General features: G+C 43.8%; 4 protein-coding genes and 1 long non-coding RNA gene across 13 annotated transcripts; 3 read left to right on the top strand and 2 right to left on the bottom strand.

The window, feature by feature from the left end:
- Nucleotides 1-81,821: 81,821 nt before the first annotated feature.
- On the bottom strand, nt 81,822-167,022 carry LOC308578800 (uncharacterized protein). Of its 5 annotated transcripts, none has more exons than XR_014004105.1 (6): nt 166,304-166,532; nt 154,734-154,829; nt 126,475-126,530; nt 112,886-113,052; nt 104,890-104,974; nt 81,822-81,983 (listed from the first exon to the last, which is right to left on the bottom strand). XR_014004105.1 is itself a non-coding variant. In XM_081179371.1 (5 exons), exons 1-5 carry the CDS (start codon nt 166,372-166,374, stop codon nt 104,969-104,971), a joined length of 396 nt encoding a protein of 131 aa, XP_081035497.1. In that variant the 5' UTR covers nt 166,375-166,532; the 3' UTR covers nt 104,817-104,968. The 5 variants fall into 5 exon arrangements, 1 of the variants encoding a protein (XP_081035497.1); XR_014004106.1 differs by lacking the exon at nt 81,822-81,983 and adding an exon at nt 100,602-102,206; XR_014004103.1 differs by lacking the exons at nt 81,822-81,983; nt 104,890-104,974; nt 112,886-113,052 and adding exons at nt 116,377-118,016; nt 147,768-147,871; nt 166,922-167,022 and having other exon boundaries at nt 166,295-166,822.
- Nucleotides 128,468-129,561, top strand: LOC308578830. The gene is made up of 2 exons (XR_014004151.1): nt 128,468-129,419; nt 129,485-129,561. It is a non-coding gene; the product is annotated as an uncharacterized lncRNA (long non-coding RNA).
- Nucleotides 166,641-217,122, top strand: LAS1L (LAS1 like ribosome biogenesis factor). Of its 2 annotated transcripts, none has more exons than XM_081179323.1 (14): nt 166,641-166,760; nt 168,244-168,474; nt 171,499-171,624; nt 172,811-172,880; nt 173,058-173,139; nt 179,681-179,869; nt 184,700-184,746; nt 186,331-186,440; nt 199,711-199,796; nt 200,286-200,492; nt 201,848-201,986; nt 202,522-202,877; nt 206,359-206,503; nt 216,950-217,122. In XM_081179323.1, exons 2-14 carry the CDS (start codon nt 168,293-168,295, stop codon nt 217,038-217,040), a joined length of 1,830 nt encoding a protein of 609 aa, XP_081035449.1. In that variant the 5' UTR covers nt 166,641-166,760; nt 168,244-168,292; the 3' UTR covers nt 217,041-217,122. The 2 variants fall into 2 exon arrangements, with proteins under 2 accessions (XP_081035449.1, XP_081035448.1); XM_081179322.1 differs by having other exon boundaries at nt 166,655-166,789.
- Nucleotides 217,123-220,867: 3,745 nt separating this feature from the next.
- ZC3H12B (zinc finger CCCH-type containing 12B) lies at nt 220,868-258,343 on the bottom strand. 4 transcript variants are annotated; one of them, XM_081179309.1, is made up of 8 exons: nt 258,062-258,343; nt 255,441-255,512; nt 250,760-250,849; nt 232,106-232,827; nt 230,867-231,006; nt 229,775-230,009; nt 229,215-229,321; nt 220,868-227,203 (listed from the first exon to the last, which is right to left on the bottom strand). In XM_081179309.1, exons 4-8 carry the CDS (start codon nt 232,699-232,701, stop codon nt 225,783-225,785), a joined length of 2,499 nt encoding a protein of 832 aa, XP_081035435.1. In that variant the 5' UTR covers nt 232,702-232,827; nt 250,760-250,849; nt 255,441-255,512; nt 258,062-258,343; the 3' UTR covers nt 220,868-225,782. The 4 variants fall into 4 exon arrangements, with proteins under 4 accessions (XP_081035435.1, XP_081035434.1, XP_081035437.1 ...); XM_081179308.1 differs by lacking the exon at nt 255,441-255,512; XM_081179311.1 differs by lacking the exons at nt 250,760-250,849; nt 255,441-255,512; nt 258,062-258,343 and adding an exon at nt 241,773-241,791.
- Nucleotides 258,344-264,598: 6,255 nt separating this feature from the next.
- Nucleotides 264,599-278,597, top strand: ZC4H2 (zinc finger C4H2-type containing). The gene is made up of 5 exons (XM_081179373.1): nt 264,599-264,859; nt 270,937-271,108; nt 272,099-272,271; nt 274,770-274,932; nt 276,123-278,597. Exons 1-5 carry the CDS (start codon nt 264,807-264,809, stop codon nt 276,234-276,236), a joined length of 675 nt encoding a protein of 224 aa, XP_081035499.1. The 5' UTR covers nt 264,599-264,806; the 3' UTR covers nt 276,237-278,597.
- Nucleotides 278,598-288,358: the final 9,761 nt, after the last annotated feature.

Here is a 288,358-nt window from a genome sequence, read left to right as displayed (position 1 = left end):
GTAATTTACCACTTTCTGGGGTCCAAAGTTGAAGAACATTGGTCCACTCCAACACTGCTTGATGGATCATTTCTGATTCAGTCAGCCTCCAGTGAAGTTTAAAGTATGTCTGAACCAACCAGAATTAAAATGACCATGGCTCCGATCATTGTTCCATCCCAAGTGGGATATTTTAGCCATGCTATACACAAGCTTTCATGTGCCTCTATATTTAACACAGGCTAAGGCTAATGTTAATATACAAAATTCCAAAGCTTGCTGTTCTTTCTCTTACCTTTTAGGGATTAGCAAGTCTAATCCTTTTATTTTGAGGTACAAAGCTCATTCTAAATATATGTGAGCAGGTGATTTTAGGAGTCAGTTTAAGAACAGCAGGCAGAAGCTTATCTCTTTCCAAATCAGTTGTTTCATCATTAAACATCAGTGGAGCATTTGCCCACCCCCCAAAAAAACTTTTGTTAAAAGAATTTTCTTTATAAATAACAAGCCTCTACCTCTGTCATGTTAATAAATTAACTTGGGTGAGAAACATTCCATTGTGCAGGAGGATGTCCTGTGAATTAAACCCAAGAGGGATGATCTGCCTGCCTCTCACTCTGCTTCCCTTAATGCAGGGGTCCCCAAACTAAGGCCTGTGGGTCGGATAAGGCCCGAGGGACTCGTTTATCCAGCCCGCGACGACCCCCGCTGCCCACTGCCGCTGCCTGCTCTTACCGGCACTGCACTGCACGGCTGCCCACTTCCGGGTCAGAAGAGCACCGGAAATAGCTTGTGCACATGCGCAAGCATTATTTCTGGTGCACATCCGGGTCGGAGGAGTCCCGTGCACATGCACACAAGATATTTCTGGTGCTCCGCTGACCCGGAAGTGCACCAGAAATAGTGTGTGCGCAGGCGTATGGGCACGTGCTCCCCCGCCCGCCGTGCGATTGGCACTGGAGACACCGGTCCGAGGTGTGGTAAGTTTGCTGACCCCTGCCTTAATGCCATACAAAATCTGTTGCTTGAGATGGATGACTCACCTTTTCTCATGTTCAGGCTACCTTTGATTTTGACTAAAGTAAGATTCTAAGGAAGAAAGACAGTTCCCAAGATAAGAGATTGAAACATACCTAAAGTGATAACAAAAGTGGATCACAGAAATAAAGAAGTGAAAAGAACCTCAAAAACCATATAGCCCAAGACCCTGCCAAAACAGAAAAACTGCCGCTACAGCCCCCCAGATTGGTAGCTATCCAATCTCTGGTTAAAAACATTTCATAAAGGACAATTCTCCTTATTCTTAAGAACTCTGTTCTGCAATCAAACTGCTCATGCTATCAGGAGGTTCTCCCGAATGTTTAGCTGAAATCTTCTGTTTTCTAATTTGAACCCCATTGGTTTGATTCCTACCCTCTTCAAGCAGGTGTAAGCAACATGGTGCTGTTATAGGAAGTGTCCTCCAGATGTTTGCAGGCTCTTGACTGCAAAAATAAAATATTTTGTCAATAGTGAAGGGATAGCACATGGAAAAGAGGAAAGCCTTCCTTGTTGAGCTAAAGTAACTTGAGAGTTCAGCCTTTTCAGAATTTTCCTCCTGTGATAGAATTGGAAGCATATAGGTCATTTAAATATACTGAACACTCAGCATTAGCACCCATTTTTGGAGCTTCATATTTAAACTCTAAACTACTTAGAAAATTATGAGTGCTGAACAGAACCTATTGGAGGCACGCATTGACTCTGTGCTTACCCTAAATAACAAATCAGAGTGACTCTGGCATTCCCAAGTTGGTTTGTGCCACCAACAAATCTCAAGACTGAACAGGGAGCCCCAGCCTTTTTACTTGCTCTGTTGCCTTATTCTTACCAAAAAGTTAATCTCACGAGCTTTTATTTCTCTTTCTTTTCCTAAGAAACCAAACCATACTGAGGGCCCATCCACTTCAAGGGATTTCAACTCACTGGGTCACAGAAGTTTAATGTTTGCCCTGCCACTTTACAGGGGAAATCTTCTGTTTACTGCTGAATCAGAACAAACATCTATCTGTAGAAAACCTGATTGATGTTTGTTCTGATTCAACAGTAAACAGTTGTGTTTTCTTGGGGAAAGCGGCAGAAAAAGGGGAAAACCTCTTGGGCTTGTGACTTGAAATCGCAGGACAGAGTGCAATACCCTCCAACATTTCTCTGATGAAAATAGGGACGTTTCATTCCATAATGATAATTTTACTATTTATACCCCACACATCTTGTTGGGGTGCCCCAGCACTCTGGACAGCTTCCAACATATATAAAACATAATAAAACATTAAACATTTTTTTTTAAAAAAACTTCCCTATACAGGATTGCCTTCAGACAGCTCAGGGGTTGGATAACTTCATACTGTCCAACATTTCTCCAATGAAAACAGGGACATCCTAAGGAAAAGTGGGACATTCTGGGATCAAATCAGAAACCAGGGAGGCTTCTCTAAATCAGGGACGTCCTTGGAAAATAGGGGGGCACTTGGAGGGTCTGAGAGTGTGGGTGAGCCCTGACTGAAGACATTTGCAAAGCATAAGAAAGAGCAAACAGGTTGACCATCTCAATGAGAACTAGGCTAAGATAGGAAGCCCCAGAAAGGTAAGGAATAGTTGTTTGTTTGTTTGTTTGTTTGTTTGTTTGTTTGTTTGTTGATGTTTGGTTTCCAGCTTTTATCTTGATATATTGATATAAAACAAAGGTTGGGTTTTTCTTGTTTTGTTTTTAGAGTTCTACCAGATTTATGGAACTCTCCCTGTCCTGAAGTTTAAATAATTTCTTCCAAACTAAAATATTTTTGACAGCCAAGCAGTTTCCCTTCCCCAGTGATTCTTGTGATCTAATTAAAATACACAATATCTCCTCTTCCGTATAATGAAGGACTGGACTCTCTTTTTTTCAAGGGAGATAAAAAGACATTTTCCAAAGCTTCTGTTGCAGACATAATTGACTCCTCTGTCTGTTTTTAGGGCTTGACCTCTTTTGTGATGTTTTGTCATTATAGATGAGAAGACAGAATGAGAAATCTGGGACTCTGTGTTTGGGCCTCTTCCACATTTAAAATAAGGAGGAGAGGGCTCTTGATGGCTACTGGCCATGATGGCGGAAACGCTTCTGAATACCAGTTGTTGAAAATAACTGGAGGGGAGAGGGCTCTTGTACTGAGGTCCTGCTTATAGGTTTTCAACAGATATCTGGTTGGCCACGGGGAACAGGGTCTAGGAACAGGATCTTGGAGCAGATGGACCATTGACTTGATCCAGCAGGTTCTTCTTAGGTTCAGGAGAGCGATCCCTTTTTCTTAATAATAATTTAAAAAGTCTGTACAGCACTGGTGTATGTAACATTACATTGTGTGTGCTGCTTGTGTACTGACTATGTATAATATACCTGTGTTCAATGTACTCACTTGATTTATTGACCTTCACACAAGATGAAGCAGTAATGAAGGGAGACAAATAAAGCAGAATACAGCTATTTAAAAACACAAACCCAACCTGAAAAACTAAGGGCAAAATTGGTGGAAGGAAGGATTAAGGAGAGTAACACTGATTAAATAACTAATAATAAGATACCATCAACATCTACTTTTTATCAGTACAAGGGTGGGACTGGGATTAGTTAGGTAGCATACTGTGAAGGAAACAAAACACAAGCTGAACAAATGCCACCTAACTCTTTTTAAGAGATAGCTAGAGTGGAGGCAGTGTGAGCTTGCAGCATTTTAAAACTTCAACGCACAAGAACTGTGAATGGAGACTGTTGGGTGAGATTCTAGCACTGGACTGGAAGAGAGAGCTCTCAGTGAGACAATTCCACCGCCCCACCACCGCCTCAGTTTCACATTTTCCTTATATGGTGTTGTAATTAATAATTGCAACACCTAGGAGACAGTTTGTCTGGCTTTTTTCAGATATAATTTGAGCTCTGGAATGGACTACAAATCAACTTGAGTCCTCTTGACCCATTCTGTAGTAATCTGTAGCTGTCTTGACCTGATCCAAATTCAGTACAAATCGGCCTGATTCAGTTTGGGATTCAAACTGATCAGTTGCACAATCCTAAATTTGATTAAAAACCAGAAACAACCAGCTTCTGGAAGTCCCTCTGGGCTACAGTAAATTACAGACAAAAGGTCTCTCCCCTTTGCACCTATCTCGTTACAGTAGCATAGCATAACCATTTTCCTTTGAAAAGTAAAGCATTTTACTGAGTCCACACTACAGGAAAAGCTAAAGGAGGGATCATGAAGGAAATAGCTATCCTCAGCAACTTGTATTCACTTGTAATGCCGCAACTGAAAACCAGGGTCCTCTTTAGCTGTCACAAGAGGGACCCGCAAGAAACTGTTGTTGCATATTCCCTCTGGCTAGCAGAAGTGAGCCTATTTAGAGAACCATTTTTTCAGTTTTCTGTTCTCTTTTTCCGTCGACGCTCAACATTTTTATATGCTTAGTGTGCTCAGTCCTCTTTGGACTGCTTTTTTTTTTGGGGGGGGGAGGTTCCCCAGGGAGGGATACTCCCTTAGTTTTAAAAATAAGTCCAATTCTGTAGAGGTCCCATGCCATGCTCTTTTTCTGTTGGCATTCACCAGCTGAGTTTGCTTTTAGAGGAAGTGATGACAGCTAATAGGCACTTTAGCAAATACAACAGTATTCTCACTACTGATCCCCCCCCCCACTTCCTTTCACTTTGAATATCTGGCTTCTAGAAACTGCAAAACCACAAAACAAGAGCTCGTCTTTCAGACAAATGTTTCAAACCAAGATTTCTGGCTTATGCAGGCGTGCTTTCCCTCCCCTCCTCTCCTTTTTAATGACATCCCAGTCTTGTCAGCACCCTCTTTCATTCCATCACTCCATCTTTATTTACAGCCGAGGCTTTAATTTAATGGCACCAACATAGCTACATTAACTGTAATAGCTTAATTACTGCAAGTTCATAATTAATGTAGCTATGGATGGTGGATATGGTGGAATCATCTGGTGATAATCATTATTAAAACAACTACTGCCAAACTTGTTGTATAGCCGGACCAACCCCAAGCGATCAGCACCCTCTCTGCCGAAGAGCTTTTGCCATAGGGCCATGATTCATTCGGAAGGGCCGTCAAAGATGAATATGTGCGGTGAACCCAGCTGTAACACTCACTTGGAGAGGAAAACATCAGACCAAAAAGGTCAAACACACAAAGAATGCGAGCCCAACCTAGATAATTCAAAGATAGGACTCTCTATTACGCCTTTGGCAGATCCAGAATTTCACCACCCTCTATCCCAACTGGAATCTGATCAGGCAATGCCAAGTGACGACCCTCCCAAGGGAAATGGGACACATAGAAAGCCAGAGAAAGATTTAATTATCTTTGACGAAGACCCCCCGATGGCACCAGCAATTCAAATAACACCGTCGATGCCGGGAAATCAGGAAAATGCTGCAAATCAACCCCAAGAACAACAACACCGTGCATATCCTAAGAACGGTTGCATCATTCCCGAACCAGTGGGAGAGCTGATAACAATTTCCCCACCACAATGAAGCCAAGCCAGTTATGGAACGAGCAGCTTTAACATTATCTCATGGAACATAGCGGGTTGGGCTAACAAACATGGGGATGAGCCATTTCGTGAATATATAACGGGTTTTGACATAATAATGCTGCAGGAAACTTGGGCAACTGATAACATAGCTCTCGACGGTTATGACGTCTACGAAATCAAGGCCTCTAAACCGCTTGGAAGGGGACGACCGAGGGGGGGCCTAGTAACTCTGGTTTCCACTCAATTGGCGTCACAAGTTATTGAGTGCTCAGTTTTCGAGCAGCTGGCACTGGGGATCACCTTGCATATGGAATCCAAGAGTATTATTCTTGTTTCAGCGTATATTCCACCATATACAGTGCAAACACAGATAGAGAGCACGTGGCGTAAACTCCATAGTTTCCTTTATTCCCTACAAATTAGGTACCCTGGCTCGCCATTTTACCTAATGGGAGATATGAATGCCAGAATAGGTTCAAATGATGATAGCCTGGAGATAAAATTCCCAATATTAAGAGATCTAAAGGAAAATAGCGCCCTCTTGCTAAACCCACCCCCACGTAGACATTCGAAAGATTGCCAAATCAACTATGCTGGATTCTGCCTGGCTTTTTTACAAATAAGTCTGGACCTGATCATTGCTAATGGGGCATTCCCCGGGGACAGAGAAGGCGAGTACACATTCATAAATACAAATGGAGCCAGCACAGTAGACTACTGTCTCACTAACAGACAGGCCTTCGAATCAATTAAAAAATTCACCATAGATAATAGGACTGAAAGTGACCACTTACCTCTTATCATCTCCACTACTGGCCAAAATTCAACTCAGCACTCTCACATAGAACATGAGGATATAGACAAAGCAAATGATCCAGCATTGCGTAGGAAAAAATGGACACCTGAGATAGCAATTGCAGTTGAGAATAGATTGAATTCACAAACTGCAATAAAGTTAAGATCAATCATAATAAACAATTCATCAATAGACTCCTCCCTGACAGCTTACGAAAATCTCATTGAGTCCTTGCAGGATGTGGTCTCGGTTAACATAAACTTAGCCGGCAAGCCACGCACTGCTAAAGGGCGCGGTTGGTTTGACCAAGAGTGCCGCACAAAGAAGGAAGCCTTAAGGAACGCCTATTTGGCCTATAGAAACGCTGGATTAAGCTACTTACCTCAATCTTATTTCAAAATCAAAAAAGAGTATAAAGCCCTTTTGGCCTCAAAAAAAAGGCAGTCCGAACAAAATTCCTGGTCCCTACTATTGAATGCCTCACTAAACAATGAAACTAAACTCTTTTGGCAACTGGTCTCCGACTCAATGAAAAATAGTTCCTCAGCCTCCAGCTGTGTCATTCCAGCTCAGGTTTGGGAGAACCACTTCAGAAATATATTTATGGAAAATCCAAACCTCCCTTCCAGCTTACAGGAGGATGACAGGGCAGAATTGTCACTGCTCCCTAATTGGAGGCCGGTTACTGTGGAGGAAGTCAATACATTAATTGGGAATCTGAAGAGTGGAAAGGCTCCGGGGAAAGACTTTATCCCAGCAGAGTTGATTACATCAAACCAGCACTGGTGGGCTCCGCTTCTGGCAGCACTCTTTACGGTAGTAAATAACTCGGGTAAGGTACCATATAGCTGGAAACATGCTATAGTAGTTCCAATCTTTAAGAGAGGCCACCCAAATGTACCTTCCAATTATAGGCCTATTAGCCTGCTCTCAATAATTGGGAAACTGTATGCCCATTTCCTCAGTAGCAAACTGACAACTTTTCTAAATGAACATAATATACTATCTGAAGCCCAGGCAGCTTTTCGTGAGAACCATTCAACAACAGACCACTGTCTAATGCTGTCCTTCCTAGCTGAGAAGTATACCAGACATCTACAGGGTAAACTCTTCGTGGCCTTTATGGACCTGAAATCAGCATTTGACTCCATCCCCAGATTCCAGCTATGGTCCAAATTGAGTCTGATTTTGCAGGACAAACGACTTCTCTTTCTTATAAAAGCCCTGTACAATGGAACCAAACTGCAGGTCCGATGCGGTCAACAGGGACAGCTATCAAACAGCATCGAGATGACTAGGGGGGTGAGACAGGGTTGTATTTTGGCCCCCACATTGTTTTGTCTATTCTTAAATGACCTAGAAGAGAACTTAATGGACCCAGATGGACACATTCCAAAAATAGGAATGAGAAGGACCCCTTTGTTGTTGTATGCTGATGACGCAGCCATCATCTCGCGTTCCAGGCCGGGCTTGAATTATCTGTTGAGGAAATTTTCTGATTACTGTTCTGGAAATGGTTTATCCATTAATTATGAAAAATCTAAAATCTTAGTCTTCGAAAGAAGATTCTCCCAGTCTAAATGGGTGCTGGATGGCCATAACCTTGAACAGGTAAAATACTTCAGTTACCTAGGGCTCACATTCCATCATACAGGATCTTGGAAGCACCATTGGCAAACCTCCCTTCAAAAGGCGGAGATTACAAAGCTAGCCATACAGAGATTCTTCTTCACAAAGGGCGGCAAATATGTTCCAGCAGCCTTAAGGGTTTTCAATGCAAAGCCCATTTCCCAACTCCTGTATGCAGCAAATGTCTGGCATAATGGGGACCTGCCAAAGCTAGATGGCTTTCAGGCAAAATTTATACGATCTCTGCTGCAGGTACCTAACTGCGTCCCCAACTCCGTACTTCTGTTGGAAGCTGGTGAATGCCCAATTTCAGCTAGAGCGTGGTGGGCTGCCCTAAGACATTGGCTCAGGATTTCAGTGTTTAATCTAGGGAAGGGTCTGTACCAACATTTGACCAATGAGGAATTTGTCAGCAAATGGCAGAAAACCATGGCTAAAAAAGCCACCTCTATTGGTCTGTCTCCCCCCCAACTGTATTACCTGGGCTATAAAGGCGCCCAAAAGGTTTTAAAGCAAAGATTATGGGACAATGCACACAGTGACCTGAGATCTCGGTCACACGCAGTCTGTAGTCCACTGGCAGCAGGAGTTCAATATGGGTATGTCTTTGAGTTAACATCTTACATCAAAAACCTGACAGTACCTAACTATCGAAGGCTTTTCACCAAAGCCAGACTGAATGTCTTCCCCTCTGCAGTGCTGGATGGTAGGTTGAGAGGAGTTCCCTACCAGGACAGACTTTGCTCGTGTGCCCAAGACATCGATTCCATAGGTCATATTTTGTTACATTGTGCGAAGTATGAGCAGGCCAGGGCTGAACTGATACTACCCTTGCTGGTGCCTTTCCCGGAAAAGTCAGAGTCTCACTATGTCAGGTTTCTACTGGAAGACCGGACAAAAGCTAGAACGTTGGCAGTGGCAAAGTTTTTATCGGTGGTTGCAAGAACAAATGAGCCCTATATTCCAAACAAAGTGCTTGAGTAATCTGGAGGTAGGCTGTATGAACTCTGTATTGATTTGTAATGTTTTGTTGGTCTCTGGACCGTAATAAAGATTGTGTGTGATAATCATTAGAGTGCTGTAGAAATTGAGGTCAGCCGCATTAAGTAACATGTTAGATAAGGTAATGCTACTAGCCTCTTTCAGCACAGTGGTTTGTTATATTTGCATGCCACCTCAATCTCCTGGGTCTTGCTTCTCGTATATCCACACCCTTGGATTCACAGACATTGGCCATGTCTTTCTCACTACCAACCAGTGAGGGAGGGGGCCCACCCATTTGCCCTCTGGCACAGAGCAGCTTCCTTTCTTATACTAAGGGCTCATTCTTGGAAACTATTATGACACTTGCCTGGCTAATTCAACAATGGGATCCTTCATTCTTGTGGAGAAGCTAGTAAAAGATGGACTGGGAGAGTTAACTGTTAGGTGGATTTGTAGCTGGTTGACTGACTGAACCTAATCTAACGGTTCCTCATCATCCTGGATCTAACAGTTCCTCATCATCCTGGGAAAAAAGGACAAGTTTGGTGCCACAGGGTTTTGTCCTAGGCCCACTATTGTTCAATATCTTTATAACCAACTTGGGTGAAAGGGCTGAGGGCATGCTCATCCGATTTGCAGATGGACGGGTAGTTGGGAGGGATAGCTAATGCCACTGAAGACAGAATTGGGATTCAAGAAGACCTTAACAGACTGCAGAACCTGGCCCAAACTAACAAAATGAATTTTAATAGGGACAAATGCCAGATTCTACACTTAGACAGGAAGAACCAGCTGCACAAATATAAGATGGGGGTCACCTGGCTTACCAGTAGTACATGTGAAAAGGATATTGGGGTCTTAGTAGACCATGAAAGAAAAACAAAAAACTGCTCAATGACCTGGAAAACAAGGACCTTTCTTTTAGGGCTAATGGAAAAGGATTGTGGAAGATTACTCCAAAATATGATTACTGCAGCAAGACTGCTATGTACACAAAGATGGAAAGACACAGCCTTACCCACTGTAGAAGAATGACTGATACAATTACTGGACTTGGCTAAGATGGCTAAGCTAACATGTTTAATTAGAGAAAAATCATTATAGTCAAACCTCGGCTACCAAACACCTCTGTTTTGGAACGTTTTGGCTCCCGAACACCAAAAACCCAGAAGTAAATGCTCCTGTTTTCTAACGTTTTTTGGAAGCCGAACATCTGAAGCGGCTTCCACTTGAGTGTAAGAAGCTCTTGCAACCAATCAGAAGCCGCACCTCGGTTGTCGAGCATTTCGGAAGCTGAATGGGCTTCCGGAACAGATTACGTTCAACAACCGAGGTTTGACTGTACAGTGGTACCTCTCCTTACGGACACGATCCATTCCGGGGTGCCATTCGCTCCCCGAAAAGTCCGCAAGTAGAGCGCTGCTTCTGCGTGTGATGCAATAGAGTGCTCCTGCGCATGTGTGAAGTGCACAGAAAACTTCTGTGCGTGTGCGCACAGTGAAACCCAGAAGTATACACTTCCGGGTTTGCCGCGTTCGCAACCTGAAAATCCTCAACGTGAGCCTAACGCAACTAGAGGTATGACTGTACTAACATTTGTTAAGGATTAGAGATTTCTTATGAACTTTTTGTATGAAAGAGAAAATGAACTTGTAATATCTGGATTTGAAGACTGAAAAAATATTGGTTTATAGAAGATAGAATGGTTGGGGCTTAAAGAATGAATATCATATGTAGCTATAGAGAACTGGAAGTCCTTTTATTTCACTCTATCTTTCTTTAGTTTTTTCTTTCTTTTCCTTTTCTCTGGCTTTCTGCTTCTTTAGATTTCTCCTTTTTTTGTATATTTCTTTCTTCTGACTTTGCTCTTTTTTAGATTGAGCAGTTGTTTTATCTCAGTATATTATAGAAAAATACTTTGTAATGGGTATGTTTTTCTGTATATTTTTGAATATCAATAAATATAATTCAAAACAAATAAAAGGAAAGAAGGGAAGAAGAGTGGATTTGTGCCATGTCTCCTTAGTGTGACATCTAGTTAGGCCTAGATACTGAACAATACTGAATTATACACTTGGGCTTCTCCCAATCCCAAAGCACTGACCAAATGTATAACTATAAAGCTGCCTTAAATAAGAGTTTATTTCAAGGACAGTTACATAAGGACACCTCTCTCTCTGCAATAGAAGCTGTCTAAACCATCAATTGCTATTCTTTTTTAGCACACCATAGACAAGAGATGAGAGAAGACCCAGATATGTGTACATGGTTTGTATTTGTCCTGATTAAACAGCTGAGACAGCATGTTCAATGAGAAGAGAGAGCAAACACAAATCTTTCCTCCTCCTCCTCCTCCTCACATCAGTAGAGAGGCACCTTCTTAATGCAATAGCACCAAATGTTAAGATAGGGAAGGTGACTTACAATGGCAAAATTTAGGAAGGATCTCATCTGCATTCAGATACAGCCATTCAGGACTAAATTACTCCAGAATCACTTAATGGCAAATAAGAAACAGAGCTGAGCATTGAATAAATATTGTCCACTTGCTTAAACTACGTTGATGATGATAATAATAAAATGATTGCAATCACTTTTATTTCAGCTAAAAGCTGCATGGCATCTAAATGTAAGAAATCACTTAGACAGGAACCCTTAAGGACTTCCATTTTAGTCACTGCTTATTATGTTCATGTTATATCCAGAATAGCCAAGCTTCCCACTTCCCTACACCTTCCCATCTGCCACAGCAGAGGTCCTGTGTCTTTAGCAGTTGTACTCAGGCAGAAATTTAACCATTGTAGTTTCCACAATCAGTGGATCTCTATGCATGGGGGGGGGGGACTGCCTTCTTTAAATTCCTGCCTTTCATTACTTCATTAAAAGTATGAAGGCATCTGACGTGTGTGTGTGTGTGTGTGTGTGTGTGTGTGTGTGTGTGTTGGTGTATTCTGCATTATCTAAACCGTATTCCATAAATTGCAAAGGGATAGTTCTCTCACAGAGTAGGTGCAAACTGAATAGCCTCTTAGCCATGGGAACAAATTTCCCATTAGGAGAGGAAGTGGTGAATGAGTAACCCATCATCTCCTATGCTCTACTCTCTCCCGTGCACACACATGGCCAAAAAAACTGGCATTCAGTTAACTGCATTGCAAAGATATTGATATGTCCGTACGTAGAGGGTATTAAATTGGCCCAAGACCTGAACAAATAAATGGGCACCTATCTGAGTGGTGGGGTGGGTATATGCAGTCCTTTTAATCTTTGCAAAGTTAATTTTCCAAATGTTAACACTGTTAGGCTAGACATGCTAGCAAAACACCTGTTGTGTAGGGGAAGGAAAGAGCTGTGGTAGAGTTCATGTGCTGCATATGTTACTACAGAATATGATTGGGAAAACAGTGATATGCATTAAGATTAGATAAACAATAAGTAAAACAACTATCTGCCTGGATAGCTAGAGGCCATGAGTTCTCAAGAAAAGTTTTTATAAAAGATAGGAACAAAACCAACACTGTGTGAAATTGATTGGATGTAGTTTGACCACTCACATTCCACTTATCATGTGTTAATCTTTCCATAAGAGTAAGATGCCAAATGTGCTTATACCAATTTGCAGCAACAACAACAACAACAACAACAACAACAAGATAGAAGACATTTTCCAGCCTTCGAAGGAAACTTAGAAGTAAGCAGAAGTGGCTTGCCCAATGAAACAGAGTCACAGTGCTAATTTCCCAGAAGCACCATCACTGCTGTCTTACCAAAAGGGAAACAGGGAGAAGCAAGGTGATGGGTAGGGCAGAGTTGTGTAGGTGCACCAAAAGAGGCACGTTAACAGACCTTGTAGCTTGGGTGCATTAGGTTGGAATAATGACTTACAGTTTCTGGAGTTCAGTGGCTTTATTCACACAGGAACTACCGGTATTTACAGGATTAATGGAGATGAGGAAGAAACGGCAGACATATTGTCTGAAGAAGAACAAACAAAATGTCTCAGCTTGTAGGGATGGAGTTAATTTAGAGGCTTACCAGCAAGAGCCGGCTGGATTGTAAAACAAGCAGTGCCCTCTGATGTTGCCAGTTTAAGATGTCAACAAATAAGGCTGTTTTTGAGTTCCTTGGTCTGTTTTAATTTGTTTTTATTTTGAATAGTTTTAAAGTTAGTTGGCTCAGCTGTTAGTTATAGAGTCATAGAATTGTAGAGTTGGAAGGGACCCTAAGGGTCAACTAGTCCATCCCCCTGCAATGCAGGAACCTCAGCTAAAGCATCAGTGACAGATGGGCATCCAACCCATGCTTAAAAACCACCAAGGAAGGAGAGTCCACCACCTTCAGAGGGAGAACGTTCCACTTTCGAACAGCTCTTGCCATCAGAAAGTTCTCCCTGATGTTTTGTTAGAATTTCCTTTCTTGTAACTTGAAGCCATTGGTCCTGCTACATCAGCAGGTTTCCCCTTGAGAAGCAGCTCATCAATATGTCTTTTCAAGATCAAGTGTCCAATGCCTCACAGTTCATGCCCTCCTCTGTATGTGATTGCAGTGCAAATTAATAAAAAACAGTGCACGGAGGGTAAACAAGTGGAAGTACAAACATAAGCAGACCCTGCTGGATCAGGCTAGTGTCCCATCTAGTCCAGCATCTTGTTATCACAGTGGTCAACCAGATGTCCATTACCCACAAGCAGGATTCAGGCACAAGAGTAACTCTCCTCTCCTGTGGTTTCCAGCAACTATGGAAGCAGAGCGTAGCCATTATGGCTAGTAGCCATCTAGTCTTCTTTTAAATCCATCATTGCTGATGGCCATTATTGCCTCCTGTGGGAGGGAGTTCCATAGTTTAACTGTGCACTTTCTGATGATGTAAAAAAAAAGAAGTAAAAGTAAAATAGACAGCTGCAAACAAAAAAGTTCTGAAGTAGATTTCCCCACCTCATATCCCCCCCCCCGGGGGGGGGGGAACACCTCCACTGAAAGGTCAAGCCTTTAACCCATTTCAAGTTATTTTTTTCCATATGGAAGCCATTGACAAATTACATTTCCACATCTCTCTCTCTCTCTCTCTCTCTCTCTCCACATACACACACGCACACACGGTACACTGGTTGGGTTAGTGGTGACAGGAATTCTGACTGTTGTCTGGCAGACAGGACCTACCAGCTAAGAAACTGAAGTTGGTGGTGGTTTGGAGGTAAATCAAGAGGTAGGTCTGAGCTTTCCAAGTCCCTATCAGATTCTGTAGCTAAACAATTAAGTGGAACTTGAATTCAGAGGCCTGCTTTTACACCAATATAAGGCTCAGAAGATGGACTTGGAGGAGTTATTTTCTATTCTTGACCTAACCCCTTCAGATCCAAGGCTGCTGATAGTGCAAAACTATGCTGATAACCACTTGCTAGCTTCCAAGTAAATGATCTTGGTCCATCACTATCTGTTTTGTTGTGTTTCAGATATATTCTAAGGTGCCTCAAGAATGTTGGTTAGAAGGTGGGATATACGGTAAATACTCCTAAAATAACTAACTAGGGTATCAGTGGGCTTCTGAGAGATTGTTTTTAGATGGCTATGTGTATTACTTTACCTATTTATAAAACATTAAGCCAATCTTTTTTTTTCTCTTAGAAGCACTGGACATCTATCTCCCTCACCAAAGTCCTGCCAAGGCATCAGCACCAAGGCTGAGGGAAGGTGCCTATTCATTGCAATGGTGATATCCACCATGACAGTTTTCATTGAAGGGATGTTCTTTCAACCAATCCAGGGTGTCAGCAAACTTTTTCAGCAGGGGGCCAGTCCACTGTCCCTCAGACCTTGTGGGGGGCCAGATTTTATTTTTTGGGGGGATGAACAAATTCCTATGCCCCACAAATAACCCAGAGATGCATTTTAAACAAAAGGACACATTCTACTCATGTAAAAACACGCTGATTCCCGGACCGTCCACTCATGAACCAATCCTACCTTTATGTCTCTTTTCTTTGTCTTCTCCCTAATGCAAAGAAACAACATTTATTCAGCTCACTCCTGTGAAAGGAAAGAGCCTTCCTGGGTCACAGGAGATAATTTCTCTTCTCCCCCTGCCCTCCCCCTTTTCATTCGGCACATTTGGTTGTCAACATTGAGGCTTTGTGAGTGGAGCCACCTTGGGGGTCAGCCTTCCAAGGGCCACTGCTGCGAAATGACTTGATTAGTCATCCTCTTGGTGAATGCAAGCGCCAACCACTCTGTAGCACAGGACAAAAGGCAAAGGTGACAGACAATGCCAAGAGTGCATTTCATTTTGAAAAGAACAGCTGAGCTGCAAAAGCCCCCTTTTGAAATGCTCATTTTAAATAATGGGGAGAAATTATACTTTGATATTAAACCATCAGACAGAAATTGAGTGTTAACACCAGCAATAAAGCACATACCATCTCATTACTGGCATTTATCAACATAATACTAAAATTATAAAGGGAGCTTTTAGTAAGGAACAAAACTCAATTGAATGTTCCGTCCACACGCTGAGAGAGCAGGAAAGGGGGGGGGGAGTGACAATAATTACCCTTCTCCACTCTAAAATGCTGTAAGAGTTCAGTAATTGCCAGAAGCTCCCCTCTCCTTTTCATCCCCCCCCCCACTGAACATTTCCTGAGCATTTGAAGATTAATAACTTTTGCTTAAGAGAGAAGCTAGTGGACAACACACACACACACACACACACACACACAAACAAACACAAACACACAGACACTGAAGGTCCAGGTTGTTTGTCGCAGAGATGAGTTTTCCAAATGTTCTCCTCTTAATGCTTCTCAGCAGGTCATTACTTTCAAGCCACCCCTCTGGAACAAAGTACAATGATTGCTCCAAACAAATCTCAAACCTGAGCTGTGTCAAAATATACAGCACTCTGGATTCCAATGGACAACATTGTGGGGCTTGATGTGAACCTAGGCAAGAGATGGATGGATCTGGATTCCAATGGACAACATTGTGGGGCTTGATGTGAACCTAGGCAAGAGATGGATGGATCTGTCCATTTTCACAGGAGTACAGGCTGCTACCTTATACTGAATCAGGCCACTGGTCTATCTAGCTCAGTATTGTCTACACTGACTGGAAGCAGCTCTCCAAGGTTTCAGATTAGGGGCATTCCTAGCCCTACCTGGACATGCCAGGGATTGAACCTGGGATCTTCTGCATGCAATCAAATGTTCTACCACTAAGCTACAGCCTATTCATTTATGTTTACATTTTTTGTATGCAAACATACAGATTTAGGAAAACAATTTTTGCCAGTGTAATGCATTTCTGAATGTTATTTTCACTCATATAAGCATTGTTATACACACTTTCCCCTAACACACACATTTTTGTACTTTTCCAGCTAAAGAATTGCACCACAAAATTCAGAGGAGTTCAGGAGTGCAGATTTTAAAGAATAGCTGTGCTTCACTGGGCAAATATTCAAGAACACTACAGAGGCAGCTAAGTAGATCCTCCTCACTGCTTTCGCTGCCATAAGGTCATCACAATTATGTGCTCTAATGACTAAGCTGTATTTTGTTGACTTCACAGTGGAGCTTTCACCATCTGTGCTCTAAGTGTCATCTGGTCTGTTTCATGGCACGTATTTCTCCTGTATACAGGTGTGACCCTGTTAATTCTCCATTTTTCATAATGCATGGTATCCTTGTGGAACAGCTCAGTGGCTTCAGACCATGGTGGTACTATGGTTCCACTCCTATGTGCTTGACTATTTTCAAAGAGTAGCCCTGGATTACGTTCCTTGTTCCTCCTTTCTTCATTGCCTTAAAAAGGAAGCATCAACCTTCCTTCCTTCCTTCTTCCTTCCCTATGAGGAAAAGTTGTAGCATTTAAAGAAGAAGAAGAGGAGTTTGGGTTTGATATGCTGCTTTATCACTACCCTAAGGAGTCTCAAAGCAGCTAACATTCTCCTTTCCCTTCCTCCCTCACAACACACACTCTGTGAGGTGAGTGGGGCTGAGAGACTTCAAAGAAGTGTGACCAGCCCAAGGTCACCCAGCAGCTGCATGTGGAGGAGCAGAGACGCGAACCCGGTTCACCAGATTACGAGTCAACTGCTCTTAACCACAATACCACACTGGCTCTCCCTTTTCATTTAGAGAAAATCTGAGTAAGAAGTGACATGATAGAAATTTATGAAATTATGCACGGCCTGTAGAAAGTGGACAGAGGAGAGTTTTTTCTCCCTCTCTCATAGCACTAGAATGTGTGGATATCCAATGAAACTGAATGTTGGATGATACAGGACAGGTTAAAGAAAGTACTTCATACAGGACATAGTCAAAGTATGGAGGCAACGATGGCCACCAACCTAGGTTGCTTTAAAAGAGGATTAGACAAATTCATGGAGGAGAAGGCTATCAAAACTATACTCTGCCTCCATGGTTAGAAACATTATGGTCAGGAAACTGCTGGAAACTGCAAAAGGGGAGAGTGTCCTTGTGCTCCTGTCTTGCTTGTGGGTGTCCTACAGGCATGTGGTTCGCCATTTTGAGAAGAGGATGCTGAACTGGATGGGCTACTGGCCTGATCCAGCAGATTCTTCTTATGTTCTTATGTCTTTCCTCCCCTCTTTTGAGCCTATTAATCATTTGCATTTTATGATTTACCACTACCAATCTAAGCCTGTGTGTACCAGTTCCTATATGCATTTGTGGTGGATGTGCTGCACTCAACATTCATGCATACATTCCTTTTTGGAGCACATTCTCCATGCTCTATACTCTTTATCTCATCCCACACAGAACTTCCTTTCAAGGATGCGGCTAGCTCTCTCTTAGTAGTCCTACTGAGTCTTTCACAGTGGGGTCTTTTTCTGTAGCCCCTTCTGATACATGCAAAACAGGATATACGGTTGGCCTCACTAAAGAGATGAAAGTTGTTCCATTTCATGTTGAGCAACAGCTATTAGCATAGATGTGTGAGATCCAAATATCATGAACATATCCCTATATTTAAAAATATTTTCCCCGTTTTTACTTGTGAGGAAGAGGAAGAACCTTGTGGATTGAAGCCAATGGTAGGGCACTTCCTCTGTCCCCAAATTCCTTCAGTACCAAGAGAGATGGAACAAGGTTGGGTGGAAGTAGTCTATGCACTGCCTTCAATGGATCAGGCTTGCTTTTTCGGTTCAGACTGTGAGGTCACAAGGCGGCTCCTATTTCCAGGCAGTGTTTGCACTTCCCACACAGTGACTGAATCATTGCAGATCTTCTTGACATGTTAAAAGCAGGAATGAGGAACTTACAATCCTCCATATGTTGTTGGACTGCAACTCTCATCAGCTCCAGGCAGAATGGCTGATGGTCAGGGCTGATGGGAGTTGTAGCCAATCAAGATCTGGAGGGCCACAGGTTCCCCATTCCTGTGTCAAAGTTAATACAGTAAGCCCACAATATCCATTTAACTTGTGCACATTCAACTTTATGCAGGTGGCATATATAAGGGTGGGAAATGAGCAGAGTTCTGGGAAAAATGACTTTGGCAGCCCCAACCACCATTGAACTAGTGAGTTTTGACCATATGTGATTTTAGCTTTAGGCATGATCTCCAGAATGTAACCTCCATGTGAGTTGCTGGCTTACTATAAATATGTAGCCCCACCTTACTCAATGACAAACATCTTACCTCTCTATAATGGAGCTGAGTGCAACTGAAAACTACCACATTCAATTCTTTGTTTATACAATTTTAAAACTGCTTAGAATAAAAATATCTAGGGGCTCATCTACACTTACCTGCAAAATTCAGATTTTCCTTATTGGTTTCTCATCTGGAAGACCATACTTGAGCATTTTGTATTCTGGAAATCTGTTTAGAAAACTGGGTTCATTGTGTCCTCTTTCCACATTTCCATGTTTCCAGTAGTGCCCTCCTCAAGGAAAAAAGGGCACTTGAGGAAATACAGCTTGGTGGTCCCCCTCTCTAGTAACTATACCTTCACTAGGGCTGCCATTACTGTGATTTCAAAGGCAGACTTGGTGAATCGTAAATCTTAGACAAGTCAATCCAATAAGATTTTTTTCCTAGGGGTCTTTCAGGGTGCAACCTGACCTTCACTGCCACAAAGCTAAGCATATCAGAGTTCTTTTCAGATTTTCCAAATACTATAATAATAATAATAATTTATTATTTGTACCCCGCCCATCTGGCTGGGCTTCCCCAGCCACTCTGGGCGGCTTCCACAGAAACCAAAAAACACTAAAATATCATACATTAAAAGCTTCCCTGAATAGGGCCGCCTTAAGATGTCTTCTGAATGTCTTTTTTTTTATAGAATTTTTTTATTGGTTTTACAAAATTTTTAAAGACAAACGAACACATAAAAAGACATACAAACACGTATAATTTCATAACATTTTTTCATAAACCTCTTTTCCAGGACTTCCCCATACCCCCCCTTTCTGCATCCCATTGTCCATACTTTTTTAGCAACTTCTAAATCTTTCTTTCCAACCTCTATCGTCTTAGTCTTTTCTTTAATCTAATCTTTTATCACTGTAACCCTTTTTTTCCCTGAGAACCTCGACATTCTAGCATTCCTCAAGTTTGTAGTAGTCCTTAAGATAAGTTTTAAATTTCTTCCATTCTTCTTCCGCCGTCTCAGATGTCTTCTGAATGTCAGGTAGTTGTCCATCACCTTGACATCCGATGGGAGGGCATTCCACAGGGCGGGCGCCACCACCGAAAAGGCTCTCTGCCTGGTTCCCTGTAGCTTCGCTTCTCGCAATGAGGGAACCGCCAGAAGGCCCTCGGCGCTGGACCTCAGTGTCCGGGCAGAACGATGGGGGTGGAGACGCTCCTTCAGGTATACTGGGCCGAAGCCGTTTAGGGCTTTAAAGGTCAACACCAGCACTTTGAATTGTGCTCGGAAACGTACTGGGAGCCAATGTAGGTCTTTCAAGACCGGTGTTATGTGGTCTCGGCGGCCGCCCCCAGTCACCAGTCTAGCTGCCGCATTCTGGATTAGCTGTAGTTTCCGAGTCACCTTCAAAGGTAGCCCCACGTAGAGCGCATTGCAGTAGTCCAAGCGGGAGATAACTAGAGCATGCACCACTCTGGCCAGACAGTCCGCGGGCAGGTAGGGTCTCAGCCTGCGTACCAGGTGGAGTTGGTAGACAGCTGCCCTGGATACAGAATTGACCTGCGCCTCCATGGACAGCTGTGAGTCCAAAATGACTCCCAGGCTACGCACCTGGTCCTTCAGGGGCACAGTTACCCTATTCAGGACCAGGGAGTCCTCCACACCAGCCCGCCCCCTGTCCCCCAAAAACAGTACTTCTGTCTTGTCAGGATTCAACTTCAATCCATTAGCCGCCATCCATCCTCCAACCGCCTCCAGGCACTCACACAGGACCTTCACCGCCTTCACTGGTTCTGATTTGAAAGAAAGGTAGAGCTGGGTATCATCTGCATATTGATGGACACCCAGTCCAAACCCCCTGATGATCTCTCCCAGCGGCTTCATATAGATGTTAAAAAGCATGGGGGAGAGGACGGAACCCTGAGGCACCCCACAAGTGAGGGCCCAAGGGTCTGAACACTCATCCCCCACCACCACTTTCTGAACACGGCCCAGGAGGAAGGAGCGAAACCACTGTATAACAGTGCCCCCAGCTCCCAACCCCTCTAGACGGTCCAGAAGGATGTTATGGTCGATTGTATCAAAGGCCGCTGAGAGATCCAGCAGAACCAGGAAACAACTCTCACCTTTGTCCCTAGCTCACCGGAGATCATCAACCAGTGTGACCAAGGCAGTTTCAGTCCCATGATGAGGCCTGAACCCTGATTGGAAGGGATCCAAATGGTCTGCATCCTCCAGGCGTGCCTGGAGTTGTTCAGCAACCACACGCTCAATCACCTTGCCCAAGAATGGAAGATTTGAGACTGGGCGATAGTTGGCCATACTGGCCGGGTCTAAAGATGGTTTTTTAAGAAGCGGTTTAATGACCGCCTCTTTCAGCGGATCTGGGAATGTTCCCTCACAGAGGGAAGCATTCACCACCCCGCAGAGCCCATCGCCCAGCCCTTCCCGGCTTGCTTTTATTAGCCAGGATGGGCAAGGATCAAGGAGACAGGTGGTTGGTTTCACGCGTCCAAGCAGCCTGTCCACATCCTCGGGGGTAACGGATTGAAATTGATTCCATGCAACTTGACCAGACAGAGCTCCAGCACTCTCCCACCCCAGCCCTGCTCCCACGGTGGTGTCTACCTCCTTCCGAATATGAGTGATTTTATCTGCAAAAAACTTTGCAAAATCGTTGCAGGAGATCTTGGGGTCTTTACAAGGCCCCGGTGGTAAAGGTGGTTCCGTTAAATTGCGGACCACCTGAAAGAGTCTCCTGCTACTATTTTCTGCAGATGCAATAGAGGCGGTGAAGAAAGTCTTCTTCGCCGTCGCTATCGCCACTTGGTAGGCTCGACGTTGAGCTCTAACCTGTGTCCGGTCAGATTCGGAGTGAGTTTTCTGCCACCAACGCTCTAGCCGTCTCAGCGATTGTTTCATCGCCCTCAGCTCCGAAGAAAACCACGGGGCTGTCCGGGCTCCATGCAATCGGAGAGGGCGCTTCGGAGCCAGACAGTCGATAGCCCTGGTTAACTCCGCATTCCAGCGGGCCACCAGGGAATCAGCTGAAAGGCCATCAACATGGGATAAAGCATCCCCTACCACTCTCTGGAAACCATTTGGATCCATTAAGTGGCGGGGGCGGACCATCCGAATTGGTCCCACCTCCCTGCAGAGGGGAAGGGTCGCGGAGAAGTCCAGTTGCACCAGGAAGTGATCTGACCATGGCACTTCTTTGGTTTCACTTTTACTTAGTGTCAGATCACCCACGTCACTAGAGGTAAATACCAGGTCTAAGGCATGTCCATGACTATGAGTTGGGCCCAACTTATTCAGGGACAGCCCCATGGAGGCCATGCTTTCCACGAAGTCCCGAGTGGCCCCTTGTAAGGTCGTGTCGGCGTGGATGTTAAAATCCCCTAGGACAACCAAACTAGGTGTCTCCAGGAGAACATCCGCCACGACCTGAAGCAGCTCGGACAGGGAATCCTTGGTGCAGCGGGGAGGTCGGTACACCAGTAGGAATCCTGTACTGCCCCTATTGCCCAACTTCCAGAACATGCACTCAGAAAACTGGGTCTTCCCAGTAGGACGCCTGATGCAAACTAATGACTTCCTAAAAATCACTGCAACCCCCCCTCCCCGCCCACATGACCTGGGTTGCTGTGCGTAAGAGAAACCTGGTGGGCAAGCGGCAGCAAGGACAGGCCCATCTGCCTCATTCAACCAGGTCTCTGTCACACAAGCCAGGTCAAATCCTCCATCCACAATCAGGTCGTGGATGGCAGTGGTTTTATTCATCATTGACCTGGCATTACACAGCAACACCTTCAGGTTATGTGGGTTTCCCCTGTTGATTCCAGTATCCATCTGGTCAAGGCCAGACCCGGAGGCAGGGATAGTCTTCAAACAACGACTAAACCTGCCTCCTCGGTAATGACATGGTCTGGTCTTAGCGTAACTCCGCCTCCTGCCCATGATCACCGAGATCGGATGTCCCAGTGCTTCCCCCCCTGTGGAACTTGTCCCAGCCATCGTGTTGGCTGGGGCCTCACTCCCAGGCAGCCCTGATCCCGCCCCTTAAAAACAAAACACAAACTATACAGAACCAATAAAACAACAGAAAACAAAAACAGAACAATTATACTAAAATTAATCCCCAACCAAATATCCATTACACCCACCCACCCCCAACAAGAGAAAAAAGGGGGAAAAAAGAAATACAAATTTAAATTGCCACCGACTGCTTGAGGACATTTTAAAACACATTGGAACAGGGAAGCAATTGCAAAACACTTCCCAGCTTCCCCAAAAGTTTGTTCCAAATAAGGGCCTGGGCCACGCCCCCTGGGCCAGTTGGAGAAGGCCCTGGAAGGGAGCAGGCCCTGCAGTCCTCACCTCACTGGATTTCCTGAGAAGAAGTATGGCACAAAAGCTGTATACAGTGAAGGATGTCTGGGCATGGAGGAATTAATGGACACACCAGGCGTAGACAATCCACATTTAACCAAGGTATGAGCAGATAGACCAATGGGCCCATTTATTATAAGATAGCTTCCTATGTTCTCTTCCACCTTCTTCAGGAGTGGATGTAATGAAAGAAAAAAGTAAGAGTAAAATACACAAACCACAGAATTTTTCATGGTTATGCACTTCTTTTCCTGAAATTGTCAATCTCTTTCCTCTACCCTGAGCAGAGTACAATGTGTCCTTACCTTGAGTAGAGATAAAGGACAAAACCTATCAGGCAGCACCCAGGAAGATATTTTCCCCACCACTTCAGAAACCATAAAATAAGCTACATTTTCTTTCTGAGAGATCGAAACTGTAATTCAGATTCCCTTAACAGCATCTTCTTGCAAGCTCTACCCTTGTGTTTTGCTTCAAGGACTTAAAGCAGAAATAGTGTTTAGTGTGATCTGGAGAAAGAGTGGTGTAAATGAAATATTCACAGGAATCAAATGGTTAAGGGCTAGATTCTAGTGTAGCTTAAATTGGTGTAAATTCAGAATAAATTCCACTAGAGGTAAAATGTGGAACAAGACTGGCCTCCACCACCATAGTGCACAGTTCCCACTAGCTCTAGCCAGCATGTGAAAAGGAATTTGGAATTTACACAGTAAACTGTAGGCACAAGTTAAATCCATTGTGTTGTCCATTTCTCTTAGCACATGTATTTACACAAACCATTTTCTTTATTTGCAGTGTAGGTGTGAAACCAGCCTTATCAGACAGACTTGCAATGTTACTTTCTGTTGCAGCTTTAGAAATAGGTATTCAGGAGATCCAAAATACATGAGCAATTTCTAACTGAAAACTACAATCTCCTATAAGGGACTCTATAAATTAAAAAACACACACCAATATTTCTGAAATCTACAGACATGAGCCTTTGACATTTACCATATTGAAAGTGGTCATCACTCATGATCATGAAATAAAATTATCCCATGGTCTTGGAAGAAGTGAGTTATGTATATTGGAAACATTTGTGCATGGACTTTTCACATTCTTTTCAGGATTTTTTTTTTTACTAAATACACTAGCTGATCATACATCATTCATAATACATAAGAGCATTTAAATACTTAATTTCATTCAGTATTGCAGGTATTATATTTAATTCAAATTAAATTATCAAATTCATGTTCATTAGCTGTAACTAAAGATGAACAAGGCATTCAGTTAGAAAATAAGACCCCAAGGTGGTTGTCACCAATGGAAGCCAAGGCGCAGAAAAGACTCAATATGGAGGCCAATTGGCCAAAATATTGGGAGATAGTTGAAAAAGACGGAGACAGAGATTGCAGAGTTTTGAGAAATTAAAGGACAAAGTGTGAGATTGGTTGCATTATGGTCAGATTAGGAAGGCCTACAAGGCGGATAAAAAAATAGGCTTCCAGGTGGAAAAATCGAAATTAGAAACAGAACTGTTAGAACCAAAAACTAAGGTACTTTCAAGAATGTATAACTTGCTGTTAGAATGGAACACTCAGGATGAAACGGTTAAATCAGCTATGATAAAATGGGCGCAAGACATTGGCTACAACATTATGTTTGCTGACTGGGAACGGTTATGGACCACCAGTGTGAAATTTACGGCATGTAATGCCCTGAAAGAAAATATTATGAAAATGATATACAGGTGGTACATGACCCCAGTCAAGCTTGCAAAAATATACCATTTGCCTGACAATAAGTGTTGGAAGTGTAAAGAAACTGAGGGAACATTCTTTCACCTTTGGTGGACATGCCCAAGGATTAAGGCTTTCTGGGAAATGATCTATAATGAACTCAAAAAGGTATTTAAATATACCTTTCCTAAGAAACCAGAGGCCTTTCTTTTGGGCATTGTTGGCCAAATGGTGTTAAAGAAGGACAGAACTTTTTTTATGTACGCAGTAACAGCAGCAAGGATACTTATCGCAAAATATTGGAAGACACAAGATTTGCCCACCCTGGAAGAATGGCAGATGCAAATGATATACTACATGGAACTGGCAGAAATGACTGGCAGAATCCGAGACCTGGGAGAAGAGATAGTGGAAGAGGACTGGAAGAAATTTAAGGACTATTTGCAAAAATATTGTAAATTGTATGAATGTTAGAATGATGCAGGATTTAAAGATAATATGGCATTAGTGACATAGCTGAAAGGAGTGTGAAAATAATTGGTTTATAAGAACAAAGGTGAAATTTGAATAATATTATGTCAAGCTTAAATATTTGATAACAAAGGGAAAAATTGGAGACATAATAGTTGAAACGTATAATTTAAAATAAGTTTTGAGAGAAGGTGAAGTATTGCTGAATAAGATTCTGAAATGGGAACACAGAGAAGGGAGATGTGAGGAGGTCGATGAAACAAGTAAATGAAAGATAAAGATATGGGGGGGGGGGAGAGATGAACAAGGCATTCAGGTAATTACTGGCCTCTAAACTTAGACAATGCATTTCAACTGGCTGTCAGTTTATCCAAAGATATTGTATCTCAGATTTTAAATAAAGACCCCATTTTTGATGCTTTCTGTTTATCTTCCCACACTTTTGTATATGACTCTTGCTGTAGTTAAAAGATACAAAACTGGTTCATGTAACCTGCTCATTGATACATATTTGACATTGTTCTAGGAAACATAACACTGCACTAGTTTGTAAAGCAGCAAAATTTAAAATACTTTAATGATTTCAATTGCCAAACAAACAAACAAACAAACAAACCACCACTTCATAAATCCAGTTCAGAAATGCTGGATGTCTTAACATTAGCAAAATATTGGAAAACATCTCATTTTAATTTACTGGGCGTTTGGTACCAAGAAATCTGGATGACTGCTCTGATAGAAAAAATTAACACATAAAATGAAATCATTGAGAAAACAAAAGAATTAGACAAAAAAAATTGGGGGGTGCTATCATTTTATTGAATTTGCTTCTAACAAAAGAACTTTATACCACTTGAAACGCATACTGATTTACAGATAACAATTGTTGGCTGGTGGTAATATGTCCATTTCTTCTTTGAATCCTGTATCTTCTTCCTTTAGTTTTCCCTTCTTTGTCGTGGTTGTCCTGTTGCTAACTTCACACTGTGCTCTTGAACTTGCAATAACAGTATTGTAGCTTACCTGTACTCTGTTATCACTCCTTTATGCTTGTCTGTTTATGAAACTTAACAAATGAAAGCAGAAAGAAATAATAGTACCCGAAAAACCAAAAAAAGAAAAGAAATGAAAAGTGGGATCTGCAAGTGGAATCTGCAACAAAATCTTGGAGTTAGTGTGGTGTGCTGCTGGTCAGGATTCCAGCCATTCCATTCTACTCACAAAGTTTCTATCCGCCATTCAACTGTCCATCAGAATTTGAGAGCCACTGAATGTACTTGGTCCTCAATAGTCAGTTTTGCATTTCCCCCTGAATAATGTTGTCTGAGCATTGCAACTAGAGTGGAGGGTCATTATTATAAAGAGCCCTGTTGGATTGTTTACTCTGATCATAGGTAAAGGTAAAGGGACCCCTGACCATAAGGTCCAGTTGTGGCCAACTCTGGGGTTGCAGCGCTCATCTCGCTTTACTGGCTGAGGGAGCCGGCGTACAGCTTCCAGGTCATGTGGCCAGCATGACTAAGCCACTTGTGGCGAACCAGAGCAGCGCATGGAAACACCGTTTACCTTCCCGCTGGAGCAGTACCTATTTATCTGCTTGCACTTTGACGTGCTTTTGAACTGCTAGGTTGGCAGGAGCAGGGACTGAGCAACGGGAGCTCACCCCGTTGCGGGGATTCGAACCGTCAACCTTCTGATCGGCAAGTCCTAGGCTCTGTGGTTTAACCCACAGCGCCACCCGCGTCCCTACTCTGATCATAAAGGTAAAGGTAAAGGTACCCCTGCCCGAACGGGCCAGTCTTGACAGACTCTGGGGTTTGTGCGCCCATCTCACATCTATTGGCCGGGGGCCAGCGCTGTCCGGAGACACTTCCGGGTCACGTGGCCAGCGTGACAAAGCTGCATCTGGCGAGCCAGCGCAGCACACGGAACGCCGTTTACCTTCCCGCTGGTAAGCGGTACCTATTTATCTACTTGCACCCGGGGGTGCTTTCGAACTGCTAGGTTGGCAGGCGCTGGGACCGAGCAGCGGGAGCGCACCCCGCCGCGGGGATTCGAACCGCCGACCTTTCGATCGGCAAGCCCTAGGCGCTGAGGCTTTAGCCCACAGCGCCACCCGCGTCCCCTCTGATCATATTTGAAGACAAATGCTAGATCTAGGTGGTCCCAGCTCAAACCTATATAAGTTAATAATATAATTAACAACAAACCTGTGTGTGTGAAGATACTTACAGAACCCCTTCCAGAATCAGCCCATTGGGAATCTGCTGGCAAAATCTGATTTCTGGAAGCATCACTAATATAAAGCCATCCTATGAATGTAATGTACAGTATGGTGTTGGGCTGGAAAGAGTTACACTGACAGATTCATGCACACACAAACTGACCTCTCTTCCAAAGGCATTGGTGATAAGTACCTACTGTCAGTGAGAGATAAGAAGAAGAAACAAGACTGCAGAAAAGATATATCAGATGGACGGGGAATAAAAATGAATTAAACAGTCTGGAGGCTTAATAAAAGTTCAGTGTACTAATCTCATCAGTAAATGTAAGGCAGGGTTTCAAAGGCTGGGTTTTTGAACTAGATGAAATATTAAAGATGTTTTCTATGAAATCATAAGCTGATAGAATAGCAAACAAAATGATTAAATGATTAAATTAGTTCTTCAATGATCCCTCCCCCCCCCCAACTTCTATCTTTCCCTCCCTGAAAGGACTGCATTCCACCTTGAAGTAACAATTCTTATAATGCAATCCTAACTATGTCTTCTCAGAAGTACGTCCTGCTGAATTTAGTGGGGCTTGTTCCTGGAAGTAAGTCCCACTTCATTCCGTAAGACTTCATTCTGAGGAGGTAAGTATAGAATTGCACTGTTTGTCATTTCATATGTAATGTTGAATTGCTTAAGAGTCTTTATTGCATTTCGGAACGAAAACCTTGTGAGGTAGGAAAGCATGGGCTGTATCCAATCGTAGACTCACTGAAATTAATGGACCCAGATTAGCCATGGCCATTATTTTCAACCAGCCTTCTCTGAATAGGATACAATAAGGGTAGGTGGGTGGGTGTTTATGTGACAGTGCTCACTGGAATAGATTGCCAGCACCTCTTTTTTGCTGCCCATGGCAGCCATGTTGTGCTGGCCCAACAAGAAGTTTTATCAGTATATGAGGACTGGTGCCTCATTTTTCTTTTTCTGTTAAAAAAACTCTGGGTACAACCTTATTCTTCTAATCGGTAACATTTAAGAGAACAATTGTGTGAGACATTATGGCTGCTTTCCTTATCAAGATGGGCATATGCTCCCACTCAGTCACCCATGTGAAAGAGGCTTCTGTTTTTCTGCTTCATTCTTGGGGCACATCAAATTTCAACAGGTGCACTGTTTTTGAGTTTTGCATAAAGGAAGGGTCATCACTAACTGGATGATTATCTGCCTTGGAAGGTCCCAGGTTCATCCTGGGCTCTCCAGGTAGGGATGGGAAAACCTGCCGCCTGTAACCCTGAAGATGTGCTGCCAGTGAAATGTAAACAATACTGAGCTAGATGGCTTAATGCAGCATACAAAAGCTTCCTCCTTATCCCTCTGGGCTTCATGATGCAATCTTAGATTTGCCCCCAAAACATCTTAAGTTAAATCAGTCAAGAGCATTGCAGGTTAAAGAAAACTTGCCTACAGCAGAGGGGCAAATTCAAGATAGCAGTTGGACTCCAGTGGGATGCATGAGTACCGAGGGACAAGAATTAAAAGGTGACTAGTTGGATCCAGAATTAGTGTCAGATGGGTGTCAGATGGGTGGCATATATAACAGTGTCAGATGGGTGGCATATATAACAGAAGTCGGTATGTGTCCCTTTTTCACAACTTAGTGCCCATTTACATGCTTTTTGCTTCCAGAAAAAATCCATTTGCAAATCATATGGAAGCCTGAGCTATATTCCACTGTAGTTCAAAAAGTGGTCTTTATATTATGTGAAAGCGCAAATATCATGTGGGAAATAACAGTTGAGGAAACATTGTGCAAATGGAATAAACTGCCATGTGAATGCAGCCAAAGTGTGTTTAATTTGGCTTCCCTCTGAGTAAAGAGCACAAGCCCAGTGCAGAGGGAGTTCAAGTGGTTCCCAGCATAGCTTCTCCCTGGAGAGGTTGTGGTAAGGGGGAAATTTCTCCACAGTGAATAATATGCATACTAACACTGTAAGCCCATGCCTAATTAATCCCCCCAAACTGGTGCTAGTAATGCCTCTAATTCGGCCATTAATTATCCCTTATGAGGAATGGAATCCCCCCAGCAACCATATTCCACCCTAATTAGAGTAAGCACCCTCGTTTGCATTTCCTGAGAAGTTCAAGCTCAATTGCCATAGTGTACATAGTCATACTTTTAAAAACATACTCTGGATCGTGAAGATGCCTCCCTGACTGCTGCGATTCCATGGCAGGAAAGTTAATTGCTAGGACAACTGACTACCTCTGAGCTTTCTTATCAAATGACTCCTATGGTATGCACATCCTAAACATTAACAAAATCTGCTTTCAGATTTCACTTAAAACCTGCTAACAGGCCCCTTCCCTTTATGACTGAACCTTACCTGCAACCCAGATGTTCAGCTTTTTGGGGGACACATCAAGAAGGATGACACACAGTTTGTCTTTTTCAAGATGCTTTGACCCCATGAATCATTGTTGGAGCTGGCTTCTTTCTGTCTGAGCTTTAGTTACACAGTTCTCCTGCCTCTGATCTATGTTTGTAATTTTCTTCAGGACTAGTCAGAAGATCTTGCAGAAGTCAAGCCAGGGTATTTTTAAAATAAAATTTTCATCTATTTATAATAACCAAGCATATAGACCTGGGATGGAGAACCCTTCACCCTCCATATATTGTTCAACTCCAACTCTCATCAGGCCCATGCAGTAAGGCCAATTGTCAAGAATGATGGAAATTGTAGTCCTGCAACATTTAAAGGGCCACAGGTTCCCCACCCTGATGTATAAGAGCATGTGTTGCTGAAACAGAGCCAGCATGGCTTGTTCTTCATGGATTTTGCTTCTTCTTTTTATCCTCCTCCTCCTCCTCCTCCTTCTCCTTCTTTGCTTTCCACATAGCAGTTGCACACTGAGCATCTCCTGTTGCGTGCACATGGGAAGAGTTGGGTCATGCCCAGGGTTGGCCCAATAGATTTTGGCACCTGAGTGCACCCACCCCTGAGGGAAGATGAGGGGAGTGAAGATCTACATCAGTAACAAAGGGAGGGGGAGAGATTAAAGCTCAACATTGGGAACAAGGTGGGAGGAGACCACCAGTACCTCCTATTCACCAAGAGGTCACTGTGGAGGCAGCACTGGGGGAGGGAGTGCTGCTGAAAAGGCAGAAGATCCAGCATCCAAGGGGTGTGCTGCAGCTACCAATGACACCATGGCAGGTAAAGAAGAGTTTGGGTTTGATATCCCGCTTTATCACTACCTGAAGGAGTCTCCAAGCATCTAACAATTTCCTTTCCCTTCCTCCCCCACAACAAACACTCTGGTAGGTGAGTGGGGCTGAGAGACTTCAGAGAAGTGTGACTAGCCCAAGGTCACCCAGCAGCTGCATGTAGAGGAGCGGGGACACAAACCCGGTTCACCAGATTACAAGTCTACAGTTCTTAACCACTACACCACACTGGCTGCGTTCCTTGGCAGCCTAATAATAATAATAATAATAATAATAATAATAATAATAATAATAATAATAATAATAATAATAAATGTATTATTTGTACTCTGCCCATCTGACTGGGTTGCTGCAGCCACTCTGGGTGATTTTTGCAATGAGGGAACTGCCAGAAGGAGCTGGACTTTGGTGTCCGGGCTGAACAATGGGGTTGGAGATGCCACCCCTGTAGATCCTGCTACCTGAGGTGGTTTTTCACCTTGTCTCATGGGTGGGTCAGTTCTGGTCATGCCAATAATTACACTGAGGAGTTCTCTAGATCATAGCAGTAATTTCGGGAATGGGGGCTGGCAGATCCCTTTCCAGGCTGGAAAAAAATGTTACCTGCAAAACATGAGGAGCAGACATACACACACAAACTGAGAGACCATGTTAATGGCCATCAGAAGCAGCTCAGAGATTAGAATTGCAGATGAGATCTGGCAGAGATAGATTAGGGAGCAGCCGGCAGGGCATGTGGTCAAAGGGGCAAATAAATGCAATTTACTATATCATTGCTACTGCAATTTATTAGGTCAAGTTGTCATCAGCTTGGCTAACTCTACTGATGTCTGTGAAGCTAAGCTAGCTGTGAATTTGGACTGTGCCATAAATATACTATTACCTGGCCACATTTTTCCCTGTCCCCCTGCCTCCCCATCACCACCATACCATGATTCTCATCACATCACTGCTCCCTTTACTTCTGCTTGTGTTATTAGATTGCAGGTGTTCACTCAGCTGGAACCACGTTTGATTTATCTTTGGTACATGATTGACGCTTCACAAATGCATCTTGAAAGTATCATCTATTCTGGAGGCAGCTGCTTCTATTTCTGGTGGGGCTCTTGAGGTTTTAGCTGCACAACAAGCAGAAGTTCAGCAGGTGAAGCTTGCCCCCATCATTGGAGAAGGTTTCACCTCCAGAATCCCTGTCTGTTACACAACTTCTGAAGGCACAGGAACCCTGTAAAATGCAGTGGGGGGAGGGGGTGCTAGTCATAATCTGACATAATTTATTAAACGATTTAGGATCAGGATACCTGGACAACTGCCTTCATCTGTACAGATCTAATTGATCTTTATCATCATTGGAAGAGGCTCTGCTGTTTGTGTTCTGGCTAGTGGATTGCTATCTAGTGATAATACGGAAATAGGGTTTTCATTTTTTGCAGTGGCAACAAGCCTATGGAACAACCCTCCCCACTGCACTGTGATGGGCTTCAGACACCTACAGTGGTACCTCAGATTAAAAACACCTCAGGTTAGAAACACTTTGGGTTACAGACTCTGCTAACCCAGAAGTAGTACCTCAGGTTGCGAACTTTGCCCCAGGATGAGAACGGAAAGTGGTACCTCAGGTTAAGAATGGTTTCAGATTAAGGACGGGCCTCTGGAACAAATTAAGTTCATAACCAGAGGTACCACTGTATTAAAAATGTACTTGTTTGTGTGGGCACTTCCTGCTGCTTTTTAGATCATACTGCCCAGTGTTTTACTTATTGTTTATTTTGATAGTTTGATTCTGAATTTTTATTTTATTCATTTGCAAACAAATAAAATCTATACACATAAAATTACATTCACAGAACAACATCAGAGCAGTACATCAGCACTACTAGATCACCTCTCAGGGAAAGACTAAAAGAACAGATGGGGGGGTATTCATTTAAATCTATATCCCTTCCTTCCTCCTGAAGGAGTCCAGGATAGCATACACAGCCACTATTTTTTTTTAAGCATTCTAAAACAAAACATTCTAGAAACAGTTCGTATCAAAACATTGCTTCATCTTATGATCAAAATAAAATAAATTGCTTCATCTTATGATCAAAATAAAATTAAAAAAATCCTTCCTGTAGCACCTTAAAGACCAACTAAGTTAGTTCTTGGTATAAGCTTTCGTGTGCATGCACACTTCTTCAGATAGGTGCTACAGGAAGGATTTTTTTTATTTTTATTTTTGACTATGGCAGACCAACACGGCTACCTATCTGTCATCTTATGATGTCATTGTTGACAGTAGGTGCTTAAGTGCAAATACTGTAGGTAGAAACTGCGCCCAGAAAAGAGATGTGTGTCTAAGATTGTTGGCAGAAGGGGGTAAAGGCACAGGGAGGTGAAGTAGGAATTGCACCCCTATCATGACCCTGACCAGTGTTGTGACATGGTTGAATTGGATAGAATTGAGGGGGGGGGTGGCAATTTGATTTCAGCCTGGGAAACTTTGCCCATCACTAAAGATAACAATGCGTTTAGTAGCCTGCCAGTCTAAAGCAGCTTTACCTGTTCATATGCACTGTTTTCCCCTCACCATTTGGGCTGAGCACCCATAGGACACATTCTTCAAGAGTAGCAGGAACATCTCCCTCCCTCTCTTTTCTCTGCTGCCCTCCCACCACCTCTCGTATAATTAGAGCACTGGGTTGCTCTGTTAATTGGATTTTAGTATGGCTGGATTTTCTTGCTGAGTATGTGAACCATCTTATTTTATTTGCATGAATATTTATAAACTGGCATCTCCTAAAAAGGGGGAGGGATGCCACAGATGTGTACAATAATTCTTAAAAAAACAAAAAAACTTCACACTTATAAAATGGTAAAATACAGAACAAATCATCTACGCGGAATCAAATTACCGGTAATTGTCTAAAAATGTTTGGTGGAATAAATGTTTTCAGCAGGTGATGAAATATCAGGAATGTAGGTGCCTGCCTGATTTTAATAGGAGCAGCATTCCAGATGACTGGTGCCACTACACTAAAAGCCTTAGTTCACATTGAAACTAAACAAATATGAGATAACTGTGGGGCAACCAGGAAGGCTTCTCCTGATCACTGCAGTGATAAGAATGGCGTATAAGGGACAAGGCTGTAAGTGTAGATCGTGAGAGGATGGGATACCAATATTAGACAAGATTTTAAATTAGGTTAAATGAGAAGCCAGGATACTACAAAGACACACAGGTATATATGCATCTGTGTGCTCATACTATTTATTTAAGCTTAATACAGTGGTACCTCAGGTTAAGTACTTAATTCGTTCCGGAGGTCTGTTCTTAACCTGAAACTGTTCTTAACCTGAAGCACCACTTTAGCTAATGGGGCCTCCCGCTGCTGCCACGCCACCGGAGCACGATTTCTGTTCTCATCCTGAAGCAAAGTTCTTAACCTGAAGCACTATTTCTGGGCTAGCAGAGTCTGTAACCTGAAGTGTATGTAACCTGAAGCGTATGTAACCTGAGGTACCACTGTATATGTTTTTTAAAAATCTCCAAGTGACACACACAGGCCACATTCACACAATACATTAAAAGTACTATGGTACCACTTTATAAACAGCCCCCCAAAGAATTCTGGGAGCTGTAGTTCACAAAACTACAGTTCTCAGTTACAGAGGGACTTGTGCAGAGAGAATTGTAGCTCTGCAGGTGAAACAGAAGGGACCTCTACCAACTCTCAACAAATGACAGTTCCCAGGATTCTTTGGGGGAAGCCATGGGTGTTTAAAGTGGTATCACAGAGCTTTAAATGCATGGTGTGGATGCAGTCACAGACTGCCATTTCTTACCAGTAAAATCCTGTGACAGGGCAGTAGGTGTCAAAGTGGGGAAGGGATGCACTTACTCACTGGCTGTTAGACATAATAGTCAACTACCAAGCTTAGATCAAAACAAGATCAATACCCAATCGAAGTTAAGAACCATTGTGTTGCTTTTCCTAGGTGCAAGTCTGTGATGTGTAGGCATGTGTGTCCAAGCAGCTGAGTTTCTCCCCCACCCATCACCACCGCTTTTTCCTGGGAAATACCCACTGTTTACTGCTGAATCAGAACAAACGTCAATTGGGTTTTCTGTGGATTGATATCTGTTCCGACTGAGTGGTAAACAGAGGGTTTTCCCAAGGAAAAGGCAGAACCCTAGAACTGTAGAGTTGGAAGGGGCCCTGAGGGTCATCTAGTCCAACCCCCCTGCAATGCAGGAGTATACAACTGTCCCACATGGGGATCCAATCTGTGATCTTGGTGTTATCAGCCCTACAAAACACAACTGCTTGGACCTGTGGCCAGAAATCACAGACCTCTGCCCAGAAAAGGTGGCACAAATGCAAGTGTGCCCTGACTTAGACCACTGCTCCAAGTGATGTGCAGAAATAACTGGAAAGCAACAAAATGTGATGGGGAGGCTAACAGACCTCAGGGGACTGAATTGGGATCTTTGGCATGCAAAACATGCTCTTCTACTGAGTGTTGCCCCCTTGTCAGTGATTCCTATTCCTGCTCTCCTGCTCAGTCCAGTTCTGCCCTGTGTGAAGCCCCACAAGCACTATGCAAGAGGTATTTGCAGACAATCAACCAGGAAAGGGATTCTGGTGAGGATGGGAAATTTGAAATCCCTAAACCCCGCTTCTGAGCAAGCCAAGCTGTTTTTTGTTTTTCCTCTCTGCATGAGATAACATTAGGGTCTTGGGACTAGAATTTGGAAAAATTATGGCTTCTGCCCATAAATAGCACTTGTGGTCTGGCAGAGGTGCAGCAGTGTTTTTAATCAGAAAAGTGGGCATTTAATTTTAAATGCTTTTCATAAGAGTGCTAGGAAAGTGAAATAATTACAGCCAAAGACGCTGCATGCAAAATGGGTAAAATCTCACTAAGCGCTAGTCTTAATTGTGCCTGCTGGCTGTTTTCTAAGAAATCCTTGTTGCTTTCATTTCTGTAAGATGCCAGTTGACAATACTGCAGCCTGAAGCTCCAGTATATTACCCATTGCTGTTGCTTCTTGAGCCTTAGGGCTCATCCTGCTTGTCTTTACCTGAATTGAAGCAAAGGGCAATTGGGTTTTTGTTTTTTTTGTGGATTGACATTTGCTCCTAAGTCAGGCATGTCCAAAGTCCACTTCGGGCCCCGTGGCAGTATAAGTGGTACAGAAACGGGTTTTCTGTCTTACTAACTATCTCCTGTTTGTGGCTGGCACAGCCTTGGCCAATCTTGATGGGTAATGACTCTGTCTTTGTTATGCCAGTGACTCAGCCATTCCAGTGATTTTTCTTCTTGAGATCATTCTTCTGAGGCTCCAATACTTTGGCCACCTCATGAGAAGAGAAGACCCCCTGGAAAAGACCCTGATGTTGGGGAAAATGGAGGGCACAAGGAGAAGGGGACAACAGAGGATGAGATGGTTGGACAGTGTTCTCGAAGCTACCAACATGAGTCTGACCAAACTGCAGGAGGCAGTGGAAGACAGGAGTGCCTGGCGTGCTCTGGTCCATTGGGTCACGAAGAGTCGGACATGACTAAATGACTAAACAACAACATTCTTCTTGATGGCTTCTATGCCAGGGAGTTTTCTGAACAGGGGGGGAAATGGTTTCAACTCCAGCCCCACTAGACACAGGAATTTATGGGGTTACTTGAATTCTAACCACTTACTGAATCCAGATATTTAGGGGAGTCTTGCCCCACCCAAATCTTATACAGTGGAACCTCAGTTGTCGAACACTTCAGAAGCCGAACAATTTGGAACCCGAACGCCAACACCTGGAAGTGAATGCTTCAATTTTTGAACGATTTTCAGAAGTCGAACGGCTTCCGTGGCTCATTTTTTTTTTCATTTTCACCATTCACTTTGCCCTTTGATTTTCAGTTTTCGAACATTTCGGAAATCGAATGGAACAGATTACATTTGAAAACCAAGCCTCCACTGTAACAAGGACCTAATGAATGTGGGAATTACACACACATACATACAATAATAAGATTGGAAACTCAAGCAAATTCCAAATACAAGCAAAGTCATGGTCTGTGATGTACTCAGGTAGAAAGGTCTCCTGTCTTCCTTTCCTCTTGCTTATGTTGCAGGCCCTCCAAGTGTCTCTATTTTCCAAGGATGTCTCTGATTTTGAGAAGTCGTCCTGGTTTCTGATTTGATCCCGAAATGTCCCACTTTTCCTTAGGGCGGCCCTATTTTCATTGGAAAAATGCTGGAGGGTATGGAATTATCCAACCCCTGAGCTGTCTGAAGACAATCCTGTATAGGGAAGGTTTTTTTTAGTGTTTAATGTTTTCTTGTGTTATTATGTATGTTGGAAGCTGCCCAGAGTGGCTGGGGCACCCCAGTAAGATGTGTGGGGTATAAATTAAGGTTACCAGATGTCCCTGTTTCCTGGGGACAGTCCCCGGATTTACAAATCAGTCCCCATACAATACCCATTGAAGTTGAAAAGTGTCCCCGGGTTCATTGAAAAAATCTGGTAACCTTAATATAAATAGTAAAATTATCATTATGGAATGAGACATCCCTACAGTGGTACTGCGAGTTACAGACACCTCAGGTTGCATACGCTTCAGATTACAAACTCCACTAACCTGGAAGAGTTACCTCGAGTTGAGAACTTTGCCCCAGGATGAGAACGGAAATCGTGTGCTGGTGGCCTAGTGGCAGCAAGAGACCCCATTAGCGAAAGCATGCCTCTAGTTAAGAACAGTTTCAGGTTAAGAACGGACCTCCGGAACGAATTAAGTTTGTAACTACAGGTACCACTGTATTTTCATCAGAAAAGGGTGGGAGGGTATGGTGTTGGAGCAACAGCTAGGAAAGGAGGCGAAAGGAAAGAAGGAAAGAAGAAGGGGCCTGGAGGATTGTGCGTGAATGTGAAAGGGGCTGCAAGCTAGGAGGGAGGGTGGATGTGAGTAGGAAAGCAGCTGATCTGTGCCCCAGTTCAGACTAAAATTTGAATGGGACAAGAACAATGTGGTCTTAAAGGTTGTCTCATATTTGAAGTCAGTTTTACAAGCCCCCAAGGTTCATATTTCCAAGCCGGGCACTGCCAGTTTGGGCAACATTGCTAGATGTGCCTTCCTTAGCATTGTAATCATCATCAACAACATCATTTGTTAAATGTGTATACTGCCCTATACCCATAGGTCTCAGGGTGGTTCCATGCACTCCTTAAGAATACAAATGTTTGCATTTAAATAACCTGAACAATATATTTCATCAGGGTTTGGAGGCAGTTGCTCTATCCAACTTCTGCCACTGGCCCTGCTCACCACTTGTGTGCGGCCCCTGGAAAGTTGCCTAAGAGGGTTTGTGGTTCCTGGACTTAAGCACTTTGGCTTTTACAGCTGCAAAACAAGCCACAGGGATGCTAAAGAATGCATATCAGACATTGACTTCAAAACGGTGCCATACTACGCTAATCTATTAAGTTCGCAATGTTGTCAGTTCAGCTCTGTGATTTTCATTGAGGGAACCATGTAGGGCAGAGATGATTGGCTGCCTGAGAATACTTAGCGGTGAATTCTATTAGAGGAGCTACCTCTGCAGGAAGCCAGTGAAGACACCTGTAATTTAGCCACCTGCCCGGCAGCTAGGAAAGAAGATTAATGAGGGCTGCTTTAATTAACATGAGCAGCTGAAATGGGCTAGAGCAGTTCCCAAAAAAAATTGTGCCACTGCTCTCTTGGTTCAATAAATTCACCCCAGTGCCCCCACCCTATAAAAATCATTATTCAGAATAGTGGTTTTGGACGACCCACTAAGGAAGATAATAGCACAATAAAATTCAAACAGTAACAATTAATTGCACATCTTTTCAAAATCTAATTAAAACTATTTAGTTTAATTAATTCAACAGAATTGATTAACTTGATCCAGTGAGACAAGCTTTTCAAATCTGATAGTCAGGTACATCTCCAGGACCTCCTTGCTACCCCCTTGGCTCATAATGCACCCCTACGCAATCCCACCAACCCCAAGGGGTGGTGCCATCCACTTTGGAAACCACTGGGCTAGAGCAATTGAGTCAAGTTGTGTTTGTTTCTCACACGAGGGACAGTGGAAGGTAAGCGAGAGGTTGATTTCAATAGAAACAAATCTGTATTGATATTTGGACTTGGGGAAATGTAGTAGCTATTTCTTTCTAATGTCCACTATGGGCCCATTGTGGTCCTTTGAGCATCTTCCTCCTTTCCCCAGGTCCCTCACTAGTCCTGCTCAACCTCTTCAAATGTTTCTGCTCCATGTACAGAAGTTGGCTAGACCAGCCATTGACTCATATCTCACCACTGGCAATGGGACAACATTCCGCTCCTCGCCCCTCAGTACCCAGGGGCAGCAGAGTAATGGAGAGGAGCATGGCAGGCTGTGTAGGACATGGAGCTCTGATCTCCAACAGAAGGGAATGATGATGGGCTCACAATCAATGGCTGTTGATGGATCCCGCTGGCTGTCTTGGCTTCTTTGCTCTTTGGGGCTGGGGGGGGAATAATTTTTTTTCCTTTATTTCCCCCCCTAAAAACTAGGTGCACCCTATGGTCCGGTGCGCCCTATGGAGCGAAAAATACGGTAAGTGGATCCACATTAAAATATGAATTTAGAGGTCTTTCTCCCTCATCCCTAATCTTCAGCCATCAGCAGGTCCTGAGCAACAACTGATGTTCTTTTGTCCATGCTCCATATCATCATGTTCTTTGGGAGAGCAACAATCTATTGCATGAACCTGTTTGGCTGCTACACTTAAGCTAAGCGTATAAAATCAGATACAGTGGTACCTCGGGTTAAGAACTTCATTCATTCCGGAGATCCGTTCTTAACCTGAAACTGTTCTTAACCTGAGGTACCACTTCAGCTAATGGGGCCTCCCACTGCCGCTGCCACGTGATTTCTGTTCTCATCCTGAAGCAAAGTTCTTAACCCGAGGTACTATTCTGGGTTAGCGGAGTCTGTAACCTGAAGCGTTTGTAACCTGAGGTACCAATGTATAAGCTTAAAATACCCTGGTGTCTAAATTGTATTCCCTGGATTGATTTCCATTCTAGACATGGGATGTATAAGCAGTGTTTTTTTCTGGTGGTACTCAATGGTGTGCAGTACTGGCACCCTTTTTTCTATTAATGAAGAGCTGTCAATAACCATGACACACAAGGGAAAGTGGACAGGGAGGGAAGGAAAAAAATATCAATAAAAACTCAGGGACTAATTTCTAAACTGTTGTTACAACAACAACAGCAGCAGCAACAACAACAACAACAAATTTATTGTATCCTGCCCATATTACTGCACTGCTCCATATACTATGAACAACAACAAAATATAAGGAACACAACTAAACATCAAATATTAAAAGCTTCCCAAAACTGAACTGCCTTCAGATGCCTACAAAAAGTCATATGATTGTTCCTCTCCTTGACATCTGATAGGATAGCGTTCCACAGGGTGGGCATAACTAATGAGATGGCCCTCTGCCTGGTTCCCTGTAACTTCACCTCTCGCAATGAGGAAACTGCAAGAAGACCCTTGGAGTGGGACCTCAGTGTCCAGGCTGAACAATGGGGGTGGAAGATCTCTTTCAGGTATGTAGGACCAAAGCTGTCTAGGGCTCTAAAGGTCAGCACCAACACTGTGAATTGTGCTTGGAAATGTACTGTGAACCAGTGAAGATCCTTTAGGACCAATGTTATATGGTCCCAGCAGCCGCTCCCAGTCACCAGTCTGGCAGCTGGTAGTTTCCGAGTCACCTTCAAAGGTAGCCCCACATAGAGGGCATTGCAGTAGTCTAAGCAGGAAATAACCAGAAAACCAGAGGTGCTGGCCTAGTTCAGGGGCAGGAGCTGGGCCTCTATTAACACAGAGAAGGAAGAATAAATTCCTTAGAAAGACTAGGAATTAATTTCTAATATATGGAAGAATAGCGACTGAAACATAAAATATGTTATGTGAAAAATGTGTGTGCATGCATGTGTGCATTATACCTATCTATATATCTAACAGCACTTCACACAAACTTGCTGTAGATCCTTGTAGAGTGCAGTTAGTCACTAAAACCAGTTATTACAGTAACTAGCAAAACAGCACTGTGTTCCCCCAGCTCTGCTATCAGAGCTCCTAGTCCATAAATATGTTCAGAAAACAGATGGTAAAGGGACAAGAAAAATTGAACCTGCTAATCATAGAATTGTCGAATTGGAAGGTACCTCAGGGGTCATCTAGTCCACCCCTGAAATGCAGGAATCCTTTGCCCAGTGTGTGGCTCAAACCCATGACCCCGAGATTAAGAGTCTCATGCTCTACCAACTGAGTGAGGTGCTTTGCATAATAGGAGCATCTTCCCCATCAAACCATAAATCACAAATAAAATGTTACAAACTCTTTTTCAGATGGTACACAATCCCAGGTAGATTTAATTTAATATCCTAAAAATCACATAATTTATACTGGAAACGCAAAACTGCAAAAGCTGATATACTACATGGTCATGTCCCAAAACAAAACCTTTCTGTATAGCGATATTAAAAGAAATGGAGTATATAATAGGATATGTGCTACCGGTAAATGCATTAGTTTTTATTATTATTATTATTATTATTATTATTATTATTATTATTATTATTAGCAGAAGAGGATACGGCACTTCCTGAAGGCAGGCAGTTTGGCAATTAGTTTCACATGGGGAGGAGGGGGGAGTAATGCTTTAGTTATGGGCGGTTGAATTATGAGGGTCTGGGACAGTGTCCAAATGAGGAAATTAACTAAGATACTGAGAGTAAGAGAAGGGAGACAAATTAACGATCATGGCCATTTTTTATGTACTGGTGTAATAAAACTGTAATAAAAGCAAATGCTGAACTGAACATTGTATTGGGAACATTGTAAAAACATAAGGGTAATGCCTTCACCAAAGATGAACATTCTCTGCAAAAAATATCTCTGAATTGCTTTTGCAAAAAAACAATGTTTGTGTTTTCTTGTATTTGATATGCTATTTGTTACTTGTTTTGCTATATTACTATTTATCTCTCAATAAAAATAATTGAAAAGTGGGAAAGAAAAAAATGTGGCAATACTGCAACCAGCTGTTCAGAAAGCCAGATTCAGCCCTCTCCCAGCTCTTTCTGTTCCACCCCAACAGCTGGTTGGTGCTATAACTATCCAATCAGAGCTACACATACAGAGTTCCCTAACCACTGATAATGTCTGGGGCTGGTGGGAGCTGGAATCCACTAAGTGTTAACTGGGGTCAGTTGGTCTACTCTCTTGTGACCCTGCTTGAAAAGACAATAGTTGGAAGGGGCTAAACAGTGGGGGGGGGGGATGGTCATTCTCATAATGGGCATCAGAGACCACATATTGGAATACTGTGTGCAGTTCTGGTGCCCTTACCTCAAAAAATATATTGTAGAGTTGGAAAGGTTGAAGAAAAGAACAAGCAAAGTGATCAAGTGGGTGAAGCAACTCCCCTTTGAGAAACGTTTGCAGACCCCTAGGCAGTCAACATATCAGGGAGGGGGGCTAGCAAATTATCTCCTAACATGTTTTTGATTTTACCAACCAACAATTTTCATGTTCTGCTTTTGGCCTTCTCAAAGGCATCTGCTTGGCTACTCTGAGAAAAGAATGCTGGACTAGACGGACCATTGGCCTGATCCAGCAGGCTCTTCTTGTGTTATTGGTTATGTCTGCATTTAAAGATAAGCCTACCTAATTATAATAATAATAATAATAAATTTTATTTATATCCCGCCCTCCCCAGCCGAAGCCGGGCTCAGGGCGGCTAACAACACTAAAATAGTGCCACATTATAAAAACATCATAAGAATTAATTAAAATCAAAATTGATGGCAACCATAAACTAAAGTATTGTAAAGATTGCCAAAGGAGGGAGTCAGGCTGTGCCCTAACCAAAGGCCTGGTGGAACAGCTCTGTCTTGCAGGCCCTGCGGAAGGATGTCAAGTCCTGCAGGGCCCTAGTCTCTTGTGACAGAGCGTTCCACCAGGTTGGAGCCACAGCCGAAAAAGCCCTGGCTCTAGTTGAGGCCAGCCTAACCTCTCTGTGGCCTGGGACCTTCAAGATGTTTTTATTTGAGGACCGTAAGTTCCTCTGTGGGGCATACCAGGAGAGGCGGTCCCGTAGATACGAGGGTCCTAAGCCGTGTAGGGCTTTGAAGGTTAAAACCAGCACCTTAAACCTGATCCTGTACTCCACCGGGAGCCAGTGCAGCTGGTATAGCACCGGATGAATGTGATCCCGCAGCGAAGACCCCGTAAGGAGTCTCGCTGCGGCATTCTGCACCCGCTGGAGTTTCTGGGTCAGTCTCAAGGGCAGCCCCACGTAGAGCGAGTTACAATAATCCAGTCTGGAGGTGACCGTCGCGTGGATCACAGTGGCTAGGTCAGGGCGAGAGAGGTAAGGAGCCAACTGCTTAGCTTGGCGGAGATGAAAAAATGCCGCCTTTGTTATAGCTGCAATCTGCGCCTCCATGGAGAGGGAGGTATCGAAGATTACACCCAAACTCTTAACGGACGGTGCTGGCACTAATTGCACCCCCGCAAGAGATGGGAGTTGCCCCCTCAATCCCATATCGTCCCGTCCCAGCCAGAGGACCTCTGTCTTCGAAGGATTTAACTTCAACCGGCTCCCACGTAACCATCCAGCCACATTTTCCCAAACAATACATGAATTGAACATCAGACAACGGTTGAAATCTGTAGTGCTCCATTCAAAAAATGTGCACAAAAATGCATAGACTACAGTAAAGTGTTAATTGAAATGCATATTACAGTGAAAAACAACATACAAGATTGCTATGTGTTAAGGGACATTGCTTTGCGTGTTCACACCCAGAGACCGCCCCCCTAAAAAAATAAAGACACACTTGACTCAAATTTTAGTTTTGGTTTTTGGCAGAATTTAGGCCACAACTTTATTGATCACGTCCTGCCAACCTAGCAGTTCGAAAGCACGTCAAAGTGCAAGTAGACAAATAGGTACTGCTCCGGGGGGAAGGTAAACGGCATTTCCATTCACTGCTCTGGTTCACCAGAAGTGGCTTAGTCATGCTGGCCACATGACCCAGAAGCTGTACGCCGGCTCCCTTGGCCAATAAAGCGAGATGAGTGCTGCAACCCCAGAGTCGGCCACGACTGGACCGAATGGTCAGGGGTCCCTTTACCTTTACTTATTGATCACAGAAGGTGAGTGGTTGCATAGGCTCTGGTTCGACTAGCTCCCTGCACCCTTGCAGGCAGCGCTGACCCAGGGCACCAGCATAGGTCAGCCAAGGGTGAACATCTGCGTAGGCAAAAAGCCGGGAACAGACTATGTTCCCCACCCAGATGCCCCCCTGGACTCAGGCACAGGCACAACCACCTCTCGGGGGTTGACCAAACCAGTTGAATTCCTGGATTCTTTTAACAGAATACTCTTCACATAGGGATGGCAAGAGCGTTCTCCCATCCCTATAACCTGAACCAGTGCCTATCCGCAACCTTACAAGTTGTGACAATTTGCTACACGGCAGGCGAAACCAAATGGCAACAGCCAATCAGCCAAATGGGAAAATTCCTGCCGTGCCCCTGTCCCAATGACACACAACAGCATAGCAAGGTCAATCGCAAAAGACCCTAAAAGTAGGGAGAGGTGGGCAGGTGTTCCGAATGCATGAGCTGAAAGAGGAAGCTTTGGGTCACACGCATGGGTATATATAGGTCCCTCGATCCATTTGGACTGCGCCCCATTGGCCAGATTGAACCCAACAACGAGGGACCTACCAGTCGGGTGTTGTGGCTGTCCAATCTCACCCACCCACAACACAGGAGGTTGGTCTTCTGGTCTCACCACAACACATGCCCTCTTTTAGAAAGGACACGATTTGCAAAAATGTGTGTATGAGCGAAAATTGCCTGCAAAAGTTTATATTAGAAGAAATCTTCACTAAAATTCTGGTGAATTTTCATGGACACTTCAAAAAAATAAGAGCACACTGCAAACTAGTGTGGAAATGTGGAGAACTTGAGATTTGAAAAATGAGAAACCAAAATGGACAGATTCAACTGTTCTTAACAGGATTCCATAAATTAGTGGCTGAAGAGTCCCAAATTAAAATGTGGATTCAATATGCCTAGAATTGATATCTTAACATGTGCTGATCTATTTCCTGTTTCCTGCCAGTGTTATATTTTCCTGAGGACCCCTGCAACTCCATCTAGCTGAACTGCGTTATGATGATTTGGAAAACCCTTGCGTGGAGAAGTGTGTCAGAACACCTCGGTGAAAAGGCTCATGGCACAGCATGCAATTTCATTCACAAACAAAGTCTAATTAACAGCACTTTAAATTGCCAGCTGTCCCTTCAAGAAGGTTGCCAGGATGGCTTGACGATGGCTCAAAACTGAGTTGCCAGGGTCAATGCTAACACATCCAAACATTGTAGACAGCTGAACAGGCAGCCAGCATTTTCAATGGGTTTTGAACGATGATTCCCACTCTCCAAAGAATGCCAGGACCATCCTGGAATTTTGCTAAGGGTGTCCAAAATCAGAACATGGTAATATTAAGTCTTAGTTTGGGGAGGGACAGGGGGGAGGGTGTACATGCTCTCTGGTGCCATCCAGTGGCGTAGCGTGGGGGTGCAGGGGGTGCCGGCTGCACCGGGCGCAACATCTGGGGGGGGGCGCTCACACTCGCAGCTCTCTGCCCCTACCTGGCTCACTCACTCTCTCTCACTGCAGTGCTTGCTGTGCGAATCCGATCCGAGCCGCTGGATCGCCGCCCACTGTGGAGGGGGTGGGTGCCAGGCGTGCGGTGCGGAGAGAGAGCGAGGGACTATCTGGGGGAGGGACAGTGCAGCAGCCGCCCAGCGCAGCGCTGAGCGCAGGAGAGAACCACACCAGACCAGACCAGGCAGCAGCAAGAAGAAGCTGGCAGCGGCAGCAGGTTAGGGGTTAGGGGGCGCAAATTACTTGCCTTGCCCCAGGTTAGGGGGCACAAATTACTTGCCTTGCCCCGGGTGCTGACAACCCCACGCTACGCCGCTGGTGCCATCTCATGATTTGCCACCAATTCTAGCAAGTGTTTTTGATACATACTTCATGCAACAATAAATTGTGACCTTTCTCTGCTTACATCTGCTCCAGTGGTCCTTCCCTCAAGCCCTAGTCCTCTTCTCAGGTTTGGGCTTCAAGAAACCTGGGGTAAAGACTTCAGTGAGAACTTCTGGTTCTTAGAGAAAGGACTGTAGCTTGGTATATCACCTGCCTTGTATACAGCGGGTCCCAGCAGCAAACCCTGAAACCCTGGAGAGCTGCTGCCAGCCAGATGGGAAAATATGGGAGAAGGAAATGAATGCAACCTTCCCAAGCTCCCAGTGTAACTTCCCCTTTGTAAAGGCAGCAGCACAGCATCCCGATTTGGACTGGGCTATGTCAATGGAGGAAAGCTAGGAGCCTCTCCCCCTTTGCTGTAGGGCCCTCTGATTGAAATCGCTGTTATGGAACTGAGTGGAATTGCAGGCTTACTAGCAGGCTGTGCTCCACAATCTTCTTTTGTCTGCGGCAAAACTGGGAGAGAAGAGGAACTTTTAAGTCATGGCTCCATGCAACTGTCACTATTTGGACAAGGATAATGTTGCGACAGTAATCAGTGCTCTGGTTACGTCAAGGTTGGACCATTGCAACATGCTTGAGGAGGGGCTGCCTTTGAAAATGGTTTGGAAGCTTCAGCTAGTGCAGAATGTGGCTGCCTGGCTGTTGATAGTTTGAGGCAAACAGATCATTTTGCACCAATTCTGTTACAGCTACACTGACTCCCTGTTCTGAGCCAATTTTAAAGATTTTTGTTTTTACCTATGACGCTCTTTACAAATTAGGACCCCAATATCTTTTGAAATGCCTCACCTGATATGAACTTACTCAAACCCTTAGATCTTTTCCAGAAGCCCTTCTCCAGGTCTCTCCTCTGAGGAGGCTTGGAGGATGATGACAAGGTAGAATAGGGCCTTTTCACTGGTGGCTCCCCATTCATGGAAAGCTCTCTCCATCAAGATCTACTTGGTGTCTTTGCTGAACATTTCCCCAATCTTTTTGATAAAATGAGATGTTCCTAGTGTGCTACGAAAGCTTCTTGCAAGTCTCTTGTAGCTGTGATAGGGGATGTTTTGTATTTACAGTATAATGTATTTATAGCCATGTTTTTAAATGTGTTGTATGTTGCTTGTAAATTTGGGTTTAACAAGAAATTAACAAGTCTAATTAATACTAGTACTAATTCCCTCCCTAGGGAGAAATGTATTGCTCCTATTCTACTGGCTTTTAAGCGGATCCTGAAAACATTTTTTACTATGTGGTGTTCTGCATTATCTTTGGCTTCTGGTTTAATATCATAATTTTAAAGTTTGTTTTATTGATATATAGCATGCCAGTTTTGATGTATACTGGATGGGGGTGAGGCAGTTGCCCTGGGAGGGTGCTCAAATCCTGCTTGCAGGTTTCCCATTTGGGCATCTGGTTAGCCACTTTGAGAACAAGATGCTAGCTTACATGAGCCATAGGCCTGACTTAGCTGGCCTGATTTATGTTCTTAAGGTGGCATATAAATCTTTGAAATAAGCCTTTTAAAATGTTGCTACCAAGCCATCATCACCAGACCTGAATTTGTTGACGAGCTTTAACATGACTGGAATAACCACCCTTTTCTGCTTTGGGGTGTGTGTGTGTGTCATTGACTATAATGTTATTTTAGAGGTAGGTTTTATTTACTGGTTTTGATGCCATTTTAATCTTATGGAAAGCTTTAAGCAATTTGCAAGATCTAAGAGAGCTGTTTTTGGTGGCTAAGTGACAGGATGTAAATCAGGGTTAGGGAACCTTTTTTTAAAAAAACAAAACCTCAAAGTCCACATCAACTTCTGAGCAACTTTCCAAGGGCCACATACCAGTTGTGTGTGTGTGTGTGTGTGTGTGTGTGTGTGTGTGTGGCCAGAGACAAGTGAGTGGAACAATGAATGTAAATTTTATTTCCATAAGTAGGCTAGCTGCTACACATATCACTCTCTAGCTTCCACCCAGGGAAGAGGTTCAAGGGCACATTGCAGTCAGGCAAAAACATTTGGGGTACAAAGCATGGCCAATGAGAAGTGTGGCCTGGGGAGAGATCTAAGGACCAAACAGGCATAGAGGAACACATCCCTCCAAGGCCTAAGATTCACCACCTGTTGATTAAGGAAATGCATAGTATCCCTGCCCTATACCATTGCCTCAGTTGAAATGCTTTGCCCCTCCTAAACTGCTATCTGCCCATTTGAAAAGGTTTGCATGTGCCTGTATTCTTTCCCTAATGGAGCAAATAGCAGCTTAGAGAGGTGTGCGTGATTTGAATTGATGTATTGAAAAGCAGACACCAGATGTGAGATTTAGCAGGTGAGGATAAATGGAAGATAAGTTCTTTGGGGATTCTAATGTAACAACTTAGAAAGCCAGTTTTATTTCCTACTCTTGGAGTGCCTTTGTTGTTTATTTATGAGAGCTGTGATGGCAGCTTTGATAAAAAGGTAAATCACACTTATGTTCCATATGAAAAAATTTCAGGAAAACATGAGTGGGAAGTGATAATTCTGTTACAGACTTTGCCACCAATCTTTGTTTCCTTTATTCTATAAGTAGCAAACCACAGTGCTCAAGAAGCTTTGCTTTATATCATCACATTATCATCTAGTACATCTGTGTCTTACAACTTTCATTCCCACCCCTTAAAAATAGATGTGGATGCTGAAATAGCCCGCCCCCAACTTCATGTGGAAAATTACGTAATGAAGATGCATACAGTTGTGCACAGCCACTGCGTCCAAATGGCAAGAGACTCCATCCCATGGCAAGGCATCCCTGTACTTACTCAGACTCCAGTTTCCTTGGAATGAAAGTCATTGGAGACTGTGGTGTCTTTAGAATACAGTCTTACCTCATGTTGCGAACACTGCGGGTTACATCTTTTCAGGTTGCGTCCCACAGCGACCTGGAAGTACCGGAAAGGGCTACTTCTGGGTTTCACCGCTCACGCATGCGCAGATGTGCAAAATGATGTCACATGCACGCGCAGAAACGGTGAATCGCGACCCAAGCATGCGCAGATGCGCAGACGCAGGTTGTGTTCCATTCAGGTTGTGAATGGGGCTCCAGAACAGATCCCATTCGCAACCAGAGGTACCACTGTATAGGGTTTTATTTACACACCCACACACTCACACCCTGAGCATAGGATGGAGGGCCTCACAGTGTTAAAACCCCAACAGAACTTGCTTCCCTATTAGATTTCCAAGGATGTGCCAAACTCAGCTTTGGGTCCAGGACAAAGCAAGACTTGCCCCTGTTTATCTCTGGCTTCCAGCATCAGCCCAACTCACACTACCGTAATCAATCACAAGATTCAGTGCGTGCATACCATTTAAATTTCAATGCCCATTAACTGAGGAGGGTAAAATATTTTAGTAGGGGGCTGAAGGGACCTCAGCCCCTAGGAGTTGGCTACTATGCAAAGGGTACACATTAAGCTGAAGTGTGGATGTACCGTTACTCCAAAATTTGTCTCACTAGCTATATACCTAACCAATCACTGTCCTTTGAAAGAGAGGGACTCCTGCCAAAAGGTCTTTAGTGTTTTGACACCTACCCTTTGTAACTCCCTCCTGTTACGTATAAAACAGGGGGCATATTGGATGTGTTAAATGTGCTAACAGGACCAGTGGTCAGGGATTATGGGAATTGTAGTCCCAAACATCTGGAGGGCCAGAGTTTGCCTATGCCTGGCCTATCTCAACAAGCCCTTTAAGTGGAGATTTTTACCCCAGTCTGTCTCTGTACTGGATTTTGAAATAGTGTTTTATGTGTATTTTTATTCTTGATGTTTTTATCATTTTCATTCATGGTGTTTCGTGGGAATGGAGCAGAATGAATAAAATAAATATCCCCTGCCTGCTATCATTTAGATTTCCAGTTCAAGAGTTGCATCCCGTAATCCCTTTACACATTGGGGGAAAGCTAATGATGCTCTGGTGAGGCGCATACCAAATCAACATACCAATGGCTGCTAGCGTGATAAGAGCTGTTGAATGGTGCAATCCAACACAGGCAGTAGCGCATCATGCACAGCCCCCACCCTGTTGTGTCAGCTATCAAAATGTCTTAATGCCAAGGGAGTGACTAGGGACAGATGAACAGCTAGGCTTCTTTACAAGGAGCACATTGCTAAGCCAGAGCAGGATGGCAGACTGACAGAGGGAGAGTCATTAGTATTCTTGTTTGCCAAACAAGACAATTTAAGTATGACTAATGCGGCACTTGATTATATAACTGGCACAAGCAGTTAGGGGTTGCTGCCAGTCCCAAATGTTCAAAACTCATGCCATGCTTTAAATATCTTAAAACAAGTTTTTAAAAAGAGGAATACCAAAAGAAAGGCCAAGACAACCTCACCTTGATAGCCCTGGTTGATGACATTTGTCAGGAGAGAGATGGGGAGAGTGTGACGCTGCTTGTTCTTCTTGGCCTCCTGATAGCTGGTGGCTGATGTTCCTCAGGGTACCATGCTATTTAACAACTATATGAAACTGCTTGGAGTTATCAGGAGTTTGGAAGTGAAGTGGCAGCAATGTGCAGATGACACCCAGCTCTTTGTCTCTGTTCCATCTAAACAAGGTGAGGCAGCGGAAGTACTAGGCAGTTGCTTGGAGGCAGTAAGCCTGGATGTAAGCCAACACATTGAAACTGAATCCTGAAAAGACAGAGGTGCACCTGTGTTCCAAGTTGTCAAATCCAGGAGGTAGAAAAAGAGCTTGTTCTGGAAGGGATTGCACATCCCAGGAAGGAGCAAGTTCAGAGCTTGTGGGGTGGGGGTGGGGGAGGTACTCCAGTATCCAACACTGTCACTTGAGACCCAGGTGGCCTTACTGGCTAGGAGTGCCTGTTTACAGCACTGGCTGGCTCACCAGCTGCAGCCCCTATTTGACAGAGATTGCTTGGCTACAATATTCCATGCTCTGGTAACTTCCAGATTGGATTATTGCAATGGTCTCTACATGAGGCTGTAGCAGCCAGGTCATAGGCACTATCTCGGGGGAGGGGTGCTGTGGATGCCTGGTTGGGTGACCCAACATGTCATGCACTGTGGTGGGGCGCTCCATCAGGCCCTCCCACCATGGTGGTGATATGTGAAGTCATACATGGGTGTGAAGTCACATGCCGGGCACCCAGAATATTGGGTGGGAAATGATATGCCTGAGCTAGGGACTAGTTGGGGCTGCTTTTAGAACTCTTACAACCCTTTTTTAAAACAGCTGCATCTGCTGCCAGTTTCTGACCCAAATTTAAGGTTTTCATATTAGTGTTTAATGCCCTAAATGACTCAAGCCCCAAATATCAGAGAGACTGCCTCTTTTCCTACAGACTCCTTTGGGTGCTATGATTGCCAGAGGGGGCCCTCTTGGTTGTTCCACTGCCCTCAGAAATCAGATAGCAGTATAGGAGGGGTGAAGCATTTCCGCTGAGGCAATGGTAACCTGTGGTCTTCCAGATGCTGTTGGACTCCTATCAGCCCCAGTTAGAATGGCCAATGATAAGGGATGATGAGACCTGAAGTCAAACAACTTATAGGGGCCACAGTTTGCCCATTCCCAGAAAGACACACACACATACATTCTAGCACTTTGGTCCCAATACAATTTATCCCCCCCCTCCCCACAAACCCCAAAGCTGCTTTTCAAACAAATTGAAAGAGACAGATAATTAGATCACCAATCTGCAATGATTTGATTAGTCTTACTTAAGGCCAGGGCTGGTCCTACTATTAGGCTGAGTGAAGTTATCTCCTCAGGCAGCAAATGCTGGGAGGCAGTGGTAGGTAACCCCTGACCATTAGGTCCAGTCGTGACCGACTCTGGGGTTGCGGTGCTCATCTCGCTTTATTGGCCAAGGGAGCGGGTGTACAGCTTCCGGGTCATGTGGCCAGCATGACTAAGCCACTTCTGGCGAACCAGAGCAGCACATGGAAACACCGTTTACCTTCCTGCCGGAGCACTCCCTATTTATCTACTTGCACTTGATGTGCTTTTGAACTGCTAGGTTGGCAGGAGGAGGGCCTGAGAAATGGGAGCTCACCCCGTCACAGGGATTCAAACCGCCAAGACAGTGGTAGCACCCCCATAATTCTTCCACTTGAACTCCCTTCTGTTGGAGGAGAGAAAGCAGTATGTGCCCTGCTGCCTGCCCAGTACTTTCATTCTGCCTTCAGGAGCATTGAATGGAACTTTTCCCATCACTATCTCAAGCCAAACTCAAGAGGTATTTTTTATATTAAAAAAGAAAAAGATTCATTTATTTTTAGAAAACTGTTCTGACACTTTTTGTTGTACTTGAGGGCAGAATGTGCAAACCAGTTTCATAGCCTACCCTGCTAAGCAGTATTTACTATACGTTTCCTTACTCAACAGGTGTTGAATCTTAGGCCTTGGAGGGATGCGTTCCTCTATGCCTATCTGTTTGGTCCTTAGATCTCTCCACACTTCTCACTGGCCATGCTTTGTACCCCAAATGTTTTTGCCTGACTGCAATGTGCCCTTGAACTTCTTCCCTGGGTGGAAGCTAGAGAGTGATGTGTGTAGCAGCTAGCCTACTTATGGAAATAAAATTTACATTCATTGTTCCACTCACTTGTCTCTGGCCACACACACACACACACACACACACACACACACACACAACTGGTATGTGGCCCTTGGAAAGTTGCTCAGAAGTTAATGTGGCCTTTGAGGTTTTTGTTTTTTTTTAAAAAAAAGGTACTGTCAGGGGTTCAGAAGCAGAGACGCAGAGAAGGGAGGAGACAGAGAGCGAGGGGGAGGAATACGAAGGAAAGATGAGTGGGGATGACGAACCGAGATCGCCGAGCTTATCCAGTGAGTCCGAGGATTCCCAGAAGGGAGCGCCAGCAGTCAGAGCAAGGGGGGAAAGCAGGGGGACACCCCAGGAAGAAGGGTCCAGAGAGGAATCAGAGAGCAGCAGTTGGAGATCGGGACCCACGTACCCAGACGGGAACAGCGGGGAGAAAGGGGACCAGATATCGGGTTCCGGAGGCTTTCAGAAGGAGGGAGGGCATGAGTCAGGAGTAGTCACGCCCACCTCGGGGAGCGACGAAACGATCAAGAGGAAGGTTGAGAGTTGGGCGCGCGCGCCAAGTTCAAATGTAGCGGAAGCTGGCGCAGTAAGCAGCCCAGAGAGTGAACCAGGTCCCAAAGCCCGCCGCAAGGAGGCGGAAGGGTCAGGGGGGTCCGCGTCAGAAGAGAGTAGGAAAAAGGAGACCCCGGGGGGCAGAAGGACCCAGAGACGGAGGGAAAGGCGCAGGAGGTGGAGCAAGGCTAGGGTATTAAGCTGGTGTGCTAGAGGCGGAGACTCAGACGGGTCTTCGCCGGTCTGACCTAGAAGAAGTAGGGCTGCATATTGCAGTTTGGAAATGGAAGCTGTAATCCAATAAAGACTCTTTTAACCTGAACGCTGGCTAACGTGGTCCTATGTGAGCTGGGACTGAGTGGCAGCCCTGACAGTAAGACCCGTCTCATTTAAGCTTCGGACACCTGATACCTCGCAGCGGAGGCAGAAGCAGCAAGAGGAGGAAATTGGTGTTTGGGAGCGAGCTCACAACGGTTGGCAGAGATGACGGAAGCAGAGAAAATTTCAGCGCTGCAACAGGCAGTGACCCAATTGAACGCGGAGGTACAGGCATCCAAGAAAAGGGAGGAGGATGCGGCAGCCGCCTACAGAGATCTCCACGCCAGGTTTGAAGCATTGGTTAAGCATGGGCAGCCAGGACCCAGACCGGAGGGGGTTGGGTTGGCACGGAGAGCAGGAGGGCTTGTGGCTCACTTCGATGGGAATTTACAACAGTACCCCAATTTTCGAGCAGACGTAATGTGCGCACTGCAACTGCTGGCGAAAGACTTTAGGGATGAGGAAGAGAAAGTGGGGTTTATACTATCCCATTTGCATGGGGATGCTAAAGCGTGGCTACGCAATTTGTGGAGGGATAAAGATCCGGCGCTTCAGAATGCAGATGCCTTTATCAAAGCGATGGATGCGTGCTTTTTATCTACCATTGACGTGGATCTTGCCCGACGGGAGATTCATGGACTGAAACAAGGGAGGGCGAGCGTACGCCAGTATCACGCCCGCTTTTTTGCGCTGGTCAGTGCCTTGGAATGGGACCGGGATTCGCCCCCAGTCAGAGACCTATTCTGGGAGGGTTTAAGCAGTGCTGTTAAAGACGAAATTGCGAGGGGGGAGAGGCCCTGGAGCACGCAGGAGGTGGTCCAAAGGGCGCTGACTGTGGGGGTGAGGCTGGAAGAACGTCCGTGGTGCAGAGACGAAGGACGTGGAGGGCGCGAAGCAGCGAGAAGTTTCTCTTTCGTTCCCAGGGACGCTACGCGTGCGCAATCTACACCTCCGCCAGGAGGGGGAGTGGAACCTATGGAGGTGGGAGGAGCCAGGGCTCAGTCAGCTACCAGAGCCCCTGCACCGGCGGCAGTCAAGACTAAACCTCCTAGAGGGACCAGGAAGTGTTATATATGCGACAGCTCTCAACACTTGGCGAAAGAGTGTCCCCAGAGGAGCTCCAAGCACACTGCAGCCTCCGCAACGGTGAAAGCGGCCACGCAACAGCGAACACCAGCAGGGAAACGACGATGTCTGGCTGGAGACAGAGGCACTGGGGCCCAGCCAGACGCATCACTGAAGCAGTCCCCAGCGATCTTGCAACCCACAGACCCCCTCCCACCCAAACCAGTAGTGCAACTCACAGCATCTCTCCAGCTGCCCGATGGCGTCACTATCGAAGTCCCGCTTTCTGTGGATTCTGGAAGCAACGCAGACTTTATAGCACAGGATTTTGTGGAGCAGCACGCTATACAGCTATTACCGGCCACTCTGCCCCTGCAAGTCGTCACAGTGGATGGCAGAGAGTTGCTGGGGGGGCAGGTGGTGAAGCAAACGCCGCCAATGGTGATGCGCCTTGGCAACCACAGGGAAGTCATCAGTTTTAACGTCACACGACTGTCGGACACACCCATTGTGTTGGGCATGAGTTGGCTGGACAGGCACAGTCCGACACTGGCTTGGTACCAGCGACAGCTGATCTTCGGCTCCTCTTACTGCGCAGAACACTGCATCCTGCCCGGACAGGAGGGAGAGGAGGAGGAATCACAACTGCAGTTGGGAACGTTGCAAGCAGTCCCCCACAAATACGCAGACTTTCTGGAGGTCTTCTGCGAGAAGGAGGCAGACAAGTTACCACCGCACAGGCAATATGACTGCAAGATTGACCTCCTACCAGGGGCGACGCTACCGAAGGGGAAGCTGTATTCCATGTCTGAGGATGAACTACAGGAACTCAAACAGTTCATAGATCACAATTTGGAGCGCGGTTTCATCCGGGAGTCCAGGGCAGTAGGGGGCAGTCCTGTTTTCTTTGTGAAGAAGAAGGACACGCCCCAAAAGAGGCTGGTGGTGGATTTTCGCCTCTTGAACAAGATGACCAAGCCCTCTGATTTCCCCATGCCCAGGATTGACGACCTACTGGCGACGGTGCGCAAGGGACGCGTGTTTACCAAGTTGGACCTGCGAGGGGCGTACAATCTCATCCGCATGAGGGAGGGCGATGAGTGGAAGACAGCCATGTTCACGCCTCTGGGCACCTACGAGTACAGAGTGATGCCGTTTGGATTGCAAAACGGTTCTCACTGTTTTCAAGCTTTCATGCATCATGTGTTGGCGGGACTCCTCTACAAGAAGTGCGTCTGCTTTCTGGATGACATCCTGATATTCTCCGAGTCGCAGCAAGCGCATGACCAAGACGTTCGGGAGGTGCTGGAGAGGTTGCAGCAGCATAGACTGTACGCCAAACTGGAGAAGTGCCAGTTCGACACGACGGAGGTGGATTTCTTGGGTTACAAGTTGTCGGACAAGGGGCTAGCCATGGACAGCGCCAAGGTGCGAGCGGTGTTGGATTGGAAGAGCCCGCGCAACCGGAAGGAGGTCCAGCGGTTTGTCGGCTTCGCCAACTTCTATCGCAAGTTTATCAAAGGGTTCGCGATGCAGACGGCAGCTATTACGGACACGCTAAGCTCCAAGAAAAAGAAATTCATCTGGACGGAGCAGGCAGAGCAGTCCTTTCAGGCACTCAAGCGTCTCTTCGCGTCGGAAGAGCAACTGCTGCATATCGACCCCAGCAGACCGATGCGGGTAGAGACAGACGCGTCCGATAGAGCAGTGGGAGCTGTCCTGCTGCAGAGGGACCCACAGGGGGTCTGGAGACCGGGAGCGTTCTACTCCAGAAAGCTCAGCAAGTCGGAGCAGAACTACACCATCTGGGACAGGGAGTTGCTTGCCATTCATGCAGCATTCAAAGCATGGAGGCACTTCCTGATCGGCGCCAAGCACACGGTGCAGGTCTGCACGGACCACAAGAATCTGGAGCACTGGCGCACGGCGAAGTTCCTGAACCAGAGGCAGATACGTTGGGCGGAGTTCTTTGCTGACTTCGATTTCCGAATAGAGTACGTCCCAGGCGACACCAACATCATGGCGGATGCACTGTCCCGAAAACCGCAATACCTCGAAGAGGCGACGCCAGCGGCAGCCATGCACATCTTCGCGCCAACAGCGTGGGCGTGCGCTTCAGCCACAGTAGACCTGGATGCGGTGCGGCGGGCGTTGCAGGACGACTCATTCGCGCAGGCGAAGATGGCCGAGGTGCACAAGGGCACGGCGAAGAGCGACGAGTTCCAGATACGGGACGGCTTGCTCTTACGTAAAGGGGCCATCTACGTGCCTGGAGATGAACTTCGCGCCAAGGTACTGCAGCAGTTGCACGACGCACCCACGGCCGGGCACTTTGGCACGGAAAAAACGGTGGAATTAGTCGCAAGGGACTTTTGGTGGCCCAGACTGAGAGGGGAAGTCGCGGACTACGTCGCGAGGTGCGACACCTGCCAGAGGGCCAAGCCGGTGCACAAACCACCGGCGGGACTGCTCGAACCGCTGCAAACGCCGTTTGAACCGTGGGAGAGGGTGGCCCTGGACTTTGTCACGGATCTACCCAGCTCGAGAGGCAAGACGGCTGTACTAGTGGTGGTGGACTTGTTCACCAAGATGGCACACTTCATACCGTGTGCGAAGGTGGCCACGGCAGAACAAACAGCCAAACTGTTCATAGATCACGTGTTCAAAGTGCACGGGCTGCCGCGGTCTATACTGTCCGACCGCGGTCGCCAGTTCATCTCGAATTTCTGGCAGAAGCTGATGGGCTTCCTGAACGTCAAAATCAACCTGACATCAGCGAGACACCCGCAGACCAACGGGCAAGCGGAGAGGGTCAATGCCATCATGCAGCAGTACCTGAGATGCTATGCCAATCAACAGCCTGCGACGTGGGTGGATTACCTGCCGCTCGCCGAGTTCGCCTACAACAACACGAAGCACGTGTCCACAGGGGTGACACCGTTCTTCGCCAACAATGGGAGGAATCCCAGAACCTTCCCGGGACTGGACAGAGTGGGGGAAGGGGAACCGCAGACGGCGGACGCTTTCGCGTCTGAGTTGCAGGAGGTCCACGATCAACTCCGACGGCAGCTGGAGCTAGCGAAGCACGCATACAAGGTGCAAGCGGACAAGCACAGGCGGGTTGGCGAAGAGATCCGAGTGGGAGACTGGGTCTGGTTGGCAGCCCACGCAGTGCCGACCAGATCGTTAGCCAAAAAGAAGTTGGGGCACAAGCAACTCGGTCCATACCAAGTCGAAGCGCAGATCAACCCAGTAGCTTTCAGGCTGGTGCTCCCGGAGGGTTCCAGGATGCATCCGGTGTTCCACAGGTCGGTGCTCACTCCCTACAGGACACCTCACAGGTTCCAGGAACCAGGAACAGCACCGAGTCCGTCTCAGGAGCGGTCGGAGGCGGGAAGATTGCCACAGCAGGACCCCATCAACGAAGTCACGGAGATTTTGGACTCCAGATGGGGGGAAGACGGAGTGGAATACCTCCTAGCCAGAGAGGGCACCCGGGCTAGTGCTAATAGCTGGGTGCCAGACTACGCTTTGGAGGAACCCCTGCTCAAGGACGAGTTTCATGCCCTTTTCCCACACAGACCCATGCCAGCAGGCTTCTTCGACGACTGGTTGTTCACGCCCACACTTTCCTCCAGCACGTTCCATGGCTTCGACTTGGACGGGGAGCCCGCACAGCGCACACATTCCCCAGAGGGGTCACCGGAGGGTTCGGTGTCCGACACCTCGTATTGGTGGGACGATCGGCCAGAGGAGCAGTGGCGCCGGAGGTGGCTGGAGATGCCAGGTCAAGCGACCGACGCAGAGACTGACATGGACGTGTGCGGGGAGGATCTCGGTTTCGAGCACGGCGGCACTGAAATGGAGGCGGAGCAGCTCACCGTTGACGAACGCGAGGAGGAAGACTCGGAGGTCTTCAGTTGGCGGCCAGCAACGAGGAGCGAACTGTATCCGGCATTCACTCCTGTGATGATGGAGCACCCTGCAACCACCCTTGAAAGTGGGGAGGGGGGAAGGGGGGGCTTCGAGGGGGGGATGGATGTCAGGGGTTCAGAAGCAGAGACGCAGAGAAGGGAGGAGACAGAGAGCGAGGGGGAGGAATACGAAGGAAAGATGAGTGGGGATGACGAACCGAGATCGCCGAGCTTATCCAGTGAGTCCGAGGATTCCCAGAAGGGAGCGCCAGCAGTCAGAGCAAGGGGGGAAAGCAGGGGGACACCCCAGGAAGAAGGGTCCAGAGAGGAATCAGAGAGCAGCAGTTGGAGATCGGGACCCACGTACCCAGACGGGAACAGCGGGGAGAAAGGGGACCAGATATCGGGTTCCGGAGGCTTTCAGAAGGAGGGAGGGCATGAGTCAGGAGTAGTCACGCCCACCTCGGGGAGCGACGAAACGATCAAGAGGAAGGTTGAGAGTTGGGCGCGCGCGCCAAGTTCAAATGTAGCGGAAGCTGGCGCAGTAAGCAGCCCAGAGAGTGAACCAGGTCCCAAAGCCCGCCGCAAGGAGGCGGAAGGGTCAGGGGGGTCCGCGTCAGAAGAGAGTAGGAAAAAGGAGACCCCGGGGGGCAGAAGGACCCAGAGACGGAGGGAAAGGCGCAGGAGGTGGAGCAAGGCTAGGGTATTAAGCTGGTGTGCTAGAGGCGGAGACTCAGACGGGTCTTCGCCGGTCTGACCTAGAAGAAGTAGGGCTGCATATTGCAGTTTGGAAATGGAAGCTGTAATCCAATAAAGACTCTTTTAACCTGAACGCTGGCTAACGTGGTCCTATGTGAGCTGGGACTGAGTGGCAGCCCTGACAGGTACCCTAACCCTGATTTACATCCTGCCACTTAGCCACCAAAAACATCTCTCTTTGCAGATCTTGCAAATCATTTAAAGCTTTCCATAAGATTAAAATGGCATTAAAACCAGTAAATAAAACTTACCCATTGAAAATGCTGGCTGCCTGTTCAGCTGTCTACAATGTCTGGATGTGTTAGCATTGACCCTGGCAACTCAGTTTTGAGCCATCGTCAAGCCATCCTGGCAACCTTCTTGAAGGGACAGCTGGCAATTTAAAGTGCTGTTAATTAGACTTGGTTTGTGAATGAAATTGCATGCTGTGCCATGAGCCTTTTCACCGAGGTGTTCTGACACACTTCTCCACACAAGGGCTTTCCAAATCATCATAACGCAGTTCAGCTAGATGAAGTTGCAGGGGTCCTCAGGAAAATATAACACTGGCAGGAAACAGGAAATAGGTCAGCACATGTTAAGATATCAATTCTCGGCATATTGAATCCACATTTTAATTTGGGACTCTTCAGCCACTAATTTATGGAATCCTGTTAAGAACAGTTGAATCTGTCCATTTTGGTTTCTCATTTTTCAAATCTCAAGTTCTCCACATTTCCACACCATTTTGCAGTGTGCTCTTATCTTTTTGAAGTGTACATGAAAATTCACCAGCTCATTTCCTTAAGCAAATAAGAGATATTTATTGATTACCTATGTTACTTAACATGAGGAATTAGTAGTAATAGTTGTTGCATTGTTTGGTTTTGAATGTGGATTTAAAGATTTCTGTTCAGATATGAAGTGGCATATAAATCAAACCAATAGATAGAAGCAATTTTTGTACAACTTTTTAAAATAAAAAATTTGGTTAAGCAAAATACAACTGGTTAGATCAGTGTTTCCCAACCTTTTTGGGGCAAAGGCACACTTGTTTCATGAAAAAAATCTCGAGGCACACCACCATTACAGCCCCGTGACGTCAGCGCGCAGCGTCACGCCGGGAGGGACATTAATTGCTAGCAAATTACATAATCACCTCCTTGAGGGCTGGCTCATCTTCTCTGAAGGCAGAACCCCATTAATTAACAGCACAGACTCACACCATTGCCAAGACGAGGGGGGAAAACCTCAGTCATGCACAGTCATGCACATGTGGGGGCTAAATGAGGATGAAGACCGGGCAGAGAGCAGGGTTCAAATCACCCCACCTGGCCAGGACAATCCCTGGGTGCTCCCTTGGGCCACTCGCCTGACCCACCTCGCAGGGCTGTTGTTGCGAGGATAACACGGGGAGAACCACGCGCGCCCCCGGGAGCTCCTTGGAGGAGAAAGCGGGTGATGAATGCAATGCACGAAATATATGAGAGGCAACCAGGTTTTGCAGGTGAGGGGCCCCTGCCAGCCTCCGCTTCCAACACCCGGCGCAACGACGCCGAAGTTTTCCCCCGGGCTCGGCTCGGGGAGCAGCGCTGCTCCCCCCGGCTCCCCTTCGCCCTCCCGGCTCTCTGCCGCCCACTGGGGACCCCCCTCACCTGCCAAGTCCGGAGCACCGGTGGAAGTTGCATGCATGCATGCAGGGCGCCGCGTTGCCATTGCATTGCACTGCACTCCATGCAACGCCTGCACGCATGCATTGCCTTGCACGCCCGCCAAGGGGTCTCCCTGCGGTCCGATGCGTCCCCTCCGGCGCGGATGCAGCATTGCAAAAATAAACCCCCCCCCGACGCAGCCCTACCTGGGGGGCAGCCTCCGCCTCCGCCGCTCCGCCTCCGCGGGGATCCTCGGGCTCCATCCTGCCGCCCGATCTCCGCGGGGGCGCAGGCAGGCTGCGCGGGGTCTGCGCGGAAGAGCCCCTGCCCGCCCGGCCGCCGCCGCTGTGCTCATTCCATGGCCAGGAGAAGAGCGCTTCAAACAAAACGCCCGGCCCGCCAGGCCACGCTGGGAAACGTAGTTCGCGCACCCCGCGCGGGCGCGGAGCCCAAGGGCGAGGGGACTACGGATCCCGGCAGCCCCCATGCCGGGGACGGAGGGGGAGAGGCCGGGTGCAGGGATGGAGGGACGGGTGGGCGAGCGAGTGAGTGAGTGGCAGCCGCCAAGCCTTGGCCGAGAGCCAGGAAGGGCCTCCCCGGAGGAGGAGGAGGAGGAGGGAGGCGCAGAGCAGGAGGGAGGGAGGGAACCCCAGGGGTCATCTAGTGACGGCGCCCCAATCGAAAATTTGACTTTAAAAAAAAAATCTTTCAAATTTTTTAATTTTTCCCGCGGCACACCAGGCAACATCTCGCAGCACACTAGTGTGCCGCGGAACAGTGGTTGGGAAACACTGGGTTAGATGTCAACCTTATGTATGCCAATCTACAGAAGACAGCAGAAGGTTTCAGAACATGGCTTTCAGTTTCCTGTGTTAGCTAGTGTCTCCCCTTGTTACCGCCTGCTTCTCATCTCATGCAAGCTGGTGAGACTCAACAAGGGCTGCTTGTGCGTTTGATATGGATAACATGTCATGTTTATGTCAGAGAGCTGGCAGTTAATGATGCTCCAGATAATGATGCTTTATTTAAAAGACTACAAACAAAAGCATGTGGGATTGGAGGACATTCCACAAAGCTTAATTGAAGGGGAAACAGGTGCCCTTTAGCCATCAGAAAATGTATTCCAGCTCTTATTTATTTTTCCTTGCTGGCTTTAGGGCTTTCCCATTGCCCCATGTTGAAAACCAGATTGCATCTTCGTCGACTCATCTACATTTCTCCTTCATAATATACAGAGCCACAAGCACTGTGTGTCACTGATGCGAGCAAATGCTATCTGCAAGCAAAAGGCAATTAATCATTTTTGTGCCGTCAAAAAGCCATCTTTCTGGCAAGGATGTGCCACAAAAGGATTCCTGAATTCCATTAAGTGTTCTTTTTAAACCTACTGATAAAAAAATACCTATTTGTCGGACAGAACTCAGATTGCTTAGGAAATAGTAGAGGAAATTGTATTTATGTGGATGGTGTCCAGATACCACAGAGGGTGGCCACCAGAAAAAGAGAAAATTTATCACCAAAAGAAGAGGATAAAAGAGGACCCAGAATTGCATAATGTTTGCCTATGTGAATATGCACAGCTGCAATTGCATAATTACTGCTTTATGATGAACACAGCAATAAATATAACTAATACAGTAATAAATATATAATTACTATATTAGGATAAATAGACATTTCCATAGTGGGAAAGACCCTGGCCAGGTGGCCTGTCTGCCAGTCTGCTCAGTCTGCTAACCAGGTGCTCTGCTTGGGAAACGTCCAGGCCCCTCCCTGCTCTCCCTTCCAATGGTTCTTCATCTTTAAACAATGCAGTGGTACCTCGGGTTAAGAACTTAATTTGTCCTGGAGGTCTGTACTTAACCTGATACTGTTCTTAACCTGAAGCACCACTTTAGCTAATGGGGCCTCCTGCTGCTGCTGCTGCGCAGCTGGAGCACGATTTCTGTTCTCATCCTGAAGCAAAGTTCTTAACCCGAGGTAATATTTCTGGGTTAGCAGAGTCTGTAACCTGAAGCGTCTGTAACCTGAAGCATCTGTAACCCGAGGTACCACTGTACAGCCTTTCAAGCATAAATAGAAGATTGTCATTTGTAATGTAGGGCACAGGTCACCCTAAGACAACATCAAAAGTAATGGCTGAAAATGATGCATCGTTGTATTTTCTCCTCCCTCTGGCCTATGTTCAAAATCTATCCCAGACCAGCTTTTCAGGCTTGAATTTGTTAGAGGACACCAGCTCAGCCCAGACCAGAAGCTTGTGGGTATATGGATCCTCCCAGCTTGTTTCACAACTCAGCCCCAAAATATCTGCAAAACCACCCCTTCCCAAGAGATCAGCAAATGGTGCTCTCTTGGTAGTTCCTCAACCCTTGGTCAGTGTTGGTGGGTATTCTCTGAGAAGGTACTCTCTTTGGCAGCCCCTAAGCTGCGGAACTCTCTCCCCACAGAGATGTGCCTGGCACCTTCATTGTACAGCTTTCAGAGACACACCTCTTCTCCCTGGCTGCTAGCTCAGTTGGTAGAGCACAAGACTCCACATTGGGCAAAAGATTCCTAAACTGCACTGCAGGGGGTTGGACTTAATGAGCCCTTCCAACGCCACAATTCTATGATTTGATGAGGTATATATTTTTGGGACCTACCTTATTTTTGTGGTGATAAGTTGTTTTAAATGTTTTAAATATTACTATTTTAATGTTGCAACCCACCCTGGGACATTTTTATTGCTGTAAAACTTTATTTTTTATAAATAAACAAATAAATAATTTGTAGATTGAAAGCAGCCGCAACAGTGAATGACAATCATATTCACTGGATTAATTTCTGTTTTGGACTTGAGACAAATAAGTGACCATTGGCAATTTCATTGGCTCCCATTTCTGTTTTTGTTGGAATTCTGTGACATCATAAGTAGATGGATAGGGTTGCAAGCACTAGTCTGTCCCCTACCCTCCATTCCTGGTCTTTGTGTGTGTAGCACAAATATCTGTGTCCGGCAGGTCAAAGGAACATAGTTATCCTAGTGGTCAGTATTGATTCTGGCAGCCACTGCTACAAATGAGAGAGGAGACTAGATTTCTCCAGTTTCTTGAGATCACCAGTGATGACTGGTGATCCTGCTGGTTCACAGTTGCACTTAACCTTTTTAAAAATTGTTTAAGAGAATGTCCACTGAACAGCCAGGGTTGCCATCTGTCCTCTATTTCCAGGACACGCCCTCTTTTTCATGGGTATGTAAAATGAGAGTCATCACAGTGATCCGTAGTTAAAAGCAGAAGTCGGCAAGTGCATCCTCTTTTTTGCTCTTCAAAATATGGCAGCCCCCTTTAAATGATAAGTAAGGACTTCTGGCTCTGGCTGCACTCCCAGTGACATAAGCAGGAATGTGACAATGGCTGCATACAGATTTAAATCACACAGTTCTCTTAGAATCCTGCGGAATGTAGTTAACCATTCACAGAGTCACAATTCCCAGCACCCTTAACAAACTACAGTTCTCAGCATTCTTTGGTGCTTTAAATGTATGTTGTGTATGCAGCCCAAGCAGGGACAGTCCAAGGCAAGCCTGAGCCAAAATGCTCCCCCCCAGCCCCCCCAGAAATGCAATTTGTTAAGGGTGCTGGGTTATAGCATGGGTAGAGAATATCAGGCTAAGGGATCAAATGCAGCCCCCCCCCCAGCCTCTTTCTGTCAGGGTTCAGACCACCCCTCTGCAGTTGTGCTTTGTACCCTCCTTGAGGTTTTTTTAGTAACTAAAATGAATATTTGGATGGAGATAAAGTACTGTTGTGGTGGGAGAGGGCTCATCTCACCCCTCACCCCTCCCCAAACCCCACACCTCCCCTTTCCATTCTGCCATCTGACCTCAATATTGCCTTTGTACCGCATGGCAGTGTCAAACTGTTATTTATTTATTTTTAAAGGGAGTCTAAAGAGTCATTTAGGGTCCCCCTGGCAGCTACCAAGAAATACCAGGTGCTGTATTAGAACTATCTCTGGCTGTTGGGTGTTGCTATACAAAGGAATATTGTTGAACAACTGCCATGATCTGTTTAGGCTGCAAATCCAGTAATGCCACAGGATGATTCGCAGCATTATTGAAGGTAATTGGTTTGAACAGACACCAGGACTTTGGTAATTTAATCAGGGCTATAACAATCATGACCTCCATAGATACCGCCTGATATCAAAACGGGATTCTGCATCTTGATATATTATTGTCCCCGCTGCTCTTTCCCTTGATCTTGTTCCCTTGGAAAGTCATCTGAAATCTAATCTGATTTCTTTCTTCTTTGACAGCAGCCGCAGAATATTATTTTCACTTCTCAGGAATCCACAGTGCTTTAGTTCCTCTGTCTTTTCGCCAGTCTACACTGTATTTCATTGCTGCGGAGGAGATTAAGTTCTCATTGGTATTCAGAAGTGTGAATGCATGGATTCCTTTTGTTGTGCTGGTGGTGTCAGGATTAAATCCTTTAAAATGTGAGCCTATTGAGATAAGAGCTTGGAATTGACCCTCCCCCGCTTTAAGCTTGACTCCCCAAGAAAAGGCCTGAGCAAAGTGATGGCAATGAAGCCCAGATTTTGCTTCATACTTGATGGTCAAGGACACACTCCACGTATTATTGTAAAGCAGAAACAGATCCATTCCATTATGCACTAGAGCTTTCTGTGCAGGGGGAAACTATTATTGTTGTGATGCAGATGCTGATGATAAGGATTATTAGGTTGTATTCACTGCAGCCTTTCAGCTTGTGCAACATCCACCTATTTGTGCAGCAGAACTCCCACCTCCTCTGCCCTATAGCCCTCTCCACACAAACCCTCCTCAAAATCTGCCCCAGAGGATTGGGAGCAAATTTTGAGGGTGCAGGAGAAGAGGAGAGGAAGGGGAAGTCCCTTTAAGTGGCAAGTGGAACTCTGCACATGCTAGGGTTGCCATTTCTTGAAGAGCAAAAAAGAGGCTAGCTGAAACCACTACCAGCCTGAGCCAGAGAAAGAAACACACAGGCTGGCAGCAGCCGCAGTGTGCAAAGCAGCCCAAGCCCCCCTCCCCCCCAAAAAACCAGACATTTCCTTTAAAATGTAAAAATCCACCCAGATGGGCATGTGTGTCCCCCCCAGGACATGTCCAGGTTATGGCAAGAACTAGCACATGCCATGTTGGTGACAACCTGCTATTATTTATCATTTGCTACATTTGGACCTCACATTTTCTCCCTCCAAAACACCTGTTAAACATCTGTTTAAACAGATGTTAAACATCACTGTATAACAACTATCCAGTTCAGCAGGGGTAGCCTGTGTGATGACCTTCAGATGTTCTTGGGCTACAATTCCTGTAAGCCCCAGCCAGCATGGCCAATGAGTCATGGGGACTGTAGCCTATAAGATATCTGGGATGCACCATGTTGGCTACAACTGCAATACAGTAAAATGCTAAAACAACTTCTATTGAATGTTGAGCAATTCTAAATGCTCCTGTATATCAGGTATCAAATGCTGTCAGAGAATGAATATACTGTTGCTTGTCAGTTATAAAATGGTCTCAGATAACCTAAATGTTATTTCATGCTAACCATTAAATGCTGGGAAATATGCAACAAGCAAATACTCTCAGCAGCTAAATACATTTATGAGTTTGGGGTGTTAAGCTGTATGCCAGACTCCACTAATCCCTGGATACAGCAAGTGTTAAAATCCAATCAAGTCTTCTATTCCTGGAATAGTGAGGTGTAAGGAGAACAAAGGAAGGGTTGAGAGTTGAAAGTTGCAATGATGTGCACCAGAAGTAAAAGCAGAAATCTGGGAGAAGACAGAGAGACAGAGCAATTTTTGATGTCAGTTTGAATCCAAGGTTGCAACCACAGTTGTGCCTCATTCCCAAAGGAAACAGGAACCTGGAGTAATCGCCTGGAATCCCTGGAATCTTGCACTGCTCAGAGATTGGGGTGGCTGAGAACAATACTATCACAGCATCTCTGTTACTAATAACAGTGATTTAATATTGTGAAATATACTGAACATTAAAGGTAAAAGTAAAGGGACCCCTGGCCATTAGGTCCAGTCGTGGCCAACTCTGGGGTTGCGGTGCTCATCTCACTTTATTGGCCGAGGGAGCCAGTGTACAGCTTCCGGGTCATGTGGCCAGCATGACTAAGCCGCTTCTGGAGAACCAGAGCAGCTCACGGAAACGCTGTTTACCTTCCCGCTGGAGCGGTACCTATTTATCTATAGGGCACGTCAAATGGGAGCTCACCCCATCGTGGGGATTCGAACTGCTGACCTCCTGATTGGCAAGTCCTAGGCTCTGTGGTTTAACCCACAGCGCCACCCGCATCCCTATACTGAGTATTACATGCCAACAATCAAATATTGTCAAATAGCATATTCCGAACAAATACAATAGGATTGTAAATACAAATGTCAAATAATTGGAGGTTATTCAGCAGATGTTTGAGCATCCATAAGTATATGATCTTAAAATCTGTAGGATGAACATTTTGAGGGGAAATGTTAGCAGCAAATCCATTTTAGCTCTGTTTTAATATGGCTACCAGCTCATGGCCTTCAGTAACAGAAAGCTAAGAGGCTTTTTTTAAAAGAATGGCAGCAAGTAGGTAACAAAACAGCATTTTGCTTATTGCAGTATTCACTGCCTACGTGCTGCATGCGTACATAAAGAGCCTCTGAGCACTTTAGCAAGTGGTAACTCTGAATGCAGTTTCTGCACTGATATTTTTGATCAGGTCCCGTATTTAGAAGCCTGCAACAGCCAATGCAAAATGAAGCATATCAGCACAATCGTCTGCTTATCTTCAAGAAAAAAAAATCTTATTGAAAGCTGAAGTGCTCAGCTGAAAGCCAGATGCAACAGCTATTGAGGAAATCATTTTATCCTAACATCAGTGGCCGAATTCTTACTTCCATGCAGGAAACTTTGTACATAACAAGAACTGGTCCAGGACCTGCTTTTTTGTATCCTTTATATTTTCTGAAGCAACCAAGAGAAATTGGTTTATTTCTCACTTCTTTACTGCTCGGCCAAACTGTGTGTTGTGTTATTTGTACTTTCTAAAAAGCATGCTTAGGAACAAAGGAAGTCACCTAACCTGGCCTGCTGCTTCAGGTGCGGTGGAGGACTCTATTGGATCACCACTGTTGACATATAATTTGACCACAAACTCAGTTGTCTTCTGTACATAAAATGAGGAAAGGGCACCCTATTGTCCTTCACCCAGGCCTCAATATGTCTTGGGAAATACTTGGTGTGAGCAATTGGAGCAGGACCTCTGAACTGGAGTAGAAGAAGCTGCTGTCTACTGAGTTAGACCAGTGGTCCATTGAGCTCAGTATCATCTACATTGACTTGCAGTTACACTCCAGGGTTTCAGGTTTCAGAGGACATTCTCAGCACTACTTGCAGATGCCTGGAAATTAAACCCATGCTCTTATGCATGCAAAGCAGATGTTCTACCACTGAGCTATCACATTTCCCCAACTGATATATCACTACTAGGAGCTTGGGATACTGTCTTATAATAAGTCAGAACATTGGCTCACTTGAGAACATAAGAAGAGCCTGCTGGATCAGGCCAATGGCTCACTATTCCAGCATCCCATTCCCACAGTAGTCTGTTCCCTCAGACCACATGGCTCTCACCAGCTTCAGTTGCTATACCAAAAATTTAGGAACTTTCACCACTTTGTAACTAAACCAAGTTTTATTGTCTGTGGAATTTTATAAAGCACATGTATCTGACCTTTGGAGAGTTTGTAAGTAAATCATTTTTAAACTTACCAAACACATGATCTTTTCCTATGCTATGGGAAGAGAGAAACTTTGGAAAGAAACTTTTTAAGGAGATATTTTGGATCTCACTTAGAAGGGCATATTTTAAAGGTCTACCAGCCTATTTCCACACTTCGCTGCATATTTTCTAACTTTAAATCTCTCCTGGAGTCCTCTCACCCAAAAGCAGAGGTATAGCATGTGGGGGTGCCATGGAGGCCGTGGCCCCAAGTGCAAAATCGAGAGGGGACACAAAGAGACACCCCCACAGCAGGCTTCTTCATTGGCGCTTGACTCCATGCCAGAAGGAGCTACACCTTGGCTGTGGTGCTTGTGCCAGGTGCAGCTCTGCCCTCCAGGTCAGGCCTGACCTGGGTCAGGAGAGCAGATGAATGGGTGGCAGCACTGCTGCCCACCCTCATTGGCTGCCGCACACCTCATGCCCAGTGGCAGCAGCTCTGCTGCTGTGTCTTGTCTGATCCAGTGGCAGAGAGCAGCCCTCTTATGTTGCGGTGAGGCATGCCTGGCTGCAGCGGCTCTGGGTCAGGTCTGACCCAGCGGTGGAGAGCAAGAGAGTCGGCGGCAATGCTGCTGCCTACACTCCTTGGCTGCAAGGTGCCTCGCACCTGGCTGCAGTTGCTTCCAGGTCATGTTTGATCTGGTGGCCAGGAGCATTCCACCTCAGTGGGGCACACCCAGCAACAGCAGCTCCACCTCTGCTGCCGGATCATGCCTGACCTGGTGGTAGAGAGCAGGGAGAGAGTAGGCAGAAGCTTCCCCACCCCTCTCCTACCTTGAACTGTGGCATGTGGGAGGGCATCCTCCACACCCCTCCCCTCTCAGGGACGCGCCCCTCACGTCTGCCCAGGGCATCGCAGGCATATACTCTGCCGCTGCCAAAGAGTACTTGCCCTAAATTTGGATCTTAGCATATAAATGCCAGAGAGAGAGAGAGAGAGAGAGAGAGAGAGAGAGAGAGAGAGAACACTTTATGCTAGTAGATGCATTTTTCTACACATTGCTCAGCTAGAGAAGTGCATTGCAAAATTCAGATTAAATGAATATTTCAAAGGATGGCTGTGTTTCAGTTCATGTATTGTTTCAGAAAGTGTGAAACAGGTAAACAAACTGAGCTGAAATTCTGCACCATCCCTTGCAGGCCTCTGGATTTAGATACCCCTGAAAAATGTCAAGAGTAAAAGATTTATTTTGGCACATAAAAATGAGAAGGAAAATGACAGAAAGACAGACAGGAAGGGAAGGGGGAAACAAAGCAAGGTGTAATTTACTTAGAGATTTTTCTTTTCTTTTGCAGCTTCAGATTACAGCACTATCCCCATTGTGGCTATGGTTATACCGAAGAGCCAGTCGCTCAGCAAGTGACTTATTGATCCTTGTCTGCAGGCTGAACCCTGACAGCAGCTGTTGCTGTTCATCATGCTCGACTGTCTTCATGTGTTGTTTCCATGACTTCTGAATTTATCGCACCTGTCTCAGGCTCCAGGGGGGACATCAGATTCCTGTGAGCTGGATCACTTAATGGCTTTCCAAAAATGTCATTTGTTTAAAGTTTCACTCTTTAACCTTTCTCTCACATGAGCACAAAAAGAAGGGAAAAGAAGGGGAAGGCCAAAAAACCTGTCTGCACAGTGTATTTCTAGCCTACAAATAATCTTTCCCCCTCCCATTGCCATTAATCTTTTTTTCTCCTCCCCTCCCAGGCATCAAAGGCTCATGGGCTGCAATCTTAGTGAATAAGCAGTACAGCACTGTGCACATTCCCATGCAAGATGCAATAAAGTGATTTCAGTTTAATGTGCTGAAACAAACAGAAACATCATCGCAACACAGAGCAAAAGTCTGAGCAGATGAAAAAGAAACTAAATTTAGCCTGTTGTACAATAACTAGCATTAGCAGCAGGGACACTGTAAATTAATTTTCACATGTCACAGCCCGAAGAGTGCTACAGATGCTACAAGCAAAATGTGTATACATAATTGTGAGCAAAGTTGCTTAAATAACACAGACATAGAAAAGTCCTGACTTTATTGACAAAACTCAACAGTGTATAAACTGAGAAGAGACAGCAGAGATCTTGCCTTTCTCATGGCAGGCCTTGTACATAGAAGGGAAACATAATACCAAACATACAGAGGAAAACTTAATCAGAACTACAAAGCCAATAAGAAAATGTGACACTTCAGTGAAAATCTTGCTGTTCAGCCTGGTGTCCACCTATCCCGCTCCTGACTAGTTGACTTTAACAGAATTAGCACTTAAGCTACAAACTGGATGATCCCTGCTGTTGCACATCCATCAGTACTCACCTAGCTAAAGTTACAAAACTCCAAAGATATCCAACCCCTCTGGCTTCATTTCCCCCCAGAAACACAGTTATGGCATTTCCCAGAGCTACTAGAAAACAGAGATTAAAAAAAACAAAAACCCAGTGCCAGCATGTGGTCAGTGGATCACTGACTTAGTTAGCGGTGGCCCACCAGGGGGCCCTTTGGTGACCACTTCTTTATCATTGAAAAAGAGGGCAAAATAAGGTGCTGATTTCCATAAACTGTGCAAAAGTTGTTTTATGTGTATAGATGCAGATTTTGCAATAATTACTATAATTTAAATGTATCTTACCATAGTTGACAAAGCTCTTCTGTATTTCCTTTCTAACATATTTTTTTTCTTTAAGCCAGCTTTGGACCAGAAAACCCTCTAAAGGACTGTCCTCTGTTAAGGATGACACTCTAGTTGAACCAGGTAAATGTGCATAGAATTCAGCATTAGCTAAGCTAACAGTCCATGCTGAAGCAGGTGCAGAAAGATTCAATGGGGCAACCTCAAGGCAACTCCATCTCTCCCTTCTTAGTTTTCTTTATCTTTAAACTGGACTTGACCTGGACAGCCCTTGAACCAAACATATACCACCCCCTCCTTTTTTGGGGGGGGGGAACCTCTTACCAACACAGTAAACAGATTGGATAAATCACACTGTAGACACTTCAATGAAAAGAAAAAAGAAGAAGCAAAAAAGGACGAAGTCCCTTTATGGTGGAAAGGAAAAGAAACTTCATGCTGTCCAAACCCTGTTGCCCATCGCTGAAATGTATTTTTACACATCTAATGTAATTAGCATATGGAATAAAGTTCCACCATACGGCACTGAATGTTTGTGGTTTCACTTTCAATTGAAAAAACTTGGACCATTTGTCTCTTCAAAGCCTAGTTCAGCAATATTTGGACTATTGCAGTATTGGAGAAAATTGCCCATAATATACATCCAATACAGCACTCCATGTTCCTATGAGCTGTGTGCAGCTCGGAATATGACTCAGAATTAATAATAATAATAATAATAAATTTTATTTATATCCCGCCCTCCCCAGCCGAAGCCGGGCTCAGGGCGGCTAACAACAATAAAACAGTACAAAAGTACAACATAAACAACATTCTAAAATCATTCATTATAAAAATTAATTAATTCAAGCCACTGGCAACCATTGGGCCAGAGCTCTGCGAAGATTGCCGAGGGAGGGAGTCAGGCTGTGCCCTGGCCAAAGGCCTGGTGGAACAGCTCTGTCTTGCAGGCCCTGCGGAAAGATGTCAAGTCCCGCAAGGCCCTGGTCTCTTGTGACAGAGCGTTCCACCAGATCGGAGCCACAGCCGAAAAAGCCCTGGCTCTAGTTGAGGCCAGCCTAACCTCTCTGAGGCCTGGGACCTTCAAGATGTTTTTATTTGAAGACCGTAGGTTTCTCTGTGGGGCATACCAGGAGAGGCGGTCCCGTAGGTACGAGGGTCCTAGGCCATATAGGGCTTTAAAGGTTAAAACCAGCACCTTAAACCTGATCCTGTACTCCACTGGGAGCCAGTGCAGCTGGTATAGCACCGGGTGAATGTGATCTTGCAGCAAAGACCTCGTAAGGAGTCTCGCTGCAGCATTCTGCACCCGCTGGAGTTTCTGGGTCAGTCTCAAGGGCAGCCCCACGTAGAGCGAGTTACAATAATCCAGTCTGGAGGTGACCGTCGCGTGGATCACAGTGGCTAGGTCAGGGCGAGAGAGGTAAGGAGCCAACTGCTTAGCTTGGCGGAGATGGAAAAATGCCGCCTTTGTTATAGCTGCAATCTGCGCCTCCATGGAAAGGGAGGTGTCGAAGATTACACCCAAACTCTTAACGGACGGTGCTGGCACTGATTGCGCCCCCGCAAGAGATGGGAGTTGCCCCCCAATCCCATATCGCCCCGTCCCAGCCACAGGACCTCTGTCTTCGAAGGATTTAGCTTCAATCGGCTCCCACGTAACCATCCAGCCACAGCTTCCAAACATCTGGTCAGTGTGTCTGGGGCCGAGTCAGGATGGCCATCCATCAACAGATAGAGTTGGGTGTCATCGGCATACTGATGACAACCCAGCCCAAAACTCCGAACAAGCTGGGCGAGGGGGCGCATAAAGATGTTGAAAAGCATCGGGGAGAGTATCGCACCCTGAGGTACTCCACACACCAAGGAGTGGCGCGATGACAATTCCCCCCCAAGCGCCACCCTCTGTCCCCGACCAAAGAGAAACGAGCGCAGCCATTGAAGGACTGTGCCCTGGATCCCCACGTCGGCAAGGCGGTGGTCCAAAAGTTCGTGATCGACCATGTCGAAAGCTGCTGATAGATCTAGAAGAATCAGCAGCCCCGACCCGCCTCGATCCAGCTGTCTACGAAGGTCATCTGTTAGGGCGACCAGAGCCGTCTCGGTCCCATGACCAGCGCGGAAGCCGGACTGGAATGGATCCAGAGCCGATGTTTCATCCAGAAACCCACCAAGCTGTTCAGTAACCGCTCTCTCAATCACCTTACCCAGGAACGGAAGATTCGAAACCGGGCGGTAATTGGATAGATCTAAAGGATCTAATGATGTTTTCTTTAAGAGCAGGCGCACCACTGCCTCCTTCAGTTCCCCTGGGAATGTCCCCGTGCCAAGGGACAAATTGATGATATCCCCCAGGAGGGCCCACACCTCGTCTGGACACGCTCTAATCAGCCAAGACGGGCACGGGTCGAGAGGACAGGTGGTGGGCTTTCCAGCTCGGAGGAGTCTGTCCACATCGGCTGGGGATATCTGGTCGAAGTGGTCCAATACTGGACCCGAGGACAGTCGAGGGGCCTCCAGTTCCTTTATTGTATCCAAATTGGCAGGGAGGTCATGGCGGAGCGACAAGACCTTCTCCGCAAAAAAGCTCGCAAATGCCTCACAGCCGTGTGTCAATTTGTTATTTAAATTTGGCTGTCCCTCAAGGGACGTTAAAGACCTGATTATACTAAATAATTGCGCTGGGCGAGAGCTAGCGGATGCAATGGAGGCCGAGAAGTATGACTTCTTAGCAGCCTTCACCGCCATCTCGTAGGTTTTCATAAAAGCCCTATAAGATGTTCTTGAGGCTCCGTCACGGGCACCCCGCCATACTCGCTCTAGCCGTCTGAGGTCCCGCTTCATTTTCCGGAGCTCCTCGGTAAACCAGGGAGCCCGGTTTCTGCGGGGTCGCAGAGGGCGCTTAGGTGCGATCTCATCGATGGCTGCCAGGAGCTGGGCATTCCAGCCCTCAACAAGCTCAGTCAATGAGTCGCCAGGGGGAGCAAGGTCCCGCAAGGCTTGGCGGAATCTCTCAGTGTCCATCAGCCTCTGCGGGCGAGCCCAAATTGGCTCGCCACCTAAGCAGGGTGGGGGTGGAAAGTCAATCCTGGCTTTCAGAGCGTAGTGATCAGACCATGGCACCTTAATCGAAGGAGACATGATCACATCTATACCGACGCCAAAGATCAAATCCAGCGTGTGGCCTGCTTGATGTGTGGGGCCCGAAACAAACTGGGAGAGCCCTAGTGTCGCCATGGAAGACACCAGGTCCAGAGCCTGTGAGGAGGGAGTGGCATCAGCATGGATGTTGAAGTCCCCCAATACCAATAGGTTAGGGAACTCCAAGGCCCAGCCGGCCACCGCCTCCAGTAGGCCTGACAGGGTGGCTGCTGGTGCGCTAGGTGGCCGGTACACCAGCCAGACAGCCAAGCTCTCCTCGGAGCCCCACACTAGGCCAACACATTCGATGCCGGGGATCGATGGTGATGGTAGAGCCCTGAAAGGACAATCTTCCCGGATTAATAATGCCACCCCTCCCCCCCGGCCCACAGTCCGCGACTGGTGGAGGACAGAGAAACCCGGGGGCGCCATCTCTCGTAAGGTAACTGTTGCCCCTTCGCGCACCCAGGTCTCCGTCACACAAGCCAGGTCGACCCCCTGCGAGATAAAGAAATCTCGCAGGGTGGCGGTTTTATTGCCTATAGACCTGGCATTGCACAGCACCAGTGACGGAGGTGAGTAATCCTTGCTCACCCTACCCTCGTCCCTCGGGATGGGGCGCAGATTGGAAAGGGTACGAGCGTATCCATATCTCGATCCCCTTCGCCTGTAACATCTGCCCCCACCGCCATACCTCCCTCGCCCCTCCACGGTAGCAATCCCAGGCCTCATAGTGGCCTCCATTGATGGCAATTAATATTATTCTTTCGCAGCCTAGAACAATAAAACCTTAAAACAATAAAAACAAAAAACAAAAACAACCCAGAAAACAATAAAACAATACAAACAAAAACTGCAAAAATTACAAATTCATCAAAATCTAACAAATTCCCCAGCCCACCCAAACATCCATCCCACCCCCATATATAGAATTGAAAGGGAAAGGGAAATATTAAAAAACAAAAACAAAACAAAACATGTTAAAAAGAGCTCTGCACTCCTCCGGGTCCTCCTGGGCAGTAGCAGCATCAATGGCAACAACCATCCTTGTGAGGCCCCACCCTGGGCCAGATAGTAAGTGGCAGGAGCAGTCCTTGTGAGGCCTGTCAGGCCCTCCCTAGGCCAGGTGGTAAGTGGCAAGAAGGAGCAGGGCCCTCAGGCACTCACGCAGGAGAGTCTTCCTGGGCATTTTTCCTTGAAAAATTCTAGACTTCATTGGGAAAATAAAGCCTGGCCCTCTGCTTTCCATCAGCCAGCTGTGTGTTGCATGCTGCAATGCATCCATTGATTTATTGAGTATGGAAGTCTTCCAAACCTCACTAGGCAAGGTGAGGCAACTGCTTCAGGCAGCAGGATCCACAAGGGCAGCAGATCTAGCCTCCAAGGAATGCATCTCCCACTACTGCTGCAGCAACAGCTGCAGCATATTCCTTTGAAGTCCAATCTACTGCCTCCTCAGCAGCTCCCTGCCATTCCACCTCTACAATGACCTCTTGGTGAATAAGAGGTATTGCTGGTCTCCTTTCACTGTTGTTCCCAGTGTAGATATTTATTCCCCCTTGTTCTGGATGCAGAAACTCACTCACCCCTTCTTCCCTGCTGGGGATGAGCACCATCTTGTAGTTTGCTTCAGATGCCAAAATGTATTGGGCTGGCCCTGCAAACTTCCAATATGAGCACCCAGTCGTTTCATTCCCTCCAGCAATCCGGCATGCAGGCTATGGTGCATATATGCAATTTACTCCCCAGGGTCAGACATGGCCATCAAGCTCATTTTATGTGGCCGCCTGGTACCTTTTGAAATTGTTTCATTCTTCCACCCCATCATAGTCCTTTCTAACCTGTTTATTTCCTTCTTTAAATTTCCTGGCTTCTAAAATGTGTTTCTACCGATTTCAGAACACGGAGTCTAGGTGGGCAAAAAAGAAAACCAATTAGACGATTCAATCGGCAACGCTAATGATGTACAATAACACGAAGAAGCTTCTTTAAAGCAAATTATTTCTAAGTAAGGTTGTCTTCCTGCAACTCAGATTAATACTGCTGCATGCTCAGTGGCATCGCAGGGGGGGCAGGGGGTGGTATGCCCTGGGTGCCATGTCTGGGGGGTGACAAGAAGGCACCCCGCGGGGTGCTTGCCCTGCCACCCTGGGCGAGGCGGCACAAGCAGCCATCGCACCGCCCAGCCACATGTGGAGGATCCTCCATTCGCGGCTGCAGCCTCAAGCGGAGGATCCCGCCACCGTCTATGCGGTGTTCGAGCGGCAGCAAACCACTACGTACAATGCATGTGTGGTGTCACATGCATGCGCTGTACATAGCGCCGCCGCACATGCGCCCTACATAGCGGCGCAACGCGTGCGCAACTGGTGGTTTGCCTTCATTCACCCCTGTGCATGCTACCTCAATCTCTGAGCGGTGCAAGATTCCTGGGGTTCCAGGAGCTTACCCTGGGTTTAGGGTTCCTTTTGGAGATGACACACAGCAGAGGCTGTAGTGTCTTTATGATATATGGTTTCTTTATATACAACCTGTGTCTATAATGGAGGGGTTCACATTATTAACACTCTAAAAGAATCTAGTTTCTTGCATAACAACAGCTTTGGATTCAAACAGAGCTCAGACACATTGCTCTGATTCTCTCTCCAGTAGCACATCACTTCTAGGGCAACTCAACTCTGAACTCAGGCTTTGTACTTCTAACTATCTAAGAGTTGAGGGAGGGGCCCCACCCATTTGCTGTTTCACAAGGAGCCCCTTTCCTTTGTTTCCCTTAATGCCCCATCACTCAGGCTAGCCTGGCATATGTTTCAACACTTGCTGGATCTAGGCGTTAGAAGGATCTCTAGTTCCTCCCCACACCCCAAACTCATAACATTGTATTAGCTGATCATTAACTGTGATCAGTCCCAGTTCAGGAGTAGCAATATATATATATCAATACATATCCAACCAATCTGTCAATCAAGTCAGACTGTCTGTCTGTATTTCTTAATTGTGCACACACAATCTTGCCCTGCAACACAGTTGACTTGCAACTTGTGCCCATTTAACTTGCGTGATTGCAGTTTTACGTGCTTGCCAGCCAGCCAGCTAACATTGCACAAATTAAACACGCAAGGCAGAGAGCTTAAAAGCTCTCATGGGGCCATTTGAGATCTCATGAAGGCTGTGGGGGGCAGGGAGAGTCTGTGGCAAACTGAAGTAAAGGATCAGAAGCTGAAGCTGAAGCAGGGAAGGAAGAAGGTCAAGTGGCAGAGATGAGTCTGGCTGGTGAAGAAGCTTGGGTGCCTCCCCCTCCTGCTGCAACAAGCTCCTCTTCCCCTGGTTTCCCAGGATTAAGAGAGGCATGAAGAGGGCAAGCGGAAGAGAAGGGAGCTTCACGCAGGAGCAGACTCAGGTTGACTGGGAAAAACGCTGGAGAGGAGGGGACTTAGGCAGTTGTGGCGCAGGCGTGAAGGAAGGCTAACCGGCACCCGGTGCAGGGCAAACTGCCCCGTGGCGCATGTACATGTGGCGTACGTAGCATGCGGCGTACGTAGCAACGCCACACATGTGCCGTGGCGTGATTTGCCGATGGCGCCACTCGAGCACCGTACAGACGGTGGCAGGATCCCTCCACCGCCACTGCAACCGCGAGTTGAGGATCCTCCGTACGTGGCTGCAGTGGCGTGATGGCAGTGGCTTGCGCCACTGCGCCCAGGGGCAGCGGGGCAAGCTCCTCATGGGGTGCCTTCTTGTCACTCCCCTTAAAGATGGCACCTGGGGCAGTCTACTTCCTCACCCTCTTCCTCTGCCACTGCTGTGGGGAGGCAGGGGCCTTCCGTCTCAGCAACTGCTTCATGGGGGCAAGACCTATTAAAAATGAGTTGCTGTGCTCATTAGATCTGACACTGCTGTGCAGATCCTGTTTTAGCTAATCAGCTTGCTTGGTGTGATTTACTGCTGACTCGCTCCTGACAGTTGCATTTCTTAAAAGGAGAGGAGGAGGGGAATCATGCATGCTACCTTGAGCTCCGTGGTGGAACAGTGGGACAATAAATGTAACGATAATTAAAAGTACCAAAAATATCCCAGTCCACAATATAATCCGCTAATGCTGAACATACAACAGTTAGGGCTCTATCCAACATTCTCTGTTTGCTCTTGTGCTAGCTGACGGGCAAGTTTTAATGTTTGGCAAGAGAGGAATCCAATACAGCAGTTGAGCTAGTGAAAACCCATTGTGCAACAAGTTGCGTAATCTACTGTACAACAGATTCTGTTGTGTTTTTTTTTCATTTCTAGTTGTGAACTTTGTGAGCCCTACATGAATGTTTGTAAAAATTGCAGGGACTTGCACGAGTGTGAACATGTATGGGGGGTGGGGTGATATTGCAATCCAACTCCCTCCCCCATTCACATTCACTGAACATCTCAGAGAGTCCAGGAGAGAGATTCTTGTGGGCTTCTAACATCACTGCCTTCAATCATTTGCTATGTCTTGGGCTCTCTCCAATTGGTGGTCATGAGAACTGGTGCCTGGGCTTGCATCCCCACCCAACCCCTCTCCCCAAACCCTTTTTGTTGTATATATTTAGATTGCAAGCTTGTTCAACCTTTCTCCAACCTTTCTCTAATGAAAATAGGGATGCCCATGATATTTTTACTATTTATACCCCGCCCCCATCTGATTGGGTTGCCCCAGCCACTCTGGGTAGCTTCCAACATAGACAATAACATAGTAACACAGTAAACATTTAAAAAAAACCCTTCTGTATACAGGATTGCCTTCAGATGGCTGGGGGTCAGATAACTCCATACCGTCCAACATATCTCCGATGAAAATAGGGACATACTAAGGAAAAGCGGGACATTCCAGGATCAAATGAGAAACCAGGATGGCTTCTCTATATCAGGGACATCCCTGGAAAATAGGGACACATGGAGGGTCTGGCTTGTTGGTCTTTGTATGCCACTCTGGGAGACGTTTCAGCTACAGTGGGGTAAAAATGTTTCAGATAAATAAATAAAAACTAACTTAGATGCAAATACAGATAGGTAGCCGTGTTGGTCTGCCATAGTCAAAATAAAAAAATTCTTTCCAGTAGCACCTTAAAGACCAACTAAGTTAGTTCTTGGTATGAGCTTTCGTGTGCATGCACACTTCTTCAGATACCAAAGACAACCAAAGACAACTTCTTCAGATGCAAAGACAACCATGGTGAGTATGGGCAGGGCCGAATTTAGGTTTGATGAGGCCCTAAGCCACTGAAGGTAATGGGGCCCTTTAAATGTCCAGCTGTCCTTTGACAACAACAAATTGTCACTGTTTTTTGTGTTGAATATATGCTATATGGTAATTTATGGACCTAATAGATATCTAAAGCCATTTGCACATAACAAAATATGTATTTTCTCAAAGTAATTGTTGAACTTATCTTATATTTTGGAAATGTACATCCAGTGTTTTTTTTCCTTTAAATTTTTTGGAGGCCCCCAAGAGAGTGGGACCCTAAGCTATAGCTTGTTTATAGCTTATACATAAATCCGGCACTGAATATGGGCAGGAAGAAGGAAGTAATCGGGTTGGTTGGATATTACTGGACTTACGACTGTGTTTTCTGAATCTTTTCAAGATGCTCCTTCTGTTTCATGTACTACTTGCTCAACTTCATGGGGAAAGGGTGTGTGGGAGAGGAGAGAGCAACAACATTCTATCACAATTAGGTGCGGGGGGTGGAGGATAAAATGGGATCATGCTCAGTAAACTCCATTATGATTACTGCTTTCTAAATGCAGTAAATAAAGTCATTCTCAAAATAATTTAGGAGGTAATTATGTGCAAAGTCATCATTAAAGACTTCTCATTTTATTTACAGAACTTAGATATTTACTCATAAATGAAGCTTGACTTCTAGTGGTACGTGTTTGGTTTCACATGTCACATTGCTGGATCACTGGTGCTGGTAACAAGCAGATCACTGGGGATGTCTCTGCCGCAGTCTCTGGGAAAATCTGTGTAAAGGGTTTCTTGAATGGCAGGCCTCCCAGTTGTTTGAAGTTCAACAGCAGGGATCATTCAGTTTGTGACCTAAGAGGTTAGTTCTGTTCCCAGTGTTTGCCAACCACCCAAAAGGGTCAATATGTTGTTTAGCAACTAGTCAAAGTGACATGACGTTCACTGAGGTAGGCAGTGCCCCATTTGGTTGTGTACTTCTGATGCTGTTTTCCCTGTGTAACTTTGGTTGAATGTCTTCTTGCTAGAGATGTAATCTTATTCTTAGTACTGGTTAAGATTACTTTTCAGTGATCTCATCACACATACCATTTCACTTCAGTTTTCACTTAGTTATTTTAAACTATCCCTTATCTGCTCCTTTAGCTTTCTCAGAATAACATTATTGTTTATGTTTTTTATGCTGATTCCCGAACTGTCTGAAAACTCAGTAAGCCAATGAGCAATTACTGGCTTACTGAGTTTTCAGACAGTTCTGGAATCAGCATAAAAAATGAAAACATAATGTAATCCTAGCTGAAGATATGAAGTATGTTGAGGTATGTAGGCCTCAGGATTACTGTCTGTTCAAATGAGGTAGAGGAGGTGACAGATCTCTTTTGCCCAAGTTACTAGTCTTTGCCATTTTTTTTTCTTATCAGCTAGCTAACATATTAACAGCTTATATTGTCAAGCAAGCAAGTGACGCACCACAGTCCCAAAAAATCAGTTCGCATTGTTCAAGGTGTAGGTTTCAGGGTGTGCTTATAATTCTGTCCCCCAACCCAATGACACACTTTGCCCAGAAAACCAAACAAAAATAAATGCAATTGTATTTTTGCATGAATTAATAATGAGAAGTAATAAGCATAAACAGGATGAAACAAAAATTAACCAGTTGTTATAGTATTATAATAATAATGTAATATCACTTTTACAATATACCGTATTTTTTGCTCTATAAGACTCACTTTTTCCCTCCTAAAAAGTAAGGGGGAATGTGTGTGCGTCTTATGGAGCGAATGCAGGCTGCGCAGCTATCACAGAAGCCAGAACAGCAAGAGGGATTGCTGCTTTCACTGCGCAGCGATCCCTCTTGCTGTTCTGGCTTCTGAGATTCAGAATATTTTTTTTCTTGTTTTCCTCCTCCAAAAACTAGGTGCGTCTTGTGGTCTGTTGCGTCTTATAGAGCGAAAAATACGGTATATGCACCAATCTCATTTTAATATCCACAAAATACAAATAAAGCCTATTTTTTGCTACATTAATAAATATTATAGATTCGCATTAAGATGTGAGCCTTTGACTGTACTTTCTCTGTGTGTCTGGCTAAGGGCAGAAAAGGGAGAGGAAAGTCAACAATAACGCAGTGAATGTTAATGGTGATTAATGGCTAACATAATCGCCTCAGCAGTGAATCAATAGGGCAGAAGTTAAAGTTAATAGACATTTCAGCAGTACTCAGCAGACAGTTAAGATCAAACGATTATGACTGTAGCTGACTAAATCGTATGGAAACAAATGTCATATCTGAAAAATTCTAAAAGACAAGAGCAACTGGTATCAGACTCTGAAGAAAGTTGCTGCAAGCAAGACTCCTTTTGCAAAGAGAGCAAACAAACAGTCTATGCGCCAGTTTGATGCTCAGTCCACTTACAGCAATTCCACCACCCTCCCTAATTGTTTCTATATACAAGGCCTGAACTAAGAAAGACAAAAAGTCTCTGTTCCTTTCCCTTCAATTTTTATTCTGTTTTGGTCAGTAAGGTGTTACCTTGATTTCTCTCCCCATCTGTTAAGTGACTGCTAACATCTTCTATGAACTTTGCAGCAAGTCCTTCTGATCTAGAGACCCATCATTATCTGGATTGGAGACAATGTCCTTGGAATGACCTCAGCAACATCTAGCAAAACACAGTACAATTAAAACAGTGATTAAGAAACAATAACCCCACCCACAACCCCAAAACAATAATTCCACATGCAATGCATCACACACACAGGGCTCATCCACAACAACAACTGCTCAGACATTGAAGGAAGTGCGGTTGAGCTCATAGGCTCAGCTTTTGGAGTGACCAGAATGTAACTTATCTATCCATGGCACATCCCTGCCAAAAGATCTCCCCTTCAGGCTGTTGTAGTTCAGGAGACTGAATCTCTGCAGGGCCTCCAGGTGTCATGATACACAATTATAGTAGCACATATCAGAGTGAAATCACTTCATGTTAGAGCAGGGGTACCCAAACTTTTTTCAAAGAGGGCCAGATTTGATGAACCTTCCTGAGACCCTACAGAGCAGCTGCCAGTCAGTGTAGGCAATAGCAAGTTAAATGGACAATAATTAGTCAACAGCCTTACTCAATGCAATGCAGCTACCTATTTTCCTTTCAGAGATGGGGCAGGGGGAGATACTTCAGCTCAGCCACCCCCATACTCCATACAAAGAAAAGCAGCAAGAATGGTAAAGGCGGATGGACAGAGGATTTGGGGGATATGGCAGGGTGGGTGGCTGGGTGGGGAGATGGTTTAAGTCTACAAACAGCAAAAAAATTGTGCCTACTGGGAAAGGGCATTGGAAAGGCTACCACAATTAAAGACCAGGACATCTGTCACAGCCACTGATATCTCTTTCCAGTCCTTTTATTTGCAGGTGGAAAAAGTCACTGTGGCACTAAAGATGTATTAGAGCAGCTCTGAAAGGCTGAAAAACACCTCTTAGTTCATCAGTGCCAGACCCCCTCAGTGGAAATCTGCAATAATAAAAAGAATATTTAACTATGAAGAAGAATTGGATTCAATCACCCAGGCCCCCACTGGCAGTTATTTTAAAAAGAAATTAGAGCATCAATATTTGTAATTTAGAGTCACTTACATGCATACGATGAAACAATAAAAAAGAGGATTGTTTTGAGAACGTGTGATGCCTTGAGGGGTGAAAAACCATTTAAATTATTCAGATACAATTTGTCTTGTAAGCAAAATACAAATGGCATTTGCATTAATTTTCAACTGTTAAGCACTGCAGCTTTGGGGCTTGGCTGGAATGAATAACGTAAGCTGTATATCACCCTGCTCAGAGGAGATAGAAGCCAAAGTTTACCAGTGCGGTGCACTTGTATTCGGTGCATTGTAGTTCCAGAACAAAACACCAGAAAAAGTCAGTCCACTGTTAATCCTTGGGTGATAAATTGGTTTGGATAGCAACCATCCCACAAGATCCAATGAAAGAACCGCTGCCCAGAATCTAGAGCTTTGGGGGTGTTTTCTAGGCTACAGCAGGGAAAGCATAAAACTAGGCACAACCAAGTATATATCTAACATGCATCATATCATACATCAAACACACACACACACACACACACACACTGTGGTCCATAATATGGAGAAATGTATTATGGACTTAAAATACAATACAATATGCTGGAGAACATAAAACACTTACTTCACTTGAATTGTTATTTTTATTTCTTGCCTAATTATGAATTGAATTGGAAATTGACAAAAAGCTATGACTGATTATGAACAATGGGTTGTTGGTTCCTCATTTTCAATGTTTATTTAGAAGCAGTCAGCCCACTCAGTTCAATGGGTCCTGCTCCCAAGTAAGTGCATATGACTGCAACCTAAGACTGTGAGCCTATACACCAGGGGTCAGCAAGGTTTATCGTGCCTGGGCCAGATAGGTCCCACAGAGATCCCTCCATGGGCCGGATCATGCACATGCCTGCATTTTCCGGCATCTGTGCATGTGGAGACATGATTTTCAGCACTGCGGAAGCGAATCCCCGTGCCGTGCTGCACCAGTTTAGCACAGCGCGTGAACAGGGGGCTCGGTTCAGGGGCGGCTCATGGGTCGGTTAAACAACCTTCGCGGGCCGCTTCTGGCCCATGGGCCTTAGGTTGCCGACCCCTGCTATACACACTTACCTGGTAGTACATCCCACTGAAATCAGTGGTGCTTATGTCTGAGTAGACATGTACAGGATTGCCCTGTATTATCCTAAGGTCTGAAGACTGCTGTGAACTAATGCAACTACATTAGTAAAAAGGCACTCTGAAGCTAAACACTGTTGCAACATTTTGTGTAACTATGGAAGTTACTCCAAGTCTTAAAAAGTGTGACAGAAACTATTGGATTCCAATGGCCAATATATTTTGAGGCCTGTATCCTTTTGGTACCTGAAGCAAGTGATTGTGTATTACACAACAGTGATACATTAGGCTCTAGATTTAATGGCATTACAGGGAAGACTACTTAGATTAGGAGTAGGAAACCTCAGGCCAATTCCAATGCTGGGGAATCTCATAAGGCCATATTCTCTCTTCCCAGACCACCTACTCCTACTTGAGAGCTTTTGCTTGGCTGGACTGAGTCCATAAGAATGCGAGAACATAAGAAGAGCCAGCCGGCCTGTCTAATCCAGCAGCCCCAGAAAGCATGATAATGGTCTAGGGTGATGGGAGTTATAGTTCAGCAACTTCTGGAACACCAAAGGTTCCCAAATCCTACTCTACAGCAAGGACAAGAAAGGATGTACTGGAAGTGGTGTTGGTCTGTACCTCTAACAGGATATAGAGTCCTATAACCTAGAAATCCCAAAGGGGGCAGAGTCCTCCACAGAATTGCTGTGGGTGGTGATACTGGGCTCCATGAATAATTAACTACTGGGGATGTACTATCATCAGCCTGACCAAAATGCCCAAGATGATCTTGAGATAAGGAAGGAGCAATCCAAAAGAGGAAGTGCTGGAGTAATGGGTGATTTCAGCTGCTCTCACATGGACAGCATAAATGTACATCCCAGTAACAACACAGAAGTAAACTTTCTAGGCATCCTAAATGACCGCACCCCAGAAGAGTTGGTCATGGAAACTATCAGAGGGACTGTGGGTCTAGACTTAATCTTCAGATGTGCCCAGGTGTCAGGGACTGGGCAGAAGAGGAATGGTGGAGACCAGCTGTGATGGCCTGGGAATCCGATTCAGAGGCTGAACAGGAGGAATCCCAGCCTGCACAGGAGTCCCCGCCTCCAGGGCCAGCTGAACTGGGGCAGGGCCTTGATTCTGAAGCGCCTGCACCTGTGCCGGATCCTCAGGAGCAGGCACCAGGTGAATCCACTCTGGCTCCGGAGGTGGTTGAGGACTCAGTGCCTACAGGTGAGTCTCCCCCTGGGTCCAGTAACCCTTCAGCCTCTCCTGAACAGCAGAGGCTCAGGGCAGAGAGGCGGAGGGAACTGGTTTCTCCCAGGAGGAGTGCTCGCCTTAAGGCCAGGAGAGGCGGGTCTCCTGGGGGCCAGGACCGCCCCTGGCCTCAGAGAAGATAAAGGCCAGTCAGCCCGGTCCCAGGTTGCGGGAGCAATCTCGTTGAAGAGTTGTTTCGGCCAGCACCCAGTCTGGTTCCCCCAGAGTTCCTGTCCTTGCCCTGCTCCTCACTGTGGACCCCGCTTCGCCCGTATAGGACTGTCTGCCAACCCTCGACTCAGGTCCTGGACCTCGCCCACGTTAACCTCCCCCCTGGACCAGCACACCAGCTCCACATCTTGACCCTTCCAGGGAGGAAGACGACGGAGACAGTATAGATTTACAACAAGGGTTTGAGGGAGATAGCAGCTCAGAGGCAGATGAGGGGAAACGTTGGGAAATCGTTTGAGAACCAGAGCAACACCCAGCTGACACGTTGTCATTAGAAAGCCTATCAGACCCTCTATCCCCCAGAACCCGGCGAGCCTTGAAAGTAGGAGAGCAAAGAGCTCAAAGACAGAGGGCATGTAGCAGCATCCATAGAGGTGATGAATGAGGAAGTGGGAGAGATGGGGGGGAATTCACTCAGGACAATGCCATTATCCAAGAGGCTACGTTCTATAGCCTCTCTCTGTAAAGTTTGAAATAAAAAAGGACTGTAAGAAACTTTTCCTTGTCTTTGTACTTTCCTAGGCAACCAGTTGGGAACCACTGACAGCATCCTGACACCAGGATATGGTGGGAGATGTGAGAGATCTAAGGATAGCAATGAGCAGTGAGGTCGCCATGTTTGCTGATGTTCAGTGTGGTTAATGCAACTCAATGTAAGCAAACATGAAGTGATTGGAGGGGGGGGGGCTTCACCACCAGCAACAAGGTCTTGGTAACCACTGTTATCTTCTTCAGCGAGGTTGTTCCATCACCACAAACTTTGGGACTGTTGAAAAATATACCAAAAAAATTAATGAATGTGACTCAAATCAATGTGACTCTACTAGACCCAAAATTCTTAACCAATGTGGACTAAAGTCGCTTCTGGGGCCTCTCTGGGATTAGGAGCCCTGAAGCTGAAGCTTCATTAGTTTCATAGTAGATCTGCCTCTGTGCATTGTGTGAATAAAGTGGACAGAGATATGTTTTCCTCCCTCCCTCATACTAGAAATCAAGGCCTTCCAATCAAGTGGAATGTTGGAAGATTCAGAATAGACAAAACAAATAATAATAATAATAATAATAATAATTTATTATTTGTACCCCGCCCATCTGGCTGGGCTTCCCCAGCCACTCTGGGCGGCTTCTACGAAAACCAAAAAACACTAAAATATCATACATTAAAAACTTCCCTGAACAGGGCTGCCTTAAGATGTCTTCTGAATGTCAGGTAGTTGTTTATCGTTTTGACATCTGATGGGAGGGCGTTCCACAGGGCGGGCGCCACTACCGAAAAGGCCCTCTGCCTGGTTCCCTGTAGCTTTGCTTCTCGCAATGAGGGAACCGCCAGAAGGCCCTCGGCGCTGGACCTCAGCGCCTGGGCAGAACGATGGGGGTGGAGACGCTCCTTCAGGTATACAAAGTACAGTGGTACCTTGGGTTACATACGCTTCAGGTTACATATGCTTCAGGTTACAGACTCCACTAACCCAGAAATAGTGCTTCAGGTTAAGAACTTTGCTTCAGGATGAGAACAGAAATCATGCTCTGGCGGCATGGCAGCAGCAGGAGGCCCCATTAGCTAAAGTGGTGCTTCATGTTAAGAACAGTTTCAAGTTAAGTACGGACCTCCGGAATGAATTAAGTACCACTGTACTTCTTCCTGCAGTGCATAGCAGAAGTGGGGAACATTTTTCAAACCATGGGCATTATTCTCTTGAGGGCAACCTTCCAGGGGACACATCCCAGTGGTGGATGGGGCTACAGTCAAAGGTGGATGAAATAATAGGTTCTCTGTTCTTCCTCCCAGTGGTCAAGCAAATGCCTGTTGGAAACCCACAAAAGAGGTCCTGAGCGCAACAGCCATCTCTAGTAAATGTGACCTCTGTGATGGTGTTACCATCATTGGTTAAGTGTATGAACTTTTTGGCTAGGCAAGTATCTTCTAATTAACAGTCCCATAGCTCTCAGCTCATGTCTGTGATTTGAGGACCTATTAAAATCTTTATTTTGCCAGAAGAACAAGTGTGTTGTTTCAAAGTGCTCATCATTACACAAAATAGCTTTGAGCTTAGAACTGTATCGATCAAGTCTAGCCTGCAAACACTAAACTGCTGTGAATATAGTATCCGTAGGGACATTAAAAAGAGCATCTGTAATCAATTGAAGTAAACCCTTTTATTGGTGATCGTACATTCTGCATACGAGAGCAGTCAGGAGCATGCAATCAGGGAATGGCTGTCAAACAGACAAACCTTGCCAGGGATTCCAGGCCATAAAACAGGAATGGCAGAGCCTAACACTGGGGTACAACCTGGTGTTCTGCAATGGACCATGTATGCTCAGTCCACAAAGGACTCTTCAAAGCTAATGCAGTATGCATTTTAGTACAGGTGGCCAGATGGACTGGAACTGTGCATTTTGATGCATATCCAACTTTCTTCCTTTTCCTGAATCCAGTGACTATTTAGATATTGCAAAAAGAAAGAAAGAAAGAAAGAAAGAAAGAAAGAAAGAAAGAAAGAAAGAAAGAAAAGAAAAGAGAAGAGAAGAGAAAAGAAAGAAAAAGAGGGCAAAATAGGACACTGGTTTGCATTTGCTAATTTACATGCATTAGATGCAGATTTAGAAATAATTGCCATAATTTAAATAGAAAAACAATACTTCACAGTGGGGAAGACTGTGAAGAGATGGCCTATATGCTTGCCCCATCTGCTATCCATGCATGTACTGCTTCAAAAACCTGCAGTGTGGTCTTACTGTTCTTTATATCAAAATGGACTTGGACAAGATTATCCTTCAAACAGAGGATTCCTTCAAATAGAGGGCTGACAGCACTTTGAATAAAGGGCTGTTCTCTGTAATACAGGAGCTGTGATCACCCTAGAAGTGTTTCTGAGATTGTATTCTCTGCAACTTAATTTCTCCCTGCATTTTGAAATCCCAAATCACCTGGTTTTGTTTTCCCCAAAGAACCGTTTTTTAAGGGATTGTTACATGGTGTTCCCCCCACAAAGAAAAAAACCACACCCAATTCCAACATTAACCTCATTCCAATAATCCTGCATGTGCAGCTTTCCATTTCTTCAGTTGTTCTGTTACTTTTCTCCTTCTCTCCATTTCCAGTCTTCAGATGTGCATTGATGTACATGGCAGGGGGAAGCAATCCTTATGTCTACGTGCATTCATACACATTTGTAAAAGATTGGACCAAACGAAACACATCCACAAGCACGCATGCACATCAATATTGAGTTTCTCCAGTGTTGTATCAATGCACACTTGCACTGGAAATTTAAAATGGTCGCTCACAAACCTAGTGCACACATTTTTTGCAAATTATTTCTCCTAACAAATTAAACTATTGTATGTCCTTTCATGAATATTTGCGTTTTCACGCATCCTTTCTGCTAACAAATACACATTTTTGTCTGGGTGTGTGTGTTGTTTTTGTTTGTTTTTTGCAGAGAATTACACCAAAAAATTTGGAGAAGTGTGAATATCAAAGGGTACTTGTGTTCTGGTCCATGTATTGTTTCAAGTTAGGTTCATATTAAAATGCAAACTGGACCAAATATCTCTTTCCATCCCTACTTGTGCATAGCTAATATTTTTAGTAAATCACATTGAACTTACTGGGACTTTAATCTCTGTAAACATGCTAAGGATTTGGCTCCAAGGGTTTGATACCAATCCAGAGCTTGCTAAGCTAACAAACCAGTTGGCTCAAGGAATAAAAATGTATCTGCTGAACCTTTAACAAACCCTTTACGATCCCATCATCTTTCTGCACGACTGTTTGCCTCACTGAGTTTTGCAGAGCCTCATTACCATAAACCCCCATATTCTTAAAGCCCATTTTTATTAAACCGTTTAGAATTTAACCAGGCAAATTCTGCTGAGTTATGTTTTCTAGGGATTGGTGACATTTTAAAAATTAAGGCAGTATATTTGAAGCTTGCCTGAATACCATAGAGACCCCCAAACACTGGAGCTTTTATAAAGGCTGCCTCCTAGTTTGCTGCCAGACCTCAGTACTTTATAATAAAGGGGAATGAATGATGGCATGTCAGACTAGAATAGGAAGAACTTCCTGACAGTAAGAGCTGTTCGACAGTGGAATTTGCTGCCAAGGAGTGTGGTGGAGTCTCCTACCTTGGAGGTCTTTAAGCAGAGGCTTGACAACCATATGTCAGGAGTGCTCTGATGGTGTTTCCTGCTTGGCAGGGGGTTGGACTCGATGGCCCTTGTGGTCTCTTCCAACTCTATGATTCTATGATTCTAGGTTTCCCCAACCTGGCACCTTTCCATTGTTTTGGACTACAATTCCCATAATCACCAGTCAGCATGGAAAATAGCCAGGGATGATGGGAGTTGAAGTCCTAAACATCTGGATAGTATAAGTTGAGGAAGGTTGGGCTAGAAGAGAATTAGAGTTATGGGTATCTGCAAGAATTGTTCCAGGAGTGAGCAAGTCCAGACATTGAAAGTGGGGAGCAGACTAATTTCTCTGAAAAAAAGAGACAAGTACCTATACACTTCATTTCATAGCTACATACAAATGCTAGGAAGGTGGGAAACTGGTTCATCTGGGAGGGCAGGTGTCTTCTCCCCCACCTCTTTATCACTCACAAATATATCTTTACATCATAGCTTTACATCTTACAATTCTATATTTTCTTTATTTTCAGATTATATTCGTAATTGTTATTATCATAGATCGACAAATATTACTGTACACAAAAAAGAAAAAAAATGTAATTTTAAAATCATAATATTCTTCATAAAGGGACTTCCCTTCTCTTCCATTTTTTTAAATAATATTTATTGAAACACAAAAAAATTTGCAATTTACACAGAAAGAGAAAAAAAGACAAAAACACAAAAAGAAAAAAAAGAAAAGAAAACCATCACTTTCAAATTCTCCAATTTCCGTTACCTTTTTTCCATGACCTCCTCCTCCTCCCATCTCTTGTATCTTAATTAATAATTGTCACAGCAAATCCTTTCCATAATTCATAATATTTTATCATTACGTTACCTTACTCTATTATCATCTTGTCTTATAAAAACGACCTTAAAGCTTAAAACTTAAGTCTTTTTTGCCAACTTCTCATAACCATTACCTTTTTGCCAAATTCTTTAGACATTTTTACAAGAGCCAAGTAATTTCATCTCAGCATTTTCCCAAAATTCATAAAACATTTCTAGTAGTACTAATATAAAAAAGATACAATAAAATAAAAGCAATCCAATCTTCTTCCAGCGTCCCCTCACCCCGGTCCCGGGATTGTCAGTCTTTTTTTGTCCCATTAGTCTGGCACATTAACCTGGTGCTCTTATATCTGAGGCCTTTAAATCTCTTCCATGTCCCTTTCGCAGCTCTTCTTCATATTTTCCTTTCACTCGCGGGAACTCCAGCTTAGTAGTGTTTTTGACCCTTTTCAGCAAATCAGCCCTTTTCTCACAGTCCAGACTAAGCTCCATGTGATGTTTAAGAACATATTTCAAATTCCCTCCAAAATTGAAAGTCCCAACAACTCCAAACCTCTGATGGCCCATTACCAAACTCGGAAAGTCCAACCACCCCTGCAAAGCGGGGTCAGTCCAACCCCCCATTTCCAGTTCAATCCAAACTTTATCTTTCCAAATCTGTTTTTTTCCAAGTTCATTTATAAGATCCAAAGGCTCATTTTCCTGCTGGGCCAAAAGTCCCTCCATCCCTGGCGTCCCAGATTCAGCAAGGTCCTCTTCTTTCAGTTGTTCTGTCATGGCACGCTCCTGTTTTGGTTCCTTGGTGGGCTCCATATGATTTCCCACTACCTGTTCAAAGGTTCTGGTCGCATTAGTCATAAAATCCATCTTCTGACTTAACTGATCCAATAGGGCACTTATTTTACAGAAAGCACCCAACAGTGCTTCTGAAGGCATTGTCCTGCAAGGTCACAGAGTTCTTTCCCACAGTTGTAATCAGTAACAGCCGCAAGTTCCCAGGATTTAGTTACAATTTCATAGTTCCCCTCTAAGGGGAAAACCTTCAGATTGTCCTTTTCCTTGGAAACAATAGCAACAGAGTTTCTTCTTTAAGATATTTTGTCCATATTTGTTCTTTTGAAAGACGAAAGGAAACAATGGAATCACAATATTTCCCTCCTTTTAACAATCTGTCAAAGCATTTGTTTCTGGTCAATGAGCTTCAATCATCAAATCTGACACCCCGCTCCAGGGTCAGGACAGTGGAAAATTACTTTACTTTAACTTTATTTCCGCAGGTTTAAACAACTCAGTAAACGTCCCCCTTCTTTTCCTGCTTCCGAAGGGGGGTTCCACAATTTTAAATGATGAGAGACGATCCTTTAAAAGTGATTTTTAAGGCTCTAGTTTACGTTGTCTTTGCTTTGTTACAACTACAAAAGAACGGAAGGGTGACTTCCTGTTTAGCCTGTTCCGTTTCAGTACCAAATTAGGGTAAATTTTAGAGTCCAAGTTCCTTTTATTTCGCCAATTCTTGTTTAAAATCCAGGTATTTAGCGTTCCAGTACTCACAGTTAGTTATTTTCGATGCCAAATTGTCCCAGGAAAAAGGCAGCGCTCTCCGGCAACGGCTCCCTTCTCTTCCATTTTGTACTAATAAACTTATTGCCTATATTTGTCCATTGTCTTTTTATTTACAATATTTTCTTATCTATCGATTTTCCTTTTAAATTTGTTATCTGCAGAAACTGCTCAAAGGCTGTTACCGTTTTCAAATTGCAGCAATTGCTCTTCAAGTATTCCTTAAAACCATTCCAATTTGAGACAAACTCCTGTTTGGATTGATCTTTAATTCCTTCTTATCAGGGAGGGCAGGTGTCAATGCCCATGCTGGGAGCCCATTCTAACTTTACATGTTGCACTTGAGTAAAGACACTCTGGTACAAAATATCTTGATGTGTGAAGGACTTGTGTGCAATATTTGCCATATCGTACTCCTTGGTTATGTTAAGTTTCTGCCCCAAATGACTTCCGCTGACCAGCAAAGCACAAACAAGTAAGGAAGTGAGCAAACTCTACTTGTTGAGACATCTGAATCAGCCATGCTCCTAAAAAAAGGCTTGGCAAGGACTTAGTAAAATGACATTTCATGCCCTCCCCCAGCCCTCATGGGACAGGTTTAAGACAGGCTTTGGGAAGGAGGCATGAGGTTCTGCCAAGTCTTAGAGCCCTACCTCCTTCCCAAAGCCCACTAACGGTTTGCCTGATTTGGGGAAGGAGGCAGGAACATTATAGGACCCTGTGAGAGCCCTTACTGGGCACTTACTGGGCTTTGAGAAGGCATCCTTCTCAGCAGCACACCCAGTGTGACCACACCACTTGCACAGCCCTAAATCCTCCCTGGGTTTGGGCATAATTCTTTATGTTTGGATAACTGCATTTTCACATAGTGAGTGTTCTTATAGCGGGACCTGTGTGTACAAACTCCCCCAGTCCTCAGAATAGGCTATTAGGAAATGACACAAACTACATAGCAGTTCCAAGTGTTTTTAAGGTATTCAGCCAGAGTTTTACACATATGACCTTCATATTGACAAAGGTCCCAAGCCTATCTATTTCTTACTGTTAAACCCTTGTAAGGCACTGGTGCGGGGGGAGGTTGGAACCAGGAAGTCTGTAGGCCCAGGATAGGAGCCTCACTCAATGTGCAAGTGGCAGGAACTGCTGGACTGATCTCAACTGCACTGGGAGAGATACTACACTTCTAGCTCCACCAGAAACAAGCAGTACAAGAAGCACAATGGATCATATCTGGCCCTGTAATGTTGACCTCAGCTTGGCTCATCAGCCTGGGGGACTTGTTGCTCTTAGGAGGAGATGAATTGCCATCTGTGGAACCATCTGCTGGTCTTGAGGCCACAGGACCAGACCAGCCATTAGGAATAGCTAGTCAATCACCTCAGGCAGAAGATACTGGAAAGCAGCAGCCATGGCAACCTTCTACCATTCCTCCTCAAGTACCTCTGCTTATAGCAATGGTAGCCAAACATGGACTACAACTCCCATCATCCCTAACCACTGGCCATTCTGGCTAGGGATGAAGGAAATTGAAATCCAACAACATCTGGGAGGGCACAATGTTGCCTATACTTGACTTCCAGTAATGGATTCCCCCTTGTATAATGGTTGGACCCAACATCGCCATTGGGATTTGAACTGCTCAAATGATGTTTCTATATATGGCTTTATATGACAGGCATAAAACTTTGGATCTAACAGATTCAGGGTACTTCCAAGACTGCCACTGTTTTCATGTGGAATTCAATCTCATACTAGCATAAGTCAGGTTGTACAGTTATAGTGAATTGGGAGGTCTTGTGCAACAAACCCTGCTTCTGTAAAAAATAATAGTCAGATTTTTGTGATAAGGAAAGCAACTGGAAAAATGCACCAGAAAATATGGCACAACACTTGCTTTGATGCAACATCATCTAACCTTCCCACAAACAAATCAGAATAAATGCTCAACAAACAGGTAGTCTAAAAGTGCCCTCAGATAGTAAGGAATTTTGCTGGCAGCAAGTGTGCATTGCAATCCAAGGGGACAAGTAAGAAAATGTGCAATTGAAAAGGGGCAAAATGGAGGCAGTGGCTCAGCTGATGACAACACCAGTGGCTACCAGCTACCTTGACAGCAGTTGTACACTTCCACAGTGTGGGCAGAGCTGCACCCTGCCTCCACCCATCCCACAATGTACAATGTCTCTGCAGTCTCATTCCATCTCCGTATTTGAAGATTAAAATGGGGATGCACAAATCTGTCATTTTGGTTTCTCGTTGTTCCAGTCTTAAATTCAGTTCACATTTTCACATCACTTTGCAGGGAAACAATACCATGGAAATTCAGCATCATTTTAGTGTGCATTTTCTAATTTGTTTTGCACACTTCATCCTAGTGTATGCATTTTTGTACACAATACTTGGCTAGAGAACTGCGTTGCAAAATTCAGAGAAGTGTGAATTTTTAAGGATGGCTGTGTTTTTGTCAGTATATTGTGCTACAAAGTGAATTTAATTCCTTCCCCCATTCCTAGCTTGAATATGATGGGGGGGCATGTCTGTAACTCAGTTCCTCATTTAAACAGCAAAAGGAATTTGATCTGATTATGGTGTCCTGCTGTAAAACAGCTGTAATTTATTTTGCATCTCTTCTTGAACTTTGTGGGCCAATCTGCACTCAGCCCAGGAAATTACAGTTGTGAAAGGCCAACTTTATCACTGTCATGCCTACTTCACTGTCATCATTTAGGGCTTAATGGAGCAAAAAGTAAGAACTGTGGAATTTAGCAAGGCCGTTTGACTGACTAAAGATATTCATCACATAGATTTCAGTTTTACCTCATGTTAACCAGCAGTGCAGAGATTGCACTTGTCTTTAATTATGTGCTTGATGAATTTATCAATATAGTTTAAAAGACACATCAACTTTTTAAAAACTCATTCTGAAAATTATATCAGAGTACTGCACATGCTTTCTATTGAGAATAGTGTGTGTGTGTGTGTGTGTGAGAGAGAGAGAGAGAGAGAGAGAGAGCGCACATATGTGCATGTTTATGATTGCCGCATCAGTTAAATAATTCACTTGAGCATCTTTTTGATGATGCATCCAAATACTATATTGGTAAATGAACAATGAAGAACAAAGATGTAGAGAGGTGAATGAGGCATAAAAGATACGTGAGCCAGCTAGCACAATGGACTTCATTTATAGAAACAGTGCAAAACAGTTAAGTCAGTGTTCAAAAATGTTCTTCAAACCCATCACAATTTCATTGTGTTATACAAGGTCTAAGAATAGAATCTTCTGGGGATCTGCACTCTTTGCTTCGTAAATTAGAATGGAACAGGCACAGATGGTTCTTATGTCACTCATCTGAGTGTCCCAGAGCATCAAAAACCTGCCTTGTTTTACTCTGCTGCTGAATTGTCCCAGTTCTGAAGATGGGGGCAAACTTGGGGCATGAAAATTCTTGCTGCGTAAGAAGATAAACTGCAACTTGAAGGAGGTGGACCCATGTCACAAATCAGCCAATGATAGAAAAGCTGTAGGCCATGGGGTTTGTAAGTGGCAGAGATATGGGAAAGGATGGCAAGGATTTTACGGATGGAGCCACACCTCAGTGACAGAGCACATGTGCTACATGAAGGGATGGGTGAATCTATCAGTTTCAGTTTCTCTCAGTTTTTCATTGTTCCAATCTTAAATTCAGTTCTCCACATCACTTTGTTTGGGGAGAGATGGAATTATTTCCTCATGAAAATTCACCGGCAAACCAATTTTCCCTAATGCAATGCATTATTGTATGTCCCCCTTCATGGATCACTGCCTTGTCATGGCAAAGGGGCTTGAATAACTCACGAGAAGCTATGAGCTATGCTGTGCAGGGCCACCCAAGATGGACAGGTCATAGCGGAGAGTTTTGACCAAACATGATCCACCTGGAGCAGGAACCGGCAAGCCACTCCAGCATCCCTGCCAAGAAAACTCCATGGACAAATTTGATGGTTGGACAGTGTTCTCGAAGCTACAAACATGAGTCTGACCAAACTGCGGGAGGCAGTGGAAGTCAGAAATGCCTGGCATGCTCTGGTCCATGGGGTCACGAAGAGTCGGACACGACTAAACGACTAAATAACAACATTGTATGTCATTTTCACAAATACGGTGGTACCTCTGGTTAAGAACTTAATTCGTTCTGGAGGTCCGTTCTTAACCTGAAACTGTTCTTAACCTGAGACACCACTTTAGCTAATGGGGCTTCCTGCTGCTGCTGCTGCGCCGCCAGAGCATGATTTCTGTTCTCATCCTGAAGCAAAGTTCTTAACCCAAGGTACTATTTCTGGGTTAGCGGAGTCTGTAACCTGAAGTGTCTGTAACCTAAGGTACCACTGTATGTGCATTTTAAAGAACAATTTATCCTAGAATATGTGTTTTTGTACATATGGAGAACTGGTTGGAGAACTGCACTGCAATATCTGAATAAGTGCAGATTTCAGAGGATGACTGTGTTATCCAATCTGTTAAGGTTATAATTAATCCTGATTCTGTCTTCAGTGGTATTACCTAGCCCTCCCAGTTTGATGCCACCTGCAAATTTGATGAGCATCCCCTCAATTCCCTCATCCAAATCATTTAAAAATATGTTGAACAACAATGAGCCCAGGACAGAGTGCTGTGACACTCCACTTGTCCCTTTATCCCAGGAGGAAGAGGAACCATTAGTGAGCACTCTCTGAGTTCAGTGAGCCAACCAGCTGTAAATCCACCTAAGAGTTATCTTGTCCAATCCACATTTTACCAGCTTCTCCACAAGAGTATCATGGGTGATTTTGTCCCATGCTGGGTCTTAGTCATTACACTCCTTTTCTAAGGAGTCATAAAACAACAGTTTAATTATCTGTTCTAAGACCTTTCCTGGTATTGATGTCAAGCTCACCAGTCAGTAGTTACCTGGGTCTTCGTTCCCCCACTTTTTGAAGATAGGAACAATATTTGCCCACTTCCAGTCTGCAGGGACCTCACCTATCATCGTGGCTTGTTCCACATCTGGCAGCTATAGTATCCTGATTTGTATGGAACATTTCTGAGGAGGGGACTATGGATATGGGTTCAGGTTTCATGTCTGAACTGGGCCAAGGAGTTAGACTGGTGAAATGAATCGTTCTCCCTATAAATGTTGAAGCTGGAAATGATGCGGAGAATTTAACTAGTTATTGATTATTGGAGACTGAATTCACCCATGACAAGACAAGACGGGACATGCAAGCATCCTCCATCCAGCTGTTTTCAGTACAATTTGGTTCCCCAACCCAACACCCCAATTTTCTGTAATAGGTTGCAACCCTATGCATGCTTACTTGGAATTAAGCTCTTTTGAACAAAGTTATCTGTAATACTGTCTTAGAATAAAATGCTCTATTAAGAGATCTGCCAGTTAAACTGTCAGCACAAGCCTCCAACACCGATCTGTTCTTTATAAGAACATTTCCAAGACAACACAATGACAAGATAGAACAAGACATGATGTAGCACCTTAGCTAAGGTCATGGAATTTCACCACCAAGTGGCTGGTGGTGCCCCTTATATAATCATTAGGGATCCAACTTTCTAAACAATCCTGTGTAAGATTGGACTGCAAGACAGGCCTATCATTATCATGTTCGACCTAGGCTGCATATACACTATAGCTTTAAAGCACATTTCTCCTCCCTGAAATAAGAGTAAGAGTAAGAATGGGAACTATACTTTACCCCTTCCAGAGCTACAATTCCCATGACCCTTAAAAACAAACTTTCCAGGCACAATTCAAAGCACTGGTTCTTACCTATAAATCCTTAAACGGCTCAGGACTGCAATACCTCAAGGACCACCTCTTTCCATATCCACTGATTCAGACCCTGCAATCATTAGAGGCCTTCTATGAGAAATCTGAAGGGTGGCAACACAAGAAAGGGGTCTTTATTTGCAATGGCTCCCTGTTCATGGAATGCTTTCCCCAGGGAGTCTCACCTGGCGCCTTCATTACATATATGCCAGGTGAAAACATTCCTCTTCAACCAGGCCTTTGGCTGATTAACACTCTTTAAAATGTATCTGTGGGAAAGGTGTTATTGAGTTGTTTTTGTTTTATGTATGTATTTTGTATTTTCATTTTGTATTCTTATGGTGTGAACTGTACCATGGTCTTTGGATGAAGGGCATTATACAAATGTTAATAATAATAACAATAATAACAATAATAACAATAATAATAACAACAACAACAACAACAACAACAACAACAACAACAATAATACAGTTCCCAGGATTTGGGATGTGTGCGCTTTGACTGTGCTTGAAAACTGCAGTGTACATTCAGCACAGACTTTGGACCTCTGATTTGACCACAAAATCAACTTAATCTCCAGTGAGCTTTAAGCATGATCACAGAGCAATTTCCCACAGAATGACTAAGAATTCTCAAGTTGTGGATTTAATTTTACCAGGATTGTAATACCAACATAGACCAGATTGTTCCGTCCTTTCCTTCTAAATTATATACTGTAAGGAAACTTATTTCCCTGTCCTTGTCTATATGGAAATTAATCTACAATGATAGATGCCTTCAGGTACACAGACCCAGTGTCAGATTGTGTAGCAACTTAAAACATTTAAAAGCTCAACACCATTTCCAATTTACTCTGAACCAGTTCCATGCTAGGCAGGAGGAGGGTGACATGGATCAAATGTTTGGTAAGGAAGAGGAAAACATTTTATCATCTGGGCAGTATCTCAGCACAGTAGTTTGTTCTTGTTGGCCATAGAGGTCTGAAGATTATTTAGTGTGCAAGAGAGATGGACTCCTTCAAAGAAAACAAGTAGGGCAGTGGAAATTAAATACCATTAATCCTTATTTGATCTACTAATTATGGTGCCATCCCTTATTTAGATCTTGATTACAGTTAATGGTTTCTCTCTCTCTCTCTCTTGCATGATGCCCTCAGTATATTTTGAGTTTGATTAGGGCTAAGTTGAAACAAGCAGCTCGTTTTCACTTTTGCTCAGTGTGATAATTGGGCTTGTTTTAGCAAAAGACACACACAGAGAGAGACATGGAGATATAGAGATATATAAATAAAAATACATATTTGTGCCCCTTTTCAAAAGTTTAAGAGGAGCATTGCTGGACCAGACAAAGTATCCCATCTAGTCCAGCATCCTGTTCCCACAGGTGGCAACCAGTTTCCTATATGGGAAGCTCACAAGCAGGATATGAGCACAACAGCACTGGATTCCCAGCAACTGGTATTTCTTTTGGCACCCAAGACAGAAAATCCCAGGAGCCTTTTACCCTGGCAGTAGAAATACAATAGCAATACATGAAATAAATGAGCATTCACTGCCCTTTCCTGACACCCAGCATTACCTGCTTAAGGCAACTGTCTCACTCTATCTAATGGTCGGGCCAGAACCAGCAATGACTATAACTAGATGCTATGGAATATGCTATCTCCTACATTCTCTATCATAACACCAGTTATTGGGGGGGGGCAACTTATGGGGCTTGCATGCCAATGGTGGGCAGCACTAGAGGCAACAGGGATTACTCTTACCTTTGTACACTACAAGTTAAGAGGTGTCTACATACCCCCGCAAGCCTGTATCCATTTCTCCATATTTTATCCAGGCATTGTCATGGTTTTCCAGCGTTGATCCTAACTAATGCTTAGTGCAATATATAGATTGTACAGACTTTGACTCATATGTTAATTATTTGTACTCCAAGATTTTCCAGGCTGCATCAATGCATCAAGCGACGTTATGAGAACTCATTGCCTTAGCTTCACATAGGAATGCCATTACAGAATTAAGATTTAAGGTAATTCCCTCAGCCTTTTTACCCCCAGAACAGTGTTTTTGTGTTTTGTAAAATCTTTAAAGAGAATATTGTTCATTATGTTTTTCAATGTCTACTTTATTCTGATTACAGATAGGTAGCCGTGTTGGTCTGCCATAGTCAAAATAAAAAATTTCCTTCCAGTAGCACCTTAAAGACCAACTAAGTTAGTTCTTGGTATGAGCTTTCGTGTGCATGTGTATCTGAAGAAGTGTGCATGCACACGAAAGCTCATACCAAGAACTAACTTAGTTGGTCTTTAAGGTGCTACTGGAAGGAATTTTTTTATTTTTACTTTATTCTGAGTAAGTTCTTCTTCTTCCTCTTCTTTTGTCGTTGCTGATTTTGTTGTTGTTGTTGTTTAATATGAAAACTATATTACTTTGCACGTTTCCTTATTTGCACCTGCAACCGGGAATTTAGGTTCCTTTCAGCTTGGAGCGAAACAATAACATTACTACAATTACATTGGACATCTATCAAAAACCATCACATTTCTGCAAAAAATGCTTAGCTGGTTTCCAGTTTGAAATTTGCCAAACAAGTGCTCACAACCTGAACTATTGTTTCTAACCAGGTGTCAGTAGGAGAGAGAAGAAAAGAGAGATGCAAATTCTGTCAGTGAAACAGTTTGAACAGATTAATCTTTGTTATTAGAGAATGCTTGATTACAAATCAAGATAAGGCAGTGTAGAAGTATATATTGTTCTTGCGGAAATCAGGAGCATGCAGAAGTTTTTCTTGCTGAAATCAAGAGCCTTCGGTTTTCCATTCTTGTGTCAGCAGCATACAGTGACTGAATGTGGGAGGCACTTTGCACCACCAAGACCACTTAAGCCTCAAGTGACAGCAAAGGACCCAGAAGGACCCCCAAGCTATGCACCTACTCCTTCAGAAGAACTGTAGCCCCATCAAAAGCAGGCAAATGAAAAGAGGCATAGAAATTATTCTAATAATGAAAAAGAAAGAAAGATGAGCACATCCAAATAATCAATAAACAGTGAAATTGAGAGTCTCCTCATGAACACTGCACAATATTGTATGAAAACTTATATGATTTGTTGCTTGGTCTTACATGTTTATTTATGGGGATCGATAGCTATAATATAACCTGAGCATTCCTTAGCAGGCTGCAATCCATCAATCTCTCTCTTTCTCTTCATTAACACAGAGAAGGAGCAAACGTGTTTCTTTTGCACGTATGCTGTCATAAGGCTCTACTACAGTATCCATTTGTTCTCTACAGACTGACAGTGCTCTCCTGCCTTGACACTTGCTGGACCGCAGGCAATGGCAATACCTCCCTGCCGATCTTTATTCTTGACTGCTAACAGCAATGTCATCAGCAGGGACAATTTTCTTTTCTTTTTTAAAAAGTGACAATGGGGAATCACCAAGAAGGCACAAGCCAAGGATGCTGTTCAGAAGTGGTCTGGGGCCCCCAAGCCCTATGTATGTAAGAAGGCGTCATTTTCTGTTTTGTCCTGTATTCCTTGCACACTGCACTGTTTCTGTTTCACTGCACTTTGTTTTCTGCCAAAAACAACATTATACATCTCTCTGTCTGATGTGGCATGTAGTTTATGTCATTAACTATGGAAATCACGTTGATGTTACGTCATTTCACCCCATTCATTTCAATGCAGAGGAAACACAATACAAATGGAGGGGAGCACCATTTACATATTGTTTACACTCTGAAAGCAACAATAATGGTGAGCTCTGATCATATTCACAGGATTGATTTCCCTTCTGGAAAGAAGAAGAAGAAGAAGAAGAAGAAGAAGAAGAAGAAGAAGAAGAAGAAGAAGAAGAAGAAGAAGAACAGCAACAGCAACAGCAACAGCAACAGCAACAGCAACAACAACAATTTATTATTTATACCCCATCCATCTGGTTGGGTTTCCCCAGCCACTCTGGGCGGCTCCCAACAAAACATTAAAAACACGATAAAACATCAAACATTAAAAACTTCCCTAAACGGGGCTACCTTCATATGTCTTCTAAAAGTCAGATAGTTGTTTATTTCCTTGACATCTGACAGGAGGGCGTTCCACAGGGCAGGCGCCACTACTGAGAAAGCCCTCTGCCTGGTTCCCTGTTACCTGACATCTCCCAGCGAGGGAACCGCCAGAAGGCCCTCGGAGCTGGACCTCAGTGTTCAGGCTGAACGATGGGGGTGGAGACATGGGATGAATAGGCAAGCACTGGCAATTTCTGTTCCCATTTTTGTTTTTATCGGAATCTTCTGATGTTCCTAGCAAACCACGAGTGCTTTCTTCTGGGACCCAGTTCTCCTGTCCTTTCCTCTCCTTTTAAAACCTTTTCATTAGGAAAGCAAATAAACTTTGTTTACAAGACAGCTGTGCATGGTGCAAAGTGCTGTAACAGTAAGACCTTAGCCACCCACTATCTTGATATGCCTGGAGGCACTCTATACATTGATGCTGATTTGGGCCCCTGACCCAAAGTGACCTTCCAAAGGCTTAAGAAGGTAAGCTGAGCCCTGCTGGATCAGATCAAAGGTCTGACTAGTTCATCATTTTGTTCCACACAGTGGTCAGCCAGCCAGGGCTACCTCTCAACCTGTCTCCCGACAAATGGGGCACACTCTTCCTGGATTTGGAGATTCAGTTTAGCTACCCTTGCTAATAGCCATCAATAGACCTGTCTGTTTGTCTATGCCAGGGATAGTCAAGCTTTTTAAACCTACCGCCCGCCCACTAATGAATCTTTCTTGATGGTAAAATTTCCTTACCGCCCACCAGTGTTCGATGGAAGAAGGATTCAGGTTGTGCCGTAGAACCCCCTACTGCCCACCTAGAATCCTCAAACACCCACTAGTGAGTGGTAGGAACCATAGCTGTCAACTTTTGGATTTGAAAATAAGGGATCAGCAACCTCACCTGTCCCGGAGACAGTCTACGGGATATCTAACAATCTGCGATAGCAGCAGGAAAGGGCGCTGAAATAAGAGAATTTTCCGCAAAGAAAAGTAAGGTTGACAGCTATGGTAGGGACCAGGTTGACAACCCCTGGTCTATGTATTGTCTAGCTCTCCTTTAAAGAGGGTTTAAAAGCCTGTTGCCCTCACTGCACTAGAAGAGAGCTCATTCATTCATTCATTCATTCATTCATTCATTCCATTTATCAGTTGCCCAGCAGCAATAGTTCTCAGGGCAATGCACAAAATAAAACAGGTTAAAAATTACAATTTCAGTAAAACAAGAATCAATAGCAAGGCAGGGCAACTAAAACAATAAGAGAATCAACAGCAGAAACATAGGGAGTAGAATTTCACAGCAAGAATCAATTAATACAGTCAGTCAAAGGGGTATATCCCTCAGAACTACAGGTGGGCTAAAACTACAACACATTACAAATATCTTTAAAAGAGGGGGTATCCTATTAATCTGAAGGTTTCCTCCCCATATTTTTCAGACATAAAATGTAAAAATAATGCCCCAGGGATGGATGGATGATGTGAGAGCCTGTGTGGGGTAGTGGTTAGAGTATTTGACTAGAACCTGGGAGACCAAGGTTCAAAACCCCACTCAGCCATGGAGCTCACTGGGTGGCCTTGGGCCAGTCACTCTCTCTCAGCCTAGCCTACCTCACAGGGTTGTTGTGGAGATTAAATGAGGAGGGGGAGAACCACATATGCCACACTGAGTACCTCAGAGAAAGGAGTGGGATATGAAATAAATAATAATAATTAATATTAATATTTATTCCAGGCTATGAAATAAGGGTGTAGAAATGGAACAACTGATAATTATAGAGATAAATATTGTCTCCAGTTATTGTGGGTTGGAGCCTCTTCTTCTGGGCCTACAAAGTAAGTAACCTTGCTTTGTATAAGTGGTTCCCAAACATGGGACCACTTGAAAATTGCTGGTGGTCTTGGTGGCCCACTTAATGATTTTTCTGTCAGTTGTAGCACCTTGTAGTGAATACACTGTGCTTGTAGTAAATACGCTGGGTGATTTTTAGTTTTAACTGGACTTTAAACAAAATTGTTTTAATTGGACGTTGAAAAAATTTGCAATTAATTTTTATTGTTTTCAGTTTTATTGTGTTATTATCTTCCTTAGTGGGTTGTGCAAACCACTATTCTGAACAATGCTTTTTATGGGCTATGGTAGAGGGCACTGGGGGTAAGTTTATGGAACCAAGGGGGTGATGGTCCAAAAGAATTTGGGAACTATTGTTCTAAAGTGACTCTAGAGGTAGCACCCATTTTGTGCAGGTTCTGCTCCCAGCCCCCTGAATGTTGGTGGAGCATGTAAAAATGCACCCTGCCCCGTTCCGCCCCCAATCTTTCCTCCTCTGGGTCTAAAAGGACCCAAGCATCAGCAATCATGAGTCATTTGGATGTGCCTAAAATGGTCGCCACCTGTACTTTAGGCTTCTTTGGGAGGAAGCAATTAAGTAATAGCAATAATTCCCTTTCCCCTTACATTTGAATTTTGAATGTATCCAGTATGCAGGACTTTGTGCCTTGCTGAAACTCACATCTCTCCATCTACTAAAAATTTCCTCGTCCCTACTTACAATCTCAAATGGCACGTAAAAATGAAACCCCCAAAATCTGAAGCAACAAACTATCAAAATTTAGATAGGGAAAGATAGGGAAGACTGAAAAAAGTTCAGATCTCCCCACAATATCCCAGGCTTCAAATGCAACCCCTTTCCCTCTTTCCCTCTTGGTTTGATTGTGCGGAAGGTAAAATTAGATGTGTGGATCTAACCTGTCAATAAAATACAGCTCAGAGTTTGCTGGCTGTAGAGGGCCCCGAAGGTATTTGTAACCACAGACTACAATACTGTATGACAATTCTTACTGTGTGACTTCCCAGTTTAATAATTTGAGTTGAAGATCTGATTGTTACCACCAGTTCAGAAATAATTGCCAGACAAAAAGCCCCCATCTCTCCTTCTCTCTCTCCCTCTCTCTCTCCCTCTCTGTGCAGTAATTAAGGAGATAATGCAACTAAGGCCTTACCCTACTTTACGTCAGTCCCAAACCACAGAGTATCTGGAGCTCTGCAATTCAAAGTCAGTCCTTCCTGAATGAATAGCGTTCACTCCTGGGAAGCATAAAAGAGAGTGCAGAGGGTTCAGAAGATTAGAAATCAATCCCTATCCAGCTTTGGCCGTCTGCTTTTTGCATAAATATAAAGTTAAACAGCAGTTCAAGTGCCATGTCTTAACACATGGATAGAAAACTTCAGGCCTGGGTCCCAAATGTGGCCCTCCAAACCTCTCTATCTGACCCTCTGGACTCTCTCTGGCCACATCCCTCACCAGACCTGCTTTGTACCCTCCTCTAGTGTTTTTGCTTGGCTGAAATGTGCCCTTGAATACTGATACTGCCTCTTACTTGCCTGCTAGGTTCCCCACACCTGGCTTAGCAGCTCATCCAAAGCCCAGCTGCTGCACCTGGCTTCTCTTCCTCAGACTTCCAATTTAGGGGAAGGAGAGGCTGTGCTACCGCAGAGGAATGTCATATTTCAGGGCAGGTAAGAGCAGCCCCAATGTTGTCATTTTGCACTGTTTGAAGTAGGTCTCTTTAATAGTCCTTCTGGACTAAAAGGGTGAGTAGAAAGCTAAACAAAACCAACCAGGTTTGTGCACAATGAAGCTAAACACCAGAGCCACCAACCTTGCAGCCTGCCTGGGAGCTGACCACTGGTGTACATTAGAGACCTAGTGGTGCTGGAGGCAGGGAGTCTAACAGCCAGTGGAGCCACTGTCAAGGACAGGCACAATGTCCCCATCTTCCTCTTCCTCCCTGCTGAGTTTTACAATGACAACACTAATGAGACTAAGGAGGAGGATGCTAGAAGCCCCAGCCATTTCCTGGACTGGTTGTAAGGAAGAAGGCAGACAGGAGGGGCTGGCTGAGGGCAGATGGAGGATGGTGGGACAGCGCCCCATTTCCCAAATGGACCAGCTTCTCCTGCAGCTGCCCTGCTTTTGTAGTCTCAAGCAGGAGGTAAAACAGAGCAGGTTTACAGAATCTTTGGTGTGCTGTCCTATATTGTGATAGGACTGCCTTTGGCTTGGTGGGTCATACAAGTCTATGCTAAATTTGTGTAGCAATACTGCCTGAGCCAGCCACAGCTCTCACAGCAGCATAGGAAGCTTCCTTGTACTGAGTCAGGCCACTGGTCCATCTAGTTCATCACAGGCAGCATCTCCCCTGGGTTCTAGACAGAAGTTTTTCCCAGCCCTGTCTGGAGACATCAAGGAATGAACCTGTGTCCTTCAGCATGCCAGATAGATGCTCTTCAATTGAGCTGTGGTTCACATTTAATTATATTTTAAGGTAGGGTTGCCATATGTCCAGAATCTTCTGGACACATCTGGAACATTGTAGTTGACAGCAGTTTCCGGGTGGAAATCAGCAAAATGTCTGGGAAAATCCGGATGTATGTCAACCCCCATGTCAAACAACTTTGGGCAAAAAAAAAACCTCAACAACTTTTCTGTCCTGATCTTCACTGTTCAAAAATGGCAACACTATTTGAGGTACATAATTGATTCCCCTAAGGAATGCAGCTTTCACTTAAAAAAAAAGTTTCTTCAGCCTGAAAAATGCATAAAAGTACATGGGCTGATTAAATCTAAGGAAGCTGAAGGCGAGAGGGTGGCTGAGTTGGCAGCTTTGCAGGATATCCAGCAATTATGGGTATAGAGAGTAGTATGGTTGAGGCTTTGCCAACTTAGCAATCAACCTTTGCCCATGACCTGAAGAAGCCAAATAGGTAGTGCAAGGTAAGCAGATTTATGCAAATGTAATTGTTATGCATACGCAGGTGGCACTGTGGTCTAAACCACTGAGCCTAGGGCTTGCCGATCAGAAGGTTGGCAGTTCAAATCCCCGCAATGGGGTGAGCTCCCGTTGCTCGGTCTCTGCTCCTGCCAACCCAGCAGTTCGAAAGCATGAAGTGCAAGTAGATAAATAGGTACCGCTCCGGCGGGAAGGTAAACGGCGTTTCTGTACGCTGCTTTGGTTCGCCAGAAGCGGCTTAGTCATGCTGGCCACATGACCCGGAAGTTGTACGCCGGCTCCCTCAGCCAACAAAGCGAGATGAGCGCCGCATCCCCAGAGTCGTCTGCGACTGGCCCTAATGGTCAGGGGTCCCTTTACCTTATTTGTTTTGCATACTTGTTTTTTGTTTTATTAATGAGGGGCACCTCCTGAGGATGGAGGTGGTGCTGTCCTCCCAGAAGCTCTACATTCATTGAAATAAGGATGGGGTGGGTCACGGTTGTGGAAACCCCAGGATGGCAGTGGTGGCCTCACAAGCTCAGTGTGCTGCTGCTGTCCCAGACCCCCCCTTAACCACACCACTGACACTCTTGTCCATCCTTGTTTCTAGGATGATGCCACTGCCTCCCCCATCCCTGGCCTGAGACACCAATGAGTTGGAAGATTAATCTTTCATGTATACATTTTCTCAGGCTCCTAGCCAGGATTTTTGTGGAGAGGGAATCATAGCAGTGCAGCTCAAGCATAAACACCAGGAGCCTAAGATGTTTACAGTCATTTTAACGTTCTGTAATTTATTATGTTTTACTTTGAGTTGAATCGTGTATTTGTGAAACCACCCCAGAAGCATTGCTGAAGGGCAGTACCGTAAATAAAATATTTTAAAAGTAGCTATAAAATAAAATGCATTAAATATTAAACAAAAGTTTAACTTTATATGACACTAAAAACAACAACCCAGGCTGCCACTTATTCCACTGATTAGCCAAAACACTGGAGGCAGGAGCAAAAGGTACATCAAACAACAGTATAGACTGTGCCCTTTTCCATCTACTTCCAGACACAAAAGAAGCTTGGGGAGATAGATAGATTAGATAGATAGATAACTGAAAGCTTAAAAGGGGGGCAGGTAGGGGTGCCAACTTGAATAAAATATTGTGGGGGCCCAGGCAAGCTCCACCCCACATAAACGATCACATGATGCAGTACACACAAACTATTTGAATGGGAATGCACACCAACTTTGTGGGGGCCAGCTCCCTCAAATATTTTATTGTGGGGACCGAAGCCCCCACAGCCCCTAGGAGTCAGCAATGCAAATGCAGACTTGCATTTATATCCCACTATTCCTCAAAGGAACTCAAAGAACCTACATGGCTTTCCTCTGCTCATCTTATTCCAACAATTCCTTTAGGTACGTTAGGTTAAGAAAGCAACTGTTCCAGGATGATCTATTCTAGACAGCAGTCCTGTGCTCATTTCCTTTCGATCCTACTGAATTTATTTCTGAGTAAAGATGTGTGAAGGTGTGGGCTCCAGCCCCACCCAGCATGCTCCAGCTGGCCAAGGATGATGGGTGCTGTAATCTGCCCAAGAACATCTGAAGTATGCAAAGTTTGCTACTCCTGAGTTGTGCTGCCCATCGGGACCCCTATCAAGTGGGATTCTGAACCTGGGTCCCTGCAGTCTTACTTCAACACTCGACAGCACACTTAACTCACTACCATCAGATAATTGCCACTGTTTGAATAATCTGCCACCCAACAGCCAGTCATTTCTTCTCATTAAGGAAATGTGTTCAAATCAAGATGGGCCATATTATTTTCATGCACCAAAGAACAAATATATGCCTGGCAACAAAGAAAGGGTCCCTCCAAACTGCCACTGTCTTGCAGGGGAGGGAGGGCATGCTGGAAATTTAGTCTGCACCATTAAAGTGGATTAAAGTGGCCTGTTGCCCTATTTCAAGAAATCCACTTTAAAAAAAGAAAGGAATATTCTTGTGGATTGGAAAGTGATGGGGAAATGAATTGAAAAGTGTAGGAAGAATTAATGATTAACGAGAAGGCATATAAACATTCCATTAAGGAATCAGGATGAACACAGGATGAATGCCCTGGGAGGAATTCAACACTGTGCTGAAAATGAATTAACAACAAGAAGAACAACAACAAAAATAAACATTCCATCAGCACAAGCATTTCTGCGTGCCCAACAGAACCATCTTTCCCCCCCTCCTCCATACTGTTATTTGAGTACTCCATGCCATAGCTGTCAACTTTCAGATTTGAAAATAAGGGATCAGCAGCCTCGAAAATAAGGGATCAGCAGCCTCACCTGTCCCGGGGACAATCTACGGGATATCTAACAATCTGGGATAGCAGCGGGAAACAGCGCTGGAATACGGGAATTTCCCGCAAAAAAAGGGAAGGTTGACAGCTATGCTCCATGTACACACAAGCTGGGGTGGGGGTGGGGGTGGGCAATTGGGGCTTAGGGAGAAGAGAGGGGAGAAAGCCCCACTAGCAGAACTGCTTAGCTCAGAGTGGTTCACTGTGTGGCCCTTGAGGCCTTTTTTGGCATCCCTTGACAACATCTGACATCCCCCCAGTTCTTGCACTGCAAGCTTTAGGAATGAAGCATGAGGGCTCTGACGGGATCCTCCTGCCTCCTTCCCAAAGCCTAGGTAGGTAGCACTTTCTCAGCTTTGGGAAAGCTCTAGTACCCTGCCAGAGACCTTGTGCCTCCTTCCCAAAGCTCAATGCCTCACTTAGCCAGCTTTAGGAAGGTAGCACAAGGGCGGCGGTGGGGGGTTGTCAAACTTTGGCCTCCCCCCCCTTTGTGACAATGCAGTGTGCAGGTTCTGTGTCAAAGTACTCTTGGTATGAAAAATTGGACTGCCCTGACTTAGCTGAATCTAGCCCTCTGGGAGTGACCTGGGCTGCATTCACATGGAAGTTTATTCTGTTTTCATGACTTTCCCCAAACTGTTAAGTTCTGCATTATACTTGAACATTCACACAACATAATAGCTTCTGGATTTACAGTGGAATTTAGAGCTAGTGCCCATTTCCACGTCATTTGCTTCCAGAAAAAGTCCATTTCCTAATAACATGGAAATGAGTGCAAAACTTTTGCTATATTCCACTTTAGTTCCAGATGTGGCTTTTACATTGTGTGAAAGCTGAAATGTAATGTAGAAATTAACAGTTAGGGAGACTTTGTGAAAACAGAATAAACTGCCATTTGAATGTGACTCTAATTAATGTACACTGAATCCAGAGAGAAAATAAATGGATAATACTTTACTGAGTAAACTGAACAAGAACAGTGTATAACTTCAGAAGAAATAAACAGAGAGGGTTTGTCTTTCTTTACAGTTCAGTCCAGTCTATAGTAGGGAGACATATGACAACTACTCAGGGGAAACCTTCTTGGAATGATACAACCAATCAGGGTATATGTTCCCTCAGCAAGCATCATACCACTCTGTCTGGTTGCTAAGCAACACCTGACCCTTTGTTATCTGACTTGAACGCTAACAGGAATAATCCTTGCAAACAAAATGATCTCTGATGTTCCACTTCCAATTTGCTCGTTGTCATTTAGCCTCCCGCAAAAACAAATAGAAACAAATGCTCAGTAAATACTGGACACAGGGTGAATGAACAATAACCAGGTCACTTGGAGGAGCCCAAAACAAAAGACTTTAAAGGGTCCGTCTTCCCTTCTTTCCAAAGCACTTGCCTGGGAGAACACGTTGCCTGTGCCCCACACCTCTGTGAAAACCAGTGCTGATCTCCAAGCAACTGGTTATGGTAGTACTTATGTCATGTCCTTTAAATCCACAGTTCCCTTAACAATGATAAATCTGTATGGAAGAGACAGAGAATGTTTTGGCAGCCTGACAGGCACTTAATGTGCAGAGATGAATAAAAGATAAATCACCACTTCTGGGGATGAAAGAATCAAGCTGTCAGTCAACACACACTGGAGGTGGGAGGGGGCTCTACAGTGCTAGTGATGACAACAGTTGGAGGGGGAAATAATGAGGAATTAACAAGTGTTTGGAAGGAAGAAACATCTAAAGCTGCCATCCGCAGGGATGCAAAAAAAAAAAAAAAAATCAAAAATAGTAGGCCAGAAAACTGTTTTTATTAGGTTGCTGTGGTTCTAACTTGCTCATCATCCTTACCCCACCATCTTGAAATCTTTCTATAAAGGTCTTTGAATTCCTTTGGATGACTCAGGAGGTGCATTTTGCTCTACCCCATATCAAGCCAGTGTTTCCTAAACACCCCCACCAGAAAAAACACTGGAGGCATTTCATTCCTACAGTCCTCCCCGCCACACCCATCAAATGTGGAAAAATAAGAAGGAGCTAGCCTGAAATGAGGACACTCCATGTATTTTGCATGAGTCCATGTATCTCCAACACAGACTCATCCAGGGATTCGACAGGCAGTGGGGGTGGGGTGGGCAGTTGATTCTGCTGCAGGCAAATGGATGCTTCAGGCACAGAACTGTTATAGGAGCAAGGCAGAGTGGTTGGAAGGGGCCAATATATGGAATTATTCAAGGAATCATTCAGAGAAACAGCCTGATCCGAAGGTAGAAGAAGAAGAAGAAGAGTTTGGATTTGATATCCCGCTTTATCACTCCCCTTCAGGAGTCTCAAAGCAGCTAACAATCTCCTTTCCCTTCCTCCCCCACAACAAACACTCTGTGAGGTGAGTGGGGCTGAGAGACTTCAGAGAAGTGTCACCCAGCAGCTGCATGTGGAGGAGCGGGGACGCAAGCTCGGTTCACCAGATTACGAGTCCACCGCTCTTAACCACTACACCATGCTGGCATTTATCTGACAAAATTTATATACCACAAACCTGTAAGTGGTTTACAAAAATATATTAAAATTATCAGTCAAAGGAGGTATGCAAGATTGCCTTACCCCATAAATGCCCACTCAACCACTTCATTCTGAGGAACTTGCAGAGTTACAGGTGCCTCATAACACCCACTCCAAATCAATTGAAAGAAGAAAAACTGAAGAAGTTGAGGTGGGGATATCTGAAAGTTTGTGCATCTGTATGTGTGTAATAAAATAATAAAAGTAAAAATTAAAAGTACAGTGGACGCGTGGGTTGCGATTTGCGCTTCTGCACATGCGCAAAGTGTGATTTAGCGCTTCTGCGCATGTGCAACCGCCAAAATCCAGAAGTAACCTGTTCCAGTACTTCCAGGTTTCGTCGGTCCGTAACCCAAAAAAACACAACCTGAAGCATCTGTAACCCGAGGTATGACTTTATATAAAAAACCCCATTGAGAGGGAAACAAATTATTATTTACTTATTTGTTTTATTATATGTGTGTGTGTGTGTATGTGCTCTTTAAAGATAAAAAAGGGGGAAAGGGAAAATAGCAATAGCAATAACAATAACAATAAAGTGGAATAAAAAGTTTTTTAAAGCTGATGATAATAATGGGAGGGCAGGGGGAGAAAAAAATCTGTGAGATCCCCCCCCCCTGAATTAATTTTAAAAAATGAGAAATAAAAAATTAAAAAGAAGAGGAAGTCAGGGCTGAAGGGCCGGACCCAGGAAGTGTCCTGTGTTGGTTCAGGGCTCCTTTATGGGTGCCGCCATTTTAATACTTGAGAGTTAAGTAAGTAAGAAAGTATTTACAAATATTTTTTAAAATTAAGAATTTTTTTGTAAATAAATTTTTGTTGGCTTTACAATTTCAACTTCAACAATTATTTTCCATCAAAAAGAGAATGAGAAATACAAAATAACCAACATGAAGTATAAGAAAAGAAATTTTTTGGATCCTGTGTCCGTTTCCCACCGACAGTGGCACCCCTCTGCCGGCAGGGAAGGGCCCGCACAGCAATACCTTTTATGCGGTTCCCCGATGGGTTCCTGCCCACTACCCTAGTGCCAGTCACCAGAGAGGTTGGGTGGGTGCCAAGTCTGGACTGGGCTGTGTGCTTCTACATGGCCTCCCTGGTTCTCCCAGTTCCCTCCTACCTCTCTCTTGATGGCTGCAGTGGGGGCTGTGGTGGTGGAGGCTGGTAAGTGTTTGGATGCGGTAGGCCCTCCACTATGTTATCTGCTTAGCTTGGAGGCCTCCAGATCTCCAAGCTCTGCTGGATCGCCATTGGGGCCATCCCAGTCCTAGAGGAGGGGGAGGGAGGGGGTTGGGGACTCCGCACAGCCCTCTCTACCTTTGCGTTGGGCGCCCCTGGCTCCCCCATGCTCACGGCGGCAGTGTGGGGACCAGCCAGAGAACCCTGTTGGTGCTGGCATTCCCCATGAGCTTGGTGCGGCCATGGTGCTTGCCATATTGCCTCGCAGGAAGTCATCCAATGGCTAGAATCTTGTACACACAGAACTGAAAAGAGAAAACACCAATGAAAGAAGATGGATTTTAGAGCGAATGGACCATGCAGAACTGGCAAAACTAATGGCAAAAATAAGAAACCAACATGATGGAAGAATGGAAGCCCTTTTTGGGGTATCTGAAAAAAATACCATAATCAGATGAAATTGCGAGCGGGATTTGAAATATGAGCAGTGGAAGAAAAATGATAATACATGAAATAGAAGAATAAATCTTAGGTGAAATGCTTATTAGAATGCAATATGTAAATGGGATTAAGAACAGCATGCAAAGAAAGACGGAAAGTCAACGTTTAAAAAAATGTATAACAAATTTGGAATCTGGAATTTATATGTAAAGATAAAGTTTAATAACAATTTGACACACACACACACAAAAAGAAAGTGCAAATTTCACAGAGTTGCCTTTAAATGTGAACTAAATTGAATTTCTCCAGAATCCCTACCTTGAGGGAAATGCCTCTGAACACCATAGAACTTACTTCTGAATGAGTATGTATGGAGCTGCACTGCCAATTCCCAGTTTGTGTTATATTAAATTATCTGGAAGTGTAAAAATGTTAACATTTTGAGCGACCTAATGTAGACTCTGTGATGTCACCACCTATTCAAAATCCAGTTTAAATGTCTCTTGCGGATATGACATAAACCTTCCCTGAACTTATGAATGTATTTTTATTGAGCTCCTTCTAGAGCAGGGAGTGGAGAGAGAATGCTGTGTCTCCAGATGGCATATATCACTCAACCCAGAGTCAACTTTATTAAATAAAATGTTTTCCTGGAGTGAAATGTGCTTGCTTTGCTGAGTCCCCTGTTAGGGTGGCAGGCCCAAAGAGCTTGGCTGATCGAACTTGTTTTATCAGATTTATTTTAACAGGCCTTCAAGAAGAAATGGGCTGGTTGCTTTTGCCAGAATTCAGGACAAAAGAGCTGAAAAAGCTGGCTAGAGAGCATAATTCTCCTTTAGAACAGGAGGTGGGTAACCTTTTCTTTGGTCCAAGATCTGCATTAATCCTTGACCAACACTTCAGGCGCCGTATGCAAATGGTGATGGGTGACCCAAGGTAGTGTTTCTGTGCATACACACTAGCTGATTCATGCAGATTGGATTAAGAAGGGCATAATCCTCTAATTTCTCTCATCAAATGAATAGCCATGGGTAGTCAGCAGAGGGTAGGGTTGAGACTAACAGATATTCCGGAGGAAATACACTTTGTGCTTTTCTGCCAAAGTGCCAAGCTCCACTCTTCCTCTTTCTTGCTGTCTATCTTGCTTCCCTCAGTTCTGCCCAATGCAGCTATGAAACTAGCTACCACCATGTTGGCTTAGATCTGAAGCCATCCTTAGAAATTTGAAGAAACTGTTAACACTGTTTTTTTCTTCTTTACCAATGGGACCTCTGTATTGTGTGTTTACTCTTGCAATGCAATTGGTGTGGGAATGAGACAGGATTGGGGGGGGGGGCGCTGACTGAGTGGCTGGCCAGGTAGCTCCAGATTTCAAGGTTTTTCTTTAGCTCTGTGAACCAATTTCAAACCCAAGACAACACTTACCCTCAGTGGGGAACTGCTGCTGGGTAAAGTGTACAGGTTTCTCAACTATGTCTCTCAAAGGATACCTTTAGCAAATGCCTTGTAATCTCAGTTTGGGCAATGGGGAGGATCACCAATTTGCTTCTTGCCTTTCTCATGTCTTCTTGCAGAACCTCAAGGTGTCACGTTATTGGGCAACAGTCTACAATCCACCTTAGAAATGGACTCTGACGAAGAGGTCTCAGCATCCCGACCTCCACTGCTGGATCGCCCAGCTTAGAGGATGCAGCTTTGTCCAACGCTTCCAACTCAGGAGACACCCCTTTTGGCAACCCTCATAACCAGAAGCTGCAGAATAAGGCAACAGCCTTTCAGGCAACAGACAGCTCCTTAAAGCTGGTGGGACTAACAGTATCAGGCCAATCAGTTTTTTTAAGCCCTCAAGACTGAAATATGCTGCTGAGGGTATAGCTCAATATTGGGAAGCTGTTTCCAACAAAGGAGGCTTTGGGTTGCTGCCTTGCCTTGCTCTAAAGACCAGCTACCTCTGTTCTTCTTCTTCGCCATTACTACCACCAGCTCATTTGTAAGGTGGAGAGGCAGTGAGCAGCAGGCTTCTGTGCACCATCACTACTGTTTGCTTGCTCCCTCACTTCCTCTAGGTCAGAGTGGAATGCAGGTGAGCAATGGCTCTTGTGGTCCTTCAGCAGGTGCCTGACATGCCAACCCTTGACCCTACCCATGGTTTGAAAATACATTCCATTTTGTTTTCATACCTTCTACAATGGGAAGTAGGAACTGGCCTTAGGATTGGCTCACACAGATGTAGATCATCCTGGTTAATGGCTTACTACCTCTGGCATGTTCCTCCTGAAGTTTTTATAAGTGCTGCTGAATTATAAGTGACACTTGCCTGGATATAGCTGGCTGAGAGCTGTTTGCAATTGGAATTGTACTTATCTTCAGCTTGCTAGGGCTCATATGGTCTGCAGGGGGAGGGGGCTCTGTGTCTTGTTCTTAAGCCTTATCCAGGAGCTGAGACAGCACACATATTTTATTTTATTTTATTTATACTGCCTAAGCAGATGATGGACAATAGCGGTGATAATTTGTTTGGCTGGGTATGGGGGGGCGGGTTGGACTTAGTCTCTAGCCCTTTGCTTTAACCATCAGCTGATTGGCATAGACACTTATCTGCCAAGGCAAAAGACATTAAAAGTATGAATGGGAAAAATCTATGCATTTTAGTTTTTCTTGGTTTCTTGTTTTGCCAGTATTAAGTTCAGTTTGCCCATTTCTGCTTTGGGTGATTTTTTAAAAATGTACATTTCTCCCAATAAGTGCATTTCTGTACACAATTGTGCCTTTGATGTGCATTTTTGCAAGCATGCTACTTTCCTTAATATGCAAATCTGCATGCTCAGGTTTCCTCAAGTTACACATTTTTGGAAATGTCTACTGGTTGATGAACACTGCGCAGTATAATTCAGAACAGTGCACAATTCCAAGGAATGCTGCATTTTGGCTTGTGTACTAATTGGGAAGTGCCAATTAGGCTGGTGTATATTAAAATTTAAACCAAAATGAACTTCTCCTTCATGTCCCTAACAGAATACTCCCTTGTTTGTTTAAATGGTTTAATACAGAAGCAGAGCTGCCCTCCTGACAGTGATATTGCTGCAGCTTAGCTAGAAGAGATGGAGTAGGATGGGTGTCATAAGTCTAATGACAGGAGATTCTTTTAGATCAGAGCATTTTCAAGAAGAAAGAAAATGACACAAATCTTCTTAGAAATAACCATTTTATTGATTATAGAGGTAGTTGATTATGGAGGTAATTCATTTTTAGGCCTCACAGACTCCCCTTCTTGATTTATTAATAAATAATAAATCACATATATTCTTTAAGAAATGCAGTACATACTTGAATAGTAGTATTAATATGTTGTAAGCATCAAAATAAGATGCAGGACCAAATGATTACACATAAAAGTAATGACAGTAAAATTACAGTAAGCTGAATAAATGATTTCAAAAAAAAAGAAAAAGAAAAAGAAAAAAAAGCAGATGCTTTCAATGAGTAGCCATAAAAGATATCCCACCAATGATATTCAGTAAGAGCAGATTCCTGGGCAACTATACATTGTATTTCATTATTATTAATTTGTTAACCTTTGTAAATGACATATTCTATTCGGCTCAAAAGTCCTGTTATCCTTTATAAGGCCCACACTAGATTTACACGTAACATATCCATAGAATACAGTTTTGGTCCGTAACTACCAGAATTGCTGCAACTTTACATATTTCTCCTCTCCTAATGTTGCCTTGAGTGGTATTTTACAATATATTATTCTCATAAACAATATATCCTTTCCCCATTTATAAATATCTAGGTGATACTAACCATCAATAGTTGCCCATTCTTTCTGTAAACCCATTGCACGAGGAACCCCTTCTACATTTTTCTCTAGCAAAAACATATGGACATGTTCCTACAAATTCCACGCCAATTGTTAAAAGTATCATATAGCCACAGCAGTTTCATTTCTTATATAAAATATTTGAAACACTGTTTTATTCATAGCCTGCATGGCTCTTTCTGAGAGTCCTGCTTCCAACAAATGTAACCTGTATGAATCAACTGTATCACCTCCTTGCAATCTCAATATCTGAAACTGTAATTGTCCCAAGGAACTTATTTGCCTGTATCTCAATACCATAGGCATTTGCAATTCCCGTTCTTGTACCTATTCCTCCCAGGATTGTATCCAACAAATCCCTTCTGGAACGGGCTCATTTCCATTGAAATAATTTAGATTTTGCCAATAATTCATAAAACTCATGGGTATAATTTCTACAAAATGGCAAAGAGGTAGACACATTTAAGGCTGACATATTGAATTTTATATCCTATTGGTGCAATAAGGGTTGAAACAATACCCTTCAGCTTTCATGACGAAGTTTAATAACTGAAGGAGTATTTTTCTCCTTATTTTTGCATATACAATTATACTAAAGAAGACCCAAGCACCATGTATTGTCACAAACCATTTTTTCCAGGAAGGTATTAATCCCAATCCTCTAAGAATAATAACCTAAATGATGTGGAAATACTGTAAACCGAAAACATTTTTCTTCCTCTTCTAGGTCAAAATGGCTAAGTAATGCAGGTTGTAACATAGGATATTTCACCAATACTTCTTCTCTTTCTCCCACTCTTCTTGTAAACACAACCACTGGATGTTTTCTTGGTACTAAAATAGTTTGAAAAGTATGCTGGTTGTGTTTTAATGTTATTAGGGATAGTGTTTTTTCCCCTGTTTCAGTTGGCGAATGATAACTGAATGGTTACTTCCTTTAATATACTTGGTAAAGGTCCTCCCATTTTTTTTCAGTTGTTGGAGCTCAATATCCTCGTGTTTCTTTGGTCGACCACAGAAAAAGACAAACATAGAGTCACACAGACACAGAAACAGGAAGAAAAAGACCAAAAAAAGAAAAGAAAAGAAAAAAGAAATACATAATCATTATTCAACATCCTTCATCAGGCACCAACCTAGAGAAATTGAAAAAGGCTTTAATTGATTTCAGTGTACCCATTTCCGTTTTTCACCGTCCATCCGTATAAGACAAGAACAGGGATAAATAACTGTTAAAGAGATAAAGAACTGTTAGAACCCAATACTAAGAATTTGTCAAGAATGTACAACTTGTTGCTGAAATGGAATACGCAAGATGAAACAGTTAAATCAGCCATGATTAAGTGGGCACAAGACATTGGTCACAACATCATGTTTGCCGACTGGGAACAGTTGTGGACCACCGGTATAAAATTTACGGCATGTAATGCCTTAAGAGAGAATATTATGAAAATGATTTACAGGTGGTACATGACCCCGGTCAAGCTTGCAAAAATCTATCATTTGCCCGATAATAAATGTTGGAAATGTAAAGAAACTGAAGGTATTTTCTTTCACCTTTGGTGGACGTGCCCGAAGATTAAAGCCTTCTGGGAAATGATATATAATGAAATGAAAAATATACTTAAATGTACCTTCCCTAAGAAACCAGAGGCCTTTCTCTTGGGCATTGTTGGCCAATTGGTGTCAAAGAGGGACAGAACATTCTTTATGTATGCTACAACAGCAGCAAGAATACTCATAGCAAAGTATTGGAAGACACAAGATCTACCCACCCTGGAAGAGTGGCAGATGAAGGTGATTGACTACATGGGACTGGCTGAAATGACTGACAGAATCTGAGACCAGGGGAAAGAGACGGCAGAAGAAGATTGGAAGAAATTTAAAATTTATCTTAAGAAATATTGCAAAATTAATGAATGTTAAAATGTTGTGGTTATATAAAGTAAGGGATTACAGCTGTTAAAGATTAAGTAAAAGAAAAGAAAAGGAAAAATCGGATAAAATTAAGGGGAAGGATTTGCTGAAATAATTTTGGGAATTGGAATGCAGAAAGGGGAGGTATGGGGAAGTCGATGAAGTAAGTTTAAGAAAAAAAAGGAGTTGAAATTATATGTGTTTGTTTGTTATTGTATGTATATTTTTGTATTGTGTGTATTGTATGTGTTTTTAAAATTTGTGAAAACTTAATAAATATTTATTAAAAAAAAAAGAACAGGGATAAATAAAATCCAATATGGCTTATGGACCCCACCACCAAGGTGTTGCTTGGCTCCTAAATCATATCCATTACTTGTAAGCAAACTGGTAACATAATATTTTCCCTTTTAATTGCTTCGTTCAAATTATCTGCTTATAACCAAGTTTCATGTATTTCTTGCCTCATAAATTCACTCTCCTTTAAAAGTTGTAAGAAATTCATTTCTGATTCTTCCATTTGTTCCATATCCAATACTGTGACAGGAAATCCCAAAGACATTTTAAATCCAAATAATATATCATAGGAGGACAATCCTGCTATCCCTGTTTGGCTGCTTCTTATAGCTGCCAACACAGTGGGCAATTTTTCATCCCAATCCTTCCCAGATTCCCCCCCCCCCCTAATCTTCTCAACATTCTTTTTTTGGGGGGGGGGTCTGGTTTAATCTTTCTACTTTTCCTTTCCCTGTCATCCAATTATCTTTAGCCCCCTTTTTTATTACACTCTTACACTCTTGTAAGAGGTCAGATTTCTGTCTTAAGGCTGATATCACTTCCAAGACTTTGGCATCTTGTACACTGCATTGTCCTTCAATAATACCACATTTGAATCATTCTGTTCCTGCCAAAAGCCAAGCCCATTTTATTATTTGAGAGCTAGTTTGATACCAACTTCCATCCATAAATATTGCACAATTGCTTTCAGACAGTGAATTCCATTCACCTTTGTGTATATTCACAATTTCTGTTGGGAGCACAGGTGAACAATCATTGGTACTGCCAGTTTCTACAATAGATACCATAAGGTCTGGTATTTTAATAGTTTCAGACACCACACCCTTTTGTGCTAAATTAACAGTCCATTGAGCTAATTTGGTAGAACTAAAGCCTGGCATTGTACACTGTAAAACCGTGGCAGTAGCAACCTTTTCACATTCATCATATTTCAATTCAAGCTTATTCAGTTTTCTAGAGGCATACGCAATTGGGCGATATTCCTTATCAAATTTCTGATATAAACCTGCTTGCAAATGTATAGGTCATGGCCATGAGTTCTGGCCATGAGTGGGGCCAGTTTGTCCTCTGGATTCCTATCATCTATTTTATTCCTACTTTCATTCCATCAAGGGGCATTTTTAAAACATCTACATCCCGTATTGCGTTTGCTAGTTCTTCCATTTTACTATTTTCCCAATTTGCTCCACTCCTCGGCTCTATAAAATCTGCATAATACATTTCCGTATATATATATATACCTATATATCTCTAGTTATATATCTATACAATCATACCTCGGGTTGAAGTGGCTTTGGGATGAATATTTTCGGGTTGAGCTCTGCGGCGACCCAGAAGTAATGGAGCGTGTTACTTCCGGGTTCCGCCACTCATGCATGTGCAGATGCTCAAAATGATGTAATGCGCATGCGCGGAAGCGGCAAAACACGACCTGCGCATATGCAGTCGCATCTTACATTTACTTCAGTATGCGAACGTGGCCCCGGAACAGATCCCGTTCATATCCAGAGGTACCACTGTATATATATCTACAAACCAAAGTCAATAGGATCTTTCCCCGGTTTTTAAGTCCAATACAAAGCTTGCTTTTTAGCTTTGGGGATACCTGTCTCCCCCATGCAATCCCTTAAAGCTAAATTTATTCCTAAACGTAGGGATCTGCTTACATGCTCTCCCATTCCATTAATCATTCTCATTAATCTATTAACTTCTTCAGGGGTAAGCCCATGTTTCGATATCTGTTCTGACAGCTTAACTGCTTTTCCTACAGTAGAACTTTCCCCTTCTCCTTGGGTTTTTAATTCCCTTAATTCCCCAGTTGTCATCTGTTCCTGTACTTCAGTAACTGTCTGTAACTGTCTTTGCCCTGCTCTCCTGTTCCCCCATATGTAACACTGAGGCTTGTGAATACCTTAACACTTACTCCTACAGGATTACAACAGGGATCGTCCTCACAACCATCAGCACAACCAAAGAAATCAAATCCCTCACATGGGTCTTTCTTATATGCCCTCATCTACCTTCCGTTCTATTTCCATCTGTACATTTTCTATTTCATCTTCATCATTTTTAACAGGTTTTCTCCTTGAAGAAGCTTCTGTTGCAGCATTTCCTTTTCTATATGCTCCACACTTTACTTTCTCAATTTTTTTCTTCCTCCTTTTACCAAGATTTTCAAAACCTTTACCTGTGCAGCCATTTCATTGAGTTCAACTCTATTAAAGTTCATTGGTTCTGGGCATTATTTATAAGCCAATACAACAAATCTTCCATAAAACATAATGCCATGTCCCTTTTCTGTAAACGATCTTTTACCCGTTTTCTTATCAAGCATGTCTGCTGGTTTCTAGGACTTTATCTTTCCAGGTATATTCTTCCTGGGTGTTTTCAGTCTCCCTCTTTTTTATACTCAAGCAGAGTTTGTATCTCATTTTTAAGAGCAGGGCTCTCTTATTCTATCTTTCCAGGTGTAACCTAAGTTTTCACCTGGTTGTCCTGTTTTATACTCAAGCAGAGTTTGTATTTCACTTCTTAAAGAGGCACCCTCTTTTTCCAACATCTTTAGCTCATGGCCTGTTCCTGCAGCACCGAGCTTTCTTTATATTTCTTAGACATTCCTGGCCATTACCTGATTTTGGAGTACTTTGCCAATCCCAATTCCTCCATCTAGTCTGATTTCTCCCAAAAAATTTCTCCATACAAAAAATATTTCAACTGTTCTTTAGAGTCCTCCCCCATTGCTCGTCTAGGTACTCCCCCACCCCCCGCAAAAAAACTTTTTTCAGAAGCCATTATGTCTTTTCTTTCAAATCGCTACTGATCCCAGCCTCGTCACCAGTTCTGTCATAAGTCTAATGGCAGGAGATTCTTTTAGATCAGAGTGTTTTCAAGTAGAAACAAAACGACCCAAATCTTCTTAGAAATAACCATTTTATTGATTATAGAGGTAGTTGATTATGGTGGTAGTAACTAATAACAGCTCATTCACTCCTTTCATTCATACTCACCAGATGGAGGGGCCCACTAAAAAAGGTGATCAATCTTTTTTTAAAGTCTGTGGACGGCCACCTCTGCAGCAGGTAAGCAACACGCTGTACCAGGGTTTTACCAGCTGTTTTATATTTATAGTTTCAGGTTCGGTCCTCGTATGGCTGCATTGTCTTGTATTGCAGGGGGTTGGACTAGATGATAGCTGTTGTCAGGCTGATTCCACAGATAGTTATGAATAGTTCTTTGTCCCAACATGTCTTTTGAGAACAGCGGCTGCTGTCTGCTGGACCAGGCGCTGGGCCAGGCATGCACATAAAGCACAGTCCGGCTCTTCCTCTGGGTTAACGCAGAGGTAACTTGCCTCAGTATGTCCTCTGAGAATGGTTACTTGTCTCAACACGTCCTCTGCATGTCCTTTGACTCATCATGTCCTTTCAGAAGTTTTTTTTAAAAATCTCAATATGTCCTCTACATGTCCTGTGACTTCATCCGGCACATCCTGCTTGTCCATTCCATCAGCTTGTCCATCTTTCCTGTTTTCTTCAAAATCAAGCAATGTCTATCTTGATCTTCAGAATCAAGCAGTCTCTATCTTTATTTTTATCTTCAGTGTCACATACCATCTGGTTGTACTCACACTTCAGACATATCTCCATTCATACCATTAGGCATACTAAGGATATCTTCAATTATACCATGAGGTCATTTTTAGGCCTCACATGGGGGCTGCAGAGGCGCACCAGGGAGAAGCACCAGTTAAACTCTGTCAGTGGTCCTCACCAGTGCCCTGCCCCACCTCTGTACTCCCCAGGTAAGCGTCAGTGATGCTGATATAAGGAGGGTGGCACCGAAAGGATACTGCAATATGACATGTAAAACAGGCTTACCATGTCCAAGGTCACAGGGATGCTTTCAAATTTTTCCTCTATATTTCTTCCTGGATGCTAGAATTCTGAATAACCCAGACTTGCTGCCTCCCTTCAAGTAGGACCTGTGACACACTGAATGGGTTTTGTAACACACCACCCCAATCTCTGAGTGGTGTGGGACTCCAGGGGTTGCAAGCGCACTTACCAGAGTCTGTGTACCCTTTGGGGACAATGAGGCACAACAGAGACTGTGGTGTCTTTATGATATATGGTTTTATTTACACATTTATACCTTTCACCAAATGGAGGGATCACAGAGCATTCACATCATATGGGGGTCTGGCTTCCCCATTAAGGGCACAAAAATCCATCCTTTGTGTCTCTTAGTTCCAGCCAGTCATCCCCAGCTCACATGGAGTTCTGCTGCTCCTTCTCCTTCTTTCTGCTAAGCTATTCCAAGGACCTCTGGCCAGCCTGCCTCATTCTAAGTTGAAACCCTAAACTAGACCTTTGCCTCTGCCCATCCACACACAGCAAAGAGGGTCCCCACTCTCCTTTGCCTGGCAGTCTTGCCCTCTGACTGTTTCCTTGATGGGCCATCACTGGACTTCATCCTATCCTAATGGCCCATCCAGCTGCCTCTGCTGAGCTGGAGTGCCTCGTTAGCATAATTATATCCAGGGGGTTCCGTGCTTGGCAGTTTAAGCAAACCTTGATTTATTCTAACTTTTACCAAATTCAGGAATTATAGAGAAGATCTGGCACCCATGAATTTAGCGGAATGTGCCCCCACTTCTGCAAACCCATAACTTATTTAAAGGAGCCTGAAATAAAGCAATATAGATCCCACCATGACACTTGGGGCCAGTGTGATGTTGTTAATGGGCCCTTCCAGACTGGTGTTTTATTGCAGGTGCATTCTGCAATATGTTCTTGACACAGTAATAGTGTATTAGCGGTGAGCTTATTCCACTTTAGTTTGTTCTTGCAATGCTTCCCCAGTGCTACCTCATTATTGCTATCCGGAGGGGCTGCAGCAAAACAAGAAAAATGAACCAGACCATTTGTGGTATAAGAAGTTACACTGTTACAGGATTTCAGCAGGGAGCAAGGGCAGATTATCAATGGTATAATCAGCATAATTGCACTAGGGCCAATGCCTGCAAGGGGCCCCAAGTCTGAGCTTTCATTTTTTTAAAAAAATGTATGTCTCTAGCCTTTCTGGAAGGCAAGTTATGAATCACAATGTTCAAGGTATCAACCTGATTGTAGATAAGTGTTTCCTAACACCAGGAATGGAGGTTTCATATCATTCTGCTGAGCAGTTTCACAACAACCTTGCAAAGTAAGCTTGGTGGAGAGAGGGTGACAGCCCCAAGGTCACCTGATGAGCTTCTCAGGTGAGTGGGCATTTGAACCTGGGTCTCTTTGCTTCAAGTCCAAAGAGAACAGGGATGGGCGGGGGAGGAGGTAATGCTTATCCCAAATTGTGCAATCTCCTACTGTATGCTTCTGACACGGCAACAAACAAAGAAGAATAGGATTTCATGTGATTTCTACTGTAGCAACTTTTTTTATTTCTCGGGAACCTTGCATAAAAGCACATCAGAACTTTGCCAGCTCATCAGGCGTAAATGCTCTTCGTCACTAAGTGCAGTTGTGCTTAATGAATTAAAGATGAAAGTCACAGCAGGGGGCAAAACTGCTAGAGAGGGAAGCACTTTTCTTAAAGGGCCAATTCAAATCTTTAGATGGGACTCTCTGGCTCTTTAAAAGTCATCTCTAGAGTGAGTGTTTCCTTGAAGACCGTGGGAGCTGCCTGTATTTTGGAAGATGTAATAAGAATGTAATGAGACTTGTTGCAAGCAAACCCTTGTTTGCTCACCCCTATAGCATCTAGTCTGGGAAAGGAGCATTGTTTGTCCTTTAGCCTTTGACCTGCAGGGTAGTGGCACTAGTGAAATTGATAATTATATAAGAACATAAGAAGAGACCTGCTGGATCAGGCCAAAAGCCCATCCAGTCCTGCATCCTGTTCTCACAGAGGTACAACAGCTTCCACAACAAATCCCACTCATAATGTGTTTGGCTGCAGGATCTGATCCTCCACACCTCACCAAAAACTATTTTTGAGCTTGGGAGGCTGAGAACTTTTGCTCACAGGGAATGTAGCTCTCAGGCTCCAAAAGGTTGCTCACCCTGGATGTAAAGTGTGCAGGGATTTACTCTGCATGCCTCCAAAGGTCCATTAAAGAAAGGTGAAAACTTGCTTTGGAACCCCCTGCCTGTGGACATCAGGCAGGAACCTTCAGTGTACTGTTTTTATTATATTTATTATCCATCAGGTTCCAGGGCAAGTTTCTACAGGGCAGGGCAGATCTATCTCACACTCTACTGTAAGCCAACTTTGACAGGTGGGCAGGACCACCCAATTGTAAATCAACTGCTGTTATAATGTCAGTTAACTGACAGGTGGATTGTCTCACCCACCTGTCAAAGTTGACCTACATGGGTGTCGGCAGATATACAGTAAGCAGGGTTGAATTCACATCCATTTTTGTTTCTTCAGTTCTCAGCACCTGTTGTGTTTGCCATTGTTTTCCATATATGACTAAAATCACATATTTCCATTTCTTCCATTCTTTTTCCAAAGGAGCGCCAGAGATCTGATAGCTTTTTCCTCTGAGTTTAGTCCTAGTTGTACACAGAGCCATTCCTCCAGAATCACAACTCTTCCATTTGGCTGTTTTATTCTTCCAAACACCTCTGTGAAGGACTTTTCCATTTCACCATTTGTTTCCTCCAACTCTACCATTTCAACCTCTGCCAGTCCTTTATCCATATTCTTCTCCAAAGTCTCTGTATCATCTTTGATTCAGCTGTTCATTTCATTTGTCCCTAGTTTACTTTCACCCCCCATTTCATCAATCTTTGATCGAATCAATTTTATTTGCTCAGCAAACATTTGCTAAAGACCGCCAGCAGTCAGTGGAATATCCAAAGGTATACTTGCCATACTGAATATTTTTGATCTTATTAACAATCCAGTCTTATTACATCTCCCTTATTACATCTCCCGTCTCTGCCATGAGATCTTCATAGCCTTATCTCTTATTGTAACATGAGAACCAATAGGCATAGCCCATATCAAATAAACAAAGTCCTTCCCCACAGGGGAAGTATCTGTGAAATGTGGATGGATGTAGGCTTTTCCTTTTGTTATTATTTTTGTTAAGTAAGCAAACTAATAAAAAGCATATATATATGTGTGTGTGTGTGTGTGTGTGTGTGTGTGTGAATGATACAAACATCCAAAATGCTAAGGAAAGGATTAATACACACAAGGGCTGAAACATTCTAAGAAAGAATCTTGTGAGGTCATATACCTTGTGTCCTGGACTGGCTGGATGCAAAGGAGTGGTGGGGGCACCAGCTGGGTAACCTGCAAGGGAAGAAGGCTCAGAGTCAGGGGATTGGTTGGTGGGATGACAATGAATAGTCAGAGGGAGAAGAGGGAGCAGGCTGGGAGGAGGGGGTGTCAGAAGCTGAAGAGGCAACAGGGTTTGGTAAGCAGGAAGAGTCTGGGGCAGAGAGCAGTCCAGAACCTATAAATCAGCTCCAATCTTACTATGGTTCCTTTGGGGGCTGACCAGAAGAAGGCTGCTGAAGAAGCCAGGAGTCTCCTCATTCTTCTGCAGCCAGCTCTCCTCCCCTCTGTTCTCTTAGAACACACAGAGAAATGAAGAGGGCGGAGCAGAGAGGGGTTGTGCACAGGTGCAGTTTGTGACTGCTTGGGAAAGAGCCTGTAGAGGAAGAGGCTTAGGAAGTGGCGGAAAGATCTCACAACTGCATTGTTGGAGCAAGACCTCCTGGAAAGAGTTACTGGAATCACTAGGCCTGTTCTGTTTTGGTGTACTGAATAAAGAGTTAACTTCACTGACACCATGTTTTTCTTTGATTGCTGACCAACGCTTGACTCCAGCTCCTGACATTAAATCAGTTTATAACAGTCTTTTTGTGTTGTTAGAGCAGCTGAGCAATAGGTCTGTTCTGTTCTGCTGCTGTTTGCCTCAGAATAAGAATCTGTAAGAGTTTGAGTCTTAGTAATGAATCTATGTAATACATTAGTAACATAAGCGATACCTGCCTGCCTTCTACATATATATTTTATCTAACAAGTGCAAGGACACTGAGAGCAAAAGTTATTGTTATTTAAACTTTAAAAGAGTGTCTTGAGTAGTTTTCATTGGAGGGAAAAGGGAAAAAACAAAAGGGTATGAACTACTAATAGCAATTTAAAATAATTACTAAATAAACTAACATTTATTAAGTTTAACAAGTGTAAAACAGGAAAGATAACATTAAGCTAATTTATTTTTCCTAACTAAAATATAATTGCCACAGGATCAAATGGAGGTTACTTTCAATTTCTAAGCAGCGCTTTGATCAGGGGAAAAAAATTCTTAGCACTGAACTCCCTTGTTCATTTAAAACTTTATTGTCGCAAACCATTAAAACAGCCTTCCCCCCCATGTTTGAAATTCCTTGCTCCTCAATTCAATCCTACTTTTCTCCTACATAGCAAATCCAACCATGTCTCTACCTATTACACACCTCACATCATGTATGATATCAAGTGTTGCAGGTGGTCATGTCTGAGGGAAACAGCCACATGGGCCACATGGGGAAGCCTAGCAGGCTAAATCTGGCCCACAGTGCGTCCTCACCCCTGTTTTAATGCATGTGGAATCTCCTTTCACAAATCCTCATAAGAATATAACAGCCTGCTGAATCAGGCCAGTGGCCCATCTAGTCCAGCATCCTATTCTCACAGTGGCCACTTACATGCTTGTAGGAAATCCACAAGCAGGACAAGCACAAAAGCACTCTTCTTTCCTGCAATTTCTAGGAACTAGTATTCAGAAGCATTACTGCCTCCAACTGTGGAAGCAAAGCATAGCCTTATTTGTCCAATCCTCTTAAAGCCAGTGGCCATCACTGCCTCCTGCTGGAGTGAGTTCTACAGTTTAACGATGCACTGTGTGAATAAGCACTTTCATTTATCTGTCCTGAATCTTCCAACATTCAGCTTCATTGAGTGTGCATGACTTCTAGTGTTATGAGACAGAGAAAAAAACTTTTTCTCTTGCCACTTTCTCTATGCTGTGCATAATTTTAAAAAAATACAACAGTGGTGTTAACAGCGGTGTACATAGCACCAACTGCAAATGCATGCAGGGCCATGAGTAGTATGCATGAAAACATCAATGCTAAATTGAGCAGATACCCGGAGGCAGTGCACATTATTGCGGGGGACTTCAATCACACAGACGTGAGGACAGTAGTCCCAAAATTCCATCAGCACATTGAGTGTGCAACAAGGAGAGAAAATACTCCGTATACGAACATTAGACGGGCATATGAGGTCAAGACCTTGGCGCACCTTGGTGGTTCAGGTCATGTGTCCCTGCTTCTGACACCAGTATACACACCCCTCAGGAAACAAGGCCAGATGCAAACAAAGATGGTTACGGTGTGGCCTGAGGGAGCCTCTCAGCAGCTGCAGGACTGTTTCCAGGAGACCGACTGGAATATGTTCGACCATCAAGATCTAGAAACTTATACATCAACGGTCCTGGATTATATTAGATTCTGCACAGCAAATGTCACCAGGGAAAAGTATGTTAAGTTGTATCCGAATAGAAAGCCCTGGATGACGGGAGAGGTTAGGAGATTATTGAAGGCCAGAAACTCTGCTTTTAAAACTGGGGACCGGGTATTGTATGGTATAGAAAGAGTGAACTTGAAGAGAGGTATCAGGAAAGCAAAAGCGGAGTACAGAGGAAAAATTGAGGACCATCTGAGAAATCACGATACTAGACAAATGTGGCAGGGAGTCCAACATCTGACTGGTTATAAATCGAGAAATTCATCAGTGGTAGAGAGTACTGCTTCCTTGATGGAAGAGTTGAATACCTTCTTTGCCCGATTTGAGGTGACACCAACAGTGACTCCAACAGGGATGCCAGAGATATTGGTGTCACTACCTACAGGAAATGCTGCCAGGGTGGAAAAGGGAGAAGTGAGGTGAATATTAAAGGAGATAAACACGAGGAAGGTATGGGCCCGGATGGGGTGGCTGGCAGGGTGCTAAGAGATTGTTCGGACCAACTGGCAGGAATCTTTACAAAGATTTTTAACCAGTCTCTGGCCCAAGCCACTGTTCCACCCTGTCTGAAATCTGCTACCATTATACCCCTGCCAAAAAAATCAAAGATAGACAGTCTGAATGATTTTCGCCCTGTGGCGTTGACACCCATTATAATGAAATGTTTTGAAAAACTAGTGAGGAACCGCATCTTATCTTGTCTGCCAGTGGGACTTGACCCTTACCAGTTTGTGTACAAGGCAAAGAGATCCATGGAGGATGCTGTGGCAATGGCTTTACACGCTGTCCTGACTCATTTGGAGAATCAAGGGAACAATGAGAGACTGTTATTTGTAGACTTTAGTTCTGCATTTAATACTATTATTCTGCATAGATTGGTGCCCAAATTATTAGACCTGGATCTTCCACCGTGTTTGTGCAGGTAGATATTAGATTTTCTATCAAACCATTCCCAAGGGGTCAGGTTGGGTTCCCACGTCTCTGCGGATCTCATCACAAATACGGGGATGCTGCAGGGGTGCGTGTTGAGCCCGCTTTCATATATGCTCTATACAGCTGACTGTGCCCCCAAATACCCCAGTAATAAGATCATTAAGTTTGCAGATGATACAACGGTGGTTGGTTTAATCACGGCTGGAGAGGGGGAGGTGGCCTATAGGAAGCAAGTTGAGGAGTTGGGGGAGTAGTGCAGGAAAAACAACTTACTCCTTAACTTAAAGAAAACAAAAGAGATTATGGTGGACTTTAGGAAATGTAAATTGAATATTCAGCCACTTATTATTGAGGGGAAGTGCGTGGAACAGGTCTCGGTGTTTCGATTTCTGGGAATGGAGTTGAGAGATGACCTAACCTGGGGAGTAAACAGCAAAGACCTGATGAAGAGAGCACAGCAGATGTTATATTTTCTGAGAATCCTCTGGAAAAAGACCTGTTGATGGCATTTTACCATTGTACTGTGGAGAGTGTATTAACTTATGGTCTGTGTGTGTGGTTTGGGAGCTGCACGGCCAGGGGAAAAAACAATGCTGTCCAGGGTTGTAAAGGCTGCAGAGGGAATAACTGGGTGCACTCTTCCCACCTTAGATCAAATCTATGCTGTCAGGTGCCATAAGAAAGCTGCAGAGATAGCGCAGGATAGTACGCACCCCGAAAATTATCTCTTTCAGCTTCTGCCTTCTGGAAGAAGGTATAGGGTTATAAAGACCAGGACTAGCCGCCTGAGAAACAGTTTCTATCCAAATGCAATTCTGGTTTTAAATGCAGTATAAGGAGTCTCTATGGTATATTATATTTTAAAATGGGGTTTCAGAGTTTTTAGGGGTTTTTGAATGTCTTATGTAGATTTTTCAATTTCATTGTTCTGTATGGGACAATGACAATAAAGATATCATATTGTATCGTATCGTAAAACATTTATCATGCTGCCTCTTTTATTGCCTTTTCTTTAAACTAAGGAGTCCCAGAAGCTGCTACAGTGCCTTTTCTAATACGGAAGTTCCTCATGGAGGACATTTTGCTATAAGATTTCAAGGACTGGTGTCTATTCTCTCCCCAAAAGCTGATAAAGTAACAGATGGAGAGGAAGCACTGGGGAGAGAAGCAGGCTTAACAAGAGGAAAATCTGTAAGTGCATCACACTCAGCAATTACTTTTGATCCTGTCTGTCATATTCCCTCCTACTCACGTGTCACTCATGTCACTACCCTGGCTTACAAATTCAAATGCTGCAGGCAAAACGGCACCCAGGACTTACCAGCTGTGGCTTCAGCATTAGACATACCGGTCTACGGTCAGAGAAAGCATTGCTCATACACAGTTGGATCACTTGGGGAAAACATTAGCCTAATGTGCAGGGTTTTTTTTTTTTAAAAAGGGAGGGGACTATTATTACACTGATTACAGAACTGAAATATTCCTGGTTTTCTTTTGCAGATTTTTTTCCATATACTGTTTGAGGTAGAAACCTACTAAGGTAAAAAGGTTGGATGGTTAAGTCCAGTCAAAGGTGACTATAGAGTGTGGTACTCCTCTCGCTTTCAGGCCAAGGGAGCAGGCATTTGTCCACAGACAGCTTTCTGGGTCATGTGGCCAGCATGCTTAAACTGCTTCTGGCACAATGCGGCACCGAGACGGAAGTCAGAGTGCACCACTGCGCAGTGGTACCTATTTATCTACTTGCACTGGTATGCTTTTGAACTGCTAGGATGGCAAGAACTGGGACAGAGCAATAGGAGCTCACTACCGTCCCGTGGATTTAAACTGCTGACTTTCCAATTGGCAAGCCCAAGAGGCTCAGTGGTTTAGACCACGGCGCCACCCATGTCCCTGGTTACCTTAAAACTACTAAAGACTATGGCCCCTTATTCACAGTAGGATGTAGTAGTAGGCAGTTGTGATCTGAAGGGGAAAAGCTGAGAGAAATTATTTCTCCAAATTCTCCTCTAAATAATTTGAAGTCAAATTAATACCCTCTGTGTATTTTCTGAATATCACGCAAATATTTGTTAACTGCCTTTGGTAGCTCATAACCACTCATTCAAAGTACATTTAGTTTACCGTACTTTACCTCTGACTGAGCTATAATTCCCAAATGGAAACTACAGTTCCCAGAAGTTTTCAACATTCAGCTTCATTGGATATCCATGAGTTCTAGTGTTATGAGAGAGGGAGAAAAACTTTTCCCTATCCACTTTCTCTATGCCATGCATAGTTACATACACTTCTATCATGGCACCTCTTACTCGCATTTTCTCTCAACTAAAATGTCCCAAACCCACCAACCTTTCTTCACAAGGGAATCGTTTCACCCTCTTGATCATTTTGGTTGTGCTTTTCCAAACCATTACATCTACAATTTACATTTTTGGATGAGGCAACCAGAACTGCACACAGTATTCCAAACGTGGTTGCATCTTAACAGCAATTTGAAATCAGTAGTTTTATTTCCAGTTCCTTTCCTAATGATCCCTAGAATGGAATTTGCTTTTTTCACAACGGCTGGGCACTGAGTCGACACCTTCATTGAACTATCCTTTATGACTCTAAGGTTTGCAGCCTAACATGCATCACTTTACATTTCTGCCCCAACCTTGGTCCTGGAATCCACCCTTTCTTCCATTGGTCAGGACTCTGGGTCCAGAGCCGGACTGAGGCAACTGCCGCAGGTGGCAGAATATAAGAGGACAAGTGGCATATTCCAGGTTCCAGCAAGATATCATAGACCTTGTGAGAACCCAGAAACCACTGCCAAACAACCCAGGCAAGTTAGGATTCTGTGAGGGAGGCAGTGGGAGAGGGTGGCCTGAGCCAGTGAAATGGGACCTGCCACTGTCTGGGTCAATGGTACTGCCTCCGAGATTCTCTGCATCTGTAGATCAGGGCATCTTTACTATCATTAATCCTGGCACTAATCTTACTTTTGCCCTCTGCATGATGTCAGTGTTCCACATTCACTGCCTGATTCCACTACTTTGCCCCTCTTGAGCTTTGACATTGCGACTAAATCATCTGACCTCATAAAAGAGGGGGCAATTGCCACAATAGGAAGGAGGGAGATTGATTGAATAAATAAATAAATAAATAAATAAATAAATAAATAAATAAATAACCGCACACCCCAAGCTGATTTCTTTTGAAGGGTTGTAAAATTGCCAGTGACAGCAACACTATTGTATGATTTTGCATGCTGGTTAATGCTTATAATTTTAGCAAAGCATTTCAATAGTACTACATGATTAGGAAAATGATGTGCTATGCAGGCTTGCATTCATAATGTTGAACAGGGACTGGGGGGAAGTGAATGAGGATGCTGCTGGCATCATTCTGTTGCTGCTCTTCCTGCATTTGTTTCTGTTTGTGTGTGTGTGTGTTTTCATGTAAGAAGGGCACAAAGAATCTTTGACCGTGTAATTACATCAAACAAAAACATGGTATAATTGAGAGTCTTTGTCTCATTTAGGTTAGGGTCAATTCCAGAGACAGAGAGAGAGAGAGAGAGAGAGAGAGCGAGAGAGAGAGAGAGAGGTGTTTGTCAATACAAGTCCCTCGCACCCCCAGCAGATTTTGATAGTACACATGTCCAGACCCCAGACTAGGGATAAATCAGTCAGCCTCCATATGCTCCATACATTGTCCATGCATTGGTAACCTCATGGTTGGATTACTGCAATTTGTTCTACGTGGGGCTGCTCTTGGGGTTGTTGTGGAGGCTGCAGCTGGTACAAAATGCAAAGGCTAGGTTGTTTGTGAGAGCAAACTACCCATCAGCATATAAGCATATAACATGCTACTTGTGGGATTGCACTGGCTGCCAATCCACTATTGGTCCAAGTTCAAGCTGCTGGTACTTATATAATGGTCTCTACAGCTCAGGGCCTGGTTTCTCTCTGTCTCTCTGTCACACACACACACACACACACACACACACACACGTGTAAACATAACACACAGGTACTAAAGGAGCAACCATTCATAGACATACAAGTACAACATGATATTAAAGAAGCCAAGAGAAGAAAAGATGGTGGTTGCCAGTCATGACTGGAAGAACACAGGATAACCTATCCAGTGGGAAGCATGGACCAGATTACTTGAGAGACCTGTTTCCTTATACCGTAGAGTTGGAAGGGACCCCAAGGAACATCTAGTCCAACTCCCTGCAATGCAAGAATCTTAACTAAAGCATCAATGATGGATGGCCATGTGCCCCACTTTGTGTGTACATTTCATGGACCAAAACTACATTGCAAAATCCAAAAAAGTACATAATACAATCTGGAGTTGTGTTGTAATGAACAATCAAGTTTTGGTTCTAAACTGCAATCATATGTTTGCAACCATTCAGTTGAGTAAGTCAGTTGTGAAAAGCGGGCTGAACAAATTCCTCCTTTACCCCACCTTCAGACTCAGCTCATTCCACTTGCTGAAGATCATTCTAGCTATATTGAGTTGAAATCTGGAGATACATCGGAAACATTCACTGGAACCACCAGAAAGTTCACTGTTAATTCAGTACAATTTATCTGTGTCTCTTGTAAGGGGGACATGTCAAACTCAAATAATCTTTGCATGAGTGATTCTGTCAGTCAGGCTATTCTTCCAGACTTGGTTCACCAGAAAAGGCATCACAAAGCTGGAAGTGAATGGACTGACAGAGTGCAAAAGCATGCATGTTTGGTCAAAAATAATCCACACTGAGTACAGTAAGTACATAACATGAGAGGTGCCTACAGGATCAGGCTAAAGGACCATCTATCAGAATGGCCAGATATACAGTGGTACCTCTGGTTACGAACTTAATTCGTTCCGGAGGTCCGTTCTTAAGCTGAAACCGTTCTTATCCTGAGGCACGCTTTCGGTAATGGATTTCCGTTCGCATCCTAGGGCAAAGTTTGCAACCAGGAGCAGCTACTTCCAGGTTAGCAGAGCTTGTAACCTGAAGCGTTCGTAACCAGAGGTACCACTGTGTGTCCATGTAACGGTGACATCCACAAGCATACCACCTCCATTCAGAAACATACTCCCAGGAAAGTGGGTATGAACAGGACAGCAGTCCAAGTTTGGAGAACCTGTAACCTTGTAATAATAATAATAATAATAATAATAATAATAATAATAATTTTATTATTTATACCCTGCCCATCTGGCTGGGTTTCCCCAGCCACTCTGGGCAGCATATAGCACATAAAAATGGTAAAACATTAGACATTAAAATTTTCACGATAAAGGAGTGCCTTCAGATGTCTTCTAAAAGTCATATAGTTGTTTATTTCTTTGACATCTGATGGGAGGGCATTCCACAGGGCGGGCGCCACTACTGAGAAGGCCCTCTGCCTGGTTCCCCGCAACCTCACTTCTTGCAGTGAGGGAACTGCCAGAAGGCCCTTGGAGCTAGACTTCAGGGTCCAGGCTGAACAGTGTCTGGGCTGTTATTAAAACAGCAGCAACAGCTTTCTGGTAGTAAAGAGCTGTTTGATGGTAGAATAGACTCACTTGGAAGGTTGTAGACTCTCCTTCATTGGAGGTTTTTAAGCAGAGGTTGGATGGCCATCTGTCCTGGATGCTTTAGTTGAGATTCCTGCACTGCAGGGGGTTGGACTAGGTGACCTTAAGGGTATGAGATAACCAGCCTTGTATAATCAAAATGCTTAAGGCTAATGAACCCAAGACAAGGTCAGTGCCATAGAGTAAGCTACCCTGCCAGGCTTAGCTAGGTCACACACCCTCCCCCTTGGAGGAAGGAAGTCAAGTCTATTCTTGTGCTTCTGTACCAAATTATTTAGGAACGTTCAGCACTTTGGACTACCTGTGTTTTCCAACTGCTGTTTGGAAAAGCACATGAATCTGACCTTTGAGGAGTTCATAAGTAAACCATTTTTAACTTATCAAATGTATGGTCTTTTACTATGCCTGGGGAAGTGGGTACTTTGGAAGGAACTTAGAAGGGGATATCTTTTAATGAAAAAGAGGCATAGTGCCATAGCACCATAATACTTGTTGTTGTTGTTGTTGTTATTAATGATGATGCTACTGCTGATGGTGCTATAGCACTACAACACTATGCAATACAGGACTGCAATAATGCTAAGTTTTTTATGAAAAAAATTCCGATCACTACCATTTTATCAGTGTGCCTAATGTCAGAAAGGGTGCTTATTATAATAATAGCGTTATGAGTTTGTGGGGTGCCTGGACACCCCTTCTAGTTCCTAAACTCCCCCTTCTAATTCATAGGTGACAGATAATGGATTTAGCATGTTAAAATTAACCCAGAAACAAAGATGGATCCAGGAGTAGCTCCAAAGTACAAAGTTCTATTGTTGCAAGTACTTGGGGTGCGGGGCTGAAGGAAGAAAGATGACTGCCTTTCACTGTTTGCAAAGTCAGTGAGACTTTACTGAACGCTGATGGTTTCTGGAAGGCAAAACATGCACAAATGAGACCTCTTATTATGCATACACTAAATAAAAAAAGACTTGCAAAGGCAACATTGTTGTTTTTCCCCCAGCCACTCCCCAAAATGGTCTTCATAGGCCCAAATTCTGCCTTTGCTCTTCAAAGCATGTTGGCCGTTTTTATCAGTCTGCTTTACCACCACCTTCTCACTTCTGTACCTGTCTCTCTGACCATCATCAAGCATCTGTGAATAAGCTAAAGTCTTTGTAGTTCAGCTCTGCGCATCACCAGAATGCTTGACCTCAATCTTAAAGCCCAAAGGAATGTGTCAGCTGGAGTCTGACTTCTCATTAAATTACTAATAAGTTCTACCTTCTGAATAAAGCTTCCATTCCTCTGCATGCTTGTTTTGCATGTTTAAGGGAATTTGCTACTGCAATTGGGGGAGGGGGTTAAATTTAGGTTAAATAATGTGGTTCCCTCATTTTCAAATCTCCATCTCAGAACTCTGGCAGCCTTCCTCAAATATGCCATGCCTTTGATGAATCCCCTTATGAATCATGCTTGCATGAATGAACATTATCTATCTGTGCAATGCCTTGTATTTTAAAATGTATCACAGTATCTCATCTTTTTAACACTTTCATACCAAAAGTTCTTCACACTCACAATAAATATATCACAATTACTGCTTTTACAGCCTTATATTACCCAGGGAACTTGCTGGTACTCTTTACATATCCTGTGTAGGGATGCGGGTGGCACTGTGGTCTTAACCACTGAGCCTCTTGGGCTTGCTGATCAGAAGGTTGGCAGTTTGAACCCACACGACAGGGTGAGCTCCCATTGCTCTGTCCCAGTTCTTGCCAAAATAGCAGTTCGAAAGCATACCAGTGCAAGCAGATATAGAGGTACCATTGCGGCAGGAAGGTAAATAGCGTTTCCGTTTACTCTGGTTTCTGTCACAGTGTTCCGTTGCACCAGAAGAGGTTTAGTCATGCTGGCCACATGACTCGGAAAGCTGTCTGCAGACAAACACTGGCTCCCATGGCCTGAAAGCGAGAGGAGTGCCCCAGCCCATAGTCATTTTTTACTGGACTTAACCGTCCAGGGGTCCTTTACCTTTACCTTACATTTCCTGTATTTGTTATTCTTCCTTGCTGGATCATCACCTTGTTCACCTTGTGAGCGAGACCGTCGGGAATCTCGTACTCCCAGAAGGGTCACCCAAGGCGGTAAGGTCAAAGGGAAAGAGCTAGACAAAGAATGATCCAAGAAGTCCTCAATGGCAAAACAGGCGGATGATAACAAGTGATATGTTACAACGGCTGTGAAGGCGGATGAAGGCTGCAGCAGATAAGAATCTACTGGTCGTCGTGGCTGCTCATACCATCGGAACAGAGCCTTACTGTGAAGACTGTGCGTTGGTCAGTGTGCACTGATCTACAAAAATAAAACAAATTCATACACAGGCTTCTTCCAAAAACCCATCCCAAACCCAAATCCCAAAAGTCCCATGGCAATCAGCAAATGGTAACAGGGGCAGGATCATGAAATCTGGAAGCGCCTAGCACATGGGCAGTGAATACAGATTCAGTTGTTCTGACTCAAGAAATGAGGCAGCTGAGCATCTCGACAGCTGTATCCATGACTGAGCAGCCCTTTTTAGGATCCACTCCGCTCACCCCGAAAAGGGGGAGGGGCTAGAAAAGGTGCCCTAAACAAAGTCTGTCTCCCTTTTTCTCTGACTTGATTACTGTGCCCAGTGGGGTCACCACCCAGTGGTCGTAAAAGACAACTGAACTTTGGAACATGGAATATACGGACTTTGTTAGATAACAGAGATAACGAGTGTCCTGAACGCAGAACTGCCATCATTGCAAGAGAGCTGCGACGTTTTAACATTGATATGTCTATCTGAACAAGAACGTTGAATACATGGGGTAGGCTTCGCTATCAAAAACGATCTTGTGAAGCTCCTGTGATGTCCCTACCGGCATTAATGAGCGACTTTCAACCCTTCAAATAAAACTCACCAAAAACCAACAGGCTACTATTCTCAGTGCTTATGCACCAACACTGGATGTCGATGAAGACATTACAGGAAAAAAATACTCTCAGCTGGATACCGTCCTATCAGAGACGCCTAAAGAAGATAAAATTATCCTCCTGGATGATTTTAATGCAAGAGTTGGGTGAGATTTTGATCTGTGGCCTGGAACTACTGGGAAAGAAGGAATTAGTAACAGTAACTAGAACGGAATCTTACTTTTGACGATATGTGCAGCGCACAACCTTGTTATTACCAACACACTCTTTCAACAGAAAAATAAATTAAAAACTTCATGGAGGCATCCTCGGTCAAACCACTGGCACCTCTTAGACTATGTTATTGTCCGTGCTAAAGATCACCGTGATGTGCTCCTTACTAGAGCTATGACGAGTGCCGATGACTGCTGGACACATCACTGGCTAATATGCTCCATGATGGCTATCAAGATTATACCTCAACGCAGGCTTCAAGGAAGGAAACCAAGGTGCAAAATGAACACTCAAGCCCTTCAAGATCCCATTAAGCGGGATTGCTTCCAAACAGCTCTTAAGGACCATCTGCTTTCAGAATTCCCTGATAACATCAAGGAACATTGGACCAAGCTAAAAACATCCATTATTGCAGCCTGTGAACAAACTATTGGATACCAAACCAAGAAACACCAGGACTGGTTTGATGAGAATGACAGTGAGATTGAATGCATGATTGACAAGGAAAGGAAGGCCTTTCAGATCTGGCAAAGAGACAGAAACTGTGCCATTAGGAAAAAAACCTTTGCCAACTCTAAGGCTGAGGTTCAAAGAAGAACCAGAGAAGTAAAAAGCACCTGGTGGATAAAAAACGCTCAAGAGATTCAGCACTTAGCACTTATGACACTCATAATGCACAGAGTTTCTTTAAAGTCACAAAGACTATCTATGAGCCAATAAATCATGGCGTATGCCCTCTATGCTCAGCAGACAGTACCACGCTTCTAAAAGATAAAGAAGCTATTGCACTGCGCTGGAAAGAACATTACCAACATCTCCTTAACCGCAACTCCCCTGTAGTTGCTGAGATCTTCTCACAAATTCCACAAAAAACAAGTTAGAGATGAGCTTGCAGTATCTCCAAATCTGGGAGAGTTGTGTACAGCTATTCACCAAATGAAAAACAACAAAGCCAGTGGACCAGATGGGATACCTGCCAAAGTCTTCAAAGTGATTGGAATTGAACTTACACAACAACTTCACAAACTCATTGAAAAAATCTGGAGGAGAGAAGAGATCCCAGCAGACTTTAGGAATGCCAAAATTATCAATGTCTTTAAAAAAAGGTGACAGAAAATTATCAATGTCTTTAAAAAAAAGGTGACAGAAAGGTGACAGATTGCAGAAAACTATCAAGGCATCTCTCTATTAGCTGCGCCCAGCAAAATTATTGCAAGGATCTTAGCAAACCGTCTCTTAACAATATCAGAGGTGACCCTTCCTGAATCCCAAAATGGTTTCCAGCCTTCTAGGGGGACAGTGGACATGATTTTCACCACTCGACAACTTCAGGAAAAATGCAGAGAGCAAAACCAACCCCTGTATATGGCGTTTATTGACCTGACTAAGACTTTCGACACTGTAAATCGTAATGCCCTGTGGACTGTCCTTCTGAAAATTGGCTGCCCAGATAAATTTGTGAACATCATTTGGCTCCTCCATGATAATATGACAGCAACAATTGCAGATAACAATGGCTCTCAAAGTGAACCATTCACAGTGGGATCAGGTATTAAACAGGGTTGTGTTATTGCCCCAACTCTATTCATTATTTTCATTGCCATAATCCTACACTTTGTCAAAGGGAAACTCCCCACCGGAGTAGAAATCATATATCGAACAAATGGAAAGCTCTTTAATCTGAGCAGGCTGAAAGCAAAGAGTAAGGTTACCGTAACAAAAAGCTTGGCCTATGGCTCAACATCCAAAAAACCCAAGTGCTGCACCAACAAGTACAAAAAACTCCTCTGCAGCACCACAAATCCAACTCAACGGTGTAACATTGGAAATTTTTGATCACTTCTCCTACCTGGCAGTTATCTTTCCACAAGGGCTGACATTGATGCCAAAATCCAGCATCACCTGAGCTCTGCGAGTGCGGCTTTCTCCCAGTTGGAGTACAGAGTGTTTGAGGACCAGGACATTCTCAGGGAAACCAAAATGCTTGTTTACAAAGCTATTGTACTACCAACCTTACTATATGCTTGTGAAACATGGACCACTTATAAACGCCATCTCCAGCTCCTTGAAAGATTCCATCAACAGTGTTTCAAAAAAAATTTACACATCACTTGGGAAGACAGGTGAACTAATACCAGTGTACTGGAAGAAGCAAAGATCACCAGTGTTGAAGCAATGATTCTTCAACGTCAACTTCGTTGGACTGGTCATGTTGTGCGGATGCCTGATGATCGTCTTCCAAAGCAACTACTCTATTCCGAACTTAAAAATGGAAAGCTTAATGCTAGTGGTCAACAAAAGAGGTTTAAAGACTGTCTCAAGGCAATTTTTTAAAAATGTAGTATAAACACCAACAATTGGGAAACACTTGCCTGCGAGTGCTCCAATTGGAGAACAGCCTTTACCAAAGGTGTCATGGGCTTTGAAGACACTCGAACTCAGGACACAAGGGAGAAACATCCTAAGAGGAAGGCACACTTGGCAAGTCCACACTGAGATCAACTCCTGCCTGGAAACCAATGTCCCCACTATGGAAAGACATGTGGATCCAGAACTGGCCTCCACAGTCACTTCTGGATTTATTGTTAAAACGTGTTTATGGAAGACAATCTTACTCGGCTACGAGTGATCACCAGAGAAGAAGTATTTGTTATTAACTTCTCAGGGTAAAATCTTAACAGACTAAAAGAAAATCAGAAAGTGGAACAAATCCTATTCAATGTACAGTGGTACCTCTGGCTACGAACTTAATTCGTTCTGGAGGTCCATTCTCAACCCAAAACCGTTCTTAACCTGAGGCGTGCTTTCGCTAATGGAGCCTCCTGCTGCCGCCGGTGTGCGATTTCTGTTCTCATCCTGGAGCAAAGTTCTCAACCCGAGGTACTACTTCCGGGTTAGCGGAGTATGTAAGCCGAAGTGTTTGTAACCCGAAGCGTTTGTAACCCGAGGTACCACTGTATAGTGGAGGAGACCATGCCTTGTGATGGAGTCCTTAATAAAGTTTCTCCTGAGCATATGGTGGGCCCACAACTTACACTCACTATACTTACGTGACTGCAGCTTACCATGGGTGGAGGAAAGTAATAAATAAATGAAGAGTAGGGAAGACGTACTGCAGAAAGAGCTTTTAAAGCTCTCCACCTTACAAGGCTCTGAGAACCCTCAGGTTAGTGATGGGCCCAGAGTACATGATGTATAACCATAATTTGTCCACAACATGCAAAAATATGTCCCCATATCCCTTTTTAAATTGTTTAATCTTTCCTTCTCAGATACATAAAAACAAAGGGCTGGAACTACCTCCAGGCTATACCACTTGAGGTTTTTAGAAGAGAAAGAAAAGGCAAATGAGCTAGCTGAGGAGCTAAATGGCAGCATAAGTATCTGTCTCCAATCACCACAAGATAATAAACAGTTTGAGTGTTTTCAAAAAGAGATTCAACAAGGGAGTTGCTATTGTCTGCAGGGACACCATCTCCTTGATCAGGAAGCCTCTTGACCTTGAGATAGTCTTAGAGTGTCTTTCACTGGTGTTGGGCCAGAAGACAGATCAGTGATGCTACTGGTCTATTGATCACTCTGTTGCATCTCTAACCAGGCTGACCAAGGTAGTCTCTGGGATATTGTTGGAGGACCATAAAATGATAATCTTGGGTGACTTCCATCTCCATGTGGAGGCTGCTGATGGGCCACCTCAAGACTTCATGACCTCCATGACAACCACAGGTCTCTCTCACATTACCATCAGTCCAACACAGGAGGCAGGGCACACTCTGGATGTGATCTTTGCCCAAACTGGTATGAGGGATTTACTGAAGATAGAAGGAGTACAATGGCCAAACCATTATCTGGTTAAGTTTCAACTAACAATGGCAGTGCCGCTCTGAAGGGAGGTATGGCCTGCCCTGGGAGACTGATGTCATCTGATATGTCCCTGAATGTCCTGAGGGATTTTCTCGTTGCACTGGTGATCCTGTTGAAGCCCTTGCCGTGGAATAGCGAGATGAAACAGACATGATCATGATGCCCTGGGCATCCTTGCCAGTGTTTTGGAGCCTGAGAGGCTCTTTGGTACTTTGAGGTGCTCCAGACTATGAAGCAGGCTGGATGAGAACTGGAGTGCAGGTGGTGCAAGTCTCATTCTGAAGCCTACGGAAAACTGCTAAGAACACATAGTTGTGCCTACAGTGTGGGCAGTGAAAAAAGCTCATTTTGTAGCTCACATTGCATCCTTTAGAAGCCAGCCATTAGAATTATCTCTGATGATGTGGGGGTTATTGTTATATATTCAGTGGTCTGTGTTTGCCTGAGCTTGAGTCTGGACTAAGGATTCTGAGCCCCTGTGTTCTAATTCAATACATAATATCCAATCACAGAACATTTCAGGATTTGGGCCACTGCCATTGGTTTTTAAACTCTAAGTTATGATCTGCAGCTTGGGAGTTTAGACAGCCAATCACACTGAGAGTGGGAGTGGCCCAGGCCTTCAGAAATGTACATAAGCAGTTGCTTTGCTGTTATTGTCCAGTTCTGTTAGCTCAATAAAGGTTCTTGCTGTTATCACTGTGTCTAGCTTTGTGGGAACTCACCTACACTTCAGTCACTGACTCCCATTGTTGGGGAGGGACTTCTGGAGATCCTGAAGACCCACTACAGCCTGTAACTTTGCAATACAGATGTGTGTTCCATGAATTCACTGCTGCACTCAGAGAAGCTGGAATCAAATATAGATGGGGTTACCTCTTCAAACTGCTGATAACACATGAATGAATAACTAAAGCTGCAATCACCCACCTTGAAGCAAAATAAAAACAAAAATGGACCAGTTACAGCTTCAGCCAAAAGGAGATAAATACACAGAGGAGCAGAAGACAGCGGAGAAGACACTGATCCTGAAGAGGGAAGAAGGCGCGGGGGGGGGGGAGGAAAAAAAGGAGAAAAGAACAAAACTAAGAAAATGGCTGCAAAAACAGCAGCAACAGCAGCCTTTGATGGATTCTGTCCTGCTTGAAAACCAGAACAGGCAGTGTGGTTAATGGTTTTAAGGCCCCTCTAATCAACCTTCTTAGAGGCATGTGTCACGACTGCTCCCTGTCACTGTTGTTATTTGCAGTGGTGATAAAGGTGCCAGGCAAATGACTGTGAGAAGATTCTTCTATTAAAGGCATCATCTGATGCCTTTGCAGATGATACTTCTAATGCTACAGAATCCAAAAGAAGCTCATTCTTTCTAGTCAACCAGCTGAATGCTTTACACCGAGTCACAAATTACTCAAAATCCAGAATTCTCTTTTCTAATGCAGAAGCAGCAGAAAATGGATTTTATCTACCATATTTACTCAAGACTAACGTGCCATCGAATCTAATGCGCAACTCAATTTTCAGAACCACTTGGGGTGGCTTTCAACATAATATAAAAACACAATGAAATATCAACCATTAAACCATTAAAAACTATACATGGCTGCCTTTAGATGTCTTCAGAAAGTTGTGTAGTTGTTTATCTGTTTACAAAGTTGTGAATGTTTTGGACCACTGTTTCTGACACCATTTCCAAGATCACTAAAAACTTCATACCCTCCAACATTTATCCAAGGAAAATAGAGACGTCCCATTCCATAATGATAATTTTACTATTTTCTCCAATGAAAATGGCGGCATCCTAAGGAAAAGTGGGACATTTCGGGATCAAATCAGAAACCCAGACAGCTTCTCTAAATCAGAGATGTCCCTGGAAAATAGGGACACTTGGAGGGCCTGCAACTTATCTCTAGCACTAGTCCTACTTTCACTAAATAAAAACCCAGATTTCAATACCTGGCATAGACTCATTTTCCCCCTGATGACAGCCACCTGCTGGCATGTTTTTGGAAATCCGAGGCTGAACAGCCACTAGAAATATGGTTCAGCAATGAATGGGTTGTGGTTATCTCTGAACACCTCAATAGACATAGAAGGATGATAAAAGGTATTGCAAAGAGAGACACTTTGGATGAAACCTGGTTTTTCTTTTTCTCATATATAAGGGATGGAAATAAAAATTCTCTCACTGACAACCCAAACCCATCAGTTCAGGAGCTATATTAACTACTAATGTGCTTAAGAGTGTGTCTGAAATGGCTTCTGGTGCGATCGCCATGGCGTTTGGCAGCTTTCCCATAGCACCGGACTCCAGTCATGCAATTTATTAGGAATAATATGGGGGTAATTATCCCTGGCAACCCCCCAGGGCAGGGGGAGGGACTTCTCATCTGCTGCTCACTACAATGGAATGCAGGGGCAGGGATGCTGGGTGTTTAGCACTGCACAAATTGGAAACTCTCCATTGCTGGCACCATGAGAGAGAGTATTCCTGTTCCTTAAAAAATATTTGAATTCGGACCCTGGAAAGAAGTGTTAAGGTTCTGATCTGGAAAGGATTTTCGTCATTTTGCTACGATTTATGTGAGGTGAGCATCTGTTTCTTTTCTATACTTATTACTTCATGACTTGGCAAGCCTCACTAAGAAAGATTTAATTAACTAAACGGAATGCAAGAGGAACTGTACAAAAACTTGAGAATTTGATGCTTTATGGTGTGGCCCTCTGTGGAGGGCTCTAATTGGAATTGGCAAGATATGAAAGGACTTTGTACAAAAACATGAGTAGATATACTTTCGGCTTGGAACGATAAAATGGCATAAATGGTGGTGCATTAGAAAAAGAAAGGGCCTCTCTACAGGGGTTGAACACAACCGATGGATTACAACTGGGGAATATTTCTCATAAGAAACTACATTTGCTTGCATGGATTCTTGTCGTATATGGATTAATATCAAAGTGAAGGTGAATCTTTGATCTTTGCAAGCTTCCCCTAGGGCCCGGGGGGAGCAAAGCTTGGATTTTAGAGGAACCAAACAATTACTAACTGTGAAATATACCTTATGGCATTGCCCCCTATGGAAGACCCTTATTCGGATTTGAAAAACACCAGTTCATTAAAAGATTTGAAGGATTGTTGTATTTTAAATTTTGATAGACAAAGGAAAGCTGGAAGACAGCTCAGAGTCCTGGAAGATAAGATCATGGAATGAAAAGGGACCTCTGAGGGGGACTGCACCAAAAACATCTGATGAAAACAACAGGAAGAATAAATAAAATTCCTCTTGCATGCTAATATACATATGGATTTGTTAAATACAATTGAAAGTCGCATACCAGTGACTGTTATGATAAGATAAAGGATAAGATCGGATATCGGATTTATGATACTTTATGATTATGAGATTTTCTCCTGACCAGCCAGAACATGGGAAGTCCCTTTAAATTATATAATTTGGAATGTATAATTGGCTTTATTATTTGTATTATGTGTAGCAAGATTTGATTTGTTATTAATTGGAGTGTTATTTTAAAAAAACCAAAGAGTGTGTCTGAAATAATATTGCACGGTTAACGTACGTAATGCACCCAGTGGTAATTGTATCATGCATTTAGACTCAGTTCTTATTGTTGCAGTTTTGTTATATTGGAAAATAGTGGTGGTGGAGAGAAAAAAAGGCAAATAAGGGGTGGGGCATGATAAAGGGAAATAAATGCATGGTTTAGAGCAGGGGTGTCAAACTCAAATTCATCGGGGGCCGCATCAGCAGTTTGGTCACCCTCAAAGGGCCGGTTGTATCTGTAGGACTATGTGTCCGCCGCTGCTGCTTGGCTTCCTCCGGCCAAGCTTCCCCTGGCGCGCGGATTTTGCTTTCGTGCTCTCTTTATTTATTTTTTGCAGCAGCGACCTTGCTCAGCCAGCACCCGTCGTGCGTGGGTTGCTTGGAGGGGGGCGGGCACAGAGCGACCCGCGCGGCTTTCCGAGCCAACCCTCCTCCAGCCCACCTTAATAAGGGCCTAGGCTTGCTAACTTTGCGGCTAGACCTCGGTGTTTGTACACACTGCAGAAAATGTGCAGGACTTTAAAGGTGCAGCGACCCTCCCGCACCCAGCCTGCCTTTCTGGGAGGAGAGGAGGAGGAGGCGGCAGCGGCGGGCGAGTCACTCGTGCAAGAGGGAAGAGCGAGCGATGGCCCGGGATCAGGCCTCTCCGATCAGGGCCAAAGGTGAACCGAGGGAGGGAGAGAGAGAAGGATCCCTAGCCTCGTGCGCAGCGGCGGCTCTTACGCGCGCAGACCCCGCGATGGCGCAGCCGGTGTCGTGTGCTTTGCTCCGTCCAAGCGGGCAAAGCGAGGGCGGAGAGCCGGGAAGCAGTCCGCATTTCCCAGAAGCAAGCACCGCAATGGGTACTGCGAGCCAGACAGGCCTTGACAGCGGAGGGTGGGCTCGATTCAGGGCTTGGCGAGGAGGAGAGGGAGAAATCAGAAAGGGCACCGCGCGGCTGGGTTGGGTTGCAAATCAAGCGCGTGAAAGGGTTGCCTTTTGCAGAGCCGGATAGGCGCGGAAGGAGTGTTCCTGCCTTTGTCATTGATAAAAGGGCTTGCGGAGGAAGGGGGCGGCCCTTACGGACACTAGGAATTGCTGGCTACACGGGCCACATGACGAGGTCTGGCGGGCTGGATTCGGCCCGCGGGCCTTGTGTTTGACACCCGTGGTTTAGAGAAAGTAGATAGTTTTTCTTCCATAAATCTCGAACTTTGAGCCATTCCACAAAGCTGAATGTTGGAAGAATCAGGACAAAACGAAAGTACTTCACCACATAACACACATATTTAAACTAAGGAATTCATATTTGGGAATGGCCACCAAGATGGATAGCTTTAAAAGAGGATTAGGTAAATTCATGGAGGATGAGGCTATCAATGGCTACTAGCCATGGCGGTTACGTTCTACCTCTACTATTGGAAACCAGTGAATACCAGTTGCTAGGAATCACACACGGGGAGAGTACTGTTGCACTCAAGCCAGCCTCAGGGCTTTCCATAGACATCTGGTTGGCCACTGTGAGAAAAGGAAGCTGGAGTAAATGGGTCTGTGGCCTGATCCAGTAGAACTCTTTTAATGTTCTTGTGAATATGTGCCGTCCTGAAATAATAAAGTATTCTATGCATGCTTTGAGTGCAATCCTAGAAGGGCACTCCAGAGGACATAGGATTTTGAAGTCAGAGAGAGTAGTCCACCATCTGAAGCCCCCTCCCAACAAGTGTAGGAGCCACTGTTGCCCCTCCACTGTTCTTGCCTCAATGATGGGGAGGGCAAATGGGATATCCCAGGGGCAGATCAGGGTGGATTTTTAAAAAAGGTGTCTTGTCCGTGTTCTAAGCTTAAATTTTCCCCTGGATGAGATGAACTCTAAATGTGGCCCATGTGTTAAAGCAGAAAAAAAAAACAAAAACCAAGCCCTTGGTTTTTATGGTTCCTGTGACTTATTTACCACATCAGAAAGGATGTCAGCAGACTCAGGAAAAGCTCTGTCAGTGAAGCCAGCTATTCCCAGGGTCATCCAGCGATTTGACTCAGACCAAATAGAAAATGGAGCTGCAGGAGGAAAATAATCTTTTTCAGACATGGCTTTAAAGGGGAAGGGAGGTTTGAGCAGGCTCTTACGTGTGCCCTTCCTCAATGGCAAACACCAGGAATTCAAAGCAGAGATTAGCTTTCGAAAAGGATTGAAACGAATCCCTGTGGAATAAATTAAATGCCTCACCCTTGAAGAGTGATTATGTTCCTTTCATTGGAGAAAGAGGCTCTTTCACCATAAGAAAAAAGAAAAAAGAAAGGGGGGGGGAGAGCACTGCTGTCAGACCTTTGCAGCTCAACTTACTGCCTTTTGACAGTTTTTACCATGAGTTGTTTGGCATATTTCTGGGGATGCTTATTTGAAGGGGGGTGTTAATATGTGAGCTTTTATCCCCTTCTATTAGAATTGATTTGTTGTTTTCCTTCTGTCCCAAATGTATCACAAGTTGTGCATGTTGTCTGTATCAATGATAGCGAACCTGTGGCCCCTCCAGGAGTTGTTAGACTACAGCTCCCATCATCCCTGACCATCAGCCGCGCTGTTATTTTTGTGACTGGACAACATTTGGATTAAGAAGCACATAAATTGCTTTCAGAAAACCAAATAATTTAAATCTTAGCTTCTGAAAATGTCAGATGTTAATGCTAATGCTACTAATAATAGCAAGTACCTGGCAATCATTTTTAATGCTTTCTATGCAATTTTACACAAATGTTACTTACCAAGCAAAACTAAATAATATTAATTTAACCAAAATATCTTTGAATTCCCAAGTCACATTATACCTTTTTAGCACCCTTCATTTTTGAAAGTTGATTCAGCTCACTCTACGCTAGATCACCAAGGGTCTACTTAGGAGGAAGGGTCTACTCAGAAGATCCGGCAGCAAACAATGATCCAGAGCAGGGGTTGGCAACCTTTTTCAGCCGTAGGCTGGTCCATCGTCCCTCAGACCATGTGGTGGGCCGGACTATATTTTGAAAAAAAATATGAACGAATTCCTATGGCCCACAAATAACCCAGAGATGCATTTTAAATAAAAGGACACATTCTACTCATGTAAAAACACGCTGATTCCCGGACCGTCCACAGGCTGGATTGAGAAGGCAATTGGGCCGCATCCGGCCACTGGACCTTAGGTTGCCTACCCCTGATCCAGAGACTACCTGGAAGAGGCTGAGCTGGCAGTGACCAGATAAGACTCCTTAGGACCTTTGAAGGATTAACAGTTTCCATCTCCTCTGTTCCAGATTACACATTGTGTTGTACATGGATGCCCTGCAAAGCTCCACACCATCCACCTTCCAAAATGTGAGATTGCTTTGCCTTCAGACCATGCAGAAGTTACATTTGTCCCTGGAGTAGGAAATGTATAGAGCATTTCTAAGAGTATGCCCTGTAGCACTGAGTATCTGAAGCCATCTCCACATACAAACAGCTAGGATCACAGGACAAGAAAAGGATTCTACACGTTGAATATAGTTTCATTGCAAACTCTTAACACAGTATATTTTGAAAAATTCAGCACTGAGGTCAAGGCAAGCAAAGTCCTAGTTTGAGAATGGACTGAAATTTCCTGAAAATATTCAAATGTAGATGCAGCACACATCTGATAAGAATAACCTCTTTGGAAGTACCTTTTATTTCTTGGAATCCAAAATTAAACATTCTAAAGCTCTCTTTTTTCAGGAATAAAGGATAATTAGCAACAATGTAAGAACATGCAATTAAAGCCCAATGGGTTATAATTTATGTCTTACCCTCTGATGTGAAACAATTAGTATAGCATTAAAATGGTTTAAGCATTAACTGCTTAAGGGGCAGAGTTAACTCTCTCAGCATCTGAATGAAAGCCATTGTATGGTTGCCCTTTTAAATGCCTCTGCCTTCCCCTTCACTTCTATAGCACAGAGTAGACTAAACCATGAAGGATTAGGGTGAGAACAAAATCTACTACATTGTTGAAGAACTTTCTTGCTGCTCACAGATATCCACATCCCATGCCCTGAGTGGCACTGCCAGGTTTTCTGAGTGCCTCAGCAGGGACTTGCCGAAATCCAAAACTTCCACGCAGGTGCATGAGCAGTGTTCCAGTGTTATAAGGGGTTTTTTTTGGGGGGGGGGGGTCAGTCTGGATGGTGTCCATGCATCCCTTCCAAACCTGTGGTCCTGTGTAGATGAGGGTAGAATCTCTAAGAGGAAACCAGTTATTTTGTTAAGGGAATATGCACTATATACAATATACTCAGGGTAAAGAGGTAAATCTTCAGCATTCTCTGAAAGTGGGGAGTTCCATAGCTTAAGGGATGCCACAGAGAAAATGTTTTCCTGGTTTGCTACCTGCCTCCCAGACTTTGAGAGTGGAGGAACTAACAAGAGGGCCCCCTCTACTGATCTCAGCACCTGAGAGGGTCTATAGCACTGGTGGCGAACCTTTTAGAGACCAAGTACTGAAACTGCAACCCAAAACCCATTTATTTATCACAAAGTGCCAACATGGTAATTTAACCTGAATACTGAGGTTTTAGTTTAGAAAAAGACAACTCATACATTAGGGTTAATGTAACCCTTTCAATTGATATATAATTTTATGGTATAACTCAGTGCTTTTTTTCTTTAAAAAATGTTTAGGAATACTCTCATTTTGACTCAAGAAAATCACCATTGGGGGAAAGCACTGGTATTACTCCAAAAAAAGTAGTTATGAGCCATCAAACCTTGGAAATACACTTTTTCCAGAAGATTCCACAATTTTGGTCACTGATGTACTAAGAGCTTTTGAGTGGGGGGGGGGATTGCCCAGAGTTGTTCAGCTGTTGGGGGGGGGGGATTTCCCAAAGTTGTTGAGCTTTTTGGGGGGGGTTGCTGAAAATTGCTCATCAGCCGCACAGATGCTTACAATCGCACAAGTTGCGGAAGACACCAGTCATCTCTACACTCGCTGCCAAAAGCCGCAAATCAACCGCCCAATTGCCACAATGGCAGCTAATTGAAAACAGCCCTTGACACAGCCACCAATCACCTGCACTATTGCCACAGAGAATCTCTTGCTCCATCTTTTAGGAGCCCCGAGGAGACGGAGAACGCCGTCCGCCTAGACCAGGGGCGGCGCTCCTCCCTCCCAGCCCGGATCAGGAGGTGTGGCGAGCGAGTTGCACATGTGTCCCTTTGTGTGCGTGCTCTCTCTCTCTCACCCAGATACCCATGCCAGCTGGTTAGTGGGTGCGCAACTCCCCCCGACGATGCTGTGGGCAGCAAACACTCTAGGGAGCGTTTCCTGCATGCAGCGGCATGAGGGGGAAGCGGCCGGCCACTTTGCCAAACCCCAGCAACAGCCCTGCTTTGACAATGGCGTGTGTGCCCACAGAGAGGGCTCTGAGTGCCGCCTCTGGCATGCATGCCAAAGGTTCGTCACCACTGGTCTATAGGGAAGGAAGCAGACTTTCAGCTTAGAGAATCATATAGAAGCAGAACTGAGTCAAGGCAGGCATTTCTAAGGGTGCATATACTCCCTCCACCCTTGGACTTAAGGCTGAACAGAAGCTGGCAGAAGGGGGCTGGCATCTCTTCAGTCTAACTGCCAACTCCCAAAGGATATGGATGTGCACCTGTGTGATACTCTTTGCTGCCAACATTCACCATGATGACAGAGCACATCTGCAGTCCTTTATCCCTGTGGAGTTTTGTTTAGGTATGGAGTGTGGCCTTGTTCTCTTTTTTAAATGACAACAAAACCTGGTCTTTTTTTCAAACAGTTGTAGTCTCTACAGTTTACAAGACTCAGAACCCATCTTAGCTCTTTTCCCCTTCCACTTCAGCATGCCTGCATGTAGGACTCCTGTTTTGCTAATAGGGGGAGTAATATCAAGATCCAGAAAGCTCTAGTGAGTAAATTGTACAAACAGTTGCTACTCAACTGAATGAATTTTTAGGTTTTTTTAAAAAGGGAAGGGAGAAGAATCTACATCAGCAGTTACCAGCATGACAATTGTTGGTGTAATGTTGTCCTCACGTCTTCCCCTGGTGCCCATGAAGCTACTAAGTCCCCACCACCTCCATGTTCCCGCTGTGCTCCAAAAGCTTCAGGCAGCTATCACTGAAGGCTGGAGAGTGAGAGGTGCGCACTGACCCCTCTCGCTCTCCAGGCTTCAGCGAAAGCAACGCAAAGCCTCTGGAGCGCGGAGGGAGCGCTGCCTCTGCACCTCGGAGGCTTCGCGTTGCTATTGCTGAACCCAAGGAGCCTGCATTCGCTCCATAGGACGCACACACATTTCCCCTTAATTTTTGGAGGGGAAAAAGTGCATCCTATAGAGCGAAAAATACGGTGATCATCATCATCCAGGGTGATTTACAGAACTGAAAATATATAACAAATATAAAATATGCAAAGCTTAAAGCCAAACAATAAAGCAACAATGAATCTAAATAATTCTAAAAGCACATGCCCAATAACATTTAACAAAATCAAAAATAGCAGAATATAGAATTATCCAAAAAGAAATAGAAATTAATGGTCAGTAAAACCAACACACACCATTTTAATATGTTACTTTGCAACAAAGTGGTAAATTCTAAAACACGGGCACTCTTCATAGCAGTCCCCATAGCAGTGCCCCTTCTGATGAGTGTGGGGAGGGGGCTATTGGTTTGTAGGCATTTTTTTCTGGTTTTATTATGATTTTTGTATTTTTTTCTTGTACTTTTATGTTGTGAACTGCCCTGAAATCTACGGCATAAGGGCGGGACACAAATAAAATAAATAAATAAATAAAAAAGTAAGTAAGTAAGTTTGTTGGCCAGTGTAAACGTGATGACTTAAATAGCTGCCACTCAGCTTTATCCAACATCTGACCCTATGAAGAATTCTTGTGGACTCAAAAGCTTGCTCACTACTTTATGACATTTTGGTTAGTCACAAGAAAGAGACTTTATTATTTTTTAAAATGAACCGTGGCAGTTCTAAACATTGGCCATGCATGCTCATGTAATGTACCTCTTCCTCTGGTTAGCTTATTTTCTCTCTGAGAAAAACCTATCTATTTAGCACACAGAGGGTTGCAGATAGCCTGCCAGGAGATGAGATCACTGTCCCTGCTGTGAAGTACTTGGGAGGCCCTTTGTCCCACCACTGTTACTGAATATGAATCACAGGTGTTTGTGTAGTAAGAGTGCCGTTGCTTGCTTGTTCTTGGTTTCTGAGATAAACAGGCATATTTAGATCAATAATCTTTGCGGTTATGAGTAGAAAGAACTGCTATGATTAATACTGTGTCAGTGGAAGTGACTTTTGTTAAGTCTATATTGAAGTAACACTGTGCTGTTGTAACAAGATGCATGATATTCTTTTTGAAAATCAATTTAAGCACACCAAAAGGTTCGAGCCACTGCTGCACGCCGGGCTTTGATTGAAAGAGAGCTGCTCTATGGAGAAACACCCCCAGCTGTTCCTGCCACTGTGCTATATACTGACCCAGTCAGTAATGATGGCAAATTTAATGACATTCCATTCCGGAAAAATCATTTCCCCAATCCCTTATGTGATGTTTACGTGGGCCACACAGGCCCTCTGCTGTCAGGCTTTTCACATTGCCACTGGCATTGCCAACTTGCTGCAGAGAGATGAAATGCAGAGGTGGCAGAACAGCGTTATGGCTATAATGTCAGCACTCAGCAGCTGAGTTCGCTATTAGAAGGAGTGATAAACATATATCTCCCAGGATAGCATAATGGTTTATTGAAATGTTTTTGTTGGTGGTGTTTATGTTTCCCCAAGGGGCAGTGGAGTGTCCTGCTCACATCCAGTCAAGGAGGGCAAACGACAGATAGTTATTCTTGTTGACGAAAGCACACACAGCAGCTCCTAAGCACTGAATACACACTGCCACACACTTCTAGGAACTACGTGGCAGGCATTAACTCTCCCTGGTTTGTGTCCTCAACAGAGCAGTTGAAGCAACAGTAGGACTGTGACCCCTATGCTTATGTACCTTCGACGGAATGGGCGCACACCACTTGAGACTTCTCCTACATGGAAGTTGCCATTACACTTGCCTCTTTTAGCCCCTCCTGATCATGGGGAGGCAAACCATGCACTCTTGTGCCTTGCCGACACTTTTTAGGACCTTTACTCCCGTTATATCTTGTACACATGCACATAGGTTATGGGGTTTAGTTACAATTCAGCAGTGTACAAATTTTGTTCATAAAAACAAATAAACAAAATAAAATGCATGATGACACTACAACTCTAAAGCGCAATGCAATGTGGCACCTAGAGCTTTTTGCCACTTTGGGAATTGGGGATGGCTTAAAACATGAAGTGGGACGAAGGCTACTATCCTAGGGCCATGGACTAGCTGGATGCAGAAGCATGGTGGGAGGCACCAGCTGGGTAACCCACAAGGGAGGAAGCCAGGGGATTACTGGTGGGATGACAATGAGAGGTCAGAGGGAGAAGATTGGGAGGATGTGTCAGAAGCCAAAGAGGCAACAGGGCTTAGTGAACAGGAAGAGACTGAGGCAGAGAGCAATCTAAAAGCAGAGGCAGATGCGGAGGCTAGAGGAGGGAGGGGGCACAAGGCAGAGATCAGGTAAGCTGTTGAAGAAGCCAGAGGGTCTCCCCCTACAGCTGCAACCATCTTGGTCTCCCAGAGCATGAAGAGGAATGAAGAGAACAGATGAAAGAGAGGCAAGAAGAAGGAGACTCAGGTTGCTTGAGAAGGATCCAGGAAGGAGATTTAGGAAACTGTGGGAAGGTGGGGACCTTCAGTCCTTGTAACTGCCTCACTGTGGAAAGTTACTAGGCTCATTAGGCTTGAGCTGTTTTGTTTCTTTGAATAAAGAGTTAACTTCACCGGCACCTTGTGAGTTATTACTTACCTGACCCTGGCAACTGCCTCTGACACCTGGCTCCCAGTTGCTGAAGAACAAGAGCTTGAAGGAGGATTCTTTTCAAAGGCTTTAATATCCAGATTCCTACAATACATATGCAAATCGCTGGTTAAGGCACAACAGGGAATGCACATAATTAATCCAAGCTTCAGCTACACAAAGGGAGGTGAATTAGCTCTCAAGGCTTAGACGTTGATCCGACAATGACACATACCCTTGCTATCCTCAACTTAGCGCAGCAAGCATTTCTGCAATCCCTCACTTTGCTTGGTATAGGAGCCTCTTGCATCTAGATGGGAGGGGGTCTCTGCCCCCTGAATGCTGGACAGGGCACCCCCCTCTGGATAGGACTCCTCCTAGTGTCTGACTGTGCTGCGGAAGCTGGTACATGAGGCACCATGGAAGTGTCAAAGAATGCTCCAACAGTTGTAGAGAGGGAGGCGAGGGTGGCAGAGGTCACGGCTGTTGTTGCAGAGATGGATGAGTTGGAGAGTGGGTTGAGGGGGAAACCCCATGCTTGGATCATCTCCAGGACCCTCACTGTCAGGTTGCCTCAACTACAGCATAGACCTCCCCAACGCATTGGAGCCCTCCTTCAAGGGAAGAGAGTGGAAAGGAGGAGCATGTGGCCTAGTCATATAATTGCCATATGTCAGGTTTTCACTGGAGTAAAATTTGTGTCCAGGAGGATTTTTAAAACTTGGCAAAATGTCTGGGGTTTTTTGGTTTGGTAGCAGGCCAAATTCAGCAGCGGAGGCAGGAGCCTTATGGCCCTCATTGTCTTCTTCTCCCTTTGCCAGCAGGGGAGGCCAGCCCCACTCCAGAAGGATGCTGCCTTTGAGGAACACAATGGCCAGCAGGGCGCACCCAGGTAAGAGGTGTGCTTTGCAGCTGCACAGTGCACAGGGCTGCAGAAGCAGGGTTCCCGCTCTGCACCACCGCCATTCCTTCGTCATTGGGGTCTTTGCTCAGCACCTTATACAGTGGTACCTTGGGTTAAGAACTTAATTTGTTCTGAAGGTCTGTTCTTAACCTGAAACTATTCTTAACCTTAAGCACCACTTTAGCTAATGGGGCCTCCTGCTGCTGCATGATTTCTGTTCTCATCCTGAAGCAAAGTTCTTAACCTGAGGTACTATTTCTGGGTTAGCGGAGTCTGTAACCTGAAGCATCTGTAACCCGAGGTACCACTGTATGGGCACCACGGGTCTCTTTCCTAGACCTGCACCTGTGGCCTCTCCTCCTCCTCCAAATGGCTGCTACCACTGCGCATTGCCAAGGCTCCACAGGCTATTGAGACACCTCCCGGCCACGGTGCCTGGCCCAGACCAAGCAGGACGAACAGGAGCAGCCAGAGAAGCATGACTGGCACCAGGGCATGGAGGAGCAGGAGCAGCACAGGGGAAAGGGCTTTCTCGGCTGGGAACCGGCTTGCTCTAGTGGGGCTTGGGTATGCAGGGAAGCCCTAGCCACATCCCTAGGGTGCTCCTGCGTGGCACTGTGGAGCACGAGTCCCCAACATGCTCCAAGCCCAGTAATCTGTGAAGGTGTGTGAGGGACATAATGGTTGTGTTGCTGGAGAGAGCCAACCTGCCACAAGAAAGTTGAGGCCGCAAAATGAGACCGTCGAGGTTCTGGGGAGAGAGCGCAGTGGCTCCTGGCACTGCTTCCCCCAGGACCACAGCTGCCTGCTACTACAGATCAGACCCCGCCCCATCAGTAATTTGTTTTGTTTTGCCTTCAGTTGCTTGGTTTGGTCCATTATTATTATTATTATTATTATTATTATTATTATTATTATTATTACTACTACTACTACTACTACTACTACTACTACTACTACTACATTTTGGTGGACGAGTGCAGAGGAGACCGAATATGCCAGCAGCCATGGGGAAGGTCTGAGCCCTCAAGGATGCTGCCTCAGTAATGGCTCCAACTTCTGGAGGCAGCAGTAACCATCCCCATCCTTATATATATATATATATATTTAAAAAATGATTCTCCCTATTGTTGCTTTGTTTTTGTATTTTTAATCATTTTCCCTCTTTTCTTCCATTTCTTGGGGGGGGGGCGGGCGGAATCCTCTTCTTCTTTTAACTATATCTCCCCTTCTTTTTCTACTCCACTTTAACTGACATCTCTTATTTATCACTCTCCATTTTCATTTTTTACAATCATTTTCATTTTCATTACCATTATTAAATATTTCAATACACCTTTTATCTTATTACTACTATTCCCCCCCCAGCCCACCTACAAATGTATCACAGAAAATGTGTCCCCTTTTTGCTCTTCAAAATATCGCAAACCTATTTAATGCCAAATCATAATTTACTGCTACATCCAAATGAGGCAATTGCCTGCTACTCACAGTTTTTGTAAGTGCTTGTTTTTAAATTAAAAAATAAAATCTATGAGAAAGGGGCTGATTTGTTGAAAAGGGTCAAAAACATTACTAAGCTGGAGTTCCCACAAGTGAAAGGAAAATATGAATAAGAGCTGCGGAAGGGACATGGAAGAGATTTGAAGGCCTTGGATGTAAGAACACCAGGTTAATGTGCCAGAATAATGGGATAAAAAGGACTGACAATCCTGGGACCGGGGGGAGGGGATGCTGGAAGAAGATTGGATTGTTTTTTATTCTCTTTTTTTTCTATTACTAGAAATGTTTTATGAATGTTGGGGAAATGTTGAAACGAAATTACTTGGCTCTTGTAAAAAATGTTTTAAGAACTAGGTAAAAAGGTAATGGTTATGAGAAGTTGGTAAAGATAATATTTAAGTTTTAAGTTTTAAGACTTTTTATAAGATAAGATGATAATAGAGTAAGGTAACGTAATGTGATGGGATGATGAGCTGTTTGTGCGTAAAATCGTAGTCCCTCAGAGTTTGTTCAAGTCCACAAACCTCTGTCTGTGACGGAGCCCCTCAGACATGGCTGCTCTAGTCACTTGCAGATTCCGACAGTGGTTGCTTTCGGAATCGCTTCCAGCATAAAAGCTCCTTAACGGAAACACGTCTTCTGGACTCGCGGCGTGACAGTTTCCGGCGAGGAGTGGGTCTCCCTATGAGAGGTTCAGAAACCTCCCCACTGTTCTCACTGGACGTGTCCCTGAGCCCTCCCTCTTGCTCGCTTTCCCTCAGAGACCCACCTCTCCCCCTGCTGGTTCCTGCTTCAGCTGCTGGGTCTCTCCCAGCCTCCGTGAGCCCTTCCACCACCTGTCCCTCCGATGGCAGTTCCCTGACACGTAATGACAGAATATTATGAATTATGAAAAGGATTTGCTGTGACAATTTTAAATCAAGATACAAGAGAAGGGAGGAGGAGGAGGTCATGGAAAGAAGGTAACGAAAATGGATAATTTGAAAATGATGGTTTGCTTTTTCTTTTTCTTTTTTGTTGTTGTTTTTTCTTTCTGTAATTTTGTTTTTTATCTTTCTAATTTTGAGAAAACTCTTTTTTCAATAAATATTATTTAAAAAATAAAATAAAAAATAAAATCTGGAATTTTTATTTGTCTTTTTTAAAAAACAAAAAACAAGCACTATTGATGAGTGTTTCTTCTTAACTGAAGGGTTAAGTTAGCTCACTTTGCATCCACATAGCCAATAAATGTTGAGCTTGTTCAGAAAGGAGAAATTGTGGGAGGAAAAAGAAAGATCTTTCCAGCAACTAAGGCTGAGAACCTGGCCTGGAAATGAAAGCTCTTTGGTGTGTTTTGCTTCTCCATTGCTGATTCACACCACTCCATTGCTGAAATTTGCTGTGACGGCCAGGATTGCTCATGGAACTTATTAAATCATCATTCAGCGAGGGGCCTGGCATTTCAATCAGATGGGAGGATGGCTGCATTTTGTGTAACTCAAGAACAACAGAATGGACTACAATGCTACAATTCAAACACAATGACAGCCATACTGGAAATGTGTCTGCATAACGAATTCCAAAGAGGCAGGCTATGTGAGTGGGTTGCAGAATAAACAACAGAGAACAACGGCTAAGAAATTTTGTTATGACACAAGCTTCTACAGGGCTAGTTCACTTTGTCATATGCAGGCTTATGCCATAATGTTTATGTTAAGATATGTTAAGATGCCACAAAGCTCTTGTTTTTGTTATGTGGTGGAGGCCCCATGTGGTGGTATAATGCTTGAAAATGTCTCATTGGGCAGATTGTCAAATGTGCACAGGGACATAGGAAGCTTCTGAGTCAAGCCATTGATCCACCTTGCCCAGTATTGTCTGTACCACGCTGATGATCCTGAGACACTGTTGGGCTACAATTCCCATCAGCCCTAGCCAGCATGGCCAATGGTCAGGAATGTTGGGATTTCTTTTCATTCTGAAAAGTAGGATGCCTTCAAAGATAGGTTTGTCCAATGCAAAGAGAGACATATGGCCAACATACTTGCCCAGCACAAACCCCTGCATGTTTCCTGAGAATTACCGTATTTTTTGCTCTATAAGACGCACTTTTCCCCTCCTAAAAAGGAAGGGGAAATGTGTGTGCGTCTTATGGAGCGAATGTAGGCTGTGCAGCTTTCGCTGAAGCCAGGAGAGTAAGAGGGATCAGTGCGCACTGATCCCTCTTGCTCTCCTGGCTTCAGGGATAGCCATCCGAAGCCTCCTGAGCGCAGCAGGAGCCTCTCTCTCTGCGCAGCGCCCCTTCAGCGAAGCGGGAGTAGAAATGGAGCCCCTTCCATTTCTCCTCCTGCTTTGCTGGAGAAGTGCTGCACAGAGAGGGAGAGATTTTTTTTTTCTTGTTCTCCTCCTCTAAAACTAGGAGACTTATGGTCGGGTGCGCCTTATAGAGCGAAAAATACGGTAAGTCCCACTAATAGGACTTGCTCTATTGGCTTTACTCTCTGTATTTAAGGTCAGCTGTCAATATTTTGCAGGGGGGAATTCAAGGGAATACTGAAGATTTTGATTTGTGTAATTAAAATGTATTAAAGTTCTCTGTCATCCTAACACAACAAATTCACTTTTTAAAAACCATGACTAATTGTAGTTAGGAAAGCGACAGGGAAATGCTCTGAAAGTGTGGATGATAGAATCAGAGAATTGTAGAGTTGGAAGGGACCCGGAGGATTATCTAATCCAACCCCCTCCAATGCAGGAATATGTAGCTGTCCCATATAGGGATCGAACCTGCAAGCTTGGAGTCATTGGATGAATGAATAACAGGAAGATGTATAAACACAGCACAAACAAATCAGGCTGAATGCTCACTGTTATATAACCTCCTGACAAATCGGAACACGTGATCAATAAAACCAGGCATACTCTGCATAAGCTTTATGCACACAAATAATAATAATAATAATAATAATAATAATAATCATTTGCATTTACACACCACCTTTTCTCCAAGGAGCTCATGGTTTGCCATCATGTAGAGATTGCAGTCCCAATCTCTGACCCAGGGTGAAGGGACTGAGAACATTACATCTGCCCAACTCCAGCAGCAGCACCTCAAAGGACCAGAAAATCGACTGCTAAATGCAGTTTTTATGGTTTAATTTGATTATGAACAAGCTGGAGGCTAGAATTTTTAGGAAGGAGCTTTTGATCATCCTTAATTGGCCTTGGCCAGTGCTGGCAGCAAACGACATTCATCCCCAAGGAACCTGTGTGCTGCTGTCATTGTCTCCAAAGAGTCAGAAGGAAAAAGGGATTCTGCTACAGATTCTCCTCCTTTGTCCTCCCCACATGTCTAATGTGCTACCTACAAAAAGCTGAAGGATGCTTACAGACTAATTAATTTGTTAGGAGGCATTTTTCAATTTTGCAGCCTCTTGGGCTTGTAAAAAAAACAAACCTTTCCCTGGCTGGCAAATAAACATTAGCTGTAATCTCTCTCACAGAGCCGTGCCTGCCTAAATCAGATTTAAAGACAAATTTAATTTAATTGTACTGAACTATCTTCTAAACCCCGGGACGCGGGTGGCGCTGTGGGTAAAACCTCAGCGCCTAGGACTTGCCGATCATATGGTCGGCGGTTCGAATCCCCGCGGCGGGGTGAGCTCCCGTCGTTCGGTCCCAGCTCCTGCCCACCTAGCAGTTCGAAAGCACTCTTAAGTGCAAGCAGATAAATAGGTGCTGCTTTATAGCGGGAAGGTAAACGGCGTTCCGTGTGCTGCTCTGGTGCTCTGGTGCCGGCTCGCCAGAGCAGCTTTGTCACACTGGCCACGTGACCCGGAAGTGTCTGCGGACAGCGCTGGCTCCCGGCCTCTAGAGTGAGATGAGCGCACAACCCTACAGTCTGTCAAGTCTGGCCCGTACGGGCAGGGGTACCTTTACCTATCTTCTGAACCCACCTTTTGGGACACTCTCTGACACGACACTGGTGATCAAGTGTTCCTGCTTTCGAAACGTGCACAATAACAGGTTGAAGTCATGCAGCCCTCTCTGACCAAAAGGATCATAAACAATTGCTGCCAGCAGAGCAAAGATCCCTCTGCAGCAGAGTGGCATGCAGTTATGAAAGTCTCTCAGAGTTCTGCATCCCCTGGATTGCTAGTACAGTACTGTGAAAGAAATTATGTGGTTTTCTGGTGAAAGGGTCGGGGGAGGGGGACAGTGTTAATTTACATGCTTTGCATGTGAAAGGTTCTAGGTTCAATTCCTTGCCTCTCCAGTTAGAACACATGTGGGAAACTTTTTTCAGTCTGCAGGCTGCATGGCACAACCATCTAAGGGCCACTTGGCAGCAATGGTTGGGGCCTGAAGCAAAAGTGGGGAGGAGGAACAGACATGACTTTTACCTTTGAAAGGAAAAAGTCAGGGATGGTGATAAAATTTGTCACCACACCTTCATCAGCCTACCCAGGATGGATTATGACAATTCAAAATTCAATCTTTGTTCAAAGTATTTTCATTAACAACAAGAGGCAAATACAGTGGTACCTCTGGATGCGAATGGGATCCGTTCTGGAGCCCCGTTCGCATCCTGAAGCGAACACAACCCGTATCTGCGCGTGCTGCGATTCGCCGCTTCCACGCATGACGTCATTTTGAGTGTCTGCGCATGCAGCGAAACCCGGAAGTAATGTGTTCCGTTACTTCCGGGTCGCCGCGGAGCATAACCTGAAAATGCTCAACCTGAAGCATATTTAACCCGAGGTATGACTGTACAGAAAAAATAAATAAAAGATTGGTTTCTAAAAACAAAGATTAGTTGTCACAATTGTCAATAAAGAAATGTAGAATGCAGCTGTGATTTACTAAGCTAATAATAAAGCATACTGAGAGGGAAAGGATGTGTTGTCTGTAATTACCAAAGGGTTCTATGGTCTCAGTCCATTTCAAAGAAATAAACAACACTGGGCTGTAATAAATTAGGACACTTGTATAGATCTGTGGTACCTGACATTCCTGAGTCGCTGTGTTTGTATATAAAAAAATAAAATGAGATCAAATGGCCAAGAAGGGATCTTGAACACTTATGCCCCTGGGCACTTTTGCTTATGCAAGATCTTTTCAAGAAGGGCCAAGCCTTGGAATAGCAAAAATCAAGATTATTGAGATCAAAAGCCTTCCAGAATTTGGCAGTTGTGGCCTGGGCCCCTGTCAAAAGATGCCATACCATTCCTTGTTATTCAGGTCTCGATCTGAATTTACAAACAAATTTAAAAGAGCCAGACAAGGGAAGGAATGGCTTGTTTGTCTTGCTAAAATTCAATATTAAAAACAGTTAAAACAAATTGCAGTCACAGGATGGGTTGTGAAAACACAAATCTATGCTGACAAAGACAGGTTAAAGATCTGTGTCTTCAGCATACCACAAAAACTATATAATGCAGGTGCCAGATTTAGCTCTTTGGGGAGGGATTTATACATCTATAGAGCTGCCAGAGAATGCCCTCTACTGGGCTGCTAATATTCCACCTTCTGAGAGCAGATAAAAATGACTACTGGGGCGGGGGGCACTTTCTGCTATTTATGTATGAACGTAACACAAGCTTAGTTAACAGTGAATTGCACTTTATTATTGATGAGGCCTCGGAACCTGCACAGAGTAGAAATTAAAGTCCTTCAGCCAGGCCACACCTGTGAGTTAACTCTCCAGGCGTTGGGCTCCTCGGTCATAGCTGATTCTCTTAAAACAAGGGCACATGCGAGATACAGTGGAACCTCAGGTTAAGTACTTAATTCGTTTCAGAGATTCGTTCTTAACCTGAAACTGTTCTTAACCTGAGGTACCACTTTAGCTAATGGGGCCTCCTGCTGCTGCCGCACTGCCGGAGCTCGATTTCTCTTCTCATCCTGGAGCAAAGTTCTTAACCCAATGCACTATTTCTGGGTTAGTGGAGTCTGTAACCCGTAGTGTATGTAACCCGAGGTACCACTGTATTTAGTTGGCAATGCATTCATTACAGGGAGTGGAAACATTTGTTTGTCTGTTTTGTTGTAAGTTTGGGGGGTTAGACTGCATGATGTCTGAGTCCCTTATAATTCTTGAGGTCCTGAACTTGACAAGGGTTAAAAATCTAATGGAGGATTCAATTGTTGAGGAAGCCAGGCCAGCTTCTTAGTGAGTCAAATATGTAGGGTTCTTAGCATAACAAAGGAAGTGGTTGGATGGCCATTTGTTATGGTTGCTTTAGCTGATATTCCTGCATTGCAGGGGGTTGGACAAGATGACCCTTGAGGTCCCTTCCAACTCTATAATTATGATTCTATGACCCCCAAGAATCCTGTGAACAATAGTTCAGAGCTCACAGGTCTCAGCACCCTACACAAACAACTCTTTCTAGGATTCTTTTTTGGGGGGGAGGAAGAGGGGTAGAATGTTTTAAATGTGCTTTAAATACATAGTGTGAATGCAGCCTTTATGTAAATCTGCTGCTGTACATCCTTCCTTGGTTCCTGCCCTGCTATGCTCAATCCCTTTAGTGAGGCACAAAGGGAATAAACTGGAAATGCTTTTTGCAGGCTCCTAGTTTACTACTAATCCCATTATGCCTGATCAAAAAACTAATGGAAGGTTGTTGTTGTTTTTTGCCACACTTCCAGGAACACTTGCTTATTAAAATGTGTGAGACCAGGCAGGGCAGAGGGCCATGAATATGGTTGGTCTGCAACATGGAACATATCAAGCAATGAAATTTCCCTGGTTGTACTGGTGGTTATTAGTGATCTTTTGCCTACTTAGCCCTCCCCCACCTGCTTCCCACCTGCAGATCACACCCCACCCTGGAGCCTTTCCCCACTACACAGTATTCCTGTCCACTATTTCTCCCTTGCAAAATATTCCTTAGTGCTGCTTTGGAGAAGTTTTTGAGTCCTGCAAGGTCACTGTTTCCTCCTGCTGCTGCTTGGAACCATGCTACTGGAGGTCTAAAGTCAGGGTGGGCAAACACAGTAATTTATTCTCAGGGAGAAGCAAGGAGCTGGGGAACTGACTTTAAACTCTAAAGAAATTTCAGTGGGTTGGTTGGAGGTGTGAGGTACATTGGTCCAGGATGGCTAGGTTTGATTGTTAATTGGTCATTTCCTCTCTTTTCTGAGGCTGTGACCTAAAAAGGGGCAATACCAGAAACGACCAGGTAGAAGAGCACTGTGCTTGCTAAATTCCATAATATGTGGTTGCATTAGTATTTTCCTTCATGCTGATATTAGTAACATTCAGCCTCCACTTCAGTGCTTATACGACATCTGAACTATGCCTTTAGGTTGGGGAAAGGTGGAGGGGATGGGGTGTTCAGTTTGCAATTATTCTTTTCAATTTATTTTAAAGCAGCTGAACTTCTTTTTTTTTTTTTTAAGGAAAGCACTGCAGGAGCTGTTGTGAGCAATGGGGCCAGGAATGGCATGGAAGAGACTCTTCTGAGTAACATCTCTTCTTTACACCCATGTCTCATAGATGGTTCAGGAGAATACCATGGTTAATGGTATCAAAAGCCAATAAGAGATTTCGTTAGAGCTACAGGGTCATATTCTCCATCTCCCAATAGTTGTCATTCACCAGGGTGACCAAAGCAGATTGAATCCAGATTGAAATGTGTCTACATATTGTTTTCTCCAGGAACACATGCAGTTGCATCACATAAATCCCTTGTCCCAAAAGGTGGTATCTATCTACGACAGAGCAGTAGTTGTTAAATGCCATCTGGTCCAGGGTGGGTTTCCCCCCCCCCCCAGGAGTGGTTGAACTATTACCTCCTTCTATGTGAGCAACATCACCCCCTCATGAAGGGCAAGGGTGCAAATGACACGTTGTTGGGTACATATTCACAAGTACCCTGCCAACATCATCAGGCTACAAAAGCTGAAACTGATCCCACAAAACATGGCTTGCTGGAGTGCTTGAAACCTATATTGGGAATACATCAATCACAGCATCTAGCTCACTATGGAGATGAATAAACCTTGCCCTCAAAGTGCCTAGCAAGCAACTCACAGAAGGTCTCTGAAGTGTCCTGGGCCCACTCCACTGATATAGGTGCCAACAGCCTGCTGACCACCCTGAAAAACTCCACCAACTGATTTCTTGATGATGACTTGGAAGGAATGGAGTAGGCCCGCTTTGTGTTTTCACAGTCACAGAGTAGGCATGATTGCCTGTGTTTGGATATCTTTGTGGTGGGACTTCCACCACCTATGCTCTGTCATCCTGCCTGCCTGCTTCATTTCATGTATACTCTCCGGTATATCAGGGGAACTGAATGTGCTCCACAGTAGCAGAGAAATCACTCAGGAGTGATCATTTCCATGTCCCTCTGAATCTCACTGTTGCATAGCGAGACAAGGGCCTTGGCCAATCCTAACTGTTATAAAATTCCTTAGAGAGTACTGGAGTCTGTAAGCATGGGCATGTTTAAAGATGCATCTTCAGAATAGGAGAAGCTGAGCCAGAGTAAGCAACAACTGTACAGGAAGAGTCAGATTTTTTATGCACTTTCAAATTTTGAGGGGACATTTATCCAGGCCTGCCATCACCCAGCAACCTTCATGGCCGAGTTCAGTACAGCGCTTGTTTGGGTCCCAACAGGCAGAGTTCCAAGGTGTAGGTGCTGCCACAATAAACAATATTGAGTACTTGGTATCAAAAGGCATTTGGGGGATTCATTCGTATAAAGCAGGTTTCAGTCTTACGAATCAGGGAAATTACTGCCAGGTTATAATGTGGGCAGGGCTGAGAGGGGACTGTTGAAAACAATGGAGGGGTTCAAGGATCTGGTGTCGCAACAGCAGCTGCAGTAGATCCCCTGCCATGACTTCCTCACAAATATTAGCTGAAGGGGAGGCATTGGAACCTGGATCTCATTTTTGTGTGAAAAGTTTTGGGGGGGGTTGTCCTTTCATCAAAAACTTTTGCTGAAAGTTTAACAGGGCTGTGAGAGGCAGTTTGGCCTAGTGGTTGGGCCTGGAGGAGACCAGGGTTCCCTATTCCCACTCAGCTACTGCCTCTCGGCCTGAGGTATTACAGGGTTGTCGTGGGGATATAAATCGGGAACGGGGAGAGCCAGGTACACCAGCCTGGATGAAAAAATGGATGAAGCCTAAATAAACTCGTAAGATGCTTATATCTCTTACCCACCTGAGTCACCTCTCAGTACTGATGCCTTTCACGCGAGAATGGCATGCTTGTGCGCTTGCGCCCCCGCCTGAGGAAAACATAAGAGGCTTCCGCCCAACCGCAGCTCCCCTTAAAACCCTGGAATCCCGTGCCGTTGCTATGGGCAACCGTCACTTCCGCCCAGGTGAAGACCGGCAACCACAAACACTAAGCCTGGAAAGCCCCGGAAGCTCAGCCGCTGGGGACAGTCTTGCCGCAGTCTTGTCTATGCCTTCTCCCTCATATCCGCTTCCGTGTCGCAGGGGGCGCCGCGCACACAGTCAGATTGCTCCCTAGCTTCCTTCGCCCCGCCCCTGCCGCTGTAATTGGTCTTGCTTTGTCTCCCGCTCGTTTTCTTTCCCCCCTGGACGGCTTACTCTCTTCTTGACTTTGGAGGGGCTGGGGAGCCTCGCTCGTCCTTAGCCGGTCCCATCGGCGCAGGATATAAGTGTGTGCGGCGGGTCTGCTCAGCATAAGGTGGACGTGGGGGACGGGATGGGCGGTGGGGACCTAAATAGGGCGGTGGGGACCTAAGTGGTGGTTTTGCATCGTATGTGTATATGGAACACGGGTATCGCCACACAGTGTGTGCGTGTGTGTTGTATGTACGTCAGTAAATACAGTATATGAATGTATTCGTAGGAATTATTGTTCCATGTGCTGGCGGCGGCCTTACAGTAGTTCAACTCAATGCAGTTTAAAACAACATAGAATCACATAAATACTACTAAAATTCCTTCCAGTAGCACCTTAAAGACCAACTAAGTTAGTTCTTGGTATGAGCTTTCGTGTGCATGCACACTTCTTCAGATACATACGTGTATCTGAAGAAGTGTGCATGCACACGAAAGCTCATACCAAGAACTAACTTAGTTGGTCTTTAAGGTGCTACTGGAAGGAATTTTTTTATTTTGACTATGGCAGACCAACACGGCTACCTATCTACTACTATAAATACTACTAAATATAGTGATCCTAATTTATAAACTTTATGTGTGTTAGTGTATATGTTTAAGTGTATACATCTGAAATATGTATTTTGTGTGATGTATGTATAATGTGAAGGTATGAATTGCTACGCGGGTGGTGCTGTGGGTTAAACCACAGAGCCTAGGACTTGCCGATCAGAAGGTCAGTGGTTCGAATCCCCGCAACGGGGTGAGCTCCCGTTGCTCAGTCCCTGCTCCTGCCAACCTAGCAGTTTAAAAGCACGTCAAAAGTGCAAGTAGATAAATAGGTACCGCTTTGGCGGGGAGGTAAACGGCGTTTCTGTGCACTGCTCTGGTTTGCCAGAAGCAGCTTTGTCATGCTGGCCACATGACCCGGAAGCTGTATGCTGGCTCCCTCGGCCAAGAAAGCGAGATGAGCGCCGCAACCCCAGAGTCAGTCACGACTAGACCTAATGGTCAGGGGTCTCCTTACCTTTACCTTTACTTTTAAATGCAGCAAACGCAGCAGAGACTTGAGTGTAAGTGTGCGTGTGATATATATAGAGAGAGAGCGCATGCAAAACTGTTAGTAATTGTCATCAGTGTATGATTTTAGTGATTAACAGGATCTTGCCAGGGCTGTATGAATAGTTAAAAATGTCTTTTCATATTTATATATGCACCACACAAACAGTTATGTTTATTTATGTGTGTATGATTAGATAGATAATTGGATATAGGACCGCCACAGAAATGCAGGAAAACAGCATCAAGTATAGGCTAAAGAATTTAATTGTGTTAAAGGTGCTTCAAGACGTTCTTTGGTTTATGCTGCAACAGAGCAGCACAGCTGCCTACTGGAAGTTGAGTAAATGCCAGTTTTGTCCAAGCTGACCTTTGAACTTGTGTGGGATGTAGGAACAGCATTTGTCAGCTTGAGAACGCATATGAGACATTGACTTTGGTGTGTTTCAGCTCACAAAGGTTTTGTTTTATCCTTAGATCTGATAGTGTTGGATCTGCGGAGGTTGTTGAAGAGTGTAGCCGCAGCATGGCTAGTGGTCCCAGTAGCACAACCCCAGGATGGAAGCAGATGTCTTGGCGGAAGAGGCCACAGAGTGTCGTGGCTTGGGAGAGCAAAGCTGAATGGGACCAAGTAATGGTGGGCCTATACTGTGGGGACCGTGAGATACAACAGCATGCGTTGGACCGAATATCTGCTTGGAAAAGCAGGTAAGAGGGAATGTGAACAGATTATAGAGACAGCAAGCAGCGTGGGGAGGTACCTGAAGTGCAAGGGAAGGATGGCAGGGGATAAGGTGAGTCAGACTCTATCCCAGAGCTTTCCAAACTTTACATGTTGGTGACACACTTTTTAGACATGCATAATTTCGCGACACAGTAATTCGGCAAACTGAAGGTTAAACTATCCCCTTTCAGTCCCGGGAGAAGTGCGGGGAGTATTCACATGGCACATCTACACACTGCAACTGACACACAGTTTGGAAACCTATGATTGCTAGGGGTGAAGACCTCTGTCCACTCCTCCTCTGCTTAGCAGCACCTATTCTTTTCTCAGTCCCAAGCTCTTGGCTTTTCTCTTGAATTTAGATCAGTGGTTCTCAAACTTTTTTCTCTGGGACACACTTTCAGAATAAAAATTTGCTTGCACCTCACTAAATTTTTTATTGATAAGAAATGCATTGGAAAACAAAAAGAAACAGCTCCCATCAATGCTTGCTTTATAACATAGAATCATAGAATCATAGAATCATAGAGTTGGAAGAGACCACAAGGGCCATCGAGTCCAACCCCCTGCCAAGCAGGAAACACCATCAGAGCACTCCTGACATATGGTTGTCAAGCCTCTGCTTAAAGACCTCCAAAGAAGGAGACTCCACCACACTCCTTGGCAGCAAATTCCACTGTCGAACAGCTCTTACTGTCAGGAAGTTCTTCCTAATGTTTAGGTGGAATCTTCTTTCTTGTAGTTTGGATCCATTGCTCCGTGTTCGCTTCTCTGGAGCAGCAGAAAACAACCTTTCTCCCTCCTCTATGTGACATCCTTTTATATATTTGAACATGGCTATCATATCACCCCTTAACCTCCTCTTCTCCAGGCTAAACATGCCCAGCTCCCTTAGCCGTTCCTCATAAGGCATCGTTTCCAGGCATCGTTTCCAGAACATGAATACTTTATAATATGATTATGGGACATCCAGAAAATATAAAACAATCCAGCTACATAAGAAACATGAATCATTCTCGAAATATAATATAAATGAGCTTCTTACATATGTATCTTAACTACAGACTCAGTAAGAGGTGTGAGCTTGCTTTTGCCAGGTAATCTCATTTATATTAGGTCTAATTTGAGAGAAACAACACAAAGAAGTCTTTATCTTTTCTGATCTTTCATATTTGTTGAAAATCCCTGTTCACAAGGATTAAGTTGTGGAGAACTGTAGAGTAGCCAATGCTCTTGAACAGAGGCATGGATTCTGCTTCTGGTTGCATTTTTTTTTAAAAAAAAATTGATACTGTACTACACTGAAATGTTTAAATGTTTCTTTGAATGTCCTTGAATCTTCCTGCCACATGTACCGTATTTTGCGCCCCATAAGACGCTCCGGCCCATAAGACGCACCTAGTTTTTTGGGGGGAAAATAAAGGGAAAAAATTATTTTCCCCCCCCAGGCGCGGGGCTGGGGCAGCCCGAGCTTCCCCCGACCCCAGCCCCCAAACAGGCAGCTCTCTGCAAGCCGTGGGAGCCCAGCGGTGGTTCCCGCTGCTTGCGGAGAGATCCGCGAAGCCTGCGCGTGCTGGGATCAGCGCGGGCAGGCTTCGGGATGCCTGCAACTCTCCCCAAGCAGCGGGAACATTCCCGCTGCTTGCGGAGAGATCCGCGAAGCCTGCAGGCGCTGGGATCAGCGCGGGCAGGCTTCGGGATGCCTGCAACTCTCCCCAAGCAGCGGGAACGTTCCCGCTGCTTGCGGAGAGATCCGCGAAGCCTGCAGGCGCTAGGATCAGCGCGCGCAGGCTTCGGGATGCCTGCAACTCTCCCCAAGCAGCGGGAACGTTCCCGCTGCTTGCGGAGAGATCCGCGAAGCCTGCAGGCGCTGGGATCAGCGCGCGCAGGCTTCGGGATGCCGGCAACTCTCCCCAAGCAGCGGGAACGTTCCCGCTGCTTGCGGAGAGATCCGCGAAGCCTGCAGGCGCTGGGATCAGCGCGCGCAGGCTTCGGGATGCCGGCAACTCTCCCCAAGCAGCGGGAACGTTCCCGCTGCTTGCGGAGAGATCCGCGAAGCCTGCCGGCGCTGGGATCAGCGCGGGCAGGCTTCGGGATGCCGGCAACTCTCCCCAAGCAGCGGGAACGTTCCCGCTGCTTGCGGAGAGATCCGCGAAGCCTGCAGGCGCTGGGATCAGCGCGGGCAGGCTTCGGGATGCCGGCAACTCTCCCCAAGCAGCGGGAACGTTCCCGCTGCTTGCGGAGAGATCCGCGAAGCCTGCCGGCGCTGGGATCAGCGCGGGCAGGCTTCGGGATGCCGGCAACTCTCCCCAAGCAGCGGGAACGTTCCTGCTGCTTGCGGAGAGATCCGCGAAGCCTGCAGGCGCTGGGATCAGCGCGGGCAGGCTTCGGGATGCCGGCAACTCTCCCCAAGCAGCGGGAGCATTCCCGCTGCTTGGGGAGAGGTCCGCGAAGCCTGGAAAGCGAGAGGGGTCGGTGCGCACCTACCGCTCTCGCTCTCCAGGCTTCAGCGAAAGCCTGCATTCGCCCCATAAGACGCACCCACATTTCCCCTTCATTTTTGGAGGGGGAAAAGTGCGTCTTATAGGGCGAAAAATACGGTACCTTCCTCTGCTGCCACACCCTTTGAGAACCACTGATCTAGATCAAGGATGGGGAATTTATGGCACTCCAGATGTTGCTAGACTACAACTCATGTCATCCTTCTGGCTGATAGGATTTGGAATTCAACATTTGCATGACCACAAGTTCCCTACCCCTGATCTAGATCCTGGTCAATTTCACACAGTACCTATCTTTGGCAATTCCAGATGGAAAAAATGGCATACTTAAATAATTTTATTTGTGTGCCACTTTTCCACAGTTCAAGGAGTTCACAGGTCTCCTTGAGGAAGGGGTTTTCTTAAACTCAGAGTTTGAAAACTACTGCTCTAGGAGGTAAGTATATCCTTTTTGTCTTCAGAATGGAGACAACCCTGGCCTCACTGTGTTTCACTCTTTAAACCTAGGTATGGGCATAGGATGCCATTAGCTGTGGAGTGCACTGCGGATCTGATTCGTTGTAAACTCCTAGATGCCTCTGGTGTTCTGAAGTCCCATGAACTGGTCCTTACGTATGGTCTAGCTCTTGTGAGGTAAGAACGGGTAGACAGAGGAAGGAAAATTGGAGGGCTGGGAAGGGTGTTTGTGCTAGTCAGTAATTCCACACCCCTAGTGCTAAGCAGGGAGAGATTAGGCTTTCTTTGTAGAAAGCTGTCATACCATTATAGCATTTTCGGTCTATATATAATTCATAATTGCAGCATACGTTAAAATTCCAATCGTTAAGTTCTTGGGTGTTGTCTCCAGCTCAGGTTTGCCCACAACTGAAATTCTGTTTTGATTTCAGTTAAGGTGAATAAATGTTTAGTAACTGAGTTGGCACATAGGAACCAACAGGTTCAGTTCTAGCTTGCATGAGAGAACTTTAATACAGCCATTCAATTAGATTTAAATAATAAAAGCAAAACCAGACAATCCAAGATGATTGATTTAAGGCATTTCACATTTTTAGAACTGCAGATTAGAAAAAAAGTAAAGTGTAAGGTTCCCAATTCACTTAGATTAAATAATCTTTTTGGCAGCTGACACTGTTTGGGGCAAAATAAAAAATGTGACCCACAACTTTCTCTTATGCTAGCACAAATGAAGCTGCTCTATAGGCAACAAACATGTTTGCATCATCCAGCAACCATCAAATTTTGGAATTATATGACTGGTCTTCTATAAAATTCTGAAATAAATAGAGCAATATGTTCCTAGGTGAATTGTATAAAGGGTAATGCACAATGCTGTTGATTCAGTCTGATCCTCATATATGAAGATGGCCCTTTATCATCTATTAAGAATTTACCAGTCAGATATTCTGTGACAGTAATTTGAAATCAAACTTAAGTATTTAAGTCATGTTTTGATTAGTATTGTGGGGCAGAGCTGATAGGTCTAAAAGAATTCTGAGTATGTAATAAATTTGAAATGTTAATTTTAATCTTACAGTCAGAGACATGTACATTGTGCTCATACTGATTAAATCTATTGATACCCTTTAGTGTACCACATCAGATATTATTGACTTAACTTTTATTTATTTATTTTTTGTGTGGATTCACATTCAGTGGAGACTTTCAAACAACAGTTCAGGTTCAGTTCAGGAAAACAAAATAAAACTTTATTCCAGTTTTATATTTTGACTGCATTCCTAGAAACATTTTTTTTCAGACAAATGTATCATGAAAAACTAGAATCAGTTGTGTATTGGGTATTTTTTTCTTTCATGTGCAGGTTTGTGAACCTTATCACAGAGCGGAAGCAGAAAACGGTTGTCATTCCACTGAGACGCCTAGCAAAAGAGGTAGGAAGGTTCCAGAGAATTAAGTCTCTGCAGGCTGCAGACATTACACACACACACACACACAGAGGCAGGCAGTTGGATAATGATGACACAGATAGTATTCATCTCCAGCAAATGTGAGGGAGGTATTACCCCTTGCCCATGTGATGTTAATGACCATTTGGTTCTCTTTTATAGCTAAACATCCCAGTCTGGATTGTGAACCTTCGTCATGATTTGACCCATGGCAACCTACCTCACCTGGATGCTTGCCAAAAAGGTGAGTGCAGCTTTATATAGTGTTATCTGTGCCCATTCTGTGGGAGAACGGGCCAGACTCTAGAGGCTCCCACCTGGAGAAATGGAAGCAGGGGTAAATGGGAAGAATAGGTGACAAGGCGATTTACAAATAATTAAAATCAATTTAAAACTGAAAACAACAAATACATTTAAAATGCTTCTGAACCTGTAACAAGTAAAGACTCATGGTAAAGATCCATTTATGCAGCTGGGGAAGCCTCTGGGAACAAAAATTATCTTCAGTTGCTTCCAGAAAGTGCAGATAGTGGGTGCATGTCATATCTCAACAGGAACACTGTTCCACAGAACAGGAGCAGCCACACTAAAAGCCCTGCACTAAATTACCACAGAGTGGGCTTCTGAGATCTTTGGAACTTTCAAGAAAGACTCTCCCATAGATTACAGCCATCTACTGGGTATAAAAGGGGGTAAAGTTATGTGTACTTGGGCTTAGCTGGAATACAGTACGAGGGTAAGTGGGGGGCAGGTTTGCTAAAGGCTTCATGGAAGAGGTGTGTTTTGAGGAAGGGTTAGAAGTGAGGTATTCTGGAAAGGTACTTATCAAACCTTTATTAGGCATTGTGCAAATAAAACCATAAAAGAGGAAATAACATATAAAAGCTTTGAAATATATATAAAAGGCAGCAGTTGGCTACATACATATATATATATATACATATAAAATCAGTGGTTTTCGTTGTTAACCTGCTCCTTGGAGGACTGCTGCCAAAAACTCGGCTACCCCCGCCGTTACCCTTTGGTCGACGTCAGATAGGCAGAATCCCACACATTCACCTTGCTGGGGTTCCAGACCACCCAAAAGAGGGGACAGCACGCGTTGACGTGGGATACTGTACAATGGGCAATGAAAGAGAATATGCTCTACAGTGTCCGGGACATTCATAGAACATCTGCAGAATCTCTTGTTTCTAGGAATGTTTTGATACCTTCCCCTGACAAATGCTGAGGGAAAAACATTCAACCGGGCCAGCATAAAAGCCCTACGTTGGGCTGGGATTATTAATTTAGTGACGTAATTGGCTCTGCTGTCTAGGATATTTAAATCATAGAATATGGGGGAGCAAATTTTGTTTACAGCTGCCATAATATTTTGTCTCTCGACATCCTTTAGTCTAGTTAGGATATTATGGAAAATGTATTGCTCATTAGAATTGTACAGGGGCTCCAGCTCGATGCCTAAAGATTCAATCTTTTTTTCGAGGTACTGATACCATCTTGATTTATAGGAGTCTTTGAGCAAATCAGCGAGCAGACTTGATGGAGGGCAGCGAAAATGGCAGCGTAACCAGTACTTTATTGAGGTGGACCATGCCCAATATTCCATTGTGTGTATGCCTATTTCTGCACACATTGTTTCATATTTGATCACAGCTGGGAGTCCAAGGATACGTCTCAGAAAGCTGGAGTGAATCTTTTTTAAATCACTGTTATATGCTTGGACCCATAGCGGGATTCCATAGAATATCTGGGATTGCACTTTTGTTTGAAATATCTGATTGGCCGCAGGAATAAATTGATTACCTTTCTGATAATAAAAACGGGCAACTGCTGATGAGGTACACTTTGCCTGTTTTATGGCATTTGTGCGATGATTTGCCCACCCTAAATTGCTCTGGAATAAGATTCCCAGATACCTATAGATTTTCACTTGTTGGATTTCTTGCCCTCTTATTTTCCATTTCTCTAATTTCCAACCATTCGAGAAGACCAAAATTTTTGTCTTCTCATAATTTATAGAGAGTTTGTTACATTCGCAGTAAAGGATCAGAGAAGATATAAGACGTTTCAGACCCAAGCTCGTTAATGATAGTAGGACAGCATCGTCTGCGTATAATAAGAGAGGAACTGGTTTCTGATTAAGTTTAGGGGCATGTGATTCTATTTTTTGGAGGTGATCTGGCAAGTCTGATAAAAATAAATTAAATAGAAAGGGAGCAAGAATACACCCTTGTTTTACCCCTTTCGAGTTTGGGATGTCTGATGAAAGGTGACCTTTGGTGTTAAGTTTGACTTGACAGGTATTGGAAGAGTATAGATTTTGTATTAGAATCAATAAGCGTTGATCAATTTTTAATTCTGCGAGTTTCCTCCACAGCTTTGGGCGGTCAATTGAGTCGAATGCACCACGAAAGTCTACAAAAGCAGCATATATCTTAGATTGCCTTTGGGATCTATATTTTTCAACCAAATGCATAAGTATAAGGCAGTGGTCTAATGTAGAGCAACCTTTGGAGAAACCTATTTGTTCTTTCCCTGGTAAATTTAGATTTTTCATCCAGGTAAGAAGTTTAGATAAAAGGTGCTTGGCGTAGATTTTCCCTATCACTGATAATAGGCTTATCGGTCTGTAATTCCTTGGTTCTTTTGGGTCACCGTTTTTAAAGATTGGGATAATTATTGATCTTAACCATATCTCAGGTATGATCCCATATTTATCTATGAGAGTAAACAATTGAGCTAAGGGTTCTGCCCACCAATCTATATAGGTCTTGAATAATTCTATTGGTAGACCATCTGGCCCAGGAGATTTCCCCGATTTGAAATTTTTAACTATCTCTCTAATTTCCTCTTCTTCTACCCTTGGCCACTCCTGGAGTTTATTGATTTTATTTTTAGTGGTCTCATTTCCTTTGAGTTCACTGTGTAGATTGTTAAATACAGATGTGAAGTATTGGGACCATTTGGATTCTGCAATTGGTGGTAGAGTTAGTTGGTTTTCGGCTTTCAATCCTCCGTACACCAGGTTCCAGAACGCTTTGTTGTTTTTACTCTGAATTGAGTCGAGTAATTGTAGCCATTTTTGGGTTGCATATTTCTGTTTCTTTTCGGCCAGAATGTAATGGTATTGTCTTTTTTCATCAAGATAAGAGGGCTCTAGTTTAGCGCGATTATTTTTAAATGTTTGGCGCAGCTTTCTTTTTAGCTGGAAACATTCATCATCAAACCAAGGGCTAGCGCTATGTTTAAGTACCCAAACTTTAGGTGGAGTACTAAGCTCTACAAACATTTGGAAGATTTCATTATAAATTTTTGGAATATCACTGTAGGGATTAGTGGTCTTTAAGTTGGATAATACTTGTTTTCTCAGGTTGGCTGTAAGTTTTTGCCCCACTGCTGCATTCATTTCCTGGGACCATTTTAATTGGGTCATTTGTTTGTATTGAGAAGGTTCTATGATATTGTACTTGGTTATTTTGGTTTCGTCCTTTAAGTTAATAGACAGCAATAATGGCTGATGGTCGCTTTCGGTACGCGTTCCAATTTTGAGGTCCATGATTGAATTTATAATATTATAAGGGACAAGAATATAGTCGATGACACTGCATCCTCGGGGGGAGAAGTATGTAAACTCCCCGCTTCTATCGCCTTTTGTTGAACCGTTCACAATCTGCAAATTAAAGTTGTTACATAATTCAAGTAGGCGTAAGCCTTCGTTGTTTACAACCCTATCTCTGGAGAATCGTCCTATTTTCAGGGCATGTGCGATATCATTATCAGTATTCCAATTTAGTTTGCTACATAGTTGTTCATTGTTGGTTCCCACTCTGGCATTAAAATCACCTGCTATTATCAGTGAGGCATTTGGGTATTTATCGATCAAATTTTCTATATAAAAGGTTAGTTGTGACCAATTTTCACTGCTGCTGTTGTTTTTGGTTGGGGGGATATAGACATTTACAAGTAGCAAAGTATCGTCTTTTTGGGTTAAAAGTAGAGCTTGTGCAAGTGGTAAGCATTTTTCTAGCTGCTTGATTTCAAACCCTAAGTTGTCTTTGATCATGCAACAGAACCCTGCTTTCGGCCGGCCCTTCGTGTTTGTTTTCACTGCGGGTTTCGTATAGGAGGTGAATCCATTGATTTTAATATCTCTAGTTGACCATGTTTCTTGTAGAAGTATTAATTCAAAATCTTTAAGGAAGTTCATTAGGTCTGGGTCTCCGTCTTTGTTTCCCCACCCTGCAATATTCCAGGACAGCAAGCGTAGGATCCGTTTTTGAGTTGATGGCTGGTTGACAGTATTTAGTCATTCTAGTTCTGTTATTGAGTCCAGCGAGGGATTTTGTCTTGTACAGATACAGCCATTTGTCGCTGCTTTCGGCGGGGAACATAATGGTGGGTCTTTTAGATTCTTTTTTAAAGTGCGGGAATTTAAGATTTCCTCCCTTTCTTGGTTTTCTTCCTTAACTATTCCTTGTTCCTGAGAAATTTCTGTGGTTGGTAGACTGTTGTGGACAGTAGGACTGTTTTCAGTCTCTAGTTCCATTTCTTTGGCCTCATTTGATGTTGGGCTCAGTGAATCAGGTCTGTTGGAGGTCATCTTTTGTTCGGCAATGTTAGAGTCCTTTGTAGTACTTAAATAAGGGGTACCTATTTCGTTTAGAGCTAGTATTTGATATCTCAGCCAGGAATTTGTAGTCTCATTGCTGGAGTTTTTCCTTGCCATTTCATATTCTAAAGGAGGCTGGATTTGAAGGTCTGCATCTATACATTTGAAAGTTCCATTGGTGGCTTTCTTTTTGACTATGCATTTAGGGGAGAGGGCTGGTAAGTGTAAAGTTTGATTGTGTATTGTTTCTACTGCATTTTGTTGCCCTTGTTGGTGAATTTCGGTCAATCTGGCCTGTAGTTTCGTCAATTTACTGAGTATGTTTATTTGTATTTCCAGGCAGAAGGGGTAGTAAGAGACAAAGGTCGGCATCCTTTGAGGGAGCAGTAGATCTGCAGGTGATAGAGATGGACTATCAGTCCCGCTGACAATCTATGTGCAGTACGATTGCGCGTTACATGCAGTTAACTTTCACAATTTCAACCTGACACAGTTGAAGGCAAACGGGTTGAAATTGCACAAGGCAAAGCAAAGCAAGACACAGAGTTACCTGGCATAGAAAAAGCTTTTAAGCTCTCTGCCTTGGGGGCCAAGGCCTGCTCAGCATGCTGGCTCTGGGATACTCTTTTGTGAGATCTTACAGACCATTACTAGCCATCTAGAGCTGGCCCACTGGTTGGGCATTCCCTCCACTCCATGCAAACTATGGAGCTTTAAAGTTCTTTTGTTTGGAGTAAAGGTAAAGGGACTCCTGACGGTTAGGTGCAGTCAGGGATGACTCGGGGGTTGCTGCGCTCATCTCGCTCTACTTGCCGAGGAGCCGGCGTTTGTCTGCAGACAGATTCTGGGTCATGTGGCCAGCATGACTAAGCCACTTCTAGCGAACCAGAGCAGCGCACGAAAACACCGTTTACTTCCCACCAGAGCGGTACCTATTTATCTACTTGAACTTGATGTGCTTTCGAACTGCTAGGTTGGCAGGACCTTCTCATCAGCAAGCCCTAGGCTCTATCGTTTAGACCACAGTGCCACCCGCGTCCCTGCTTGGATTACCTGGCATGAAAAGAGCCTGTCTGCCTTGCTTTCTGGGCATGACCCACTCAGCACGTAGCTCCAGGAGTACTGGAGGTACATGTGGAACCATTACAAGTCTTGTGCTTTTGAGGACTTGTTTGATCAGAAATAACATTGGGACAAAAGAGACATTTAACTCTAATTCTACCTTCACCTACTGATCTTCAGCCCCAGTGGGCTGCTCTGCCTCACCAAATGCCTAACCGCTAAGTGCAGTACTTTATTATTTCCAGCAGGTGGTGCTGTGCATTTAGGGCTTGGTAAATGCTTTCACCAATAGAAAAACTGGATGGTCTGAAGATCTGGACAGATAGAGTGTTCATTTGTAGGGGAACAGAAGGCAATACAGTGGTACCTCGAGTTACATACCCTTCAGGTTACATATGCTTCAGGTTACAGACTCCACTAACCCAGAAATAGTGCTTCAGGATAAGAAGAGAAATCGTGCTCCGCCGGCGCAGCGGCAGCAGGAGGCCCCATTAGCTAAAGTGGTGCTTCAGGTTAAGAACAGTTTCAGGTTAAGAATGGACCTCCGGAACGAATTAAGTACTTAACCCAAGGGACCACTGCAGAGCATCACTCTGTAGATGGAAGAGAGGAAGTGCTAGTCTGTCTTTTTGCTCCAGCGGAGCCCCATGCTGGGCAAAAATTTGTTCCTGTCCAACTGTATGATTCTAATTCTACATAGTACCTTCCCTCCGTAGACAAGTCTAAGAACAAGCTCATCCAGGTTGTGATCCACCAAGCTAGTTACAGTCATTATTTTACATTGTAGAGCACCATAAGTCCACTGATAGGAAGGTAGTATATGGATGTATTAAGCAAATAAACCATGTGAAGATTCACATTCCAGAAAGAACAAGAATGTATTTTCTTGGTGCCTAAAAGTTGACAGTGTTGGCACCAGGTGAACCTCCTTTGGGAGAGCATTCCATAACAGAGGGGCAGCCACTGAAAAGACATGCACTCTTGTTGTTGCCCTCTGCACATGTTTCCTTGTATGGAGCAGTTATGAGAAATTACTTGTAAACCTTTCACTTGACCAGGCTGCCTTTGTTTTACTATCCTCTCTATACTGTATATGTGTTGTCACCTCCAGGCTGTGATGTTGTCCTGGAATGGCTCCGGCAAACATATTGGAGCCGCCAGTTGGCCAATAACCTAGTAAGAGGATATGAAGAGGATGAGGATGAGGAATCGCCACTAGCAGGTACCGGGTTCATCAGCAGTATAACGGAGCCTGAAAAATTGGAGTCCCTCGACTGTCAGGGAAATGTGATGTTTCAAGGTGAGTATAGTCACCATGTGGATACACACTGCCACCCAATTACAGCTATGCTAAAATCCTGGATTTCTGCATTGTTTTCTTGAGGCAGGAAGCTGGGGGCAGAGAGAAGAAAAAAGGAGCTAGAGGTCAATGGTATGAACCTAGTAACAAGTCTGCATCTGTGAGAGAAGTTGAGGCATGGAATTGTCAATTCAAATGGAAATTGGGGAGATGAAACTAGGCACCTTGGGCCCCTAAGAAGCTTATAATACTCTGAAGTGTTGCCATTAGATTTAAAGAACTTATTCTCAAGTGTTTTACCCTTTCCTCCCCCACCTCCCCCAACCTTCATCTATATGGCAATTAAGCTTTCATGCTCAGTGTGCTCAATGTGAGCCCCAAACAGCGCTACGTGGCTCCTGGTCATCCCTGAGCAGGAACACCCATTTTGAAATACAGATCCCCCTTTGTGTTAATTAAAGCCAATAGGTAACTACTCGACTAATTAGAGTTTATCGAGCTGTTGATATTATAAGCAGAATAATTAGGCTGGGAAATAATAACATCAATGCTATCAATGGAGGCTAGTATAAGGCTCGGGATTGCTACTGTGGAGGGGCAAGGGAGGTGTGGCAGTGGGAACAGATTTTATAAGCGAAGGGGATTGAGATACGGATACACTCGTACCCCTTCCGATCTGCGCCCCATCCCGAGGGACGAGGGTAGGGTGAGCAAGGATTACTCACCTCCGTCACTGGTGCTGTGCAATGCCAGGTCTATAGGCAACAAAACCGCCACCCTGCGAGATTTCTTTACCTCGCAGGGGGCAGACCTGGCTTGTGTGACAGAGACCTGGGCTTGTGTGAAAGAGACCAGAAGGGGAAACAGTTACCTTACAAGAGGTGGCGGCCCCGGATTTCTCCGTCCTCCACCAGTCGCGGACTGTGGGCCGGGGGGTGGGGAGGGTGGCATTATTAATCTGGGAAGATTGTTCCTTCAGGGCTTTGCCATCGCCATCGATCCCTGGCATTGAATGTGTTGGCCTAGTGTGGGGTTCTGAGGAGAGCTTGGCTGTCTGGCTGGTGTACCAGCCACCTAGCGCACCAGCAGCCACCCTGTTAGGCCTACTGGAGGCAGTGGCTGACTGGGCCTTGGAGTTCCCTAACCTATTGATATTGGGGGACTTCAACATCCATGCTGATGCCACTCCCTCCTCACAGGCTCTCAACCTGGTGTCTTCCATGGCAACACTATGGCTCTCTCAGTTTGTTTTGGGCCCCACACATCAAGTAGGCCACACTGGATTTGATTTTTGGTGCATGTATAGATGTGATCATGTCCCCTTCGATGAAGGTGCCATGGTCTGATCGCTACGCTCTGAAAGCCAGGATTGACTTTCCACCCCCACCCTGCTTAGTTGGCAAGCCGATTTGGGCTCACCCGCGGAGGCTGATGGACCCTGATAGATTCCGTCAAGCCTTGCGGACCTTGCTCCCTCTGGCGACTCATTGACTGAGCTTGTTGAGCACTAGAATACCCAGCTCTTGGAGGCCATCAATGAGATTGCGCCCTCTGCGACCCCGCAGAAACCGGGCTCCCTGGTTTACCGAGGAGCTCCAGAAAATGTAGCGGGACCTCAGACAGCCAGAGCGAGTATGGTAGGGTGCCTGCGACAGAGCTTCAAGAACATCTTATAGGGTTTTTATGAAAACCTATGAGATGGCAGTGAAGGCCGCTAAGAAGTCTTACTTCTCAGCCTCCATTGCATCCGCTAGCTCTTGCCCAGCGCAATTATTTAGTATAATTAGGTCTTTAACGTCCCTGGAGGGACAGCCAAATTGAAATAACAATTTGACACATAGCTGTGTGTCATTTGTGGGCTTTTTTGCGGAGAAGGTCCTGTTGCTCCACCGTGACCTCCCTGCCAATTTGGATACAATAACAGAACTGGAGGCCCCTCGACTGTCCTCGGGTCCAGTATTGGACCACTTTGACCGGATATCCCCAGCCGATGTGGACAGACTCCTCCGAGCTGGAAAGCCCACCACCTGTCCTCTTGATCTGTGCCCATCCTGGCTGATTAGAGCGTGTCCAGACGAGGTGCGGGGGCCCCTAAGGGGATATCATCAATTTGTCCCTTGGGACTCGGACATTCCCAGGGGAATTGAAGGAGGCAGTGGTGCGCCTGCTCTTAAAGAAAATATCATTAGATCCTTTAGATCTGTCCAATTACCGCCTGGTTTTGAATCTTCAGTTTCTGGGTAAGGTGATTGAGAGAGCAGTTGCTGAACAGCTTGATGGGTTTCTGGATGAAACATCGGCTCTCGATCCATTCCAGTCCAGCTTCCGCTCTGGTCATGGGACCGAGACGGCTCTGGTCGCCCTAACATATTATCTCCGCAGGCAGCTGAATTGAGACGGGTCGGGGCTGCTGATTCTTTTAGACCTGTCAGAAGCCTTCAACATGGTCGATCACAAACTCCTGGACCACCGCCTTGCCAACGTGGGGATCCAGGGCACAGTCCTTCAATGGCTGCACTCATTTCTCTCTGGTCAGGGACAGAGGGTGGCGCTTGGGGGGAACTGTTGTTGCGCCACTTCTTGGTTTGTGGAGAGCCGCAGGGTGTGATACTCTCCCCGATGCTTTTCAACATCTTTATGCGCCCCCTAGCCCAGCTTGTCCAGAGTTTTGGGTTGGGCTGGGCTGTCATCAGTATGATGATGACACCCAACTCTATCTGTTGATGGATGGCCATCCTGACTCGGCCCCAGACACACTGATCAGATGCTTGGAAGCTGTGGCTGAATGGTTACGTGGGAGCCGGTTGAAGTTAAATCCTTTGAAGACAGAGGTTCTTTGGCTGGGTCGGGACAATATGGGATTGGGGGGACAACTCCCATCTCTTGTGGGGGTGCAATTAGTGCCAGCACTGTCCGTTAAGAGTTTGGGTGTAATCTTTGACACCTCCCTTTCCATGGAGGTGCAGATTGCAGCTATAACAAAGCCGGCATTTTTTCATCTCCGCCAAGCTAAGCAGTTGGCTCCTTACCTTTCTCCCCCTGACCTAGCCACTGTGATCCACGCGACGGTCACCTCCAGACTTGATTATTGTCACTCACTCTACGTGGGGCTGCCCTTGAGACATTTTGGAGGTCCCGGGCCACAGAGAGGTTAGGCTGGCCTCAACCAGAGCCAGGGCTTTTTCGGCTGTAGCCCCGATCTGGTGGAACACTCTGTCACAAGAGACTAGGGCCCTGCGGGACTTGACATCTTTCCGCAGGGCCTGCAAGACAGAGCTGTTCTACCAGGTCTTTGGCCAAGGCACAGTCTGGCCCCCTCCTTTGGCGATCCTCGTAGAACTCTGGCCCAGTGGTTGCCATTTGATTTTGAATTGATTTTAGAATATTGATTTTAGAATGCTGTGTTACTTTTATTACTGTTAGCCGCTCTGAGCCTTATTTCGGCTGGGGAGGGCGGGATATAAATAAAATATTATTATTATTATTATTAACCCTTCAAAAAAAAACAAAACCCCACAAAATATTTCTACTGTGTGTGCAGTTTTCTTTGCACGATGGCAGAGGTTACACCGAATATTCCATCATCTTTTAGGGCTGCTGTGGGGAAGCCTTCAACCCACAGAGCCTAATCAGGCCCATGGGCCTCCCCATTTGGCTCTCCAAGCTGTTTTGGCCAAGCCACACCCAATTGCCCCACAGTGGACATCTAGTCCACAGGTAAAAGATCCTGCTTGCTGCTGAAAGCGTGGTTTGCAGGCACCAGCTGTGCCTTAACCTGATCTGATAATCTCTACAGCACTCGTAAAGGCACAGGGCTTTGCCATAGTTGGCAATCAGCTGATTTTCAGCACCTTAAAAGCACTGTGTCTGCCTGCATGGCGCAATTCAAAGCACACAGGGAAAGGAAAACGTTCACCTTAAGCTGTTGTGACATGGATTATTGTCTTGTTGCTAGCCCCACTTGCTTGATAGGTTTGGTCTGCAGGAGTTGGTGGGGGTAAGGATATGGCCCACTAGTTCTTCAGTTCTTCACCCCTGCATTGAGTCATGCTGAAGCACTGAAATCCTGGGGCTTGCTGGAAATGAGGGTGTGGAAAGCATATTAGATGTCAGTTCACCATTCTTACCCTCATTGTACATGTCTTCATGGCTACTAGCTGCAGGGCTTTTTGGCATCCCTGCCTGAAAAAGGCTTCAGCTTCAGAAGCATCTCTCAACAAAAAGCAGCCATGCAGTACAGGTGACCTGCCTTGGTAGAAATTTAAGTAACTTTGGGGCCTAAATGGAGCCTAAGTGTATGAAGTGGTGCTGATGTGAAGAGGATGATACAGTCATTCCTGCAATTCAGGGTATTACCCAGATCAGCCTTCACCAGTCTGGTGCTTGAGTGCCCTCTACCTGTTTTGGGCTACAACTCCCATCAGTCCCAGTTAGCATAGCCATAGGCAAGGGCTGACCTAGATAATGCCCAGTGCTTCTCATTTACTTCTGAGGAAATGTCACCCCATCAAGAGCAGGCCACTACCCATCCATCAGGTATAAGGAACCACCCACTACCACTGCCTCAGTCATATCTGAATTGAGCTTCAGTTTATCAGCTCTCATAAAACCATAGAATTGTAGAGTTGGAAGGGGCCTCAAGGGTAATTTTGCAGGGGGTTGGACTAGATGACCCTCAGGGGTCTTATGATGGAAAGAGTTCTTATGATGGAAATAATATCTAGTTATTTGTTAAATTAGCATCTTGCTGTTTGAAGAAATGGTGCTCAGGGTGTTTTGCATTTCATAGATTTCAAAACAATTACTGTCTGTCTTTACTTGCCTTCCCAGAGAAAGTTGTGGAACTTCTGGTTTCCTATAAAAATCAACAATTTGAGGTAAGTTACACAGATTTGTACTTCCTGATTCATTTTTGAAGTAGTAAAATATAAAGCTCAAGACGTTTTGCTCTGTATACCACATTATATTTTTCCTAGACCTTTTGACAATGCATCTAGAGAATCATACTGAGGACTAAATTACAAATAGGGAATTGTGCTCCAAATGTACATACTATATATCATTTAGATGTCATGCTAGAAGGGTGGAGAACCTCCCCAGTGGGGTCCAATTCAGTCAGAGAGGCCATGCCTACCCTCCTATCAGCTGACGCCACTTGAGAGGGTCAGAAGGAATAAGGCTGCATAGTGTTGGGTTCAGGCTCACAAAAGTGCTGCCTTCATGGAGGGCTCTCTTATGCTTGAACACAGCACTAAGTAGCCCTCCTTCTCTCATCTCTGTAAAGTGATTTTGGGAGTGGGGGAGAAACACAACTATGTTTTGCCAATTAAAGCAGCAAAGCTGCTCTCACTTGTAAACTCCAGCCTTGCTTCTCATGTCCTTGTCAGTGGCAGGGAGTGGGGAAGCATGCAGTTTGCCAGCCTCATTCAGTGCTCCCAAATGTGCTGGGACATATGGCTGACACAGTATCCCTTGTGGTGTGGTTCCTAGGTAGCAACTCCATGCAAAGGATTTTGACACCCCACCTGCCTGTTCAATTTGGCCCATGAGGCTGATCCCAATAAGGATCTGGCCCGTGGAGCCAGAAAGTTGCCTCACCCCAGTTCTCATCATTGAACATAATAGAGAGGTAGATTGATTGATTCCCCACCCTTTATTACTGGTACAGATCATGAAAGCCCATAAATTCTGCACTGGCAATGGATGAGTAGCAATGGATGACCCATCCCTGAATGCTGATGGATAGATCCAGTGAGGCTATTTTTCACTGGCCGCCTTACTCCTGGTTTCTTTTTTACCGTTGGTGTTGTACAGCACAATTCCTCCTGTTTATTTATATGTTCATAAATATATATCAACTTGTGTCATAAAAATGTATCCAAGTGGTTTACAGCAATAAAACATAAAATTGTACAGTACAATAGAAACCATATTAAAAGGTTAAAAACGGATATCAATTAACTGTTGTGGAACATTTTATATTTTAATTGCCTACATAGGCATGACAGAATATTAAAAGTTTCAGCAGTGGCTATTTAAAAGTTGTCACAGAAGGCACCTGCTTGATCTCTGTTGGCTGAGTGTTCCCCAGGACTAGGCCAGTGAAACTAAAGGCTCAGTTTCTTGTTGGCAAAGGAGCCTCACCAACTTAGGGAACAACCCAAGATGCTCCTGCAGATTATCTCAATTATCAAGCTGGGGTATAAGTGTTTAGGCAATTCCCAAGGTGTCCTGGACCTAAGATATTCAGAGCTTTGCAAATTAATGCAGGGACATTGAACTTGGCTTAGTATTAGATGGACACCCGGTGCAGCTGTTTTAACAGTGGTGTCATGTAATTCTTGGCCAGATGCCCTCATCAGCAATCTGGCTGCCACATTCTGGAGCTTCTGAACCATACCCAAAGGCAGCCCCACATACAGCAATCCAGCCTTTTAATTGAGTCTTTCTCTTTGTGTTAGGTTCTCCAGCAACAGCAAGACATCAATCAGGTCTGCAAATTGTGGTACAACTCTTCTGCAGAGATACAGTGGATTGTGGCCCAGGTGAAAGAGTTGTTCCTAGAGAACAGGTAAGGAAGGACTTTAACCTAGTTGAGACTGAGGCCCACAGTGGCAGGTGTCTACCATGCCTGCAAGTACATAGCATTTGATGCATGATATTTCCCAATTAGATACTATGCCATGGTAACAGAGCCCCACCTATGAAGGCAGGGGAAATTAGTTTGCATGTGTAAATACGCAGGAGCAGCCATGCAAAGTTATACCAAAGTGTCTTTTTCTGCCAGCCTTGAGCAGAGTGAGGGGACACAAATAGCAGACACAGGAAGCTGCCTTATACAGAAGCATACCATTGGTCTTTCTAGCTCAATATTTTCTGAACCAACTGGTAGCAGCTCTCCAGGATTTCCAGCAGGTTCCATTTCCAGCACTGCCGTGAGATACCAGGCATTGTACCTCTGTATGCAAAGTAGATGCTGTACCACTGAGCTATAGCCTTTCCCAGGAGAAAGTACTGAGCATGAGGCCTAGAGCTGTGAGAGAGCTGTCCAGTAGGAACTGAATGTCAAGAGCAGATGCTTTGACAAGAGACCAGGAATATTAAGGGAGCTGACAAAAGGTCAACGTAAATGGACTCTCCATGCCCTTTCTTCTGCTAAAAAATTGATATTAATTCACTGGAAACATAATACCATGGCTCCCTTCAATCAATGGATAGAAGATATGATAACTCTAGCAACATATGAATGGATTGCTTTTAGACACAGATTGTGTATGGTTAAATACAATTATATTTGGAATCCATTCATAGAGTATAATGTCTTGTTAATAATTTTAAATTTATTGGATTAATTGTACAGTCGTACCTTGGTTGTTGAACGCCTTGGTACTTGTCTGTTTTGGCTCCCAAACGCTGCAAACCTGGAAGTGAGTGTTCTGGTTTGTGAACATTCTTTGGAAGCTGAACATCCAACGCAGCTTCCAATTGGCTGCAGGAGCTTCCGGGTCACTGCAGAGTGTAACCTGAAAACGCTCAACCTGAAGCATATTTAACCCGAGGTATGACTATTCACATTTCCTTTTTTCATATTGTTTTTTCAAAGAAAACTTTTAATAAAATATAAATACAGTGGTACCTCAGGTTACATACGCTTCAGGTTACAGACTCCACTAACCCAGAAACAGAACTCAGTTAGCTGTAGCTGGGGCTTCCCAGAGAGCTTTGCTCTAAGCACTGAACAGCTGAGGGCTGACGGTTTCATAAGGAGACCTGATGACTTCCTGCTTCAAGGCTATGATTGGAGCATGTGCTGGCCTTGTCTCCTTTTCCCAAATAAATGGAATGAAATGAGAGACTTTGGGATGTCTAACGTGCACCGTTTGGGCTTAGGCACAGTGGTTCTAGCTTTAAATGTTTGTAGGAAATAAGATTTACCATGATTTTACCATCTTATCACACTCCGAGTCCTTCTGCTTAGTGGCCTTTTGTGGGTGCCAATTGACTACTTTTTCCATAGTATTTAGGCCCATTAAGAGATTCTGGCCCAGTTTGAACAAAACAATACAGTACTCTTCACTTGACATTCTCTCTCATGTATGTTTAGGAACTAAATGTGTGCATTCCCTCCCGGCACTCTTGGTGCACCTGTCCTATCCCCAGATATCCATGGATAGAATGTTTTGTGGGTAAAATATACATAGGCTCAGGCTGCCGGCTCACTGTCTAGATTTTATCTGGGCTATTGATTGTAGTGTTCAGGTTCATGCACATTTGATTTTACACATGCACTCGCTATTCACATATTCCCATTTGTGAACACAAGAGAGGGAGTGAAAGGTGCAGTCTTACTCCCATGTGTAGGGGGGAAGAGTATTGTCAGGACCACCATGCTGTGAAGGAGAGAAGGTTGTGTCAACCTCCTAAATATCTGCAGACAACGAACTTGTGCCCTCTTATCTCTGCAGATTGTGGAGTTCTCTTAGCAACTGTTCTGTTTGCATTATTCCCTGACAGCGCAGAAGATATGCTTCAGTGTTCTGCTCTGTTATTTACATTTCTGAGACCTTCTTTTAAGCATGTCCTGCTGTTTCTTGATAAAGCGGAATTTGCTTTTGGCACTTAGCATTTCACCAGGGCCTCCTATTTTCTAGTGATGGGCAACAGGAAGTGTAGGAGGCAGCTCTGCAACACAGGACAACCACCCCACCTCTAGCTTGCTTAGGAGTCCTGGATGAGAGAACACACCACAGTGCATGCTTGTAACACATTTCACACAAAAAGTGAAGGGAAATGTGTTTCTGTTGAGGCTGCTTTCTTCACAGGCAAAAACTTGTCCAGCTCAGAGCGAAGTAGTGGGGCTAAAGTGATCAGTAGCCACAAGGCTGCAGTTGTTGTTTAGTCGCGTCCGACTCTTCGTGACCCCATGGACCAGAGCACGCCAGGCACTCCTGTCTTCCACTGCCTCCCGCAGTTTGGTCAGACTCATGTTGGTACCTTTGAGAACACTGTCCAACCATCTCGTCCTCTGTTGTCCCCTTCTCCTTGTGCCCTCCATCTTTCCCAGCATCAGGGTCTTTTCCAGGGAGTCTTCTCTTCTCATGAGGTGGCCAAAGTATTGGAGCCTCAGCTTCAGGATCTGTCCTTCCAGTGAGCACTCACGGTTGATTTCCTTCAGAATGGGTAGGTTTGATCTTCTTGCAGTCCATGGGACTCTCAAGAGTCTCCTGCAGCACCATAATTCAAAAGCATCCATTCTTCGGCGATCAGCCTTCTTTGTGGTCCAGCTCTCACTTCCATACATCACTACTGGGAAAACCATAGCTTTAACTATATGGATCTTTGTCAACAAGGTGATGTCTTCTTTTTAAGAGGCTGCAGTAGCATTTTAAATTGCTATATCATGTGATTTGTGGTGTTCATCTGGGTCTATCTCCTGCCCAAATACAAGGCAATTCACCCACCAGCTCTTTTTCCCAGATCAGCTGTCACAGTCCAGGGCACTGCATGCTATGGGCAGAGAGAGTAGGTATTGGTTTAGCATTTGACTAGCAAAAATTACAGCCTGTCGAATTTGGGCCAGTTATTTTAAAGCATTAATTAGTCTGAACAGTAAACAATAACAGAGAGAACTGTGCTGACTACAAAAACTGTCCGAGGAGTGCAGGAAGCTGCCTTATTTCAGTATAATCACTGCTAGTAACCACCGGTAGCTTTTTCTTCCACAAATTTGCATAAGAATAAATTCTTATTTTTCTAGCCCAGTATGGTCAACTCTGGCAGGAAGAGCCTCTTTAAAGTGTTAAGTGGAGGTTTTCCGTCATTTACCACCTGATTGTCTGCAGTTGCTGAGGATTGAATCTGAGCATTTGTAGGCCAAAAAAGGTGCTCTCCTTGTCTGTTTCTAGAGGCCTGATTTTATTAGGACAACAGCTCAAACAGAGCCTGTTCCTCCCAATAAGTATATGAACCTAGGAAGCAGCCTTGGATCAAGACTCTTGAGAGTCTGCAGACTCCGAGGGTCTTCAGTAGAAGATCTTTCACATCTACTAACTGCTAATGAGAAGGATTGAGCCTGATATCTTCTACGTACATGGAAAACAGGTGCTCTGCTGCTGAGCTGTGTCCTCATCCTGTGCATCAGACTGCTGTGACTAATTGCATTTGTTTGTTTTATGATTTTTTCTGAGCTTTGACTTCAGTCTAGAGATTCCTGCAGAGTATAGTTTATTGTGATGCCAAGAGTGTCAGTAGTTGGCAATTTCTTACTGCAACCCAATAACAGGTAGTCTGTTGAATATGGCTGGGACTAGATATTACAGTTTCCTTCCGAAAACAGTCACTTTGTCTCCTTCTGTCCCATGGTAATGTCTAGGGAGGTGAAATGTGTGATGGGAGTGGTGTTGCATCGCAAGGCTCGCCTCTTCCATGTGTGAGGATGGGGAAAGACAGTGCTAATGAGACTGTGTTGCATTCTGTTAGTGCCAGAGAGATGGGGAGGAGGTGTGGGGCTTTGATCAATGGCTCCAGAAGATTCCTGGCAGCGACCCAAGCCATAGGTTGCTGCCAGCTCCTCTCCCACCGGAGCAACAGAGGAATACAGATAAACAGTGCTGCCAATGGCACATTTCCTCCCTCCCCACTGCCCATGTGTTCTCAGTTGATTGAACCCTGATTCCAAGCTGGAGCCCACCCAGAGGGTCACTCCGTTGAGGGCCTTGGAGAACCTTCAAGCAGCCCAATATCCTCTGCTTTGAAAAAATATCTTTAACTGCTGATAAAAATCCTTCCAAGGCTAGCAAATCTAAAACATGGGAGTAACTATTACTTTGTGTTCAGTATGTCAGGAATCTTGAAATAGGGCGTAAATTATTTTGCTTGAAACCTTGAACGTTTGAGAATGATACTGTGGTTTGATAGATGTCCTCGCAAAAATCTGACACAAACTTGTGAGCTTGCAAACAATCTCCAGCACCCAGGTGGCCCAAGTGAATGAAGTTTAGAATTTACCCTGTCTGGAGGGTTGATTGTAGGGTTGACCCATTGAAATGCCACAAAAGGGACGTGTTGCCCAGTTTACAAATGCAGGAGTATGACGTGGAAAGACATAAGTTGGACTGTCCTGCTTCAGAATGTAGGTTACAGGGGAATCCCAGGTTAGACTCAGTTCCATGTAAAACGAATGAATCTCTGCATGTAAAAATCTAGCACACTCATTTCATGCTAGATTCTTATTTGCATAATTTTTATATTATATTTTATATAGGTTGGTCATTTGAAAATGGCATGCATCACCTTCAATCTAAAGTGATGCAGTGCATTCTACCACCTCATTTCTGGAGCATGTGTAGACCAGGCCTTTGGTGTATATGGACAGGTGTATATGGAGCCAATTTCAAAGGCTGCTTTTTCTTACTTGGTTCTCTCTCTACAAGCAGGGATGTCCATATGGCTGGGGCAACCCAGTCAGATGGACAGCATATAAATAATAAATTATGACAATGATGACCTGTGAAAATGCTTTTCTGTATGAGGGCTCTGAATTTTTTTTCTTTCAAGAAAATGCTAACAAAATGCTGGCAGTGCTGCCTCAATAGTATCTCCCCAGAAAAACAACAACACCAGAGGTAGTATTGGAATGAAGTATTGAAGGATGTTGCAAAGTTAATCAATAGGATTATTAAAAATAACTGTTGTGCAGTCATAAAGTATCTATATCCATATATATAAACAGTGATACACATATACCTCAATACTGGCTATTCTGATATGAACCAAGTGGCCAACAAATTTGGAGGTGTATAGAAGTCAAAGAAGACTAGGCTCAGTAATGTCTGTTTTTTCTGCTTTTGAGGGTTATGGTTCTTATGGCATAGTCTTCTTTTCAATTAGTCTCTTATGAATGCTAGTGCAAATCATCTTAGCTTGAAGCGTATAGTTATCTTCAAGCAAATCATCTTAGCTTGAAGATAATAGTTAGGTTGTAGGTGCTGGCTAGGGCTGATGGGAATTGTGGGTGGTTGCTGAACAACTCCAAGCATGCCTGGAGGGTGTGGACCATTTGGATCCATTCCAATCGGGATTCAGGCCTGAAACTGCCTTGGTCGCACTAGACGATGATCTTCGGCGGGCTAGGGACAAAGGTGAGAGCTGCTTCCTAGTTCTGCTGGATCTCTCAGCGGCCTTTGACACCATCAATCATAACATCCTTATGGACCATCTAGAGGGGCTGGGGGCACTGTTATACGGTGGTTCCGCTCCTTTCTCCTGGGCCGTGTCCAGAAAGTGGTGTTGGGGGATGAGTGTTCAGACCCCTGGGCTCTCACTTGTGGGGTGCCTCAGGGTTCCCTCCTCTCCCTCATGCTTTTTAATAGCTATATGAAGCCGCTGGGAGAGATCATCAGGGGTTTTGGGCTGAGTGTTCATCAGTATGCAGATGACACCCAGCTCTACCTCTCTTTTAGATCAGAATCTGTGAAGGCAGTGAAGGTCCTGTGTGAGTGCCTGGAGGTGGTTGGAGGATGGATGGCAGCTAACAGATTGAGGTTGAATCCTGACAAGACAGAAGTACAGTGGTGCCTCGCAAGACGAAATTAATTCGTTCCGCAAGTCTCTTCGTCTTGCGAGTTTTTCGTCTTGCGATGCACGGTTTCCCATAGGAATGCATTGAAAATCAATTAATGCGTTCCTAGGGAAACCACCTTCAGATCAGGTCCGGGGACAGTCTGTCCCCGGACCTCTTCTGAAGGCTGGGGGGGGGGATAAGGGCTTTTCTTCCCACCCCCAGCATTTTAAAAAACCCCGGGACAGCGGAGGACTTCTCCGCTGTCTGGGCAATCTTAAAATGCTGGCGGGCGGCATTTTAAAATTGCCCCGGGACAGCGGAGGACTTCTCCGCTGTCCGGGGCGATTTAAAAGCCCCTGGGAAGGCAGGAAGGGGGGACAAAGACTTTTGCCCCCCGCCAGCCTTCAGAAGGTGTTCCCGCCCCCCCCCGCACCACTTCGGAGCACCGTTCTGAAGCGGGGCAAGGTGTTCCCACCCCCCCGCCCCGCTTCGGCGCTCCGTTCCGAAGCGGGGCGGTGGGGGAAGGTGTTCCCACCCCCCCCCGCCCCGCTTCGGAGCAGCGTTCCGAAGCGGGGCGGTGGGGGAAGGTGTTCCCACCCCCCCCCGCCCCGCTTCGGAACACCGGGAGAAGTGATCTCCCCGCAGCCCCTTGCTTCAAAAGAGGTCCGGGGGCAGCGGGGAAGAAGCGCTGCGCTTCGCGCTGCCCCCGGACCTCTTTTGAAGCAAGGGGCTGCGGGGAGATCGCTTCTCCCCGCAAACCCTTGCTTCAAAAGAGGTCCGGGGGCAGCGGGGAAGAAGCGCTGCGCTTCCCGCTGCCCCCGGACCTCTTTTGAAGCAAGGGGCGATGGGGAGAAGCGATCTCCCCGCAGCCCCTTGCTTCAGAAGAGGTCCGGGGGCAGCGGGAAGCGCTTCCCGCTGTCCCCGGACCTGGGGCTGCAGGGAGAAGATCGCTTCTCCCCGCCGCCCCTTGCTTCAAAAGAGAAGACCCGCTGTCCCCGGGGCAAGCTTCGTTTTGCGAAGCAAGCCCATAGGGAAATTTGTCTTGCGAGGCAACTCAAAAACGAAAAAACCTTTCGTTTTGCGAGTTTTTCGTCTCGCGAGGCGTTCGTCTTGCGGGGTACCACTGTACTGTTTTTGGGGGACAGGGGCGGGTGGGTGTGGGGGATTCCCTGGTCCTGAATGGGGTAACTGTGCCCCTGAAGGACCAGGTGCGCAGCCTGGGAGTCATTTTGGACTCATAGCTGTCCATGGAGGCACAGGTTAATTCTGTGTCCAGGGCAGCTGTCTACCATCTCCACCTGAGGCAGGCTAAGACCCTGCCCGCCCGCAGACTGTCTCACCAGAGTGGTGCATGCTCTAGTTATCTCCCACTTGGACTACTGCAATGTGCTCTACGTGGGGCTACCTTTGAAGGTGACCCGGAAACTGCAATTAATCCAGAATGCGGCAGCTAGTCTGGTGACTGGGAGTGGCCGCTGGGACCACATAACACCGGTCCAGAGAGATCTGCATTGGCTCCCAGTACGTTTCCGAGCACAATTCAAAGTGTTGGTGTTGACCTTTAAAGCCCTAAACCGCCTTGGTCCTGTATACCTGAAGGAGCGTGTCCACCCCCATCGTTCAGCCTGGACACTGAGATTCAGTGCCAAGGGCCTTCTGGCGGTTCCCTCATTGCAAGAAGTGAGGTTACAGGGAACCAGGCAGAGGGCCTTCTCAGTAGTGGCGCCCGCCCTGTGGAACACCCTCCCTTCAGATGTGAAGGAAATAAGCAGCTATCCTATCTTTAAAAGACATCTGAAGGGAAGTTTTTAATATTTTAATATTTAATGCTGTACAGTGGTACCTCAGGTTACATACACTTCAGGTTACATACGCTTCAGGTTACAGACTCCGCTAACCCAGAAATAGTGCTTCAGATTAAGAACTTTGCTTCAGGATGAGAACAGAAATCGTGCTCCGGTGGCGCGGCAGCAGCAGGAGGCCCCATTAGCTAAAGTGGTGCTTCAGGTTAAGTACAGTTTCAGGTTAAGTACAGACCTCCAGAATGAATTAAGTACTTAACCCGAGGTACCACTGTATTGTTTTTAACATGCGATTGGGAGCCGCCCAGAGTGGCTGGGGAAACTCAGCCAGATGGACGGGGTATAAATAATAAATGACGATGATGATGATCTGAAAAGACTAGAGGGCACCAGGTTAGCCAAGGCTGTTGTAGATGTTCTTCTGGGTGAGAAATTTAAACCAGATCTCAAGCTCTTCAGGGATGTGAATATGAGTGGTTTTGTTTTTGCTTCCTCTTCTCCCCCAGTTTATTTTATTATACTTTTATTAAGTAGAAATTGCCACCTGATTGAAGTGCCATGTAGCGTCAGCTGCATAGCAACTGGAAAATTTCCAACATCCAGGGTGTGGGGAAGTACTTTGAAGAAGTGGATAGCATTTAGAAAGCAACAACTTATTGGTGCAATCCCCTCGCTTAAAACATCTGCGTCCTCTTGATGAGACATGATGATTGTTCCTCAGGTGACCTTTGGGGAAAGAGGCCCACGTCAGAGTTATCTTTCCCTTCAGGTCATTTAGGTTTTCACCCTTTTTCATGCGTACATTTGGTAACGAAAGAGGGGAAGTGGGGGGGAGAGCGATGGAAGGTTTGACTGTGACGTGTTCCTTGACCTCCATGCATTAAAGTATTATCTGCACCATGGGGAGCCAATGTCTTTCCCTCAGGATGTTTATTATTTGTTTATCAAATTTATATGCTGTGCTTCATCTGATGATTGCAGGACAGTTTACAGTGTAAAAGCAAACAATATAACAAACAAAACAACTGCCCCCACCCTCAACTGTCTAAAAGGCCATAGATTGTTTATTTAGTCAAAGGTCTGGAAATGTTTCAAGCCAATGTCTTTTACAGAGGCAGCATCATCTTATTGTAATCCTAACTACTTGCAACGTCTGGAGACATTTTTGCTATTTGTGAGTACGGTAGCGGAAAAAATAACAAATTGGAACTTTCTTTTACCATTTCCTTCTCAGTATCAGAAATCATGTAATAAGCAATCACCAGTGCACAATGTCTTATGGCAATGCACTAAGCAACAGAATGCTCAATCTGGGACCCTCCCACTTCCCAGGTACCAGATTACACATGTAGAAGTTTATGTGTAGGCTTCATTCAGGTGCTCCTTTTAAATGCATGGGGGTCAAGAGTGGGGAGCAGTGGGCGCATCTCTAGTCTGCAGCATTCATTTGTACTCAGTATTAAAAAAAAAGAAAAAAGAGCTAGTTGTTATCCAACACCAACTGATGGTCTATTGTGTTTGTATGTTGTATGCTGCTTTGGTGCTTAAATATGAGAAGCAGTATATAAATTTATATAATGAATAGAATACTGTAATATCACAAGAACTTTTAAGTGGTGTTGGAGAACATCTGGCCATTGGGCCTGATAACTTGCCCCAAGCATACTAATCAGTTTTGGGCAAACTCTGACCACCTTTCCTATACTTGTAGAAATTTCCTTTGCAGCTGTGGCTTGGAAGTTTTGATAACCAGATGTCTTATTACATCAGGTAATTGGTAGGTGAGTGGCCCACAGAGAGCCACTTCTGGATGCAGCCCTCCAAATGGAAGTGATTCTCCTATAAAATAAAATAAAATTCAGTGTAGTAAGATTGACATCACATATTGATAGCCACCCTTTACTATATATTTCCTATATATTTTGGAATGTTGTTTGTCTGTTTGCTGTACATTTGAACACCTCTTAAGACAGCCTTTGCCAACCTGGTTGCTTTCCAGGGGCTGAAAGGAGTTGTAGTCCAAAACATCTGGAGAACACCTGGTTGGCAAACGCTTTCTTAAGATATCATAACCCAATTTTGCATGATCATTCCTGAGATCTATGAGCAGGTTTTCAACTATATTTAGATATGAGTAGATGCTATTTGAATCAAGATGGTGGGCAGAACCTTGCAAAACTCACGCCACCCCCACTTTCCTAGAATTTCTTAGCAATATCGGGTACAAGGCTACTAGTAGCAGAATCACTGAGGTCATATTGTTCAAGATGTTGATAGTTTAATGTTCAAGATTCTTAGTCACATTGGTGTTCTAGCAGAAACTGGGCTACTGGGAGGTATATATATATATATACACATATGGAGAGAAGGTGCACCTGTTCTGGACATGGATGGGCATGGAAACCAGGAAGGGGGTTTCTCCATGGGTCACCTGAGCTAGTTCCATAGAGGGTTGAGGTTTGTGACTGAGCAAGAAACTCAGGTTTTGGTTCCCCATTTCATTGGGAAGAATTTCCTTGGTTTCAGAGACATGATAAGAGCTGGGCCCATTACCTTCCACAAGCTTGAAACCATCTGTTTTAAATAGCCTGCAGCTTTTTAGAGACCAGGAGTTGAGCACTTTTTCTCTGTTGCAGGACTTCTCCAGGCTCTGAACAGGCTTTGTGAAGAGGGGGTGGCTTTTGCTTTCTTAAAATTACCAGGGTAAAGAAAAATATGTTTATGAAGGGTGCGGGAATATGATCAAGTGCACCTCTCCCTCTTTCTCTCCCTCCCTTTTAAAGAAGTAGTCTAAGCCTTCCATTGTTGCCAGATCAGGGCAGAAATGCCTGTTTGTTAAATAAGGGGTTTGTACACCCCAGGACGTGGGGCTGGTCATTGGCTGGGATCACCACATGCCATCCTTGGCTGCTGTGGATGTCAGCTCTAGCAGTCTCTCTTATTATTTCATAGATGAAGTTCTGAATAAGCACCAGCTTCTGCCAGTGCATCGCAATGCCCCCGACAAAGCATTGCACCACAACATTTGTAGAGACTTTAAATGGTGTTGTTACCATTGCCGCAGGGGCCCAGCAATGGAGGGGACCCACCTGAGGGCATTTTGATGAGGTACCACCACATCCCCAGAGCATGCCCTGTGGATGGAAAGTCCTTGAGCATGAGCTCGAGGTAGGATAAAAATGGAATATATGAGAGACAGTTGCAAAAAGCAGTGTTTGTGTTTATGTCCATGCGCTTAACCTTCTCCCCCCTGCCTGCTGCTTCTCTTTTGTAAGTCTTCCACTTCAGAGCTGCTTATCCGCCAACAGGTTTGACGGTCAAGTGGAGAAAAGCAGCAGGCAGCGGCAGTGGAGGCAGGGCTGGTACTGTTCAGGGATGCTTCTGATAGAAGAAGTGAGAGCCAGCTTCACTGATGCCTTTTGAGAAGGACTGTGGTTCAAGTGGTAGAGCACATGCTTTACATTCAGAAGGTCCCGGGTTCAACCTCTGGCATCCCCAGACAGTGCTGGGAAAATCTGGAGAGCTGCTGCTAGAGACTAAAACCTGATATCTTTTGCATTCACCTTTCCAACCTGCTTCCAGGTTTTGGTGCCAGAAAGGTAATAGTAAGGGGGTGGGTGGGTGGTAGGTGGGAGGGAACAGAGAACATGGAATTAATGCTGTTTTATAATTTGCTCCAGCATAGCAGCATCATAGCAGTCCCTGAGCAATTGACCAGAGGCCTACTTACCCCTTGTTCATTTTGATCTGTTGTTCATTTCCCAGTTTTTGCAGAAACATGCCTTTTGAATTATAGTACAAGCTGCTATTTTTACAGCCTGGGGGAGAGGCTGTGTCTATTTACAGCAACTGGAACTGATGCACTGACTACAATGACATCTTCCCTTTCCAACTAGAAGTTTCCTTTTAGAAACTAACACTATTATATGACACTTCCAGAAATGAGATTTGTCTCCCCATCCTCTTTTATTAGCTGTAGTATATTCCTGTTTTAGAAACAGATTCCTCCTCCCCCCTTTTTTTGAAACCCCCACAACTTTATTGAACTTCTATATAGAGACTCAAACTGTATTATTGTGGATTTATCAGTGGGCTGGTTCTGATCCTCTCAGCAATAGATTGGAGAATTGGAAGTAAGTGTAGGATGTGTGTTTCCTTTCCTCAATTTTGGTTTCCACAACTGGCAGCTTCACTCCAAACCAGAACAGAAAAGCAAAAACGTTCTTCAGATGTAATACCAAACTATGAAATTGTGGGATGAATTTTAATAGGTAGAAGAAAATAGATTAATTGCAATATATCCCTCCGGGCCACATGTGTTGAACAGTTTTAACATTCCACCCTTGGCAGCAAAAAATCCTATGCTAAAAGCATAGGAATTAGGCTGTAAAGGCTCATTTTGAGCAAGTCCACCTAATGAAATAAGCTACCTTCTCACTTCTTATCCCACTCAACAAACAATCAGGCAACAACTTATAAAGTATATTTAAAATAAGATTTACTTGCTTTGTAATCATGCATTGGTTCACAGCAATGGCAGCATTAAAAAAATATCCCGTAGGCAGTATAGCACATGCCTGACGCTGGAGCAAGCGGAGGGCCCGACTGCCCTCATGGCTGGTCAAAGGATGAGAGAGAGAGGAACAGGAAGTACTATATGTTGCTTCCTCTCCAAGAGAGGAAGGGAAATAACATCACATAGAGCCATTTCTACCACTTGTATTTCTATGGTCTGAGTATCTGCCTATCAGCAATACAGCTCCGTTGACTTAGCCCCTTCTCATGCTATGTGGGAAGAATATGCATTTGTTAGGTTTGGCTGCTAATCTCCCACAGGAATGGCATAAGGAAAACATTCCATTTCCCTAGCATATGAAGATGAGAAGAAATTCTGGTTTGTGATTGGATCCTAGTTTGTAGGCAGGTGCAAACAGTCATTTGGCCATTGGAATGTACAGTGGTGCCCCGCAAGACGAATGCCTCGCAAGATGGAAAACTCACTAGACGAAAGAGTTTTCCGTTTTGGAGGTGCTTCGCAAAACGAATCTCCTATGGGCTTGCTTCGCAAGACGAAAATGTATTGCGAGTTCCTGCGGGTTTCTTTCCCTCCCCCCCTTTTTCTAAGCCGCTAAGCCGCTTATCAGCTGATCCGATAAGCTGCTAAAAGCCGCTAATACCGCTAATCCGTCAATGGGCTTGCTTTGCAAGACGAAAAAACCGCTAGACGAAGAGAATCACAGAACGGAGTCTTTTCGTCTTGTGAGGCACCACTGTACCAATGAACTAAGGTTAATAGCTACACCAAGATCAGAAGGGAAGGAGGAAGTGTGCAATGTACTCAAGCCTTGTTCTTTCTAATGGTTTGGCATTAAATAAGCACAATTGAAGAAGGTTGGGTTATACCAATGGTGTCTGGTGCTCATATGGAGTGGTAGAGCGGAAGGAAGGAAACTCACTGAGATTTGTAATGACTCTAGGGAGGCTATGATCGAAGTGTTGCTTGATGATGGCTTTCTCATCCCAACCACGGAAGAGCTGAACATCTTGAATATTGAACATCTAGGTTAGTGCTCTAGATTTCTCTTTTCTTTTGGCACAGATGTGTGCACATGGTTTCAGCAGTTGACCACTCAAAATAAATAAAACAAATCTGTGCTACATCCTAGCAAACTGGAAACCGTATTACCATTTTAAGTAATATAAATTAATAGCTTTCAGTTGCCATCATAGTCAAAAAATTATGTGGAATGTGGGGAGGGGGCAATGACAGAATGAGAAAGTAGTAAACTGCCCTGCACCTTGCCTTTTCAAATTAATGAAATTGAGTTAATCATGTCTATTAATTTCAGTGACTCTGCTTTGAGTAGAGCTAGCATTGGATACAGCCTTATGATTGTGGTTCTACACCCTCCTGCTGATAACAGTAGTAACAATAATCATGCAGAAATATAACTTTAAAACTTGAGGAAAATTAAGGGAATGTGGTCAATATATTACCTGGTTGTTGTTGTTTGAATAACTTTTTTCCTCTCTCCCCTTGGTGGTGGTGTAGAAACCGCGGATTGGGATTTTAGAATCCCTCAGTCTTTTGGTTGCTTCTGGTACCCCCTCCTGAGGGGCCTGCACTCTAGAGACTTCACACAGACTCTGGCCGAGATGCTGTTCTGTGAGCTGAAGAAATTCTTCTCGATTACCGAACTCCGGTCAGACTATCTCATCAGGTGGCTCACAAAAATTTTAGAGACCAGCGCACCATCAAGTGAGTATTGTACCCTTTGCAGGAATAAAAAGCCACAGAAAGCGCTGTCTAATCCTCATCATCAACAGCAACATTTTTTGAGAGCCAGGGTGGTGTAGTGGCTACAGAGTTGGGCTAGGACCTGGGAGACCAGAGTTCTAGTCCCCACTCAGCAGTGAAGCTCACTTGGGCCAGTCACTCGCTCTCAGCTTAACCTACCACACAGGATAAAAAGGGGGAGGGGGGAGGAGAACTTAAGTATGCCGCCTTGAGCTCCATGGAGTAAAGGTGGGATATAAATGTAATAAAACAAATAATAATAAACATTTAAGGTAACTGTCCCCAGCCTGGTACCCACCAGAAGTTTTGATGACCGTTTCTATCAGCCATGAGAGTGGGAGGCCAGAACTTCTGAAGGGTACCAGGTTGAGGAAGGCTGATCTAAAACATGCAAACCAATATGAAAAAATATTTTTTGCTATTTATTTTATGTGTTTATATACCACATACAAAAAAGACAAATAGAATAAGTAGAATACAGGTGACCATGACTTTCTGTGTATGCAGCCTTGAAGGTTGAGGAAACACATTAATGTGTTAATACACACATTAGTGTGAATTAATGTTCCTTGCCAACTACATTTGCAGTTTTGTAGGAACTAGCGAATGGGAAAACCTAGCAATGTCACATTTACTATAAATCTGGAAAGGAGTTGCTCTCCTTGTAGGGCTCTTTTCTACACCCTCATTTTCTTCCTTTTAATGATACCTTTTGCTTAAGCCTCAAGAATTGGAACACAAGGGTAGTCCTGCACTGAACCAAAGATTCATCTAGTCTAACATTCTTATTTTAGCAGGGACTAACTTCTGAAGGAGTCTATGAGCAGAGCATGAAAGCAATGGCTGTCCCTCACAACAACTGGTATTCAAAGTGGCTGTTTCTGATTATGGAAGTTCCACTTGACAAATAGCCTTTGATAGAACTGGCCCCTATGAATTTGTCTAATCACCATTTAAAGCCATCTGTTAGATGGCAATTGAACTGCTGTTGTTCTGATCAGTCTGGCTCCCACCAATGCCTTGTTCTGTTAGTAAAATTTGACAAACCTGCTCCTTGAGGTTTTCTCGAAACTGGCTCTCCATCTACTTGTTTTTCTGTTTTAAAACACATACTGTTAAATCAGCTACTCTTGGCGCCATTTTACAGATAAGACAACTGGGGCTGAGACAAAGTAACACTTTCCCAAAGCCACATTATGGCAGATATGGAATTTTGACCCAGGCCTTCCTTTTTCAAATCCAACTCATTTGATTACACACTCTTTCTTTGCCAGCTAAGTGTCTCTTTTCTTTTTCTTTCATGGTTCTGCGTGAAGAGAAAAAGTCAATGCATTCCCACACAAATAGCGAAAGCACCCCGGAGCCATTTCTTCAAAATGTTTCACTGCAGTGGCAAAAACTCCTTGATTGTTGCCTAGAAGCTACTTGCTGGGCGAGTCCTCATCTCATGCACATGTAAGTATGTAAGCCATTCACTGGAATATGCACGGTGGTGGAGACCTGGTCTTCAGGGTGTTAGTGCAGAAGAGTCAGTTCAGGAAACCAACATGATTTGCAGCCAATACTTCAGCCTCTGAACTGGGTTCTCATTGCCCTGTCAACACAGGTAAGAGATGGGACTTTTTACTTGAAGTACTCTAAATACCTTGGCACTTAAAAACCCTAGGGCAGAGATGGGGATCCTCAGGCTTGGGTATCAAATGAAGCCTTCCAAGCCTCCCTTTCTCTGTCCCTTGCACTTTCTCAAGTTGATCTTGCTTAATTCTGTGCTTGGGTTCACATGAGAGTGTGGTGCACTTGCAAGGAGTGCGGTGGTTTGGTGTGCTCCACACCGAGATAGGGAAATAAAACTTGCAGGTATGGAATTTATTGGCACCTATTATGCCCAGCTGGCTTCTTAAACACTAACTTGCTTTGGCCAACTCATTTGAAAGCAGTTGTTCTGCCCTTGCATCACACTCTCTCCACATGTCTCTCTTTCCGGGCTCAGGATTCTGGAAAAATTGGATCAGCCTTTGCCTCCAGATTCCAAGGAATTGCTTCTTTACCTCACCTCTATTTACACCCAAGAGGACACCGTTCCCAGCCCAGGCTCAATCCCAGAACTCCGCAAGCAGCCTATTTATACTGTGGAGAGCTTACAGTGGCAAGTGAAGCAGAGCAATATGGCCAGAGGGCTTGCCAAAAGAACTACAAAGCATGAGTGGCCGCTGGGAGATATTGAAGAAGAAGAAGAAGAAGAGATGGAGGAGGAAGAGGGAGAAGCTCAGGCAGCACATCTCTACCCTGGATATCTTGATGAGAGAAAGATGGTTCTGCTTGGGTCGGTCTGGCAGGTCAGCCCAGGTAAAAATTGCCTTTTGGTTTGCTGGGGAAGGGGAGAAACAAGAAGCAGTCTGGAGTGTCTCCAGCCTTACATCTGGCATTGTCTTGAGTATCTGTACACATCATGATTAGTAGTTGCAAGTATGTGGAATGGTGGTAGTGGCAGTGGTGGGCTGTTAATATTATTATTGGATTTGTGAGTCACTTCCTCTTACCCTGGGCAGCCCAAAGTGACTTACAGCCAAACAGTTGAGTGGAGATAGAAAAGGATGGAACTAAGCACCTGTGATTCAGAGACACTTGAGCCCACAGTTTCATTCTTTGCCTAGCAGGGGCCTTTGCTACATCAGAGGAAATAGAACTTTGCAGGAGCTATGAAGGATAGAACACATGCTTGGCATGCAAAAAGTCCCATGTTCATTCCCAGGCATCTCTAGGTAGGCCTGGAAAATACCCACCTGAAACCATAGAGAGCTGTTGCCTTAGACAGTGAACTAATGGTCTGATTTGGCACAAGGCAGCTTCCTAAGTATGTTCTGAGGTGATAAAATCACATGGGGGGATGAGTTGGTGGAGGGAGAGAAAGAGGACCCTCTCTTGTAAGTTATCAGTGGTAGAATATCTGCTTTGCCTGCAGGATCCCAGGTGCAGTCCTATAAGTTAATTTGTGTGTTGAGTGCCCCATTCAATTTCTTTGGATGATGCTGAGTTCTAATGTTAAAAAAAGAAAGTATTCTCTGCGTCAGTCTAGTCTTCAGTGCAAAATGCCCGGGCTTGTGAGAATCATTCTGAGCTAGGAATGTTGCTTGTTTTTCCCCCTAGGCTGAGTCAGCCTCATTCTAGCACCTGTTACTAGATTTAGTATTAATTCCAGCTCTCTCTAATAATCTTTTTAATTTCCTTATTGCTCAAGTAGTACACATTGAGTTTCCCAGGCAGTTACCCAGTGTGTTGCCCAATAAGTTTTCAGAAATGTTGTGTTAGACATGCCCCAAAGAGATATAAAAAATCTGCTTTCAATGCTCCACTCATTTAGAAACTACTCAAATTCATTCATTCATTCTCTTTCCCTCCCCCCCCCTCTCTCTCTGTGTCTCTCACCCACACACTTGTTTTCTTTTGGGGGGCGGAATGGTGAGGATATTTTGAGCTGGTTTATCCAGAAATAATCATGGCTCAGTCTGAAGTGTGTTTACAGCTCAGAATTGATCTGCACCTCATTCACTGCATCAATTAGATGTTTGTGGGCAACTCAACATATAAGCTTGTATTCAACTGACAAAGTGTGTGTAGGGGGGTCAAGTAGAATCACACTGCTCTGCATTTGCTGCCCTGCTCTGCTGAAGAAACAGATTGTCAAATTTCTAGACCATTGGTCCAACACATTGGACCCTCAATATGGTCTTTGCTTGAAATGAGGGAAATATCATTTATCAAAATGATATGAGGGAAATATATCCTTTGCTCGAAATGATATGAGGGAAGGACCCAAGGATTTGTGTGAGTGTTCAGTGAACTCCCTTGTCATGATCAGACCATCATTGGGTAAGTTTTGGACTGACACTGGTAGTTCCCACCTAAAGATGGGGTAACCCATCTTTAGAAACTAATGCAACTGTGTGTGTGTTTCTTGAATGATCTGGGGGATTTCCAGCTAAGAAAGCTGACAATCCTGTTATAGACAGGATTGCCTATGGAATCCAAGATGAAATGAATAGTTGGCACGATTGTTCCTGAGCATCCTCTCCAGCATTGTGGAGCCCAATTGGTCTCTTTGTCTTCTGGGGAGCTCCAGGCTATGAAACAAGCTAGATCAAGGCTAGAGTGATGCAAGTCTCACTCTGAAGCTGACCCAGTGCACAGTTGCAGCCTGCCATAAGGTGTGTTGCAATGCAGCCAGATGGGTGGGGTATAATGTTGTTGTTGTTGTTGTTGTTGTTGTTGTTATTATTATTATTATCTCCATGCATAGGCCGTATATGTTAAGAAGTTGGTCTCTCAGTGCTTGTTTGGAAGGGTTGACGATTATTGATGTTCTGAAACCTGATCAGGAACTTCAAGCCCAAAGGGCAAATATGACCCCCAGCCTTATTTGAAAGACTATCTGCAGGCCGTGCACCTTCCCCAGGCCACACCAGCCCTGCTTTTGCCTGGCTGCAATGTTCATTGCTTGCCTGGATGGAGGATAGGGAGGAATGGGTGTGCAACCTCTGAGTTCATGGAGTAGGAGACATTCCAGCCATGCAAAAAGTGGCTTCACACAATTTTGCCTCCAGACCCACCTATCACTGGCATGTGACACCAGAAGGATGCCTGTGAGGGATTGTGGCCTTCGGACTGAAAGAGGTTTCCCATTCATTGTAAAGCATACTTACATTTTAACTCAATTCTAACCCACATCGATCTCTGGGGAGAGGAAAAACCGGGAATACAGCATGATCACATCTTACACATATTTAATTTCCTCGGTTTCAGTTGAAGGCAAGCTGGTTGAAATTATGCAAGTTAAATCCAAGCAGGGCAGAGAGTTTAAAAGCTCCACTTGGGTTACCCCACACATAAAGAGCTTTTAAGCTTGCTGGGCAAGGCCCACCCTCTCCCCCCCCCCCCTCACCCACTAGCTGCTGGGTGGTTCATTCATTCATTCATTCAACTTATACACTGCCCTATACCCAGAGGTCTCAGGGCGGTTCACAACAAGACCACAACGTATAAAATCAAACCAAAAGCAATTACACACACACCCTCCAAGCGACATTCTAAAAGGGTGTTGGATGTCAATAAGATCAACCAAAGGCCTGGTTAAAAAGGAACGTTTTTGCCTGGTGCCCAAAGGTGTATAATGAACTTCCCTAAAGAGAGCATTCCATAGACGGGGAGGTGCTGCAGAGAAGGCCCGTTCTTGTGTTGCCACCCTCTGGACCTCGAAGAGGAGGCACACAAAGAAGGGCCTGAGAAGATGATCATATGGGAAGAGGCAGTCCTTGAGGTATTGCAGTCCTTAGCCGTTCCAGGGGTTTGGGTATACATGCTTTTCGTGTATATTCAGAACCCTTGAAACCGAACCCCTGTGTAAAGGTAAAGGGACCCCTGACCAATAGGTCCAGTCGTGACTGACTCTGGGGTTGCGGCGCTCATCTTGCTTTATTGGCTGAGGGAGCTGGCGTACAGCTTCCGGGTCATGCAGCCAGCATGACTAAGCCGCTTCTGGAGAAACAGAGCAGCGCACGGAAATGCCGTTTACTTTCCTGCCGGAGCAGTACCTATTTATCTACTTGCACTTTGACGTGCTTTCGAATTGCTAGGTTGGCAGGAGCAGAGACCGAGCAACGGGAGCTCACCCCGTCGCGGGGATTCAAACCACCGACCTTCTGATTGGCAAGTCCTAGGCTCTGTGGTTGCAATAATATTGTACCACATTTTGTTCATAGTCCGTATGAACAGACTAACCCCAGGTGAAAGGCATTTGATCGTGCTGAATTATCTGTGTCTTCTCTCACAGATTGGGTGAAGTGGGGAAATTATCCCTTGGGGAAATTGCCTGACCAATCAGATGACCCTGACAACCTGCTGGTGGAGAACTACTCCGTGATGTTGACACACGACCAGCTGATGGATGGAGGCAGGAATAGCACCCCCAATGCCACGTGAGTAACATACTGAGGCCTGGATGGGCCCTTGCAGTGCTAAATAAAAGAGATGAAAGGCTCGATCTTGTCTCCACCATGAAGCGCACAGGCCAGTCTTTCTCTTACCTTAACATACCTCACAGGGGGGTTGTTAAGACATCAGAAGGTGTGGAGGGTGTGCGCTGTGGATGCTATATTGGGGAGGATCAGAGGAAATGTAATAAAATCCATGGGAATGGCACAGGCTGTGAATTGACAGTGTGTCATGTTTTGTTCTTTATGTCTCTCTAAGCTGGGTTTTTAACATTACTTTTCCCTTTCACTTGGTTCATTCCTTAGGAACTGCTCTTTACTCCGAGTAGCTTAGAGTAGCTTCTACATGTTTCCTTGAATGTCTGTCACCCAGACAGCTTCCCCATCTGCACTTGCTTAACTTTCCAGGAATAAAACAGCATCATATGTTATTTGTCCTTGGCCTGTGAAGATAGACTCATGGATGTTACGCATATTTGTTCATTTTAACAGATGTTTTAATAACCCAACCTTCCTCTAGTCCCCTCAATTTTTTTTTAAAATAAACTACTTACCAGCAGCTGAAAACTGCAGGAGGGGAGAGTGGTACTCAGGTCCTGCTTGGCATCTGGTTGGCCATTGTGAATACAGGATGCTGGATTATATAGGCCTTTGGCCTGATCTAGCAGGACTCTTTTTATGTTAAGTTTGGTGCTGAAAGTGTGTGCTGGGAGGTTGCTTGTTTGGCTCTGTGTGATTGAGGCTTTCTAGATTAGGGTTGACTTATGAGGTCAACTTTTTGTTTTTTGCTAGAGTTTTGAGATCTACCAACTGGAGACTGATGAAAGGGTGGGACAGAAATTTGATAAACTACCCAGAGATCTACTGTAGATTCAAATCTAGCTTCTGCCCATCCTTTTCTAAGCACTTTAGCAATACAGTGACAAAAAAAGCCTCCACCAGCCTTTCTCCCAACATTGGAGCTGGGGAAGAGACAGGAATCCCACTGCGACTACAGGGAAGATCTTTGGCCACCTCTCTAGCTCCAAAGGAAGTAGGAGGAAAGCAAGGGCTAATTGTGGATGCAATGCTGAGTGAAAATTTGTAGCATTGTTTATGCAGCACCTTGGACTTTGGGTGTTTTACAGCAGTTAAACTGAAGCTGAAGTTCAAAGCCTGTCTGCAGTCTAGTATTTGCTAAAAACTGCAAGTGACACCTTAGCAGATGTTGTAGAATCTTAGAATTGTAGAGTTGGAAGGGACCCTGAGTATCATCTAATCCAATCTCCTGCAATGCAGGAATAAAGCATCCAGGACAGATGGCCATCCAACCTTAAAAAGTTCTTCCTGATCTTTTGTCAGAATCTCCTTTCTTGTAGCTTAAAGCCATTGGCTATCCAGCTTCTGTTTAAAAACCTCTGATGAAGGAGAGTCCACCACTTGCCAAGAGTGACCATTCTATTCCACTGTCAAACAGTTCTTACCACCCAAAAGCCCTTGAGATATTTGAAGATGGCTATCATGGCTGCTCTCAGTCTCCTCTTTTCCTGGCTAAACATACCCAACTCCCTCAACCATTCCTCATACAGCTTGGTTTCCAGACCCTTGTTCATCTTGGATGCCCTCCTCTGCACACATTCCAGCTTGTCACTATCCTTCTTAAATTGTGGCACCCAGAACTGGACCTAGTACTCCCAATGGGGTCTGACCAAAGCAGAATAGACTGGTACTATTACAGCAACGGGCCCAGGACAGCACTCTTTGGTTCAGACAGCCAGCCAGTTACAAATCAACCTAAGAGTTATCTCATCTAGCCCACATTTTATCAGCTTCTCTGCAAGAGTACCGTGGGAGACGTTGTCAAAAGCATTACTGAAATCAAGATACACTATGTACACAGCATTCACCTGATCTACCAAGCTTGTAACTTATTGAAAAAAGAAATGAGATGTGTTTGGCATGACTTGTTTTTGAGAAACCCATGCTGGGTATTAGTACTCATAGCTGACCATTTAATTATTTGTTCTAGACCCTTTCCTGGTTAGTAGATACCTGGATCTTCTTCTTTTTCCCCATTTTGAAGAGAGGGACAACATTTCTCCACCTCCAGTCTACAAGGACCTCACCTATTCTCCAAGAATTCTCAAATATTATAGGCAGAGGCTCTGAGATTACATCCATGAGCTCCATTAGTACCCTTGGGTGCAGCTGACCAGGCCCTGGAGATCTGAATTCATTTAACGTAGCTAGATGTTCCTTTACGACCTGTTTCCTATCTTGGGCTTCAGCTCCCTCCTTGCATCGTTTATTCTGTTATCATCAGGTTGGGCATTGCTTTCCTTTTGGGTGAAGACAGAGACAAAGTAGGTGTTGAGCAATTCTGCCTTCTCCCTGTCATCCAGTAGCATTTATTCCTCCCTCCTCCCTCACAGTTGACTGTATCTGCGGCAACCCCTGTATGTAACATACAAAAACAGTATGAGAGCAATTCAGTGCCACACTCATCTGATCATTCTGTCCATGCTAGCAGTTCTGCCAGAATGATCCCCTGCTTTCTCCCTGTGCACTGTTGAGGGGGTCTTGGCAACCCTCCAGAGCAAATACAGGCAAGGAGTGGAGAGAAAGCACCATTATCCTAGCAGAAGCCCTTGTACTGGGCTTATCCAGCATGCTATGTTACTTGAATTGGGGTCTACATGTTTTCCACTTTTCTTTAAAGGCACTCTTTTCCTTCATGTGAAGGAACTGCCCAGCCTTAAAAAATCTGGTGTCCCCCATATGTTTTGGACTACATCTATCAATTCCAGCCAGCACACATGTGCTAGGTTGAAGCTGGCAGCAGTCATAGTCCAAAGTGTCAAAAGGGCACCAGGTAGGTGAAGATGGTATTTGGCTAAGCTGACCCATGAACGGTGAGCAAGCCAAGTATATTGTTATATAGAATCATATTTTTTTTAAATAATGATTTTATTTATTTTCATGGTACAGAAGATAAATTTTGAGAAAACAATTGCTACAACAGTAAACAACAAATAGCTAGTTCTGACAAAATTATTAGTATTATATTATGCCACATGTTAAAGTTTCATTTGATTACTCTGAGATCACACCACATTTTCTCATGAGTGCTGGGTGGATTACCGCAATAGTCTGAACAATTTATATATTCAATAAATGTTTGTCATATGAAATGATATTGACCTTCAGGAGCCCAGAGGCCTTAACCCAATTGTTTGGTTAACTATGTCCTAATTCTAGGAATGGGATGCCTTATTTAAAGTTTCTGTCTGTTCCTAAATACAGAAAACATTTTTCCTTGGGTCAGACGAATGCTTTATCCTCAAAGCTTCTAGGGGGTATATATTACAAAGCTCCTATAAGTAAAAGATTGTGCACTTTCAACAACAAAGACGTATATTTTGTTTTACCTGTTCTTTTTTTAAAGCATTTTTACAAGTGTACATAGGAACTGATATGCCCCATTACACAGTCCTTCATTGAATGCCCTTCAGAATTTCTCTTGACCACTTTCATGGAGAGCTTGAACTTTTTGAATGATGGAGCAAGTTGCAAAATTCATAAATGTAGCAATCTTTAATAGCTTTTTCTGCTTTTAGCCATCTTAAATGCTTCACATTCTGTAACTTTTTATTTTATCTGTGGTTGGTAGACCATAAATAAACAGCATTTGAATATTAGTTTCTATCCATGTTCACTCCTATTTATTAAGCAAATTGATTAAAAAAACTTGTGTGGTTCAGACTTCTGCAATCTGGTAAAAGCCCAAGTTAAGGGACGCGGGTGGCGCTGTGGGTTAAACCACAGAGTCTAGGACTTGCTGATCAGGAGGTCGGCAGTTCGAATCCCCGCAACGGGGTGAGCTCCCGTTGCTTGGTCCCTGCTTCTGCCAACCTAGCAGTTCGAAAGCACGTCAAAGTGCAAGTAGATAAATACTGTATTTTTTGCTCTATAAGGCTCACTTCTTCCCTCCTAAAAAGTAAGGGGAAATGTGTGTGCGTCTTATGGAGCGAATGCAGGCTGCGCAGCTATCCCAGAAGCCAGAACAGCAAGAGGGATCGCTGCTTTCGCTGCGCAGCGATCCCTCTTGTTGTTCTGGCTTCTGAGATTCAGAATCCCCCCCCCCTTGTTTTCCTCCTCCAAAAACTAGGTGCGTCTTATGGTCTGGTGCGTCTTATAGAGCGAAAAATACGGCAGGAAGGTAAATGGCGTTTCCGTGCGCTGCTCTGGTTCGCCAGAAGCGGCTTAGTCATGCTGGCCACATGACCCAGAAGCTGTACGCCGGCTCCCTCAGCTAATAAAGTGAGATGAGTGCCGCAGCCCCAGAGTCGGTCACAACTGGACCTAATGGTCAGGGGTCCCTTTACCTTTAACAGCCCAAGTTACAAATATTTTTCTTGCCCTAAAGACCTCAGATAGGATTGGGGAATAGCGTATGTTACAATAGAGTCTTTGCTACAAAATTGTTCCAGAGGTCTAAGCACTAGATTGAACACTAATCTGAACACTAGATTGGCCGGCATCTATTTTAGGTCTCTGCAGCAGGCCTTCTATTTATGGTTAGTTTTTTACCCCAAAGTTGGATGTTTCCAGCAGGGTGGCTCCTAATTGTCCATTTGAGCCAGTGCTGTGAACTTCCATCATTTTGTCACCAGAGCAATAATGTCTGTTGCCACAGCAGCTGCTCCAATTGTAGCCATTTATAGCCACTCCTGTCCCACTTGCTTAACTGTTCTAACTCTGATCCTGCTGTGGTGTTGATTTCTTCCTGTCGGTGTGTGGCGAGGGCAAAATTGTTTGACACACAACTGAAGACAGAGATGTACAGAAAATAGTTGACATCCAAATTGAGCTTTTCTAGATGATCAGAAATGGTTGCGTTCCCCAGTTCGGCTTCATTTTTAGTGCAATATTCATGCAATACTAGATCCATCTGAAGGAGCATGAAGATGCTGCTCCTTTGTCGAGAATGGTGAGCGGGAACAATTGTTGAAGAGGGCAGTTTGCCTCTCTCGCCCTTCCAAGTAGATTTTTTTGCCAGCAGCAAGGATGGAGGAGCAGATAGCCCTGGGGCACTCCAATGTGTGCATTTATTTTATTTTATTTATGCTGTCTTGCTGTTGAACCTCCCCCTTGCTGTTCTGGGGATATGGGTAGTGCTGTGGCCTAAACCACTGAGCCTCTTGGGCTTGCCGATCAGAAAGTTGGTGGTTTGAATCCACGCAAGAGGGTGAGCTCCTGTTGCTCTGTCCCAGCTTCTGCCAACCTAGCAGTTCAAAATATAAATAGGTACCACTGTGGCAGGAAGGTAAATGGTGTTTCCGTACACTCTGGCACTTATCACGGTGTAACGTTGCGCCAGAAGCAGTTTAGTCATGCTGGCCACATGACCCAGAAAGCTGTCTGGACAAACGCTGGCTCCCTCAGCCTGAAAGCAAGATGAGCGCCGCACCCCATAGTCGCCTTTGACTGGACTTGCCCACCCAGGGTCATTTATCTTTCCCTTTACCTCTGGGGATGTATAATCGGGAAGCAGGCAAATTATTATCATTAATGACTGATAATGGGTGTTCTTGTGGTCCAGTCCTGCTTTTCTGCTTCCTTTTGAGGCATATTGAGTAGCTATAGTTGAGAACAGATTGCTGGATTGATGGGCTTTTGGTTCTTAATTAAATCCCATCCTTCTACCAGAAGGCATCCAGTGCTGCAAGTATTGAAGTAGCAAAACAATAGAATTAAAAATTAAACTCAGAACATGTTAAAAGGTTAAGAATGTATCAAAACAGTTACATATTTAAATGATGGCTAATCATTTCAAGATTGCTGGGAACAATCTCTTTCAGCCACCCAATGCCGGGTAAGGGAGGTTTGTTAAAAACAAATGTTTTTAAATCCCTCCTGATCATTAATAACAAGGTAGACAGGTGCACCTCACCAGGAAGGGTATTCCACAAACAGGGAACCACTCCTGAGAAGGCTCTGCCTCAGAACATCTCCAACCAGACTGCATACTCAACACCCAAGCATTCACTTCTGTGGTAGTTGCCACAACTGATATAATAACCACAGGGTTGGCTTAAGTACAGTGGCCAAGAAATGGAGCTAAGAGTGGCAGAACATCTGGATTGAACTTCACCTTTGCCATGAAAGCACCCTGTCCCTTCATCCCAATCAGCAACATGAAGATAATAATAGTGACCTGCTTTGCAGGGATATTATAAGAGCAGTAATGAGTCTGCTTCAGTTTGGACATAACCAGCATAAATGCATTTGTTAATAGCACTGACCTTTTTCTTCATACCTACAGATTCTTCTCTGTTGTCTTCCAGTCATCCCTCAGTTGCATAAGTAGCAGAAACCCCCTCCACCATTCAGTTTCTAAACATAGACTGACTAACAAGAGTTCTTTGTTTTTATCTTGAGTCCATTTCAAAACACCATCCCTCTTAGGGTATGTGATGTCTTTCCGCCTTTTTTTCCCCCACCTTGAGGTTTGATTTACGTCACTGTTTGAGGCTTCTGCTGCTGCTGCTGTGAGAGTGCAAAAGAGAAGGCATGAGGTCTTGCTTTAGCAATGAGGTGTGAATTTTGTGGTCGCATGTGTCTATTTGAGGAAGGGAAAGGAAAGAGGTTACTCTGGTTATGAGGTCTCTTTTAAGAACTAAGCCCCTGTGGGCTGAGTGGGAAATTTAAGGACCTTGGGTCCTCTGTTTCTTTTTCTCACAGACTTTGCACCTCCCTGTGTGGTGGGGAGGATGGGTTTACCTCCTCTGTCTTCCCCCAACTGTTTTTGCGGGCAAAAAAGGAAGGGCTCAAATGATGTACAGGAAGCAGCTGATTTCTGAAATAAATCACTGTGGAAGGGAGCTGTTGATGCCTGCAACTTGGAGGATGGGCGGAAACCTCACTTCCACAAAGTGCCTTGCTTTACCTGGGCTATAACTTACTCAAAGAGATGTTGCAGAAACCCCAGATGCTGTCTAACTAACATGTCTGTGCAAGGATTTCTGCAAGGGGACATCCCTCAGTCTCCACAGGGTTGGGGAAAACCCTAGAGCAGATTTTAGGGGCACACAGGCCCTAGAAAGGGGCAAAAATCTTTGTGCTTTAATTTCAAAGAGCATGATGTCCAGTTTATGACAAGTGTAGTCAGTGCTGTGCCTCTCCCAATGACGCTGGACTGCAAGTGACTACCTCAGTGGCAATGCTCACTGAGGCTAATAATAATAATAATAATAATAATAATAATAATAATAATAATATAAAATTTATATCCCACCCATCTGACTGGGTATATAAAAAAAAATCAAACATTAAAAACAAAATCTCCTATACAAGCGACAAACCAATAACAACAATAATAAACAGTTTGCAGTTATACCCAAATTAAAGTAACCACCAACTCCAACTAAACATTTAACCAACCCAACAAAAATGAAACAGAGGAACCAAAAGTAGAACCGTTCAAAACATTTTAGCCAGTTGCCCCAACCCAAGAGTTGTTCCAGCAATGTCCCTCCGCCTCCCAGGAGCCTCTTTGCTGTTCAAGTGAGTGTGGGCCCCACCCTCGTGGGCCAGGTGGAAGTGGGCCTTGCAGCAGGAAGCAGCCTTCATTCTAGCACTTAAGCAGCAGCATTCCCTTTCTGTCATAGATGGAGGTCTCTCCTGTGGGGTTGAGATAGTTTGCTTTGTGCAGAGCCTATCCATCTTTATCTGCTGTCTAGCATTATTAAAAAGGTAAAGGTACCTCTGCCCGTACGAGCCAGTCCTGTCCGACTCTAGGGTTGTGCGCCCATCTCACTTAAGAGGCCGGAGGCCACTGCTGTCCGAAGACACTTCCGGATCACGTGGCCAGCGTGACGAAGCTGCTCTGGCGAGCCAGCACCAGCGCAGCACATGGAAACGCTGTTTACCTTCCCGCTATAAAGCGGTACCTATTTATCTACTTGCACTTAAGGGTGCTTTCGAACTGCTAGGTGGGCAGGAGCTGGGACTGAAAGACGGGAACTCACCCCACCACGGGGATTCGAACCGCCGACCATGCGATCGGCAAGCCCTAGGCGCTGAGGTTTTACCCACAGCGCCACCCGCGTCCTAGCATTATTAGTTCTCTGCATTTTACAACATAGGAAACTGTCTTTAGTCAGGCTGCTAGTTGTGGCTCTCCAGTTTCAGACAAGGTACATTCATAGCTTATCTGGAGATACCAGGAATTGAACCTGGGATGCTTTGCATGCAAAGCAGATGTGCTGCCACTGAACTACAGCCCTCAACTAAAATGTCCAGTCCCATCCCTGAAAGTGATGAGGTGGAAACATTCCAGCTGTGACAAGCATTTTATTCTGCCATCCTGTGCCCCAGTGTGCTATTTCCAACTACCTTGTTTCATCTTATAGTGGAGATGCAGCCTGTCCTCTGTTTGTACTATGATTCTGCTTGTAGTGTTCACTCCTCAGGTTTGCACCACAGCCTGATCTATGCATAAGACAGAGTGAGGTGGTAGAGTTCTCAGGTGTGGGAGAACAGACTGCAGACTTCAGGCTTCACAATTTTTAATGCTACCCTAATGCTAGCACAATAGGGAGCAACTTCCTAGCATGCTTGGTTTTTGTTTTGTGTGGGTTTTTTTATTGTGATTTGTGATGAGGGGTTGGGTACCAAAACCGGCATCCCTTATCAGCTGTCTGAAGCGGTACGGTCCACTCTACCACCTCAGCATTCTGGTGACTTGCTCTGCTGCATATGTAGACCAGTCCCGCTGCATATCTTCAGTTAAATCATTTGTGTTACTTGGCAAGCCATGTTGAGACATGGGCAAGATGTTTTATTTTGCTACGTTTTTATTCCACCTTTTCTCCAAGGCTCTCATTTATCTATGATTATGCAGAAGCTTGAACATGAGATTGGCTCTTGACTCAAGCATTAGGGGAATTCTTTACTATATCTGGCTTTAGGGAAATTTGTAGGTGCTTTTCAACCTTTTCTTGTCCCTACTTGTTGAAAACACACATGTGGCCTGATGGGGTTAGATATTAGAAACCACAGCAGACATGAAGCAGGCATGTGTCTTAAGGCTATAGCCTTAAGCAGGTCTACCAGCTCTAAGCATCTTGGGTGTGGAATACCTGAGATACTTACCCCAATATGTAGGTGCATACCCCAACCTTACCTCACAGTGGCCAGTTAATTTTAGGAGGGCAGATTTTGCCTGTCTTACTGGCTGATTTGATGTTAGCTTTATGAAGCTGTAGCTGGACTTTTCATTGTGGTTTGCACATGCTGTTGACCACTTTGCGAATTTGATGGTAAAGAAGCAGGGAAGGCAAATCCTGCTGAACACAGGGCGTTCCCAGGCTGTCACTGTGTCCAGGAGGGATTAAATCACATCTTGATGAATTCAGCTTGCAAGTCTTATGCAGCAAACACACTTCCCCAAAAGATCTGACTTCTTGCAATAAGGAAGGTGGTGGGGAAATGCTCTGGAAAGTGTGGGATAACAGTTTTTCTGTTGCAGAATCATCTAGCACCCTTGAAAACAATCCAGAATGAATGTTTCTAATATAGTCAAACAGAGATGCATGAACGCTGAATAAACAAGTTGTCTGGAAGCACCTTCTGCTGTATTTACTTTTTAACCAAGGATGGTTCTGTTAAAATATCAGTTTCTGCTCTGGCACTGGCAGGTCCCTTGCTGGTTGTATTTGCATTTTGTTAGGGGAATTCCTTCTTTCCTCTAGAGAACAAAACAGCTGTTGGGCAGTTTTCTGTGTGTGCAATGTGGAATTTACATTCAGAAGTAACCATTATTTAATCCTGGGATAGGGCAAAGGTGATTATAGTTGTGAAACACTCTTCACTAGTACAGTGGTGCCTCGCAAGACGAAATTAATCCGTTCCGTGAGTCTCTTCGTCTAGCGGTTTTTTCGTCTTGCGAAGCAACCCTAGTAGCGGATTAGCGCTATTAGCGGTTTAGCAGCTATTAAAGGCTTAGCGGCTAAAAGGCTATTAGCGGCTTAGAAAAAAGGGGGGGAGCGAAAAAAATCGCAAGACGTTTTCGTCTTGCGAAACAAGCCCATAGGGAAATTGGTCTTGCGAAGCGCATCGAAAAACGGAAAACCCTTTCGTCTAGCGGGTTTTTCGTCTTGCGAGGCATTCGTCTTGCGGGGCACCACTGTATATCTTAAGTTGAGTTCAATAGGTAAGTCCAGTGTTTCTCAAGCTTGGGTCCCCAGCTCACCCCTGACCAATGGTCCTCCTAGCTAGGGATGATGGGATTTGTACCCACTACCCTTGTATAAGATGCCACCAGTTTTTAAACCTTATTTTACAATAAAAAACCTTGTCTTATACACAAAAAGTATGGTATGTGTTTGTGTCCCTTTTGCTTATAAAATTTGTTTTTAAAGCTGTTTCCCCCCCCCCCTTCTCCTACAGCTCTTCAGAATGGGGTGGCTCTGCTGCTGAGGGATTATTATGGACCCAGAGCGATCTCCATAAGATCAAAAATGACCTTCAACTATTCTAACAAGTGGATGATGTGCTGGTGGTGCAGAAGAATATAGTGTGCGGAATTGGCACTACTGCAAGTGTCACATACATACATATTCCACATTCCGGCCGGCCTTGGCTGGGGAGGGCGGGGTATAAATAAAAATTATTATTATTATTATTACTACTACATATCATGTGCTGAGGTGTTGGCATGCTATTTTGTTTACTACACGTGAAAGTCTTGCCATTTTACAATTCTTTTTTAAAAAGAAACTAAACAATATAAATCTTCAATCAAATATTGAAATATAAAAATTACAGTCCTGTACATATTTACTTGGGAGTTAGTCCTATTAAAATAAATAGGCCTTATTTCTAAGTAGACAGGCATAGGACTTTCATATTAACTTATCACTCCCTTGGAAGCTGAGCCTCCTATTTCTGTAACCTTCAATAGATTCCCTTCTTTCCCTTTCTCACAATCACCTGTTCATCTGTCCTCTTCTTGTGTCAACTTTCCTGAACTCAAATGGTAGAGGGGAAAATTTGTAGTAGCTTTAGTACCCTCAGAACCTAACATAGTCTGCAATTGTTTGCTGCTCTTCTAAGCCCACTTAATTTGGAGCCAACTCCATTTAAATGAATGGACCTTGCTTCTGAATAAGCATTTATGGGAAGGCAGTGAGCAAGATGGCTAATCATTCTGTAAGCAAGCACTCCAGTGCATCCCTACCCATGCCAACTCAGAAGAAAGTCCTACTTATTCAGCGGGCTGTGCTCCCAAGTAAATTGGATTAGAATTGCCATTTCAGATTTGGGTGAAAAACTGCAATAACCCTCAGGTGTTATTGAGGAAACGCATAGCAATCCTAAGCCCCATCCATGGTTATTATTATTCTTTTATTATTTATTGAATTTATATACCACTCCATACCCGGAGGTCTCAGGGCGGGCACAGAAAAGCTCAACATAAAAACCACAATATGTATAATCAAAATAAAAACCATCTAATAACACCCCCCAATAAAAGGAACATTTTTGCCTGGCGCCTAAAGGTGTATAATGAAGGCACCAGGCAAATTTCCCTGGGGAGAGCATTCCACAGACAAGAAACCATTGCAGAGAAGGCCTGTTATGTTGCCACCCTCTGGACCTCTCGAGGAGGAAGCACATGAAGGTTAAACCTGGGTAAACTATCCCAAAGGATCAGGCTGTGAAATTCCCCACAATCCTATCAGCATACATTTACCAGGGGAGGAAGGAAAAAGATAAGCCCTACCTTAGCTGAACCCATGAATTCTTATTCCCAAATTATATTTCTTCAGAGAATTTAACCCATACAGCAAAGCAATAGAAATCCAATCCAAACTTGGATGGATGAGAGACAGGGAGATATAAAACATTCAAGGGGACTGGACCCTCAGTAGACTTAATGCATGAATGAACCCATTCAATTCAACTGGGATTCCCACCTTTTCTTCCTGCCCAACCCCTCTATTCCAAATCAGATGTACAGTGGAGTAGCAGCCTTTATTAGTGAATAAACCATCACGTTACAAGGCTTGCTCTACAATTGGATGCTACTGGATTCACTCACTGATTACCCTACCAGCAGTAATTCAAGCTCCTTGTTTCTATGGTTTATAGGCCTCCTGCCACAACCCACTGTCTTGTGAAGATCAGTGAGGCAGCTGAAATCAGATGAAAATCCTCTTCCAAGGCCAGGCAGCATGTTTCCAGCAGTGGGTGGGGAGGCAAGGCTGCTGAAATAGGATGAAAATCCTCTTCCAAGGCCAGGCAGCATGTTTCCAGCAGCGGGTGGGGAGGCAAGGCTGGGCTGGGACAAAATGGGGAGGAAAATCTCACAAAAGGAAAGAGAAGAAAAGGTTGCATCCTCCAGGCCTGGCTGAGAGATTGGCACGTGGGTCCTGAATCACTGGTTTAAGACCTATGGCTTAAGGCTTCAATACAACTTCAAATTTGCAAGATTTAGACTGGCGGGTATTGGCCACAAAAAGAAATGCACAAGAGACTTGAGAGGTACTGACCAAGTGACTCAGTTTATTGAATACATTAATATAAATGCCTAGATACAAAACATCTACACAAAACCTGCTAATGGGGTGGAGTGGAGAAAACAAGGATCCCTTCCGCCCCCACCATAACCACCTTTGAGATGCATTTAAACAGAAAGATTTGCTGCCCACACCACTCACCAGAAAATTAAAGGTCAAAATCCAAGCAAGCTGGAAGCGACTATTAAGCTGTTTCATAAATAAATGGGTGCTTGCATTCTTTGAGCATGAAATGACAGTGACATTTGTACTAGTGTGCACATGCGCATATACATTGCAGCCCTGTCACAGAAAATTAAAAGATCCTCAAAGTCACGAACTTGGTGATTGCTGAATATCCACTGATTTCTGTTGCTGAATATCCACTTATTTCAGTGGACTGTGTAAAGCTCCAGTTCTGTTGCTGAATATCCACTTATTTCAGTGGACTATGTAAAGCTCCTATTAAAGTTATGCTAACATGGTGACTCATCAGCAGTGGTTGATTGACTACAATTTCTGGCAAGATTTCTAACATTTTTTGTAATGTTGAACACAAAAACATTCAGAAGTCCTGTACGTGTGATGCTTGTAAGCTATTATTTGGCAGATCAAAATATAGCAACACTTCACAGATTATTTATCCAAGTGACTAACTTGGCACTAATGACTTCTCTTTAGTGAACCCTACAAGTATGGCTTCAAATTTGTGCCACTGTCTTGTCTTGCCCTGACACCATACACCTCTTAAGGAATCCACTCTAGTGAAAAAAGGCTGTTTTTTCATTGGTACTATGAAGCTGCTGAGTGGCATCAGGCCCTGTGGAAAGTCACTACAGTACTTCATTGGTTAAGTATTGCAGAGAAATGTCTACAACTGAATTGCAAGAAAACAATTCTTAAGAGGCCCGGTTCATAGTTAACATTAAGCCAAACTATGGCTCCGCAAGCAGCAGATACCCATAGTGAAAATCGCAACCATTTCACTCTGCCTATTCTTCTGCTACCACAATACCCAGAGCTAAGGCACAGTTTGGCTTAGTGTTACATGTGGTTTGTCTTGCTCCCAACATATAAGGTATGTTCTTTCTTTACCACTCATGGTTTGTTGGGGGAAGACAGGCCACAAAGCTCAGACCCACATCCAACATACTTATGGCTTAGCTCCAGGTAAGGTTGGCTCCAGGTAGCATATCAGCTGAAAGACCAGATTTTCACTCTGGGTACCCACACGCTTGCTCATTCTTTTTTTGGCTTGCAGTTACATGAAAACAGGGCCACTGTTGTGTAAGCATTGATTTTCACATTTTAAAGGGAAAGCATGTTTTCTGTCCCCTGCAAGATGTTGCTTTGGCGATTATCTCAGCCATTTAATATATATATATATAAAACTTTTTACAAAACTTACACACATGCCCATGCCAGTGGATGCCTGAAACATGCAGCTGTATAGAAAAACATTGCACAAAATATTACACTGATTACAGACACCACATGCTGGCCCTGACCCAGCTGTAGCTGCACTGCCCCGACATGGGGATGTGCAGTCTCTTCGGCATAAAACAGCACATCCAACTAATTCAATGGAGTCTAGATTGCTATCATGATGTACCACCTGCCTCTGTTGCACTTGTGGAAGCCAGCTTCCCTGTTTGCATTGCTCTTGCTGGACCAGGGCAATGGGCTGTAAAGTCTATCTTCACTCTTTGTCATTGAGACTTACATTATATTTGGGTTAACAAAAAAACCCAAAGAGATTTTATAAATTTTTACAACAATTAAACAGTTATGTTTAGTTCTACAAATTAAGAAAAGCAAAATACTGCAGCTCAATAGTACAATAGGATTAATAGTAGTCAAATATGTGTGTACAAGCAAAAACACAGAACAACATTTAATATTTACAAAATTACTTAAGATTGGTTCCTAACCTATCTTTTGGGTTTTTCAGACACAACTCAGTTGCCTAACTGAACATTAACTACTCTTCAATAATAAATTAAGAGAAAATTAAAATATTTTACAAGTGAAAGATTGCTGTTACCTGGGCTATTTTAAATTTATATATAGATACATATTCTGTAGTTATTTGGTACACAATTTAAAAAAATTAAATACTGTACTCTCAAAAAGAGCATTTTAAAGTAAAGTCTTATATTTACAATGTAGGCGACTGACTTGTTTTTATACCATCCCTTCTACTTTTAGAAGAAATTCTGCAATAAGAGATGAAGGCAGTGAAATGTCAGTTTTGAACTGGCATGGGAAAAGTCTCCCAAGAGAAAAAGAGAAGTGGATCAAGGCATAAAGGAAACAGATATAAAAAAGTTTCACTGATGAAAGATAATTGACAGGCAAAAGATTTGCATACTGCTTCAACATTTTCATTCACTTCTTCCTTGTACAGCAGAAAAATTTGGGAACCATTGTTTAGGAAAAGCTGTGTTACAGTAAACCACTTCAACTTCACAGCAATATTTCTTCCCAGGAAAGCATTCAAAAAAGGCTTGAAATGTTTTTCAATACAGAACAAAACAATATATAAACCCCCTGACACACGCACGCACACAAACAAACAAAAAACATTTACTGACGGGAACAGTAAAATATTTTAGAACCCAATAAAAGCTCTCAAGGTAATTTCAGCCCAACATTAGGTTTGCTAAAAAAGACTCTTCCAAGATCCCCTGCAAGAGTTTGCCTTAACATAGGAATAAAATGGAGAACATCCATTTTTATACATACAGAAACTGATTTCCATGCAAGAAATTGTGAGCACACAAAATTCCTTATTGAACCTAAATCATACAATAGTTATTTTGTTAAGAACAAAAGCAGGATGTACAGCAATTTTACTGTAACTGTATAAATATTAACATCAATATTATTAACACTGATGCTTTACAAAAAATATCAATTGCAGGAATGCATTCATTTAATAAATAGACTTAATATAACCTATGCAGAGTAGTGTTCTTAAACACACACACTAGCTGTGCACATTATAGTAATAAAGTGGATTTGAAAAGTTACCTTTGTTTTTTCTATAAATTGTTAAGTGCCCATTTTAAATAAAAAGGTTCATAATCTGTGATGGGCTACTCCCCTGTGACACACAGTGCCACAAACATAGTGATGAAAATACAATATTTAAACTAATCTAGAGATGGCTTTTGTACATTTTTTTTATACAATCAAGAAAGATACAATTTGTATCAACAAACAAAAGGTCGTTTCTGGATATTTGAGGCGTTGCTCTCAGCTGCTTTTACACCACACAAAAGAAGGAAGTATAAAATAAATGCAACAATAAAGGAATCCCATTCTGACAAAAGCTGGCCAATTTTATTTATTTATTTTTTTAAAAAAGATGTTTTCCAGATTTAAATGCAGGTAACTTTAAGGGTTGTGTTGGTTCACAGATTAAAGCTACAGGGCTGATCTGCATTTCTGCTGTTTGCTTTTAAAACATGAGGACAACTGATGTTCTGGACACCAGCCCACATAACCACAAGCCAACATGGTGTGTGCCATTCTGTTCTAATGCAGATTCAGCCTCCTGCTGAAACCCAACCTGCAACCATGACAAACCACCTGTTTGCCACTAGTTCTTCAGCAACAATTTTCTGTAGCTACCTGGAAAAAGCAGCAACTTTTGTGTTTCATCATTAGACCCCCAGGTATTCTAACACTTGAAAATAAATGCCTGGGAGTGTGCTCCCTGCACTGAGTGAAGCAGCAGCCCCTTCCCAAAGAATGCCATCTGGCACAGGGCTGGTGGTCAGCCACTCTTTCCTATATTTTGAATTACTATTGAATAGTAGTAATTGTTTCAATTAGTATGATTTTGTTGTTTCCTTTACCTGCATGCGACTGCATTTGATATAATATAGACTGCAATGTTTCATGTTTTTAATGGTACTGTGATTATTGTTACTTGCTTTGAGCTCAGCATTTGAACTCGCACCACTTTTTGAAATCCGATTATGACATCATGAAGGCAGGGGACCTTGAGATTACAAAGATACTGTAGGTGAACCAATATCCTCATCTTGTAGTGCATTTAGAAGAATGTGTCAAGACAGCACCTACCAACAGTCTTGGGTCTTCAGTTGTGCACTCAAGCAGAAGCACAGCAAGCTAGCAAAGTTTGCTTGCCCACCCTTTTGCCACCATTGTGCTGCATGCTGTTATAGGCACTGCCTGTCCCATTCTGAGCCCACTCTGCACCCTGTGTGGTTGTAGGCAAACAGACTGGATCAGCATGTGACAGAATTATTACCACCTGTTGAGCTGTCCAACTTAATGCAAGCACATCCCTCTTGAAGTGTACTCAACACAAAATAGAAATGGGCCACCAGCAGCCATTTTAGGATTAGTGCAATCAATCAAGTAGAGGGCTTGGGGTTTCCTTTGGGTTTTTTTAGACTGGGATCAACAAATAACCCAAAAGCAGCTTGCAAGCCATTATCAAAACACCAGAAACAACCCTGACTGCAGCCTCACGTTCCGTGTGTTTCATAGTAAGAAACATTTAGGCAGTGTCACACCTTCTCATGAAGAAACAAAAGGCCAGAAACCAGGCCTTCTCGACTTTCATGAAAAAAAACTACAGTAGAAGTCAACAAGTCCTAGCTCGAGACATATCGAGTTAGTAGTGGTTCAAAATGTTGAAATACACATTTGGATTTAAAAAGGGTGTCCAGTCAGTGCAGCCTTAAAAAAGAAAACAAAAGAGCCACCACCGCCATAAATGCCTCTTATAGGAGACATTTAGCTACTAAATTGCCCACCCTGGAGCAAAGGATACTCATTGTGCAAACATTGCCACCCATAGAATGATGATTCTGGCCTGTCAAACAGGGAGTTCCAGGAAGCAAATGCTCACCTTTGCATGGATTTCAAAGTGCAAAACTGAAGCAAGTTTGCAGTAAACCCAATTCTAGAGCACCCATTTGAAAACTAGCCTGCTGTCCAACACTAATAAAAATGAACTGGATTTTTAAAACTACTTTGCATATTTGTTCATTGGCATCCTCCAGCACCCGTTCTCGGCATGTCTTTGGTCAACGCACAAGAACAGGAAAGCAGAATTCAGATTGCAGATTCTACAACTTCTCTGCTTTCTGGACTGTACTGAAAAGGCTAGAAATGCCAATTGTAATGATCTGTAAAAGCCATAGGCGTGCACATAGGGCATGCTGGTGTGCTTAGCAGAACAAAAAACAAAAAACAAAACTGGATTGTGATGAGGATGGAGTATGGAGTGGCAACCCAGCTCCCTCAGCTGCCACTGGGGAAGCAGTGGGGCAGGGAGAGACAAAGGTGCAAGAGAGGAGAGTAGGGAAGCAGATGAAGGGAGACAAGGGCAGGATTAAAAGGCTGGAATAAAACTGGAATGTATAGGCAGTGTCTGCCTGTGTTTGTCTCTAGAAGTGGACAAGAAGAAGTTGCATATCCATTCCAGCCTTTTCTTTCTGCTTGTATCTGTTTCTGTTTCATAGCTCTGTCTCTGTCAGAGCTCCACTCACCACCTGTTACTCACATCTGGTGGGCAACATCCCATTCTACACAACAGGAACATGAAAAAATCTTAATCTGCATTGGTCAATTTGGGTTAGCTCATACAGATCATGAAAACTGACTGTATTTTGTATACACTTGGTAATCACTACACCACAGATTTGGCATTTTGTGCCTCATTTTCTATGTTTGCATATTTAAAGGAAGGTTTAGTTGTTAATTTTAAAAAGTCAGTTTAATTAAGTTTTAGTTTCCTTAGTTAATTTGATAGATAAAAATAATGTCCTTTGTGACTGAGTATGAGTATATATTCAAGAAATGTTCACCTTAAAACTTAAAATCCCTGGGTGCACACCCTAATGAAATGTGTTGTACACGCCTATGGTAACAGTGCAAAGATTACAACAGTATTTAGCTGAGAATTATTAACATGTTTGCAAGCCGGCCATGTTCTTTTTCCCAAAGGGCAGAAGCTCAAGCTATCTAGAAGGTCCAAGAGAAACATTCACTGCTTCCCAGCCCCAGCCCCATTCCCTTCAAGGTTGGGCAATGCTCCTCATGTGCAAAAAGGTATTTCCACTGCACAAAAAGTGTATTCCCCAGAGAACTAAGCCCCACAAAAGCCGCCTCATGCTGGAGCCACTAGATAGGTGCAAAAGCCCTCTGTGAAACACTAGGCATGTCAACTGACTGGGCTTGTTTTATTGTAGTTCTGTGAAGGATATTTAAGAAGAGCAGGCTTCTGCTTGTGAGGATGTCCAAGTGCACAGAGTTTATTGTAAAAACCTAATGTTATGTTGGAGCAACATATGTCAGTTAATACTGAAGACTATACAATGAGTCATGCAATATAATTGCTGTTTTGAAGGACCTGTTTTGGACATACCAACATATGACCTTTTTAGATTCAATAAATGATACATCCATGCATAAGGTATGCACTTCCTGTAAAATGCCTTTTTCAAAAATCCCTGCTTTAAAAATCATTAAATACTCATATTTATTATACAATCTGCTTTTTCAAAATGCTTCATGCATATTTTAAATATAATCACTACAATAATATACAGAATTGAATTGTATACTGCAATTAAAACCTTTTAACAAACAGAGCATATCACCTGTCATTTTTAGAGATCTCCAGAATGTACAGAATTTTCAATTATTTATCTTTAGAAATTGAAAATGAAGGATCTTTATTAACGTCCTGTTCTCAATTTGGCAACAATCATAGCTGCCAACTGTTGTGCGTCTGTCATGTGGGGATTCTTCTCCATCACCGAGAGGACAACGCTAGCTGGAAAAATATTACAGAGATTCTTATAGGTTTGATACTGATGCTCTGGGATTATGTGTGGTTCTTGTGGGTCACCACAGATTCCAACCCAAGGATTCCTCCAGATCTGCTCCATCTTCTCTGGAACACTTCTCACCATTACAGGCTCATAAGATGGTTGCATGAGGTTGTTGCTCAGTGGGTAGGGATGGTAAGGGTAGGTATCGGTCGGACATGGCAATGGATCCCAACTGGCATGCTGCTCTCGACAGAGCGGTGGCCTTTTTTGTCGTGTGGGATTGCTTTCATAAAGACGCGAATCAGAAACGCTATCCATTCTCGTCATAACGAGGGCACGACTTGGCTGGGTAGTGGCTGATGGGTGAACGTTTGGAGGCACAGGGTAGTCCCCTGGGCAACTGGACCTAGCCCCAACAACTGGGTGTTGGATGTGCAGTGCTAAATGGGAAAGTGAATGCTTGTGAATATGTTTAGACCCTTCAGGGCTATAGCTCTGAACTCTTGTTAAGGACTCATGATAACCATGGGAGAAAGGCTGAAGGCGGCTTTGAGGTGGGAGTCGGTGAACCTTCACACTGTCTTCTGGGCTCCCATCCCCCAGACCCATATATAAGTCTGTATATGAGGAGTACGAATCATTGCTTGTATGGCTTAAGCAACTGTCTGGACAGGGGCTTGAATTTCTTGAGTATAAACTTTGGTCTACATCAGCCCCATAGTAATCTGTGCTATGCATGCTACTAATACTCAAATTGGAGAAGTCACTGAGCATTGAATAATAGCCATGGTCCCCCAAAGACTCATACTTTGGGTACTGATCTGCATAGTTCATTGAAGAGCCATGGCTATTAGTGACCAGGATCGGAGGATATTGTACACTGGCCATGTGTTCTAGTGAGGATTTCTGATGTGTGAATTGAGATGAACCAGGTACAGGGCTGCTTGCTGACCGGGTATTTAATGCCCCAACAGCGTGACTTTTGGAAGGTGGAATGGTTGGGACGCTTAATGCTGAAACAAGGGAGGGGACAGAATTAGCCTCAGACTTCCGCACCATTGAAAGTCTATCTTCGGGTTCCACAGGAACAGACCGAATGCTTGGATCTGACTGACGTTTGGGAGCAATGCGCTTCACTTCTGAAGTTATTTCCCCTTTGGAAAGGGCTGCTCCTGTGCCACATTTAGCCAGTGCTCCTTCACTCATCGTTTTCACAGCGGATAATTTGGCACTGATGCGAAGCTCATCAGCTACGGATCTCAGGGGCTGGTTTGCTCGTTCCGGGTGGTAATATTTACACTTGTGTCCATAGGTGCATTTCTTCCCTGTTGGGGAAAAATCTCCCATATTAGGCATGGTCTTTGCAAGCAATATCTAGCTAAGCACAGGAGGTTGTGTCAGAGTCATACTTAGACTAGCCCAGGCATCCCCAAACTCGGCCCTCCAGCTGTTTTGGGACTACAATTCCCATCATTCCTAGATAACAGGACCAGTGGTCAGGGATAATGGGAATTGTAGTCCCAAAACAGCTGGAAGGCCGAGTTTGAGAATGCCTGGACTAGACCCACTGAACTCAATGGACTCAAGTTAGTAATGAGTAAGGGTTATAGCCAATGCTAGCTAGCCCTGGTCAAAGTAAGCCATTGTAATTAATGAAAATGATTAATTTGGGTCCATTAATTTCAGTGCATCTACTATGAATAAAACTTAGTTGGATACAATTCTTAACTTGTTCACTGATTTCAATGAGTCAATTTGGAACATGACATAGATGGATACAACCCAAGGTCCTTTAAATGCATTGTAACAGTCAATGCTAGAATGAACTATTAACAGCCATCACATTTCCTTTGTTAGCAGACCCAAATATGTGCTATATATGTTCTACAATCCCGTCACTGTATCTATTTATCTTACTTAAGTGATACAAACCTCCCTGAAGGTAGCAAGAGCAGGTACTGGTGTGAGTCTAATAAAGACTCAGGTTTAAATTCCCACTCATAGAAGCACAGGGAATCACCATATACAGATTAGGGCCATTAATCTATCAAGCCTAACACTGTCTGCTATGATTGGCAGCAACTCTCCAAGATCTTCCACATGATCCCTGATTTTATTTTTAAACAGTCAGCTTCATGCATTATCATATTTTAAAACGTGCACATGATGTGCCTTTAGGTCACCATCTCTCTGATTAACTTTTGACACAAAGGTGTTATGAAAGTGAAATGCAAGTGTGAATATGTAACTCCCTTAGGCTACAGGTCTATGCACAACAGGGAGTAATTGCCATTGAACTCAGTGGGACTTGCTTTTGAGTAGACATGCACATTAGACTGTGCAGACTGTGCAGTAAACGTCTCTCAGCCAAGACCACATAGTGTTACTCATTAGGAATTTAACAGAATGGATCTGCTGACAGTGGATGCGCTGGGAGCTTGAAAATGAACAAGGGGAGGGAGAGGTTTAATTGTCAAATATCTAACTGGGTTTTAAAACTTTATTTAACGAATACTGCCCTTTAATTTAAAAAAATAATCAAGGGTGGTTTACAGCTGTTAATTGACTCTCTGTGGCCTTAATACTGGATTAGTTAAATGACTTTTTGAGCACAGGAGAGCTTTGAAAATATTTCCAAACACCAAATTAAGTTCCAACTGTATTTTCTTCCAGACTTTTCCAAGAAATGCTAATGCGTGTAAACATCCCTCTAAATCAGTGGTTCACAATTAGCTAAGTACTGCAAAAGCCAAGCCATAGACCCCCTACTTTTGAAAATGTTGATACATCTATGGTAGTTTTCATTATGTGATTGTGGTCTACGGATTGGGAACCACTGCTCTAAATTAACAGAGCCAAGATGTGACATTAAACACATGATTGGCCCTTCCATTCTTAGTTTCTGCAGGGTGCAAGAGAAGGGAAGGATGGTTCTGGGTCACATGTGGCAAAGAGATAAGAGGAAATTTAACTCTTTGCCCAAACTGCAGTCCCTCTCTGAGTCCTCCTCTTTTCTCCCCACCCTGCTCCCAGCCACACATACGCAATGCCAAGATCAAGCAAGCAAGAGCCAGTTACCTACTTAATACCATGTCTTTGGTTTAACCATGAAAGCTTTTTTTTTAAAAACTCAGCAGTGCATTCAGCAGACCCAAACAAAATCTGATTTCCCCACACTTCTAGAAGCATGCTACACCTTTCTGTCCTACTCAAGCTTCTTACATGATTTCCAATACAGAAAACACCTTAGATGACCCACTATGATTTTTTGCTTTTTATCAAGGTTATTAATTTTATTATTCTGACTCCCAAAATAGTCAAGTGTGACACACTCACCGTAAGGACAAGGTTGCTTTTTGTGTTCAGGAACAACAGGCCTTTTCCTTAAGAAATTTTCAAGGCTGGGGCCATGGCGTCCTAATGGGTCGTCTGGTGGCATAAACCTGGAAAAACCAAGAGGCCAGTTTTACCTGCTAGTATTAAATTTACCTGACATGGTAGACTGGTAACAATACAATGGTTAGGAATAGGCTGGGAAATACCCAGTTTGAACCTGGCCATAGCTATGAGCTTGGCAGGTGCCTGAAGGCAAGCTAATCTCTATCAGCTCCCCCCGCACCATCTCAGAAAGGAAACTGTAGAGTAGGAACCAGTGGAGAAAGGCCAATCGAAATCAATAGGGGACTGGAGTCCCTTCTCTGTGCAGAAAAATGAAATAGGTGTGTGGCATTCTAGTTTAAAAGAGAATAACAAAAGGGGGTCACTAATGGTCTTACATTGCCCTACCAGGCAGCTTCTGTTTAAGGATCTATGAAAATGTAGACGAAGTCAAATACTCAAATCTCACCAGATAAACATTAAGCATTACTATTCTACTTGTAAATAAAGAAACCTACTTATCATTCACAAAAGAATACATCAGGAGCCGTTCTTCTACAAATTTCTTCCATTCTGGCTTTTCATTTTGAAGGTCACGGTAATTGTCATTTGACACAATGATGCCATCAGACTCACACGCCAGTTTCACTATGAAACGGTCATCGTAACAGACAACCCGTCTCCCTTGAACTCTTCGAGATGGGGTGAAAACAAGAATTTTTTCCTTTTCCAGTTTGTGTAAAATATCTTGATCTGAAAAACCAGGGTTATATAAAGAAACTGTTAATAGCAAAGTCCCTTATATAGAAATATGCTTGCTCTCTCTGTTTATCTCAGTATCTGAGATATTCTTCAAGAATTGTACAAGAAGAAGTGTTTGCACACTCCCCAAGAGCATAAAAGTTGGTGTGCCAGTGCTTTGCTCTGTAACAGTGGACTTCAATCTTGGGTCCCCAGATATTTTTGGACTGCAACTCACATCATTCCTAGTCATTGGTTGAGATGGCTGGACATGATGGGAGTTTTACTCCAGCAACACCTTGGGGCACAAAGCTGAAGAGTCTCTCTTCTGGGGAATAATCTCACAGTTAAACTAGTTTCAGTTTATACACCATGACATTTTATATTATGGTTCAGTCTATGCAACAAAAAACTGTAAAGCTGCCTTGTATGGAATGACCTTGCAGACACAGGTGAGGGGAAAATGCATGCAGGTGAAGTGGAATGGCAGAGGAGGAATGGAGCACTCAAGCCCTCCCATCCATGCCCAGAACAGAAACTAAGTAGGCTACTCCTCTACTCCCAGCACATAAATGCCATAGACTTTTGCTCCTTTGTCATCCCTCAGAAGGACTGTTAACACTTCTGCAGGCTAGTAACTTTTGCAGGCTTATGTGCAGCACGGATTTAAAGTATGAAGTGTAAAAAAATTAAGAAAAAATAACAATCTAGTGGCTTAGAATATGAGCAACTACCATGCATGTGTGTACAGAAAATGCTCTGATTCAGGTCCTTGGCCCCATTCCAAGAAAAGCCAGTGTCTAGCACAGTAATTATCCTCGTCCTAGTAATGGCAATTGAAGAAAACAAATGTATGTTTGATTTGCCACCTGTAATTGGTGCATCTGGTCGAGATTGCTCTTTCCTCCATGTAGGCACAAACACTGTAATATCTTTATGACCTTTCTCCAGAAACCAGTCGACAGCTAACTGAATCCCCCGACAGGAAAATGCTTCTTTATTGCCATGACTGAAAAACAGAACAAGTTAGTTTAGCAAGTACTGGTCATAAGTACTGCAATGAGATTTGTTTTTTTCTAAAATACATAAAGCCAGAGAGACTAGTGTTATGTAGTGGGGCAGAGTGTTGGACTAAGACTAGGAAAATATCAGTTAAAGCCATTCACTGTCTCTCAGGTTAACCTACCTCACATCAGACTATGTACACCACCCTGAGCTCTTTGGAATATGGATGGGACTAAAATGTAGTTTAGCAAATAGCATTAAGCAGACTTATAGAGGGAAAGAAACCTTTTCTGGAAGTTTAGTACCCACTTTAGAAAGACACAATTTTATTTCGATGGGTTGTAACCACCCCTGCTACAACTCTTGTGCTCAGCAAATTGTCTGTAAATTTTAAACTGCTTTACAGACATGTATTTCAGAGAGTGAATAATGCCTTGAGAATTTACTGAAGTGATTCCATTCTTACCTATAAGAATAGGCCTTTAAATTCCATTGGACTTTAATTACTCAAGTAAAAGGAAAGATTTTCTATTCTGTGATACACTGTACAAGATGAACAGTACAGTCCTATGTATGTCTACTCAGATGGAGCCCCACTGAATTCTCTCAAAGAAACATATACAGGACTACAGCCCTAAAAGTCTATTAAACAGCCAGTGGCGTAGCGTGGGGGGTGCAGGGGGGCCCGGCCACACCGGGCGCAACATCGGGGGGGGGGGGCGCGCTCGCACTCGCAGCCCTCTACCCCTACCTGGCTCACTCACTCTCTCTCACTTAGGGGGCACAAATTACTTGCCTTGCCCCGGGTACTGACAACCCACGCTACGCCACTGTAAACAGCTCAATTTTTAGTTTTTAAATACAAGTGTGTAGACTTAAGGCTCATCTTCTTCAACAGGTCTTTGAGCTCCCATGGTTGATTAAAAGGGCTATCTCAGTTGAGTTACAGATGTTGCCTTTTAAAATCTATTATGCTATCATTTTTAATTGGATATTGTTTTTAATAACAGAAAAGCAAAGTGTGTATATGAAATAAAACAAACAAATACATATGCAGCATAATTAGTGCATTTCTTAGAAGTATTCTACTACTACTAAAGTACCTCATTGCCACATTACTTCCATCAATAACGATTGGCCTCAAGTTGTCAGAGCTGTCTACCACCTCATCTTCCAGAGACAGCTCAGGACTAGCAACCTCCTTTGTACCTGCAGGACCAGTGGCATTTCCACTACTTGCTTGTCCTTCATTCTCAACCTTGTTTCCAAGTCTCACAAGCTCAGCCAAAATGTCATTGGTAAGAGCATCTGCCCCCAGCTTGTTCAACACAGCTTGAATCTGATCTCCAGGATACCCCAGTTTCAAAGCAAAATCAAGTTTAGATTGATATTCTTGACTCAAGTTTGCTTTATTCTCTTCCGGTTTCAAATCCTGAAGGAGGCTACTCTGTGAAAAACTCGGACGATCCAAGCAAGGAGAGCGGCAAAGTTGTCGATGTGGTTTGTGGGAAATCTCTTTATCCCTCAACTGTGCCTTGCTGCAGCTATTCCTGAAGCCAGGCTGCTCAGGTTCACTCTCAGAGCTTGTCCATTCCTCAGATTCGGTGCTACGATCCCCACCATCTTGCTCTTTAGTCCTCTCTTCTTGGGAGCGGCTCTTCTCCATTTTCAGCCTTTCTACCATAGACCAGGCCGTCATCACGTTCACCTTCTGGCCAGATTTCTCTTATGGCCAAAGTAGCCCAGACGTTGTACGCCACTGCATCTTGTTGACATCACTAGGCTGGGTTTGATCTGTGATATACCCCAAGCCAGAAATATGTCCCTGCATTATGAAAATACACAACATGCAAAATTAGATTTTACTGATTAATGCAAAATAATTATGAATCTTACAAAACACATTTTTAGATAATTTGAATACAATAGAGTTTGTATTACTTCCAAGTAAACTGAATTCCCTTACCCTCACTCTCCAAAATAAATGCATTTAATACAGAGGCGTGGTTTGCACATCACATTAAACTTTAACTTAAAACTAACGTTGGTTAACACTCATATTTTGTTTCAGGGAAAGAAACACAAACATGACAAGACTCTGGCTTGTTTCATCTGCAGAGGAGCACACTGGGAGCACACGTAGATTCCTGCATTGCAGGGGGTTGGACTAGATGACCCTCAGAGTTCCTTCCAACTCCACAATCCTATGATTCTGTAATTCTGAGCAGCACGCTGCTCATTCATATTAAACAGTTTATAGTCTTAAATATGGTTTAATTTGGCATATGAACTGGGCCAGTGATGGCAATTATACCAACACCACCCACACAGTAAATTCACTGTTTCAAGTTAATGCCCTGTCAGATAGCTGCTTGTCACAGTGGCTGTTGTGAATAAGAAACTGTACTCACAAACCAGGGAAAACAAAGAAAGTTCACCTTCACACACTGAAAGAATGCCTAAAGAGAATATGGGGTGCACTTAATAATCCTACTACCCCAGACCAACCACAATACCATGCACATTTCTGGTCACCACACCTCAGAAAAGATACTGTGTAGTTGGAAAAGGAGCAGAAAAGGACAACCAAAATGAGCAACTCCATTATGGTGAAAGGTTACAACATTGTAGACTTTTTAGTTTAGAAAAAAGTGAATAGTGGAGAACAAGATATAAGTTTATAAAACTATGCATGGAATGGAGAAAAGAGACAGATAGTACTCTTTCTCATAGTACTAGAACCTGGAATCATTTAATGAAACCGAATGGCAAAAGATTCAAGACAGGCAACACATCATTTAACTATGTAATTTGTTACCACAGGATGTGATGATGGTCACTAACATACCCGGCTTTAAAAGGGGATTGGTAATAACTATACATTGTTTGTTTAAATTCAAATTCAGAACAAGCAGGGATCTGAAACCACAGATTGGTCCTGGCTTGTTCTCACTAACCATAATTAAGGCAAACCAGTTAGGACATCTTTCGAAACCATGTAATTAGTTTAAACAGAGAAGGGGGTGCGCTTCTGCTTTTCTCCTTGTGGGTGAAAAAGAAAAGACGGAGTGTAACAGCCCACAGCTTAAAACGATTTGTTCACATAATGCAGGGATGGGGAACTTGTGGTCATTCAGACACTGTTGGACTCCCACTCTCATTAGCCCTGACCGTTTATTTAGCCATGCTGGCTGGTGATGATGAGAACTGAAGTACAACAACTGCTGCAGGGCCAGAGGTTCCCCATTCTTGACACTGTAGGAACTATGGCTTATCATGGTACCTGAGCATGGCTAATGCTGCACAATAGTGTGCAGCATCTCTGTTCAAAAACGGTATCTGAAGGTTTGCCCCAAAAGCTATGCAGTGATCTGTATGTGAATAAAGCATTCCGGATTCTATGGCTGATGACTGAAATGCATGAGAAGGGCCTCATGCAAAAAATTCCAGATGTATTTCCAGAGTACTTCTCCCAACCCTTTTTGTATTATTTTCTTTCCTGTATGCTCTGAGGTATTAAGAAACAAAGACCTATTTAGGAACTCAGAACATTTGTATATTTTATATTTACTCAGCTGTTCATTATTCTTTTTTTAAAATGAACTGTTCGTCCACACTGTTAAAAAGCCAAATCAAATAACTGTTTCATTTCAAAGTATAAATCTTTATTCATTCTTCCTCCAATAGAGAAAAAGAAGGCACACTCTGCAAAATCAAAGCAAGTCACTGGAGTCAAGAGGAAGCGTGGTAAGAATGAATTCCTCTAATGCAAATGTATCTCCCTATATTAAAAGCATATTATTTACTGTACATACTACTGAATATCAGTACAAGGGCAAACAAAACATAATGGCACCTTTCCTCACTTTCCTTGCCAGAGAAACATAACTGGAAAAATAACTGTACTTGTGGAACCTCTTCAAAACTGACATTAATCTTTTGAAAAACTTCTTTTCAATGGCCACTTCACCTCCATTATATGTGGAAGCAGCTCTTTGGCAAAACAACCATAAAAGGGGAAAGGTAAGGTGCTTTGAATGGCCAATGTTATATCATGACATGTATTGGTAGACACTGTTTTTTTGCACCACAATTTGTCTGTTTTAGCAGCAGATTAAGAAGTGAGAAAGATAATTGCAACAGCTGTTTAAGGGAACACAGAACTATCTGGGAAATAGCTGCTGAGGGGTAGCCAAATATGCTGCCACCATACCTGCTACTTCTCTCCCCCCCCTTAGTATATGCTCCCCTACTCCCTCCTGTACACAAAGGAGATCAAAAGCACCTGTTTTATGTTTAAGTGTCCTCCACAAAGAACATGGCACCTTGCCCCCATACGCCTAGTGACTACTTCCAGGAGCTTTATATATTTACTAAATAGTATTAAAGATAAAATAGTGCCATGCACCTTCCCAATGCTCCTCTCTGAGGTTGGTGCCCCCAATTCCCATTCCACAAGAATACTGTTAATCTGGTGATCCAATCAGCATCAGTGCACACCACACCACAAACCGGCCAATATGCCAATACTCATTAGATTCCAATCAAGGTTTGATTTTGCTAGTAGCAACCCAATGTAATAGGGAATAAAGTTTATACAATAAAACTTCAGATTTGTGAACTTATGACTGTAACAAATCACTCAGCTTATTGCTATAAAAAGTTTAACAAAAATTATTATTAAATATTATAAAATAATATGAAATGGAATAATGAATAATATAGATCTTATGTAGAAGTTATATAGAAAATGAAATCTATAAAAATAACACAAAATAAAATATTTGAACATGAAGCAACATACATAATTAGTTTTAAAACAACTTAAAACAACTGGATACAATTTGCATATGAACTACTGAGCAGCACTTCATTTTCATTTCTCTTTTAATTTGGATACTGCCTTTCTATATTGCTATGCAGAAGCTGTAGAAACAACAAATTATACAAATACAAAATATACAAAAGATCACACATCATAATAATCTGATCTAATGCAATTAAGTCATATTTAAAATTAACTTTAAAATGAACAACTTATATCAAAAAAGTAATATCCAATAATCCATATAGGATATAATAATACATACTAAAATTAACTTTCAAAATACCACCAAATAATAATTAAACGAAAATTCACTCTCAATAACTAAAATAAATCATGACTATGCCATAGTCAATAAAAAAGCAAAGTGCCAAAACCTAAAATATAATGTAAAAAGACTGAACTGAGCAATGAAGTCACATAGCTTATAAAATCACAAGATAACTGGTCACCTTTCCAGGTCCAATATCTAACAAAACTGCCAAAGCAATCAAGGTAAATAGCATAACTGTAGCCCACCCAGCCATGAAACATTTTTTAGCATATTGAGTCAATAAAATTTCAGTCACCAGTTTTAGGGTAGTCGGATAGGCTTCGTAGTAGCTTAAGCAAAGCCAGGCAGATAGCAGGCAACACGGAAGAAGAAGAAAACAAGCAATCTCCTCTCTCTCCCCGAACGGAGTACTGACTGAACCTTTTAGCTTTTTCAGCAATGGATCCAAGGGGGTGGACCTTTATGCATAAAATCTAGAGTTACTATCACAAACTATCTGGGAGGGAGGGGAACTGGGACTCTGCTTTATCAGTAGTTCCTCATGCAAGGCACCGTGACACATTTCCAGCATTGGTTTGCCAGAACTTTTTTGGCACAATAGTTGCTGTTTTTTCCACTAATCTGCTGATAATACCAAGGTTTTCAACAGCCTTATCTAAAGAAGCAGTATGTACAAAGATTCAAGAATCTTCCACATTAAAGATACAGGCATGGAAGTGTCATTCATTTTTATCTATCACAGCTGCTCTATTTGTGAAACCTACCAAAACTGATGGCTCTGAATACGTAGTCCTAAGCAGAGCTAACAGGTCAATGGTATCAAAAGTCACAAAGAGATCAAGAGGCAGGAGCAAGGTTAACACTCCCCTTGTCCCTTTCCCTGTAATAGTCAGAGATGAGGATCAATAGTTCAGTTGGATCAATTCCAATCCAAGAGATCCACGGTAAGTTTCTTTAGAAGTGGACACACCACCTATTTCAAGGCAGCATGCTCTAGTCAAAGTAACTCTGATAGGTTGAATAAGCCAGCTGGGACTGAGGTCAAGAGAGCAAATGGTCAGACGTACAACTGCTAGCACCTTGTCCACATCTGATGACTGCATAAGTTCAAACTGATCCCACAACACATCACTGACTGTGGCATTGGGTACCTTCATCTGGAACTGGAACTGCGGAGTCAATGGTACTCCAGGCATTATATTGCAAGCTACCCTGTGATCCTCAGATGAAGGGCAGTATAGACATTTAATAAACAACAACAACACTCTGAATTCGAGCCAATTTATCCTCAACATGTATAACTAGTTGGTCGCAGCAGGTCCTCAAATGCTCCAGATTCCTCCTCTACAGTGGGAGTCAATAACCTCTGGACCATTCAAAATAACTGTCTGCTGACCACTTGAGGATGCAATGCAAAATGTGTCTTCCTCGTAGCCCACACTGGAACATGGTAGGCATGTTTATGCATACTAGCCAGGGTTCAGTCAGCTTTCAATAAAGAATTGTATCACTTGAGCTCTAGCCTTCATGTAGTTTGCTTCATAGCCCAAAGCTGCCCAAAATTCTAAGGAACCACATGGGCACCACTAAGCCAGAGAGGAGGCTCAGGAGTGATTGTGTCAGCTACCTATTTCATTTCACCATCTTATAGCTAGACAGGAGCTTTGACAGGATCATCTGCATTTTCCCACTAGCAGAACATTCAAGAAAAGATCAGGTCCCAAGGCAGGCCTTCAAAATGGGCCCACCACCCTTACAATATAGCCTGTTTGTTCTAATTTTAAAAGTATCCTGTTGCCCTTGTTTTCTGAAACAGCAAGTGAAATGCTAAATTATTGAATAAGTGAATCCCTTCCTTAGCAATTGAGGCTAGCAATGCAAATAAGGGGAGATTCTAAGATGACTAAACAAACTTGCACTTGAAGTCAAGTTACTATGGGACTCTTCTCATTTCCACCTCCTAGACAAAAATCATGCAGTATTCCACACACCTCTGGCTGTACGAAGGCCCACACCCAAGTGTACTAGCTATTAGAATAGCAAGTGGAGAAGTGTGATAATAGCAGCAGAAAAGGTCACTGTGCACAGCGTTCTGTGAATGGATGTAACCTTCACATTACTGAAAGCAGACGTCAGCATATGCAACAACTACCCTGCTCCAAGTATGACTGTGCTCCAGAAAGTTTCCTTCCAAAAAGGAAGACACAGACAACTCTGCTGTAAAATTATTTATTCTGCAAATCCTGTGTCCTAAGGCACAAGTGTGGAACTTGTGGCCCTCCAGATGTTCAGTGGGGCTTCTGGACTCCCTCCCTCCCCGATTTCTGCATTTGGTATTATCTAAGTACCTTGGGCTCATTTGTGATTCACATTTCACTTCAAGGCCATTTGGAAATCATACTCAAGAAACTGGACAGATTGGTGTAACTTATAGAAGTGTAAATATTTTATTTATTTTATGACTTTGAACTGCCTTCCAAAAGATGAGGGTGCATATGCTTCTACAAATATAAATTTTAAAATGCTGAGGTTCACCAAATACCGTATTTTTCGCCCTATAGGACGCACCGGCCCATAGGACGCACCAAGTTTTTTGGGGGGGAAATCAAGGGGAAAATTTTTATTCCCCCCCCAGGTTTGCGCAGCCATCCCCAAGCTAGAAGAGGGAGACAGAGCGCTCCGTCTCCCTCTTCTGCCTTCAGGGACAGCCTCCCTAGCCTCTGTGGGGCAGCGCACTCCGCTGCCCTGCAGAGGCTTTGCACAGCCATCCCCAAGCTAGAAGAGGGAGACGGAGCACTCCGTCTCCCTCTTCTGCCTTCAGGGACAGCTTGCCCCGCTGTCCCCCGAGTTTGTGGGGCTGGCGGGGGGAGAAGCAAGCTTGCTCCCCCCCCGCAGCCTTCAGATCAGGTCGGGGAATAGCGGGGTGGCAGCGCTCCGCCTCCCCGCTATCCCCAGAGCTTGTGGGGCTAGACCAGGTCTGGGAATAGCGGGGTGGCGGCGCTCCGCCTCCCCGCTATCCCGCGAGCTTGTGGGGCTGGCAGGGGGGAGAAGCAAGCTTGCTTCTCCCCCCCCCCCGCCAGCCTCCAGATCAGGTCGGGGAATAGCGGGGTGGCGGCGCTGCGCCTCCCCGCTGTCCCCCGAGCTTTTGGGCTGCAGGCTGCTGCCCGCAAGCCTTGCGAGCCCGCGGGACATCCCGCCGGGCTTGCAAGACTTGCAGATAGCTTCCTGAAGCCTGGAGAGCGAGAGAGGTCGGTGCGCTCTCGCTCTCCAGGCTTCAGCGAAAGCCTGCATTCGGCCCATAGGACGCACACACATTTCCCCTTCATTTTTGGAGGGGGAAAAGTGCGTCCTATAGGGCGAAAAATACGGTAGATTGTTTCAGCTAAAATAAAACGAAATGTTTATTTTCACTGTAACTGAATCCTGTCAGTTACCATGAAATTTTTGAACACTACTTATGTTTGTGACAAATCTCATAAGTATTTAAAAAGCATCATAGAAGATGTTTACTTCTGGGTCAGTCTTCATGAAGGTGCCCATCAAATGTATGTTTTTATGTATTGATGTCTGCTGATATCCTCAGCCTGAGTGATGTGAAGCCCCTGCCACCTTTGGACACTTAGCATTTTATATTGCCCAGACCTGCTACACAAGGACACACTTCTAGGCAGAACAGAAGATACAGTTTTGTGACCAATGAAGACACTACAACAGAAAAAAGAAAGCTGAGGACAGGACTCTACACCACTGATCCTCATGGCTCATTTACCTTTAGTCAGAAGTACCTGAAGCTCCCTGAAGAGATAGAGAAAAAACTGGTTGAGAAAAGTGACTTTATTGTCACTTCTCCGCACCTAAAAGGGCGGGGATGCTGGTTAATGGTAATCAGTAACTGATGAGCTGACGTACAACTAGAGTAAAATATATTCATACGGTCATGAAGAGTTCTGTGTAAGCAAGCAAACTACCTTTTTTGTATATCATGAAACCCTTGAATAGCAATGGAGGGTCCCTTCCATCTCAGCCTAGCAGAAATCAGGGTCACATATGACCATATAACTTACTAAGAATCAGAAATTCTCTGCCCTGGAAATTTACTTTGCCGTTTCTTCTCCCACATGGGCAAACTTATAATAGGCAATGTGGTGTAGCCAGATATCTTTGTAGAGAAATAAGGGCACATGGTTCAAGAGGAAGCATAAAAGAAGCATGCGTGCACAAATCAAAAGGGAATTTTGCTACAGGGATCTGGTAGCACGCAGAGCATCCCTTAAAGAGGAGTAACTTTCACACAATATGGGCAAGTATCTCCTGGTGTTTCTTCATTCAACTCAAGATGTGCTTCATCCCAGTTGTTATCCTCCTTGATCATTACCTATTCCTTTTTTTAAAGCTGATTTTGTGCAAGTCCTACAGTCACTACAGACCTGTTTCCCCTGCAGTTTATACTGGGTGCAGAGGAGAGGGTGATGTGTGACCCTACACAACCCCTGATATTTACAGTCACCATCAGGCTTCTCCACCTTTGTTTTGTAGACTAAAATAAATTACTTGTGTGTGCTGCAGGGGTGTAAAGCAATAACTGAACAAATCCCATACTATTAAAATAATTTAAAAACCTAAACACATAATTCTTAGCTGTGGAAGGAGACAAACAGAAATGAAATGAAAAGCAACAAAAAGGATGCTTGCACAAACATAATCTTGAAGAACGATTAAGTTGTTACCTCACCGGCTCACTAATTTACTGTTCTAGTTTTTAGTAAAGTATCACAGTGATGTAAAGTTTGAAAGTTTGTTGAACACCTGTAACATGTACCATCCAATACCTTGTTAAGTAATCATATAGTGTGTTTTATCTTTACTAGTGAACTTTACACTGCGGGAGGCAGTGGAAGACAGGAGTGCCTGGCGTGCTCTGGTCCAGGGGGTCACAAAGAGTTGGACACGACTAAACAACAAACAACCATAAACTATACGGGTGCAGATTGACCTAATCTAAAATAAGGGGTATAAGGTGCCTGAAGGCTGCTTGTTGCAAAGCAATCTCAGGAAGGGGAGCACTTATCCGTTTCCCTGTCAGCCATATCTCCCCCAAACCCTTTCCCCAACCAGCTTTTATCCTTAAATAATATTAAATCTCTGAGGTAAACAATGAACAAGAATACAAACAATTAATAACACTGTGAGAAAGGTATAAGGGTAAATACTTAACAAGCAAGGGTTAAAATACTCTTTTTCCTCCTGTCTTTTCTCTTATGCAAATTGCTCTTGCCAAGTGTTAACTTGCCGGCCCCCCAAGTGGGGCATTAGATTCTATACACTCAAAATTTAACAAAAGATCCTCTTTTTCCAGCATTAATCTTATGCACATGTACATTTTATTTTATTTTTGCAACACACTTTCAAATTGTTTCCATATTTTAGGACGTCAAGCGTGGTGCAACAATTCAGAAAAATCTCTCTCCCTCTCTCTCTCTCTCTCTCTCTCTCTCTCTCTCACACACACACACACACACACACTACTTACTGAAGTCTGCCTCCTTTGAACCACAATATTATGAATAACAGGCACTTAAGATTTGTCACACATCAAAAACAAGATTTGAAAAGCAAACTACAGGGGGGAATTCATCTCCAAGCACGTTACCGTTACTGCTAGCATACTCACTTCCACTTGCCTCTAAGAAAGCAGCAGCTTAGCTGTAACTCACATTGGTAGTAAAGAAGATAGCTCTTTGCCAAAGCAGAGCCTGTGTGCAGGGGTGTTCTATTCTTCCGACTCTGGTGACAGATTGGTGGATTGGTGTTACGAAAGCTGCTCTCTGCAGAAACACACCCACTTCCATGACTCACAGGAGTATCTTGCTTCTTCTTTTTTTAAGTGATTGTCAACTGTGGTTGAAAGACTATTAACAAGAAAATTCAGCTGTGTCATTTTTTCATTAAAAGGCGACAGGTGGGGGGAGCACTTTGATGTGAGAATCACAACTGCCTCTAAATCAGTGATTATGAGGGAGTAATTATTTAAATTGTTTTTTTAAAAATGTTGCTATAGTGCTACGACATCTTAATAAATAGGGGGAAGTTAGATCCGCACAGAAAAGACAGCTTTATCAGCCTGATTTAACATATTGACTGTATAACAAAATCAATAGGAATTTTCTAATGATAAGTTCTGAGATGCAATTTGTTGCTCCCAAATGTTCTTCTGGGGGCATTTTTTAAAAATTAAATCAAAGAGTTAGAATTTTTACTCAGCCGTCTACAACAATAGAAGCCCATCACCAGATTCAATAGTATCTGGCATGGCAGATCCCTATGCCTGGATCCCACATGGTTCCAAATATTATGTAAAGGATGGAATCACATGGAAATCATCCACATCAGTCAGCAACCTGTATTAGCACAGTGGTTGTAAGGATGTGGCATGGGTATCACTCATGTGACCAGCTTGTCCCACATGGAACAGAAATGTGTTTTTCTCTAAAATGCAAGAGTTGAAAAAATATCTGGAAACTTTAGTTAACTATTTGCACCACAAACTTCAAAAAAGCATTCCACTTTAGATGACCATTAAGTCTCTGTCACATCTAAGCTAGTCTTTACAAAATTTGATCAAAATTATTATTAGCTATCATAATCATACTATTATTTGGTGGTAGTAGGGAATCCCTCAAACCTCAGGTAAAATTGACACCATCAAGGGAACATATACCAAAGGGGATTCCTATGGGATTTTAAAATCTATTATTATTATTATTATTATTATTATTATTATTATTATTATTATTATTATTATTATTATTACCACTACTACTACTACATTCTTCAGGGCCACTAAAAAGCCTGGGGTAGCTAACACAATGCTCTTCAGAGGTTGTGAACTACAACTCCTTTATTACCGACTCTGATTGGAGGTGAGGAAACGATGCCTTATGAGGAACGGCTAAGGAAGCTGGGCATGTTTAGCCTGGAGAAGAGGAGGTTAAGGGGTGATATGATAGCCATGTTCAAATATATAAAAGGATGTCATATAGAGGAGGGAGAAAGGTTGTTTTCTGCTGCTCCAGAGAAGCGGACACGGAGCAATGGATCCAAACTACAAGAAAGAAGATTCCACCTAAACATTAGGAAGAACTTCCTGACAGTAAGAGCTGTTTGACAGTGGAATTTGCTGCCAAGGAGTGTGGTGGAGTCTCCTTCTTTGGAGGTCTTTAAGCAGAGGCTTGACAACCATATGTCAGGAGTGCTCTGATGGTGTTTCCTGCTTGGCAGGGGGTTGGACTCGATGGCCCTTGTGGTCTCTTCCAACTCTATGATTCTATGATGGGAATTGGAGTCTAAAACATCTAGAGGACATCAGGTTGGTTACCCCTACCATTACTATTTGTTTTTAAGTAGTCCTCAAGAGCTTTGCAAGAAATTTTTTGAACTCCCTGAAACTTTTTTGAACTTCCTGAAAGAGAATGGTGGGAGGAAGAGATTCTCTTTCTCCAAGTCGTAAGCACCTGCTTCTGTTCAATTTTTCCATTGCTCTCCTTTGCCATCAGGAAAAAACACACAATTTCTCCAAGAGAACAGAAAGAGTTTGTCTAAACTAAAGGGCAATATGTTTCTCAATGTTGTGAGAAAATGAGCATTCTGTAGGGGGGGTGAGACAGTGGAGAGAGGGCAGGAAGTGTATCCAAGAGTGTATCATTCTAGCTTTAAAATACATTTCTGACTAGTAAGTTTGCCTGTGCCTGTTTCCTACTACTTTCATGAATGGTGGTCATCACACTAAATTCCTACCTAATACTTATTTGCATAATGATATCCCCAAGCACTAACAGAGCAAGTGTAAGAACGTAAGAAGAGCCTGCTGCATCAGGCCAGAGCCAGTTGCCATCCAGTCCAGCATCCTGTTCTCACAGTGGCTATCCAGATGCTTGTGCGAATCCTGCAAGCTGGATTCAAGCACAATAACCCTCTCCCCTCCTGTAGTTTCCAGCAACTGGTATTCAGAAGCATTGAAGCCTTCAACTGCAATGGCACAGCACTGCTATCATGGCTAGCAGCATCCATGCTGCATGCATAACTCAATTGTTCCTAAAATATTAGAAGCCTTGCTCTCCAAGCCATGCTACTCAACTATACTGAAATTCTAATACACATGACATATTACAGAACAATATAAGCTCCCAAAGGGATGGGGCTCTTCCCCAGTGAATGTACTGCCTAAATTTCAAATGGGGGAAAGACAGAGAAATGAAGTGTGAGCAAATGCACCCTACATGTGTTTCTGCTGCAGATGAGACTTCCTAGCCAAAGGATTTACAGGAAAAGGTGGGCTGAAGAGCAGGGGGCAATTAGATTATCAAACAGGGTGGGCAAAGTTGGTTAAGGAAGCAGAAGACTTTTTGGCAGGTGTTAAGAGTTAGAGCTTGCTATAATGAATTGTTTGACAGGCAAGTCAAACTTTCGCTTTGAAAATGCAGCATTATATGGCAGGCTACAAATGTACTACAGTGGTGCCTCGCAAGACGAAAAGAATCTGTTCTGAGAGTCTCTTCGTCTAGCGGTTTTTTCGTCTTGCAAAGCAAGCCCATTGACGGATTAGTGGATTAGCGCTATTAGCGGTTTATCAGTTTAGCGGATAAGTGGCTTAGAAAAAGGGGGGGAGGAAAAAAACCCAGCAGGAACTCGCAAGACATTTTCGTCTTGTGAAGCAAGCCCATAGGAGATTCGTTTTGCGAAGCACCTCCAAAACGGAAAACTCTTTCGTCTAGTGAGTTTTCCGTCTTGCGAGGCATTCGTCTTGCGGGGCACCACTGTACATCTGCTTACAGAATAGAACAGATAAACCATATTTTTCTATCTATAAGACGCCCCCATGTACAAGACACCCCCTATTTTGGGGGACTCTGATTTAAGAAAATGGGGGGAGATACTATCAGTGTATAAGACGAGCCCAGATTCTGAACATTATTTTAAAGTAAAAAAACATAGTCTTATACACAGAAAAGTATGGTAATTGCTCTGTTTACCTCTTACTTGCTCCTTCTTCCCATACTGTTTTTATCTATATGGCATACCTAATGCTCAGCAAGCTTCTTTCTCCCTTCCCTTTTCATCGAGGTAGGGAACCTGTGGTCTTCAAACTAATTTCATGTCTGTGGGGGGAGCCCAAATGAAGAAAATGGTGAAGAAATAAAACCAAAACAGATGGTGATGGAAAGTGAACAGGGAAGAAGCCCCGTGTAAGTGGTCAGTTGATATTTCTGGCCAGAACAATCTTAAGAACTTTCTATTCTCAAACAGACCTGCCCAGATGTTGAGATGCGAAGTTCATGGTAGGGCTGTGTGATGTCTGGTATTCAAGATGGTGATGTATCAAAAGCTAAACATCATGATATCACAATGTCTGAAATAAGGTTGGAACTATGTAAACACCAGAAAATAAAAACAAAAACATTTCTCCCTCCTTTTTTGCCAGTGGGGGAGGGAGGGAAGAAAAAAGAAGGAAGTATAGGGTTGGGGGAACAAATGTGTGAGAAAGCAAAGGGGCGAGGGGAGAATTAGGGAGAGTTTGAGGATAGGGAGGAGAAAATAGGGAACATTACGAGGGGGTGAGACACAGACATCCACACGGACACAGAAGGCAAGAACAGAGGAAAGGGGCTTAAACAACAGGGCAAGGTTTATTTTTATTTTTTTTAACTCAGAGGTAAATAACCCCAGTGTATTTTTCCACAGGACAAGCAGTGGTTTCCAAGTGCGCCCTGGCTGAGCGCAGCAGCTATTTAAAAGGCAGGGTTGGGCAGCAACATGGGGGGGGGGCAGGCTTTGGGGAGGTGAAGCAGAAAGACCTTCCTGCTTTTCAAAGACCTCAGAAGAGCTTGAGTATCAGGAGGCGCCCTCAGGCAGGTCCTGCTGGCAAAGAGAGTCCAAAAGGAGAAAAGAAGGGGAAAGGGAACTCCCAGAAAGAAGCCCAGAGCCAGCTTGGACCGGCATCTCCTTCAAGCATGTCCCAGCCCGGTACCTGTGCTTAAAAAAAGATGCTTGTGACATCTATATTGCTAAGTTTCTGGGTGAGCTGCTTTCTTCAGCACCTGCTCTTGTGGTTTGCTGCCCCCTCCAGGAGACAAGGAAGAGCTGAGGCAGTACAGCAATGGGGTGACAAGAATCATGAGAAGTGATGACTAGCTTCAAGGTTTTCCCCACATCATGATTTTTTACATAGTATTTGAGTTTGGTTTGAAAACAAACAACAGTGCTATCAGACAAGTGTTCAACTGCATGACATCATTCTGGCCAAAGGAGGGAAAGGCTAGAGCTTGAGAGACCAACAGTGCACCCAATAGGAAGTCCTGGGGCTGAACAAGTCTTGAACACTGTAGGTAGGTCCAGTTGGGCCTCACTGAACAATGGAGAATATTCCTAGCCACATATTCTTTCAGCAGGAGTCCATTCTGACCTGGGGCTTTGAGGTTTTTTTTGCAATGTGTTTTCTTGACACAAAATTTAGTTGCTAGCTAAGAGATCAACATATTTGAATGACAGGTCAGTGGAAGGATAGAGATTTCCAGTTATTTCCCTAACCCTACTTCCCAATTTCTCATTCATCTCTGAAGTCCCTGCCACAGGCAAGCCAAGTCTACTTTTCTTTTGCAAACCTGGCCTTGCTCACCATACCACATTATCCAGGTCCTGAGAAAGATGTCAGGAACATGTGCCCTGTCAAGGCACAAAACAATCCCCTGCTATTTTTATTTTATCTTTTAACCAAGACAAGTAGAGATTCTCTGCTCCCTCTTGCTGACCCATCGAATTATCACCTTCTGCAACTGAAAATGTGAAGTGAAATAGATGTGATCAACTTTTGCATTATCTCTAGCATATCTCTTTCATGAGCTACCAAGCAATCCTTTAGTTTCCCCTCCATATTTAATTATTGCTGCTATATTTTGCTTGCTAATACTGAAGTAAGCAGAATTTTTAAAATGCCTTTAAATACCACCAAAACTATTACTTGGAAATGGGTAAATTTTTCCCCATCTGTAAGTAACAGACTAAAAGATAGTAAGAGACAGTAATAAAAATAAAATCATCTCCAATTATGCAAAATTTCATAACTTTGGAGCTATTATAGTCTTCCTTATATAAAATACATATTTAAATAGCAGTTTAAGGAAGAAAAAACCCTTCCAATTTGTAACGTAAAAATATCTCACTCAAAGAGGGAAACTTTGCACTACAGCTTTAAACGTTTAAGCCTCTAATGTCCATTGCTTAGCAACCGGGCATCCTTACCTAAACACCGTTTTTCAGCAGAGTCACGACTGACTGGTGGGGCTGATAATGCAATTCAAAAAGAACAAGTGTTCCCAAAGCACTTGAATTCTGTTCACATAGTACTGTACTTCAAGTATCAATACACCTTTCTGTGTAATAAAATAAAAATGCTTTCCCAGTAATTATATACCACAACAGGATTTTAACAGGATGAAAAATAATAATTTTTCAATTGCACAATTTGAGCTCCAGTTCTTAGAAGAATTAAGGCATAAAGGCAGATAATCATTGTTCACAACACTGTTTTATCCTGATACAAAGTACATTTAAAAAAACCATTTTATGAAGAAGGCATTTGATTTACATGCTGATGATTTAAACTTTTTCAAGCAGCCCATAATCACTCAGAGTCCAGTGAAATCATTAGGAATTTTTCAGTCACAAATTATGAGAAACCAGTTTCTGTTTCAAAAGCAACCAATCACAAGGAAAAAGAAATACTGTAATGTGAATATAAGTTCTTCGCAGGCCAAAACTATGTATTAAATTATAGGTTTGGAATTTCATTCAACAACAGAAGACTATGACCAGAGTCATATGTTACTTGAGTAGCAATATTTGGATCCCACCTTGCCGAAGTAATGTGTGAAGGATAGAATCATGCAAAAAATGGATGGGGAACCACATATTGCAGGATGACAACTCCCATCATCCCTAACTATTGACCATACTGGCTGGACTGAGGGGAGTTGGTGTCTAACAACATATGAAGAATCAAAGGTTTCCCACCTCTGCTGTAAGAGAATGGTCAGGCACTGCCAAAAGTAGTGCCAGCAACCCATACTGGGACAGCAATGGTTATAGACATGGAACATGGGTACCTCTTATGCAACAGCCTGCCCCACAGGACTCCATCGCTCAAATGTTATTGGAGTGGTGTGGGATTCTGCCAGAGAACTGGCAATCTCATTGAGACAGAGAGAGTATAAAGTTAATCAGAACTTTAATCAATTATCTGCACCACAAACTTCAAAAACATTTCATTCCAGATAATTCTTATTCCTTCATAAAAAAAATCTAGGCTTTTGCTACTACAGAATTTGGCCTAAATTACTCATATCATCGTATTATTAGGAGAAAGATCACTAACCCCAGGAAAAATTGACAGCATTCATCAACGAAATCTATAGAAAAGGAATTCCTATGGGGTTGGAATTTTGTGTGTGTGTGTGTGTTTTGCTTGTTTTGTACTCATTAACTAGTACAGTGGTACCTAGGGTTAAGAACTTAATTCGTTCTACAGGTCTGTTCTTAACCTGAAACTGTTCTTAACCTGAAGCACCACTTCAGGGGCCTCCCGCTGCTGCCACGCTGCGTGATTTCTGTTCTCATCCTGAAGCAAAGTTCTTAACCCGAGGTACTATTTCTGGGTTAGTAGACTCTGTAACCTGAATCGTATGTAACCCGAGGTACCACTGTATTTAGAGCCACAAAATGCCTATTCCCAACACCATAACCCTCAAGAATTTTGCAAAAAATAATAATAAATGCACTTCTTAAAATAAGGGAGGGATCTATTTCTTCAATCTAATTATCTTACACACCTATCTCCAATTTTTGCATCAGGAAGAAACATGATTCCAAGAGAACTGAAAACGGTGCATGTCTAAAAGATGAGGCAATGGCTTGAGAAAAGGGTCGATTCATGACTCATATTGTGTACAGAAGGAGGCTAGCCAGGAGCAAATATTTATTTATTGTATTTATATCCCACCTTTTCCTCCAATGAGTTCAATGTGATGTACATGGTTCTCCCCCTCCTTGTTTAATTTACTCTCCTAGCTCTAAAATATTACCTCTACCACACAAGTTTGCATTTGATAATTTCCTACTGAAGATGGCATCACACAAAATTTTTACCTAACACTTATTTGCATGCTTGAAACTGCTAGCACTAAACAAACAGCTGCTACACATTCCATGGTTCATGTCTCAATGTGAATTCTAAATTTAAAAAAAACAAACCTGAGAGATATTCCTAATATTTGCATACCAACTATAATGGACACGAAACAACCATTTTTTTAAAAAAAGATACAGAGTTTTGTTTGATTTGTTAAATTGTCTAGCGTTAATAATGCAAATAGCATAATCCCTCTATCCAAATCTTTTGTTCCTTAAGCACAGACAGGTGGTAACATATGTATTCTCTTAATTCATTTTTGCCCATCAGGGAAAAAATGTATTTAAAGGATACAAGAACACTGACAGACTACAAAGGCTGCAGTCCTACACTGCATTCAAAGAGGTTTTAATTATGTGATTGAATCCCCCATCTTAACGTCACTATTCTACATCAAGCTGTCCCCTTGGTTGCCTGGGAAAGGACAACAAACTAAAACCTACTTCTCATAAACCTCAGATAATGCAGTAAGCTTATGTCTGTACTGCAACACTTCTGGTTCCAGCTGCGGGGGCTCATATGATCAAATACTCCTCAGGACCACCACCACTCAATAAACAATTATCTGCACTATACACTAGTAGCCAAAATTGTGGAAACCTTCCAGAGAAAGTGTATTTCCGAGGTTTGATGGCTCATAACACCATTTTTTTTTTTAGTAATACCATAAAATTATATATCAATGGAAAGATAATTTATGGTCAGGGTATATTTAAGGGAAGCTAATAGAGAAGAAAGAGATTAAAACATTCCTTCTTCAAGAAGTGGAATCGCTAAGAAAATACTACATTTTCCCAGGGTGGGCACAATGGTTTCCCAAGAAAAGAAAAGAAAAGAAAAGAAACACTCTCCCCTTGGAGCCCTCACAATGAAATCTAGGCCTGTACTGAGAGCGGAATTTAAGCAGAACCTGCCTCCTAGTGGAAAGAAGGGAGGACAACTTCAGTATCTAGACCACTGGAGAGGGACAAGTAGGAAGATCAATTTAAAAGTTGAATTTCTTAATATATCAATTAAAGTGTTCATACATGCTAGGAACAGATGGTACAGTCAATATCTTGCCCCAAGCGGCATTCCTACTTGTGGCTCTATAGTTGAGATTGTCCCAAGATAGTCATTAGTACCTTATTAAAGAGAGAATACTTTCCCAGTACAGTACATCCTGTCATGATTGCTAGACAGATATCATGAGATGCACTGGAGCCATCAAGCTTGCCATGAGCAAATTTACTTCACACTAGGTGAGCCAGCTCACCATTTCAAGCAGCAAGGATTGTGTCTGCATGGCTATAAACTTAAGTTTCAAGCAGACATGAGTATCCACTAACAGATGAAAAGTTTGTTTTCATCAGACTTGTACTTAAGAATCGAGTGACATTAAGACATTGTACATTTTCAAACAAAATAATTTAACTTACAGTTAAAGCTGGTCTCTTATATTTCTTAAAGTGCCAGAATCATATCTTGGGTCTCTATACTTCAGGCTTACATGGCGGCTACAAACATTCCTAATTTTAAAAAAAGGAAAGAAAGTTTAAAAAACACAGACCTAACTAAACCAAACAGCAGATATCAGTAACAGCACATATTTAGATTTGCTTTCAAATATTTGTCGAAGATGATATTTTGAATCACTTCATCTCTCACTAAATGTTACATAGACACAAGGGGAGAAACCTTAAACTAGAATATTGTAATATACTATATCAATAGTATATTCTATCAGCCAACCAGTGCCAAACAGAAAGCTCATTTCCAGGTCTGAGTTTGAGGTGGACACTGCCTTTATATTTTGCTCTCTGAAAATAAGCACAACTGTGGAGATGATCCTTGCTGGCGTTCAACTTGAAACTAGAGTGGGCTAGGAACTATCCCAAATTGTCACTCTTGCCAGAGGGTGATAAAACACCTGCCATAGTAAGTGGAAATGCAGACCTCTAAATCCACAAATATCTGGACCGTGTGCCACAAACTCTTGCCATGGTGGGAGCTAGTTTTGTCATGAGGAACTACAAACTGGGAGAGCTGAAAAGTGGCACTTGTTTTAATCTTCTTGCCAGGGAGTTAAGTTTGGATTTTGAATTTTGGAATTATATGAATCCAAATCAAAGCAGAATACTTGCTTCTGCTTATCCTATTCCTCACAAAATATCTGTTCATCTTTTGCATTTCTATACAGTGGTACCTCGCAAGACGAATGCCTCGCAAGACAAAAAACTCGCTAGATGAAAGGTTTTTCTGTTTTCGATTTGCCTCGCAAGATGAATTTCCCTATGGGCTTGTTTCGCAAGACGAAAACGTCTCACGACTTTGTTTCCTTTGTCTAAAAACAAAGACATGTTTTGTTTATAAAGTTAATTTATTTTCCCTTCAATTTTTGAACTGCTCTTTACAGTATGTGTGACTTTAAAGAGCAGTTAATAAACTGTTGTTGTACCAAATTTGGCTTTGTTTGGACTTTTTTTGACCATAGGAACGCATTAATTGATTTTCAATGCATTCCTATGGGATTTCGTGATTCGCAAGACGAAAAATTCGCTAGACGACAAAACTTGTGGAACGAATTAATTTCGTCTTGCGGGGCACCACTGTACAAAGTATTACAAAGGCACAATAAGTCTTGAGTTGCTTCTCTTCCAAAAAGAAACTGATCTTTTACAATGCTACCGCAAATTTTCACCCCTAAGATGAGAAGAAAGGTGAAACATTTTGAGTTTGCTCAAAAAAATAAAAATTCTATCACTTCAAATGTATGACCCTGAGGTCAATGCATCATCTCTTTTATTCTATCCAGAGGATGTGGTGTCAATCTTTTGTTAGAAAGCATCCTATTTAGTATTTGCTTTTGTAATTATGTAGATATTATGACACATTTTTAAAATTTTACTGCTTTTGATAAGATTTAATCTGAATCAACCATAGCTAGAACAGGCTACTCTCAACACGCCCAAGGGCATTTCAAGGATATTTCTGCACAGACTTTTTTTTGAGGAAGGGGTAGATTTTCTTTTCTCAACCACAAGCTATTCAAACAAAACAGGTATCATAGAATGTTTCAATTCCATGTTTTACTTTGTGGTGTAGAAGACTGTGTGCTCTTATAAATTGCTTAAGAGTTTTTAGGTTAAGCAGGAAAAACATTTATGGACAACCACCTCCACCCAACAGCAAACTATACAAATTGTAATAAAGAAGAAAGCACCTCAGGTTATGCCTGCTCTTAGCAATTGGCATTCAGTTTGTCTAAGTGGCACGTCTTCTTCTGCAGGACTCTCAGATTAAAGTAGTTTGTTAAAGTACATTTGGCTTTGGATGAGTTTTCACAACAGCTACTGATTCTTATTCTCCCACAGCCACCTCCACAGTAGAACAATAAAAATATGTGCCTTAGCACTACCTTGATAGAACTACAGCTAGAATGACAATGAGTCAGTTGCTGTTAACGGAGTTACAGAAAATGCTCCATAATATCCAAATACCGGCAGGGCTGCCATTCAGGAGGATGCAACTGTATGGAGGCAGTTCCACATGGAAAGATTCTGTGAAACAACTCATTGTGCGATTCCACCGCAATACAAATAAATAAGGGTCATAGTACATAGCTGAGGTTATCAGAATTACTGAAAGCCATTTCACAAAAATGGCTTGCCATATGAGCAGTCTCCCACACAGATGCATTTAGAAAAAGCTGTCACGCCATCACTTGCTGGTAAAATATATTCCTTTGATGCCAGAGCACCACTAAGTCAATTGCTTCGGGAGCCTAAAAACATAATGTGACTAGCAAATTCACACCATGTTTATCATGCTTTTATATGTGTTGGAAGCCACCCAGAGTGGCTGGTGCAACCTACCCAGATGAGCAGGGTATAAATACTAAAATATTATTATTATTTATTCTGAAAAATTCAGTTTTCCAAACCTACTAAGGTAGACCTCCACATGCAACGAGGCTTCCACACTTATAGGTGAGATGAGCATATGCAAGGATGGAGATCTATATCACTAGGTCTGACTGGATGCCCATCCCCATTCAGGGCTATTAGTCATAACAGGCCAATGTTTCAAGTCAGAAGTACTATGGGTGCAAAGATCACAATAATATTGCTATAAAACACACGGCTGAACAGAATAATATACAATTGCTCTACAGAATTGTCAGGCATATTATCTACATGTCATTTAGGTACTAGGCACAATTTCATTACTAGCAGAAAAGGAAGCAGGTTGCTTAGAAGACATCAAAGGGGTCCGTTATTTTTTTTTTAATAAGAAAAAGATAAACCTTTAAAAGAGACAGGGAGAGGCATGGCAAAAGTCAGGCAACAGAAGGCAGCCAAAACACACAGTCTTTGTGTTGGAAGTGCTAAGTGGAACATTCAATTTTGCTCAAGTTACAGTGCGACACCTTTTCAAATTGGCTGCCTGTAGCTTCAACTGCAGATTCAGAGCATTTGGAATAAAATAAGCCTCCTCATTAAAAGGCCAAAGAAGAAAATTCATAATGTAGTCTTGGATTTCCCTACACTGGAGGTTTGGTTCACTATATGGATTATTCAACTAAATTGTTCTGGCATTATTAAAAAGAAGAAGTGAAACAGCACAATTGTTTTCCTGTTTCCCTTCTTCTGGCACACCACAATTGCTGGAAAAGGTAATATATCAGTCAGGGATTAACATGTGGTCTAACATGTGCAAGATTCTGTCTGAAGGCAAAGATATGGATTGCATCCTTTTTAGCCTTCCTCTTCTAAAACTGCAATCCTATGCACACTTATTTGGAAGTAAGTCTAACTGAATTTAGCAGAATTTAGTTCAAGGTAAACATGCAAGCCAATGGAAGTTGGAAACCAAAAACATTTGGAGGGCACAAATTCTGCATTCCTATATTAAGGCACTTAGCATTGTGCCATCACTGCAAGTTCTGTGCTTGTCAAAATTTCTTTAAAGTTCTGGGTAGAATGATGTAGAGGTGGGATGCCAAACACAAAGCCCAAGATTGTACTGCTACACTGGATCTAGTTTTGTAGGTACCATTCAACTACAAACCAAACAACAATTCTGACTAAGTTAATAGCTCTCTGGATAAAGTTCTAGAAAGAATTTCAGTTCAAGTTCTGCAATTTCAGAACTTTTGCAGAAAGTTACTGCGAAAAATACAGCAAAAGCACATGGATAAAATTCATTTACCAAATCACCAGGTTATATTTGACCTAACTAATGGCAACAGACTCCAAAGCTGATTCTTCCAGCTAACAGTGTGTCACAAGAAGGGATTAAGAAGGTACAGAACAACAAAGGTAAACAAAGGCTTGTGGGAAGAAAGGCAAAGTGGGAAGAAACAAAACAGGTGCTGTTTATACTGAGTACTAGTTCTCTGAATTGTTCATATTGACCACAAATTGTCATTTGGATGTCAATGTGGGCTAAGTAGATATGTGAAAAAATATAATTCATGCTTATAATAAACAGTCTACAAAACTACTTCACTCCACACACAAATGCACTCTAATGAGCTTGCTAAAGAGTAAAAAAAAAAAAGCATATTTTAAAATGTGACTGAAGTAAGTAATCAGGTTAAAGCTTTGAACAATACAAAGTATTAACACTGGGGTTCTTTTTAAATGTTGTATCTCATGTTCTGAAACCTATAAAAATATTGTTCTGCAAAATTTTTGAGTAACTGCACACAGCAGTGTTTATATTCCCTCAGAAGAGTCCTGTTAGTTGACACTAAAGATGCATCAAATCCAACAGCCCATTTTCTACAGTGACCAGGCAAGTGCTTCTAGGAAGCACACAAGCAAGGAATAAAGGCCATAACCCTCCCCTGGTGGGATTTAGTATTATGGGAGAGTGAGAATTTTTTTTATAAACCTCCATGATGGACTCCTTTCTAAACTAAGTTCCAAATGCTTGTCTTTCTTTTTGATGAGCCTGTTCAAACCTGAATCATTTGATAATTTCAGTTCTTTGCTGTCCACTTTGAGATGTGGTGACCTGTACAAAGTATTTTAAATGTAAGTTTTATAAAGGCATTGTGATACTATCCATTTTGTTTTCAGTTTCTTCCCTAACAATTCCTAATAAAGAACTCACCTTTTTCAGTAACAGACCACACAGATTTGTTGTTTACAGTAAGTGCCCAACCACAGCTCAAAGATCTCTTCTCTAGGGATAGAGTGAATAAATGAAAGGACACATTTCAGGGCAGGGGGTTGTGTCCCAAGGTCAATCACTTTGCACAATCTTATGTTTCAGTAGTAGATAGGTAGCCGTGTTGGTCTGCCATAGTCAAAATAAAAAAATTCCTTCCAGTAGCACCTTAAAGACCAACTAAGTTAGTTCTTGGTATGAGCTTTCGTGTGCATGCACACTTCTTCAGAGGAGAATCTTATGTTGTATCTTATATTCCATTTTGATGCCCATTCATCCGTTCTTGAGATAATCCTTTTGGAATTCTTCATGGTCTACTTTGAGCTTCTTGAATAATTTGATACCCCTTTAAGATTTCTAATGATTCTATGTTCTGTAGCATGCAGAGAAACAACTCCTATAAAATAGACTTCCTTGTTCTTTCTATAGATTTTGCATGCAGCAATAAGTGGATATCATTCATTTTCACCATTGCATCAGCTGAAGGATCAAGCCAAAAGCCCATCTAAACCACACCCCATTTTCCAGAGGCTAGACAGATGCTTTTGGGACTACTGAAGGCATGGTTAGATCAGTCCACTGCTCCTCCACTGCTCCAGTGTTTAGAAAAATATTACCTATGAACCTAGATTCCAAATAGCTACAAAAGCCAATAGCTGAACTTAGACTTATCCCCACATAATTATCATAGTTGGAAGGAACCTTGGAAGTAATAAAATCTAATCTTTATTGTTATAGTCCATGACCAGCACCCTCTAAAGTAATCTAATCCAGTGTTCTTCAGCCTTAGATCTTAGTCTACAACATCCTTAGTTGTTGAACTACACCTTCCATCATTCCTGAACACTAGCAAAAAATGGATGGGAATGATGCAGAGCAGCAACAACTGGAGACCCAAGGTTCAAGAATACGGATGTAGTTCAACCTTCTACTCAATGCAGAATGCAACCACAGCATCCCTGATAGATTGGCATCTAGCTTCAGCAAAAAAAGAGTCCTGAGGTAATATATTCCATTGCTGAACAACTCTTACCATAGTTTGTTTCTCCTAATGTTCTGCAAAAATATGCTTCCCTGCAATTTCCACCCAGTAATCTGCCCCAGAAACACATGGCACTCACCCACCTCACTAAAATCTCCCCATGCCAGTTAGTCATGTCAATAACTCTGTAAACAAGAAACAGCGCCTGATTTTTCCTTTTCCTCTTCCCTCCCAATCCTGCTTCCTTTTGTGCTGTGTCTGTTCAGAATGAAAGCATGAACTGTTATGACTGACATTTGGAAGCAGAAATGGCAGCAGGGGTTATGGCTGAAGAATGGTGTGAAAGCACCTTAAATAAAATACAACAAATAATACCTTACAATTGCTAATTATTGTTTTTAAGTTATTTCAAATTCCCAGCAGCACCCAGCAGTATACTATATCTAACCCTAGAGGGTCCTGCTGAGTTATTTGCTTTAATCTTTTACGCCCTAACCAGCTTTCCATACATATTTCCAGCTTGCAAGCTGAGGACAGACCTCTATTCTGCACCTAAGAATTTACTTAAACATATAACCCAACATTTCCATGTAAAAATTCACAGGGTGGTTAGCAATAAAATATATGCTAATTAAATAAAATCAATATATAAAAAATTGGCACTATTACAGGTGCCACATAATACCTACTCTGCATTTGTAAGAACTTGATTGTTTAGTGTGGTGGCACCTACACTTTGGAACTCCCTGCCTGTTGAAATCAAGCAGCCGCCTTCACTGCACTATTTTCGGCGCCTGTTAAAAATATTCTTGTTTAGACAAGCCTACCCAGATGCTTAGAAAGTTGAGGTAATTTGGTATTTTAACGTTTGCATATTTTAAAGTGGGGTTCTGAATCTTTCTTGATTTTACAATTCCATGTTTTTGTAAACCACTTTGAGGGGGGGGGTTAAAAAATTGAGTGGTGCACAATTTTTAAAAATAAATAAATACTGAACAACAAAATTTAAAGAGTGTTGGGGGTGTATGGCAGAAGGTAAGAGACCTTACCATCATAAATATATTAAAAAACACACAGTAAGCCTGCAACTTGAGGGGGGGGGTTAAATTCCAGAGATCGTGCTTAACGCTAAAATCATGTACTGTATAGTCAAAACAAATTGGATTCAATGGTGTGGGGGCTTACCAAAGTTTTTTCCCCCAGGCGCCTACCCTTCTGTTTCTTCCTTTTTGGGGTTTGCTTGGTTTGGGGTGCTTTTTTGCCAAGTTGCGGACTAACAGAACATAAATAAATGAGCAACGATTACGATATCTTAACACGCACAAGCACACAAAACCCTAAATAAGCGCGGACAAGCTCCCTAGCCCCTCAAAAGGGAAATGCTCTTTTGAAACCCCAATTGCTGCATGTGGGCAGGCAGGCAGGTACACTGCCCCTGCAACGGGAAGCTCTCCCAAGCCACGAGGAAGCCTCGACGCCCCCCTCCCGGGTCTACCGCGGGCGAGGGGGAGGGAGGGGAGGCGACGACCTTTCCCCACCCCACTCCTCCCGAAGGTGAGGCTGACAGGCGCCGGGTACCCACCTGTCCCGGAGGCCGCTTTGCCGCACAGAGCCTCCGCCCTCCTCACCGGTCTCTTCCTGGGCGCAGCGGCGGCGTCTCTGCTTGGGGGGCCCCGCCGCGGCCGCTCCCGCCCCGCGGCGCCCACAGCATGAGGGATGGGGCGGGGGCGTCCTTCCCGGACGAGGAGGCGGCTCCCGGACGGAGCAGGAGGTGGAGGAGCCGGCCCAGCCTGGCCTGGCCTCCGCCGCCGCCACTTCTTCGCGGCTACTGCTGAGGCTGCTCCTCAGAAAGGCCGCTCGGGCGCCGTCTCTTAGCAACCGCGCCCGGGCCCCTCCCGCTCCTGAGAAAGAGGCGGCGGCGGATTCGGCTTGGCCGAGAAGATGCTATCGCGCCGTCTGCGCAGGCGCGGGCACCCGCTAAGCTGCCCCTGGCCCGTGCGCGATTCCGGCGTGCGCTGCCTAGGAGGTTAGCAAGGGGGCTGCTTGCTTCAGGACTGGGCTGCTGCAGTGCGCTCAATGGGTGGCTGGGACGGCGGAGGAGGAGTAGGGAGGAGCGAGCTGCTGTTGGTGCAGGATGCTGCAGCACAATTGCTGACCCTGTCAGCTTGTGCTCGGAGGTCTGCTCTGGCCGCCGGTTCGCAACCGGGCTAAGTTCAAGGTGTCCGTCTATAAGAAGCCGTTAACAACTTAGGACAGGTTTGCCTATGAGGCCACCTTCCCGGCATAATGCACCCACTCAGCCACTTCAGTCAACAGAATTGGCATTGATAGAGGTGCTGCAGGATACCTGTTCCACATTTCTAGTAACTTGATCTATTGTTGTTATTATTTATTAAATTTCTATACCACCCTTCATCCCAGGATCACAGGGTGGTTTACAATATAAAAATACAAAAATACATAACATAGTATTAGGCAAAAACAGTACCCCCACCCCAGTTTAAAAGTTCATGGATTGTTTAAATAGCTGAAGGCCTGGGAGAAGAGGAATATTTTTGCCTGGCATCTAAATATATGGGTTGAAGGCAACAAATGAACCTCCCTGGGGAGAGCATCTCACAAGTGGGAAACCACTGCATAAAAGTGCATTTTCTCATGTTGCCACTCTCTAGACCTCTAGTGGATGAGGCACACAAAGAAAGGCCTCAGGTGATGATCACAGAGTCTGGGGAGATATGGCAGCTACACTTTGGAATTCCTTAACTACTGACATCAAACATGCATTTTTTCACTTTGTTCTGCTAAAAACGTTGTTCAGGCAAGCCCACCCAGATGTGTCAAATGCTGGTGTGTGTTTTAATCTGTTTGTAGTTTGGTGCTGATTTCTTTAATGTTTAAATAGTTCCTTGTGACGGTTACTAAGAATTTTATTGTTTCATTCTCTTTGTAAACCACTTTGAGGGTTGGGGTTTTGTTTGTTTTTTACAATTTTATGAAATATAAACAAACAAGGTATCTCTGCTATCAGTGGATGCTAGCAACTATGGCTATGTTCTGCCCTCACTGTCAGACACAGTTGTTGCTGGCCTCCACATGTCCTGAGAGATAATGGAGTGTGCTCCTGGGTGTGATGTCAAGCCACTGGAGAATCACAGCACCTTCTTTGTCTGTACAGAACAGTAACTCATAACTTCTGGCTCCCACATTGTGTTTGCTGCATTAGCAGCACTGAAGTGACCTCTTTCATGGGGGGCGAGCCTGGGTAGTGTGCATGGAGGTCCTGGGCTGCCCAGATAACAAGACTCCCCTCTTGATCTCAATGCTGTGGTTGGTCCAAAGGAAAGTAGAACAATACAGCTTGGCTACAAGAGTTGCCAGACAGAGGTGTATAAGTCACCCATCCAACTCCACTCTGGATTTGTGTAGAGTTTACTGCTTAGCCTTTTCTTCTCCTGAAGATGTCCTGCAAGACAGCAAGTACAGATTTTTCCTCAGGATTTACTTCTGAAGCCTTTCTCAACAGAGGTTTAGGATCAGAGTTTTCCTTCTCCTAGATTGGCTAAATTCCCAGGTTGATGTGCCCCATTTGCCCCTCATTTCCCTCTATAGCACAATCAGAAACTGTTGGACCCATTATTGGTTTCATTCACTCAAGCCGCCAGAACCTCACCAAGGGCTTGAGACTCATCTGCTACCCTTACCTGTCTTAGCTGGTCAGTCGAAGCCATTCCCAGGGTGTGACCACGGTCGCATGGTGACAGCTTCTAGGAGCCACGGATGAGAGCTGAGAGCAGGGTGGAGACCAAAGGTGTACAAACTACCCCCAAAGGAGCATGACCTGTCCCCCAACAGAGGTGCTACATGTCCCCTGTACACCCCATATATATACATAGGTAGTTTCATTTTTGTGTTGTCTTACTGCTCAATCATAGATCCCAAAGCAGTTTACAGAATGAAGCAAGGGTTCTACTGAAATCAGATGAAACAGATGTACAAATAAATAAATAAGAAAATTGAGGCACAAGGCGTCACTGCCAGAAAGCCAGCTGGACTTATTGATATGATCCAAACTCTGCTAGCCGCCCTCCCCCCAGTTTATTAAATGAATTTTATAGTGACTCATTTTATTTCTCTCTTATCCCGTATTGATTTGCCCTTTAAAATTAAAGTGAGTCAGCTATTTCATGATTCTCCTTTAACCTTTATGGAAAGTATGTCTCAATGACTTCATATTTATTAATTGTTTTCTTAAATGTTATTTGAGAGAGAGAGAGAGATCACTGACAAGCCCATCATTCTGCATGTACACGGTTTGCTGTATTCACAAATATATCTACTGAGCATGAGCAGGATGGCAAACATCCTGATGCTGTTAGTCTGCAAAGCATCATCAGTTCCCACACCACCCACCCAAAGCAAATAGCATCCATTGGGAGTTTCTTTCTGTGTTCCCTCTTAGCCACTTGCAAATCTCATCTTCATGAGCCACACTGCTGCTTTAAAAGGCTTCTACAAACATGTGGGATGTGCCTAGGTCAATAGCCACCAGCAATGCTGATTTTTTTAATGTATCTAGCTATCACAACTCATTGAAGTTATCTACAATGTGGATAGCAAACCACTGGCCCTCCATACCTTACTGGATTACAACTTCCACCCACCCCCGTATGGGATAATCAGCCTCATATAACCAAAATTCTTAAGTCTAATTAATGCATGAAAGGCTTAAGGCAGTGGTTCTCAAAGGGTGTGCTGTACCACAGTAGTGTGGCAGGAGAGGATGGCAAGTTTAGCAGAAAGATTCAAGGACATTTAAACATTTCAGTGTAGCATAGTATGGTATCAAAGTAGTATTTATTTATTTATATTGCAGAATGCAGTGCTTTTTCTTTTTTTTTTTTAGAAAAAAAGGTGCTGGAACTCACCATGAACACCTCTCATTCTCTTAGAATGGGGCACCCACCTGAGAGGTGCCGGAACTGAGTCCCGGTGAGTTCTGGCTAAACTCCAGGAAGATGGATAGAGATCTTTTCAAAATCAAGCACTGCTAGGAGTTTATTTCTTTTTGTTTTCCGTTGAATTTCTAATCAATAAAAACATTCGGTTTGGTGCAAGGAAATTTTTATTCTGAACATGTGGCCCAGAGAAAGAAGTTTGAGAATCATTGGGTTAAGACCATACAGTAAGCTGTCCTGCCAGGCTTAGCTAGGTCACTCCACCTCACCTTGGAAGGGAAGGTTAGCAAGCCTTTGTTCTCTTCCATTCCACCATGTCAATCCTACCAGTAAGGAGTTCTGAGCTAGTTGCTCCAAGTTCAGAATGTGTGGCTTAAACAAGCCATCTTCGTGATTCTAAACAAATAATTTAGAAGCACTCACCACACTGGAACATAAATTTTCCTGCCTGTGTTTTATAATTGCTGTATGGAAAAGCACGTGAATCTGACCTTTGAAGAGTTTGTAAGTAAACCATTTTTAACTTGCCATCTAACAGTATTTTCTATATTGATATTTCCCAAACTTGGGTCTCCAGCTGCTTTTGGACTACAATACCCATTATCCCTAGCTAGCAGGACCAGTGGTCAGGGATGTTGATGGTTTAAGTGGGCTATGGATTGCAGTCTGACTCATATTGCATTCATTGATGTGATGGGGAACTGAATAAAACCATGAAGAAATAAATCCAGCTTGAAAATGTTACCTTGGGCTAAAATAAAAATAACAAAGAAAAAATGAGTTTTGTTGATGTTGTTGTTGAAGGTGGATAAGCCCCTTGCCATTGCTCATGTTTTGTGCATTCTCTGTGGAATCTTAATTTCCTCTCCCTCCTCATCTCCTCAACCTGCCAGCTCTCGTTCCCTCAGTGTCTTAGCAACCAGAGGAGACTCACTGGCCCACTGCAGCTAATGTCCCTCAACCCCCTCAAAGCAATCACATTTAATTTCTCTAATTAAATCACACATCAAAGGATCCTGAATCCTCCAAACATATAGCCCTAAGCTGACCTGGGTTTTTAAAGTGTTCTCCTGAAACCAAGGATTATATTACAGTGGTACCTCAGGTTACGGACGCTTCAGGTTACAGACTCCGCTAACCCAGAAATAGTACCTCAGGTTAAGAACTTTGCTTCAGGATGAGAACAGAAATTGCACGATGGCGGCATGGCGGCAGTGGGAGGCCCCATTAGCTAAAGTGGTACCTCAGGTTAAGAACAGTTACAGGTTAAGAACGGACCTGCAGAATGAATTACGGGGGCCATAACAGTTTCCCCAGAAAAGGCAGCAGAATATTTAATCTCACAATAGATCTGGTTGTTGTTGTTGTTGTTGTTGTTGTTGCTGCTGCTGCTGCTGCTGCTGTTGTTGTAGAATAACAGAATCATAGAAGTGTAGAGCTGGAAGAGACCCCCTGCAATGCAGGAATCTCAGCTAAAGCATCCATGACAGATGGTCATCCAACCTCTGCTTAAAAACTTCCAAGGAAGAAGAGTCCACCACCTCTTGTGGAAGTCTGCTCCACTGTCAAACAGCTCTTACCATCATGGTAGCTTCCTATGGTCCTGACTTAGTGTCCTCTAAATGTTTTGGGCTACAATTCCCATCAGCCCCAGGCAGCATGGCTATTGTGTGTTATGTTCACTAATATATGTATTTTTAATGCACACTTAACTCCAGTATATGCCCTTTTGAATACATTATTTGGCTGCAGAATTGCAATGCAAAATTCAGAACAGGGTGAATTTCATGGGGTTTCTGTTTTTCAGTTTGCATATTGTTTCAGAGACTATGGATTAGGTAGGGTCATTGAATCAATATTTCTCCCACATATGTATGTGCAGCTAGCTTTTTAAAAGAATGGGACATGATATTGTGAGATGAATAAAAGGTGACAGTGTTGCCTTATTGGAAGTCCTGATGCAAAAATGTTAATCGTTCCATCTCTTTCTGTTCACAGCTACAGTTACAGGCCTCTAGACCACTAGGGTAATGGGCTTTTACCTTAATTCCCTCTGTCTTGGAGTGGAATAATCTGCTGCACTACATTAATACGTGGTGCATTTTATCATAAAAAGGAACAACTGAAAGCGAATGCTTTGTGTGAACCGATAGTTGATGGAGGCAAGAACCACAAATTGTGAAGGAGGCAGGAGCCCCTTTTTTCTTTCCCAAAAGGAGGCAGAGGCTGAAGAGTGAGAGAGTGGGGGAAGGGAGCAAAACACCCATCGCTTTGGTTCAGTAAGGACAAGGAAAGGGCGTGTTGAGCAGGGCTGCCAAGAGGTGAGAATGGGGGTATGAATGTACAGAGCCCACAGTGAGCAGCAGCCCCCAAACCTACAGCTTTCATTTTAAAAAGTAAGTCCGTAACTCTTTGAGAATGAAAGTTACGGAACAAAACGTACAGATATCCTTCAAAGTGATTGGAATCATTAGTTTATACAGTGGTACCTCTGGATGGGAACAGGATCCATTCTGCAGCCCTGTTCACATCCTGAGTGGAATGCAGCCCGCGACTGCATGTCTGCGCGGGTCGCGATTCGCCACTTCTGCGCATGTGCGTGACGTCCCTTTTGAGCGTCTGCACATGCGTGAGCGGCGAAACTCAGAAGTAATGAGTTCCGTTAGTTCCGGGTCGCCGTAGAGGGTAACCTGAAAATGCTCAACCTGAAGCATATTTAACCCGAGGTATGACTGTATTTCACAAAGGGGGGCTGTCTATGTTGCACAAACCTCACACAAAACAATACTCTCTCTTACACACAACACACATAGCTTTGTGCAACTTGCTCTCCTTTCGTACAATATACATTACTCTCTATTCTACCGTCTATTGACTATATATAGCACAAAGTAACTGTAATTTATATATGGCATTTTATCCAAATTTTGTCAAATAGAGGTTGTAGTTTTTAATTCATTTGATGAATTAAATGGAAAGATCCATAATCTCCACTCTCCAATCTCCACTAAAAAACAAACAAACAACACTCTAGGAAAATGCATCTCACTCATTTGCACTCCTAATGACTACTGGACATAATTAGCTGTGACAAATGCAAAAAGAGGTTGCCGGAAGAAAGAGAGCAGTAGCTCCGCGCTTTGCATTGTGGGCCTTGTAGTCTTGGCCGCCTAAGTGAGCCTGGACCGCTATTACAATCTGAACTCGAAGTCCCGAGAGGTCTCGCTCTCCCCTACCGCAGTCTTTGCGCTCAGAAGCACGGTCGGGGCGGCTACATTGTGTCTATTGTATTGGATTTTCCTTTCTCCCTCCTCTTTGCCTGCTATTATTTTGTTCATTTCCACGGGAGGTTAAAATCGCGAATGAGAAAGCATGGCTGATGAACAGGAAATCATGTGCAAACTTGAAAGCATCAAAGAGATCAGGTAAGGCTTTCGTTGTTTGTGTGCCGTTTTTAGAAAGGATGGTGATATACAGCCCGATTCCACGCATGTTTACTCTGAATGCAGCCCTTCTGTGTCTGTCGTGGTTTACTTCCAGGAAAATGCGTGCGTCGGATTGCAGCTTAATTTCTCCTCGCGCCCGTTTTCCTTTTCCACTGTGAAAGAGTGGCTAATTTATGCTAGTGTAAAAGTAGCTACTGTAAATGTCACACAAAAGGTCCATTGGATTTTAAATAGAGCTTCTTTTGAGAGCAACAGACGGGGGGAGGGGGAAGCAGCCCCAGACTGACTTATGATGAATGCACATAAAATACTCACAGCGGAATTATGGACCATACATTTGCAGAAAATCGTCCATTATTATCATTATACTTGCTTTGTATCAGCCTCTACCAACCTAGTCCCCTCCAGATGTTAAACTATAACTCCCACCAGCCTCAGCCAGCATAGCGAGTGAGAGTTGTAGTCCAATAACATCTGGAGGGCACCTGGTTGTCAAAAGCTGTTCTGTGTTAAAGTCTGCCTTGCTACATTCTTTATGGAAGGATGCCTCAGGAAACAAATTAATAAGCCTGATGCTGTGCATGCTTACTCAGGAAGAAGTCCCACTGGGCTCAATAAAGCTTGCTCCCTTGTAACTGGGTACTGGAAACAGTAATTTTTTTAGCAACATAAAGCAGTTTTGATGGATGAGGAGCTCTGACGATGAACAAAGTTGGAAGATAGATTTCTAAGTAGAAGATGTTATTCCTCCTAAGCTGAAACACTTTTGAAAATAGTCAAGGTAGAAGACAGGTGAATTTGGGTATATCCTTGCCAAGAGAGGATGAGGCAGAATTTGTATTGGGGAAATATTCATTACAAGTTTTTATCTGCCTAACACAGATAACCTTCCAGATGACCTGTTTGTTGAACATTCATCCTGATTTGTTTGCACAAGTTTGCAGGGAGGTTTAGACACCAGGTATTTATTGAGCATTTATTCTGATTTGTTTATAGAGAGGTTATTTGACATTGTGCCTGTCCCTCACATTCCAGTGCAAAAAAGTTTGATTTGGGGGAGGAAGCGGTTTTGTTGTGCAGGAGTTCCAAATCAACTTTAATTTCACAACCGATGCAATTTGCCTGTATGTGACTGAATCTCACCAGAAAATAGTGTCATTCTAGACGCACACTGTGTTTCCCTTCTCCTATGGAAAAGAGAAGGGCCTTGGTAAATATAGGGATGCAAAGCATAGTCAGTTTTCTTTCCTTTCTCATATTTGCAGGGGGATCAACTCCCCTGATTATTAAGGGAGTAGATTGCACATTGGAGACACACAAAAGAAAGGAATAATGGACTGAGCACAGCTGCTGCTGTTTTCTAAAGCCTCCCTCCAACACACACACACACACACACACACACACACACACACAAAATGAGCTGGGAATGCCCACCCTTCCATGCAATGGAACCTTTTACATTTTTATAAAGTGGACAGTAGTGCATGTTACTGGGACATGTGTAGTTTGCAAAGCACCATTCCTCTTTCACTTTTAAGGTGGTGTTTTATATAATATGAGCACCATGCTCTTCTTATTGTTTCATTTACCTTGTCTAAGTCTTTTTGTGAAGGCAGAGTCACATTTTGAAATGGACCATAGGAAGCTGCCTCATACTGAATCAGACCAGAATGCCAACACAGTTGCCAACACTGAAATCCCCAGGATTTCAGGCAGGGAGTCTCTCCAAGCCCTACCTGAAGATGCCAGGGGTTGAACTTCTGGCTTTTTGTATGCAAGGAAGATGTTCTAGCGCTATTGCTCTAGCTCTCTTGTATTAACCTATAAAATCCTGAGCAGTTTGGGCCAGGCTCCTTGAAGGATTGCTTTCTTCAATGCATACATGTTTGGATCTTGAGATCTTCTGTACAGGGGTAGCCAACGTGGTGCCCTCCCAGTTTTGGACTACAACTCCCATAATTCATAAATATTACCTGTGCTGGCCAGTGCTGATTATGTTGTTGTCTACAACTTACGGATAGCTGCCTCTGTTCTACAGAGATCCAATTAGTTTATTTGTATCTAGTCATCAGACCATGAAAAAACAAAAGTCTGTTTTACAGGGTCTCCCATGGTCTCCTGTCCTCAGCCTCTAACAAAGTGAGGCAGGTGGTTAGCGCTCCCCAGACACTTGCCTTTTAAGGTGCCATGTGAGGCCATTTTTGTGATTCCAAGGAACTCCTCCAGGGGTCTTGTTTATTGAGATTTCATCCTGATTTCCTTGTTGTGTACATATACTGTAAGATTTTCTCCTATTCACCCCACTCTTTCCAGTGCATTTTCCCATCACTTTTCAACCTGCAGAAAGACCATTTCTTTGTTGTGCTACGGTGGCAGATCTCTTTAATCCAATTTAACTGCATAAATCCCTCACACAAAAAATTGACAGTCTGGAGGCACTCTGTACCTTTTATTTACAGTAGGCACATTTGTCTGGTGGGTTAGATTTTGACACCACGCCTCCCTCATGCTGGATTAAAAAAAATGCTGTTGTGTTTATGATTTCAGATGGATTTTATTGTTCTATAATTAACTTCAGTGTTTTCATTGTGTCAAATTTGAATTGTGCTTTGGGTTTCTAATCCAAAATACCCAGTGAATCTAGTCATACAGCCAGCACATGAATGCCCAAAATAAAAGTGAAACACCATAGGAGTGAGTTTTGAGACATGATTTCCAAGAGGAGTGTGTGTATTAGATTGATGGATGAAGGAGGAGATACTGATCGTTCTATAGCTTTTTCATTATTATTATTTTGAAGACTATTCTGGCTTTTAATGTCTAAAGCTCTCCTCTCCTTATTTAAGGGTAGGTTATTATAACCCACTGGTTACAAATTTGCTTGTAGGGATAACACAGGGCATTACAAGTAGCCTTGAATGAAAAGTTGACCCAGGAACAGAGAAGGGCATAGGGGAAAATCAAAACTGATAAATTAATGGCAAATTGTTATTATTTTATTCAATTTCTAACAACAGTGACTTGACTGAAAGCTCCCCCCTTCCCAGGTTTCCTTCTCTCTTAGTTATGATGCTCTGTTGTACCTTAATTCCTTCTCTGACATCCTAGTTGTGCTAGAGGTAGCCTAAACTTTTCTCTCTTTTTTCATTTCTTCTATCATTGTAAAGAGCACTATTTCCCCCAAAGAGATGAACCCTCTGAATATATAGGGCTGGCTTATACTGAGTCAGACATGTAACCTACTTAAGGAAATATGGTCTACTCTGAATGGCAGGAATTCCCCCCCCCCAAATGTCTCATGTAGACTCCTGCCCTCCTGTGTGAAGGTGTTAGTGGAGATGATGCAATAAATTGAACTTTGGACTCTTCTGAAGAGAAACCAGTCATTTTGTTACTGAGCTTAGGGTTTTCTCTCTTCTGCCACTGTGCTACGTGTTCCATTCTGAACAAAAAGATGGCATCGCTGCAAGTCTTCATCCTCCCATTTGTTCTAAGCTGCGGCAAAATGTGCTGAGGAGACCAGGAAAAGTGTGTGCAAAAGTGTGCTCTTTTGTTCAATGTGTTCTTGGAAGTGTGAGTGCATGAGGCTTGAGAGAAGGGGGCGACAGAGCTGGTGGCAGAGCCGTTACGGCATTGTAGGCTGCAGGTGAGGCCGTAATGAGAACAGGGACGGCATCTCTCTGATCATTTCCACTGCAGCTGAGGAGGCCCATGCAGAGCTAGGTGGCAAAAGATATGATACGACTCCATTTTCTCCTGTTGTTGAAGCCTAGGTGCTAATGATGTGCTGTAATGGGAAAGAGAGGGGCAACAGAAGCAGTGCAGAAAATGGCAATCTAGAAGTTAAGGTGTATGGAGCAGGTTTCGCCAGGCAGAGGCTACAAAGAAGAGTTGGCTGCCTTAGATGTGGTGGTGCTGGGGACTGAGATCCAACAGGGTAGGGCTAGAGCTAAGTGGTGAAGCACCTGCTTTACATACAGAAAGTCCCAGGTTCAATCCCTGGCATTTCCAGGCAGGGTTGGTGAAGATTCCTGTTTATAAAAGTGGAGAGCCACTGCCAGTCAGTGCAGACAGCTCTGAGCTAGATGGTCCCAACTCGGTATAGGCAACTTCCTATGCTCATAAGTAAGGTACAGTAAAGGTAAAGGGACCCCTGAACATTAGGTCCAGTCATGACCGACTCTGGGGTTGCGGCGCTCATCTCGCTCTATAGGCCAAGGGAGCCGGTATTTGTCCGCAGACAGCTTCCAGGTCATGTGGCCAGCATGGCTAAGCCACTTCTGGCAAACCAGAGCAGCGCACGGAAACGCCGTTTACCTTCCCGCCGGAGTGGTACCTTTTTGTCTACTTGCACTTTGACGTTCTTTCAAAGTGCTAGGTTGGCAGGAGCTGGAACAGGAGCTCACCCCATTGCGGGGATTTGAACCGCCAACCTTCTGATCAGCAAGTTCTAGGCTCTGTGGTTTAACCCACAGCGCCACTCACATCCCTTTATGCTCATAAGTAAAGCCCTGTTATTCCAAAGGCCCAGCTAGTCCAGCATTTTTTCCCCACAGTGGCCAACAAGATGCCTATAGGGAGCTCATAAGGCTATCAGCACAATAGCACTCTCCCATTCATGTTCCCCTAAAACTGGTACTCAGAGGAATACTGCCTCTGATACTAGAAGCACCAGTGCTCCCCCCCCCCCCGCTAAGTCACTGAGTTGTGCCCAAATACCTTCCATTAAGTAATCTGTTAAGCAAGAAATGAACCATGTGCCAGTTAGATATGTTGATTGTACCGTATTTTTCGCCCCATAAGACGCACCGGCCCATAAGACGCACCTAGATTTTTGGGGGGGAAATAAAGGGGAAAAAAATTATTTCCCCCCCCAGGTGCGCTGCGCTACACCAGGAGCTTGGGGCGTGCTGAGCTCAGCGCGCCCCAAGCTTCTGCGTGCCGGCAAGCAGTCCGCTAGCCCTGGGAGAGCCGCGGGGTTCTCCCAGGGCTAGCGGATCGCTGCGCTACACCAGGAGCTTGGGGCGTGCTGAGCTCAGCGCGCCCCAAGCTTCTAGGTGCGCGCAAGCAGTCCGCTGCCGCCCCAAGCCTCGCGCACCCGGTGGGACCTCCTGCCGGGTGCGCGAGGCTTGCAGACACTCGCCCGAAGCAGGGGGAGCCCTCCCGAGGGCTCCCCGTGCTTCGGGCGACAGGCTGCCGCCCCAAGCCTCGCGCACCCGGTGGGACCTCCTGCCGGGTGCGCGAGGCTTGCAGACACTCGCCCGAAGCAGGGGGAGCCCTCCCAAGGGCTCCCCGTGCTTCGGGCGACAGGCTGCCGCCCCAAGCCTCGCGCACCCGGTGGGACCTCCTGCCGGGCGCGCGAGGCTTGCAGGCATTCGCCCCATAAGACGCACCCCGATTTCCCCTTCATTTTTGGAGGGGAAAAAGTGCGTCTTATGGGGCGAAAAATACGGTACATTTGACATGCCAGTCAGCTGACTGGTCAAAAATTGCCAAATTGCATTTGAAGCCAAAAATGGCAGCTACGTATGTGGCATCTGCCCTTTAAATTTTATTATTTAAAAATGAGTGAGTGGAAATCTAGGAAGTGGCAGCTAACCATAACCTGTAGTGTTAGAACCAGGAAACTATGGCTTCAGAACAAGTCAAGATTTTAAAGCCAACTTTAACCCTTCATATCCAGGCTTGATTAGAAACGGTTAACCATTGTTTCCCAGTTGGGTGTAACAGGAAGCTATGGTTGACTGTAGATTTGGGGGTTGTTTTGTATGAAGCAAGGAATGACACAGGAGCAAAGGGGCTGCATGTGTGACGGTTGTGCATCTCTCGGCTTATGATGCCCAGATTTGAACATAGCCAAAGCTTCAAAGCATGGCCATTCTATGTCCCTGCTGCCAAAACCCACTTTCTTTGGAGCTCAGCCTCATCACCTGACATTTATGACTGTGGTTGGAATGATTTAAATGCCTCTTGGCAAACAGGAAATGCCACCTCAGCTTTACTTTGATATTTTCTGTGCATTTGTGCCTGTGTGTATCCCCTCCCCCCTTCCCCAGAAACAAGACTTTGCAAATGGAGAAGATCAAGGCCCGCTTGAAGGCTGAATTCGAGGCTCTGGAATCTGAGGAAAGGCACCTCAAGGAATACAAACAGGAGATGGACCTCCTGCTGCAGGAGAAAATGGCTCATGTGGAGGAACTGAGACTCATCCATGCTGACATCAATGTTGTAAGTGACAGCCAGGCATGGTGGTAATGAGTTTTCATGATCATTCGAGTTGCAATCTTATGCATACTTACCTGGGAGTAAGCAAGACTTTTGCATTTGTTGGGTGTACTCCTGAGTAACCTGGCAGAGTGTGAAGGCTTATCTACTACTAATGTTGTGCTTTCCCTCTTAGATGCTACTCCTCAGAAATGTGTGCTGAATTCATTTGCTTCCCAGACCTGGTTGCAAAAAATGTTGTCTGTCCAAGATTTGTTATTTCACTTTCCCCCCTGACAGGCTAGGCAGAAGGGAACTCAGAGCAACTTTTATGTGAACAAAACATTCAGCTATTGAACTTTCTGTCACTGTGCAAAAAGGTGGTAGAAAAGAAAATGTTATGTTCATTATTTATGATCTTGCTACAATGCTTGATGTGGGTGGGAGGGTGGGGTGGGGGGAAGCAGAGAGATGGACAAAGAGTGAGTGAGAGAGAAAGGTCTAGAATCCTGCCCAATACGAATCTTATTGTTAATATTTTATGGCACCATCAATGTATTTTATGTAGTCACTATGAGAGGATAGCTCAGCACTGGGAAATTCAGCACTGGGAAAGTGACAGAAGAAGGGGAAACAGGAATAAACAGGAAATGAATTTGTACAGGGAATCTTATTCAGCCACCTCTCTGGTTCCTGATACTGCAGCGGTCCACAAACATCTCTTCACAACCATAAGACCTAGAAACTTGATTTTTTTTTTTAACTGAGGTTCTCAGGGCATTGACTCCAGCTTCTGTTCCCACAACCTGTGCTGTTTCTGCTCTCCTGCAGAATCTAGCATGGACTTTCCGTATCCCAGATGACTCTCTTTATCACAGTTTCATTGGTCTCTTTTAAATATTCACCTGAATGTAAAAACCTCAACATTGTGTGGGCCCCCTGGTGCTTTTGTTGCAGCTGCATTTCAGGCAGGGCTGGACAAACCTAATGAATGCTGCCTTGTTCCTTCTCCAGATGGAGAACACAATCAAGCAGTCGGAGAACGACCTCAATAAGCTCTTGGAGTCTACCCGCCGTTTGCATGAGGAGTACAAGCCTCTGAAGGAGCATGTGGATGCCTTGAGGATGACTCTGGGCTTGCAGAGGCTGCCAGATTTGTGTGAGGAGGAAGAGAAGCTCTCCCTTGAGTAAGCTGACACATTACTTGTTAAAAGCTTAAAGGTAAAGGGAGCCCTGACCATTAGGTCCAGTCGTGGCCGACTCTGGGGTTGCGGCGCTCATCTCGCTTTATTGGCCGAAGGAGCTGGCTTACAGCTTCTGGGTCATGTGGCCAGCATGACTAAGCCGCTTCTGGTGAACCAGAGCAGCGCACAGAAACGCTGTTTACCTTCCCGCTGGAGTGGTATCTATTGATCTACTTGCACCTTGATGTGCTTTAGAACTGCTAGGTTGGCAGGAGCAGGGACCGAGCAACGGGAGCTCACCCCATTGCGGGGATTTGAACCGCTGACCTTCTGATCAGCAAGTCCTAGCCTCTGTGGTTTGACCCACAGTGCCACCCGCGTCCCTTGCTTGTTAAAAGCTTAGGCACCTGCTTTCAGGTCCTGAGAGGCAAACAGCATCTCAAGCACAATGAAGAGGGGATGTGTATGCAGGGTGCCGTGATGGACTATGTCCAGTATTCTGAAGGCCCTTTGGATCTCTCTTTACTTGAGGATCATGCTTTTGGAGGTGTTGTTTATAGTTCTCTAAGGCTTTAAAACAGAAATTGTAAATTCTTATAGCAAAACATTTTGGCTTCTGCATTCATCAATTACTGTGACAAAAATGATACTATTCCCAAGCCAGCAATTATAGAGCTTTGAGAACGGAATGCTCAGAAGACCCTCCTTCGCTGAAGCCTAGTGATGGTTGAGGTCATGCTGTGTTAATCTGTCCAGGATGTGCATGCAGAAGTTCTCCTTTTTTGCAACGCTATTGGATCTGCTGACATCTCTAAAGCAATTATTGAGCAGTCTGTCTGTCTGTGCTTCTCAGAACTGAAGTGTTTAGTAACAGCAAAGTGGTCCAATATGCAGCCCTTGGGGCCTTTTCGTGGCCCTTAGCAACATTTGACACCCACCCCCTTACAGCCCTCACACCACCTTCCCAAAGCCCAGTTAGCACTTCCTTAGCCTTGGCAAGGAGGTGGGAGGGATTGAAGACCCTGCCAGAGCCTTGAGCATTCTTCCCAAACCTCAGCACCTCACTTAGTGGGGTTTGGGAAGGCAGCGAGGGGGCTTCACTTCCCCTAAATACTCCTGCGGCCCATTTGGTATGGAAAGTTGGACCACCCTGAGTCACAGGTTGCTCTACGTGTGTGTAAAAATTGCTTATTTGTGGTTTCTAAAATGTCCGTGTAGGTCGGTTGTAGTTTTACCTATGTATTGGATATGACATATTGCAGTTCTGCATTCGATGCTATGGATTGAATTACCCAGTACCTGCAGGTGATGTCCTGTTTGATGCAGTATGTTCTAGCCATCCTGCTGCTTTTGAAAGTAGCTGTCTGAAGGAGACACACACAGGTGATGGAATGACAAGGAGGAGATCCAGGAGTGCAGATAGATGGCTTAAGTACAGCTCTCACTAATACTTTGCATAGATTGGGAAGCTTGCTGATCACAAGCAGTTTAGAGAGTTTGCTTTCTCTGATTGCCAGGTGTTAGTTTGGAGATGCTGGATGGAAATCTATCACAAATGGGATACACTGTTCTTTGTTAGCTGACACTTCACTTTGATAGAGAGATTTCCATCCAGCATTCTAACATCAAGAGTCTTCCTACTGATATCAAAGATATAGGGAAGCACCTGTAGGGATGAAAGGAGAAGCAGTCTATTCAATACTTGAACCGTACACTTTATACTTCACATGATATATTTTGAAGATAGTAGTTCAAAAACTTTAGGAACAGGTACTCAGGATGGAGCATGACACCTGACACATGGCAGGTGTTCAAAATGGCAGCTCTGAGTTGACTACTCCCAGAAGTTGAATATTCCCCATAATATTTTGGAAGAGTCATCTTTGGCCTCAACTGCCCTATACATTTAAAGCAGTATCATACAACTTTAAAATGTCATGGCTTCCCCCAAAGAATCCTGGGAGCTGTAGTTTGTTAAGGGGACTGAGAGTTTTTAGACTCTCTATCCTCCCCCCAGTGCTGTAACTCCCAGAGTTCCCTGGGAAGAGTGATTGAATGTCAAACCACTCTAGGAATTGCATCTCTGGGAGAGGAAGTGTGTGTGTATGTGTGTGTCTCTTAACAACTCTCATTGTTCTTAACAAACTACAGTTCCCAGCATTCTTTGGGGGAAGCTGTGCCTGTTTAAACTGTTATAAAACTGCTTTAAATGTGTATCGCAGATGAGGCTTGTCTTGTTTCCCTGTGTCTGTCAGTGAGTGGCAGCATAAGAACACAAGGAAAACACTACTGGATGTCTGCCCCAAGGTCTGCCCCAGCCTTGTGCCCTCCAGATGTTTCAGACTACAGCTCCCATCAGCTGTGCTAGCTGGGGCTGATGGGAATTGTGGTCAAAAACATCTGGAGTGCACCAGGTCAATGAAGGCTAATGTAAGCTCCCCGAAAGAATCAGAGTGGCAGCGATTCTGCATAGCCTGTATTAGTTTTTCTTCTTTATTTAGCTACTTCGAAAAGCAGAAAGCTGAATGGCAAACAGAACCACAGGAACCTCCTATCCCAGAATCTTTGGCTGCGGCTGCAGCTGCTGCTCAACAGCTACAGGTGGCCAGGAAACAGGACACCAGACAGACAGCAACATTCAGACAGCAACCCCCACCCATGAAGGTAAGGACACACCTTTTGGGTCACTGGTGGTCAGGCAATCCAGCAGCAAAACAACACATTGTGGCACCCTTCACCCTCCAGAAATTTTGGAGCACAATTCCTGATATACAGTTCATTCACATAAATCATGGATCATGTGTCAGTTCACAGAATAAATTCTAAGTATAAAACTCTAGGTCATTAGTCAGCATTTCCTCTCCACATGCCCTCTTGAGATGTGGGAGGGGGAAATTTCCCCTTTATTCACAAATGAAAAAAAAAAAGATTTTCAGTTCACCAGAATTATCCGTTTTTGTAACCCCTTTCACTGCTCTTCTATGTCTCATGAGATGGTCTGAGAAAAGCACTTCCCATAAATTATTGATCCAGTTGTAAGAAGGGATCCCCTCTTTCCATGACCAATGTTGCACAATTTCAAGCTGGGCTGCAGTTAATAAAAGACATACTAATTCCTTTTGCTGAAGAGATTTCTAATATTAATGTTAAGAGAACGCAGCACAAGTGTTGGGTCTTGCTCTACAGGTTGGCTATTGCTTCAAATACAGTGGTACCTCAGGTTACATACACTTCAGGTTACATACGCTTCAGGTTACAGACTCTGCTAACCCAGAAATATTACCTCGAGTTAAGAACTTTGCTTCAGGATGAGAACAGAAATCGTGCTCCAGCGGCGCAGCAGCAGCAGGAGGCCCCATTAGCTAAAGTGGTTCTTCAGGTTAAGAACAGTTTCAGGTTAAGAATAGGCCTCCAGAACGAATTAAGTTCTTAACCTGAGGTACCACTGTACCTTAATGCAGAATGCTTGTGCTACCTCATGCCCCCACCGTATATGGAAATATGAGCCCATGTTACCACACTCTCTCCAGCCTTGTTTATTTTTGCAAGCTTAGACATGGTCCGGGGCCATCTTAGAATAAACTTAAGGGATGTTTCTTGCAAGTGATTGTGCTTTGTGTGATGAGGAAGTCTTTCTTTTATCTGTCCTGTAACCTCCTGCTGCCAGTTGTTTTTATCAGGTGGCTCTTGAGTTCTAGTATTATGAGAGAGTTTCTCACAGCTGGTATGTGTTTGTTGACTTCTGAGGAAACTTGGCCAGGCTGTGTCTGGAACCATCAAGGTGAAGAAGCTGCTCACCCTGGCTTTCCAGGGAAAAACCACATTCCTAATGGGATGGTTTTATTGTATTTCAGGCTTGCTTGTCATGCCATCAGCAGATCCATCGGAATGCACCAATCTGCCCTCTCTGCAAAGCCAAAAGCCGCTCTCGGAATCCAAAGAAGCCCAAGAGGAAGCAAGACGAATGAAAGCCTGCCAAGGAAGTTTGTGATCCAACCAGACCCCAACCATGCCCCATTTTTCAGTAGAACCATAAATGTGACCAGCATCCATCCGAGTGCAAAATTACAAGCCTGACTTTAGCTTTTGTTTCTATTTATCATGATGTTAAGCACAACTGTTTCATTTTGGACTTTATTTTCATCTTTTGATTTTCTGCTTTATAGGAAGTTATTAAGAGGCAATGGTGCTACAGTTTGTGACATGTTGGTCATCCCACCATTTGGACTCCTACGCACAAGTAGAACCTGTACCACCCTCAGGATGAAGAACACCTGGTACAGAGAAAACAAAGGCTTTTATCCAATCAGTGATAACATGCTTAATGTTTTAGAAAAACAAACTGAATGATTTTCTACTCAGCTTGCTAAAACATCTTCGTTTTCCATTCCATGTTTCATTCCATTCCTCCACTAATTTTGTATCAAGCCTTTATGCTAGTTTCCAGAGCTGAAGAGTCTTTAAGTGGGCAAAACTGTGTATGTCTGATTTTATGGGAAGTGTGTCTTTACTCACCCATTTCTCTTCCAGTTATAATCAGGGGTATGTGTTAAGGGAATCAGTATTCTGCACTACCTGGAAACACTGATCAATTATCTTATCTGTTCATGCAAACTTGCATTCGACTGTGCTATTATTTGCAATTTTTACTATTTGGACAATGCACCCCATTTTTGCTAATCATGGGGAGGGCCAAGGAGCCTGTACACAGGCTTGCCTTCTGGCTTAGAGAAATACTATTTGACCACTATTTTGGCATCCAATGCTTTAGCAAGTATCACCCACACAAAGAAAAACATTTTTATGTTTGCAATGTTAAGGAAGTAGGCACTTGCTGAAAAGAAGCTGAAACTTCTGCAAGACTTTTTGTGCTCCTGCAGAGACATAGGAAGTTGCTTTTCACTGGGTGGCTATTGTCCCCCTCCACTGTTGTAGGCAGTATGCCTGTGAATACCTGTTGCTGGGAACTACAAGTGGGGAGAGTGCTGTAGTGCTCAAGTTCTCCTTGTGGGCTTCTGCTGGGCATCTGGTTGGACACTGTGAGAACAGAGTGCTGGCCTTAGATGGACCAACCGCCAGGCTCTTATTTTCAGGTTAGACTATTTGCTTCCTTAGCCCAGAATTGTGACTGACAGCCTGTGACAAGCAGGGTCCCCAACAGAGAAAGGCCTTTTCCCTGTTCCCTTTTAATTTAGGGGGTGAAGAATCTCCCATCTGCAGGCCAAACATGGCCCCCTCTGTCCAGCCTACAGGACTCTTCACCCCAGGCTGAACCCTCACCAGCCTTGATCTGTGCACTCCTTGAGTGCTTTTGCCTGACTGGAACCTGCCCCTGATCCATAAGAATGCCTCTTGCTTGCTTGCCTGGTTGGTAGATGAAGAAATGTAGCTTACTGTACAATGTAAGAGGCTCTATTATTCTGCCTGTTTTGTCTGGCATGCAGTCCCAGGAAAGTTGCCCGGAAGGGAGTACAGCCTTATGGGTGAGAAGGTTCCATGCCCATCTTTTAACTGCAGATATCAGGGTTTGGACCTAGTGTCTTCTGCACTGGTGGTTTGTGGTCTTCTACTGTGCTTGATTATGGCACACACATGAAGAGCCCTGGTGGCTACCATCTGAGTGATGCAAAATGAAGAAAAGAAAAGCATCCCCTTCTGAACTATCAACAGACAAGACTGAGTTAGCATCGAGACGTTTATTCAGAGTAGTGATGCCACGATGGCCAAATTAATTCTCTGGCACGGACAAGTGTCTGATTATTTTAACACAGTGAAGAGATAACTTTTGTTGTTCTTGGTAACGTCAGCTACAAAGCAAGCAATTTAACTAGACTATGTGATTGAATATTAACATTTGGGCTTACACTGCCCATGCACAGTCCAGTGATTTATATAAAAGGCTATTCAGCATAAATGTAGAATTATAAATGTCTGTTTGCTTTACATTTGTGCAGTATTTTTTTAAAGTGTGAATCTTTCAGATGCTTTTCACATTTCTAGTCCTTAGATGTCATGGGGGGGGGAAGTATGTGGCCCTCCAGATGTTGCTGAACTACAACTCCCATCATCCCTAACCATTGGGCATGCTTGCTGGGGCTTCTGGCAGCTGGCATCCAACAACATCTGGAGGGCCACCGATTCCCCACCCCTGATATAATGGGATCTATTATTAGCCCTTTTGTAGCCTAGAAAGAGTCTGATTTAGGAACAAGTGAGAGTGCATCCTTTTTTGGGACCAAATAATATTGTAAACATTGGAAAAATGTTCTTTTCTGTTGCTACAGAGATGTCAAGAATAGCTATTAAAGGGACAGTATATTAAAACACCATTTTTGTTTACCCATCCTGTTTCACATGCTGCTAGGGTTGGGATTTTTGCATTTTTTATTTATTTAATCAGAAACATAGTGCAATAACATTAAAATAAAACTAAGGAGAAAACAATACAATTGCATGAAAATCAAAATTAACCCCCCCCCCAAATGTTGGTTGCATTCACAATTCCTGGAAAAAATAATTGTTGATTTGGATGGTAACAAGTCCTTTTAAAAAAGATTTCCTTTGTTCATAAATATTGGGATGTTGTCCTCACGTTCGTTTTTCAGAGTTCAGTTTAAGCTGAAACGTTTCTAAGAATTCAAGATAGTAGCATATTTCAAAAAGGCATTTGAACATTGTTATCTTCGTTTATATATAAAATAAATTCTTGCTATATAGTTGAAAATGAATCTTTTTGCTTGCCCTTAATTTCTGAGTTAATATTCAGCAATAGCTATGGGCCTGGTTTGACTATACAGTGGTGCCCTGCAAGACGAATGCCTCGCAAGACGGAAAACTCGCTAGACGAAAGAGTTTTCCGTTTTGGAGGTGCTTCGCAAAACAAATCTCCTATGAGCCTGCTTCGCAAGACGAAAATGTCTTGCGAGTTCCTGCGGGGTTTTTTTCCTCCCCCCCCTTTTCTAAGCCGCTTATCCGCTTATCTGCTAAGCCGATAAGCCGCTAAAAGCCGCTAATAGCGCTAATAGCGCTAATCCGCTAATCCGTCAATGGGCTTGCTTCGCAAGATGAAAAAACCGCTAGATGAAGAGACTCACAGAACGGATTCTTTTTGTCTTGCGAGGCACCACTGTACCATAAATCTTTATTTAATCTCTAAGTATTCCTATTTATTTATTTTTTTGATAATCATCCTGGCAGCATACAAAAAATATAAATTCATTTCTTTTTCCAAACTATTTTGATTTGGTCCATCCCATATCCCCAATAATGTTAAAGATAGGGTTGGTGTAAATTCTTGTTTGTTTATTTTAAAAAATATTAAATTAATTTCTAGGAATTTCATGAAAAACTTCCACTGAATGACATTCCCTCCATAATTGTAAATATGCATTCATTTGGGGGAGAGGTTGGGGATTATCACCAGTGGAACCTAAAATTGATCATAAGGGTCATTTTGTGAATTCTTGCTGAAATTGATTTCATATGCCCCCTGCTGCATTTTCTTTTCCATTTTATGGGATCAGTATCAAAACCTACATTTCCCCTACATTTTTATCATTCCGTTAGATCACCTGTGCCTCATTTTGTTAATATTTTATAAATTCATTTTGTTAATATTTTATAAATTGGGGTCATACATCCTTTGGCATTGAAATTATGTGCCAATATCAGGTTTTTGAATGGTTACAATTCTCTTTTTACTTGCTGTTTAATAATATATTTTACTATAAAGGAACTAACTCACCTAAGCTCAAACCAAGAGTACTCTTACTCATTATTATTGCAGAAATTCTTAATTCTATAATATCCCTTTATTAACCATTAAAAAAAAATCTGGGTTCTGTTATTATAGAACAGTGGATGATGCCAATGGAAGTAAGCAAGGTCTTAATTGAAACTGGATGCTTCCATCTAGACTGCAAAATTGTAACTCATTTTTATGAAAGGCTTTGAACCCAATTCTACATCCTTAAGGTTTTTTATTAAGTAAAAAACCTGCCACTATCAGGAATACATCTTGACTATCATTCACACCCCACACTTTAACATCTTCTTTCTTTACTAATAGCAGAATTTGTCTTAATTGGTTTGCCTCATGATGTTAAATGAATATTGGGGATACCCCCATCTCTTTTCCTCTTTTGACTTTTAAAATTTGTGGTCTTCTCCCCCAAATATATAGCCTTCTATTAACTTTTGCCAAGAGTGTATTGTTTTATTGGAAATAAAAATTTGTAAAGCCTGGAAAAGATATAGCACACTTGAATGCATTTTATTTGCTGCCATTTTCCCTAATAGATTTAGGCTTCATCTACTGTTGATGCTGATTTTTTTGGTAGACTCCCAGCTTTGAGTTCAGATTATGCTAGGCTTCAGGTTGGATTCTGAAACCCAGTGACTTCTGAAGTGAGTCCCCTATGCTCTATAATGAAGTCCTGAATAGCCATTCAAATGTACTATATAGAAAGAGCTCAGCGTATTGTACTCTCTGGGCCACTATTGTCACATATTGCAATGCAGTGATGTAAATTAATGATGCCATCAATCCATGTGATGTGTTAGCAGCCTCCATGTATGTGTGGCATCATTAAAGGGCGTCCTAGAGGCAAACAAGACTTCCCACCAAATTCTGGTGGCCTTGGCTTTGAATCCCCTCTGGGTTCTGATCAAGTGTAACCTTAAATCCCCTAAGAAAATATGGCCTTGACAAAAGGCATCCATTGTTTTGTGTTACCCACATTTTAGAAACATCCTTGGGATAGTTAATTCTCTTATCATTTACAGTTTTTTGAACTGTGAGGCTTCAGCTGGGGTGGCAGAGCAGGGCAAGCAGTGTGCAATCAGGGCAGCGCCTTCCCATTTTACCTCTAAATGGAATGGGCTGCTCTTGCTGCCTATGAAGATCCAGTGGTCAGCCTGGGTGGGCAAGGTCCATTCAGAAGGTTTCCTGGATGAAGTCTGCAACCTGCAGTTCAGGGACTCACCACATGGGGCAGCAGCCACCCCAAAGTGCCAGCAGCTCCTGAGATGTGCCCGCCTATGTTCCAGAGTCAAGTTAAACGCCTTTGGGCAGAGAAAGTGGGGAGGTGACGGTACTAGTAAGGCCTCCTGCTCACCCCAGTATTGCTCATAAACATTTAAGCAGGGAGTGTCCCTGCTCAGGTGCGTGTGACATCCCAGCTTAAAAACCACCAAGATTGTACAATGGGGTTAGGGATGCTGGTGAACCAGAAAAGGCATAAAGGCATCCTAATTATATTACACACCATTAGTTATTTAGAGCATTTGAAGAGGAAGAAGAGTTTTGATTTGATATCCTACTTTATCACTACCCTAAGGAGTCTCAAAGCGGCTAACATTCTCCTTTCCCCACAACAAACATTCTGTGAGGTGAGTGAGGCTGAGAGACCAGAGAAGTGTGACTAGCCCAAGGTCACCCAGCAGCTGCATGTGGAGGAGCAGAGACGTGAACCCGGTTCCCCAGATTGCAAGACTACCGCTCTTAACCACTACACCACACTGGCTCTTTGCACACCACTCTTCAGCCAAAAGGTCTCCCAGAGTGGCTTACATGCAGTCAATTAAGACAAGACTGGATAGCTCTGTTGGTCAGAGCATGGTGCTCTAAAGTTTCAAGTTAAATCCCCACATGGGACAGCTGCATATTCCTGCACTGGATTAGATGATCCTCAGGGTCCCTTCCAACTCTACAATTCTATGATTCTAAGACAGCCCTCCCCTGCAGGTTTACTATCTAAACAAACAAAAACACAACACACAAGGGGCCAGGAGGGCAGAGGGGGAAAATAAAACCCAGGCTTAAACAATCTTTATAGTGACCATTTCAGGGGAGGAGTTGCCTGATGGAGCTGGGCCTCCAGCAAAACTGATGAAAAGAGCCCTGTTTCCCAGCTCTCCCACTGAGGGAGTCTTATACCCTCAGGTGACAGAGGAGGAGGGTGAAGAGGCCTGATGGGGTTTGTCCATTGCAAGAGAGCTGATGGAGAGAGATGCTTTCTGAAAAATATTCTGATAACAGAGCAAATTCTTGACTCTTTGAGGGTAGCTCAAAATAAAAGAAAGCATCCAAAGCTGTGTATGGAAATAGATTGTTTTCCTCCTATTTCCTTTTCAGTGTGCCTTGCTCCCCCCCCCCAAAAAAAAAAGATTACAAAGCAGTTGTCTTGTTTCCATTATGAATATGAGTATAGAAACACAACCTGAAAAAGGGACCAGAACTAATGTTTGCTATCAATCTGAGGTCAAGGCCGACTGTTTCAAGTCACAGACCATTTGACAGCAGGCTTTAAGTGGATTCGTCCAATCTTTAACTCAATTATACTTAATACATCAAAGCCAGCTACAGCACTGACAAAATTAGACCTGTTTAATTCAGTGAAACACAATTGTCTTCAGACCTGGAAATTTTGTCTTTGTAAATAGTCAGGAAGACAGACTGCTTCAATTATCTCTCCATTGCCACCTCCCTCGCTCAAGAAAGAAATCATTTTTCAGCAAGCTTTTCTATTCGTCCAGAGCAGAATTTAAGTGGCTTATACTCAAAAGCCACCAAATGGCTTCACTTAATAATAAGCTTACACATATATACAACCTAAGCATAGGGTGGAAGGGCTCACAGCATTAACACTCTAGCAGATCTTATTAGACCATTCCCCAAAGATCTTGTCTCCCCATTAGGTTCCCAGGGAGATCCCCAAGCCACAGCTTTGGGTCCGGCATGGAGCAAGATAAGCCTCTGTGTCTCCAGCTTCCAGTATTAGCCAAAACTGATACACACACAGCCCCCCTTGGCCTACTGTTCTCCACACATAGCCAGGTGAAGTGTGAAAAGGCTCGAGACATTTCTGTTATATTTGAGCTCAGCAACTCTGAACTGGCCATCTACTGAAGTTAAAAATATTTACTGAAAATAGTAATAGTGATCTACCAATGATCAGGAATTTGTAATTAATTAGCATGAAGGGCTGCAATCTAGCCACAGTTAAGCACTTAAAAAATAAAAATAAAAATGTCCCAGTTATTCCAGTAGAAAAGTTCAGCAGGTGCTGAAATCCAGTTGAATTCAATGGGACTTAACTGAAGGGCAAAGCAACAATTTTGCCATTTGCCATTTCTATAAAGTAAAAGCAGAACAAAAACCTTCTTATAAAATACAATTCTCTCTTTCTGGGATATTAAGCTGAACATGTTCTATTACTATGTTGATTTTTTTGGGGTCTTTGTTTGAAAAAGCAATTTAGATTAAGCTGTATGAGAAATCTGACTTTTCTACGATGTTAATTAATTCTTGGTGTGGTTGAAAATCATAAGCCACAAAGTATATTAATATTCTACCTGTCCGGGGAAGGAAAGAAGTCTGCACATTGTCATATTATAATTAATCATTCATTTCCATATTTGTAAAAGAAGTCATTGGCAAAGAAGAACATTTGGCAGACGGCCTGACTCCTTGTTCCATCTGACTAATGCAAGCACTTTAGCTGACAGAGCAATTAGTACTACAGCAAGAAACTCTTTCTCGCTGTTTCCTCCATGTCAACTATCAGGTTTTCATTAATGGAGCGTATAGCTTATGCTGTTAGGTAAAAGAAATGAGATCATGTTCTAGGAACAAGACAATGAAGAAGAAAGTCAACCATACACTAAACACTAGACTGAGGTTTTCAAGTGGAAATAGTGTATGTGAACTGATGGTACCTTTAATGACTAATAGTACAACCCTACACATGTTTCTTCAGAAGAAAGTCCCATTACTTCTTATCTCTTACTGGGATGAGCCTTTGGACAGACAAATCTGTCCATTTCAGTCCCCCATTTTAGTGACCTTTTAGTATGGTCTGCTCCATTTCTGCTCCACTTTGCAGGTAGTGGGGTTGTTGTTTTATTAATAATACAAAAATGTGTATTATTATCATGTGGATTTCTCCCAATACACACATATTTGTATACATTTTTGCATGCCATTTTCTTCAATATGCACTTTCCCCCATACATTTTTAGGTGTGCATGTCAGAACTGCAGTGCAAAAGTTTCTGTTTGTGTTTGCTGGTTCAGGATGTGAGAATTAGGTACATTTGCATTAAAATGTGAACTGAACTCCATCCCCAGAACAGCCCTAGTTCAGTGGGAGAGTATATGCTTTGCATGCAGAAGGCGTCTCAGGTTCAACCTGTGGCTCAGCCAGTTAAAAGGATCAGGACGCAGGAGGCGGGGAAGACCTTGGCCTGAGACAATCTGTCTGGCTATGAGCCAGCTCCCTACACTCCGTACTAAGTGCAATAGTGCTTACTCCCAAGTGAATGTGCTGTAGGAGCCCAGCACTGAATTCGTAAACATACTTATAGTGCGCAAGCCCCCTGAAATACGTATGATTGTCAGGGCAGACCCACCTATGAGGCAAGGTGAGGCAACTGCCTCAGGAAGCAGGATCCGCAAGGGCAAGTGAATCCTGATATAGACCTTTATTCTCCCCCCCCCCACTTTGTTCCTGCTGTCAATCTTCACTCACCCTTCTGTGGTTTGCCTCAGGTGGCAAAATGCTCTGGGCAGGCCCTGAGGATTGTATTGCATGGCTGCAATCCTAAAACATATATAACAGCAGTGGAGGCTGGTCCATTAGAGTGAATGGAGCGCTGCCTGTCACCCCCAACTTGCCTGCTTCTTTTTAGTGACACAGCCTTTCCTGAGAGCTTCCTCCTCCTCATTCTCCATGTTGCTCCTTAGAAAACTCAGCAGGGAGGATGAGGAAGGGGACAAAACTAGAATTAGTTGGCTCCACCTATTTTGGTTCTGGCTGTACCTACAGTTTGGACTCCCTGCCTTCTGCCCCACTAGCGACCAATGCATATAAAGTCTAATTAAACACAAGTGCTGCATATTGTGTACCAAGAACTCTCAACTGCCATGAACTCAGCTTGGTGACCACAACCCCCCACACTCACAAAAACCCCCACCACCCCTCCACAATGTGGGGTTAAATTTGACCCTCATATTGCACAGGGTTATTGAAAGGATGTCCAGAGCCTCTTCAGAGGCATCTGAGGGCTGAAGAAGGCATTCCTTTCCAGTGGCTCCACTCTGCTGGGAGATCTGACTGCAATCCTTAAAGAGTCAGTAGCTGCTCTGTGACTGTGGAAGAGGAGGAGAGTCACCCCAAGTGTATGAAGATGATTGCATAATCACCCCCTCAGGTAGAGATGGTGTAGAAGGGGCTATTGAGAGCATGCTCCCTAAGTATTTGTAATCCTTCTTGGGGTGGCATGGGGACGTATGCTTGCAGGGAACATGGCAGAAATGAAGAGTCTTGTGGCATCTTAAAGACTAACCCACAAATGATGGCACGTAAGTTTTATTTAGATGTGTGAAGGGCAGCTTGACAACTGAAGAAAGCCTTCATGCATACGCTTATGCCATAATAAATTTGTCAGTCTTTAAAGCAAGGGTTGGGAACATGAGGCCTGGGGATAGAGGGGAAATGCAGCCATCCAAGGCTCTCCATTTGGCCCTCAGGAGTCACCCCAAACCCTCTCCCAAAGCCACACTCCTCACTTGCCCTGATTCGTACCCTCCTTTTTTGCTCGGCTGAAATGTGTCCTGGAACTCTGATTGTGCATCTTCCTTGGCTGGATAAGAGAGGTGTGTGTATGTGTGTGTGTTAAAGGTAGTCTACTGCACAAAGGTGAGTTTTAAAATTTGTTGCTCCACCCACTTCTGCTTCTACCCCACCCACCACTAGCATGTGCCCCCAGAAAGTTTCCCAGAAGGAAATGTGTGGTCTTAGGCTGAGAAAATCTCCCTAACCTTCCTTTAAAGTTCCACAAGGCTCTGTTGGAGTGGTTACTGCAATGGTGTCGTTAGGAAACTTAGCTAAGTGTGTGTGTGTGTGTGTGTGTGTGTGTGAGAGAGAGAGAGAGAGAGAGAGAGAGAGAGAGAGAGAGAGAGAGAGAGAGAGAGAGATTTAGATGGCAATGTGCATTATTTCACTTGCTTCTGTGTCTGGAAATTCTTTTTTTCCTCATTCTACTAGTGCAGTTCCTTGTCTTCAGCTCCTGAGACCGGCTGTGACAGCACCACTGCATCGCCCTATTTCTTTCTGCATCAGGGAATAAGAAAGAAAAGCCTTTCCTTCTCATTTTGTTCACAGCAGTCCATTTATTTCTTTGATAGTATCTGCATTAAGACAGAAAATGAGGAATTGCGGTTTTAAAAAAAAAGGGATGGGTGACTGAGAAATCTAGGACACATCTATTCAATCATTCACATTGATTAATTATTTAATAAAGCTCAGCATGAAAATGAGGCAGTGAAGAACACTGGAAGGTTACGCATACCATAGAGGAATAACTTTTCACTTTGGTGTCTAAATGAGATCTAAATGCAAAAAATAAAAATAAAAATAAAATAAGAATCTTTTGGTCAGCTGAATCTCCCGTCCACATCTTCAGTCACTCCCTAGTTTCCCAATATGCAAGTGGGCAGCTGTAGAAAAAGTCATGCAAATTGTCAGGTCATCTCAATCAGAGGTTTTCTTTTGCATTTGCCCATAGTTTTGGTTACTTTGTGAGTAGGGGTAAAAGGAAAGCACATCATGAAGAAGCAGGAGCAGGCCTCTCACATATAACTGTCCTTTATTGCTACATAAGAAGAATGGAATAGAAAAACTTACTCTGGATTTCTACAGCATGCGAACTGCAGGAGCGCAAGCGGTTTAAAAAGTATTGCAGGGAAGCACAGCATCCCCTGGCATATGTAACACCTACATTTATTTATTTGGTGTTTCTTGCATCACACCAGGGGCAGACTTTGGTTATATTGTGCCATGAGCGAGGACAAAATTTGGCACCTCTCCCTAAATATTTATCGTTTTCACAATACAGTGGTACCTCGGGTTACAGATGCTTCAGGTTACAGACTCCGCTAACCCAGAAATAGTACCTTGGGTTAAGAACTTTGCTTCAGGATGAGAACAGAAATTGCGTGGCGGCAGTGGGAGGCCCCATTAGCTAAAGTGGTGCTTCAGGTTAAGAACAGTTTCAGGTTAAGAACGGACCTCCGGAACAAATTAAGTTCTTAACCTGAGGTACCACTGTAATTGAGTAGGTACCCATATAAATATAGGTATAATCATCACCACCATCATTTTTGCACCCCTTCAACTTGGCAACCTGTGCAGTTGAACTGCCCACACTGCCCTAGATCTAGTGTTGATCACACCTTTCATCCAAGCACATTAAGAACAACCTCGTGAGGTTGGCCTGAGACAAAGTACTGCATTCTTCAAGCAACCCACTAAGTTCCTCGGCCAATGGGGATTTGAATACATGTTTGTCATGTTTAGGTCCAGCCATTCAGCAACTTCAATACACTGCAATCTGCAGATGGCTGAACCTGAAAACAGAAAGCTTTCAATTAATATTATACAGGACTGAAATATACTCGGAGTCGAGAGTGGATTTCATGCTCTTTATTCAGCTCATAGTGGTGAGGAGGAATGAAAGTTTCCCCAAAATATCTGCTTTATATACATCGTTTACACAATGGGCTGCACGTGATTGGCTAATTCCGGGATTCTCCTGTAGGCCAATCAGGTTGTGGATTCACTTCCACCTGGAGCTGGATTGGGTGGCTCTTGTGGACCAATCATACTGCTGTTCTAGGACCAATCAGACTCCTACATTTTGGATCCTATTGTTCTAGGACCAATCAGACTGCTACATTTTGGATCCTATTCAACTCAGTACATAACAAGGACCTTTCCTGGATTTAACTTACATGTAAATAGGCATTACAGAAGGCTCCTGGTGAATAGCATTTCTGGATAATCTAGGCTACATTAAGTAGTTGATTTTGGAACCACTGTTTTATCTCCACTTCCACTAGCTGTGGAAAGGGTTATAGCTCAGTGGTTAAAGCATCTGCTTTGAATACAGAAAGTCCCAGGTTCAGTCCCTGGCATATTCGGATACAGCTGGAAGACATCCCATCTGAAATCCTTGAGAGCCTCTATCTACCAATGTAGATAATGCCAAGCTAGATGGACAAATGGTCTGATTCCTGCTTCCTTTCTACA

The sequence above is a fragment of the Podarcis bocagei genome, assembly GCF_964188305.1.
Source record: "Podarcis bocagei genome assembly, chromosome: Z".
Taxonomy (NCBI): Eukaryota; Metazoa; Chordata; class Lepidosauria; order Squamata; family Lacertidae; genus Podarcis; species Podarcis bocagei.
This window is presented reverse-complemented; position numbering and strand designations above follow the sequence as displayed.

Bases quoted from the DNA above. Each gene is read 5' to 3' on its own strand.
- LOC308578800 (XM_081179371.1), bottom strand. From the start codon at position 166,374: ATGTTTTCCTCAGGCGGGGGCGCAAGCGCACAAGCATGCCATTCTCGC. The intron at 154,830-166,303 runs GTGACTCAGGTG...TATGTATTGTAG, and splicing joins AAAGGCATCAGTACTGAGAG to GAATCTGGATATTAAAGCCT. The intron at 113,053-126,474 runs GTATATGACCTC...TTCTCTTTTCAG, and splicing joins CAGCCAGTCCAGGACACAAG to TTCTGTGTGTACAAGATTCT.
- LAS1L (XM_081179323.1), top strand. From the start codon at position 168,293: ATGGCTAGTGGTCCCAGTAGCACAACCCCAGGATGGAAGCAGATGTCT. The intron at 179,870-184,699 runs GTGAGTATAGTC...TTGCCTTCCCAG, and splicing joins GGGAAATGTGATGTTTCAAG to AGAAAGTTGTGGAACTTCTG. The intron at 206,504-216,949 runs GTGAGTAACATA...CTTCTCCTACAG, and splicing joins AATAGCACCCCCAATGCCAC to CTCTTCAGAATGGGGTGGCT.
- ZC3H12B (XM_081179309.1), bottom strand. From the start codon at position 232,701: ATGACGGCCTGGTCTATGGTAGAAAGGCTGAAAATGGAGAAGAGCCGC. The intron at 231,007-232,105 runs GTACTTTAGTAG...TCTGTTTTTCAG, and splicing joins GGAAGTAATGTGGCAATGAG to TCATGGCAATAAAGAAGCAT. The intron at 227,204-229,214 runs GTGAGTGTGTCA...TTTCCCCAACAG, and splicing joins AAAGCAACCTTGTCCTTACG to GGAAGAAATGCACCTATGGA.
- ZC4H2 (XM_081179373.1), top strand. From the start codon at position 264,807: ATGGCTGATGAACAGGAAATCATGTGCAAACTTGAAAGCATCAAAGAG. The intron at 271,109-272,098 runs GTAAGTGACAGC...TTCCTTCTCCAG, and splicing joins TCCATGCTGACATCAATGTT to ATGGAGAACACAATCAAGCA. The intron at 274,933-276,122 runs GTAAGGACACAC...ATTGTATTTCAG, and splicing joins AGCAACCCCCACCCATGAAG to GCTTGCTTGTCATGCCATCA.